At 42.3% G+C, this 265,418-nt stretch overlaps 2 protein-coding genes across 12 annotated transcripts; both read left to right on the plus strand.

Annotated features, from left to right (window-relative positions):
* The first annotated feature begins 16,263 nt into the window (after positions 1-16,263).
* RASA3 (RAS p21 protein activator 3) lies at positions 16,264-189,518 on the plus strand. Of its 2 annotated transcripts, none has more exons than XM_025186286.2 (24): positions 16,264-16,482; positions 65,091-65,208; positions 87,088-87,191; positions 109,059-109,153; positions 122,623-122,699; positions 145,589-145,669; positions 147,077-147,149; positions 154,967-155,046; positions 161,603-161,707; positions 162,268-162,424; positions 163,248-163,396; positions 165,744-165,858; positions 166,749-166,823; positions 167,460-167,583; positions 168,766-168,872; positions 170,294-170,371; positions 172,526-172,603; positions 173,148-173,221; positions 177,756-177,862; positions 179,969-180,051; positions 183,248-183,456; positions 184,777-184,880; positions 186,120-186,303; positions 186,929-189,518. In XM_025186286.2, exons 1-24 carry the CDS (start codon positions 16,428-16,430, stop codon positions 187,002-187,004), a joined length of 2,508 nt encoding a protein of 835 aa, XP_025042071.2. In that variant the 5' UTR covers positions 16,264-16,427; the 3' UTR covers positions 187,005-189,518. The 2 variants fall into 2 exon arrangements, with proteins under 2 accessions (XP_025042071.2, XP_075774370.1); XM_075918255.1 differs by lacking the exon at positions 16,264-16,482 and adding an exon at positions 26,014-26,125.
* Positions 189,519-191,696: 2,178 nt separating this feature from the next.
* C1H13orf46 (chromosome 1 C13orf46 homolog) lies at positions 191,697-212,340 on the plus strand. Of its 10 annotated transcripts, XM_075918307.1 has the most exons (9): positions 191,701-193,771; positions 197,557-197,602; positions 198,215-198,320; positions 202,587-202,637; positions 206,637-206,701; positions 211,001-211,164; positions 211,372-211,426; positions 211,714-211,810; positions 211,935-212,332. In XM_075918307.1, the coding sequence occupies exons 1-6, from the start codon at positions 193,588-193,590 to the stop codon at positions 211,071-211,073; spliced, it is 525 nt and encodes a 174-aa protein (XP_075774422.1). In that variant the 5' UTR covers positions 191,701-193,587; the 3' UTR covers positions 211,074-211,164; positions 211,372-211,426; positions 211,714-211,810; positions 211,935-212,332. The 10 variants fall into 10 exon arrangements, with proteins under 10 accessions (XP_075774444.1, XP_075774450.1, XP_075774422.1 ...); XM_075918280.1 differs by having other exon boundaries at positions 211,001-211,426; positions 211,665-211,810; positions 211,935-212,336; XM_075918272.1 differs by having other exon boundaries at positions 211,001-211,426; positions 211,935-212,334.
* Positions 212,341-265,418: the final 53,078 nt, after the last annotated feature.

Genomic DNA, 265,418 nt, shown 5'->3' on the forward strand with positions numbered 1-265,418 from the left:
GCTAATGTCCCATGGCCCAGTGGGATGCTCAGGCTGGTTGCCTGCCTGCCATGTCTCCCCCTCCCCCCACTGCTTAAAGCAGCCAGCTACTAGGGCAAGTGTGTCTCTGCATGGGCACCCCTAGGGGGGAGGAGGGCAGCAAGTCTCCACACTCTGTCCCTGCCCCCAGCACTATCTAACAAGGAATGTTAAATATCGGTTAATTGAATAGTCAAGTAACCTCATGAATTCTTATCGGTTACTTGACTATTCTGTAGACCCCTGGGGTGGGACTGGCAGCCAGTGCACTCCAGCCTCAGTCCCAAGGAGCCCTCTGCCACCTTGCACTGCTGCCTCTGTGGGGGTATGTGGAATGAGGTGTACAGATAGTTCAGATTAGGTTTCCTATTCCGAACTATCTAGTTCGTGCCACGTGTAGCCGCGGGCACGGAGTCCGCACTAGCAGGGATTTAAAAATGGCGGCACCCGGCAACATGCAAATGAAGCCCGGGAAATTCAAATCCTGGGCTTCATTTGCAAGTTCGTATGACTACATTAACCACCCTAGTTTGAACTAGGGTGGTAGTGTAGACATACCCTATCAGAGGCAGCAGCGCAGGGTGCCAGGTGGGAGCTGGTCTGCGAGGGGAGTCCGTTTAAAAACCATTTCCCTTCACAGACCAGCTGCCTGTCATCCTGTGCAGCTGCTTCTGATAAAGAGGCAGTAGCGCAGGGTGTCAGCAGCCCCTGGTTGGTGGGGTTAGGGGGTAGTCTGAGCTACCAGACCCAGCATGAGCCGGAACTGAGCCAGCTCCTAATACACTTTAAATGCAGAGCCACAGGGGTGTAAGTCCTAGACTCAGCATGATCAAGGACTGAGCCAGGCTGCTTTCCCACCTGGCTCCTAATACACTGTAAGTGCAGAGCATAGCAGGGGTAGGTCCCAGACCCATTACAAGTCAGGACTGAGCTGGGCTGCTGGCCAGCCTGCTAAAAAATTTAGGGGAAGGGAGAGGGAAACGTGTGTCATCTATAGCATTAACCTATAAGCTTTTGCTAATTGGTTAATCAACTCCACTATTAGAGCCCTAATCCTCACAGGTCCCATTGGCTGTAAACTGACCAATGCGAGCTGCTGGGGTGGTGCATGTGGGTGTGGGTGTGACGTAGTGGGGGTATTGGGCTGCTTTCTATGCTGGCTCTGTGGTAACCCCCACTGGCTGCTGCCGGTACCACAGCCCAGAAGGACAGGGAGTGAGACATTATGCAAAGAGGGTCTCTCAACCTGTCTGACCAGCTACCCCCGTGGAGAGGAACAAAGGAAGGTGGAATGCCGCCCCTGGCTGGGGGGCAGCGCTGGAAGAGAGTTAGTTTAGTTTCAGTCTGGGAGCATGGAGGAAGGAGCCTCAGCAATAGGCAGGGGGGTTTAGAAGCCGAGACCCCCCCATATCAAGGGGGGCTGAGGCATCCTAGGCCTGCCCTGTAACCTGATGACATCTGTGCTGTGCTGCATTCTGGAGAGGCAATAAACTCCCACTGTTCTACCAGCTGGTGGAGTCTGTTCGTGCCATTTTGGGGGTGCAGGAGGCGGGGGACCCCAATGCGCCGTCACAGTGGGCATTCCTCAAAATTGCGCACAGAGGCCATGTCTTCACTATGTAGAAGATCATCGCTGCCATGATCTTCCAGAGTTCAATTTAGCAGGTCTAGTAAAGACCCACTAAATCAAACTCAGAAGGTGTCCCCATTGGCACTGGTACTCCTGCTCCTCTCAAGGAGTAAGAGACGTTGATGGGAGCAAGGAGTAACGGTAGTTCGAATTAGGATCTTTAATTCGAACTACCTACTCCGTGCCGCGTGTAGCCGCGGGCACGGAGTTCGGACTAAGGAGGATTTAAAAATGGCGGCGCCCGGGAACATGCAAATGAAGCCCCGGATATTTAAATCCCGGGCTTTATTTGCAACTCCGCTTGCCCTAGTTACCCTACCTAGCTCGACCTAATGAGTTAGTGTAGACGTACCCAGAGAATGAGGGGTCATTTTCCAGGATAGGCCGTAGACTGTCAATGATGCACTGAAGGGGGCTGGGGGCTGTAGGTGATGACCAGTGGTGTTCTGTTATTTTTCTTGTTGGGCCTGTCTTGAAGTAGTTAACTTCTGGGTACTTGCTGGTTCTGTCAATTTATTTCCTCACGTCCTCAGGTGGGTTTTTAAGTTCTAAGAATGCCCGATAAAGATCTTACATATGTGTGTGTCTATCTGTGGGACTGGAGTAAATCCAGTTGTTTCTTAGGGCTTGGCTGTAGAGAATGGATCATGTGATGTGTCCTAAATGGAAGCTAGATGCATGTAGGAAAGAATAGAGGTCAGTAGGTTTCAGGTATAGGGTGGTGTTGATGTAACCAGATTAATCAACAGCTTTTTTGAAAAATCTTAGTATATTATTATGAGTCATTTTATTTATTAACTTTTCTAAAGATCAATGTAACATGTAAAAAGACATAATTTGCAATGCAGATGACATATTGGCTGCCACTATCAATTTAGATACTTATCCACGTGATCTAATATTTTGTATTTCATTCTCTCTCTCTCTTTTTTTTTTAAGTTGTATAAGATAAACTTAGTGGCTATGTCTAGACTGGCATGATTTTCCACAAATGCTTTTAACGGAAAAGTTTTTCCGTTAAAAGCATTTGCGGAAAAGAGCGTCTAGATAGGCACGGACACTTTTCTGCAAAAGCACTTTTTACGGAAAAGCATCTGTGCCAATCTAGACGCGGTTTTGCGCAAGAAAGCCCAGATCGCCATTTTTGCGATCGGGGCTTTTTTGCGCAAAACAATACCGCGTTGTCTACACTGGCCCTCTTGCGCAAAAGCATTTGCGCAAGAGGGCTTTTGCCCGAATGGGAGCAGCATAGCATTTTCCAAGAACACTGACAATCTTACATGAGGTCGTCAGTGTTCTTGCGGAAATTCAAGTGGCCAGTGTAGACAGCTGGCAAGTTTTTCCGCAAAAGCAGCTGCTTTTGCAGAAAAACTTGCCAGTCTAGACGCAGCCAGTAGGAACTTTTCTTTTACTGGGGATGATGATGAGAAAGATCTACAAAAATATTCAGGATGAGTAAATACATAATAGCAAAGTTGTGGTACCCAGCATCTAGTAGGCACTTGTTTTGTTAACTTCTGAGAGTGTGTTAAAAGAGATTAGAACATTTCATAAATCTTTTTCCTCCCAAGAGAAAGCTATCATCTAGATCATTGAAATAAAGTGATTTCCTTGCCTGGCACAAATGAGTCACAGAAAATGACCTTCTGCGTAATCTAATTTAGATCCAAGAATCCTCTGCAGAGCTGATATACAAACCCATATGTTTTTAATGAAGAGAAACACTGAAATATATTGTCATTAACATAGACATCCACATCTAAAAAGTAGCATTCCACTTTGCCTGTTTTTTCCCTTAAGACTGCTAATATATGTTATCTGTGTGTGTGTGTATATATATACACACACACACACAATAAACTACAACAGTTCACTTCTGCAGCTCAACAATGTGGAGACCTTAAAAGAGCAATTTAAGTACTTTGGGTATTTGTTATAATGTATCTAATCTAATAATCTATTTAAATTATAAAAACAACAAGTAGTCCTCTGGCATTTTAGGGTATGTCTAGACTACAGGGTTTTGTCGACAAAAGTGGACTTTTGTCGACAAAACTATACCTGCGTCTACTGCAGAGTTCTGTTGACAGTAAGTCGACAGAACGCGGTAGTTTTGTTGACGGTGGTAAACCTCATTCTATGAGGCATAACGCCTTTTGACGACAGAGTTCTGTCAACAATAGGTGCTATTGCATCCACACTGTGCTTTTTCAAAAGAGAGTGTCTAGACTCTCTGTTGAAAAAGCGGCTTGCTTTGTCAACAGAACTGGCTGTAGTCTACATGCTCTTTGTCAACAGACGCTTTGTCAACAGTATCTGTCGACAAAGTCTCTAAGGATATGTCTAGACTACAGGCATAAGGTGCAACAGGATTGCTCGTTGTTTTTACAGTTACAGACTAAGACCCTTCTGAGACTATTTAAGTTATATTTGAGTTTAGTCACTGAAATGAGGAAAGGCCTCAGATCTTTCTTTAAATTCTCAACCATCTTCCTAGTTTGGGAAGTGGTCATAATCTGAAGACAGCAATGTAAAAGAAAATTGGTGAGTTCAGATGGGACCAGAGGACTTTCCTCAACATTTTATCTCTATATCATTCCCAGAATGTCCATATATGATATTTATTATAGTTTCACTGAAGTCCCTCTCCATGATCAGCTGCTGAAAGTACTGTTCAGTACTGAGATGGACTGCACTAGCCCCCAAATGAACTTGATTCTCAGATGAAAAAATATTTGAGGTCTGTCACAATCAGGTGTATTTTGAGAAAAGTTCAGTCCCTGTATCCATCCAGACCATGGACACTCAGTTTAGAGATGTAAAATACTGGTTAAATGAAATGTTCAACCAGTTAACCGCACAGGCTGGTGCAGAGCCCCGCCCATGGTGCAGTGGGCTCAGCTGGGCTGGAGCGGCCTCCCAACTGTGGCATGATAAGGGCATAGAGCTCCTCCAACCCAGCTCGACCTGCCATTCTTTGGGCTACACCAGCCTGGCCACCCCAAGCCTGCCAAGGGCAGCTGCTCTGGTCAGGCCAGGCCGAGCGCACTGCTCCAATCCGTGAGTGAGGGGCTGATCTGGCTGGGTCCAGCAGCGTCAGAACAGCCCCCTGCTGGTTCACTGGTTACCCCAGTAAGCATGCTGGCAAGGTGCATGCTTACTGGGTGACTGGTTAACTGGTTACCCCTTAACATTCCTAACTCAGCTAAAATCATCAAGGAGGGAGGCTGTTCCAGTTGTAGAGTTGTTTTGTGTCATGTGGACATTCATCACAAAGAACTGGACTGATCCCCTGAGCTCTTTTCATTTAGGTCACTGAACAGATGAGACAGTGACTTTCACGGTATCACAGGCAAGTGACCCTTAAGGGCATATGGGGGGGGGCCAGCCACACCTGCGTCATAATTAATTAGCTGCTTGCTAGCCTGAGGAGTGGGACTAAGGAGGGTAAAAAGATTAATGGACACCTGGGTGACAAGATCAGTCTGAGAGCTGGAAACACAGGGAGTGGCCAGGTTCTTGCGGAAGGTTCTGAGTCTGGGTCTAATAAGTGTACCCTGGGGAACCAGTCTGGGTCCCAATAGCTATGTCACAGCAGGGAAAAGGATCAAAGGTAGCTCAGAATAAGCTTTGTTCCCAGCCCTTGAGGGTGGGCTGAAGAGAAACCCCAAAGGGCAGAGGAACCTTTTCTGTTTGGGACTTCTTAAGTGGTACTTTTGCTACCCCCAGGTGGGGCTTAGCCCTCCAGCCAAATCATAAATCAAACTTACCCTATCTTTGGACTGGCATGTGAAGAGCAGAGGAGACCCACACTGGGGACTGAAGAGGAGGCAGAGAATGCTGACCGAGTGACAGAGACTGCTAAGGGGTGGCAAGACCTGTGACATGGTCACTAGTGACTTGTTAGCTTTTTAACAGGTGCCTTCGAAGCTCCACATTTTTTGTTCCCCGTTTCTTCCAGTCATCAGAAACTGTCTCGTAAGTAAAATACTTTGCTTTACATCACACACTGAGTTCATATACTGGAAAAAGAGACTGACGAAGAAATGGAAATGATAACAGTGTATGTAACATGGAGTGCTTGTTACGGGGAGAACAAGTTATAAAAGAGGAAAAATGTTAGCTATGTATCAAGAAAAGTGGAGATAATGTTGTGAACAGACTGACAGGATATACAGGCGTGTTGTCAAGGGAACAGACCAAATGGAATGGAAAACCACAAGGAGTGGCTGGCAACAACAAACCAGACTGCACAAGCCACAAGTAATGGCACTTGGTAGATGAGGGTGTGCTGAACCCTGACATCTTCATGAATCAGAATATAAAAATGTGATGGTTTTTCTTAAACACTAAAAAGTCATTAAAATGCTTTTTGTCCAACCTGTCATCTTATCCCTGCTGTTAATTGACTCTATCAATCATTACACAATTTCCTTTTCTGGTAGCTGGGACACTGGATTTAGATTTAAGAGATCCACATCAAACTGTGGCACAGCTAACTCAGTGAGCTTGGCCAAGTCACTTATGCCCAGACCCACAAAGATACTTAGATACCAAAGGCCCCATTTTAAGTACCACTGTAATTAGCAAAACTGACTGTTGCCTAATCCCTTAGATCCTGTGAAGGGCAATCTAGGCTAGTTAGTGGGCTGCATGAATTGCCTTCCTTCATCTCAGTGGGCTTCAAGATTGTAATCAAAACACTCTTGGGATAGGATAGTTTTGCTAAACGTGCTTGTGTATCTAGAATTTGCGGGGTATGCTGATTGAATTGTAGCAGTGCTTTGATTGGATGCAGAGGGAGCGCATGACTCTCACAGTCAATGGTGTGTGCAGTTAGCACTCACCTCCCTTCATGTGCTGTTGCTTTACAGGCATGTCACTATAGTCGTACGGATATGAAAAAAACTACGTGGACAGACACCAGTAGAATCTGGCAACCCTGCACATGGGCAATGGCAAACAAAATGTCTTGTCAGAAACCTGATGGACCACAGGTTGCCCACCACTGCTATAGATGCCTTAGTTCACTCATCTTCTAAATGTTTGAAGGGGTGCTAGACCAATTTGCATATTGGGGTACTGAGCAATGTTCCCTCTCATCTTTTCCAGCTATCTGCAGATTTTTTTCCATCCATGTATGGAATAAATTTTGTTATGTGCATCAAGGCCTGTGTGAATGGGCACCATCATTAGAAATAAAAACCTAGCAGTGAGCACTGTGCTGATCAACTGGGTGGCATTGAAATTTCTCCTGAGTGGCTGCACAACCACCCGGCTTACAGGGGACACTGGTGCTGAGACCTATTGAACCGTATGAAATCACTTCAAGCTGGATGTGCAATAGCATAAGGACCATCTGTGGTGTTTCCTGTTTGGAGTCGTACAACTCTACTGCCAAGAGGAGCTGCCAGCATGGGGCGTTGGCTCCTGGATGCGACAGGGCCACACTCCTCTCTGTTGGCCACAGTGGTTCTTGGGGGTAGAGCCCTGCAGATCCTGATATCTGTCTGTTGATATCCACATTGATGGGTAGACATTTCTATCCATGCAGGGCTCTACTTCACAACACTGAGTCAGAAAGAGAGAGAACGACACTCTAGCTTGCTGTTTAGGGTACCCACCTGGGAGTTAGGAGACCCAGAATCCAGTCCTCCTGCTCTAATGACTCTTGAGCTATTTAGACACAGAGGAATCATTTCAACAAGGAGAGACTAAGGGTATGTCTACACTACCCCGCTAGTTTGAACTAGCGGGGTAATGTATGCATACTGAACTTGCTAATGAAGCCCGGCGCCGCCATTTTTAAAAGCCGGCTAGTGCGAACCCCGTGCCATTCGAACTACGTAGCCATTCTGAACTATTTGTACTCCTCGTGGCCAGGTGTCATCACTGCACACTACTCCCCCTCCTCTTTAGAGTCCTGGCCTAGAGTCTCTGCTCCGCTGGTCCAGGACCGCAGCTCTCTCTCACTTTGTGCCTGCAGAGATCAGGTGGCACCAGCTCTGAGGCAGCGCAGGGAGCCCTCGGTAGTTGCGCTGTCATGGACCTGTTGGCTCAGTACCCACAACAGCGGGTCTGCAGAAGGCTCTCTCTACTGCCTCATCTAATGACACTTGATCCCTGCAGGCAAGCTGACTGTTACCAACTGATATCTTTTTTTCCCCATCCATTGTAGCTGATACATTGAAGTCAACAGACACCAACAATTAGGCTGCGTCTAGACTGGCAAAAACTTGCCAGCTGTCTACACTGGCCGCTTGAATTTGCGCAAGAACACTGACGATCTAGTGTAAGATTGTCAGTGTTCTTGCACAAATACTGTGCTGCTCCCGCTCGGGAAAAAGCCCTCTTGCACAAATGCTTTTGCGCAAGAGGGCCAGTGTAGACAGGGGAGGACTGTTTTGCACAAAAAAGCTCCGATGGCGAAAATGGCGATTGGGGCTTTCTTGCGCAAAACCACGTCTAGATTGGCACAGATGCTTTTCTGCAAAAAGTGCTTTTGCGCAAAAGCATCCTGCCAATCTAGATGCTCTTTTCCGCAAATGCTTTTAATGGAAAAACTTTTCAGTTAAAAGCATTTGTAGAAAATCATGCCAGTCTAGACGCAGCCTTATTGATTAAAAGCAAATCCAGCCAACTCTCTCTAGAAGCTCTGAGGTGGCAGCCAGCATCACCGTCCCTCATTTTGTATGGACTGAGGCAGGTGCCTAACACATTCTCACAAGAAACAAAGTAGGCCACCTGACTCCAGGAGAGGCGTTCCTGTTCAGGGATTGCTGGCTGAGATAGGCACTTGCTAGCAGCTCAGCCTTAAGGGCCCAGCTCTCTGAGGCATGGGAGTTAGCTATACCCCTCTTATTGGTAATCTCCCAGTTTATGTCTAGACTATAAGCCTCTTTCGAAAGAGGCTCTTTCGAAAGATACTTTCAAAAGAGCCTCTTTTGAAAGAGAGTGTCTAGACTGCATGCGGAATTTCGAAAAAGCAAGCCGCTTTTTCGAAAGAAAGCACCCAGTGAGTCTGGATGCTCTCTTTCTAAAAAGCCTGTTTGCTTTCAAGAACGCCTTCTTTCGAAAGAGCACTTTCGAAAGAAGGCGTTCTTCCTCGTGGAATTAGGTTTACCACCGTCGAAAGAAAAGCCGCATTCTTTCAATTTAATTTCGAAAGAACGTGGCTGCAGTCTAGACGCAGGTGAAGTTTTTTCGAAAAAAGGCTACTTTTTTCGAAAAAACCCCTGAGTCTGGACACAGCCCCACTGACTAGTTTAGCTGGGCAGCTACCTAGCATACTGGCTTTTGTCAATCCCATTCTAAGGTGTCCACCTTTCCCCATGCATTGCGTAGGGAGCCTAAACAACTAGCTCAGACTTTGTGGATTGCAGTATTGTTTTCTGATTTTCTAATGTTGGTGTTGTGACAGTCCGTGTTGCAAGGCAAAACTTTCTTTGTGGATCTGGGCCTTAATGTGTCTGAGTAGTCCCCTTTTAATAATATAAACATGGGGATAAATACTTCACTACTTCATAAGAGCATATAGAATAAATTCACTTAGATGGATTGCATGTGTTCTCCCTCCCTTTAAATAGTAACTTTGTCTCCTGCATGTTATTTTTTATTCTGTTGTTTTTGCTAGGGATTAATTTTTGGCAGGGTGCAACAGGCTGGAAGTATTTGTCCAAAACACCCACCCTGTTAGCAGTTACACTGATCCTTTTGGAAATGTTAAGTGAGTTCTGATGACTCACTGAGATTTCACTGCAAAAAGCTGTGGGGTTTTGGGTTTTGTTTTGTTTTTACACTGAGATTGAGATTGGCTCCTTTGATGTAAAATTCTAGTGGAAACCAGACTCAGTGTAGTTAGCTGAGGTCACCCTTTACTCCTAGTAGGGCTGACCTTGAATACATTGAGGAAAATCTACAGTAGTACCTTGTCTCCAGTAGACTTTTACATAAAGAGCTAACCTGAGCTAGCTCTTGATGTAAAAAAAGATATACTTTTACAGAAAAGACACAGCCAGTGGCAGGTAACTTGTTATCCTACCTGAAAATGAGGGATACAGAATTAGTATTGATTCTTTAACAAATAATTTTTAAAAAGGTAGCTATAGGGTGTGCTGAGCTGTCTGGAGAGCAGAATCATAGAAACGGCCAGGCTGTGTCTAGACTGGCAAGTTTTTCCGCAAAATCATTTGATTTTGTGGAAAAACTTGCCAGCTGTCTACACTGGCCGTTTGAATTTCCGCAAGAACACTGACGATCTCATGTAAGATCGTCAGTGTTCTTGTGGAAATACTGTTCTGCTCCCGTTTGGGCAAAAGCCCTCTTGCGCAAATCATTTGCGCAAGAGGGCCAGTGTAAACAGCACAGTACTGTTTTCCGCAAAAAAGCCCCGATCGCGAAAATGGCAATCGGGGCTTTTTTGCGGAAAAGCGCGTCTAGATTGGCCACGGATGCTTTTCCGCAAAAACTGCTTTTGCAGAAAAGCATCCTGCCAATCTAGACGCGCTTTTCCGAAAATGCTTTTAACGGAAAACTTTTCCGTTAAAAGCATTTTCAGAAAATCATGCCAGTGTAGACGTAGCCCCAATGTTTGAGAGAAGCTTTGAACATAACTTAGTTATCTTTTATGTATGGCAGTATGATTGGGCATCTGCCCTGCACTGGCACTTTAAGGGTAAAACCCAGTCCTGGGAGAGGGCTGAGAGTGCAAAGCCCCACAGCTGAGGTAAGAATTGGCTAATTAGGGGGCCAGCTGCGGGGAGAATAAATAAAGGCTCCTGGTTGGGAAGGAGTTAGACTCACTTTGGCTCTTGATGGGGAGCAGGAGGGACTCAGCTGCTAGGGAAGTGAGAGGTTTCCTGATTTAGAGAAGGGCTGGGGAAAGGCAGGCAGAGCTGGGGATATCTGGCCAGGTAATCTCCCAGGTTACAGGGCCCGAAGCAAGGCTTGAGGCTAGTAGTGCTGCAGAGAGACAGCCAGGGCAGCAGGTCTACATCCCCTTGCCAATGATGAGTGGCTATTTCAGATTGCAGTTTGCGCCAGGGTAAGGGGCCAGATGATGACCGGCAATGGGTCACTGAGGCAAAGTGGGTACAAGGAAACTGTGGTTCCCAGGGAATGGAGGACCCCAGAACATGAGGGCACTATGACAGGGCAGTCCCCAGAGGTGGGAAAAAAATAGTTAAGATACCGGTAAAATATGGCCCAGAGGCTGGATCTGGACTGCCCAGCTGATTAGCAGAGCATGCACATTACAGCATGTGCCATGCTAGACCCAGGCATGCTAAAGGATGGGCTAGATGGGCAGCTGCCCAGGGCACCAACCTACAAGGGGTACCCGGTTCCTGGCGGGCCATGGCAGCCCCCCGGGGCGGGGGCCATGTTAACTCCCACAGCACCGGCCAGCAGCACCGGCTGTGCGCCTGCCCACGCACCCTGGGGGCGGGCCCGCGCATGCACCATGCTCCCGGAGGCGGATCTGTCTGCCCCAGGGGCGGTGCCTGGAGCCCGGGGTGCCAAAATGGCTCTGGCCAGCCCTGCATCCAGTATTCTTTTGCTAACTGTAAATAGGGGAGGGAAGTGCTGAAGTCAGGGTGTCCCCCTGCCCCTGCCCCTGTACTTAATTTCTGCAGGATAAGGGTCAGGAGGGTGATGCACAGCAGAGCTGCTCCAATCTGAAGCATGAATGGTAAGCGACTCAGTGGAGTGCCTCTCTTAAGAGGCATTGCACTGTTTTTAAGATTTCCGAGCTTGTGTGCGTGTGCACACACACACACACACGCTTCCCTGCTGATGTGCCATCTCTACAGAGTAGGGATGGAGGGAGACAACAGAGCAGGACAGCTTTCCCTGTCTTAGAGACAGTGTGGCTTCTATCAGAAACATACCCCTCACAGTGCCCCACACACTCTGCCTCACATGCTCAATCTCTATCATGAAGAGTGTCTCTTTCACATTATCTTTCTCTCTATATAAATCCCAGCCTTGCCCCTTCTGCCAGAGGCCCTGCAGGTTCAGGTACCAAAATTTATGAAGCGGCCCAGCTCTGAAAATTATTGCCTAACCCGGTATATGGTAAGACATTGAATCCAGGAAGAGGGTGTCTTTGGATTCTTAATGTTGGAGAAGGCTGGGGGATATATTTGATTATGCAGGGTTAGTTGATTATATTGTGTTCTTTGCAGCAGGATGATTTTTTTTTCCCACGAACAACTCTGCCTGCTGCAAAGCCACAGTCCATGGCCTTTAGTTGGTAGTGTGGTTTGGAAATTAATGGATACTTTGGCTTGGAGAAAGTCCCAGTAGAAGTACAGAGACATATCACAGTGACATGATAATCTTAGATATAGGTGGAGTAGTCTAGTTAGCATTCAGAATATTATTTTTTTAATATTGTTTTGGAAAAAAGTGGGTTTTCTGCACATCTGTTTGTAATGCTTATGTTCTGACTACAGCACAAGAAGTGTGGAGAGCACTTTGGAAGGGGGAATGGCTTTGCAATATGTCCAGCAGATAGTTCAGTGAAAGGCTCAGGCGGCCCCCAAGCTCCTGTGGTGTGGCAGAAGACAATGGAAGCCTCCAGTTTTTAATAGATTGCTGACAGTAGAAATTTATTTTAAGCCTTCCAGCTTGAGTGGGACTTAGTGTAACTGGCAAATAGGTGATGGTGTTGAGTGTTTTGCATACTAACTGCAAGTAGTTTTTTCTTTTCTCTGTGTTATGCAGAAGACCACAGATGGGTACAAACTTATTATGGCTAAGTGAGTTAGAAAAGCTAGGGGCCAAGTCATGCCCTCAGTTATCCTGTGTAACTTATTTCACTTCAGTCAGGTTGCAGGGATCAGAATAACAGAAGCACTTGGTCCCCTAATGCTATGTAAGAGCAGAGTAATGGTTAAGTGAGCTACCTAGTGTATTGTACTATAGTGGCACTACTGACACCTCTGACCTTTCTGGCGCAACAGAAAAACACAGGAAATACTCGAGGAGTGAGTCCAAAACAACTCATTTTTTCATCACAAAAGTGAGCTTTCTAAACAAGCCTTAAAGACTAGGCCTGCAAAGGCAACTATTTATTTTATGAAATACCTAGAGGTGGGAGCTATAGCAAAGCTGTGAAGTGAAGCAAATAGAATGTCATTATAGATTTAGCAAGTGGTATTATGCCAACCTCTGAAAGAAAGAGGGAGAGGCAGATTACAATATTTGAGGCTAGAATATTATTTAATGTATATAGTAAGGAAACAGGTTTCTTTAACTTGGTGTTTATCTATAGTACCCTTTACTGGGATATAGAGGGAATTCCCCTTATTGCTAATAAATAACAATGTAAAGATATCAAGGATGTTTTTTGTATGAGACCTGAAAACCCCAGGTCTCTTCTGCTTGGTGTGAATGTTAATCTAATAGCACTTTGGATAAGAAGAGAAGTTTGTCTGTTTGCCTGTGGTCTAAATTTCCATACATTTCAGTATTTCACAACATGCTGTGTATCAATTGGAGTAGTTGCCATTATTCACAGAAGAAGTGGCTTCATTTCAGTAGTGCTAAATGTATTTTGTGCTATAATATGCTTGATGTGGAAAAAGAAAGGTGTTAGGCAAATACAATTTAAAGCAGCTATGTTCCTCTTGCAGTCCATGGGACTAAAATGATTAACATATTGCAAGTTTAAGCCTTTTAAATTCTAATGAGGTGGATTTTTTTTTTTAGAGACAAAGGGTGTTAGATAAATGTAAATTATATTACTAATTGACAGGTGTCACTTGGCTGCATGAAGAACAAGAGCCAGGGGAGCAAGAGCTGACCGGCGCCACAAGCTTTTCAATCCAGCCTGTCCCACCAGGACTCTCAGCCACAGAGTAGCTCCATGCCACTCAAAATGGCTGGCTGCTCCATGTGCTTCTCTGTGCTGGGGATGGGGGGAGGCTTCATGCACTGCCCCTACCCCAACAGAATCTCTGAGCTCCTAATGGCTGGAAATTGGCCAATGGGAGCTGAGAGATTGTGCTGGGGGTGGGGACAGTGCTCCAAGCTTCACAGGTGCAGAGAGCCATGTGGCGCCTGACACAATGGCAGACAGGGAGCCTGCCTGAGAGTTCCACTGGGCTGCTGATCTGGAGCCACCTAGGTAAATGCCTCCTAGCCAGAGCCTGCGCCTGGCACCACACCCCTTCCTGCACCGCCAGCTCCCTGCCCCAGGTTATCATGGAAACCCTCTGCTCCCCTCCTCCAGGTCACAACTCCCTCCCAGATCCTGCATTCCACCTCCTACACCCCTCCTCCAAATCAGAATCCTCTCCTGCACCCATATGCCCTCCCTGATCCTGCACCCTAACCCCCAGGTCACCACCCAAACCCTCAGCCCCTCCCCTGCCCCAGGTCACAGCTTCCCAGACCCCGCATTGTCTCCTGCACCCTTCCCCTAGGCCAGAATCCTCTCCTGCACCTATATCCCCCCTGACCCTGTACCCCAACACTCTGCCCCAGGTCACAACCCTTTCCTTCACTCAAACTCCCTCCCAGACCCCACACCCTCGCCTGCACTTCACTACCCTACCTTGAGCTTCTTTGTGCACCAAACCTCTGTCCCAGACCCCACATCTCTTCTATATAAAAGTGTTGCCCTTGACTACTGTACAAAATCTTGGAGTGGCCTCCCTTAAAAAATTATTGCCCACCCCTCACCTATGTTAATTTTTTAGCTCCTTTTTCAGTCTCTAAAATGGTCTATTTCCTTTTTTAATTTGCATCATACCTGCTTGGAGTGCAAAAGTGAAAAGCCTGAGATTTTTTCCCTCTTACCTGGCTCTGTACTCCTATTACAGCTCCTGATCATTTCCACTTGCCATTCAAAAATTATGACCTCTAATACATATTTTCAACAAATAAGGAAACGAATCACCATGTTCTTCAGAGCCTGAGCTGTTGTTCTCCTAAGTAACTTAAATGTCTTCCAGGGAATGTATCACAGCCATCCTTTGAGAGGGGGTTCAGAGCAGGGAGTTGGGGGTGTGGTAGGATCTGGGCAGGGGAAAGGGATGTTGGAGGGTGGGAGGGCTGGGCAGATGGGAGTGTGGCCATCCAATCCCTGGATGCAGAGCCCCGCCTCTTGGATCCCTAGGGCAAGAACTCTGAGCCCAACCGGCCATTGTTTTAGCAGGGCATTGTGGCTTACTTTCACCTTTGGTCCTCCTCTCATTTAGGGCAGAAAGCTTGTGGAGTGTATTGCTTTGGGATTTTTTTTCTCCTGCTTTCTTCCTGCTATCCTTCTGTAGTCAGCCAACCTATCCATTAACTTCTTTGTGTGTACTCAGGCTGTCCTTCACCAGTTTGTTCTTCCTACTACTTCCTCCCCCTCTCTCCCTCCCATTTCTGAAGTTCATGGACCTTATCAACAGAAGCAGCTTTGGCATTCTGGGGGAAGGCCTACACAACAGCATTCTGCTGCCCTTCTCAAATGTAGCTGTCTCCTTTCCACCATGGTCTCACTCTGCGTAGAGATAGCCTAAGGCTCTTTGGAAGGCTAGTGAGAGGATTTTTGGGTATACATCCTAAATTGAATATGCTCATTTTACATAGTGTTTAATCTTAGTTTAGGTTGCTAAAGGCTGCTGATACAGAAGTGGAACCCCACTACTTGAGCTGGTCCCTTCAGCACTGGCAGTTAGTTTATACATGGAAAGCTAACATTTTCACAGAAAAATGCTAGAAGCTTTTCTATTGCACCTTTTATACTACCATTTTCACAGAAAAATACTAGAAGCTAGAAGCTTTTTCTGTTACACCTTTTATACTACTTTCTCCAAATGCAGGGGAGATGCTGCAGCTGATGGCTTTATGAAGCCCAAAGCTTAACTTGGAGCACTGATGTGCCTTATGTTCCTTGCTCTCTTTCAAACATGAGCATGCCTGCATTGAAACTGAGCTTCCTGCTGTACCCATGCTGGGCCAGAGTGGGATTTGCTAAGGATCCACCTGAACTAAGTATGACTGGTAGCTGTAGCTTGCAGGTGGGTGTTTCTGTCAGGCCGTGATCACATTAACAGGTTAAGACGGGGATTCCTTTAGCGTTGTTTGAAGGCTGGGTGTTAACCTGGGAACAGGCCGTGGAGGATGTCATGGTCACCCTGCCTTTATGGCTAGATGGGAGAGAGGTCCTGAATCCGTTTTTCTATTGTATTAGGGACTGCAGGTTGAGAACTGCTCTGTAGCATGCAGTCTGGGCACCACTGCAGGGAGGATACTGTTACAGGGCTCCCTGATCTGACCCACGGGGCGATTCCTGCCTGGTGTGCAGTGCGGAAGAGTAACAACCTTCCGAGTGCCCCTCTCCAGAGCTGTCCGGTTCCCCTCTCGGCTGGGGGGTCCCTCCTTTGGCAGGTGAGTGGTGCCACGCTCAGCTGGCTACCGAGGCAGGCAGCGAGCGGTCCGCGCTCCCCAGCCCAGGCGGCCCCCGCTCGCCAGCTGTTCGGGGCTGGAACACGCTCCGAGTCTCTCGCGCTCTCCCAATGGGGAGCGGCCCAATGAGCGGCGCGGCCGGGCGCTGCGTTGGCCAATGGGGCGGCGGGGGCGGCGCTGGTCTCCGCGCGCCCCAGTGGTGCCGCCGCCGGCAGCAGCAGCAGCGGGCGGGGGCTGTGCAGTGCGCTCGCCAGCCGGAGCCCGGCCGCGCTGCACAGCCACCCACCCACCGCGGCAGGCGCTGCCCGCCTCCCTCCCTGTGAGTGTCCGCGGCGGAGGAGCTTGAGCGCTGCTGGGAGGCCGGCTGGGTGGCGGCACCATGGCGGTGGAGGAAGAGGGGCTGCGCGTTTTCCAGAGCGTCAGGATTAAAATAGGTAAGAGCAGCAGACGGGGGCCTCCCCGGCCGCCAACAAAGGGCGCGAGGGGGCTCTCTGCCTCCTGGGCGTGGGGTCGACTCGCAGGCACCTCCTTGCGCTGGGAGCTGCCGAAGCCTTGGAGCTCCTAGCCCGCCTGCCTCCCGCTGCAGCGGCTGCTGAAGAGGCGCTGTGGGGTCCCGTTGCCTTTTACAGCAGCTGCGCTGCCTCATCCCTCCTAGCCGGGACGGCGTTGCACGCAGAGCGCCTCCAGCCTACCCTGCAGCTGCCCTGGCTGCTGCTTGTCCCTCCTGAAGTTTCTTTTCCGAGTCTCCTCCTCGGAGGGGCGGCGGGTGCCGGGAAGGACACTAGGGGTCTGTCTTGGCTGAAATGGGTTGCCTCGTTCCTTGAGATCGTGTCGTAATCTCCCAGCTAGAAAACTGACGCGCTGCAACAGCATCTTTGTCAGTTACAGATGGAAACTAAACAAAACTGCCTCTCCTCGAGCTTGTCTTTCAAACGCGTTCTCCCCACCCCTCGCGTCTGAGTGCCTTGGACACGGAGGATACAAATCTGTTTCCTAGATTCCTGGTCCCACTAGCGTTGGTGTCAGATTGAAATACGATACATATCCCACGCAAGAACCACCCGGCTCATTCTCCTCGTGAGCCCCAGGACTTGATTTTTTGCTAAATTGTTGCTGAAGGGGGTTGAAGACTAACATGCACATCAGTTTTGTGCATTGTTTCGTAAAACTGATATGGAGAAGTAGAATGGCATAACATGACTAGCAGTTGGTTCAACTTTAAGATTTCCATGCATGTTATGTTGGCACAATCTCGTGTATTGTGGAACCTCAGCTACTGCTATGTGGCTGTTGCAGAAGGTAGCTCAGGTTGTTTGAGATGCATTACTATTTTGGCTGCTGAGTGATTTCCAAACCACATTATTAGAAAGTAAGCGACAGATGTCACTGTGTTGTAGATTAAAACTCTCTCTGGTAGTGTTTTGAGTGTGCAGAGCTGTTGGGAAATCCCTTGTTTCCTTAACAGAATAAGCTCATTTTATTTTGAAGGGAAACACTTTATTTTGCTTTTTACCACACTATATGGGGCAATTGGGAGTTTGAAGGGAAGTTAAGGTGTCTAACTCCCACTCAGAGGCTAAGGGAGTTGGATGCTTAACTCCTATTTGTGCTTGTGTAAACTTGAAAAATCACTGTAATATTCCTAAAGGAAACTTAATGCCACCAACTGTAATGCAAGATAAAGTAAAACAAGTTAGAAAAGAAATCTCATTATTTAGGTAACACAATGGTATTTGAAGGAGATGGCAATATGATAATTCACTGTTAGGCTCCTTTCCTCATTGAGTTATGTAGTATCTTAAAAAAACAAAAATCCGGCACAACTGAAATAAATGTTTTGTGATCTCACGTGAGAAGTTACTTATGTATGTGAATCTGTGTAGTATGGCAGGCTGAGATTTTTCTCCTTCCAGGGAACTTGAAAGACATACATCCCATGTTTAATGTCCTGTTGTGGTAGGTGTATTAAAGGAGGAATGCATGGAATAGCAATATGTTCTAATTGAAGAAGTAATGGAAGAATTTCTGTCTATCATTTTGCATGAAAGAAAAAAACTGCAGGTAGGATAGCATTGACTGGAATTTGCTGAAGGAAGTAATGTGGTGTCATCATAACTGACACCGTAGAAATGTTTGAGTGACAGGGAAGATATAATTCAGCAAAACAGCATATGGTTTGAGATAAATCTAACCAAAGCAGTTGCTAAAATTAATCCCACTCAGAATTTTAATATCTGAACTTATATTAGAGTAATTTTTGATTGATATGCAGTACTAGTGTGGTGATTCATGGACACTTATGTACCATTGTGTAGTTTTCTCAATGTAGTATGTGTCATTGACACAAGAACACCTAACCCTTCTTTGTAAAATAAAGATCTTTTATCTAATGTGGCAAGAGTAACTCCAGTAGTTCAGGTTGCACAGTGGATTGATATGCACATGATATTTGACTGTTTAATCCAGTAGAGGGCAATAGTAAATGTACACAGGAGCCAATTTGTTCCTTCTGTTTAGTAGTAATGTATTTGAAATCATATTAATTAATTTTCATGGTAAGAGTTCCTGAAGAAATGCTTATATAACAAGTCTGTTAAAATGTTAAACGCTTATGGGACAGAGGTGAGAGTCATGTTAGCAAAACAGAGGTGGCACGATAGTTGCAGATTCTGAACTGACTTAAAAACAAAAAAAGTATGTCGATGTTTTTGTTTAGTAGGTCTTGTGATGTGGTTGTGACCTGCATAATTTTGCTAGGATGCTTCAGAGTTCCTACTATCCATCTCAAAGGTGGGGGGGGGGAGGGGGAAAATGGTCCCTATGTGTACCCAGGAGAAATAATACATAATATTTTCATTGCACTTAGTCTCTGTGAGGGCTTGGATTTTTTCCCAGATATCTACTATAGATATAAATATGAGAGGAAATGAGGGAAGTGGCCACAATCTACTTTTCAGCTTTTACGAGTGGAAGTCTCTTCGTTTCTATCTTTCCTGAAGTTTTTTGTGCCCGTCACCTAATATCCAGGTTCTCCCTTCCAGTAGTCCAGGTTGCAAAGTGGATTGATATGCACATATTTGACTGTTTAATCCAGTAGGGGGCAATAGTAAATGTACACAGGAGCCAACTAATTCCTTCTGTTTATATGTTCTGGATATAAAATACAGTTCATGGTGGGAAAGGCTCTGTCATTGTGCTTGAAAAGCAATCAGACTCTGGATCAGTTTTAATACTTTTTGGAAATTTATTCCTCAGCCACATTTCTTTGGACAAAATCACTTAGTACTCAGTCTTGTGAGCCATATTCTCTCAGGAGCATTTCTGTCATGTCATGGATGGAGAAATGGTCACACAGATCAGGGTCCTGACCTGCTGAGGACACTGAGGCTACATCTGCGCTGCAGGCTTCTTGCACAAGAAGCTTTTTGCAGAAGAGATAGTCCACACTACAAAAGCGCATCACAAAAATGATGCGCTTTTGCGCAAGAAAGCGTCCAGACTGCATGGATGCTCTCTCAAAAGAAAGCTCTGATTGCTGTTCACAGAATAGCCACCAGAGCACCTGTGCTTTTTGATTGTCTTTTTGCACAAAAAAACCCTGTTGTGAAAAAAGGTGTGTGGGGACAGGCAAGAGTTCTTGTGCAAAAAGGAGTTATTCCTCATAGAAAGAGGAACACCTGCATCACAAAACCCCCTCTGTTCTTTTGATTTACTGTAAATTTACTTGCACAAAAACGTGCTTGAGGTGTGGACACTGTGGGTTTTTGCACAAAAATGGCTGTTTTTGTGCAAAAACCCTGTAGTGTAGATGTATCCTGAAAGCCTTGACATAACAATTGAAGTGGTTTGTGAGAGTGGCTGGTGGTCTTGTGCTCGTGTGGCACCATGGGACTACCTTGTCTGGGAGGAAGGAGCAGTGTTTCCTAGTAAGCTTCTGATGGAAAAAGGCATTTTATACCACTAATGCTAACTGACTGTCCAGGCTAAATGAGTTTATTGAGCAGGACCACTTGAAGCCCAGTGGGGTGAGAACTCTTAACTTTTTACAATGTTTTTCTATTTTTGAAGAGGACTGTACTGTGTTTGCCTTCATTCAGCTTGAGTGAGTTGCCTTCTCTTTAGGACTTTGTTGTACAAACTTTTGTGACATTCTTGTGATTGCATTGTTTGTTTGTGTCTGTGGAGAATAACTTTCTATTTCCAGGTCTGGTATATCAGGAGCAGTGCAGTTGATGCTACAGACTAGATAAAAGAATCCGCATCATCCTGAGGCACTGCAGGAGAGGGTTTTTGGGAAAGAGAAGCTGTCACTACCAACTCTCCTTTTTGTGGTTGTCTCCATTGGAAAAACTCAGTGCTTGTCTGCTTTTGTTCATGGTTTCTCTCTTTTCCCCTAATTATGCTGCTTTCTTGTAATGATGTTATTCTAGAGGCAGAAATAAAAGGCTATTCATTGCCTTTGCTAAATATTTCCCTTCAAGGTCAGATTGTATCTGGAGTTACTTGGCTACTTTTTACTGAAACTGTATTTTCATTGAAAATTATTTTACAGGAATCTTATACATAAACAAAACAATGTGTCTTGTAAGACTAAACAAATGCTTCCTATTAGATTGCTACTTTAAGGAAGTGTGCAGCTCTGATATTTCCATGAGTCAGGGTTTCAGAACCTGAAAGGAAACAACTTAAGACTTGTGGCAGATGATTGGCTGGAAAAACTACAAAGCAAGTCCTTCTGCTTGGCAACATAGTCTGTTAATGATATTTAATAAATATGCTCTATTTAATTGATATCTTTTCTCCTTTGACTTGAGTCATTTTACTAAACTAGTTTCAACTTTCAAGTACAGAAATAAAAGTACAATACATATTTAGCATATTTTAGCATTTCTACTGTGGAAAGCTGTAACAGGGTAGTAGGAAAGAACAGATCTTACACTGCAGGAATTAAAGGCTTGTGTTACAATGGAAGTTACATTACAGTCATAGTGACCCCTTTTTGGCCTTAATCTATGAACTATGGTTTTAGTAAAATATTTAAATCTTGCAGTTGTATCCAGGAATGTAAAATTTATGCTATTCTCTTCATAGTGTAACTTTGCTTGTGAGTGTTCAGAATCATACGTAATAAAATGCAGTTGTTACAGTTGAATTCCACAGGGATTTCAACTACTTCCATCCCATTCTCAGCCAGGACCAATGTCCACAAGAGCTCCACTTCCTTGACACTACAGTACAATTATACAATGACCACATTTCCACCATCTTATACTGGAAACTTATGGGCCATTACTTACCTACATGCCTCCAGCTTGCATCCAAGACACATTTCTCAATCAATTGTTTAGAGCCAACCAGATTTGCTCCAGTCCCATAGGCAGAGACAAACACCTACATGATCCATATCAAGCATTGTTAAAACTTAAATACCCACCTGGAGAAGTGGAAAAAACAGATTGACTAAGCCAGATGAGTACACAGGTATCAGCTTCTTCAAGACAGGCCTAACCAGGGTTGCCAACTGTCAGTAAATTTACAGCCAGTCTGTAAAAAATTATCCAAAATTGGACATGTCCCTAAAAAAAATTTAGGTGTCTGTAAATGTTGTAAAAGTGCAATAAAATTTCAAAACCAGCAATTATTCTATAGCAATTAAATTTCTTCTGTGCTGCGGAGCAGCGGACATTAGATGTTTTCGTTGTTTATTTAGCTCTGTGGTGGAGGTGACGTAATGTGAATCACATGATCCAGGGCCATGACTGACTAAATGAAAGTGAGTTAAATAGCATATTGTTCTTGTGATGTATTAATGACAATGATTACTTTTCACTTTTGGCCATTTGTTAACTTAATATAGTATAAAAATTTCTATCCATAAATGTTTCCCATTTTGTCTGTAAATGAAATTTGTGTGGGTTGGCAACCCTGGGCCCAGCAAAGAGAACACCAGAACACCACTGGTCATCATCTACAGCCCCCCACTTAACCCCCTACAGTGCATTAGCCCCTTCTACAGCCTATCCTGGAAAATGACCCCTCAGTCTCATAGGCCTTGGGATACAGGTCAGTCCTCACCTACAGCCAACCCCCTAACCTAAAACAAATTCTTTCCAGCAGCCACACAGCATACCTCACCAAGGAACCCACCCCTGCAATAAACTTTGGTGCTCATTCTGTCCACACATCTATATGAGTGACATCATCACAGGACCCAACTACATAAGCCACCCCATCAGAGGCTCATACAACTGCACGTTTACCAATGTGATCTATGCCATCAAGTGCTAGCAATGTCTCTCTGCCATGTATATTTGGCCATACTGGACAATCTCTATGACAATGGATTAGTGGTCCCAAATCAGATATTTGAAATGGTAACACACAGAAACCTGTTGGGGAATATTTTAACTTGCCTGGGCCCTCACTAGTGGATCTAAAGGTGACAATATTATTACAAGGCAACTTAAAAAACCAGCTGGAGAGAGAAGCCGCAGAACTCTATTTCATTTACAAGTTTGACACCTGCAATAGAGGTTTAAACAAAGACCTTAATTGGATGGCCTGCATGTTCCACACCCTAATGACATAAAAAGCTAAACAGTGGGTACTTAAAACCCACTCTAATAGCCTCATTTACCATAGACACTCTAATTGACGATATTTTTTTCTCTTCTCTTTCCCTCCTCATCCCCACTTTCTCTTTTGTTTTTTGTCCCCGGACTCCTTAACTCCATTCATGTTGTGCCCACAAAAGCTCATGATACCATCTACATTTTTGTTTCTCGAAGGTGCCGCAAGACACTTAGTCTGTTACTGAATAAACTTTAAAAATAATAGACACGGCTACCTCGCTTAAACTTTAGTCAGAGTTGATTACCCTTTTATCTGTAGGGTGAAATGTTGAGATCAATCCTGCAGTATTTCTAGAAGCAGTCCCATAGATAGCAATCTCTTGTCAGAAAACTGATGGATTGAGCCCATCATGTGGAAGTCATGAGTGAAATAAGACTGGTTTCAGAACATAACTCATTGAGTGATTTCACTGTGTAACTTGGTATAGCTGATGTATCTTGCTCTGTAGAGAATTAGAACTGAAACTCCAAGAATGTTATAGTCTCCATGCTATGCCTGATTTTTTTGTTAGTAGTTTTCAGGAATACTGGAATGCATTCTCTGCATAGAAGAGAAGTACCATTTTAGAAATTATGCATTAGGTAGTACCTTATGTATAAAATGGGTCATTGTGGAAGTAGTAAAGGTCATTGTGTAAGTAGTAATTAAATCTGTAAAGTCATTGATTGAGACAGCAAGTGCATCACTGAGAAAATGGGAAATTACTCATTGATCTATGCTTAAAAAATGATTATGGTACTGTGAGGAATATATATTGTAAAATATGTTGGGGGGTGAGGAAGAATGATTTATTGATGAGATGATTCAAAATCAACAGATCAGCAAATGAAAAAACTAGGTGAAATTAATTGCTGGTCCTCATATTTAAGAATTCACAAGATAAGAATCTCACTACATTGTTAACAAGTACAACTGATAGCGTGTCATGGAAGAGGGCGGAGTGGTAATTTAAACAGCATTGCTTATTTGGGATGTTAGCAGTTAAGGTGTGAGACTAAATGGTATAAGGGGATTCATAGTAGACAGACTTTCATCTTTAGCTCACTGCTTAAAACCTTGCTCAGCTTGGTAGCAACCACATTTGATTGCTAACTGGTTATTCAGTGTGCTGTGTGGCAGGATCAGTGGTCAGTTCTCTTCCTTCTGAAAAGAGCACTACATATAATAGTCTGTTCTAAGGGTTGAATGAATATGCAGAAGAGACTCGCATCTGACCCTTAAGTGTGTCCCCACCATGTAATGACTGAAGTAAATTATTGAGGCAGTATGGTAAAGACTCTACTGCCATGGGTTTTTGTCCCTGTTGTAAGAATAGCAGAGGATGCTAGTCTTCAGAGCTGCCAGTCTGGAACCTTTCACGATTTCTAAATTAACTTAATCACATTTTGTAAAATTATACAGGTTCTGCGTATGCGAACAAAACCAAAGATGTTTCAGTTTTTGGAGAGTGAATTCTTGGTTAAGGTTATTAGGTCAAGAAAACAGATTAATTCAGGTCACTAGGGAGTCTGAACAGAACTTCCCAGCTCTTTTTTTTTCTTTCTTTCTGGAATTAGCAGATAGACTATCCTTTGATCCTACAGTCATGCTTAATAATGATTGTTCTTGCATCTTCAGAAATATAGTGAGGGAATTTTGTCTGAAGGTCAGATCACCGTGTTCTCCAATGGCAAGAGCTGCAGTGTACAGTACTTGATATCCTAATCAGTGACCATTTTCCAGAAAGTGCATTTGTCAATTTATCATTGTACTGAAAAATCTTCTTAGGATAGCTTTTATTGGTGGGTAATCATAGTTGCACTATTAGTTCCTGTGTTGTTTGCTTGCTGGGTTTAGCATTACTCCGATGCTAATCTCCCTCAATTTCATATACCAACATTGGGGCTTCTCACTTAGTTGTTGCACTAAGATTAATAGATTATTCATCCTGGCCACTTCCATTCAAGTTTACATTTCCTGTGCGACAATTAAGAATGGATAAGTACTTGAAATCAGTTGCCATGTAACATACTTGTTAACAATGTTCTGAATTTACATGAGGATTACAGATCCTACAGGCAGCACAGGTGGGACATGGTCTCTAGGGCCATATTTGCATGAGATAATGCTGAGATGCTGTGTCTACAATAATTGTTTATGGTTGATTGCTGTTCCCAAATGATTAGTTGATGATTACCAAGTTAATGGTTACCAAATAGTTACCATGGGCAAAAAAACTCAGAAGTAAATGGTGTAACTTTGGGCATCACTTTTGTCATGAATGCTAGTAAAAGAATTTGAACTTAAAATGTGAAGTACCATTTTTCCTATAAAAACAACTTCATAGTTAAGACTGAAACTGTCACATTAGTAGAAATTTTCAGTTGGTAAAAAGAAATGCATTGATTGTACGGGCTCGGGATATAAAATCTTGTATAATCATGTTTAACCGGTTAACCAATTAATGGATTAAAGGGTGAGCTGAAGTCAAGACTATACTTGGGTTTCTGTCACTGTGCTTGCTACTCAATTAAGATGTTAAATTTGGTCTGGAAGGATAATCTGCATTAGAAGGGCTGATAGCATATTTGCAGTGTCCCTTTTTCAAACAGTGAACATGCAGAATTCAAGACATTAATTTTATATAAATAGCAAGCAGAGCTTCAGGAACGCATGAAAGAGTTCTCTTCCTAACCTCGTTACGAATGCTACATACAAGTGTGTTAGTCTGTCAGTGACAGTTTGTGAATGGTTGGATTTCTATACAGTGATGAGTTGTTATTTCTCAAGCACTCACTACATTCTATCTTTTTTCATTAGTCTTTAAAGAAAATAATGGTAACTATCATTTTCAATAAGGACATAACCCAAATAGGTTTTATTTTTGTACTCAAATGTGTGTAATTTTCATTAGGGGGAAGTAATTTCACTTTTTATTTTTCAAATGTAGAAAAATTGGCAATTTGCAATACTGTGTTCTCAAATATGCTTCTGGTGATGACATTTACATATAGAAAACTAACATTAAAATGCTGCTTAGGCTGCAATGTCAAGCAGTAGAAAATTAGGAAATGTGAAATTCATGGTTTCTTTTGCAACCTTAATTCTGCTCCTTGTGCAATGACTCTGACTTATGGAAGTGTTAAAGTACCTCTTTGACGTGGAATTAGAAAGGAAAGAATAGACTGTTGTAGTACAACATCAGAGTATTTCTGAAAGCATTAATATTTCCATGCTTCTGACAGCTTGCTTTACTTTTAATCAAGAACACCCTCCCCCCAGAAAAACAAAACAAAACAGAGTGGTGGCCTTCACAAGCCTTTAGTTTGATTTCTTGCTTGTATTTCCCAGCTGGTGTTAGAGTACATCTGGAATCTATGAAATTCCTTTCTTTGTTCATCATTTCCTGCTTCATTCAATGCTGTAGTGTGGGAATCTGAAAGCGTATTTCTCTAGGCTTACAAGGTAAGCACTAAAAGATAACACTTTTTTAGTGGTGGTCAATTTTTTGTGTGTATTTTACAGTGTAGTTTACTATACTGCTTAACTTCTAAAATGTGCAGTTTCAGTATTCCAGTCAAAGTTGGCCTCGCTGAGTCTCTGGCAATAGTTCAACCTGCTTATAGAGTATTGAGGAGGGAAGCAGAAAAGGGAAAGAACAGAATCTGCTGCAGCACAATGAATGCAGAAGTTGGGGGCCTGCAAGAGCACTCCAAAACCTTGCCACTACACGCTCTGGTAAGAAAAAACTTCCCTCCAAAATCCTAATACAGGCAGTCCCCGAGTTACGTGGATCCGACTTATGTCGGATCCGCAGTTACGAGCGGGGTTTTTCTTGCCCCGGAGGACGGGAGCAGCGGGACGCCCAGATGCACCGTGGTCCCGCCGCCCGCGTCCTACGGGGCGAGAAAAGCTGCTCCACGTCTCCCTGGTCTGCTGTGGGGGGAGCCCCCCCCAGCAGACCAGGGAGACGCGGAGCAAAGCCGCGGAGCACGCGGGCAGCGGGACAGCCCAGACGCGCCGCGGCTGTCCCGCTGCCGGCGTCCTCTGAGGCTTTGCTCCCCGTCTCCCTGGTCTGCTGGGGGGGGAAAGTCCCCCCCAGCAGACCAGGGGGACGCGGAGCGGAGACGCGGAGCAAAGCTGCGGAGGACGCCGGCAGCGGGACATCCGCGGCGCATCTGGGCTGTCCCGCTGCCCGTGTGCTCCCCGGCTTTGCTCCGCGTCTCCCTGGTCTGCTGGGGGGCATCCCCCCCAGCAGACTAGGGAGACGCGGAGCAAAGTTGCGGCGGGACCGCGGTACGTCTCGGTCCGCCGCCCGTGTCTCCCTGGTCTGCTGGGGGGGGGGGGCGCAGCTAGTGCGCACCCTCCCCCCCCCCCCCAGCAGACCAGGCTTTTCTCCGGATGCCTGTGGTAGAGCAGCTGGGGCGCTGCTGGTTGGTCCCGCAGCGCCGCTCTGGGTGCTACTGGACCAACCTGGCAGCACCCCAGCTGCTCTGCCCCAAGCGTCCCCAAGTCAGCCGCTGCTGAAACTGACCAGCGCTGACTACAGGAAGCCTGAGGTAGAGTTGCTCTGCCCCAGGCTTCCTGGAATCAGCCGCTGGTCAGTTTCAGCAGCAGCTGACTTGGGGACACCTGGGGTTCTTAAGTTGAATCTGTATGTAAGTCGGAACTGGCGTCCAGATTCAGCCTGTTGAAACTGATCAGCGGCTGATTCCAGGAAGCCCGGGGCAGAGCAACTCTGCCTCGGGCTTCCTGTAGTCAGCCGCTTGTCAGTTTCAGCAGCGGCTGAATCTGGATGCCAGTTCCGACTTACATACAGATTCAACTTAAGAACAAACGTACAGTCCCTATCTTGTACGTAACCCGGGGACTGCCTGTATCCAGATGTTGGGGAATCCGCTGCCACCCAAGTAATTCCAAGGAAAATCAGGGAAGAGATCACTTGGGAAATCTCCTCCCTAAAGTAAAACTCTCCCTCTGCCCCAACCTCCGTTTTGCTTGGAGTTTGGGGAAAAACAGAAGGAATCTACAGACAGATAATGGACTCTGCTCTTTTAACTAGGCCCTGAGTCCTAAGGACACAACAATCAACCAATACTAGTTAATTAAAAAACAAGAAAACAATCCTTTATTATCAAAACAAAACTACAGTTGCAAGCATAGTAAAGTGGCTACATGGAAAGAGCCACCAATTGATATAGATACTCAGGGAAACTCCCTGGGCTAAAAGACTTAGTTACAAAAGAAAAAAACACAATTAACAGCTCAGACATTATTTCCAAATCTCCAAACAAGGAAAACAACAAATCCTGATGGACTATCTAAACTTTTCCCTACTTACACACTGTAAGAAGTCCATTCTTGGAGGATGAAGTGTCTCCCATCTCCCTCAATAGAAACCGCTCTGCAGCTCAAACAAAAAAGTGAGAGAAACCCCTTTTTTCCAGTTTGAAATTCCTATCTGCATTGTTGTTCGCTGACCACCCAATACTTGGGTAGGTACAGGAGATATTAGTTAACCCTTTAGTCACTGGGTGCCGTTACGAAATTCAACCCTGTTTTTGTAGAAAGTGTGGAATGTTACTTATTACTGTTGTTTTTTTGGAGTTCTAATTTGGAAAGATTGTAGCTGAGGTGTAGAATAACATGAGCACAGCCTTGAACAGTTAATTTTTAAACATTCTTTTTTGTGAGCATGCCTGAAGGCATAGGTTGTGTGAGTCTCTGAGTGATCCAGAAACAATGTTCAGCTTAGAAAAGTGGATGCAAGCATGTGAATTACCTTGTTACAGAAAGAACACCCACAAGAGAGTCTTGAGACTTTTGCTGTTCTGATTGACCAGAAGTTGGTCTTCCGTTTTGGTAATAGTTTTAGTTTCTCCTGGAAAAACATCTAATAAAGAATACTGTGTGTTTATTATGAATGCTTACATACTCAGCTGCTGACTTTGGGAACCCGTCGCCCATCAATATTCACACTTTTGTAGTGTGGACAACTCTTAATAGCAGGTGCCTTGTGAACACTTCCTGCCCCCTCCCCCACACCTGTTCATAACTTCACAGAGTAGCACCCCCTCCTATTCATGTTGAATTATGTGATATCCCTGTGAGAACTACCTCAAGTGCTTGCACGGAGAACTCAGTATTAGGGAAGTATTTTTATTTTTAGCTGTCTCTTTTAATGCAGTTTTTCATATAGAAGTGAGGAGGGGAGCCACTACTTCTCTAAATGGGGTCTGTGGAAAGCAAGAACTGCTGACTTCAGCTATCTTTTTAACTTTATCTCTCTCTGAATTTTAATGTTGCTGTTATATCTCTGGTTACATTAAAAGGCCAATATAGCAGTCATATTATATTTAATGGTGGTAACATGAAAAAACCTTGAGTTATAGGAATTATTTTCCCTGGCAACATACACAGAAGTTCTGTTATGCAATTTCAGAATCCTAAATGTAGGTAAGTGACATTCTTCAGTTATCAGGGGTGGTGGAGGGAAGCATGGGTGCAGGTTATTCTTGGGACACTGTTCTAAATAAATAAAAATCCTGATCAAAATGACATGGGGCGATGATGATGAGATTTAGGTATAGTATGGAGATGGCACTGGCTTCAGTGATTGAGCTGTTTTCTGCTCTTAGGCAAAGGTGTCCAGTAGATTAGAGTAGAAATAAGCAGCCGAGGCTAGTAAGTGGCCCGCATTAGTGGCCCTCCATCTCAGTGGGTTGCAAGATTGTCATAATCAAGATAGTCTCCTGGGATAGGGTAGTTTGCTAACTGTGCTCATGTGCCCATAATTTGCAGGATGTGCCAATTGACCCTAAGCAGCTTTTTGAGGAGATGCAGAGGGAGGGCACAGTTCTCATGGTCAGTATTGTGTGCAATCAGCATGCACCTCATTTAATGTGCCCTTGCTTTATGTTCAAGTTGCTTTAATAATACCAATAGGAAGAAAATGAATTAGGTGGAAACCAGCAGAATCTGGTAGTTCTGTGCATGGATAATGATGGGCCACAGGTTCCCCACCACTGTATTAGAAGCTAATTGCCATGCCACGGATATATGGCTTTACTGTGCATATGTACATGCACTGCTTTCTAATGGACAACATTGTCTACCCAGCACCTCTTACTTCATTTAAAATGCGGAGGCAGCGCAGGTGGCTGCTCAGTCCCAGTTCGAGCCAGCTCCTGGAGCTATCCCCATTGCCACTCTGCAGAGCTGTCCTGTCAACTAATTGTATAGTTGATACAAATTGAATTGACTATATGAATAGTCCGATAACCAGATTTTAACATCCTTAGCTCAATGGCAACACTGATACTTACTGGCTAACCCTTTCGTATTTTACATCCCTACTTTGTGTGCATTATGATAGTATGGGATCATGTAATTTCTTTTTTCAGCAAGAGAAAAAGTACACACCTTAAACAGTGCACAGTGTGGGCGGTGCTCATTTGAGCACCTCTTCAATACTTTTTCTTCTAAGTGTTCAGTGTGTAGCCCCAGACCTTTTTTCTAGAGTTCTGCACAGATACAAAATTTGTACCCGCATCCACTGACATGGATACCCATGGATATAAAGTGGATATCCACAGATTTGCAGGGCTCTTTTTATTGTATTTTTTTTCCCTGTGAGAGATGGAGCGAGATTAATTCCTCACTGCAAAATGGGAATGAGGCACAGAAATTGACTTTAAAAAAATCCACTAATTTTGTATCCCCAGTTTGAGGCATCTACTACCTGATTTGTCAGAAAATATAGCTCTTTATAGCCCTTTATGTGTTCAGAGCACAGCTCCTGTTGACTTCAGTTGTACTTGAGATTGCTCAGTTCTTCTGCAAATTAGGAATTCAGAAAACGAGGAACACACCATTAGTGACACTGTGAAAAGTTTAGTTTAAGTCACTTATACAGTATCATATAGAGCTCTGAGCAACAGGCAGGAGCAAAATTCAGTTCTTCAGGACAGAATTCAACTGCCTTAACCAGGAGAGCATTTTCTCTTCCTATCATCCCCACCCCTTTCTCATTCACTACACATCTTTTCACCTTTGCGGTAAATAAGGTCCTGCAGACAAATCTCCTGTAATGCGCTATCATGATTAATTCCCAGAGCAGGTCCATTGGTGCACAGAGTGATTAAGGGAATAAAATAGCATTTAATGATTTCTCCTGGCTCAGTTTCTCTCTCTCCTCTCCCTCACTTTTCCAGATACTTATCCTCCTTTTGGTTCAGGCAGCTTCTTCATACAAGGCTCCTGACCCCGCAGGGGCAGCCAAGAATTGCAATTCCTGCTTACTCTCAGGCTGAAACATGCTCAGTGTGGACAAGTTCTTTGGGATATTAAGCTGCAAAGCTCTAGCAAGTTGCTGAGTTTGTACAAATTACATATCCTCCTCTCTCCCCCAAAAGGCTTATAACTTGGCCAGATTTAGGCATATTTTCATGAGAACGCCAAAAGACTGATCTTTGACAAAAAGGCCATTCTACCAAATTTCAAGCCTTTCTGCTCTGACTTTCATTTTTGTGGAGTGTTCTCACATTGCTGCATGTTGCAACATCCATTCCCTCACTTCTGCAAACTGACAGTATGTAGTACTTTTAGTATAGCAGTAACCCCTACAAGCCCCAGTCAGACATCAAGTGCATTTTGCTTGGCAAAGTATGCACCCATAATAAAGACAGTCCCATCTCACTTTCCAATCTAATTAGGCAGTGAAGCAGCCCTCTAGGTTACATAAACATAAACACCATAGGCTAGGTCACCTTACTAAAGTGCTCTCGGTCATTTTATATTTGAAATGTAACCTTTTACTTAGCCTTGGTATGTGCAACTCTTTTTGAAATATTCTCTCCATGTCTATCTAGATGCTTACAATCACAGTGATCAAATAATATTTTAGCACCTCCCAAGTATTTCTAACTATAGGGTAATTGTGCTTTGCAATAGGCTTCCTAGAGAGCTTGTGGAATCCCTGTTATTGGAGGTTTTTAAAAACTGCTGGGACAAACAGCAGCTAGGGACATGCATGATGGAACTAGGGTTGCTGCCATACCCTCTGGCTTGAAGTGGTTCCCACAATATGCAGCTTGGTTAAATGGCACCCCCACTATACAGTTTTTTACATCACTCTTGTCAGGGATGGTCTATGTTTACAGGGGGCTGGATTTGATGACATCTTTAGGTTCCTCCCAGCCCTACATTTCTATGTTGTTTTTTTTTAATGAAAAGCAGAAGTGTCATTATAGCCGTGGGGAATAGTTCTACAGTGTCATGTAACACGGTAACTGTGGCAATAAAATACATCCTGCTGAAGGTTACAGCAGCCGAATTTCACTTTTGTGCTGGGAGTGATTTATTTCACCTTCTGTAGTACTTTTAGTTGAAAGGACACACAATTTCAGAACTCTTTTTAATGGGAAAGCGAGGGGGGAGGCAAGGGAAGCAAGGACGGAGGTATATGTCGATCATGGTACTCGTGACTTGCTTTTGGTTACCTAATTTAATGTTGATAGTTAAGTGGACTGTTGAGAGTTAAAAGGAAACCGTACCTTAAATTAATCCTTTCTGGTGTTTTTGTATCTTTCTCCTTTTTTTCCCCATGCATTTTGTGTGGCTTTCTTTTACTCCCTCCACTTAAGTTCTTCTGGTGCCTAGTTTTCATTCTGTAACATTTTATTTTATTGTCTTCTTTTTGTCACTTGCAAATCCATTTTTTTGGTGTATCTGATGCACATATTCTTCTTCCCCTCTCTGCTACTCTCTCTCCCCAGTATGCCAGTTGTGTTCCTCTAGCCACCAAGAGGAAGTTGTTAGAGAAACAGAGACACTGCATTACTAATTTCACTCTATTAAGAGAGTGAGATTGCCTGATCTTATTTCTGTTGCCTTTATGGGAGCAGCTCAGGAGGGTAATTTTGTGTGGAGAGGGGGATGCATAGAATTCCCATGATCTTATGTTAGAGATTAACCCATGTGTCCAGTGGGCCTCATACAGACGCCAAAGATGTGTGAGAGAAACCTGCTCACTTTTGGGTTTCTTGGCTCTTTGAAAAGCAAAGACATGCCCAAATAATAGTTCTTATCACCATTATTTTCACAGCTTCAGGGAGTAGCCGAGTTAGTCTGTACTGTACAGGATAAACTTAGAAAACAACAAATGATCTGGTAGCACTTTATAGACTAAAAAAACATGTACAATAAATAGTATCATGAGCTTCTATGGGCACACCCCACTTCTTCAGATGACTGGAGTTTTGAGTTTAGGATGTGCAGACCCAAAATAAATACGGTGGAAGGAGGGAAAAAAGGAAAGGGGCAGGAAACAAGGAGCAGAGAGTATAAAAATATCAAAGGGAAAAACAAGTAGGCATAACTGGTAATTTATAAGCACCTAAAGATTGGGTAGTTAAAAGAAGCAGATAAAGATCATAGGCAGGGCTCGACAATAATGCAATCTACTCACCTGTGGCAAGTAGATCGAACCCGGCTCTTCTGGGTTGCAGGCGATCTGCTCATGCGCAGATCGCTGGAAAGCGCGGCTGGCGAGCCCTGATCATAGGATAGCAATTAGATAGGAAGGCTATTAATGCAAGAATCTACAGAGACAAAGAGCTGTTGGCACCTTCATTGAATGTTAGGTTGATAATGTCCCAGCTATCCATTATCTCGATTGAGGAGGTCATCAGTGTGAGAATTGAATTTGTGGATGAATTGTAATTCCAATGCCGCTCTGTGTATTTGGCTTGTAGAATTGGTTTGTGACAAGACAGTGTGGGGAAAAAGGAGGCATGGAGAAGTGACCTGCAGTCAGGTACACAGCCTCTGATAGGAGCTCTGCATTCCCACTTCTAACTTATATCCTTTTCCATGTGCCATACTGCATCTGAGTAATGAATTTAATTAATGGTAGTTCAGAATTTGAAGAAAATGCTCTAAAATAATCTGCCATCCCCAAATTTGAAGGCTTACTCTTTTCCGCTCTCAATATGTACAATAGCACATGCATGTAATTTATAAAATGACTGAAGCAATATATCATTTTAAAATGAAAGAGTAGTAGAGAGATTTGAACAGGCCAAACAAATACTTACGCCTAAAAAGTCAGTTCAGCATGGCAAATGGGATTGAATTTGAGGGAACACAGCTAGAATTTACTCCTCATAGTGTTAGATCCTTAAATCCTCATTTGGGAAAAAGCTAGAGGAAGCAGTTGTTAACAATGTAACATTCCTGGTGTGGGTAGGGTGAAATATAACTTAATGTTGTTTAAAAATTCTGGTCTGAACTGAGCAATTTGGAAGATCCAGTCCCACAAAATACTGAAGAATTTGTAGTTTGTTCTGAATAATGGCTCCATTCTGATGAGAGATTCTACCACCAACTATTATGTGCATTTAAAAAAAAAAAATCTTCGGCATGTATGCTGTAGATCACTATTGCACAACAGCAAGCGTTGCAGAATATTTGTGATGTGACTGTGCTTGCTTGTGTGAGATCTCAGGCTAATTAGTAGTGAGATTAAGTAGGGATATAAGGAATAAAAGCAATTAGCTGAAAACATTTTCAAAATTATGCTGTAAAGAATATGGCAGAGAATCTGACATTAAACTGGGCTGCTTAGAGGTGCAAAACAAGGCTCAGACTATCAGTTCCAGAAAACAATTTTGTTAAGAAATAGTTTTTCTACTAGTCACGTAAGATACTGCTAGAGCCCCTGCACTGCAGCATAAATGAATTGGATTAAAAACCTTTATTTGGACTGTCTGAAAGATACATCATAGAGGAAGAAGTGGAGAGAAGCTTAAACATGTTTATCTGGTCAAGTGGCTGTTTCCTCCCATAATCTTCTAGTTTTGTTACATTGTAATATTTTTTATAGAAATCTTCTCTGTGTTCTGCTCATAGTTTACACCTTCTATTGGTAACAAATGCTTCATTTTAGATAACCACAGTGATATACCTAATATTAGAAAAAGGTTTTACCAAAGAATGGAATTATTTGGTAAGACGTGTAAGGAAGTTGGGGAAGAAGAGACTTCTCTACATTTTACTACTTCCTACTCATCTTTATCCTTTCCACAGACATCTCTATTTGTGTAAAAACAAAACATACACATCTGTCACTGAATACTAGAATTGGATTATTTTGGGTCATTTTCTTTAAACGGCTAATTTAAATTTTTGAACCACTAATGCAGGTGTGGGCAATAATTTTTAATGGGGGGCTACACCAAGATTTTGGAAAGTAGTCAAGGGATGCAGTTTTCTATGGAGGGGATGTGGGGTCTGGGATGGAGGTAGGGTGCAAGAGAGAGACAGGGGTAGGAGATTGGGAGTACAGGAGAGCTTGTAGGATCTGAGAGGAAGTTTGGGTGAGGAGGGGGTTTTGACTTGGGGCACTAGATTGAGATGGAGGGTCTGAGAGGGCGTGTGAGTGCAGGAGAGGGTTCTGATCTGGGGGAGTGGTAAGAAGTTCAGAAGTGGGTACAGCAGGGGGTGCAGGGTTGGGGAGGGAGTTGTGACCTGAGGGAGAGGGGTACAGAAGGTTTGGGTGGGGACCTAAGCCAGGGAATTGAGGTACAGAGGGGCTGAGAGGTGCTCCCAGCTATCCAACCTAGTGGGACCTTTAGGCAGCTCCCCTACCTGCTGCATTTCCAGACTGCTCAGAGCAGCTGGCTGCTGGGGCCATGTGCCTCTTTTGTGACACATGCAGGGTGGGGCAGCTTTTGTGCACTGCCTCTGCTCCCAGCCCAATCATGGCTGCCCCCAGCTGCAATGATTGTGCTAGGTCTGGGTACAGTGCACAAAACCTCCCCCCCCCCCATTCCTGCTAGGGGTGCATGGCACCTAAAGGCACGTGGCCCCAGAAGCCAGCCACATTGAGCTGCCTGAGGCTGCAGAGAGTCTACCTGAGGGTTCTGGCAGGTGGTGGCCAGATCCAGCCCATGGACAATGTTTTGTGTGCCCCTATACTAATGTGATCTCCTCTGGGTATCGAGATAAGTAAACTGTCTTAAATGAAAATGCCTTTTCTCAGTATGTAAACAAATAATCCCATTGGCTGTATAAACTAAAACAAAAGGTGCTATGTTACACTAGTGCTAATGTGAGAGAAGTCTTACAGGCAAGGTGGTTGAGGTCATATCTCTGGATCAAATTCTATTGGTGAAAGAGAAGCTGGCACACTTATGGAGGCCAATGCTTCACAAAAGAGCTCTAAAACTTTTTTGGGTAGAAAAGCACAATTGTCCACATGGTTTTACTGTGGTTAGCAAGGTAGCTGTTGTTATCTTCATGGTATACTTCTCTGTCCAGTGTCCACATGTTTGCACTGTAGTTTCCTAACTTGGTCACAATGTTCAACATGTGGCAAGAGCAGAAAATGTTCCCTATATTTCAGGGCAAAACTACTAGAAGATAAATTGGAATGCTTGAGTTATTTTAATGTTCACTTGCCATAAACAGAGGAAGTGGTGATTCATGTTGTCCTTCTTGATGCACAGCCAGAAAAGCATGAGTATCTCTGAGACTCCGTTGGTTATTTTAGTACTTATTATGCTTTGAAGGATTATTAGCACCAAACATAGTCTGAGTACACTACGGAAAAGGATAAAAATCCTTTTATCTACAACTGAATTCTAAATGTAACCATCAACATAAACAGCAGAGAGACACCATCCCCTTGGATACCCTGTCAAATTGAAAGTCACATGACTGAAAATTTGATACTTATTTTAGTTATTCCCTTGTGCCCTTCTAAACATTAACTGGGCAGCAGAGAAACTCTTTATAAAAACACCCTTGTAGAGGAATTTTAAAATAAGATGAGGTAGCTGTATTGACAGCAAACTCCAGAAGATAATTTTAATTAATCTGCGGTCAGTGCAGCTCTTAATCCATGATCTGAATTGGGACAGGTGTTTAATATGGCAGGACATATACACTATTTAGTAGCAGATAGTTGTAATTTATATATTGAGTTGTATTAACAGGGGCTAAAATGCAGAGAATTAATAATTTTGTATAGAGAAAAACCTGAATGTTTGTTTTTAAAGTACTGTAGTCATATGCAGTTTTGCTTATTAATTGGGGAAAGAATATAGCAAAAAACATGTTTGATCTGCCAAACATGTACTTAGATTAGTACACTGTTACTCATGGGAGGAGAAAATGTAATTATAATGGGTGAAGAACTGGATATCGTAAGAGATGACATGGAGTAGTTCATGGCTTTTACTAACCTGATGATTGCCATTTTCCGTAATGTTTTTGTTATGACTTGTTTGTTCTACTTAAGTTAAATGACTTAATTTCCTCTGGGGGGAGAGAGAGGGGTGTGTGTGTGTGTGTGTGTGTGTGTGTGCGTGTGTGTGTATATATATATATATATATAAACAAACAGTCCATCCTCAGTTATGGCCCCCTCACAATTTTTAATTAGTTACAGCTGTATGAGAAGGCTGTGAATTTCAGCATATATTAGCTAGATGGCTGCACACTGCTGTGATCAGATAAGATAGATTCTCCTGCTCTCATGTTAATGAAAGCTTTTGTTTTGATTGTGGGAAGAAAGATGAATTTCAAGCACGACAAATTTTGGAGTGGACACTTTCACCTCTGCATCCTCCTTTTCAACATAACCCACAAATATATTTTTGCTAATAGGGAAATGTCAGAAAACCATAATTTTAGCTTTTACATTAAATGACTTAGGTTTTGGTAAAACTTAAACAACAAGGATATGTCTAGACTGCATCCCTCTGTTGGCAGAGGGATGCAGATTAGGCAGGTCGACATTTCAAATGAGTCAGGGGTTTAAATATCCCGTGCCTAATTTGCATAAAAATGGCCTCTGCATTTTGCTGACTCAGCACTTTGCAAAAAGTAGCAGTCTAGAGAGGGATCTGTCGAGAAAGAAAGCCTTTTTCGACAGATCCCTTATGCCTCCTGCATAAGGGGCTTTCTTTCTTGACAGATCCCCCTCTAGACTGCTGCTTTTTGCCGACAGTGCTGAGTCGGCAAAATGTGGTGGCCATTTTTATGCAAATTAGTTGCGGGATATTTAAATCCCTGCCTCATTTGCAATGTCAACCTGCCTAATCTGCATCTCTCTGCCGACAGAGGAATGCAGTCTAGACATACCCCAATAGACTAGTAGCACCTTAAAGACTAAAAAAACATGTAGATGGTATCATGAGCTTTCGTGGGTACAGTTTACTTCTTCATATGACAGGAGTCCAGATCCAAGAATAAATGATAGAGCCATCAAGACTGCGTATTTAGGTACCACTGAGAAAAGTATCTCTTATGATTTCAGGGCTCCCTCTCTCATATCTCTAAATATGAGTGGGTATGATCATTCTGTCATGGCTAGTGTGTGTGTGTTTAGGTATATGGAGAATGAATTGGCACAAATTCTATTGTTCTATTGTTTTTGTCCCTGATAAATAAAACTAGCCTCTGGCCAATCTGATGTATACGCTTTCATTTTTAAAAAGAGATACAGTTGCCAACATAAAATGCTTTATTATAATGGGAAAAGGAAATCAAAATTGGGGTAGTATGTGTTTTCAAAATATGTTGAATCTTTTTGTGCTGCTTTCTGTCCTCATGCTTACAGGAATTCACTTGAACAGTCACAAGCTACTGTGACAAATTGGGTGATCCCTCTGTCTGAATTGTAGGCGATCTTATGAAATTGTATCATGAAATTACCATATCTTGGAAAGCTTGAATGTGTGTGGATTCACTACAGACTAGCAGTGTTGTGCCATGTAGGCCAGAGACAATGGCGAGTAACCAGCCATTATCTATTCAAAGTAAAACATGTGAGGGCAAAGGGTTTGTTGAAAGGAGTGAGGTTTGAAAGCATTGGAGTTACTGGGAAGAAAAGAGAAGGTGACTGAGCCAGGAGTCTATAAGGGACTCATTGGGAGGTGGAGCCACTTTACATCAGATTTAACATGAGAAAGGCCAGAAGGCCGAGGACCTTGCCTTTCTGCCTTCCTGACAGAACATAGTTGATCCTATGACGACACTCAAAGGAAGGTGAGCTAGTGAGAGAATTGTGTTTGGTAATTGTGTGTGATCTGTATGCTCCTGAAACAGCCTGGGGACCCAGAGCACAGAGGCTCAAATTCCCCTCTCAGCAGTCCTGGTGGGTGGTCAGAAGAAGGCACTTGCTAGAAATTTGTGACAGTTACATTGCAGTGTACACTGACTAAACAAAGAGTTGGAGAAAATAACAAGTACTCCATTTTCCAATTTAACATGATACTACAAGCTGCATTGGAGAGACTGGAACTCTGGATTAGCAGGAATATGAGGATCAGTGTGTCGCGTACTTTTATAAGCACTGTATGCAAATAGTAACCTGAAATTTAGGGCAAATCAGTGGTGTCCTTTCTATCTTTGAACTGTGTGGTTGTACACATGGTTTACATTCTCATTCTAAAATTTCTGTTTACTCTAATTTAGTCTGTTCCTTTTATAGGTCCGGAGCAGTAATGCTAATTGAATATAACTGTCTTTCAAGACCTTGTCATCTTGCTGAGAAGTCTGTGTAATATTGTGTTTAAGTTAAGAATTTCAACAAAGTGTTTCTTCATTATTATTATACGTAAAGGAGACCATTCGTGAACTTCTTTACAAAGTTTGTTTTTAAGAACAGAATGCACATAAAACATTTTACCTGATTATAAGGATTTTGTTATGTATCCACCCATAGGTATGGAAAGGAGAATAAATATGTAACTTATAGGGTTGCCAGATGGTTTCAACAAAAATACTGGACACACTTGACATTACATCACAATCTATATTACATCTTATTTAGAAAATACCGGACGTTTATATTTTTTCATTTATATTTTTTCAATTTGTTTCCCAAACAGAAAGCTCAAATACCGGACTGTCTGGTTCAAAACCGGACACCTGGCTACCCTAGTAATTTAGGAGTCAGCATTTTGGGGGGAATAATTAAAAAATGGTTTCCTGTTGTTGTCATAGGTCTGTAATCATGATTACTAAAGTAGCAAAGAATACACAGTTTGTATGTTTTGAAGGTGTTGATAAGTCAAAAATTGCACCAAAGGTCTTAACATCTGTGGCTATGTCTAGACTGGCAAGTTTTTCCGCAAAATCAAATGATTTTGCGGAAAAACTTGCCAGCTGTCTACACTGGCCGTTTGAATTTCCGCAAGAACACTGACGATCTCATGTAAGATCGTCAGTGTTCTTGCGGAAATACTGTGCTGCTCCCGCTCGGGCAAAAGCCCTCTTGCACAAATCATTTGCGCAAGAGGGCCCGTGTAAACAGCACAGTACTGTTTTCCGCAAAAAAGCCCCGATCGCGAAAATGACGATCAGGGCTTTTTTGCGGAAAACCGTGTGTAGATTGGCCACAGACGCTTTTCCGCAAAAAGTGCTTTTGCGGAAAAGCATCCTGCCAATCTAGACGTGCTTTTCCGAAAATGCTTTTAACGGAAAACTTTTCCGTTAAAAGCATTTTTGGAAAATCATGCTAGTGTAGACGTAGCCTGTGGCTAAATGATCTTCCTGCCACTTCCAAAAACGCTCCCAGATTTCATTCCGGGTACCTGTCTGACGCAGAGGTGATTATTTATGTTCTAAGTGGATTGCCTCTAGTGTAACACAATATATTTTTCATTACGTTTCTGCAAATTGTTATAGTTGAGGATTCTTTACCTATACAATGCAACTTTGATAGTTATACTTTGTTCTACAATTGATGCTTTCTCTCTTTTGAAGTTGTAACATTGAGTTGTTGCATACAACATACCTGGCCAGTAGAGTAATAACACTTTCTAGTACCCCATTTTGAGATGCCATGACAAGAAAGACATTGTACAAGCCTGGTAATGCTAGCTTTGTATTCTGGGTTTCAGGTTTTTGAAATTTGGCTACCTCTTATTACACTACCATCTGTTTCCTTCTAGTCTGAAGACTGTCAACAGCTGTTGTAAATAATCCCAATCTAGCATTTTAATAAAACCTGACAGGTCAATGTATCATGATCTTGGATATGTGTTAGTGAGTGAATCCCTGCTTGAGAGAAGCTTACATTTCCAAGGAATGCATAGAAACTATACAGCAGAATAAATTCAACAATGGTACCACATCATAAACACTATGTTGGTATTTCCATGTTTAGCATGCGCTGCCCCATCTGTAAGGACATATTTGGAATTCATTTTCCATTTTTGGGACTGTAATGCTTTGGAATGACAAAGGGCTGATTGTGGACTTTGTTTTCCAGGATATTTCATGTGGTCAGATGGTACCATGGGGAAATTTGTGGTGACTAGAGTGGTTTTTTTTTATTGCTGTATAACATATACAGATTAGAGACTTTCTTGTCTGAACCTATATTTAGTGAGCCTCCTTAAAGAAGCTATATTGCAATCTCTTCGGGTGTGCATGTCATAAATGTTACAAATTACAGTTTGAATTATATATACTGGAAACTAGCAATAGTGAATTCCTTTCTTACTGAGAAACCTCCCCTTCTAATTTATGTTGTGTGGAACTGAGTGAATGTTGTATTTTTGAATTATTTTAAGACGTCAGGTTGGAATCTAGTCAGTATTTAAAAACTAGTTTCATGTCAAGTACCTGCCTTGAGACCCCTGCCAATTTTTGAGATTTCACAATCATTTTCCTGTTAAAAGAACATTTCTTTTTTGTTAGCATACCCCCACCCCCAACAACAACCCAATCTTGCAAGTTATTCCATGTATTAAGAGAAACTGACTATGCACAAATTACTGTTAAATGAAGAGAGAACAAACTCTAGAGATGAATAATAGTGGGTTTAATCACCATTCCCCTCCCCCTGAAATTTGGCATGTAAATTGATGTCCCTTTTTCAGAGAGCTATTTTTACTTGTCTTCTAGAAAATCCCTTTAGCTAAACAGGCCTCTGACTTCCCACATTAAATCAAATATCCTATGTTTCACTTCTGAATTCCAGATAGTATAGTCATTACAGGATTGGGTATCCCTGGAACTTAAAAAGAAGGGACTCAGAAGAAACAAAGTTTAGTAACTTGAGATACTGGATGTGTGAAGAAAAATCAGAAGGAAGACATTTCCCTAGCTGAATGTTTAACATTTGAATCCCAAATGTTTTGGATCTCATATCTGGCTTCTGATTTAATAAATGACACTTTGTCATAGAATTCTTATTGACCAGTATGTACAGACTGTGTACAGAGAGGCAAGGAGGTACAAGCAAGGAGTGCTTTGGCACATCAGAGGTGAGAGTTTGTAGTATGCTAGCTGGCTGACACACATGCTATACATTCAATGCGTAGCTTATTGAATTCTCCCAAATTCTAAAACTCTTAAAATGTTAAATATTAAATGTTAATCTGCCAAAGAAAGTAGCTCCATTGTGGCTGATAGAAGTGGGATCAGCTGCTTCATTTTTTTTAATCCCCCTGCTCCTGCTGATGAGAGCACCAGATGGAGCAGGAAAATGCTATTAGCTTATCTGCTCCCATTTCATCCTGCACCTCTGATCCTGTGTGCCTCTGTATTTTCTCCCCAGCTGCTCCCCCAGCCTCTCCCAAGCTTGTCCTCTCCCCATGTAGCTTTGATGCCACATGCTTGAGGGGAGCCTCTGCTTCCCGTACACAATGGGCTTAATTTCTTCCTTAAAATTAGCATGTTTCATGAAACCACCTTATGCTGACTTCTTTGGGCTTGAGAGAGTGCAGTGCCAGTCATAGAAGTGATTTTCTTTATGGTATAAACTCTTTGGGGGTAGCAATCTTTTTTTAATACGTTAAGTAATAGCAGTGTATGTTTATGGCACTACTCACAATTAGCTCTGGACCCCTCCTAGCTGCTGAAGAGAATGGACTTTCTTCCTTATCTCTCTTTGTTATAAGAGTTAGGGATTTCTCATCTCCTTTTATTCCATGGTGTCTGTATGGGTTCTGAATGACTTATTCTTCCTCTGCCTGCTAGCTAGGTAGGAATACTACTCTGATTACTGCTCCATCCTCAGCCCAAGACCTAGCAAATGGAATATTGATCTGCGTGGTCTGCATGGCAGTGGATCTCGTCACAAAGTATGAGTCACAATGATTGCATGTGTGAGGGACTCCCTGCAGCAGTGCTGTTTTGAGCACGATGATCATACGTCAATCACGCTTCACATCAAAAGAATTGAAAACACTTTCCAAACATTCTTCTCAGCATTCCTTTGAGAAACTGAGGCACAGAGGTTAAGGGTTTTGTGTTCAGCTAAAGTGTGCGTCAAACCTGGGAATAGAACCCAGACTTTTAACCAAAAGATCAGCCTTCTGGCACAGAGACAAGAAGCCAATGTAAGAGTTTAAGAACATAATTTAATGATCAGAATGGATTTTAATGTTCTTATTTTGGTGTGTGTTTTCTAACTAATGCAGAGAATGGAGTGGGGAATCTAATTGATGATGAAGCTGAATGGACTACCATCCTGATGATTTTCCAGTAAAGGCATTATATAGCCTTTTCTGCCAGTTAGACTATTTTTGCCACGGTTACCTTTTAACTAACTAAAACATGCATTTATTTGAATCTGGCATCTTAAAACTTAATGAAATCTACAGTAAAAATGGTACTTTTTACTCAAGGTCCAGTTTCCTGATTTCAGATTTTAAGAGCAAGAAGAGCTGAAATTGAATGCGCAGTGATTCTGTTGCAACATGTATGATATTACAGAATCTTTTTCCTGTGCTGCTCCACTTGTGCAAATCCTTGGCAAGCAGTGAATTCACACTGGTGTGTCAGGAAATAATTTAAAAGCAATTGGGGGTTGTACAAGTATATTTTTAGCCTAAATAAGTTTTACTACTGGTGATGCATGCAGTTGCAGCACCTATATTGATTGAATAAAATCTTTGTACACCTGAACACACTTGTTACGGAAATCTGACAAGAAGAATGGTGACTCATTTTGTCACTTACTTTGACAAATTCACTCTCTTCACAATTAAACAACCTGTTAAGTTGTTTCTGGACTACTTGAATACTTGACACACCTCAGCTAGAATAACAGCGGATTGTAGACTGTCTCTAATCAGTAAAATGAGGAAGGACCAGGTTTTATATATTACTAGAAGGAAAATGTTTAATGGAAATAGGCATGGTAAGCCATGTTTCAGTATTAAAGATGTAACGTTAAAACTTACTAAAATTATTGTTCACTTTTTTTAGAAAAGGCTTGTCATTTTAATCCCGCCATCGTTCTGACCTCTGCTAGTACGTTTGTTCCCATCGCACACCAATCATGTGTCTTACCTTTTAGGCCCTAATCCAGCAGTCAGCTGCATGCATATGGACATGCATGCAGGCAAAGCTTTTCTACACAGAGATTCTTCTTATACAGTAACTATTGGCTTGCTGTTATTGCAGTATAGACTAAAGGCCCCATTGTATTAAGTTCTATATGGATGTAAATATGTACATATGAAATGAATTAATTAATTTGAAAACAATATATCTGGTTTTCACAGCAATTGCAAATGATCCCCTTAAGAATATCTTTGAATTCTCTGACATGTTACTGGTAATGTAAGTACGTGCATGGTTTTGCATGTCTGAAGTGCTGTATAAACATTAATTAAATGCTAATTTTCCACATGTAAATAAAATGACATTATTAAAACTAAAATGTTTAAAACTAATTTTTCAACATTTATGTAGCCCTTCTACATAAACACTTTGATCTATTTTCTTTTTCCAAACTGTGCATACTTTGGGTTTTTTGTGCACAAAAGCCAGTGCTGCCACACATGGATTACAAACACTACAAGGAAATGTATGAATGAACTGTCTCGTGGAAAGTCACAAAGAATGTTTCTAGAAGTAATTAAAATCTTAAATTTTGGACTTAAAATCATACTGAAATCTCAACCTTTCTGTGATATCAATGATACTTTAAATTTTAGAATGCATTGTGCCACTTGAACCAATTACTGATCCTATGCTATTTGTAGTGTCTGAAACCTTAATATTTGCATTTGTACAACATTCCTGCAATCAGAGGACTCTATCATTTGTTATACTTTCTATGGCACTGATGTGCCCTGATTTTATGTAATCTATGTTAGAGATTGAGGAGGGAAGACTAAACTCTTTCTTTTAGATAAATAGTAGAATGGTTGTGAAGTAGGATAGTATAACATTTGGTCCTTGTCACGTTGAATGCATAGTAACATGAGTCATTCTTTCTTGGTTAACTTGCTCCTTAGGCCAAGATTCATGTGATGCTCCTCTGTCAGGAAGGTCAAATTAGTCACTGTTTGAAAATGTATTTAAGAAATCACACCACAGGTTATTGATGCTTTATTTACCATTTATTTTGATTCTCTCCTCTGCCAACAGTCCACTTCTGGGGGGAAAAATTGGAGCCTAATCCAGCTAAAGTTGGACAAGATTGAATCTCTCTCTTTTTTTGTACTATCAAGGGATTTATCTAATTTTTATAATTTAAATTAGAAGTCTTTTACCAAACACTATATTTCCATTACTAGCTTTAGTATTGTGATACTTTATTTTGATGAATAAACTCAATCTGAAAACCAATCTTTATAGTATTTTATTTTGTGTTTTCGTAAGTGAATCATTATGTTGCTGTAGCAGTTAAAACCTGGTAACTTTAAATATGATTATTTTTAAACCGGTGTCTTCTGTACAGAGAACAAGAAAATAGGGATAGTTTTTTGTGCAGGGCTTTGTTACAAAAAGGGACAGGCATAGAATCTGTAGTAGCAGTGTATCTCTTCCTTTCTTTTGATGATACTTGAGCCAGAAGAGGTTACATTAGAGAGCTTACAAGGATGCTGCTGAGATGTAAACGCCCTCGTGTAGCTGCTTTAAGCCAACAGGAAGGAGCTGTCCCAGAGGAGTAATTACTCCAACTCCTGCAAACAGTAGTAATGTCATGTCAGTAGGAGCACTGTCCATAGTTGTGGTTAAATTGGCATAAATTATGTCAAGTAAGGGTGGCTAATTCACATATGCTGTAGTGTAGCCATTGCCAATAAAATATGCCAGAGGATGCTCTCTTGACATGATGTGATCTTTGGATCCATAGCCTGATAAAGGCAGACCAGATTTAGGAGGAAAGACTTTAAAAGTGGTTTGGGAATGATGTGGTGATAAATTCTGTAAATAATTTTCTTTAATCTGTGTAGAGAGAGAGAGAGAGATTGCAGGATTGGTAGACTCTTGATAATAGAAGAGAAGAAAAAAACATCACTACAAGTTTGGAGAGGAAGTAGAGCCATTGACTACATCCTGAGCATCGATTCTTGGGCGCATCCTATTCATAAGGCACAATTTTTAGAATGTGAGACCATATAATAGGAAGTTACTATTGGACTACTACAATATCTTATTTAATGATGACTGTTCTTCTGGTGTCTTTCTCCAGCTGTGCATCAGAAATATTTCTCTTGTATTTCTTATTCAGGTGTCATTCACCGTATCAGGAGCTCATGATCAGAGATAATACACTGCCTTTGGTTTCTCAGATCAATCGAACTACTATGCCAGTGGCAAAACTGAAAACTTTGAAGGGGGATTCTCATCAACTCACTTCAAAATGGATGGGTAACTCATATAAGACAACCTAGACATTTTGTAGCTGATACAAATGAGCCTAGAAAGAGGCTTTGAAATTCTAACACTTGTTTGACATTTAGTTATGCATTTGGGAAGAATATTCCCAAACCGAGCCATATGACTGTGCAATGTAGAACAATTCTATTCCTCTTAATCATGGTTTTGAAACTGCTGTACTCTGTTGAATCATAAGACTTCTCACAAGTTTGCATCAACATTCTCAGACTTGCTGAGCTGGAAACAATTGGATCATTTAGAAACTAATATATTGACTCTTTAGTGTTAGTAGTGTAAATTTAATAAATCAAAACAAAATCCTTATTCAATCCCTGGTACACCCCAAACTAAAAAATTCAAATTACTTAGACCAGGTATGAAATAATTGAGAGCGTGAAAAAGAATTTTGGCCCACGTGCTGATTAGCATGGCAAATATGGGGATTCTCTCTTTCTTATAGGATCCACGTTTTTGCCACGAGCAGTATCAGAGTTTTAATAGTCCCCAAACAGAGATCATGTGCTTATTTGTAATTCCGGTAAGAGAGCCCATTATTTGTACTGAGAACTAGTGGGCTTTTCTTGGATGATGATTGAAGAGACATTCAATATTTTTAGGTCCCAAATTTGCCTATTTTAGGAAAGGTAATATGTAGCATTCATGAAGAATATGCACTCTTTCTCTAAAACACATCTCATACCCTTAGGAACCAGGAGCATAACTTGGATTTTTGATTCAGTAATTTGGAGAAGTCTGACTTCTGTATTTGGATGTATTTAATCCAAGTGCCTAATGATTATGACGACTATTGATACAAAAGGAGAGAGGGGCTTTTGATTAAAACTGATACTGTGACGTGCTAATGAACTACTGTAATGTGACGGCACAAGTCTCAATTTTTGCCTGGTTTATGCAATTGCTTTCAAAACTGGGTTATTGGACTTAGTTGAAAGATGGGTTCTTGTAAGTTGTGTGTGAACAACTCAAGACAAAATATTGTTAACACAAATGAAAAATTGAGAGTTAAAAACCACTTTTCTCAAGACATTGAGTTAGTCCAATGGATAGGCACTGAATTGAAACTCAGGAAATCTGGCTTTTGTTCTTGTCTCAGCCACTCACCTGTTGTGTGAGCTTGGGCAGATCGTTTCACCTGTCTGTCTTACATGACCCCTATTAATGTAGCATCCGAGCTTCTTACAGTCTTGATGTACAGTATTCATCCTCACAACACCTCTGAGATGGGGAAGTTCTATTCTCATTTTGCAGATAGGTAACTGAGTCAGACACACCCTGTTTAGCGATGGGCCAGTCATTTAAAGTCAGTGATTGAGCAGAGAATTGAATCTAGGTCTCCATTATCAAGAGGTTGCTAGAACTATTTGAACATTTGAGATCCATTGAACCAAACCGTGAAGCCTGTGTATAATGGAAACCACTTGAAGCCATACTGTGCATTCCAGCACCTATGCCTATGTCCCAGACTAACCCCCTAACCACTATAAACTTAAAAAAACAACAAATAGTCTGGTAGCATTTTATAGACTCCCAAAACATGTAGATGGTATCATGAGCTTTCATGGGCTCTAACCTTAACCACTGACATTCCCCTCTGTTCTTGTGTTTCTCTCGTGTAGAAAGGAGATGATAGTTGCATCTTGATAATTGTTCTTGGGTATCTAAAAGCTAAGTATTAACTTAATATTCATTTTTTTTGAGTTTTTACTTTCAATGGTTTGTTTAATCAGCGGGGTGTGAGTGTGAGAGAGAACACTGACTATCCCATATTTCTTCTGTTCCTTAATATCATAGCTGTCTTTCACCCATTGGTACTGAGGATTAGCAGCATTAAGATGATGAATATGTAAGCTGATAAGAAGTTAGAAATAATGATTTTCTGTTATCCATAGATAATGTTGGGAATAAAATATTCCTAGTTACATTTTGATTAAAGCCCCTTTAAATTGCTAAACTGGAATTTGAAAATAAACTTTAAATGTTCAATTTAGCTATTTATATTGTATTCCTTGGCTAAATTTAGATGTCAGAGTTCCCCTAGATATGCAGCTATATTTCATTTTATGAGGAATGGGAAGACACAAAAAAATCAGCAATGCAGTTTGGCAGTTGTTTAACATATGTGTAGTTTATTCTCTAGCTGGCTTGTTACATCCTGTATTTTTTTTTCTATAAATAATACAAAAGCAAACTCAACTCTGGTAGGTATGGTGTTATGGGGCCACCTCAGATTCAATGAGTAAATTACATTCCACTAGCCTTTAAATAAGCTCTTGTGCTGGTGCATTTTTTTTAACTTTGTGCCAACATTCCTGCATCAGGTTTCACTATCCAGTGATCCCTGCTGAATCCTGTCATGTTCATGGAACTTGATAAGTCTTCTAGTTGATCTCTATTCAGTATCTGGTCCTAGTACGTTGTGTCTATACAGATGGAGGCAGAAAATCTCCTCAGACATTTTTGGGTCTGTCTCCAAATTGTTGTTTTTAAGTGTAATTATATTTCGAATTTAGAAAATAAAATATTCTGCTGGAATCCTAAGTTCATCTGCTCTATAGTTGAGAGTTTGTGCATCTGTGAGTCTCTTGTTCAAGAACTCCTCCTAAACAGTAAGAGCTAGGTCCACGAAATCTGGTATACAGCTTCCTCTTGCTTTAAGTTATGTAAGGTAAGGATTTGATTATGCCAGGACAATGGGATTTGCTTGGAATACAATTTTTTGCTCATCAAATGCAAAGGGAGGGATCTGATTGTGGGACGGTTTACACTGCAGAATGACCACCAAGGAGGCAGATGCAGTGGTAAGAATGGCTGGCTGAGGGCAGGGGTCTGGATGTTGTCAGCCACCATACATGGATAAAGTCAACCTCTTGCACTCCTCACTCCAAACTCTAATTCCTGCATATATATACCCCTAATCCTCAGCCCTGAGCCCCTCAGTAATGACCTAAGCAATGTCAGATAATTATGCTAGTTTAAAAATATTGGATTTTTGAGTTTGACTTGGCATGCTGGTATCGAGAACTTAACTGCCAATTTTGTCACTATTAGGATGCTTTCTAACTCAGGGCTTCTTAAACGACATGGGAGTGCTGGTGATTACAACAGTCTGACTTTTCTGACCCGCTAGAGCAGGGGTTCTCAAACTTTTTTCCCCTGTGGCCCACTAATAACACTTCCCAAGGGAAAACGATGAATTTTAATTGTTCTTTATAAACTATCACACTGTAAATAAGCAATGTACAAGTTTTTTTCATTTTAATGTAAACTGATTGTAATAATAGAAATTCTTCCTTCTCAAAGGAAGCTTCAAGATCTTTTGAAACCAAATAGTTTCAGTAAAACTACACTTATAAAATCAATTAGGACAAACAATGGTGTTCACATGGGAGTCGGTCCTTTAAATGGCTATACAGAGCAATAGTGTTCCCTCCCACCTTGCCCGCAGTGCAAGAGAGCCATCCTCTCCTCCTACTGATCAAACAGGAAATTGGGCAAAGAGTAGCAGAGCATGCAGCCTGGCCTTTCCAGGCCACTAGGTGTCTGTCAGGGTGATGGGCACCACAGGGTATGTGCAGCCCTTTTCCTCAGCAGGGACCAGGGCTAGCAAGAGGGTGAAGGGCCAGGCAGGTGCAACAGCCAGTCCATGCCAGCACCCTCCACCTCAGCAGTCCACTGAGTGCCTTGAGCTTGTCCCCGGGTGATTGCATGACCGACACAAACAAGGGGCCACACACCCACGGAGAGCGAGGTGTTGGCTTGGAGGGAGAGCAGCTGGAAATCCTCCAGTTGTCCTGGGAGCTGCTGTCTCTTGGCACTGCTCTTCTCCTCACTCACTGCCTGGCAGCTCTGCTTTGCCTTCTGCCACTGGTACTGGGTTCCTCTTGCCCTAGAGAGGAGGAGTGTCAACAGGATTCCTTGTCACTGGGTGCCTTGCCAGTGGGAGTCGGGATGTGTGTGTGACTTGAACTGCTCACAGAGTGGCCGAACTTTTAATTTGTGCCCTGCACTATCAGTGTATACTATTGGGAAGTCAACGTCACCTCATTGCCCACCCCCCAGTAGGGTTCCCAAGTTTAGGTGGATATATTCCTGGAGGCTTTAGCATGCAATATTATATTTAATTCAAGATTAATCTTTAAATTCCTGGAGACTCTAGAATAGTCCTCGAGGGATTGCATCCCTAGAGCCCAAACACTGCCTATGGTGGTACAGGGGACCCACTATCTAGGAATCTGTACTCTAGAGATGCATTATATCATTCTTCCCTTCACAAGAAATTGACTGATCTGCAGACAAATGATTTGCAGCACAGGTTGGACCTTCCTGGTCTGGCACCCTCGGGACCTAAGCTGTCCCAGACCCCAGGGAGTTTGCCAGACCAGGAGAGGTCAGTGCTCCCCTGCTGACTTACCTGTTCCCGGACTCCTCTGCCTGTGGCTCCCTGTCCTGCTGCTGGCCCAGCTAAAGCTGGCCTGGCACAGCTCCCCACCTTGCTCCCTGGATGGGGCCACCCCGCTCTGCTAGGGCTGCTCTGCTGCCGCTGGGGATTCCAGCTGCCTGCCTCCGCCAGCCCTACTTCAGCTGGGGGTTCTGCAGCCAGACACTGCCCGGTACCTCAGCCCTGCTGCCAGCGGGGATTTCTTGGGGTTCCTGGCCAGCGCTGCTTGGCCGCAGGCAGTCCAGCTGCAGCCGATGTTTCCCTCAGCTGGGGCTGGGACTCCCCAGCCACATGGCCCGACTAATGCTGGGGGTTCCCCAGCCTGGGCAGGAGATCCCAGACTCTGCCTGGCCCCACTGATGTCATGGGTTCCCTGGCCAGGGCTGGGCTCCCCAGCCACCACCTGGCCCTGTTGATGCTGCGGGTTCTGGGCCAGGGTCGGGGCTCCCCAGATGCCTGGCCCATCCTGGATTCCCAAGCCCTCTGTGTTGCTCCAGCATTATATGGTCCAGCAACATCCCTGGCCCTGCCGGACCACAGATGTTTCTGGACAAGAGAGTCCCGGATTTAGGAGGCTCAACCTGTATATTCTTACCAATTTATTCTTGTGACTATAAGATATGTGAATCACAAAACATAGCAAGTGAGCAAAGTTTTTAAAAGCAAGTTCATGTTATTTACTTCTTGCTATAATGTTTAGATTTCACTGGAACCTTTTAGATCTTTGCTGCAACGTGGAGAAACTACTGCTGTCTGTGGTTTTACGTCACTGCAGGCTATCAAACGTTAATTAGTAATAATAAATTGCCTTTCTGATTCTTTCAGTACACATGTCTGCACAGTATAATCTGCTAAACAACGAATATTGAATTTACAGCAACATTTAAAGCACTCAAAGTTGAAGTAAAGTGTTTCGTACAGTGTATCTTGTGACAACCATGGGGATGTTCAAGTAGGATGCATTGTGTGTGTTTCATGAGAGAGACGGATACAAATAGATGGAACATATGACAGGAAACTACATTAATAGTAAAAAAAAATAAATAAATCCAATGATGAAGTAGATTAAAGTGAAATCTAAGTCTCTTTTCCTTAGTAGGTGATACTGTTGGTTGAATGATTTTCCTGCCAAAGACAGTTTTCCTTGCCCATGGTTTTGATCGTCATCTCTCGTCTATCCGTCCACTAGCTTCCCCCTTTTCTGTCATATCAAACGTAAGCTGCTTGCCTTCACTTCACTCAAAAACATACACAGACTATCTCCACCTCCCTGTCATCCCTCATTCTGTATATTGAAAGGTTGCCTCCTGCCTCCGATTAGCCCATGATGTCATCTTCCAGCCATTCACATGCTAAATCTTAAAACAGGCACTTTTGTGCTTTCCCTCTGTGCTGCCTCTCAGACTTTGAAGGGTCTCCCTATAAATCTCTGTAAAACTAACACATTATTCTCCTTCAGATCCATCTGCCACAATGTGTGCAAAAATTTTACCAGTGTGCTCAAATCACTGATTATCATGCTGGCCAATATTCCTGTTTTCCTGTACTTCCCATTGGTCTGTCTGCATCGATCAGTTGTGTCTCTTCTTATGCTTAGATTTTAGATTCTCTCAGGTACAAACTGACTTTTTGTTATATCCTGGATGGCAATTAGGGGATTCTACACATGACCATTATACAAATAATAAATAATTGAAAAACACTTCAAGTATGTATTGTACACATCCCTAGCTTTGAGTCTGTATTTGCCTTTTCATTTAAAAAGCAAAGTTTTGTAAATGCCCTGCTCAGCTCAGAGAAAGCTATATGAGAGACTTCACCCTCTTCCCAGATTTCATGTCTTTCAGGAGCAATGATGGCCAAATCCCTGGCCTTCTAAATCGCTGCTGGAGCACCATGTGACACACTTTGGGTGGCTCTCAGGGCTGGCTGGGGAGGCGGGAGGGTCAGTGAAACATGCTCCAGGTGATGCTGAGGACTGGCTGCCTCCAGGCATGCTCCATCCGCCTGATGTCTCACTGATTCTGGAAGTGCAGAACCCACCCCCTCCCACCTTGCCAGGGACCGAGCAAGTCTATTGGCCCTCCCTGTCAGTGATGCAAAAGGTGCACACGCCTACCCATGCGTAGCCATATCAGAGTTTGTGGATGTAAGAATGTTGTTTACTTAGCAAGACAAAAGAAGAATAAATAGGGAGCTGTCAAGCATACATCTAGGTTTTGATCCAGCTAAAATGTATAAATTGGTAAGTACTCCCAGAACACAGCTCAATCAGCTTCCTCGATTATGTACAAGACAGTTTATGAGCATAGTTCCTTACTGGCCTTCTGTGTAGGGCTTGAGAACTACCTGAATCTGAAGGGTAAATCTCTGGGTAGCCTGTGCTTTACTGAATAACTTGAATTCAAGCCAATCACTGTCAGGGAAATGACATTCTGATTCCTAGGTCTACACTGAGTTCCCTGAAGAGGAAACTCCTGTGTTGTGGTAAACAAATGATACAATGAAGAAAACCTATTTCATGAGCAAGCATCTCTCCTTAAGAAAGGACTTCAGTTCTGAGAGGCCCAAGTCTAGGTTTTAACATTCCTTCATTTGCTTTAAAGATGCATGTCAGTGACGCTCTTCAGGAATCCATGTACTAATAGAACACTAGTATCTAGGTATGTCAGTTGTCTGGATCACCTTGCACAAGAGTACCACAGTTTCACGGTTGGGTTAGCTTGCTGTCTCCCTACTCTAAACCCCAAGACAGAGAGGAATCTGTGTTAGGTTTTGGTTTTCAAAAAAACTGTGTTGTTGAGGGTAACCTAAGGCAAAGAGATGAATCTTGCATATGGATGTGAAAAAGATGTCAGAAAAACTTCCAGCCTTCATGAGTCTTAAATTTGAGAGCAGACTAGTGAAGCTATTGTGGGAGGTCTTGTTTCTGGATGGAGAAAGATTCCTTGGTTAGTGTGATTTTGAAGATAACCTTGAATGTGAGTAACACCACTAGTCCTGTTTAAGTGTTTCGGCGGCTTTTTTGAATGAGGCCAGGTGATCTGAAAATGTTGTTCTGTCTGAATTTGGACTAAAACTTGACTAATGGAGTGGTGAGTTTTTTATTAATATTGATATTTCTGATTGCCTTTGCTTTAACACTATTCAATTATGGACAACTGAATTCCTGAAGAAAACAGACTGTTTATCTAGTTAGTTTCTTCTGCTGACAGTGCTTCAAAACTCCTATGCAATTACCATATTTGTAGTCACACATCTGTTTTTATTCTGTAAATGAAGCCTTACAAATGTTTTGAGATTCTCACATTAATCAGAAAAGTTAGAAAATGGACTCGGTGTTCCTTTTTATGCTGATTTGGATAATTAATGTCTTAAAACAGGGCAGTGGTAATAATAGCATTATTCCTTATCAGGTTTGTCTTGTTTCTACACAGTTGTGGCTTCATGAGCATAATGAAAAAGTATGGAAACAAATGAACTAAATTGTTATCAAGTTGCTTGGTGAATAGTTTGTTACTTTGTAAATTTAACTTCAGATCGCTTTTCATTTATATAGAATATTAACATTGATTACTTCCTGTTCAGAAGACTCTTCCTGGTCATGCTACAGATATGTGCAAGGGCATTATACATATTGGTTGCAGATGCTGACTAGACTTTTCTAATACCACAATCATGAGAGGAACTGTTTGAAGTGCAAATCTGGGGGAGAGAGAGCTCCATGGTTTGAGCATTGGCCTGTTAAACCCAGGGTTGTGAGTTCAATCCTTGAGGGGCCATTTACAAATCTGGGGTAAATCTGTCAGGGATGATACTTGGTCCTGCTGTGAGGGCAGTGGACTGCACTCAATGACCTCTCAAGGTCCCTTCCAGCTCTATGAGATGGTATATCTCTATATTCTATTCTATGATGATGATCAGAAATTCTAAAAAAGCAGCAGCTATGTAAATATAGGATTTTGGTCACGCACTAATGAACACTTAAAATGTATTACTTGTATTTTGTTTTATATTCCTCTAAAAATAGCTGAAATTATTAACTGCATCCCAGCATGAGGAAAAGCATCCTAAAGTTACTTTCTCTTGGCCACTTTACCTATTCTTTAGCTTCAATATGCTTCCTCCCTCAACAGAGGTTTAGTAATTTCAAAATTTTCAGTCTGTATTGGGGGAAAATATTTTCTGAGAGCATGTTTATATTGAGATATCTAAGCTGAATTAAGTAAATGTGAGAATTTAAAGCAGATTAATTAAACTACATTAAGCCTTGTGTAGACACTCTCTCATTCAGATTCTAAGTGGCCTTAATTTCACTTCCAAAAATAATAGTAAAAAAGAAAGGAACTGCACAAAACAAATGTCTCAAACAAGGTCACAATTTAACAGTTTTAAGGAGTGCAAAACAAACTACTGCCAGTCCCCACACTGCTAAAAACATTAGGAAAAGATTCAAGAGCTCTGGTGCATGCAGCCTAGAAGCCACATGAGAAATCTCAGTCCAAAACATATTCTTCAAAATATAAGTCAAGATCAAAAGTAATTGAAGAGCTAGTAATTAATGACTAACATTTTGGTCTCAAGGGGGGGACGGTGTCTTTCAGTAATCAAATAAAAATCAGATCAAAGGAACCTGGAAGACTTACTATCCCAGAATGCAACAGGAAAAACTGTAATGAAACTTGTTTAAGACATCACTCTTACAAGGCAGTCTCTGGTGTTAAAAGATGACTGCAAAGCGTCTTTTGAGTACAAAAAAACTTCACTTTTATTAAATACTTAAAAAAAAAGTCCACTCCCCCCCCCCCAAGTGTCTGTCTAAATTTGGTTTCACTTAGTAGTCAAATCCAGTGACTACAGATGGTATATAGATTTGTTGTAGTAAAGTATTTTCTTCATACCTCACTACTGTAGTAAAGGAAAACAGAGGAAGAATTAGACCATTAAAAACTAGCTCAAACTAAGTGTAGAAAAGGCTACGGTGATACTAGTTGGAAGGGAGAAGTTATTTGAAGAACTAGAAAGGGTTATTCTTGTCTATGAAAAGAATCTGCCTATCCTTTGTACTTGTTTGTTCTATAGATCGGTACAAATTTTTCAGTGTCTTGTCTGATCCATCCCTAACCCTAATTGGCTACCCCCTGAAACTCCCAGATAATTAGGTATCATTGGTAGAAAACAGCCTTCTTCCTCTAATATCTTGCTATGCATCTGTAGTCCTTCCTTCTGGATAAGTATCTGGTAATGGTTATCCACATTATCCACGTATTTGTCACTTCTGGATAAGAGTATGGTAATTTACGACACCAGAGATTGAATGTCATCTCAACAGGATGAGCTGCCATGAGTACATTAGCCCAGAATTCCAGTTCAAAGAAGGAGGTCCAGTGGTTCAAGCACTGATTTGGGAGACCGGAGTTCAATTTCCAGCTCTGACATAGATGTTCTATTTAACCTTGAACAAGTCTTTGTCTCTCTGTACCACAGTTCTCCATCAGTTATACTGGATGAATGGCACTTCCCTACCTCACACAGGTGTTGTGAGGGTAAATGTATTAAAAGACTGTGAAATGCTCAGGTGGTGATGGGGACCCTATAAGTACCCAAAGACTGACAAACTGACAGTCTTCACACAAAGGATTCCCCTAACATACCTACCTATGCTGCCCAAGAAAGCACCTGAGTGTGTAAGGGAGAAGAGCAGAAAATTAAATTAAGTCCACTATGAATTATGCAGATTTAATTTACCTGAGAAGTGTTTATCATGGTGATGCATATTCTATAACATCCTAAAATAGAAATGAATGTAACTAGACATCATGCTACAGTTGATTAACACATTCAACTTTTAAATAGTATTGCCAAAAATGTGTTCCAGAGATTTTTAACAAGAACATCTAATTGTAATAGCAAATGATATCACAGTCTGGAAGATACTGTGGATATTGAGATCAACATGAATAGTCAAATACATTTAAATGTGTTTAGGAAAAGAAGATAAAGTCTGCCATGACACAGATTAAAGTAGATGAAGCAGAAGGCATCTCGTGGACCTAATGTTCACATGTTAGTATATGCATCAATACAAGGTAAAATTACTTTCCAGATCTGTCATTTTCTTATGGTTAGCTAGAGCATCTCAGGGAAAAGAGTCCTTATATATTTTAGCCTGGCTCTTGAGAAGAAATCGATTGGTGTGACTGAAGTGCGTCATGCTGATGATCATTTTGAATCATTGTAACAACATAATATCTGGTCTGGGAGAAGAATGTAGTAAAATGTCATTCTTAGAGCAAGTGAGTGATGAAATGGTAAGGGAGGTGCCTTCCGAGTCCATACAACCTACAGCATTATATTTCCAAAGGTGTGGAATCATCTCAGGTGTAGTAGGCAGTGGGGGCTTTTTGCTTTTCTCCCTCTCCTATCCCCAGCCCTAATCCCCAGTTAGCAGAAAATGTGTTAATTCAGTGTCATACAAGCCCTGACTCCCATGAATACAGCCATACTAAACATGATATATTAAAGAAAATGCTTAAAATTTAACACATTTTCATTATACTTTTAACACAGGGATGCATTGCTTATGTAAAAAGACTTTGGGACTCCTAGAGAAATTAGCCTTGACATGTAGGACTGAAAACATTTATTCATCAAAGTCATCACCAGTGTAGGCTGTCTAGGGCACCACTAGACAGGTTGTCACAGTAATTCTTGTCTATCTCACACTTGCACATCTCTATAGAAAGCAGATTAGTGGCCAAACATCTGAAGGATGGTGAGTATCCGGTCTTTGTGCATGAGTATTTAATATTCTAAAAGATTGATTTGGGATCTTGTAACTGGTGTGATTAGCCAGTCCATGCCTGAAGGGGAAGGTAATTTTGGATACAGTCGACCATCCCAGAACCATTCCATTGCTTGCTAATTTGCACTCTTAATACCAAGTATCAATACACTCTTTGTTGGTGATAATTTTTTCTCTATTTATCTTAGAGATGGACAATAAAACATTGGTGGTTCACCAGGGTTAGCCCTTGGTGAGCAGCTGCTGCTATATTTACGTGCACCTCTGCAGGTACAGACGATTGCAGCTCCCATTGGCTGGGAATGGTGATCCATGGCCAACTGGAGATGCGATCCCTGGAGATGTGATCCCTATACGTATAGAAGCACAAGTAAATATGGTGGTGTGGGAACCCGTCAGGGACTAATCCTGGCAGACTGGATCTGGCCCGAGTATTTCCCCACGCCTGGTTTATTTGCTTCTTGGGAAACATTCACCAGCATAGCTCTGCAAGTGTCTGTTGGTATTCAAATGATATATTCAGCATAGTAGTACCTCCAGTGTATTTATGGCCTTATCAATGACTGTCAGCCATTCTAAGCACTTTCATACCAAAGGAAGAGTCTTCACAGGCTGACTGAAAAGCCTTCCAGTAAAATAAATTGGTCTTTCCAGCTAACTTTGCAGTGGTGTCACAGTCTGAAAGGGTATGGAAGCCTTTCCTGGCAGTGGCTTTTAATGGACCAAAGTGTCAATGACACATCTGAGAGAGATATAGTGGTTGTGTTATCAATCAACAAGTATAAACACAGAGTCTTACAGAAGTCTTGGGTAGAATCTCTCAGAGCACTAGAACATCTGTTGTACAAAAATCCAGAGCTGAGTAGCGTCTCCATATTCAGTGATGGTTTTTTTTTTTTTTGCCTCTGGAGTTGTGGTGCTGATTATTGAATGACCATTTATATCCTCGCTGTTGCTACTGTTATGCAACATGTGCTATGTAAAGTGTCAATGGAAAAGTTACAAATTTCTAAGTATGGTTGTCCCATTTATATGTATGTTTCATTTTGTGTCTGAAGTTAGGAAAATTGGCAATGTACTATAGGAATATACTAGCATAAATGAAAACATATGTGTTCTACTCCTGGGTCACACCCATGAGATGAAATTTACATTGAAGTGAGACAGCTATATATTGATGGTCCATCAAGGATGCTTAGCCATGACATGCACCATAGAAGAAATTCATTCCACCCAAATAACTCTTCCTGTGGACACCTCAGCAAGGATATGGGCAATGGCTGCCCCTGTGAGTCATCCAGCCGTGTAAGGACATGTGATATGATCACATGACACTGGACTCCAACATAGGTCAGTAACTTTTCCACAGAGACAGTAAATTTCCAGGCATATGACAGAGGACCCTTAAGATCTCCATTTTGCATCTTTCCTCCCCTTATTCTCTGGACTATGGGTTTACAGTTTAGAACTGTGGACTGAGAACCGTCCAGTCTTTTGGAAATTACAAAAGAACCTTTACAAGCCAGCAGCCTATTCCATTGCTGCTACAAAACTGATATAAGAACTTTACAAGGCATATGGTGACCTATACAGACAAATATTTGTAGAAGTATTCGAGTTATGGAGAGCTGGAGTTTGTGAAGGCAAAGGGATTTTTGAGAGGAGACGTCTGTCTGAGACACAGTTGGAGTTGAGTCCTGACAGAGTGGGAGAGGAGTTGGGTGTAGGAAAGTTGTGCGCGTAAAAATGTGGGTTGAAACAAATTTGTTTTGATGTGACAAATTATATTTTTAACTTGACCCTCATAATGGAATAATTTATTTTATCTTACAACATGCTAGCAGGCAATGACTTACGTTCAGGACAGATCAGCTAAAAATCTGGTTCTCCAGACTGTAGAATCACTTCACAGATGGCTATTTGTGACCTGATTTAGAAATCTAATAGTCTGTCTTTTTGTTGTTAAACTGGTGGCGTATGTGTGTGTGGGCGCATGTGTACACACTGTGGATTTTTGCTCTATTTAATAACCAGCTAAAGCCTTAAAAACAACAAAGAAAGACTTATTCAAGGAAATTGAATATTTTAATCATAACTGGCTTTTTAAATAGATTTCATTTTTACATATTGCTTGATTAGATAACATTGGATTTGTGATTCATAATCAACATAAAAGAAAATTGCAGTGACCTAAAGGCCTTGTTACATAAAGGAAAAAGGTAGGAAAAACAGTAGTACCTTGCTTTTAGGATATTATAAATGAGTTGCAGTTGTATTGTTGTCCTTGAGTACACCTACCAGCTTTAGCTTTAATCAATTTCCTATGTTTCTCTCTTCTTTTCATCTGTGTTGAAGACCTACACAATGCAATATGCACATAGTCAGCTACACTAAATGCCTTACACAAAGTCAGTTGGACAAAATGCTGTTAATACACAAAGTAAATACATTTTAAAAACACTTTTTTTTCCAAAATTTATTTTGGTTACATTAAAATTTTGATGTTGCTTTGCATTTTAAGCTGGTTAAAATTCAGATAGATGTGAGTTAATTGTCAGTTTTAATGGTGCAGCTGTGACGGCGCGTTGGGGGTCCCCCGTCTCCTGCACCCCGAAATGGCACAAACAGACTCCACCAGCCAGTGGAATTGAGGGTGGTTTATTGCTCCTCCAGCATACAGCATAGCACAGATGTAATCTGGTTACAGGAACTGGGGCTAAGAGGCCTCAGTGCTCCCCTTGAGATAGGGGAGTCCCAGCCCCCCTCCCCAGCTCCTTCTCCCCTGCTTTCCAGACAGGAACTCACTAACTCTCTTCCAGCCCTGCCCCCCAGCCAGGGCAGCATTCCACCTTCCTTTGTTCCTCTCCATGGGGGGTGTCTGGCCACTGGTTTGCATAGTGACTCATCCTGTTTTGCTGGGTCGTGGTTACCCCAGAGCCAACAGCATAGAAACCAGCCAGGTACCCCCACTACGTCACAGCAGCGAAGTATACATTTCATCAATGCACACGGATTTACTAATATTTTGCAATGCCTAAAATAGCAAAAGAAGTCACCACATGCAGTAAAGGGATGATGTTGCAATTATACAATTATACATATTCCTAAAAGTCAGCACATATTTCAGAAATATCATTGCACATCTATCTGATCATTTCCTACTCAGATGTGCAAGTGTGTGTGGGGGGGAGGGAAATGCATGTAGTCTATAGCATTAACCGATAAGGTTTTGCTTATCAGTTAATATACTACACGACTACATCCCTAATGGAATGTCTTGCTGGAGGGCTAAGATCCTAAATTGTTCCTTGGATGCTTGAATTTTCTGACTGCTCACTAAACAAGTCAAGACTATTGTTCTAACATAAGGGCCTAAGTAGCCATTGGTATATGTCTGTTAAGACAGAAATACAGTAAATTTCCGATAATACGGCATCTTTAGGACCCAGGGGGTGCCGGATTATCAGATATGCCGGACTATCAGAAGGGGGGGCTATGAGGGGTCTGGGGTGGGGGGGATGAGGGCGGCACTACAGGACCAACCCGGCAGCACCCCAGCTGCTCTGCCCCGGGCATCCCCAAGTCAGCAGCTGCTGAAACTGACCAGCGGCTGACACGGGGAAGCTTGGGGCAGACCAGCTCCAATTGTCCGGCTGCCTGGAGCACTTCTGGATCTGGTGGTGCCAGACTAGCAGGAGTGCCGGACCACTGGATGCCGGATAACTGGAGTTTTACTGTAGTGTGGTATACAGTTTGACTCTTTGGTTAAGTCAGTATCATGACTGGCAAGTGGTAGCAATCAATTAGATCCTTGTTTATAGCCTCCATAGTTTGTCAAGGTCTTTAAAGTGGAAGAAGAAAAATTACAAGTATCATATTCCCTCTTTTCTCTCTGTGTGCTTCCAACTGAGATACTTTCACTGAATGGCAATGAAAACAGCACTTTACAGATCCCATCAGTCTTCCTTGTCAAAATAAGCCTTTAAGAGACACAGTAACAATTTTTTGTTACAATCCAAATGAAGCATTACTTCCTTCTCCCCTTATCTGTACACTGTAATTATTGCATAAAAAGCAACAAAGTGGGCTTCAAATCAAAATTAGCTATTAGAATTTCAGTTGGTTACAATATTAAAGAGGATGCTTGATTTTCAAATAGTTTTCCCAGTGTGTGTCTTCAAAGAGGCAATTTTAGGGAAGGAGAAATTTCACAAATTTTGTCCACTTTTTTTTTCCTTTTTAAAAAATGTTTCTAATTTGAAAAGTTTCTATGTAAAATGTTCACAATGAAGCTTTCCTCAGTATGCTAGAATAGAACACTAGAACTGGAAGGGACCTCGAGCGTCGAGTCCAGTCCCCTGCCCTCATGACAGGACCAAGCACTGTCTAGATCATCCCTGATAGATGTCTGTCCAACCTGCTCTTAAATATCTCCAGAGATGGAGATTCCACAACTTCCCTTGGCAATTTATTCCAGCGTTTAACCACCCTGACAGTTAGGAAGTTTTTCCTAATGTCCAACCTCAACCTCCCTTGTGGCAATTTAAGCTCATTGCTTCTTTTCCATCATCAGAGGCAAAGGAGAACAATTTTTCTCCCTCTGTCTTCCTTGTAACAACACCCTGCTATGATGCTTCCTGTTGACTCCCTCTGGGAGGACCTTGAGCCAGAAAGATGCTAGCCCAAGATATGTTTAAAGGTCAAAGTAGAAGAGATGAAATTGAAGGATCCCCGGGACTAAGGATGTTAAGTATCAGGTACTTGACTAATCCAATAGTCAATGCCTTTTTGCCCTAGGGCTGTTGCTGCACTTCAAAGGTGAAAGCCCCAAAGTCTGGAGTCAGCTGGGGACTCCTCCGGTGACCCCAGGCTCTGTGCAGCACTACTGCTTTGAAATGCCACAGCACCGTTTCAAAGTGGCAGCGCCGCACTGAGTCTGGGGTCAGCTGGGGAGTCTCCAGCTGACCCCAGGCTCTGCACGTGCTGCTGCTTTGAGATGCCAGCTACCTGGTGCTGCTTTGAAATGCTGCAAGGAGCCTGACCCCAGGCTCCCCGTGGCATTCAAAGCACAGTGCTGCATGAAGCATCTGATCCTGGGCTCTGTGCAGTGCTGCTGTTTTGAGGTACCCCCCCCACTCTTCTCCCCACCCCTTGCTGCCTCTATCTGATAAAGGCAGCAAGGGGGGGGGGGGGGAGGGAAGTGACTAGTCAACTATCCTGTCGACTATCTGATAAGCATTTGCTTACCGGATAGTCAACTTGCCGACTAGTCCTTCACATCTCTACCTGGGACATGGCTAGGGTGAGGTGAGGCTAAGGCAAGGAGAAAAATAAGTGTTTCCTTGAACATAGTCTAGCCAATGTAACTTGTCTCCTGACTTTTATGTAGAATACACTGAAGCATTATTGTGCAGCATCAGCTAGATCTTAGAGACATTAGCCTTTTTGATTTGCAAGTTTGTTTTGTGTTTCTCTTTCTAAGAGCTTTTTTATTTTTTGGCCACATTGTAATGCTTCAATATTTTTTTTATCTTTCAGCTACCCAAATAAAGGGTTAAAAGTCTGTCAAACACCATAGCTTCGTGCATTCTAGCTTTTAAGAGAGGAAAATGATTTAACAAAAAATCTTTAGTCGTCAGGTGTTAGTCTTGATGATCAAATGTCGCCCATTTTTTGTGAGGCATTCTTACTGTAATAAAGTGTTTCCCAATTTTATTTGGCCACGAACCCTTTTCAGCTTGAAAGAATTTCAAGGAACCCCTAAGCAAAAAAAAAGGACCCGCCGAGTACCACCGCAAGAGGCTCTGTCTCTTTAAGAGGAGCTGGGGGAGTGCTGAGCTTTGCCGAGTTCTCACAAAACCCCGGGGGTTCAGCAGAGCACTAATTGGGAAACACTGCTGTAATAGGTCAAATGCAGAGGTGCTGTGATGCAGGTTAAACGGTAAATAAGTGTAAATTACATCCCCAGGTGGGGGACACAAGTTGTGATGTGGTTAAGAAAAATGTTACATCTTAAACCAACTTGTGCCTTCCTGTTTAAGCAGGCTCCTATCTTCTACATTATTTTTTCCACAGCTTGTGTTTACTAGTCCAACTCACCTTTTCCAGCATCAGCATGGAAATTACACCCATCTGCTGATTCATTTATTCATTCATGGCCATTTAGGTCACTTCTGAATTAGGGATGTAAAGGACTAGTTGACTATCCAGTAAGCAAATGATTATTGGATAGTCGACAGGATGGTTGACTAGTCACTCTCCCCCTCCTCCCCCCGCTGCCTCTAACAGATAGCATGTGTCAGCACTTTCTTCCACCCCACGTACCCCTCCCGTGTCAGGGGCTGGGGCAGGGGAGGAAAGAGTTTGGGGGAAGGGGCAGCTACATACTGGGTCTAGTGACAGGCAAGATGGTGAGCCCCAGCCTAGGGTTGCCAGATGGTTTCAACAAAAATACCGGACACACTTAACATTACATCACAATCTACATTACATCTTATTTAGAAAATACCGGACATTTATATTTTCTCAGTCATATTTTCTCAATTTGTTTCCCGAACAGAAAGCACAAATACTGGACTGTCCGGTTCAAAACCGGACACCTGGCAACCCTACCCCTGCCCCACCTGGCCACTCTCCTGGTAGTGTGGCTGTCCCCAGTGGTCACTATGCAGTATAGCTGTCTCCTGTGCTCGCTGTCCCAAATGGCCACTGTGAGTATTGTGTCCTTCCTCTCTCCCCCCTCTCTTTCCATGTTATGGACAACAGTCCCGTTTTAGGGACTTCCTATTTATGGTAAAAGGAAGCTGCATATCAAATTTGGTGGCCTTACCATTTAGGAGGACTTCTTGAACAAATGGACTCACAGACAAATGGACCTACGGACAGACAGACATGCTCTAAAAATGTATAGATGTAATTGCTCCTTTTTGCGTTTTGAAATAAGCAAATGGGTATTGTCTAACAAATTGATTTTAATTCCTGCCAACTTTATGGTGCCTTTGTCCAAAGATCTTAGGGGGTTTACAAGCATTAATTAAACTGCAAGGCATTTTATGAGATAAATGTTATTACATGCCATGTTACTGTACCTCATGTAAATGACTTTTCATGAGAACACCCTTGAAGAGTAGCAGAGCTGTACATAAAATCCTTATTTGCAACCTCTTGCTGTAGTCACTTAGGTGCTTTTGAAAATTGTATCCAAAATTCTCTTATCAAAAAGGGCTTAATTGTTTAAACCTCATTGAAGTCAATGGGATTTAACTTCCAAAGTTGTATTTTTATAAGTGACTAAGGTGTTTATGAATTTTTTCCCCTTAGCATTGTCCATATTGTTGCGTACAACCTGTCATTGAACATGAGCATTGCTCTCGTCAGAGGATTGAACATATTCTAAATAAAGACCTGGTAGGAATTGCACAGCCAAATAAAATAGTAGTGTTTATAATTCATAATATAGCCATTGATATACTGTCAATATCTGCTTGCTCATATTTAAAGTTTGCTTTGAATTTTTTTGTCTTTAGGAGAAGCCAAAAATCTTCCTACGTATCCGGGGCCAAACAAGATGAGGGATTGCTACTGTACTGTAAACCTGGACCAGGAGGAGGTTTTCAGGACCAAAATAGTGGAGAAATCACTATGGTAACAAATATTTCTTGTGTGCATATATAGTCACTTGGATCTTTTAATACCTTAGAAATTTCTATTTATAGTCTATTTCTATAGTTTTCCCAATAGATCCCTTGCTGCCATGGCGAAGAACATAGCTGATTTTTTAAAAATTGCAGTGGATCTCATGTCCTGGCATCTAACTATATGTTTATCATTTATGTGTGAAGAGGTTTTTGTCTTGAGAGGAAGCACATTAATTAGTCTCCAAGTAGTTTACAGTTAATGCAGCTCTCTAGAATATTTGCTTTTGAACTTCCTTTATGCTTTTTAGCTGTCAGTTGAACTGTGCAACTGAATTCAACTGTCAGGACTTTTTCCTTCATCTTGTTGTTATACCTGCTGCTTTGTCAGAGTTGAGAATCACACTGGGCTTTTGCTTTGTGCATTCCTGGGGGTGCAAAAGTGGGGAAGGGGTAATTAGACTACAACATGGAGGGGAAGCAGTTACAGTGAAATCCTGAAATGGCAGGTACAGTGCTAAGTTTTCATAGATCTTTCTCTCCTGTACCTTTGCTCTTTCAAGAGGCAGTTTGTGGTGAATGGAAGCGTTTCTTTCTCTGCCACTGTGAAACTACCAGATCTATTCAGGCATAGTATAGGTAAGAAGGGGTTTTAGAAATCAGCTTTTTTCTTTGGGTTCCTGGGGGAAGGGGCGTAACACATTCCCCCCAGGGAGACATCCTAGGATGCTGAACCCCTATGAGAAACTAGGGGTACGTCTAGACTACAGGGTTTTGTCGACGGAAGTTTTGTCGAGAGATACTGTTGACAAAACTTCTGTCGACATAGAGCGTCTAGACACATTCAGTTCTGTCGACAAAGCAAGCTGCTTTGTCGACAAAACCCTGTAGTCTAGACGCAACCCTACAGGCAATAACACCTTCTGTCGACAGAACTCTGTCGACAGAAGGTGTTATGCCTTGTAAAATGAGGTTTATCAGCGTCGACAAAACTGCTGAGTTCTGTCGACGTTATGTCGACAGAACTCAACAGTAGTGTAGACGCAGGTATAGTTTTGTCGACAAAAGTCCACTTTTGTCGACAAAACTCAGTACAGGCAGTCCCCGGGTTACGTACAAGATAGGGACTGTAGGTTTGTTCTTAAGTTGAATCTGTATGTAAGTCGGAACTGGCGTCCAGATTCAGCCGCTGCTGAAACTGATCAGCGGCTGATTCCAGGAAGCCCTGGGCAGGGCCTTCCTGTAGTCAGCCACTGGTCAGTTTCAGCAGCGGCTGACTTGGGGATGCCTGGGGCAGAGCAGCTGGGGTGCTGCTGGGTTGGTCCAGTAGCGCCAAGGAGCGGTGCTGTGGGACCAACCAGCAGCGCCGCACCTGCTCTACCACAGGCCCGGGGCTTTGCTCCACGTCTCCCTGGTCTGCCGGGGGGGGGTGGCCACTAGCTGCGCCCCCCCCCAGCAGACCAGGAACACGGGGAGCAAAGCCTCAGAGGCGCGGGACCCCTCCACCTCCCGGCTTTGCTCCAGGTGTCCCTGGTCTGCTGGAGACGGTCCCCAGCAGACCAGGGGCACCCGGAGCAGCTTTTCTCACCCCGGAGGTCGAGGTGGCGGGACCGTTGCGCTCTGGACGGTCCCGCTGCCTGCGAGTTCCGGGGCGAGAGAGCCCCATTCGTAAGTGCGGATCCGACATAAGTCTGATCCACGTAACTCGGGGACTGCCTGTAGTCTAGACACACCCTAGTTGTCCTCTTTCTTCAGGCACCTGCACTGTCCTCCTTAGTGGTAGTGCTGCACATTCCACCTGCAGCTGCTGACTTATGGTCGTGTGGCTAAAGCCTTCTTTACCTTCAACATTGGCCTTGGCTGTAGCTATCTGAATCAGCTGCACTCATGCAGTAAGGCCAGAAGGGACCAGCATAAGCCTCTAGTCTGACCTGCACATCATAGCCCGTACCCACCCATGTAGTTCTCTATAAAGTGCGCGGCTGAACGGCTGCTCAGGAAGAAATTAAGACCCACCCACCTTTTATTAGTGGAACTGTGCAGCATGCCTGCGTTAATTAGTTACTTCCTCCTGAGACCTGATCCTGCAGGTGGAGAATGTGGAACAAAGGTATGCTGGTGGGCTTGGTGGGGGGAGTCTGCACAGGAGTTGGGAGGCAGAGGGAGAGTTGACTCTGAGAGTCCAGCTCTCCCAGGCAGCACCAGCTGCCGTCATTGTACCGATAGAAGCAGTACCTCCTCCTTCTCAGCCAGCCCAGCAGGTGGGCTGCCGTCAGTGAGTGTGCCTGCAAATAGAACCATCACACCTCTTCCACTCGCCCTCCTGGGCAGCCCCATGTGCTGGGCTGCTTTGAATACAAGTGGGGGAAGCTCCTTGTCTCCTCCATCCCCCCCACCTCAGGTAGCTCTCCCAGGTGCTGGGCTGCTTTGAGTAAAAGTGGCACCTCCCTATCCCCTCTGTCCATTCCCCCTCCCTGGTAAGTCCAGTTGCTTGCCTGCAGTTCAGCGTACGAGACAAGAAGCACCCATAAAACTGAGAGCAACTCAGCTCTGAGAATGAGATTGCCCTAAATTCGTGCTAAAATGTTGCTATCCACCTGTGTCATTCAGACATTGCTTTGGTGCAGAAATAAAAATAAATAAATGAATAAAATATGCAGAGTGATTTTGTTCCTCAGTCTTTCCCCAGAGTTGAAGTACAGCTTTGATGAATGCAACACAAATTGTCTGAAAGATTTGAGATATGTGAACAGAACTGAAATATATTTTAAAAAAATCCTGTTTCTTGGGTAGTAGGGAGCAATATATGCACAAAAAGTGTGTGGAAGTGAGCCCTTTAAATAACATTTAGCCAGTAGTTGAAAACAATTTAAAACATCTATCCCAGCAGCCCAGCCCAATCCCTGCCAGGTCAGGCCCCAGTGCCTTCAACTCTACTTTCCTAGCAAAGGAAACAAGAGCAGACACCTTTTTAATAAGATACCAATAGGCTACTGAAAATTTTGCAATGCCAGATGCTCCTGAGGGAGTGAACAGAAATGGGCAATCAAATGATCCCTCTCATGCTAGCCATTTCCAGCCCCTGACACACAGAGGCTAGTGACACCATTCCTTCCCATTCTGGCTGATAAGTATATATTAAATCCTTTCATCTTGAAGTGTTGACCACCGAGCATCTCCTTACAAGTCAGCTCTTGGCTGCTCTTGCTTTCCTCCTGTCTCCTGGGGTAGCCTTTCTTCTCCCTTGACCCTGTCAACTAACATTTGTCTTTTAGCTCCACCTCTTTGAGCGTGGATAGGCCAACAAAAGCAGTAACATGCCTCTGTTTCTTAGGAAGATCCCTACTGACTATCCTAACACCCACCTTCCTGTAGTCTCTTCCACCAGTTGTGTTTCCCCTTCATCCTTGAACATTCTCCTAAGAAATGGAATAAATAAAATCAGTTCAAGAAGGAAGCTACTTTTAACACTGTCCGTACAGTGCCTCTGTGTGTAGGAATTGCCATTGCTTTCATGTGTGTCACAAGTCAATATCAAGATTGTGCAGCTGTCTAACTGCTGTATCATTGAGGTAGGTGTTGCAATCCACCCCTCAGTCTTTTCACTGTACTCCTCCAACATGTGTTTAACTGTGCATTTCTGCTCTGTAATCAGCAATGGAAAGATGGAGCTAAGCCATATTTCTGTGTTGTGGCAGTCATTCTGTCAGGTCCGGTGAGTCGCCTGATGAGCCGAGTATCCCAGGCTGCAAACAGGTGGTTATAAATTAGGCCTTCTGAAATTCACCAGCCTGTCTATCCTAGAGTTGGTGCTGCTCTGAAAGGACATAGCTGTTGGTCTTGATACACTGCTATTCATCCAAGACTGGCACTGGGCCAGCAGCGCTGGACAAGGGCAAATAATGTCTGCCACAAACAGGATGTTGCAAAGTCAGCCGGATATTTAGGTATACAAGGAGTTGAGTTTTTTCCAGCTGGTGGGCAGATCATCTTCTAGGAAGTGTGTTATTCCTATTGTCAGCCTGGTGTGCAGCAGGTTGTTTTTATCTGTGGTAGTCCTTCATGCAGTGTGGCGGTTAATGGCATCATGTCAAAGTTTTGAGAGAGCTATCGGATCCAACAAGTAAATTAGATGTTAATATATGGTTAAGGCAGCCACTAATGATATGGGTGGCCGTGTTCAGCTCTGAATCAATGAGACGCATGTGCTGACTTTTCCACCAGATTTGTTGCAAATTATTCCTGTAAGCCCAAAATGAGGTTATCATGGAAATGATAATAAATTGGTGCTTTGTCTTGCAAGCTGGAGTCAGTCAGTAGGCTAGATGTCTGAGTGATAGACTCCTGTAAGGACCCATTTTAGTGCCTTTTCTGGGTAATTCTTTATATGTCCATCCATCTATCTGATGAAGTGGGTCTTTGCCCACGAAATCTTATGCTCCAATAAATCTGTTAGCCTATAAGGCTCCACAGGACTTCTCATTTATCTATCTGTCTATAAACTAAATTCCAGTGGGACGACAGAGTGATGTCATATGCGTCCTCATGCTGCCTCTGTCCTCAGCCACTTCCTGTGGCCAGCCCCGGTGCTGTCCCCTCCAAGCGTAGGCTGCTCCGGCTCCCACTTCACTCCCTTGGGGACTGTGCCCCCAGGGAGGAGCTGCTGGGGCTGGGTACCCTCCACTATCTGAGCCCATTCCCCTGGGCCTTACTGGGTCCCCTCTGCCATCCAAGCCCCTTCCACCATCCCGACCCCTTCTGTCGAAACCCCACATCTGCCCCCCCCTCACCTGCTCCTCCCCCCGGCCAGACACCTTTCCCCAGAGAGAGGGGAGTTGGTGGATGTAGGAAGCAGGTGGCGCAGCCCCCTCGTGTGTATATATAGTGTGCTTTCTACCAACCACTTCAGTGGAGATATTTATACATGCCAATAACAGCTGTCTTGTAGGTGTGGGTTATGAAAGGTCACTCAGCCAGGACAAAAGTGCTCTAGCCACTCCAGCAGTAGTGAATCTAATATAATGGCCACCACCTTCCAGCTGGACAATTGCCTGGTGAGTCAGGCCTTGTAGTTTGTGATGAGGATCATCCACTCCCTTTCCAGCCATTTGTCCATTATTTAGGTGTGAAGCAGCCTGGACCATCTAGGACACTTACAGACAAAGATTGTGTCTCAGACTGTCTTGATCCAGAAGCTAGCAGGAACCTGCTGTATAGTAGAGGCAAACGTTTTATGAACTTCAATCCTGGTAAGCCTGGCTCTTACCTGGGGTTAATGGAGTGAATGCTGTATAGAATGGATTTATACATGCTTTAACAAGGTTATACTTTAAGACGTAGTAAAATATGTACTTTGGCTCCCAGAAGATGTTTTTTTTCAAGTGATTTCATGCTGTGTTGGTTTATTTCTCCTCAGCCCATTGGTTATGTGCTCATCTCAACCAGTCATGATATTGCATTCTTTGCCGCTGTTCAGAAATCAAATGAAGTATTTTGTTAGCTGTAAATTATCAGGCAGGAAAGTTTTAGTGCAGGGCTACTCAACTTTGGAAGCCCCGGGGGCCACAATGATGCACATAGCACATGCCGAAGCCATGACTTAAATGTGGTTGCATATATATCCAAATATATGCAAATAGCTTCTTTTACACTGACAGGCATGAATACAAAGCCCACAGTGCTCCTCCACTCCCAGCCCCTCCTCCCTGGGGGCTAGAAACGCGACATTCTGTACCCATCTGTTCCAGCCATCCCGTCCGCTTGCATCTTTAAGTGCTCACCCCGCCTGGGAGATGCCTCGCCAGGCAGAGCATGTTCCCAGTGGAGGCCCTGTTCAAAGGATCCCACCCGCGGGTTGCATGTTGAGCCCCGGCGTAAACCCAAATCTCCTCACGGGCCGTTGAGTAGCCCAGTTTTAGTGTGTCCAAAATGTCTGTGTAGAGACCTCTGGTACAGTGCTCAAAGTAGTACAGGTTGGACCTCTATAATCCAGAATTCCTTCATCCAGCAACATCTGTGGTCCAGCATCCCCATGGGTTTTCCCGGGCACTTACAGCGGGAAAAGCTGGATCCTGCACTCAGCAACTTCTCCGCCGCTCTTCCAGAGCACCTGGCTCGACTGAGCCAGGCTGAACTGAGCACCTGGCTGGACTCAACCACAACTAGGCTGGAGCGCCCCCATGGAATAGCCTCCAGCCCCTACTGGTAAGGGTGCTGCTTACTGGTTAGCCATTGACATCCCTAGCTCAAGCTCAGGGAGGGAGAGCGCAACTCATTGGGAGGAGGCCAGAAGTGCAGCAAGTGGCCATGGGGCTCAGTGCACACTTGTAAGGTTGTGTGCCTAGCCCCAGAGCTCCACCACCATCCTATCTCTTCCCTTGAGTGTCCCCACAGGCAATCACTGTTAGCCCATCTGCTACTGCTTCAGCAGAGCCCCATAGCCAGCAGCAGCAGAGGTGTCGGTATTGACCTCTGATGGTCCAGCAAATTCCCTGGTTTGGGACCAGTCAGGTCTCAAGAGTGCTTCAATCTGTACACATTTTTACGTACATCCTCTCCTCCTGCACAGCTCCTCTTCGCAGTTTGACAGCCAAACATGGGATTGATTCCCAGTTCTATATGCCACTGCTGTGCTGTGAGTTACTAGGAACAGGAACATGATACTGGGCAAGCACAAAGCTGAAATAATGTAGCCATGCCAGAAGGTAGTGTGAGGTAGGAACTAGAAGCAAAGAATCTGCAATCTGCTTTTGGTGTGTGTTGGAGAGTAAGATTAAACAGCAACTCTGGCCCCCATTCTCTATTTTTAATGCTTCGGTTTCACTTCTTGTCTAAACTTGGACAGGTTCTGAGCAACAGGGACTTTGGTGGTGTTGCAACCAACGAAAGCAAATCCTAAAAATGGTCTTTCCTCGCCTCTTTCTTGACAATTTAAACTTTTGAATGTAGCTTTTTCAATTTAGAAAATAAGTCAAAGCCTCCAGTTTTATTGAACTGTGACTGTGTTTAATGACAATCTGTTCCCTGGTTTTGCCCTACTGGTTTTACAAGAATCTGTGAACTATTTGAACAGTTGTGGGAGGGTTCATATGCCTAAAGGTGACACTCTTGTGACCCTGAAATAATATTGCGAGCCAACACTGCACAATTGCACCTATCCTTCAAGGGCGGCACCTCTCTAAGCGCCCAGCTCCTCAGCACTCACTTCCTTTGGGCAAAGTCCCTTAAGATGAGGGGTTTTCCAGGCTGCATAGTTCTCTGCTTACATTTTATATCCCTAGAAAGCCAAAGCTCTGAAAGGGCCAGCATCTGCTGTTTGTTTTCTCTGCAGAGGTTATGGGCTGTGTAATTGCCTGCATTTATAAGATACTCTGCAGCGCTTTATAAGTCAGCACCTTTATTATTAAGGTCTTAAGTTTTAAAAAATATTTAAAAATAACCTACATGCATGGTCAAAAGCTTTTACCAAAGCTTACCCTGAGCAACAGCTTTGGAATCTGGTGGATGTTAGTCTTTCAAAACCCGTAACTACGGTGGGTGAGTGTGTTGGGTTTTTTTGGCAAATGGTTACAGTTTCATGGCTGTCTCAGGTTCAGAACTAGACCTATTATGAATAGTTCAGTCTTTCCTTTTTTTCAGCTTCATCCTTTGACCTTGGCCTCACGTAACAGGTGTTCTGGAGACAATGGGTCATTCCTCAGGGTGAAGCTTCAAAAGGCTGAGGGTTTGCATAATTGGAGGTGGATAATTTGCATTCACTTCCCCCTAGATATTTCCCAGGAAAATCACTTCACTTAACACTTTGTTCCAAACCTCCATTCTTAGCTGGCACATTGTTTGGTATAGAGTTTTGAACCACTATATTCCACATCTGTCACATTCCTCCCCCTCCCCCCCCACATAGATTATACTGTATACAGTTCCGGCCCACAATAATACATAAACCATTCATTTAATACAATGGATCTGTTAAATACTTAGATTTAATTCAGTGAGGTCTGCCAAGGATATCACAGGAAATTGCCATATAAGAAGATAAGAAAGGCCATACAGAGTCAGACCAATGGTCCATCTAGCCCAGTATCCTGTCTGCCGATAGTGGCCAATGACAGATACTCCAAAGGGAGGGAACACAACATGTAATCCTCAATAATCCCTCCCCATCACTCATCGATATCTACAATGTCTTCTAATTCAGGTTTTCTTGCACTGAGAGAACCCATATATTTTTTCCAGCTATTTTTGTATATTCTATATGCACATGAAAGGTATAAAATTGAACTATAGCTGAAACCTTTAATTTTGTACAGTGAGGAATTCCACGTGTTTTTTTTTCTTCTTTTTTTAGCTAGTTACTTGAATGGTAACTTCACTGATGTGGTTGTGGTTTATTACTGTGGTTCTCAAGCAGGAGTATGAGTACTAGGGGATATACAGAGGTTTTCCAGAAGGCATATCAGCTAATCTAGATATTTGCCTAGTTTTACAAAGGCTACATAAAAAAGCACTAGTGAAGTCAGCACAGTTAAAATTTTGTACCAATAATGACCTGTTTATACTGTACATTGAAATGTAAGTATATTTATTTTCTAGTTGGTTTATTTATAATTATATGGTAAAATGAGAAAGTAAGCAATTTTTCAGTAATCAATCATATGCTGTGGCACTTTTTTATTTGTCTGATTTTTGTAAACGAGTAGTTTAAGTGAGGTGAACTTTGATTGTTCTTGCGTACCCTCCCACCCCCACTCCTAAAAGGGGCACAGTAATCTGGAAAGGTGGAGAACCACTGGATTATTACACATATTAAGTAGTATCTAGAAGCCCCAACCAACAAAGTGCTATATAGAGAGAGTCCCTGCCTTGAAAAGCGTATGAACGAAACAGTGAACAGGTCAGGAAAGGAAATTTTGCTATCCTCATTTCCTAGATAGGGAATTGTGGCACAGAGATTAAGTGATTTTTTTTTTTCCCCCCTCAGGGCCACACAGAACCTAGACCTCTTGCTTCCCAGGCCAGTACAAATATTTATTGCACCTTGCGTTGGCACGAAATTCCCCTAAAAAACTTGAGAGCAGCCAGATTAATGGGCCTTGGAGGGTATGGAACTGACAATAAATCACTGTCAAGAATTTTACATCATTTCTAGCCGCCAACCTACATCAAAACTGGGCTGTTGTGCCGGTGCCTTATGCTGAGTCAGAGATTAAAGGTCCTGCTCAGATAGCTTCTATGTACTCGGCTGGAAAAAGCAGAAGGAGTGGAGGAGATAACTCATAGGTAGAGGCTGGCTAGTGCTCAGTAGTGTAGCCAGAAGGTGGGCCCTGACTTTGGGTGTGTGGGCAGTGGTGGGGGCAGCCTGCTAGGCTAAATGGGACTGACTCCTCCCTCCCAGGCCCAGACAGAGGTGCTGAGTTGAGCAGAGCCCACCCCACTTGCCAGCCTGTGTAGGTGAGCCTAGATGAGAAGTGAGTGGGCCACGGCCCACTCAGGCCCACTGTCAGGGCCGGATTTAAGACCTTTAGAGGCCCTAAGCACTGAAAAGATTATGGTGCCCCCCCCCCATATGTAATTCAAAATAAAAACAATACTATACCATAAAATCTTTTGTGTGTGTGTGTGTGTGTGTGCGCGCCCCTGCTTTGCTGGTGTCCTAAGCATGTGCTTAGTCTGCCTATTGGGTAATCCAGCCCTGCCCACCATGACTATGCCACTTGTATGGCTCGAGAGGGCTCAGCTTAACGGGGAAGCCCTGCATCGGCTAGGGCCAGGAAAGGGGTAGAGCAGGATGTCATGGCAGAAGGACCCTGCCTGCACTCATCCATGTGTCCTGCTACAAGAGCCCATGGGCCAGAGTGGGGAGCCAGCCAGCACTAGCCCCTCAAATCAGCACTAGCCTCCCTCCTGCAGTCACCCAACACCTATGCCTCCTTGGCAGCCAGAACCCCACAAACTCACACACGGAGTGAAGGGTGGACCCCTTCACCAGGTTAGACCCCTGCCACATCGGGGGCTGAGGAGGTCTGGTGCCCTGAGATTATGAAGCTGTCCACATCTCCATGTTGACCTGAGCAATTGTGCTGGCGTGAGGCCTCTGCTTTGCTGGATCGGTTAGCAACAGCATATCTGTCCTGCTGCATCAGCTCCCTGGAACCAGCCCAACTGGGGAAGGACCTTGGGTCAGAGTGGAGAGGCTGGAGTAAACTGTGTAGGTCTCTGACCACATGCCCCAGTGACCCAGGGGCAAACTTAGGGTGTTGTAATGCACCTATGCAATCATGGCCAGCACTCATCCAGCTGCATCATAGGGCAGGAAGTCCAGACTTGCCCCAGGAGGACTGATTGGAGGGCTTGGGACAATGCTTCATACCAACAGAGCAGGGTTAGGGGACTTGGGGAGAGTTTCTGCATCATGCAAGGTGCAGTTCTCTCTGGGTTTGCCCTTGCTACTATGCTTTCCTTGTCACTAAGGGAGAAGGAAGGTTAGAGGTCCGGGGGCGTTCAGGTTTCCCTAGGGAACAGGGCTGGGCCCCTAGCTGCTGGGCCCTTTCCTTGTAGAGCTCCCTCCTCACAAGGCCTTCAGGGTACATGTCCTAGAATCACTGCATGTCACCAGACCCTCAGCATTGCAGCACACACAGCTGCTCAGAGCATGGCAGCCAAGGACCCTTGCCTCATGGCTTTGTTTGGTTTCTTTGCCACCAGTTGACCTGCTCAATGACAAGAGCTGGATCCAGTCCCAAAAGGGCACCAAGCCTGGTTGGTGTTGCTCCAAAGGGGTAGTGAACTGAGGTTAGAGGCTTCAGACCCCTTTGCCTCTGTCTCATTTTCTTCCAACATCTAGTTTCGCTTTTTCACAGGGTAGCAGGCTGAAACCAGGAGTGCTGGGAGGGGGAAGGGGGGGGAAGAGGAGGACGGGGGTGTTCTGCCCTTAGAAAATGCAGAAAGAGTACATTTTAGAAGTGAGCTCTAAATAAGCTGAGCAGGGCAACATCAAAGGTGGAGACCTCCACTTCTGAGAGTCAAGCTCCAGGGTAACAGCTAGGCTGGGCTCACTCTCTCAGGCCATGCCTATACTTATGCGGAAGTTCCAATTAAGATGTGTAAATCCAGCTACTTTAATTGCATAGCTGGAGCTGACATAACTTAATTTGAACTTTGGTGCCATGTCCACAGCAGGAGGTCAGTGGGAGCAAACATTTCCCCCCATTGACTTTCCTTACTCCACACAATTCAAGGGGTACTGGCATTGATGGGGGCCCCTTCAGCGTTCAGCATCTTTCCTAGACCCACTACATGGAACTCCAGAACTTCAACTATCACAGCATCAATCTTCTAGGAAGATGTGGCCTAACAATGGCATCCACCCTAGATCTCCCGGCCACACCTAGCCAGATAGAGACTCTACTTTCAATTTTGTTGGATTTAAGATTGATTTTTCCTTTGCTTGCATCAGATGTCTCCTTTTACTTAAAGGGCAGTATCAGCCGCCACAGGAAAATCAAGGCAGCTTCTCTAATCTTTAGTAAAGGGAATATGACATTTCTAAATTTGTTTCAGGGATGCCAGAAAAGACAGAGCAGTGGAAAATGTTAAATGATTAGTGTGCTTCAGAGAAATGGATCAAGCATCTTGGCTCCAGGATCCTATAGTGCTCCTTACTACCTGACAGGAACTTTTTATCTCCTGGGGAAAGATTGAATGTAAGAGAAAATAAACTACGTGGGCCTTGAATCTATTCTCTCTAGACTTTGGCAGGCAGGGAAAGAGCCAGCCACATAATACTTGGATTTGCGCATATGTATAATACGTATTCACACACAAAAGACTTAGTTGAATGTTATTTACGGTTGCTGTCATCAATAAACTATTAAAAACATTAAAATTAGGAGATACATAGTTAAGGTTGAAGTCGAGTGGACATTGCCCTTGCAGTCTTCGTTTATCTTCTTTTTGGAAAAAAATGACAATAATGAGGAACTGACCTTGTAAAACAAAAAATATTGATGCAACCTTAATTATAGGTCTCTACTGCAAGTCCACAATATTAAGGAGAAGTTAGTAGAAACTCTGTAGTTTAAGGCTATGTTGCACTTAATATAAGTTGCTTTGTTTCACACTTTGCCAACTGAACTTAATTACCAAATTTGATAAATTCCTTCTTGCAAAGAGTTAACTGTTCAGTTTAAAGGTTTCTCTATAATGTTTGGAGCAACAGCTTGTCAAAGCACATTATTGAACTTGTAGTGTACAGTAGCAGTTTCCACTTCACGCATTGATACGTATTAGTGTTAGATCCATCAATAATGAGATACATCTGTGTTTAAAAGCAAAACATGCTAACTGAATACAGGGCATGGTGGGGCCAGGCAGTGTGTTTAGGGGAGAGTATACTGAGGAGTAGCAGTGTCCACAATGTACCATGCCCATGCCAGATAGCATGCAATAGGCTATCACATAGAAGGTTTTGACCTTGGCTTGCTGTGCACTAACCAACCAAGTAGACACCTTAATTTTTAATAAAATATTTAATGCTTGTTGATATCTTCTTAAAATGCTTACTTTAAATAAATTACTGTTTTCCTCACATTTATTTGTGTTCCTCTAGCTAACTAACCACAAACTCCAAACTTCTCTCTCACATTCAGATGTGTTGGACACAAGCCACTTCTCAATTTTTAAATACATAGTTGTTCTACTTACTTTGGACATGCACCAAGATTAGTTGAGGGAATTACTTGGATTCATCATATCTCAGTGCTGCCAGCCTGCCCCTGTGAAATGCCAGCTCTGTCAAGCACATTGGCCAAGGGGAAAGAGGTTTTAAACTGAATGGCATAAGCAGCACTTAAAGAGTGGTTTCTCTTTCTGTGTGATTCACTGTAATTCCCACAATAGCCTCACTCCGCCATGTAACCCTCTCCCCCCCCACACACACACACAACACACTGTGCGCTCTCACTATGCCCTGTATTCACTTACCATATTTTGCTTTTAAACATTGATATGTATCATCATTGATTAATCTAACATTGATGTGCATCAACACTTCGAGGCTTTATGTGGTAATGGGGCATATGGAGCTGTAAAGGCAGAGGAGCTTGAGGCAAATGAGGCTGCCCATGAGAGATTATTAGGGCAGGAAATGAACAAGACTCCGGGGGAGAGAGATAACACAGCTGTATAGAATGCCAGAAAGGGAAGCAGGGCAGTGGGAAGAGGAGTGGTGGACATTAAGGCTCTGAGATATTTACAAATGAGAGTATGTATCTGTACTGAAAGCTCTCCATGTAGTAACTATCAGTATTTTTATAGACTTTTATTAAGCACCTGAGAGATTCAAAGATGCAAAGTAAACATATGTAATTTGCGTTCCAGTTTGTCACGGGGGTACAGATAGAGGTTGGGTATCCCATGAGACAAGGGTGTTTCTATCTGGGAGAGGAGAGACAATTTGATGGATAAGAAAGGGCCTGTTCTAGTGACCTTGTGAAAGGGAGGATTTTTGGTGTCTGGTGGCATGTCAGTAGATAGGGTTCAAAGCTGGCAGGGTGGCACTGTAAGGGTAACAGACACCCACACAGAAGAAAAGCAGTAAAAGCACAGGCTGAGGAAGTTTTAGGGAAAAAATGGGAGTGTGGCGGTATGGAAAATAGCCTGGAACAAGCTTAGAGAAACACCATGCTACTGTTTTTTTTCCTATTTGGTACCAGTTGTAAACATGATGGCTGTGTCTACACTGGCATGAATTTCCGGAAATGCTTAAAACGGAATACTATTCCGTTTTCAGTTTTCCGGAAAAGGAGCGTCTACATTGGCAGGCTGCTTTTCCGGAAAAGCCCTTTTTCCGGAAAAGCGTCTGTGGCCAATGTAGACGAGCTTTTCCATAAAGAGACCTGATCGCCATTTTTGCGATCGGGGCTTTTTTCCGGAAAAGACTACTGGGCTGTCTACACTGGCCCTTTTCCGGAACAGTGTTCTGGAATAAGGACTTATGCCTGAGCGGGAGCAGAATAGTTTTTCCGGAATAGTGGCTGATTTTGTACAGTAGAGCATTGTTGCTTTTCCGGAAATTCAAGGGCCAGTGTAGACAGCTCGCAGCTTATTCCGGAAAAGCAGCTGATTTTCCGGAATAAGTGGCCCAGTGTAGACACAGCCACACAGTTGTGTTCCTTTGCTTTACAAATTGTTTGAGCATGTAAACTTGCACCCCTGAAAGATTAATCTCTTTCCTGCAGAAACATTAATATTGTGGGTCAGAATCTCAAACGACCTCCACTGAGGCAGGCTAGTTCACATCCGTGGGCATGTCTACACTAGGAAATTTTTATTTTGAGATAATAATTCCCAAAATAATAATTTTGAAATAACACGTCCACACTACAAGGTGCCATCGAAATAGCTCAGACTTGTTTTGAGATAGCGTGTCCACACTGATTGGAGCCTGCATCGGATTTAAAGCCCCTGGTAGCACTCTGCACCAGTCCAGGCTGTTGCCCTCTTTCGTTCCTGGCCAGTGGCAGCCAAGAGGTGCTGTGGGAGTGCAGGGAGAGCCATGGTGGGCTCGGAGCGCTAGGATCGGCTGTGACTCGTGGGATGGGTGCTGTGTAGCATGACGCTGGCAAAGCTCTCCTCATGGCACATGTCCTTTCCCTTCTGCCTGCAGCTTTAAGCTCTGAAGGAAAAGGAGAGCAGTGGAGTTGTCAGGTATGGCCAGAGCGGCCACAAGTGCAGCTGTGAGAGTCCTCTAGAGACCAATCTTTTTGAAATAGCATCAGCTGAGCGTCCACACTTAACGCTATTTTGAAATAGCAATTTTGAAATAAGTGCTATTCCTCATGAAAAGAGGAATTGTTTTGAAATAACCAGCCTATTATTTCGAAATAACTGGCTTGGTAGTGTGGATGCTCTGCTTGGTTGTTTTGTTTTGTTTTGTTTTGTTTTTTAACAAGGGGAGTTATTTTGAAATAACTCCTTAGGGAAGACCAGGGCCAGGTAAGTCTGTATCTATTACTAAAATCTCCCAACCATAGATTGAGTGTAGTTAGTACAGTAATAACTTCCCAATTTTGTTGGTGTGTATATTTGTGCTTGAATCCATGATGCAGTGCTATCAATCAGCTCCTTCATCCCAATTACTTATGAGAAAAAACAGCTTATGCCCAGTGACTGGAAAGAAGAACAGGATCTGAACTTTCACAATGGCTTAAGTGTGTGTGTATGCTTGTTTTAGGTGTATTTCTTGTGTACCATATGCTTCCAGTTATATATACTATGCCAAAATTCTGAGTTTCAGTTCTAGCATGAGAGGTTTTAGATTCCCAGCACCCTTTGCGTCTTTTGGCTCCTCCTACAGAATCTCACCTTGTCTATCCTTCCTTTATAGATCTATATCAGCAGCCACAAACTGTATCAGAATTTGAGTTCACTCAATTCCCTTGTTATCTGTATTAGGTAAATATTCTGAAGAATCTTTTTTTCCCCTCCTTCTCTTTCTGTTAATGAAATGTTGCAGAATATGTATGCACACTTTACAGGCCAAATGCTGAGTTTCAGAAACAGGCAAGTACCCTTTTGTAGACTCATTCAGCCTATTTATTTTTCTTCCAACTCCCGCTGTTATGTGAACTCAGGTCTACAGTTCATGCAGCAGGATCAATCCAGTATTTCTAAACAAGTTGGAATAGTCAGAGGATGCAGAGGTCTCTGGAATATTAATGGTCCTTACTTTCAAATACAAAAGAAGAAGAAAAATCTTATATACAAAGAGGTTTGGTTTGGGCAGTTTCATTATTATTCATGTTGCAACTCTTTCACTTCATCCACTGAACTATCAGTGCCAAAATGAGAACAAGACTGCTTTTGCAAACCCAAGTGTTGAGAAATAAATGCTGGTTTTGCAACATTATTTGAAACTGAAGAAGAGGTTCTAGTCTGTGTGATTCAGTTTGTAAACTCTTGCCCCTCCACTTAACATTGATTGTGGTGATAATTTAATAGATATTTTTGAAACAAAACTTTTTTTTTTACAGTTTAGGTTGAACATGGTTCTGTGGAGCCAAGCTAACACCAAAAAGTAATTACAAAATCCCGCATCTTAAAAACCTCGAATCACCAAAAAATCTGAAAATTCCTATAGAATTATTTATTGCTTAAACTCATTCCACCTGACTGCCCCATACCATCTCCAGCTCAGCTTCTTACCATTTCCTCTCTAGAATTTGCAAAAAACAGATGCTTAGTAGAGTTGCCAACTTCCTGAGTGCAGAAAACTGAATACCCTTGTCCTGCCCCTTCTCTGAGACCGTGCTTCCCACTCACTCTCCCCCAGCCTCACTCACTTGCTCATTTTAATTGGGCTGGGGCAGGGGGTGGGGTGGGGGTGAGGCTGGCAATCAGGACTCTGGGGTGGGGCTGAGGAATTATGCGTTTGGGGTGCGGGGAGGGGGTTCCAGGATGGATTTGCAGGAGGAGGTGAGGTCTCTGTCTGGCGATGTGGGCTCTGAGGTGGGACAAGGGGGCTCAGGGCTTGGAGAGGGGGTTGAGTTGCAGGAGGGGTGTGGGCTCTGGGTAGTGGTTACATCAATGGCTCCCAAGAAGTGGCAATATGTCCTTTTGACCCTTAGACTCCCAGGTAGCAAGAGGCTCTTCTCACTGCCTCTGCCCCCAGGCACGTCCCCACAGCTCCCAGTCAATAGTTTCAGTCAATAGGAGTTGCCGAGCCAGCGCTTGGGGTGGAGTCTGAGGCAGGGGCAGCACATGGAGCTCTCCAGCCACCCTTCCACGTAGGAGGTGGCGGGACATATTGACCACTTCCGAGAGCCACGTAGAACTGGCCACTGTCACTGACCAGACTTTTTTAGCAGCCCAGTCAGTTGTGCTGACAGGAGCCACTAGGGTACCCTTTTGGCTGGGCATTCTGATAAAAAAAAAAAAACCCAACCCAAAAACAGATACCTGGCATAGGACAAAATAAAAAATGAATAGGTGATCATCAGAAATGTGTTCTTGCATAGGAAGCCTGTCTACATTGAGTTGGATGTGGAATGAGTGAAGTATCATTTAGAAGAGGACAAGAAAGATTCTTTTATTATTTCCAAACAAATCCACATTTGGGAACTGAAAAAATAAGATCAGTCCTGTGGCACTTTGGAGGCTAACAACTATATTATATCATGAGCTTTCATCAGACTTTTTTGAGGAAAATAATATTCCTCCATTGTTAGCTATAAATTTTAAGGAAACTCATGCTGCATTTCTTTTAAAGTGAAGTTTTTATTTATGACATTGCTGTTGCTCACTGGAAAAGGTTAAGTCATCACCTGAAGAAAGTGCTTGGGCGCACGCCTAAGTACCTTGCTGAATCAGGTTGGCACAAAACGTCTGCTGAAAGGAGTCCTGCTGTTCTGTGATGAAGCCTAGCAATGGGCTACGTTTCAGTGAGCATTAGCAAGTCAGTGGGCAGGAGGGAAAGGGAAGATGATGAAATCTGGGTGGACTATGGAGTAGAAGATGATTGATAAAGGGGAGCTTTTCTCAAGATCAAAAACTTTGGGATTTAGAAGGTACAATATGTTGTCTTTAAGTGTTTTAACAGCCGCTGCCTTTCCTTATCTTTCTCCAAGCCCTCTAAGCCTCCTGTCATTTTCCCCCTTTCACTCCCTGGCCAAGTATACTGCCTGCCTCAAAATCACTCTTCCTTCTCTGAGTAGATTCCCATTGCATGCCCAGGTCATGTATTGATGATTTCTTTGCCACCACTTTTCTCCAACATTTGATATTGGCGTGTGAAGTTTCAAGATCAGATGTGGGGAAGCGAGAGGGATGACAACTGGGATGTATTCAAAATGAATCTGCTTATGACACACACATTATCTTCAGCCTTAGTTATGGAGTAGTTACTGTCAAAGCTAGAAGTGGCAGTTTAGGGACTCAGAAGCTCTATAGTTCTATATATGTAACACAAGTCTATCATAGTATCTGGGACACTTGACAGTAAAACCCAAGGTAGGTTGAATTAAAACAAATATACACTCAATATCCCATGCTAAAGGATTTTTAAAAAGGAGGGTATGCAATGTTTCCAACAGCCCCATCCTCTTAGTTGTCATTGCAAGACTTAAAGAATCAGAAGCTATTTGATACTTTAATCATCAACATGTACAAAAGAAAGGGTTTATTCTGATGTTCAAAAACTAAGCCCTCTCTCCCTCTTTTTTCCTCCCACCCTTTTCTTTGCCAAATTCAGTCGTCTAATGAGAAAGTAGGTTTTGTCTACCAGGGATTTTTGTTTTTTAAATTGAAAGTTCAAGTTGAACTCATTAAATTCTGAAAAATCTCTGAATCTCCAGTTGGGCTAATTCTGGTATTTGTTCTTAAAGTCTTTGTCAGTCTCCTGTGGGCCATGTAACTTGATGCTGCTCACTTATTAATTTCTATATCAAGTAAAAGCATTCAGCACAGCAAGCAGGGTGGACTGCCTTTTTGTTTTGGGGAGGCAATTTTTGTTTCCTTGGCATGAGGATTTGGGAGCCCTTAGGCTGATGCTCAAGACAATTTGGCTTGGGAAATAAATCATGGGGTTTGAATGGTATGACCTATTGCTCCTCAGATACAGGCTTGAGACAAAGTGGACACTGTTTGACGAGATACAAGAAGGATAAGCTTGCAATATAAGTGGAAACTGACAGCAGTTGCGTAGTTCCTTTTGATTCCTTCAGAAAGAAGATATTGTTTTTGCAAGGCCACCCTATTACTCAAAAGGAAGGGGGAAATCAGATTAGATGTAATGTGCATTTTCTTGCAGTTAAAGTTTAGCTGCTGAATTATCAGTTGGGAAATAAGGGCAGTGTGTAAGCAAATGTGCTTACTTGTATGAATTAATAGTGCAACATAGGTTTTCTTTTTTTACAATATACTATTCCAATACATCTAGGTAGTATCTTTTTCCTATCTGCAAAAGCCACACCCAAGAAAGCACTGCACTGAGTTTTCTAACATATAAAATAAGGGCCCTAGACTGCAAACACTAGTGAGAATAATGCTTACAGTGAGGCATACGAAATGAGTTCAATGGGACTACTCATGCAAGTGAGTCTCACGTCCAGTAGTGGAAGCAGGATTTGGTTATAATGTGGCTAATGTAGTCTATAAAGTACTACCAGACCATTTGTTGCATTTCCTTTGCATTTCTCCCTTTCATTATGATCTTTTCCAATATCCTATATAGGAAATGGGTTTTAAAAGACTTTTCATTCTGTGGGCTACTCACCAGAAATGGTCAGTGCACTTCAAATCATGGTGGTTGAGCTGCTCCATTTGGAGGTCTGTTGTAGGGGCTAATTGCTGTCCCTACATTTACAAATATCAAATGCTAATCTGAATTTAAGGTCTGTTCAGTAACTATGGGGAAAGACTGTTAGGTATAATTGTACCTCTCAGGCTTTCAGGTGGCACAGTAATCTGGGAATTGTAAGGCAGAAATGGGTATATAATCAACAGTTTACTAAGTATCATCTCTTTAGCATCTTTTTGTTATGTAGACTATTATGTGGAAGGAAGGGACAAACTTTATGGATAGATACACTAGCAGATCTAGAAAAAGCAAGCAGAATTGCTACAAAGAAACATAGATACTTTAATGCTTAGACATTGGTCATGCTAATTCTGTCATACATGGTTAACTTGGTGCGAATGAATAAGCCTGTTGAGGTCAACTGTGTGAGCGTCTGCACAGGTATATGACCTTATGCTCCCTTAAGAACCATTCTGTTAGGATAGCTGTTCATAATGCTTACTTTGATAGAAAAGTTAGTGCTAGTGCAACATTTCAAGTTTTATATCTGTAAAAACAATATCACACTCCTAATGACCAAATAAGATTCCTTCATAAAGAGAAAACAGGCCAAAGTTACAATAAGCATGTTGTCATTGCTAACAAGAAAAAGTACCAATGCATCAAGTACACATTGTAAACTTTGTCAGAAGGTAATTTTTGATGGGGGGGGGTGGGCACGCCAAGATTTTGGAAAGTGTTTGAGGGCTGCACTCTTCCAGGATATTAATAGAGGAATTCCAGGGTCTAGGATGGAGGTTGGGTGCAGAAGGGAGCTTGGAGTGCAGGAGGGAGAATGGGGTCTAGGAGGGAGACCAAAACTCTATTTAGAAAGTATAGACACCCATTAAGAATGTAATAGAAATGTAGCCGTGTTAGTCTGGGGTAAGAATGTATTTTGTTCTAGGAAGCAGTGTGAACAAAAGAAGTGTGCAATGCCCTAAAATGCTTTTGCTGCGTATAATAGGAGCAATGTATGTCTGTTGCGGGGTCCTGACAGAGCCAAGAGCATGACATATGCTGATAAAATGCAAGAAAAATTGAAAGTTAATGTAAGGAACTAATAATAAGTCCAGATGCATATTTAATCTTTAACATAATGCTGTTGAAGGGTTGTTTTTTAAATACTGTCACTTTAATGAATGTGTCTCCTAGTCTTGTGCTGAACCAGGACAATAGAGAGGTCTGTTTAAAGAGAAAAACTACTGGCTTTCAGCCTATTAATTAGAATTAGTGATTTATTTTTAAGTCTACATCTGCAGTGCTTGCTGCATCTGTCAGTATGACTCATGCTTCGGTAGATTTGAATGGGCGGATGGAGTTTAAGTGACTCCGGGTGAAAATCTGTCGTAATACGATAGACCTGTCACTGCACAAATAATGTTTGATAGATGCTTGCACTTCTTATGTGCAATTCTTTAACCATATAACTGGTTAGAAGAAAATTGAAAGGGTTGCTCTTAAAATTCTGAGGTGTTTCTATGTTTAAACTAGTAGGATTCAAGGGAAGCTACTTAAGTCTAAACAGATTTTTACATTAAAATTAATTTTTATCCATTATTGAATTTGACCAAACAGTAGGTACATCTACACTGCACACTTATTTCAAAATAAGCTATTCCAGAAAAAATACTCCCAAAATAGCATGTTTCAAAATAGCATGTCTACACTACAGGGAAGCCTCCAAATTAGTCTGAGGCAGGCTTCCCTGATGTGGACATGCTACCTGAACTAGAGCCCCAGGAGGCACTGGGGATTAATTACTTTGAAAGGCCCTGGGGAGGAGCTATTTCAAAATAGCAGCAGTGGAATGTCCACACTACTGGTGTTCCAAAATAGCTACTTTGGAATAAGTGGTATTCCTTGTAGAATGAGGTTTACAGAAGTTGGAATAAGCTATCTATTATTTCAAATTTATTTCGAAATAACAGAATTGCTGTGTCGAAGCTTGCATTGTTATTTTAGAAAGTGGCACTTTCGAAAGTGAAAGTAATTAAGACACGGTTTTGTCGGTGAACCCTCCCGTTTGTTGACAAGCTGCTTTTCCTTAAAAAATGAGGTTTACACGGCTTGTCAACAAATGGGAAAGTTCACCGACAAAACTGTGTCTTAATTACTTTCACTTTTGAAAGTGCTGCTTTCAAAATCCTGCGGAATTTGCATATCCTCTTTCAAAAGTCTAGCGTAGTCTAGATACGCCCTATCTGCCTACTGTAATGGGGCACTGATTCTTGATTGGGCCATTAGGTACAAGTGTTCTATTATTTTCTATCATTGTTAATAATATATTTTTTGTGTGCTGGAAAATTTTGTTTCAGGGCCTTTTTAATATAATAGCATCATAGAATCATAGAATACTAGGACTGGAAGGGACCTTGAGAGGTCATAGAGTCCAATTCTATGCCCTCATAATATGAAATAAATCGAAGTGGTATAGTGCCTGAAGCTGTACTTCATTGTACAAAGGCAACAAAGGCAAGTGTAGTCAACATTCAGGGTATAAATTACAATCTTGCTACTATGATATACCAATGCTAACTCTTCTTATTTCCCTAGCCCCTTCTACGGAGAAGACTTTTACTGTGAAATTCCTCGGAGTTTTCGTCACCTGTCATTTTACATTTTTGATAGAGATGTTTTCCGAAGGGATTCCATCATAGGTATGTGTTTATAAAATATCTACTTTCATTATATTTCTAATCCTTCAAGAGTTCGCATGTTCATGAAACTAAAAGCAGCTGTATGAATTTAGGTCTTAAAATGGACAGCAATAATAGTGATATTGATAACTTTTTTTGTCCTCCATGGTGTGTGCTTTGTCTCTTAACATATTACATGCTGCATATGAGTCTAGGGAATACAAAGAAGTTGATGGGGAATGCAGATGATTACAGTTTAATCTCAAGCTATGTAGTAAGTGTTGCAGCCTTATGGTAATGTCAGTAGTGCCACTTATAATCATGTGACTGTATGTATGACCTTGTGATGCGATGTACCTGGCCTTTTGTGGATCCCTACTGGAATTGCTGGGGTCTTACTGTACCCTGCCCCAGGAAGGAACAGCAGAGATGGGTCCTCCCAGCCTGGAGAAGCTTTGTAGGAGCATCCAGTCAGAGCCCAGCAGGTTCAGATAAAAGCAGCTGCAGGGCTTTAGCTGGCCAGTTCCTGGCTGGGAGCGGAGAGCAGGAATGGTGCTTTTCTCTGGTCTAAGGAGCTCAAATGGCTGCATTTACTAGACCTTGGAATGAAAGAGCCTGACAAGGTCAGCCCTAAGGTAATAGGTGAGGGTAAAGGGACCAGGTGGGAAGAGGCCCAGGGAATGAAGCAGTAACTTCTGCCAACTCCCTGAGATCCTGGGCAAGTGGTCCTCGCCCGGTGGGGGGAGGGATGGGAGGGTACAGGTCCTCAGTGAGCTTAGCTGCTCCTGTAATAGCCAGGGTCTGACCCCCAGTGGGTACTTCCTGAAGTCCCTGTGCTACGGCAGCAGGTGCTTCCTGCCTGCCCTTGGGGTAGCCGAGTGTCTGAGCACTGTTCCTCTCCCAGGTGAATCCCAAAGCAGGTGCCATCTCAGCAACACCCCTTCTAGGTGGGTATATCCAACAAGGTGTGAGCAAAGGGATAGGGATATTGCTCACTCCGCAGCTTTTCCCTCCTCTCCTTTCCTTGCATGAGGCCCACAGCAGATCTGTTGGAGTGTAGATTGTGGGTGGGGCTTTGACTTCCACAGGTTGGGGGTGGGGGGTCGTGGCCATCCTCTGTAGACTGATTTCATTCAGCAAGCAGAAAATCTGGGTTGAAATCTTGTTTTGCCCCTGTATGTGGTTATTTTCCCAGAAAGGATACTTCTCATTAGTTGAGAACCATTAAAACGTGTTGTGTTGGGGGGGAAAAAAAAGCAAGCAAAATGTTGGGAATCATAGGAAAAGGGGACAGAAGACAAATTATATCACCTCTACACAAATCCATGGTACAGCTTCATCTTCAGTATTACATGCAGATGTGGTCGCCCCATCTCAAAAAAGATATGTTGGAAATAGAAAAAGTACAGAGAAGGGAAACAAAAATGAGTAGGGGTTTGGAACGGCTTCCATATGAGGAGAAACTAATAAGACTAGGACTTTTCATCTTGGATAAGAGACAAGGGGAGATATGAAAACATGACTGGTGTGGAGAAAGTAAATGAAGTAGTATTATCTATTGCTTCTCATAATGCAAGAACCAGGGGGGGGTCACCCAATGAAATTAATAGGCAGTAGGTTTAAAACAAAAGGAAGTATTTCTTCACACAACACATAGTCAACCTGTGGAACTATTTGCCAAAGGATGTTCTGAAGGGCTCAAAAAAGAAATAGATAATGAATTCATGGAGGATAAATTTATCAATGGTTGCTAGCCAGAATGAGTAGATGTTTGCCAGAAGCTGTGAATGGGCAGGAGTGAATGGATCACTTGATGATTCCCTCATGAGCATCTGGCATTGGCCACTTTTGGAAGACAGGAGACTGGGCTAGATGGACTCATTGTCTGACCTTAACTAATTAAAGGAAGCAGTACATGGCTGCTGCATGCAAGGTTCTGGGTTGGAACCTGGAGTTGAGGGTGAGTCTGGGTTTCCTCCATTGGCCACTAGCAAAGTGGCCTAAGTTCCAAGAAGGGGACAAAGCTCCTTTAGAAGGCAGAATGAAGATTGGTATTTAAGTGGGACTGAAGACCCTGGTGTGGGCAGTTTGACTTTCCCTATTCTGAAAGGCATTCATCTGTTTGACTCTGTGACTTGGCTGGAGGACTGAGTCACTGAAAATCCATGTAGTTAGGTCGGCCAACCTGCAGGGCTACAGGGGGTGCCTGGTAGAGGGAAAAGATTTTACAGTACCATACTCGGACTGTAGGACGCACTCAAGGTGAATGCGCCCATCACAGACCTTTAATTTAAAAAAATTACCAAAATACTTTAAAAGCTACCCTCTTGTAGCATTAATAAAACACTACCACCTTTGGAGCAGTAGCAATAGCCGATGGGTCACAAAGTGTAAGAGTGGTAGGGGAAAGAAAAACTTTTCACCCAGAACATCAGGGCAAACCCTCAAAGTCCCAAGAGACTTTTCAGTGTCTGTGCAAAGTAGACAAGACTTCTGCTTGTTGGGTCATGACTGAAAGCCTGACAAGCTCTTTAGCACTCAGTTTATCTGTTTCAGGTCTTGTCTATATGACCACTTAGTGCAGAGGAAACTGGAGCCTTCTGCACCAGATTTAGTTTGCCATGCACTAAGTGGCTGTGTGGACCCTGCTGCCATTCACTAACAGTTTCTATAGAGTTATTTGATCTTCTGCTGTTTCAAACAAGCACAGGTCAAAGTGCCCCTCAACATTTTTTGATTAAAGGTCTGAGATGGCAACATTCACCTTGGCACTGTTACTTTGGCAATAGGGTCCACATGGCAAACAAGTGCTTGGGATGTCAGTGTGCTGAAAGTTTACAGCCCATCTGGCTGACCATATACAATCATTTAGAAGGATTATGAGCTTCCACAAATCTGCTACTTGTTCAGGGCCGGGGGCGTGGTGAGGGGAGATTTTAAACCCTTTTAATCAATCAATCACATAAACATCAAAATTGGTTTTAGGACATTTTTGAAAACTTTTTTTTTTGTGGATCCCTAAAAAATTTCAAATGGAAGTGCATACCCCTTTTGAAATCTTAGAAACAGTTGGTAAGCTTCTAGGGGGGTTGTAGAGCTCAGGTTGAAAACCTATATTATCTTTAGTGTGAACAACAATGTTCCAGCTTTGTAAATGTGTAGTTGTCAATGAGAAATGCATGCTTTAAGTTTATGGGAAGCAAAGAGTAGTGTGGAGAAATATTTACCAAACATGAGAATACTGTATGCTGTACAAATGCAGCATACAGTCATGCTTAATGCATATGTAGAGTGAATCTACTGAACTAGTGTGGATATGTAGCTGCTACAGGAGGGTAGTTTTAAAAGTATATTGGGATTTTTTTTAAGATTAAAAGTCTGATGGCACACATCTCCATAGTACAGTTATTTCAGCATGCAGTCATGGAATTTTTATGAAAAGGAAAAAGACCTCAAAACTGCACAGTTATGATTCGATATTTAACACAGGGTGAATTGATTTTAAATCAAAGCCAATTAAATCACTGTGGTTAATCATGTTTTAGATCAGCAAGCAGAAACATGGATTTAAATAATTGACATTAACCTTATTTTGCAGTTGTACTTTTACTTTTCTAAACAAAAGGTTGATTCTCATTGGTTAGTAACTATTAAAATATGTTGACTTGTAACTAAATATAGCCTGTACACTAAATTTGATATTTTTGTGCTAAGAGTCTAGCTTTACATATTTAAATGCATACATGCCTTAACATATATTTAGATTCTTAATCTTTATATTTTTTAATGATGTTAGAAATGGTAAATGATGCTTTTCTTCTTTTACTTGTTACTTGTGTCAAGCTCTGTTTGGATGGAAATGTGAAACATACACAACAGCTTTTCATTAATTAAACAAAATGGGCTTAAATAGGCTGGGTACTTATGAGAAATAGCTTAACAAAATATAAAAAACAACAAATAGTCTAGTAGCACCTTAAAGACTAACAAAACATGTAGATGGTATCATGAGCTTTTGTGGACAAAACCCACTTCTTCAGATGACCAGAGTATAAGAAGTCCAGATCCAAGAATAAAGAAGGGAAGGAGGGATGGAGAGGAGGAGGGGGGGGGAGAGGGGAGGAACAAGGAGAAGGGAGGAAGAAAAAGAGAGAGGATGAGTAGATAGTGTAAATAGTTACAAGAGATGGTTAAGAACTATTAGCACCTCCATTGTTTGGTTGGTTGTGTAAGTCCGTGTTTCTCAAACTGTGGGTCTCAACCCTCGGGGGGTTCGCGAGCAATTTAGAGGGGGTTTGCGGTATCACAAAGTTTGAGAACTCCTGGTTTAAGTCATTAAAAGGTGGAAGATAGTGTGTGAGCCATCCTATATCCCAGTTTAGACCATTAGCATAAGAATTAAACTTGTGAATGAAGGATTGGAACTGAAGAAGTGGGTTTTGCCCACGAAAGCTCACGATACCATATACATGTTTTGTTAGTCTTTAAGGTGCTATACAACTATTTGTTGTTCTGAAAGCTTTAGGAGAAAACATGTACCACTTAAATCATTTAGATTAAATCAATATTATAGGTTATATTAAGGTTGTGGTAAAATTCAATATACAATATTTAATAGGTTATATTGAAGTTGTTGTAACTCAAAACTAAATTTTAAATGTTTATTTTTAAAAAGAAAAGTATTTATTTTAAATTTTAAAAAATCAATTGTATCCTCTCTGTTTTACAAACCAACAAGCCAGGGATCTGAGTTATGGTTCCCTTTATAGCTGAAAGTAGAGTATGTACAGCATGCAATATTTTTTTAAATCACATACAAATAAAAAATACTAACTATTGGAAGGACATACTTGTGTGAGGGATGTGGGAACTATAGCTTTGAAGTCTCTTCTGTGGGTGTGACTAAACCTGGGTTTAGTTTCCTCTAGGCTACTTTACAATATGCTAATTCTTGTAGGGCCTGATCCATAGTCTTCTCAAACCAGCTGAAGTTTTTTAAATTGACTTGGATAGACTTTGGCTTAAATCCATAAAGTAACAGTTGCATTTCTATGAACAAGTCCTGTTCCCAAGAAAATTTCTGACTATTAGTGACTCTACTTCACTGAGATAAAGGCAGGTTTACTTAAAATAGGAATTTTTGTGGTAAGAATAAATCTTTGCACAGATATTACAGAGAGGCCTATGTTCCCTTGAGTCACTGGTTGTTGGCATCAAAGATCAAACAATTTGAAGGATTATTTGGAAACTTCTGTCCTTCCTTGAACTTCTGTCAGAAGCTCTACTGTGCTACTTGTTCGGATATACTTTTTACAACTTTTAATATATAGTTAGAGTTGAGAAACGTTTCAGTTTTGTAACTAGTAAAGATTAGAAGGCTTTTCTCTCTAGACCAGCATTTCTCTACATGCAACCCGCGGGCCACTTGCAATCCACTCAGCATGCAGCTGTGGTCCATGTGACATCCTCAGGGCCATATAGGTGATGTGTGTATTTATTGTGTGGCTGGGACCCACACAACACACAGAGCGCAAAATGTGGCTCACAATAGTAGATAGCTTGAGAGCACTGCTCTGAATGAATCAGGATGTCTATCATTCTTCACTTTAGGGCAAGAAATGGGCAACTACTGAATAGGCCGCATGAGTGGCCCTCCTTCGTCTCAGTGAGCCACAGTGGTGGGCAGTCTGTGGCCTATGGCCTACTGGGGTTCAACCCCCCCTCTCTGCTCCCTTTCCCCATGCCTCTCATGCACTGGAGCCCCACACTTTCTCCTCCTCCTCCTCCTTTTTCTCAGCACTTTTGGAGCCTCATGAATCAGCTGATTCACGGCATTCAAGCTCTAGGAGGGAGGGTGGAGGAAGAGAAGGGGCGGAGTGTGAATCAGTGGATTCATGGGGCTTCAAGAGGGTTGGGAGGGAAGGTGGTAGGGAGAGGAGTAGGAAGTGTGGGGCCCCAGTCCACATGAGATGCATGGGGAATGGGGTAGATGGAGCGCTGATGGTGTGCAGAGCACAGGTGGAAATTCAGTGGGCTACATAGGCTTCAGGATGCCCACCATTTCTTTAAGGATTCTCTTCTCTCTCTCTCTCTCTCTCTCTCTCATATATTAAGATGGAGAGCAGCATCTCTCTCTCTCTCTCTCTCTCTCGCTCATATATTAAGATGGAGAGCAGCATTATCTTCATGTGTTTCATTCCAAACTGGAGTGAAGATATGCAGCCATCCAATCAAGCAAATTTCATGTTTTTGTACCCTTGTACTTCTATTTGAAATAGGTAAAATCCAAGCAGCAGTCAGAGAAGTAGATAAATAACATCAAATGGATGCCACTCAATGAACTGTGACTTAGATACAATTGCCTCAGCACACTATTTAGAGTGGCATGAGTAGAATAAAGGATTCATCTACAGCACTTTAGGAGAGAGCATAAGGAAGACCCCACTACCATCCTAGTCAGGTATATTTCAGGCCAACAATGAAAATCACATTTTTGTTAACTTTGGACACTAAAATTTTAACTTGACTGTCTGTTTCCTGTCAGATAAAATAGATTTGACATCTGTTTGGTTTGGGGTTTTGGCGAAAGCTGATGATGTGCATCCCAGAATGGAGAGAGGGAGGGTTTTTTTAGATAATGTGCTGTCGGATTTCTTTCTGAATTTTTTAATTATTTAATACTTGCTGGGAGTTTTATTTACTGTACTATTAATTCTCCAGGTGACAGAGCTGAGAATAGGTATCTCTTATTCAAGTTTGAAATATTTATATTTCTACCTTGGCCTGTTGTGACAGTGAGTTCTCCAGCGTCAAAGTTAGAAGTGTAACTTACATATTGTGTAGCAGAGATGGTCTTGAGCCTACAAAAACAAAGTGTCAGATATAAATAGGAATAAAATATTAAGACATCTGTGAACAAAAAAACAAATGCAGGAGGATAAACACTTACACAGTAGATAAATGTTAAAGCATAATGTGGTACATTTTTGGCATTAGCGGATGAAAGGGTCATACTGATAAACACATTTGTGGGTTTCATTATTACGTCTGTATTTTCCTGACGCTAACTTGCTAAGTCATTCAGGATCTTCTTAGCTAAATTGATGATAAAGCTGTAAACAGCTGTGCCTGGGATGGATCTTGGATGCCAGGTGGAATGCAATATCTAATAAGGACAGAAATGCAAAGCTTGATGGGTCTAAAACATGAATTGTTTCAATTTTTACATTCAAGTATATGTAATGTGTAACGGTGTGAATGCATACAGTTTGCTATGAAAATAAACTGGTTATGTCAAACTAACTTTGAACATTGTGCCCCCCTGATTTGACTTGAGGGATGTTACCCCTGATATAACCTACATTATGTTACATATTTACATCATGTTACTTTGAGTAGGGAAGATACTACTGCAAATAAAAATGATTCTGTTCTCATTAGGTTTTATTTTTTGTGTAAGAGAAACTAGAATAATAGCTTTTCCTCCCTTTAAAATAAACTCTTTTTTCTCCCATTTCCATCACACATACTCCTCAAAAAAATTGGATGAGAGTGGTAAAGCAAAGATGACAAATTAGGATGTATGATATATATGGTTCAATTGGGGGTTAAACTTAGAAAAAACATTGAGACCACAGCAGTAACAGGTAATCCAGGTATGTCTGGGCACAGCAGTAGAAAGAGAGCCGTATCACTGTCTTAATATTCTGTAAATATACATTCTCCTTTGAGTGTCCTCTGCATATTCCCGCTCCTGGGAAGCTTTGATCCATGCAACCTGAAAGGTAGAATTCTAGGTAGCAGTAGCTTTTGGAGCGACGCATGTATCTCTGGCTACTTCTACACTGCCTGTTTTGCTGGCAGTGAGTATGCAAATCAGGTGTGGATTAGCATATCACCGTGCCTCGTTTGCATAACATAAGCAAGCTGTTTTTGCGCAAAGGGTTTGCGCAAAGGGAAAAAAAGTAGTGTGGACATTTTGGTTTTGCGCAAAACCCCCGTTTTCCACAAGATCCTTATGCCCCTCCAGGAGCCATCCCTTATGCCTCATAGAACGAGGTTTACAGAGATGGCGAAAGAGCCCCTCAATTCTTAAAAAAAAAAAAAAAAAAAAAAGAGACACATTCCTTGGATATCTCCAGTATCCCAAAAAAGCATGCAGTCTAGAAGTAGCCTAAGGAAGGCAGAAAATATGCCAAGGAGATTGCGACTTATGCTAATGAGTCCCTAGCATATTTTCTGGCGCAAAAACTGTAGTGTAGACTCAGTCTAAGGATGGATATGATAGAGGTCTATAAAATCATGAATGGTCTGGAAAAAGTGAATAAGGAAAAGTTATTTACTTATTCCCACAGTATAAGAACTAGGGATCACCAAATGAAATTAGTAGGCAGCAGGTTTAAAAAGGAAGTTGTTCTTTACTTAGCGCACAGTCAACCTGTGGAACTCCTTGCCAGAGGATGTTGTGAAGACTAGAACTTTAACAGGGTTCAAAAAAGAGCTAGATAGATTCATGGTGGTTAGGTACATCAATAGCTATTAGCCAAGATGGGTAGGAATGATGTCCCTAACCTCTGTTTGTATGGAAATGGGTGACAGGAGAGGGATCACGTGAGGATTACCTGTTGTATTCCCTCTCTCTAGGGCATCCGGTATTGGCCACTGTTGGAAGACAAGATACTGGGCTAGATGTACCCTTGGTCTGACCCAGTATGGCCGTTCTTATGTAGTTGGAGATTTATGATAGCAGTGCCTTGGTTGGCCACACTTGTGCAGAGGCCACCTCCCGCCTCTCTGAGAGGCTACTGACCACTAGTTCCTTTTCTACCACTTTTTGCAAGTCCAAACGAAACAGCAGCACCTCAACTTTGCCAATTACTTTTTCTCTTACTTTCTCCCCACCCCAAAGGAACATGTTTTTCAGTCTTTTCTCATTAAATTTTTTTTATCTCTCAACTACCAGTCGTCCCCCCCCCCCCCCCATGTTTACACCGTTGGCCATTTACAAGAGACCAGCTTGTTTCCTCCTCAATCCATCAGGATGACTCTGAGTTATTCCATGTTTGCCTGAATTTAAATGTTGCCTCTCCTGCAGGATATCCATACCCATTTTGGACAGACATGCTCTATGCATCTGTTACCTTGGGGAGAGCCACGTCTTGCAAAAGTGTCCCCATTGGAAAAAATTATGGTCAGGATAATAAGAACTCGGGCTTTCCAATTCAAATTATTGATGCAGGAGAAAACCCTGAAACCTGCCTCAGATCCAGAGTCCAAAATGTCTCCTGAAAGTTATTACATGTAGTTACACAATTTGATTCAAGATCTCTTCGACACCCACACCTACCTGCGCACATAACAACTAACTCTGTCATCCCTAGTTAAGGATCAGGCTCACCTTGATTTAATAAAACTAGATATCTAATTTCTAGTGGAGTCAAGAGCAGAAAGGAAGAGTATTTTACTTGTATTATTTTCTAATGTCAAAATATTTTTCAGCATGCTCTCTCTCTCCTATAATCCTTTCCACCACCCCGCTTCAGGATTGCTTTGCAGTCCTGGGTTTAAACGATTTAGATTTCCATAGACCTGTAAGACCTAGTCATCAGACATACTTGTGCTTTCTAATGGGACAGGACTGTTACAGAACCAGGTCCTCATTTTTGGAGTGGCAGTAGCATCCAGCATATTTATAAAATGCCTATGTGCAGTGCAGAGTCGACCTCTCTGGTCCAGCATGCTCTGGTTTGGTAATATCCATGGTCTGGCATTGTTGGAGACCCCATGGGTGCTCCAGTACTGTCGCACTCCAGGGGAAAAAATGGTGCAGTAGGATTAGAGATGTGGCGGGACCAGAGAGCCGGGTGGGCTGGGAGTGGCATACAAAGGCCGGGGCCAGCAACTGGGAGCAGAGCTCAGTAGCAGGGAGCAGTCAGCAAAGCCCAGCTGGGGCTAGTGGCAGGAGCAGCGGCGCCTGGCCAGGGATAGGGCCAGCAGAGCCTGACCAGGAGCAGGGAGGCAGCAGCCAGTAATGGAGCCCAGCAGGGGCTGGCAGCAGAGAACGGAGCCCGTCAGGCTGCTGGTGACAGAGTAGAGCCTAGCAGCTGGGAGTACAGGAATGAGCATTGAGCTCCCCCTGGTCTGGCAGTCCCAAGAGTGCTGGACCAGGGAGGTCCAACCCATAGAAGTGTTCCTAAGCAGGCGGGGGATGTTTGTGTATCTATACCTGGGCAAATGGTTAATAAAGTGTCATAAAGACCCTACTGGATGTAAACAAATACGTTTTCCTCTTGCCGCTGTGTGGTTATAAATAAATTGGGAGAAATCCATTTTAATCCCATCCCAAAGGATACTCTTTATTGGGGAAATGCTAGATTCAAGGATGGCAACAGCTTTTCTTCCAGAAGTAAGATTCCTTTTTCAGTTCCCACCACCAACAAATACTTTTTTCCTGCAGTTGCTGAGTCTATGGTGTCAACCATGCCTGTAACGTCATATGCTCAACATCAGATGAGGGAGCTACAGCACTGATTACCAATAAATTATAGAGTGGGTGGGACATGTAACTCCACAGCAGGTGGTAGCGCCACTCACATGGTGAGCAAATGTTCAAAATGTCACAAAGGGTGAGCTTTTCAGTTCCCTTCCTCCATTGGTAATACTCACCTCTAATGCATCCACCCGGAGATGAGGCACATTTGAACTACAGGCTGTTATGCAGAGCCTCAATGGTCACCAAATAAAAAGGATCAACATGTTAGAGCTGAGAGCAAGCGACTGATTTATAACCTTACATCAAACACAAGGTAGTTCAGGCAGTAACAGATAACATGATGGCATATGTTACCTGAACAAATAACGGGGGTGGGACCTATTCCCTAAATTGTGCGTGGAGTCAAAGAAACTCTGGAACTGCTATATAGATTATGATAGTTCACTAGCCATCCATGAAGCAAGAAAGCAAAGCATGCTTGCAGATTATCTGAGCAGGTCAACGTGTCAGATGGATGAGCGGTCTTTGAAGGACTAAAGAGTAAAACACCCTTTCCGTTTAAGGGGAATGCCCATAATAGCTCTCTTTGCACCTAGCAGCAACAAGAAGTGTTAGAAGTTTTGCTTAAGAGCAGGTGGAGACAGGAAATCAGTGCTGGATATCTTTTTAATCCATGCAGTCAGGACTTGATGTAAGTTTCCCATTTATTTTCCCTCATGCAGAAAGTCAAACAACGTCAGACACGCAAGAGAACAAGGTAATTTTAATAATGTCAGCATGGCCCAGATGACAGAGGTATCTAGATTTAATTCACCAGTCTAAAGAGGTGAATTGGAAGCTCTGGCACTAGACTAATGCCAGAGGACTAATGGAGGCTCTGGCACTAGAGTTGTTACCACACTTCAGGATGGTTTTATCACTGTGATCTTCAGTCTCTTCATCTAGAAGTGTAGGGAGTAGGACTCTGGGAATGTCAGAAAATGTTTGTTATGGGTACAAAATGTACTGTTGCATTCCAGGAAATATTTCACGCAGAAGTGTTCTAGTCATAAATGGAAAAAAAATATTGTGAATTTTCATTTGAGATGCATGCATATACAGCATGTTAGTTAGGTTTTACAATATTTATTATACCTTAAAGCAGGCCTTTCACTGTGTTCAGTAAAGGTTCATATCTCAGCCAAATTAGTGTATCTTACCTGTGGAGAGGAAATCATTTTTTTACTAATGATGTAGTTAAAAGGTTCTTAAAGGGTCTAAATAATTTATATCCTCCAATAAAATGCTCTGGGCCATCTTGGGATTTAAATTTAGTATTCTCACATTTGATGAGACCTCTCTTTGAACCTTTAGGGACCTGTAATTTATTTCATTTCTTTATTAAGGCAATGTTTTAATACCCTTCACCTCTGCAGTGTTTATAAGCAAACTACATGCATTATCCACCAATCTGTCTTTTACTGCTTTCTATACATGCCCAAACTTTTTACCCAAAGTGGTGTCTGATTTTTGTATAAAGTCTGTAATTTTACTGCCTCCCCCCCCCAACCCTATACTTCTGATTAAGAGGCTAAGTGTTACATACTGTATATCAGGGGTGGGGAACCTCAGGCCCAGCGGTCCGATGCAACCCCTCCTCCTCCTCTTTCCTGGATCTGGCCCCTGAGGCTCGGGTTTCACCCCCACCACAGGGCTGGAGCACACAAACTCTACTAGGCTCTGGTGTGTGAAGGGAATGTGGGGAGTGTCTTTCTCCTTCTCAGTCTGGTACACGTCAGTGAGGGGTTTTGGGGGGGAGGGTTTTTTTTTTTTTTGCTTTTCACTTGTGTGCAGCACATCAATTAATTTTTGGGGGGTCACCGGCCCCTGATCCATAAAAGGTTCCCCTGCTGTAAATGTTAAACAGGGTTTGGCTATTTATTTAGATAGGATACTGAACTGGTTAGACAGCACCAAAATCTATTACTTGTTCAAGAAAGAGAGAGAAAGAAAAGCTATTTCTATATAATGGCTTTCAAGATACTTTAACGCATAATCTAACCTATTTTATGAATTGTCCATTCCTCAGGGAATTAGAAGACTTTCTATTAGATGGAAGGCAGGCTTAATGGCTTTTTCTAGATACTTTTTCGGTAATACAAATATGTATAGCTGTTCTGTTCACACTTCCACTAAACTCTACTCCAGAGTTAGAATTTAGGGCCAAGTCTACACTGATACTTAACAGCACTGTACATTTCTGACTCAGGGTGTAAAAAAGATGCTTCCCCTCCTTACCCCCAAGTGCAGCAAGTTACAGTGCAGTAAGCTCCAGTGTGCTATTAGCTACTTCCCTTGCAGTGGTAGTCAACGGAAGGTCTTTCCCAGGCTGTGTCTACACTGCATCCCTGTGTCAACAGAGAGATGTAGATTAAGCATGTTGAAATTGCTAATGAAGTGAGGATTTACATATCCCGCGCTTCATTAGCATAAACATGGATGTTGCTTTTTTACTAACTGGAGCTTTTTCGAGAGGGAAAAAAAAAGGCAGTCTAGATGCGGATCTGTCGAAAAATAAAGCCTTTTTGGAAAGATCCTATAAACCTCAGTGCTGCTGCAACTACGCTTTAAACTTAAGTGTAGACAAAGCCTAGCTCTGATGCAAAGTTTGGCAAAGCAGTCCTGCAGCCCCTATTTAATTAGAACCTTGTGATCCCACCATCCTTGGTCAGACTTCTGCTTTATTAATTTTTCCTTTGAGTGGGAATATACGGAGGACACTTGGAGAACTGACAGTTACTTACCTGTAATTGAGATTCTTCGGCACAGACACCACATAGTCACACTCCCCATCTGCCTCTCCCTGCTACCTTCAGACTCCTATTTACTAAAAGGGGTTGGGGTAAAGAATTGAAAATCCTCTCCCTGGGGTGCTCAGTGTTTACTGAAAGGATGGGCTAGGGAGAAGTGTAGGTGCGCCAATACCTACGGGTAGAATTCTATCATTGAAGCTGTACTGATCATTTGATGACACTATGAATGTGGACAGTGCTTTTCTTGTTTAAAAAAAAAAGTGCCGGTATTCCAGGGGAAAAGTTGTTGAGGAAAAAAAAAAAAAAAGCTAGGGTGGGGCCAGCATTGCCCTTTTAAGAGACACGGCCCAGCTGACTGTCGGACATTTGCTTACAGAGGTGCCCATATGAACTGTTCTTTCCAAATAAACTCTGACTGCAGGTGCCTGGCAGTACTATCACAAAAAAAGCACTGAATGTGGATATGCAGAGTCCTTCTCAGAGAATGTAACCTTCATTTAATTCACAGTTAGTTTTTGAGTATGCTGGGTATTCCCTTTCACTTTGATGGAAATATTAAATGGGAGAAAATAACAAATGCAAAAAAAGGCAGATAATGGCAGTACATTGTAGCAGAAACCTCTCCCTTAACCTAGCCAAATCCTGAAAAGAATGACTCAAGAACAACATCTCCACTCTCAGCCCCCCCAGCTGGTATTCTCATGGGCATGTAACCAGCAGCTCAGGATGCAGATTTGTGACCTTGGAGTGTACAGATCAGTTGAAAACAGGAAACATGCCACCTCATCAGATCATTTAGCACAACATTAAGAGAATAGCTAATCCTGTCTACCCTTCATATGCCAGATACAGAATTATTTATCCTCCGCTTCAATCAAAAGTGTAAGGGAAAAGATTACAAGTTTCTATTAATTTTGGAAACATATAGCCATAATTCTAACATGAAAACTCCAAGTTTAAAACAAGTTGTGTGTGGGGAAAGGGGGCAGGAGAGTGTTTGTTTTGCTGAAGCAGGGGAGCAGATAGCCAAATCAGGCTGCTGAGCAAGATGGGGGAGGGACTTGGCTTCACATTCCTGGAAGGGGCGGGGCTGAAGGCAGCCCGCCCTCAATGCCACCCATACTGTAGCACTCTCTCCTCTCTCTCCACCCTTGTCCAAGCACTGTCTGGAGAGGTAAGGAACTCTTGCAAATAGACTCAATGCTCTGTGCAGATTATTCCTTACTGCTGTGCTGTCCCCACACTGATTACAGCTAATTTTGGCTTCCGTGGCCTCTGGAAGCCTGCCTTTGGTGGGTCTGAAATGTACCATTTGTGACTCAGGGAGGCCTGGTAGGTAATGTCCTTCCCTCTAACCTACACTGCTTAGTCTAGTGGAGAAGCTGTGGCAAAGTGAAGCCAATTAAAGAAAAAATTCTTGTTACCTCTACTTTTCATAGAATCATAGAACATTAGCACTGGAAGGGACCTTGAGAGATTATCAAGACCAGTATTCTGCCCTTACAGTGGGACCAAGCACCATATAGATGAACCCTGACAGGTATCTATCCAAGCTGCTCTTAAATATTTCCAGTGATGGAGATTCCACATCCTAAATTTTGGTTTATCCTAATATGAATCTTCTGTTTTGGGAAGGCACAGTAACTCTCAGATTGTTCTGTCCAATCCAGTGGGATGGAGGAGGAGTTTCTCTCTCCCCCTTCTGTGTTGGCATGTTTGCTGAACAGCTGTGCCTTTCTCAGATGAATAATTTTAAAGCTGGAGAGATGCAAATTTTTAGAACTGTCACAGTTTGGTACTGAGGAAACATATAAAGTCCTCATTTCAAAGTCCTCATTGTGACATTTGAATTCTGCGAGAGTTTTGCTCTTGACATGAAGGAAGAAGGAAAAAATTCTATGCTAAGCCAAATATATTAGTAGGTAAGCAGCAGGAAGTTTTATCTAGAGCAATGGAATCATACAAGGAAAAATCAAGATTATAGGTAGAAAGAACTAATTCCGCTTTTATCATGTACTGGACAGAAGTAGGTAATGGGAAGTAACAAGCTGTGACTGTCATTCACTAGACACATAAGGGAATAATAAAATAATGAACAAATATAAATATAGCCATTATCCAAATAAAGGAAACAGATGACTCAGTTACACAAAAACAGTATTTAAGAAACTATCTCATAAATTAGAATTAGCCTGAGAGATGCTTCCGTATAATCTATTCAATTGCATTTACAATTAGAAATTAATAATTACTAGACAAAAAGCATGTATAGTTCATCTAGATTACATACAGAATATATTAATACACAATAATTATTGTGAAACAGGTTTTTGTAACTGACAGTACCCCATGAGCAAGGACATGAAAAGCTTATGTTACCCAGCAATACCCATCCTTTACTTCTCCTCTCTTAGGTCCGTATCTTACCCATTCCCACAGCCTTAAAGTTGTCCCTTCAACTTCTTTTTTGCACATGTCTTTTTACCAAAATACCCAAATCGAATAGTTGTTTATGTTTGGGATAGTAGTTTCTTGTATTTGTCAAAGGATGTGCTGAAAGTCTGGAATCTCTAGTGCGGGAAGAGATAAGATTTTGATGTGTGGTTTGAGGTATGTTATGTTAATTTAAATGGAATAAATGGACCCAAAAGATTTAAAGGTATTAATATTAACAACCTTTCCAGTTTTAAACAAGGTGCAGAATTCCCCATACAGAGAATTCAGGTTGCTTAGGAAATGGCAAACTCTATTGCAAATTCTTTTAAGTGTTTATTAAATATATAGAAAAAGAAAGGGAAACAAAGCATATGAGAGGGAAAGTGTGAAGTAAAACTTTCATGTTAACAATATTGTTTTAGCTGGAGAGAGTGAAGGAAAGAAAACCTGCCTGACAGGCTCCTAGATGGTAATAAATATATTTTAGGGTGGGCGTGGGGAGATGAGAGAAAGTTAATTAGCATGGGCTGGAGTTGTTACTGAAGTTTGCTCCTATTTCCTGCAAGACAAATACACACAAGAGGGGAGAGAAGAGAATAACAAAGACAGAAGATGTAGTATCTGTGTGTGTTGCTTATTATCACTTACAACCTCACTTTAGAGAAGCACAGACACAATGCATGAATTGCGTTTCAGTGCACAGCAAAGTTGGACTTTCCAGTTTACTAATCAAAACAATTGTACCTTCATATTAGCCCACTTCGTGCTGGATGAATGAATCCACTGTCCAAAAATATTCATACTATAGCTACATAGTATAAACCTGGTACTGTAATCCGATCTGCAGTCTGGCTTGCTGGAGCTTGAAAGCAATTATCAGAACTCTGCACAGCTCCAATTGGAGAATTCGGGCCTGTATAATGCGTCAGCATTTGTGCTGTTAATATTCTGATGTAAACTAAATTGCCTGAGAGCTTTCTGGGGGAAAGTTCCATGAAATGAAGGTGACTATGAATGGAATTGGCAGATGAAAGCATGCCAAGGACATGGCTTTTGAAGTAAATGTTACATGCAGAGTCTGTCTTGAGAATTTCTGCAGTGGATTAGAAGAGTATCATAAGAATAACCTGAAGTGAAAATGAATGAAAAAATTCAAATGAGAATCTAAAGAAATTTTTGGGAGGTCACACATGGATTTTGTGTATACACATGCTCACTGGAGAAGCCAGTTTGCCAAGATGCTGCCTTCTTTGACTATAACAAGTGAAGCCTAGAAAGTACACAGCCATAATTCCTTTACCGATTCATTCTCAATAATGTATCTGTGACTGGGGGGAGAGGGGAGGAGGGAGAGAACGACAATTACAGAAGTCCCCTTGGGATTGTTCCCCAGTGTGCTGATCATTCCACTGATGCCTGTCTTCTTCCTGTATGGGGCTCCCCACCACCCTATCCTATTGGGGCAGATCCTCTTGTCTCCCCCAGACAAGGTACAGAGTTGGGGTTGCCACCCTCTGAAGAGCAATGCAGACATTGAACCACTTCAGCTCTGAGAGGATGCAGTTCTAGAGCACAGCACCCAGAAAACCAACCCCTAAAAGGGATCAAAACCCCAAATAAATCCATCTTTGTGTAAAAGTTTCTCACTGGGAAATCTCATGAGAATGCTTACCCCTTTTATAAATGAAAGAGATATGCACACTGGTTACTCCTCCAGGAAAAATTATTTACACTGGGCCGGATAGTAAACAAAAGTGTTTTTATTAAGTACAAAAAAAGTAGGGTTCATGTGATTGCCAAGTGAAAACAGACAGATCAAAGTAAGGAACTAAATTAAAATGACTAGAAAACATATAGCTAGTTCAAATCTACTAAGAAACTTGTTACATATAAATTCTTACCATAACCAGCTGTTCTTATTTCACATAAAAGCTTCAAATCAAAGTTCATTTTTTACTCTGATTTGGGCCTCCAGCCTTTCCAAGTTCCTTAGGGTGTGTCAGGCAGTTTTAGAGCCCAGCTGAAGACAAAGGGCTGATAGTTTTCCATTACTTACATAGACTTTCCCCAGGCCAGGATTTTTTTTTTTTTTTGCACTTCTCCCCTCCCCCCTTTCCATAGAAAAACACCAGCTTCAAAATGGATTTCAATACTGAGTGATATGGTCATGGCTTTCTAGACCCACCACCTTCTGGGCTCACATGACAAACAAGGCTGTTTACAAGTGATTGAGTTGATCACCAACCCATTAGGCTTCTGGGGCACCAGTAATGGCACTCATTAGCACATTTAAAACTATGAACAGATTCACACTTCATATTTCTAACTTCCCCATAAGTAAGTAAAATATTTCCTAACTTACACTGTAAGTTTGTGTAATTTAATGATTGGTGTCTTGAGAAGTGAGAGTCATTAACTCTGCACATTCAGTAAAAATAATGAACCTGCTGGTTTGTTATTTGATACTGTGTTAATCCCCAGTGTAACATCCAGCCAGTAGAGGGATTTAAGACCTCCAAAGGACAGGAAGGGGAAGTGTTGAACTAAGGTCAGAGCAGTTCAGGAATGAGTCATAAGATGCACAGAATTAGGAGCAGAAGACTAGACACAGGAATCTGGAGTAGCCTGGCTGTGAAGAGAGAGGAAGGTGATTCCTCCTTCTGGGGAGGCTGCTGGCTCTCAGACCTTAGTCCTGCCCCTGCTCCTTCCACCTACCCCTCTTTGCCCTCTCTCCCAGCCCTTCCTCATGCTGCTCACGCCTCTTTGCCCCTCCCTTGTTTCTCCCCTGTCTTCTGGATGCCTGCCTAGCTGCTTACCACTCACATGCTTCTTCATCTCTCCCATGAGGCTCCCATGCAGGCAGAATGGGGACAGGAAGAGGTGGAGTCCCAGGGGAAGTGCGGGAGTGTGATCTTAGGGTGGCACATTGGTGGGGCCCAGATGGGGCGCCCAGTAGTGGCATGCTCCAAAAGCAGAGTGTGGGCTTTCTGGGGAGGTTTAACCTCCTTTAGCTTCTAATACCCACTGGCTATGCAAGGCACTCTATTAATTGGGGCTAAAAGGATGGGAGCTGGCATGGGAAGTAGCTTGTTGGTGACAAGAGAACCAGTGGTATCTGTAACTCATAGCTACTTGGGAGCAGCCACAAAATAGGGGAATACTGTGTGGAAGGGTCCAAACACAACTGAGAAAAGGACTGAATGCTGGTCGGGATACTTCAAAACATAAATTATACAACATCCTTAAGAACTTAAATGTTCATTCAAGTTTTCTTGTAAGAAATCAAGCTAGAGTGTGTCAACAAGCATCCCCCTCCTGTTCTGAAATGTGATTTGTCCTTTTCATATGTGTTCATTTTTTTAAATTGTATCCTTTGGTATATATGGCTGTGACTATTTTCTTCCACTATTTGATCTGAGGAAGTGGGTCTGGCCCACGAAAGCTCATCATCTAATAAACCATCTTGTTAGTCTTTAAAGTGCTACATTGTCCTGCATTTTGCTTCAACAAGATAAGTGACTTGAGTTTCTTTGTTTATTCCCTGTGTTGGACATATGAGCTATAGCTCCTGGGCTTTAGTTTTTTATGCAATAGGAATATCACTGACCCTTTGCCAAACTATCATAGATTTGGAAGCCTTGCAGGTCAGTTTCCCATCTGAAGATAAATCAGTAACAGAGTATTTTTCTAAGTATACGTTTTTTATTTATAAACTGTACACAAGTCCTAATTCCTTGAACAAACCGCACAAAGGCAGGCTATATATCCGCTCATAAACAGACTGATCCTGTTCAGTACTCTAGCCTGTTGAATAAGTATGCTGCATGGATTTTTGCAGAAACCTCAGCTACAACACTACTACCCTTTCACCATGCGGCAGTTGTCTTGTGCTCCTGTTTCTCTCCCCCCTTAAAACACTTTGGTCACTGTGCCTCCATCAGTTAGTCTCTTGAGAAACCTAGCCCAGAGCTGTTCTCTGGAATCACAAGGTCTACTAGTGCTGGCCATCAATCCTCCTTTTGTACAACTGCTCTGTAAACAAACAAACAAACCCTCCTTCCAAAAGGTTTCATTGCTCATGAGAGAGCACTTTACATAATCCCCTTTATGACTCTCTGGGTGAGGTGAAAGGTTCAGCCCAGATTTTTAAAGGTGTTTTGGCATTGCTGCACTGTTTCAGTGCCTAACAATTTAGGAGCTCAAATCTCACTTTTAAATAAGACTTAGGTATGTGCAGCAATGTATAAAACCTTCAAAATCTGGGCTGTACTGCTCACAAATCAACTCGTAAGACACGTGAAACTAGAGCCTGTTATTTTAGTTAGGTCCTGTAAGCTTTAGGGGGAGTTAAAATGTAAGGGTAACTGTAGGGTATATTTTCCTTGATGTAAATTTAGAAATAGTGTGCCTGTACATGCAAATAATGATTCTTGTTCTTGAGTTGATGGCTCTCTGTTAGTAAAATAAAAGGTCTTGGCAAACTTTAAGCCTTCAAACTTCTTGTGAGTAATGTAGTTGTATCTTAAGCAATATTTAGGTTGTAAAATGACAGAGTCTATGTGTACAGTTCAGAGTCACATAGACAGTTAGTGCAGAGCTGGAGTTCAAATGCAGGGGTCGTGACTCGGTGTCCCCTGCTTCGGTAGTACTTTCTGCTAAACAATAAAATGCATGTGTTATAGCTGTCTCCAGTAGTCTAGTTGTGAGTCCAAACATACCCCACCATCTGGTAGGGATGCCAACATGTAGTTGACTACATGATTAACCGATAAACCTGGTCTTATCAGTTAATCTTGTCAACTACACCCCTCCCTCCCGCCGCTGCCTCTGTATTAGAAGTAATAAGAGGGGAAGCAGGAGCTAGTGCCTGTGAGGAACTGGTTTTAAGCAGGCTCCCCATAAGCATCGGATCCACCTGCCCCCCCCCCCCATCCCCATACTGCTGCCTCTGATACAGAGGCAGCAGTGCAGAGGGAGAGAGGGGGCAGAAGGGAGCCAATATGTGCGGGGAGACAGCTTTCCAGGCAGGTTCCCCTCATGTGCTGACTCCGTGGACCCACCTGCCCCCCCTCACAGAGGCAGCGAGTGGAGGTAGGTAGGAGCTGATGCTGGGGAGAGCCAGCTTAAAAGCCGGTTCTCCTCAGCACCAGCTCTGCGATGCCGCCTCTCCTTCCCCCCACTGTTGCCCCTATGAGAGGCAGCAGCACGGGGGTAGGGACAAGACTGCTGCCGCAAAGCACCCTTGCAGGTGTGGGGTCCGAGCTTCCCACAGACAGAGGCTGCTCTGCCATCCTGTGGCGCATCCTCTGTCCGTGGTGAACCTGGGCCCGCCATGGACAGAGGCTGATTCCATGACAGCAGCCCCTGTCCTCAGTAGATCCGAATTCCCTGCGGACAGAGGCTGCTGCTGTGAAGCAGCCTCTGTCCGTAGGGAATTCAGACCTCCTCCTCCCCGCAGACAGGGGTTGCTGCCACCCCACACTGCTGCCTCTGTATCACTGCTGCCACTGCTGCCTCTGATCTGCATGGGGAGCTGGTTTATAAACTGGCTCCCCTGGTGGACCGGCTCCTACCTGCCACCCCCTGCTGCTGCGTCTGATAGGTGGCAGCGCAGGTTTGTAAGGGATGCCCCGGGAGTGAGGTTGGGAGTGCACTGGCTGCTGGACCTGCCCCGGGGACTCTTGAATAGTTGTGCAACTGCTAAGTTTTCATTTGGTTACACAACTGTTCGATTACACGATATCTAACATCCCTACTGCCTGGACCCTTCCATTGAGATTATTGGGGAGTTTTGCCTTTAAATTTAAAATGGTAGGAAAATGCCAGTAAGTTTTCAAGGTTCTGACAGATATTTATTGTAGTATCATGGTATTTTACTATAAACCCTGCTGTGAAGAGACTGATGCTGTACAGTACTCCAGCCTGTTATAATGAGTGTGCTGTACAGAATTTCAAAATATTTCATGATGCAAAGTAGAAAAAGCCTTTTTGCCATCAAGAAAATTAATGTATCATCTTTCTGGTTTTCATATCTGTGTAGTTCTGATTGTGGGGAATAGTCACTAGACAGCTAGTTTGAAAAATCTTTTTACATTGAAGTCCTGAAATGAATCTGCATGGAACCATAATATGTTTTAAACAATGCTTCTTCATTTATTCTGTTTCTAGGAAAAGTAGCTATTCAGAAGGAAGATCTGCAGAAATACCATAACAGAGACACTTGGTTTCAGCTACAGCATGTTGATGCTGATTCAGAAGTGCAGGTGAGATTTGTAATGCCACCATTATGGCATCTAATAGTTACAGAAAACAAGATGCCATAGATATGAATGTGTCATTAATTACGACAGTTGAGGTTAGATTGATATTTGTAATTAAAGTGTGTGTGTGGATTTTTTTTTAAATGGGTGATATAAAGTGAAATTTTGGCCCATTGAAGTAAATTTCACCCATATAGTTTTGTATTGATTTAATTTATTCCAGCCTACACTTTTGTAATTTACCATATGGTTAAAGCTAAATAAACTCTAGGGAAAGCATGAAGTAGGTGGTCAGCTGCAACATACTACATATCCTTCAGATATCTGTTCAGTCTGAAAGGGATGCTGTCACTTTGTAAATCAGGGTTGCAAGCACCACCTAAAATTATAATTATTACACACAAACTTTGTGAAAGGAACATTCTTAAGATTGCACATTCAGACTTTCAAAAGCTCGGAATTACCAGTATTAATATTGCCTGTGCAAAGTCTTAGAAAGGTATCCAACTTAATAACAGGTAGTGCTGTCAGCCTTGTTTTTAATAAATGGAAAGTGACCAAAAAAAACCAACCCCTGTCAATTTTCAACTTACTTTGTGCATTTGACAGCTTTCCACATCTTGTCACTTACACTGATCTGTTTAGTCATACTCTCCCTTGCATAGGAAAACTCTTCATGTAAACAAGGAGCGGAAATACAATACATTATAAAATGAATTGAGATGCGGGGGGAGCAGAGGTTGAAAGGGGAAAGCATGCTATGTAGAGAGTGCTCTGTCTGAAACTGGAATCTTATAAATTTTTAAAAAAGATTCAAGATCAGGCACGGGCAAACATTTTCACGGGGGGCGGGACTTAATGAATTTTTGGTATGTGGCCATGGGCGGCCTCCATCCCATCTGCAACCTGAGAAGGGACGGGCTGAGGACTAGCCTCCATCCAGAGTTGACTGAGACTGAGACTACCATGTTGCCTGGCAGCAGTCAGGAATTGCTGTGGCTATTTAAAGGGCTCCCGGTTGTGGCACTATCCTGTCAGGGGCTGGAGCCACGAGCCCTGCTGCCAGGAATCATGGTAGTGGTGGGGCCATGAGCTGCAGGCCCCTTAAATTGCTGCTTTTTAAAGGGCTCACAGGTCTGGCCGCTTCCGGGATAGCATTATGACCATGAGCTATTTGAATAGGTTCCTGCTGCCTGGGCCACCACCTGGAAATTCAGTGGCATGAGCAGCAAGATATAAATAGAAAGTGGCCAGATGCAGTCTGCAGGCTGGATCCAAGTGTTAGCTGGGCCACATCCAGTCCCTGGGCTACATCTTGCCTAGCCCTGCTCAAGATCAAGCTGTCCCTTTAACTTCTTTGGTAGCAACTGTTGATTTCAGGGATACCTTTCTAATGGCTCCTTTTTGTATGTATTAGGCCTCTTTTGAACCAGATTCCATTTATACATAAACATTTTTCTTAAACAAGAGCTTAATATTGTAGGTCAACTTCACACAATTAATATTTGCATTGGAGCCCCCAGACACTGCAGTCTTGTATATAGAACAGTGTTTTCCTATGCATGGAATGGGGGGAAATGCTACTCCGATGAGTTTTTGTCATATGTTGGCTTTCTGATCTCCAAGTGAGTCTGTGTGTGTGCGCACCTGTTTAAAGAGAAATGAATGTGTATACTGTAAATAAGACTTATAGCCATGTGTTTTGGGTGTAGGTACTATTCAATGAAACATATAGTTTAAAATATATATAGTTTTGCTTATTTTAAAAAACAAAGTTGGATAACTTAAAATTATGAATATGATATGAAGGCATTGTTCTAATTTCTATTTCCAATTTAGTCTATAACATTGGCAAAATGAAATCTGTTTTATTTACTTTTGCTTCTCTCTTCTCACCTAGAAGACTCTTATGGCCACAGTTTTAAAACAATAGATTGTATTAGTGCTTATTTCCTGCAGGATATGAACACTTTCCCTTCTAATTTATCAACTGAAGTGAGCCAACATTTGTATAGTACTCAGCCCTGTTGATTTTGTATTTTGCCATACTAGTGACATGCAGTTTGCCTGTGGGAGCTATATTAGACCTACGAAACTTTGTAGGACAACACTGATCATTTGTTACTGAAGTTCTTACCTAATAAAGCAAAATTTTATGAAGTATTCTAGTTTGAGAATAGTAATAGTATACTATTAGCAGGAAAACCTGTACTGTTTCTGACTGTACTGTTTTGTTACTTCCTCAGTTTGTATTTTTATAAAAGCAAATTGTTAAAAGCTATTTCTTCCGTGATATGCAGTTATTACAACTGTTGAAAATATGAATAGCATTTTGACAATTTTATCCTGTTGCTTAAAATTTTCATGAAAGGTTTGTTTGAATATGTTACAAGAGATTTTAATGTTCCCCACTGAAATGGGGAGGGGAGACTGTTTTGAAAATATTCTGTGAGAACTCCTACGTAAGGAGAAGGTAGTCTAACAAAAGGAGTAAAACAAGACTACATTTGTACTGATGTAGATGTCTCAGCTGTATCTCTTTTTGGACAGTTAGTTTTATACGTTTGTTAGGGAAGAAGATGAAATATGGAGTATGTTTAACAAAACTGGTGGGAAAATATTTGCGTTAATTCATTTTCCTTTTGTTTCTCTCTCTCCTCAAAATTGTTTTTGAAAGTACCTGACAATTATTTACAGTGAAGCATGCAAAAGAGCCCCTGTAATATGCAAAGTAGCATTTAAATATTCTGGCATTGGTCCTCAGAGGTCAGATAATCCAGTGAATTAAGCACAGGGCTGAGTGCAAAGAATTTCTGAGTCCTAGTCCCACCTCTATCAGTCTGTGGCCTTAACACTTCTTTCCAATTTTATATAGCAAAGTTAGTGGATGCTACTTAAGATTTTGGTCTACATGACTTGCCTAGGTTGCCCAATTGCCTCATAAATCAGGTTTAAGACTTGTGGAAATATTTGCCTAATTCAAGATTGAGCTGGGTCCTAATTTATGTTTCTGTAGTGCGTCTTTGTAAACTTAGAGTATTAAAGTGAACAAGTGAAAATAAACTCCAGGATTGTCTCTGTTCTTGGACGATGGACAGCTAATCATGCTAGCGCTACAGTTTTCAATCCAGATAATTATGAGGGTTGATTTTCTTGAGTGTAGTGCCTTGTGCAGATACAAAATTGGCATCCACATCTGCAAAAATGATACACAGATATCTGCGTCTACATCCGCAGATGTGGATACCCTAGCTATAAAGCAGATGTGCATGGATTTGCAAAATTCTACCTGCAACTTTACCTGAATAACTGGCAGGGGGGGGGGGGTTGAGTAGAATTGCTCTGAGAGCTCACTTTTCTCAGAGTCTTGATGGTGGACATTTGTTCTTTCTTGAGAGAGCTAGCTCAATTGCAGAGTCCATTAGGACCCAATCATCTCTTTTTCCAATTAAATGGCTATTTCTGATTCTTGTGTTGAAGAGGAATATGAGGGACATTATGAATGCCACTGCAGGAAAAAACTTAGTGTCACATCCAGAACAGAGAGTTTAATAATTCCCATATTTCCGGTCTGAGGGAGCATCAGCAGGATGAAGAAAAGTTATGCGAAACAAAGTATATGTAGGACTGTATTATTGTAAGTAAGAAGGAAATATTCAGAAGAATTTTCAAAGCTATAGCTACATCCTCTATTGAGGGTTACTAAATTCCATTTGTCATGATGACACAGTTGTGGGGTTCTGCTGAGCTTTTTGTTGTGCCTGTATAGCCAGATAAGACAGTGGCCAGGAAGCTGTGCTGCTTCCTTATTGCATCTGGACTTTGTGATGGTGCTCTGTGCATTACTTGCCTCTAGAGGCCTTTGAGCTTGGGACTGAAGATGGTGTTCACCAAGAAGCTCTAGCTGACAGAAAATGCAACAGTCCATCTAATAAACAGTACTATTTAATCAGCACAACATTGCTACTCTACTTCATGCACTTATTCTGTACTCTGGATGAAAAAGCTGTGCCGTCATTCTCTTAAAAGCTCCTTCTATATCACCTGCTACAGTAGCTAGTGATTGTGGAGTTAGCAGTGCATAGGATGGACTGTAAATAAGCCAGACATGTCTTAGCATGTTTTCCATAGCGGAATTGCTTCCTCCCAAAAATCACAGAAACTAGAATTTTCCTAAAGAGGGGCCAAGGTTACCTACCAAGTAGTAGATGTCTCTATAAAAGGTGTATGGGGTTAAAAGTGTATATTAGTGCATGTGTTTACATAAAAATTTAATTACAAAATCAGGGTGTTGAGTGGAAGGATGTCTATAGCATACTATACTGGAGAGAGGACAACTGTGATGCATTACTTGTAATGCTAATCCAATGAGCTGATTTTTCTTCCATTGTTTCTGAAATATTTCGGACAGCCTCCACTATGTTTTAACATTAAACAGAAGCACATCCCAAATTGGAGTTGGTAATGTGCTATTCTATATTATTATTGACCATATTTTCATAACATTGTATGTGTAAAGCTACATCTACACTGCAGTGCTATTTCGTGATAACAGGATTAACCCGAAATAGCTATCCTGCATCTTCACAGCAAGCCTGCTATTTCAAAATATAATGGACTCGCTATTCCAATGACCCTGTAAACCTCATTCCACGAGGAGACAGCACCAAATTGCAAAATAAGCTATTTTGAAATAAAATCAAAATAAGATACACAATTTGCATAGCTCAAATTGCATATCTTATTTCTAGCTACAGTGCAATGTAGATGCACCCTAACAATGTGTCTAATAACTCTCTCTCTCTCTCTCTCTCTCTCTCTCTCTCTCTCTCTCTCTCTCTCTCTCTCTCTCTCTCTCTCTCTCTCAAAGAAGCAGCTATTCTGTAAAAGTAATGTTTTTGAAATTTGTATGTTCAAATAATTTCTTTGAGTGATGGTCCTTATGTGGATTCCAAAAGTGGTACATATGCACACTATGCACTTAAGCCAGAACAGTTCATCATAATGTCTGTTGACCCACACATGCATTATGCAACAACTATGTGATATGTTAGAGACTTTAAGAGGCTGTACAGGACACTGCTACTCCAGTTCCTTCTTACTGCCACGTGGCCAGAGTTGGATCCCCGTTCCCTGGTGCTCTTACTTTACTCAGAGAAGAAGCGGTCTTCTCTCTTTGTTTGTACATAGTTTTTGCTCTGGCGGTATATAGTTGTCATCCTGGGGGACTATGCCAAGGGCGACTTCAAATATTTTTCTATGTGTTTATGTGCCTTCTCTGTGAATGATTAGCACCAATGTTGTCTCTGCTGCTTGAGCAAAGCCCATATTTCCTCCCACTGATCCATCAGCTGCTCCTTTCTGGCTTGAACTCATGGAGCCAGGGAACTTTGCCTCTGAAATTTGATTATGGAAGGGTCAATGCAGCCATGTGCCCAACTGGATCTGGAACCATGGATCCAACAGCCCAATATTCTGCACCAGCTGTGCACACCTCTCTTGGCCCTTCTTTATGGAATTGCCACAACTGACCAAGACCCATTGTGGTCATAAGAAGCACAGCCATGTGCATAAAGGCAGTAGGGTTGCCAGATGGTTTCACAAAAAATACTGACCCCTCCCCATCCCCACCCCCACCCCCACCCCCACCCCCCCAAAAAAACCTAACACTGGGAAAAAATTCTGTTGAGCCAAAAAAAAAAAAAAAGAGTGACCAGGGCCGAAATGCAGTCACAACCCCTTTAATTCCTGGACCACTTCCCCACCCCAGCCGGTACGAGCTGCACCTCATGTCCCGAGCGGTCTTCTGTTGGGCACCCAAGCTGGGCCTCAGGAAAAACAGAAAATATCAGACATTTTAGATGTCTGGTATTTTCTGAATTTTTTTTTTACCGGATGGAAGGTACAAATATCGGGCTGTCTGGTTCAATACCGGACACCTGGCAACCCTAAAAGGCAGTTCCCCAACAGGGACTGCCTCTAAATGCAATGTTGCCTCCCTGTACCATGCTCAGTTGCATGAGAAGTCCTGTGTTTATCTAGACACTCCAGCATCGAAGAAATCCTGCTTAGATGATTAGTTGAATCACCATGCTCCATTGGTCTTGCTGCTGGCTGCAGCGGTTGGTTGACTGCAGTCACCTCTGGCTCCCTCCACTCCACCGGGACTGTCTGGACTTGCATATCTGATCACATGTACACTGGGATGCCTGTCCCCTCTAATGCCAACTACTGAACTATTGCTACCATATGCCAGCTCCCGTCCTCATTCCACAGCCTTAGAGGCCATAGAATTCACTAAGTCACTCTGCAGAGGACTACTCATTGATTTAAAACATTTTTTGTATGATATTGTTCCAATAATATTCAGAATTATCTACTCTTAGACCTTGCTAGTTTAAAATGTAATAAGCTCATTGTCCAGAGTCTGTATTATGCTATGCTCAACTATACTACAGTCTATTCAAAAATTAGAAAAAGAAGAAGCTGTTTCGTTTTATATTAACTTTCTTTCCACCACACCAGAAATAAATGGGTGTGACCCTTCATCTCTCAAAAGTGGCTTTCAGATTTCTTTTAGTTGTTTTGAAGAGATTAATATATACGCTTTGATGCAGTTTCAGGATGACTCTCCAGGCTCTATGCTCACCAAATGTAAAATTCACAGAAGAAGATTGTGAGAGAGAACCAAGTAAATAGAGCCAGTTAGTGATCAGATCCTTAAGTGTGACAAGACTTCTGTTTATTCAGCTTTGCATGCATGAACATAACACTCAGACTTCTAAGCACTGAATTCCAAGACTATAGCTCTCTCCTTTTTTCATTATATTTTTCTAATGTCAATTATATTTTTTACAATATAAAGATTGAAGCATGGTATATAGTGAGGAGCAAATTTCTTGATAAGAAGTTTCCATTTTTTTTCCAGAATAGTGTACTTGAATTTTATGTCTGAAGAATGTTCTGTCCTTGGAAATGAAAACCAGGTGCTAAAGTCCTCATTACATACCTGACCATTATCCTGGTGAAAGTGTTTCCCTAGCTGTCTTCCAGTGCTGCTGTGAGGGAAGTTCAAGCCTTTGTTGCTCTAGAATCCTAGGGTGTGTCAACCTCCTGGGGCCTGAATGGAGACCAGTCACTGTCCTAAATTCAAGGTCCCTAGACACGTTCACATAAGGCAGACCTTGTATTTGGCATCCCTTCCCCCAACCTGCTGTCCAGATGTCAAGTGCTACTTCCAGGCAGATTTGGCCCTTCAGCTTCCCTGGTACTTAAATACACCCCTCTCCCAGATCTCCACCCAAGGGTGTGAAACTTTTGTTACAGCTGAACTCTCTCAGGGGCACGCAGTAGGTGAACCCTCAATCTGTGAGATCCAAGCAGCCACAAAAAAAATGTAAGACAACAAGACCATAGGCACTGACAGAATCCCCACTGAGATATTCAAGCAGGGAGGACCATTCCTGCTGTCATGCCTATACTCCCTCATTCTGAGGATCTGGAGAGAGGAACTCGTATCCAGCGAGCTCAGAGACACCATTATAGTCATCGTCTTTAAGAAGGGTGACAGGACAGGATCTTTTCTGCCCGCCTAATATAAGAGAATTGTCGGGAGCAACATCACCCTCTGTATATGGCATTCTTCAATTTGACTAAAGCATTTGACTCCATCAAGCACAAGGCCCTCTGGAAGATCCTAAGACACTTTGGCTGTCCACCAACATTTGTCAGTATTATATGTCTCTTACACAACAACATGCAGGCGGTGATACTCAACAGTGGTGATGCAACTGAACCAATTGACATAAGGATTGGAGTCAAACAAGGGTGTGTGATAGCACCTACACTATTAAAATCTTTTTGGCAGCCATGCTCCAGATTATTGGAGATGACCTCCCAGGCAGAGTTGAAATAGCCTGCAGGATGGATGGTAGCCTCTTCAGTCTGGGCCACTTCAGAGGCAAGACCAAGACCACAACATCAGTGGTAGAACTTTAGTATGCTGAGAACAAGCATTGTATTGGTGACATTAAACAATGGCTTTCTTTAGACAGGAGCTTTCAGTTTTCAGTAGGTTGTCTCTCATTTGTCAATTAGGCATACATAAGAGTCTTTTGTTTATTCATAAGAGCCAAGACATGACCCAAAAGATTTCCTGTTCATCATTGTTTTTTAACTATTACCTTAACAATCACAATTGGTAAAAGCAAAATGTATTTCCATTGACTACAGATTGAACTTTTCTAAACCGGAACTCTCTGGTGCCGCAACATCAGTGGTCTGGCAGGACCGTGGATGTTCCAGGACAAGAGGGTCCTGGTAGAGGGCTGGCAGTGGGGAGTCTTGCAGGCCAGCAGGACAGTGGGCTGCCCGCAGTGAGTTGCCAGTAGGGTCAGGGAACCCAGCGTGCCTCAGCCAGGCTGCCCGGTTGGGCTGGCAGGGCAAGCAGGGCCAGCAGTAGGCTCTGGCCAGGTGTGGGGAGGCTGGTATCAGGGGCCCGAAGTGACTTCCCCATGTCCTGCAAAATCATTCATCTGCGACCAGTCAGGTCCCAAGGGTGCCAGACCAGGGAGGTCCAAACTGTAATTATGTTAAGAGCCAAATTCTGTATAGCACATAATCTTACCTCGAAAAAATCCACTGATAATTGTCTCTGTGATACGTAACTCTGCAAAGTGCATGATAGTTCTTGGGGTGTTTATTATGGGGTTTCTCCATTACATTTCAGCTGGTAGAAGAAACCCAAGTTAGTATAGTGCAGCATTGCAATACAAGATCATTTATAGGATAAGCTGTGGTTTGTGTGTTTGTTTTTTCCTTTTTATACTGTACACTGTGTTTGAATTAAACTACAGATTTGCAACTTCTGGAAACATAAGATGTATAAGTAGTGTTTATATAATTTTGGTTGCTTTACATCTCTCTTTTGATATTTCTCAGTCTGTAGTAAGTAACAGTTACATTCCCAGATAAATTAAAATTGGCCAAAGAAAGGCGTTCCTTGGGTCATTTAAAAACAGTATCTTGTTCTATTTTTTGCTTTTTTACAAGCTTATGGAACTTAAACTGTCTCTTAGAAGAAAAAAACAAGTGATTGAGTTCTAATACAGTATTGTGAATTAAAATTCTACCTTTGCAGTAAGTGCACACAACTCCTCTTCTCTTATTTAGTGAGAAGTACATGTGTAAACAAGAGGGCTGTGTCTACACTGGCATGAATTTCCGGAACTGCTTAAAACGGAATACTATTCCGTTTTCAGTTTTTCCGGAAAAGGAGCGTCTACATTGGCAGGCTGCTTTTCCGGAAAAGCCCTTTTTCCGGAAAAGCGTCTGTGGCCAATGTAGACATGCTTTTCCGGAAAAGAGCCCCGATCGCCATTTTCGCGATCGGGGCTTTTTTTCGGAAAAGACTACTGGGCTGTCTACACTGGCCCTTTTCCAGAACAGTGTTCCGGAATAGGGATTTATGCCCGAGCGGGAGCAGAATAGTTTTTCCGGAATAGCGGCTGATTTTGTACAGTAGAGCGTCGTTGCTTTTCCGGAAATTCAAGGCCCAGTGTAGACAACTCGCAGCTTATTCCGGAAAAGCGGCTGATTTTCCGGAATAAGTGGCCCAGTGTAGACACAGCCGAGCAGATTGTGATCTTTAAGTAATTTAATGACTCTTTACAAAGTGTGCTTATACATATAATATTTTATATTCTTTTAGCAATACCACTATTTTTTACTTCTACAACTCTAAATATTACTGTTTTCTGTTTGAGGCCTGTTGTTATTGCTTCCAATTCCAGACAAGAAGCTTCAATCTGCTGACAGTTTTTTTGAATGGAGACAGGAGACCCACTTGATCTTATTATGGCATTCCAGATGATTCCATTGTTTGTGAAAAAGGAAGTGCAGATCAGCAGTTAAATGAACACATGTTCCAATTCTACCTGTTCAGCAGAAACAGTATTTCCAAGTGTTGTGAAAGGACATATTAGTAAATTTATTGGTTTCCAGGAACAGAGTGGACTGGAATATTTTCTGAACAAATGTATCCAGTGACTAATACAATCAATTTCACAACTGTCAAAGCCTCTGGATATTCATGAGTCATTGTTCAATGAATAGAACTTGAGAGGAAGAGTAGACTTGGGGCTACATCACTGGACTGGAACATGGAATATCTGAATTTGGTTCCTAACTCTGTCGCAAATATTCTGTGTCATCCTGAGCAAGACAGTTAATTTCTCAGTGTCTTAACTTCCGCTCTTTAAAAGGAGGATAAATGCCTCTTTTCTTTCATGCTTTTTACTGGGTCTATACTGACTGTAGGGGTAGTCTATGTGCACTTCATAACTGGGCCTCTCAACACTGCCATCCTAATAGCTCTTCCTTGGTCTATAAATTGTTAGGAGATAGGCAAGATGGCATCTTTCTGATTCATTAGTAGCTTAAACACATTTTTAAATTGGTGATTTACACCCATTTTTAACTATTAAATGCACAGATTAGAACATAAATTTGCAACATAAATTGCTGTCTTCTCTTTAAGAGAGATGCATTATCAAGTACTCTGTAGGCCAGCTAAATTGCAGTGCTCATGAGTAAATTAATTCAGATGGGTTCTTGTGTTTTGCCTAAAGTAATAATTGACATGGCAAAAGCATGCTGTTTACATAGGAGCTGTATTCTCTGTGGATTAAACATCCAAGCAAAATAGCACAGCTTCACATTAAGGTACATCCACGCCTGAGCTTGGTAACTGGAAATAATGAGGTATTCTGGGAATAATCACAGGACTGCTCGTATAAGTGAAGTCATGATCTGTGAGCTGCTTTCCAAAGGCTTGTCTCTTTTCAAATGTCTGACTTTTTCTAATTTTTCACATGTAACATGTGGGATCTTTCCTTCTTAAAGAGACTGTAGTTTCTTAGAATTTCATGGAAGTGAGAAAAATATGTAAATTGCCATTGACTTTGAGTCAATTATTTCGAGTTAAAAATTTCTAAAATAGGAAACTTCCATCTTACTTGTGGAATTCAAACTTTTTGACCTTTAGAACCATTCGAGTAAATACATCTCTCATTCCATTCATGTTCACCTGTACATTTTGAAGAATTCTGTTCTTTTTGTATGAAGACCAGTCCCAGCAGTGCTGGAGGTTATCAGAAATATTCCTGTAAAAACGTTTATTAAACATAATGAGATTTTCTGTGAACGAATCACATTTTCTAGTACTTTTAATTCCTTTAAAGATAACTAATTGCTGTTTATTGCTGCCATTAATTTGTACCAAGGTAGTACATAACACAACAACAGTGGCCTGATTGTGCTACACACTGTAGAAGCACATGGCAAAGTAGCAACCTCTACCCCAGAGAGCTCGCTATCTGCGTTGTGACAAACCACAACATATAGATGAATCAAGTGGTGAAGGGAATGGGAGAACAAGGCAAGAGTAAAGCAAGCAAATGGTCACACAAGAAGCAGAGGTTTCCATTCATTTATTGCATTACCATTGTCATCTATGTGTTTTATGGCTTTGTGGCACAATTTAGTCTTAAAGAAGGATTTTAAAGGAGATTGAAGATGTGGCTTTTCAGAGATTACCAGGAATTTTTTCCTGTTAATAAAGGTTGGCCTGGGGTTGGGAAATTCTCCTGTACTTTCTGAGGGAGAAATTGTTTAGCGCCATGGTGTCCAACCAGTTCTGAAGCAGTAGCCACTATAGTCGCTGCTGCTGTAGCGAACTTGCCACACTCAACCAGCCAAATAGTCACAGTGTTCAAGATAACTAGCCACACTCAATCACCAAATAGGATACGTCTACACAGAAGTGTTATTTTGGAATAACATAGTCTGCATCTATACAGCAAGCAGTTATTTTGACATAATTTCGATATAATGTCAAGCTGGAGGACTTCTTAGTCCAACTCCTGTAACCCTCATTGTACAAGGAGTGAGGAAAGTCGGAGGAAGAGTGCTCTAACTCGGACTTCCTCCTGTGTAGATAGCGCCAAAAGCTAGAATAAGTTATTTTGACTTAAGCTACGCAATTGACGTAGCTCAAGTTGTGTATCTTATTTAGGCTTTAGCCCTGCTGTGTAGACATGCCCATAGCCACATGTGGCTAGTGGGTTGGACATCATGGGATTAGAGGATATTGATGTTTGAAGGTTGGGTACTTGACAAAGTGAAGGAGGGATCCACATCACAGTAAAACAATAGATTGGGTAGGTAAAGTGAGGCTAATGTGTGAAGAGTCTTAAAGACAAAGACAAGAAGCTTCTATTTGTGGAGTTAGAGGACTTAGTGGGTGAGAAGAAAGGGAATAACTGTCAGCATGATAATTCATTAATATTTTAGTAGCCACAGAAACTTCCAGAAGGAAGGGCAAGTCTGCAGGCATCGGGGTCAAAGAGGGAGAGGTTGCAGTCATCAAAATGGAAAGTGAAGTCTTGAACACAGTTTTTAGTGGTGTGAACAAAGGGAAAAATTGAATCTTGGAGGTCTCATGCAGGACAAAGCAACAAGATTTAGATGCAGCCTGAATATGTGAATTGAGAAGAAGCTCCGAATCTAAGATGACTCCCAATTTATGGGCCTGAGGAACAAAGAGGGAGGATGATGCTGGTCTTCCCAATAATGAAGAATGGAGTGAGAGGCTGTTTTTAGGAGGTGAAAGATCGAGTGCTCAGCGTTGGCCATGTTGAATTCAAATTGATGACTGGACAGTTACGTGGTATCATCCAACATTTTCCACTTTTTTGTACATGCAGTAAAGACTGCCACTGAACTTTCTTCAATAAAACCGTAGGTTTGTGTTTAAACACATGGTAAAGGTTACTGAGATGAGTGTTGCTTATATGAGTATATGTTCTGGGGAAGTACACTTGTGGCCCGAGTTAGAGTATAACTAACATTCTGACTGTAATAACTGGGAAACTTTATGTGGAGCTAAATGATTAAAAAACTAATAATGTGCTTTATCTTTGTATTTTTCTTTAGTTGTCCTGCCTAATGCCTCTTTTTCTTCTGAAATTTATAATAGATTATAAATTTTAGCACATGCAGGTTAGTAATTTGAAAACAAGGGCTTAGGTGTATCCAAAATTATCATGCATTAATGTGATATTCTTCTTCACTTGTGAAGTGCATTCTGTGCTTAAACTTTAAAATATTGAAATTAGATAAAGCTGCAATTAAACATTTTTAGTCTCTGGTCAAATCAGAGAATCTGTATTGCTCAATTACTATAATATATAGATATAAGGTAAGGGACAGGTTGTTATGGACAGAAGTTGTTTTAGGAGATTATCTAGCTGATTTCACTTGACTAGGAAAAATATTCCTGAGACAGTTATAAACTATTTAGTTAACTAATAATTAAACTATTTTTGAAATTATGGATAGTGACATATTTGCTTTGTTTTTAAACTGGAATGTTGTGGCAGGCTATATAATGCTGTAATTTCCATGTATTTCAGGGGAAAGTACACCTGGAACTGAGACTGAGTGAAGTCATAACAGACACTGGTGTCATTTGCCATAAGCTTGCAACAAGGTAAGATTTGAAATGTAACTATAGCACAATAACTGTAACTTGATAATGATTTGTACTTTTCGTAAAAATCTGTGGCATGAAGGAATATGTCAAATGCAAACAATTTACAATTCAGCATTTTTAATATTACTTTAAAAACTCAGATCACTTATTAAACTGAGTATTTTGGAGCTATAAACTTTAAATGACCTAATTCTTAATTTGAGATCTCCTTATCAATTTATAAGTTGCATTATGTTTTTCATGAAAAGATCCAAATATATTCTAGGTGGTTTTCTGTATTACTTTAAAATGTAAACAATCGCTTATCCCAACTCTAGGTGCAGTATGAATATTAGAAACACAACAAAAGATACCATATTTGTCCTTTTACTTTTTAGTAGGATTGTACCGGCCAACTCCATTCACAACTTAACCTGTATAGTGACAGAACATCATAGAGTATGTATAATGATCAAAAGTCCCACTAGCAATTATAATAGCAAACTCATAATCAGCTATCCCAGTTATCTCACAAATTCTTCCTTGAAAAACCCAGAAGATATGAGATTTGCAAATATATGCTCTAAGGCAAAAAACTTTGAGTTCTGTTAGACCTCAAAGCAAAGGAGTGAAGTGAGTTCCAAAATCCTTCTGAGTGTATGTTTATGCTGTATCAGAAGGTGTGCTTTCCAGTTATGCTAGATATACCTGCAGTAGCACAAAAATCAAAGCTAGTGTGCTAAAAATAAAAGTGTAGCTACAATGGGTGGGACTAACTGCCCCAAGTATGAGCCCATCTGAAACCCTAGCTATATATTTGAGGCAAGTAGCCTGTCCTGTCATTTGGGCCACTCTGTGTTTAGTGTGCTAGCTCTGACTGAGGCTGGGAATTGTACCTGCTGTTCAATAGAGTAACTCCCTGTGTTTTAAATCAGGGGACTGTTAGTTGTAATGGCTCTCCTGATTGCCAACTGGTGCTGTCACACTCAGAGAGAAGCAATCTTTCAAATTGTCAGGGCCATTTAGAATGTTGGTGCTGTGAGAACTTAACATGTCTTAAAAAAATTAGTTGGCTTGAATATGTATTTTGCAGAATATTTTTTATCCCTGTTGAGTGTTTTTCTCTTCATTTCCTCCCTTTCTCATTTTTAGACCAACATGCAGCTTGCTTTCATTATCTTGTTCTCTTCCAGTCACCTTTGTCTTGTTTCCCCATTTACCCGTTATTTACTTTTTTCTCTTGAAACTATCATCAGAGATTCAATATTAATCAACCTAATGGTTGGATTTAAAAGGCCCTGTTTTAGCTTTCAAACAAACATATTACTGGGAAGTAACATGGCTGTCTCTGAATGTTAGTAACCATGGCAGCTGGGTGTTTTGCCCTTGCCAGGAGCCTCGGGCTAACACATGGCTATCATCCTGTAAACATTCTGCAACACTATTCTTTGTTACAAAGACAGGCCCTGTTACTCATTCCTGAATGACCAGATAGGCTGATCCTTGTCCTTCCAAGTGCCATTGGTAATAGGACATCCCAGAGTACACTGCCCCAGATGCTTCTGAGTGTATGTCTTCTGGCAATTGAGCCTCTGGTAAGGGACCAGATTTCTCCCTCCCCCACCCCCACACACAGTCCCCCAAGACTTTATGGGCACAAACATTGTGAGGCAGTGATGCATAATTTGGCTGACCAAGCAGAATTGTGTGTGTGGGGAGGTCCATACTTTGCCCCAACCAGGTGCTTTAAATCAGACTTCCTTTCCTTTTATCAGTGTAATCAGACCTTTAACATTGTAACTGTTTTTGTAATTAAATTTCCAAAGTGCTAGATGATAACAATGGGAAATTGGTTATTGGATTTCTACTTATTGTGCAGGTCTTGTACTACCATGAACCTTGCGTTGTACATAAGCAGTCGCATCTTACATACCAACAGTTGTGTGGAATTTATTTTCTAAGAGCCATCTGAGTAGACAAGTTTTAAATCCCTATTTGAATCTCTGTGTAACCTTGGATTTAAGACTATTGCTTTTATGGGATGCTGAAAATAATTTAAATTGGTTTGCGAAGGATTCTGTAACCTTAATTCACAAGCTATTGTTCAATAAATAGTGCATATGAGCTCAGTGTTCAGAAATCCTGAGTTAATAACCACTGAGCCTTTGATAACAGATCACAGATTCCAGGACTCATATTACAATTTTTAAACAAAACCTGTAAATAGGAATCCGAGGAAACTTTGGTCCTTCCCACACTCCTGCTGTTTGCTCTGAAACTCATCTGAACATGCCATTCCTGCAGTGGCTGGCCTCAGATGAGCCCCAGTATGTTGTTCACTATTATGAGTAGGCGTGGAGGTTTGAAATGGGGGGAAGAGAAGATAAGCTTTTATAGAGCATGTAGATAAAACAATTAAAATCCTTTGGTACAGTTTACGTCTGTACATGTCATTAGAGGAAGACAAGCAAGTGCATAAAGAAAGGAGAGGCCATTAGGTCAGAAACAGAGCACTGCAAAATAGTCTAGTTTTTATTGCATTACCTTTTAAAATTATTATTTGAGCTTGATCTACAAAGCCCTTACAGATTGCTGCTATGCGACTTTTACACCAGCTGACTCCTTGCTCACAATTTGATTCTAATGTGTAGCCATATAAGGAGCGTACACAGTAATTGCTTAACAAAGAAATCTCCTCCTATGATCTCTGTAGATGGAAAATGCCAGAGGAAGGCTGATGGAGAGGGAAAGGAGGGTGGAACGAACTTTCCTTATATGAAATAGTACGTGAATGAAAAGTAGAGACTCAATGAAATAGAGGAATGCAACTATTGTTATAAATCTGTCAAAACTCTTGGCTTTGTTGTAAATAGGACATGGCAGAGCTCAAAGCAAGGTTGGGATTCTGCTTTTAATGAGCAAATAAGATAAAGCTCTTACATGTGAAAGAGAACGTAAAATGATTACATCTGGCATTTTTCAGCAAATAACGTTTTGAGGCTTTTCTCATGCATTTTATTTCTTTTATTTGAGCTTTTCTGTAGTGCTAATCATTTTGTATTACCCCACACATGCCATGTAGTATTCTGCAATAGCCAGACCGTGTGAGATCATGTTGACGTTCTAGGCCTTCTTATTTAACTCTTCTTCATTTCCTGGCTTTCGTGGATTTAATTTAAATGCCAGTGTTATTTAACAGGATTGTTTGTATTTTACTTTTTTAACAATAGTATTTAGAGAATAGAAATGTCCTGAGATAACTGGAGATATTCTATAAATGCTGTAATACACTAGATAGCCCAGATCAATCCCAGACTTGCTATTTTCCAGGAGTCTGAAGGCTTCATCCAGCAGGCCAAATTTTCAAGAAAAGCTTGTGATGTGAGCAGACTTTCCATGCCCCCAACAGTGCTGATTGTCAAAAGGAAAATAAGTACATGTCTGTGCCGGGAGACTGAAAATTAGTCTTGGCCAGAGACCCATTGCACCCTTTTTGCCTATCGAGACATCCCCACTGGCACAAGGAAATAAAGGCCAGTCTCTTGTCAGTACTAGGATTGCCAGGTGTCCGGTATTCAACCGGACAGTCTGTTTTTTGCACCATCTGTCCAGTAAAAAAATTCAGAAAATACAGGACGTGTGCAATATCCGGTATTTTCTGCTTATCCGGCTGGGCGCCCAACAGAAGCCTGGTGGGAGCGGAGGGAGTGGCTGGGGAGGCAGGGCCGTGATCATCGCTGGGAGCCCTCAGCTGGTTGCTTGCGGAAGCCTGGCGGGGGTGGAGAAGCAGGGCTGCGATCTGTGCTAGGATGTTCATGTAGTCAAAATATATGATGTAGACTGTTTGATTGATTCTAATAAAGTTCCCATTCAGTGTTAAGCATAGTTGTGGTGGTTTGTTTGGGTTTTTTTGTTCGACAAATTTTTAGCACGTGTGTTCGGTATTTAGTATTTATGGGTTTCATGTTTTGCTCAACAAATTTTTAGCATGTGTGTTCAGTATTTTTTGGGAAACTATCTGGCAACCCTAGTCAGCACACTTCCTGTCATACCCTTGCCTCTTCTGCCTTTCTGCATGTTGCTGTTGCCACCTCCTCTAGTTTTGCTGGGCCTAAAAGCAGCTGGTGCCTTAGTATGCTGGAACATGCCATGAGCATCAAGCTGGATAGGTGCAGGAGTGGCCTGAGGCCGGCTGCGGCAGCTGGCACCCCAGGCGGGTGGCACAATTGGCGCCACCCCGGCATGATGTCATCATTGGGCGCCCAGGCCAGCAGCGCTCTAGGCAACTGCCTAGTTCACCTAGGCTCACGGGCTGCCCCTGGATAGGTGCATTTTATCTAAATGAAACATCAGTACATTGGATCATTGGAACTGTTAAGCACTTAACACTTAAACATTAGGAAAAGAAAATCGAACCCATAAAGCACTGTGGGCTTTCTTAGCACCTGTAAAGCAAACAAAATGTTTAACTTCTTTCCTGGAAGCATTCAGTGCTTTCATTTAGCCATAAACCACTAAGCTGTTGTTGTTTATCAGTGTTCTGTGGAGACTCTGGCAACTGCCACCACACAGTCTCCCAGGTTGGATGTCTGTCACAGAGATTAGGAGGAGAAACATTAGTGGATTAAAAAAATACAGATTCAGGCATTGTGCTAGTTGGCTGTGTCCCCAGTAGCCCTATCAATGAAAAAGAACTCTAGCTTGCCCTCCCATGCTGTGCTAGGGAATTATTCATCACCTGGGCCCTGAAGGAACTGGCTTTGTTTGAGGGAGGTTTCAGCTGGCATCTTGTTCTCTCCTAACCCCAGCCCTCAGTGTTGGTCTTGTGATCCTAGAGTGAAACACAGGGGAGAGACTTAAGCTACTGGCTCATCCTACAAAGAGAGTGGGAAGCTGTAGCCCATTCAGCTGTGACTCTGGCCTGGCTCACTCCCACAAGTCATAAATCTGTGTGGCCAGCTCCCTACATAGCACATTAATATATACGAACTACTGTTGGGCACACAATAAGACCAGTATACACCACAGTATGTCAGGCAAAAAGTATGTGTGCAGCATTCCTCACTCCCTTTCTCTTCCCTTTGAAAATCTATGTGTCCCCCCATCCCCACATACCCTCCCTGTTCCTCAGCACACATTAAACTGCCTTTCACGCTCCCCCTCCATTGGCAGTGGCTACCCCCATAGCCATCAAAAGGAGGACTGGAGAACTTTTTTGTCTACTGGCCCAGAACTTTGAGGAGCATGTATGCAACCAAGTCCCATAAGACCATCCCATTCAGCTGTGGATAAAAGATGGTTGGCACCTGTTCCTAAGACTATGCCTCTTTCCCATGACTTAGTGTGCACAGGTGGCTGGCTGGGTGCAGAGCCTCTTTGAAAACCTCATAATCCAACATCTCCTGCTTGCTCAAGAAAATACAGAGGGTACAAGACTCAGTATGTGATACTCCAGTTTGGTCTAAGTGACCTTCCTCCTTGATCAAAAAGTTTAAAGTTGCATGTTGGAAGCTGGAACTATTAGGGGCGGGGTGCGAGGGAAGGAAGTAGGTTCCTTTATAGAAATCCATGAATCTCACTTTGGCCACACTAGTACAGACATTCAAAAGTAATATTTCTGACTTCAAAAGTTTCTATGGGAAGAAGTCATTTAAGTCTAATTGAAGCTGTATGAGAGCCAGTCCCCCACCTTCCTTAGGCGCCTTTGAAAATCCCAGCCTATGTCTTTAATTATTTATTTAAATGTCTGTATTTATTCATTGTCCCCAGATTGCTCCTTCAAGTGTTAACATTCGTCATAGCGTGTCTCTGAAGTTTAAAAAAGCCTGAAAACATCTGTTCTTGGAAAGCTTTTTCTTCCGCTCCTTTTTGTTCTTTTCCAACAACAAATTTATACAGCTGAGTTGTAGCTCATGAAGAGTGTTTATAGATAACAATGCTGACAGGCTTGACTTGTGTGGCATTAACAGCCACAACTGCTTTTTGTATACAGCAATAACAGTCTTCCAATGACAGATTGCAGATCTGCTTGAGTTTGGTTGGTAAACGAAGCATTTCTAACCCTGGTGTGGAGGATGTGGGGGCAGCTCTGTATTCATTTATGAATGCTATATGTGCTCTGTGACTGTCTGAATTCTATAGCGGATGGACTCTGTCTTACTATATGGAACTAAGGCCTGATTTACATTTAAAAATTAGCTCAGCCTAGCTATGTTACCCAAGTTGTGAAAAAATTTGCACCTTTTGAGCATCAAAGTCAACCTAATCCACAGTGTAGAGGCAGCTAGGATGATGGAAAATTTCTTTCATCTAGGGTACGGCTACACTGACGGAGAGGGGGGCGTTGGAAGAAGGTATGCAAATTGTGCTCACATTTGCATATCTTCTTCCGATTCTTTTTCTGAAAGAAGATTTTCTGATATTTAGCCCATCTACCTGGGGCTAAATGTCAGGAAAAAACCCTCTTTCGGAAGCCCCCTGTACACCTCGTTTTACGAGGAATAAGGGGGCTTCCGAAAGAGAGAGTTTTTCCAACATTTGGCCCTGTGTAGATGGGCCAAATATTGGAAAATCCTCTTCCGGAAAAAGAATCAGAAGAAGATATGCAAATGCAAGTGCAATTTGCATACCTCCTTTGAAAAACCCCCACAGTGTAGCCATACCCGTACTTAGCTCCCACCTCTTGGACAGGGTAGATTAACCCCTTCCATCCAGATAAGAAATATCATAACAGCAGTGCTACAGCAGCACAACTGTAGCAGGGTAGCTGTGCTGCTGTAGTGTGAACATACAGGTCACAAGAATCTGTAAGGAAAAACAAACAGGAAATGAGGCAGTGACTAGACACAGGACACCTCTCAGGCAAATACTTCAAGGGTCATTAAGAGACTTATAGGTGGGCTGTTAATTGGGAATGGCCCACCAGCTGTGAAAGTTAAAAGGCTTATTGTGCCAGAGCTGGGGGATGGTGTCTAAGATCAAAAGGATTGACAAATTTTATTAACAGTTATGGAGTGAATAGAGAATCCGGGGACAAGTTTGGGTTGGTGGAGGGTGGCTACATAATGAGCAAGGTCAATAAGGTGCTGCCTGAGCCCAGTGTGCTTATTCCATGCCCTTTTGCCACATTATATTGTGTACCCGGTGGGAGTAACCCACACACATAGCGGATCCGCATCACCCTAGATATACAAGTTGTGCCCGTACATGGGTTGACAAGTACATATGAAGATTCTGGTGGATGACGGGTGGGCAGGAGGGGGGAGTTACTGCAGGTGGATTTTGAGATACAAACAGAACATAAGGAGTGTGTCCCACATTGCCCCAGATTCATGTGAGTAGTTGTTTTTAGTAACAGAGTCTATATTTAGTTATGAGGGAACCTTCCCTTGAGAGTAGGCAAACCATTGGTAATAATACAGTCTATATTATTAGGGTAAGTGAGCGCCCCACAGTGTGGTATATACTTGTGTCCCCAGTTATTTTGGGCAGTAGTAAAGTCAAAAAGTCCCTCTTCAGAGACCAAGATGGTCAGCAGGCACAGTTGGAAAAATAGGCCAAGACACAGAAAGGCTCTGTGCAAAGGGTCTATGTGGCTGTCATGGGGTGGGGAGAAGGATGGAAGGAGGAAGCAGGGAAGGAAGGTAAGTTGCAGATAGATATCCCTGCACATAGACTGTTCGGTTTTAAAATTCTTGTTCTCTTGTGCCGTGTATTATTCATGCTGTTAAGAATGAATGATACGTTATTGTGGAAAAAGTTGTACGGTTTCTGTACCATGGTTACAGCTCCCAAAGGCAAACATGGAGGTACAGATGCTAAGGCAGACGTGCTGAAGTAACCACAGTTGGCATGCAGGTCCTGATCTGAGTGGCAGAATTGCATTACTCTACCTCAAGAAAGGTGACAACTTGAGACATGTCACCTGTGGGGATGTTTTGAGACCCAGCGAGGGCCAGCAGTGCAGCCACCCCGGTAACTATGACACATGGTATTTTAGTGTCTTTAAATAAAATGAAAACACATAGCATCATCTTCCATTCATCTAAATGCTTCCTTTTACTAACAAGCATCACTTCCTCCTTTTATTGGTTGTGTCATGACTAATTTTGCTTTCATACAAATACCTACCTTTGTCCGACACTGGAACGAGTAATGTGACTATAAAATCTGGGTTTGTTTGAAAAAAAGACTTGTTGCTGAATGTCAGCAGCATCAATGACATGGTAGGCCCAAATGTGTCTGTTTCCTCTGGAATCTTTAGTTTCACAGTGATAAAGTGTGCAAAGAGGGAGTCTAGCCTTCAGGTTAGGAAAGCTACCCAAAATTTTGAATAACGAAACTTTATATGCTGTTTGTTATGAATGGTTTGCTAGCACAGGAAATAGTGTTCTTTCTAGTTTTCCACTTGCTACTTTTTTTTAAATGTCATTGATAGAACATGAATATTAGTTTAAAAAGCAATGATCAGACTGCAGTTATTTGGGAATGAGGGATGTAAATGGTTAATACTTGTGGGTATACTGATACATACGCTTTTTATTCTCAAGTAAATGATCACTGAGTCATGCAGGCGTACGGTGCACAACAAATCAATTCTGAGCTCACTTTCTCAGGGTCAAATAAAGTCCATTTTCCTGCATAAAATTTGAGCTGAAACAGTACAAAAATAATGGTGATGCTGAATGAGACTGAGCCAGTTTAATGTGTGAATCAGCCAGCTGCATTTACAAGGATTTTCTTTTGTCTGTATCCACTAAAAACTAATATCAATCTCAGATCCCAAAAACCTGCAGATCTCAGGGTTTCACTTTCAATAAATGTAACCATCTATTAAAATGTGTCATAACCTTCCCTTTCTTCAGAGTATGCCATATGTCAGTGACTTGCTGACCTTTGGGGGCTCACAGACTATTTCTAAGGGGCCTATGAAAGGTGACTATTAACATAAAGATTCAGATCCCAGAACAGGCATTCTACCCGTCTCATTAATCAAAACTATATGAGTACCCACACCTACAGACAGCGCCATCCCGAGTGAGCACAAGGCCTGGCACAACCTGTCCCTCAGGCATGGGGTTCAGGGCAACCCCCGCACTGCAGGCCATGCCTCTGCTCCACTCGCCCTGCCCCCACTCCACCACTTTCCCTGAACCTTGCCTCTGCTCCACTCTGCCATGTCTCTTCCCACCCCTGCTCTACCCTCTTACCTAAAGCCCCTTCTCCCAAATAACACCAGTTGGGGCACTACTGGGGGCCTGTCGCTGGGCGTCAGCAGGTGTCTTCCCTCCTTCCCCCCCTGCACTCACCACAGCGGCAGGAAATTAAGTGTCTGGAGTCAGGGTGCTTTGCTTATTACTACTATGGCTCAGCACATTGGGCTGGGAGCGAGCTGCTGGGTCACTCCAGCTGCTGCTGCCACAGGGAATGTCTACTCTGCGGTGCTATTTTGGGATACTTTCAGTATCCCAAAATAGCTATTCCATGTCTTTTGAGCACACCTGTTACTTCAAAATATAGTGGGCTCACTATTCCCTGTAAACCTCATTCCATGAGGAGTAAGGGACATTTCGGATAGTGCTTTATTTTGAAATTTGGCACTGTGCTGGCAGTGCAAAATTACAAAATAAGCTATTTCAAAATTAATTTTAAATAAGCTACACAATTTGCGTAGCTTAAATTGCGTAGCTTATTTCAAGCTAAGGGTGCAGTGTAGAAGCACCCACATTGAGCGGGGAGGGTAATCCCCATGGGTGCTCTGAGCCCTGTAGGTCCCATCCAAAGGACAGTTGAGGCAGCTGCCAATGGACCCTCCCAAAATGCGGAGTCTAGGACTGCCACCCTGAACTTTGCTATGGATGGGATGGCTCTGCCTATTGATCAAAGCCCAAAAGTGTTGTCATTACCATAGACGCTCACACTTTGCTGCTTTTTCTCATGCTATGTCAAGTATTGGCATGCCAAGCACATGGAACCTAATAGCTGAAGTTTGTTGTCAGTTTTCAGTTTAATAGTACTATGGTAGGGGTCTGTGGAACACAGGTTCAATTTCCTAAGAGGTCCGCATCTCCCTTTGAAATTTTTTAGGGGCCTACAAATGAAAAAAAGGTTGAAAATAGGGTTACCAGATAGGTTTAGAAAAAATACCAGACACCCTTGATGGGGGGGGTGGACTGGCAGGCGGGGAGTTGGGACAGCACAGCTGGCCCGGGGAGATGGGGGAGGGATTGGGGGCAGCGTGACTGGCCAGAGGAGATCAGGAGGAGGAGAACCAGCTGGCAGGAAGCAGAGCTGGTCGGGAAGGGTCAGGGAAAGCGGGGGGGGGGGGGAGAGTAAGGAGGGAGGCTGGATTAACCCGGGCATGTGCAGATCCCAGGGCACTGTCAGTCCTGCGCATGGTCCGGAGAAGCGCGAGTGAGTCCTGCTGCGGCTCCACCACGCACTCAGGAGCAGGGACAGGGCTTCTCCTCCTCCCCAAGGCGTCAGACGCAGCCAGGGCTCCTAGTGCTGATCGGGCCCTGCCTCCCAGCTACTCCCCCACCCCCTGCCAGGCTTCCATCCAGTGCCCAGCCAGAAATCCAGGAAATCCCAGACATTACACGTGTCCAGTATTTTCTGGATTTTTTTACCGGACAGAGGGCCCAAAAACTGGACTGTCTGATAGAATACCGGGCACCTGGCAACCCTAGTTGAAAAGGACTGCCCTACCTCAAAATATGCCTTTTCCTTTCATTTTGCTGTGAAACTGCATCTTGGGATTCTTTTTTCATCGTCTGTGTTTCATAACCAATTGGAAAAAAAAACAAACACACACTTGATCTGTGATTAAACCAGATAGCCTCGAGTATCTGACAGTGTGGCACTGAAGCACTGTGAAAGAAGTCCTTTCTAATCCAAGATATGCAGTATAGAGTATAGAGCTGGAGGAGAAATGCTCATCCATAGTAAGAAGAGTTTTCTTCCCTGCCACCTATCCAAGCCCTCTCCTTCTTTTCTCCATCATCCCTGAAAGCTCCACCATTTTGCCCATTCTGCGGGGTGAATTAAGGTCAAGCACCTCATCCTTTCCCTCCAGTCTCTTCTCAAACCTTCTACTAAGAGTCAGTGTTCCTTTTGCACCCTTTTCCTAGTTTTGTATCCAATCTTCTTTCTATGGCACTCATGTATGCTTGATACTGTTTCCTTTTCCTTACATTCCAGGCAAACATCCTTTTATTCATAACCCTAATTAAAAACACTCTGCTTCTGTTAGGCCTGTCAGCAGCAATCCACCCCAAGCAGAGACTTTTATTTTAGAGCTTGTCCCATAGTGAGATCAAGCTGTCATCTTGAACAGCTAGCACATTATGTGTAAGGCTGCATTTGGAGTGCTAGACAGGAACTGATCTATTCTAAGTCAGTCTATTTCAACACTAAGTGCCAATGTTATTTAAAAACTTGAGGGTGCTTCCTTTTTTATACAGTTGTAAATACTGTCAGAGATAATAAATGAAAGTTGAATAATTCATGCATAAATCCTTTTAAGAATAGATTAAATATAACCTGTGACGTTATTCAGGGTGATAGGAATAGTTTATTGGGAGTGTAGGAGGGTTAATTGTTCAAATGCTGAAGCAGCCATGTTTGTTGTTGATTCATGGATGATTGAAGTCTGAAGGCAGTAGCTTGCCAGAGCACTTGTATTTGCATAATATCTATAGGTTTTGCTGAGAAATAGCTCTACAAGAGTTACACATGTCTTTGTGCTCCAGCTGTCTAGAGTTGGGGACTTTGCACACATATAGTTACTGAGAAGTAGTCACACATGACTCTCGGTGCCAATCAGAGTAGAGGGAACTATGTAAGTAAGTGTGCAATTAGGGTCAATAATTGTGCAGCACCTTTTCACACTCAGACAATTCTGCTGTAGCAACTGGAAATAGCTAGGAAGGGGAAAGTTATGCAAAAGAAATCACTTTATTTCACATTTCCGGTTTGCAGTCCTCAACAGATATTATGCAAATCAGACTAACTCGAAATATTATGTAAGCCCAAAATATTGCATTTTTATGTTTTAATGCACATTTCAGTGTGTAAAAGCAGAAAATTATAATTAGCAGCAAGGAATCAGAAATCCCATTAACATAAATATTTGTACAAAACAGTTGTTGTTTTGCCATTAAATTTGACGTGTTAACTTATTTGGGCTGGGGTATTTCAGGCAAGTGTTCCCACCTTCTTCCAACCCTTCACCTCCTCAATAAAGTTGGAAATAGACCCACTGGTTTTCAGCGGCACCATTCTCAAGGTACTGCATGTGTCATGTGAAAGGACGTCTGAAATATTCTACCTGTGGCAGGGATCTTGGTTGTGACTTTAAAATACAGTCCTATATTGAGAGCAGTGTTGAGCAGCTCCACTCTTTGAGAAGCGCTGAGGGGCAGAATACTAGCCAGAGCCTCTTGTAGTGGGAGAGTCGAGCCTGGCTGGCCCTTATTCACAGACTGCAAGCCAAGCAACTTGCACCTTACCCATTGTACACTTGTGTAACACCAAGTGCACTGTGGTCTAGAATGTGGCCACTTCCAAAAACTGTATCCAAAACGTCAGTGGAAACCAAAAAAAAATTAAGGATTCCATCACTGAAAATCAGTTACTTGGTATTCTTCATCACTTCTATGTAAATCCATGATATGCCCATGACTTGGACTGTTCTGGTCACTCTATATTTTAAAAAAGTATTCAGATTGGGAAAAGTACAGAGAAGGGAAAGAGAAATGATTAAAGAGTAAGAACATCTTCCATATAAGGAGAGACTAAAAAAGACTAGACTATTACTTTAGAAAAGAGATGACAAAAAAGGGAAGGGGTCTATAAAATCATGAATGGTGTGAACAAAGTGAATAAGGAAGTGTTATTTATCATTTCACATAAGCAGGACTAGAGTCACCCAATTAAATTAAATTTTGCACAAAAACCGGCAGAGCGTCCACACCTCAAGCACGTTATTGCACAAAAAAATTGACAGGACTGAGGGCTTTTGCCAGTAGAGTTATTCCTCTCCCCACGAAGAATAACTCCTTTTTGAGCTACAGCTCTTGTGCAAAAAGGCAGCTGTGGACGCTCCAGAGGGGTTTTTGCGCAAGAAACCCCTATCGGAAAAAACTCAGGTGCTTTGATGGCCATTTTTTCACTTTCTTGCACAAGAGTGTCCATGCGGCGTGGATGCTCTCTTGCGCAAAAGCACATCGCTTTTGTGATGTGCTTTGAGGTCTGGATGCACTTTTGCGCAAGAAGTTTTTGTGCAAGAACTCTTCCGCTAAAACCCTACAGTGTAAACGAAGCCTTAATGTCTAAAGGCTGCTCCCTGGCACTGTGCTATGGCAATACTTCAATAGCTGCTTAGAGGGGAGGAGAGACACTTACCAAATCATTAACTCTACTTCTTGCAGCACTCAAGTAGAGAGCATTTAAAAATAGGGGGCATTTTTGCAATACCTTAGCAATTATATTACTTTTAATATTTAAATACGTGGTTGTCCAGTTGCAATGCAGGAAGAAGCAATAATAGGACAGGTTGACTTCTGGTGGAAGTTTTTTGTGTTGAGGACCATTCTTTTAGCTTTTTCCCATGGTATTACATGACTTGAGGTGTTCTTTTCTGATGTGTTAGACGTGCCGTTTTTTTGTGGTTATGTAAAGTTCTGAGGGACGGGAACAAAATGTGTAATTCATTATTGCATGGCTGCTGAAAATTTCCTAAATTTAATGGTTCATGAAATCTCTTTAGCCTGTATTTCTATAAAGCCAAACATATTGAAGTTTTTTTTTAGGCTTAATCTCATGGGAAAATGTATTGAAACTATGTAGGTTTTGTCTGTGTGGTATTCTTGTTTGAAGAGAAAAGTAACCTTTGCAAATCTGGTTTACTTTGACCTGTTGGAGCAGAGAAAGAAAATTGTGCAGTTTCACTCTCTGGTTTTTGGGCACTAACTCAGTTTCACTAAACTATAGATTACATTTATTTTATTTTCCTAAATGGTTTTACAGATCTGCTATCAACTTTAAAGAGAATGTGTACCTAGAATTATACTGCTGAATGTCAATTACAATGGTATTTTCCTGACTTGCTACATTTTGAGTTTTTTTACACTTTCTGACAATCTAGTATGCAGTGTAGGGTTGAGTCATCTTGAAAGTATCTCATTAATTACCTGCTTAGTAGTAATGTATTATTTAATAACAAGGAGGTATGTTTCTGGGTTTGGTTTTGAGTGTCTTTTGGGGGGCGTGTCACTTTCTGATTTAAACCTAGAAAGCTTTAAACTGATAACGTTACTTCTCCAGTCTTCCTTGGTAAAAAGCACTAAATCCATTTTTGTGTCCACTTTGACACACACTGTATTCGTTTTGAGAAGAGAACAGGCAATTGCTTTGTGTTTGCTTGCATTCCTCTGAGAAGTCACAAAATATAGTAGGTGATCGCCATCAGCTTTCAGTAGTGCTGATGAATCAGTTCAATTTGTGTGCATTAATGAAAGTATTGCATGCAAGAGGTCAATGCCCTATAATAATGCAAAGCCATTAATCAAGATCGTTGTCTTTCTAATTACTCATATACATGCAACCAAATTTGTTTGAGTTATTTATTTTCATTTATGTTTTTGAAGAGACAGTATTTCACTTCTGTACTTTTAGCAATTATATCTGCTTGACCTCAGCCAGGGTATCCCAGATGTGGTCTCAAGAAAACTATGGACGTTATGGAGAATTTTAGAAACATCATGGGTTGTTTTTTATGTATATAAATAATCACTTATTTATTTATATTCTTAAATGTGAATTATTTTCTCTTTTTTGTTAAAATAAATGTATCCACTGCTGTATCTTTAGCTACATTTCCAAATCACCTGAAGTGGGTATCTATGTGAAAAAAATCAAGAAAGATTTATAAAATCTCATCCCCCCCCCCCCCCAGAAAGAGCTAAAAAGAACATTTTTTCCCCCCGAATACTCACAGAAAGTAGAAATTTTGGAAGAGTAGGCAGTGATGAAAAGGAAATTAGCTGAGTTTGAATTTTGGTGATTTAAGAAATTTTGTTTTGTTTTAAAGCTGAAATTTCTATTTTACACTTTCAACTGACATTGATTTGCATAGAGGCAGTGTTACCTGTGAGCTGTGCACTTGGGCCGCTGCCCAGGAGAGCTTCAAATGCCACCCAGCTGATTGGCAGAGTTTCCACAGCTGCCCAAAGCTGGCAGCATGTGTTTCTACTGGTGATGCACATCCGCACATGCTTTGATGCACATAACAAAACTTTTTTCTGCACATAGATGGAAAAAAATAGAAGGCACATTGTTCCTAGACCTTTAGAAGATATGTGTTCTGAGATTAGATTTCTTTATCTTCTGTACTGTTAGGAGTGTCTCTAGATTTATTTATTTACTTGTCAAGATCTTTATTTAAAATGTCACAGTCTTTGGCCATCATGGAGTTATCTACCTCCTGTTTGACCCACCATGATAGGATTTGACAACTGTTTAGCTCAGGCTAGAATGTGCTGCTTTTATCTCACTGTTGTTTTCTTGTAGTTGAACCCTCTTTTCTGTTTCGGACACTTTTCTCATTATTGATTTCCTCAGTTGTGTTCTTTGTTTTTTCTGCTTTATCATCTTAATTGGTCCCTTTAGTCTCTTTTCTCCATCTGTCTTGAAGATTTGTCTCTTCTGCCTTGCACACTACTCTCTGGTAACCTGCTCTTGTCCCATGACTTCAACAACCATGTCCAGGGGTGATTCCCAAATCTGTCTCAGTTCCTGAATTTCTCCTGCTATGTCAGATCTTGCATATCCTCTTTGATATCCCAACACCATTAAATTTCAGTCTTTCCAGAACTGTATTCTTATTTTTTTTCTCCTGATTTTTCTTCACCTTCCATTATTTCATATTGGGTGTGTCTACACGCACAGTTATTTTGAAACAACAATGTGAGCGTCTACACAGCAATTCTTTTATTTCAGAATAATTTCGAAATAACAGATGGCTTATTTCAAAATCTGTAAACCTCATTCCACAAGGTATAACACTTATTCCGAAATAGCTATTTTGGAATAGCAGTAGCATGGATGCTCCACTGCTGCTATTTCGAGATAGCTCCTTCCCAGGGCCATTCAAAATAATTACTTTCCAGTGCCTCCTGGGGCTCTAAATTGAGGTAACCATCCACAGTAGGGAACCCTGCCTCAGATGAATTTTGAGGCTTCCCTGTAGTATAGATGTACTATTTCAAAATAAGCTATTTCAGAAAAAAAATCCAAAATAGCTTATTTTTAAATAAGTGTGCTGTGTAGACGTACCCATTGATATTGTTACCCATCTGTTGAACTGTAGAGCATATTCAGGGCCTTTCCGACCAGCTTTCTAGTGGAAAGAGAAATTAGCGACCTGGAATATGGGTATATTTTAACTGTAACTTATTTTATGTATGTACCCAGACACCAGTCCTGAAATGGAATGATCATACATCCTGCAGGCAATCCCTTCCTCCAGGAATAGCAGCCTAATTTCAGGGAACAACTCAAGAATTGACTTCATTTGGAGATCGAGGCAGACCACAGACTCTCCTGAGGCTCTCACAACTCCTTCTGCTTCAAAGCTTGTATATCCAAACTAACATCACACAGCATATCTTCCCAAGACTGGTCATTTGTTCTCAAGCTAAGAAAAAGGTCTTAGAGGATATCTGTGAAATGGTGCCAATTGGTGGCACCTCCCATAACAATATGATCTTTTCCATCTCCCAGACTCTCCACCTCTTTTTAATTTTGATTCTTCCATTCATTCTGCTCCCCTGCATGAAGTCCCTCATTCTTTCTGCTTAATATTGCTCAATTCCGCTGTCCCCACAGCTCAACCTTTTGTCTGGGCTCTGATTGTGTCTCACTTCGTTTATCATAACCACTTCCAGTCTATTCTCTCTTCTCATATTCCCTACTAACCACACCACTTTTATACCAAATGCTACTACAATGGCTTTTTTCAGGCCCCTCAACCTATGTCTACACTATCACAGAAAATGAACCTAAGGTACGCTACTCCAGCTATGTGAATAATGTAGCTGGAGTCGACGAACTTAGGTTGAGTTATCACGGGAGTCTATACACTGGGAGGGAAAGGGAGAGAGAAGGGTGTTTTTCCCATCAACTTACCTTACTTTTCTGAAGCTTCAGGGGGTAGCCAAGTTAGTCTGTACAGAAAAAACAACAAATGGTCTCGAAGCACTTTATAGGCTAACAAAACATGTAGATGGCATCATGAGCTTTTGTGAGCACAGCCCACTTCTTCAGATGACCAGAGTTTTGAGTTTAGGATGTGCAGGGAGGGTGAGAGACAGGGAGCTTCCTATGTCAGGAAGGTGACTATCAATTGACTTCGATTCTTATCTGCTTCATTTTAACTACCCAATCTTCAGATACTTACTGATTCCCTGTAGCTCTCTGTCTTCCACTCCTCTGCTTTTTTTTTCTCCCTCGCCCCTTCTCTCCTAAACTTAAAACTCTGGTCATCTGAAGAAGTGGGCTGTGCCCACGAAAGCTCATGATGCCATCTACATGTTTTGTTAGTCTATAAAGTGCTACCAGACCATTTGTTGTTCTTACTTTTCTGATTGAGGACAGAGTACAGGGATCAACTGCAGAGCAATCAATTTGGCAGATCTTCACTAGACCTGCTAAATCAACCACTCATGGATTAATCTCAGCATTAGTCCCTGCTGTAGTGCAGAGGTAGCCTCACTCCTTTAATGCCTGGTTTCATAACTGAAAATACTTCACATCACTTAAAAGACCCTCCATACCTTCATTGCTGCTCTCACCTCAGATCTATTCCCTCCTACTCCCCTACTCATTCCATATTCTTCTCCTGTTCCTCTTGCCTTACACCTCCCTTTGTTTCTTTTCATATGCTCTGCCTTTGTTCTTTCTGTCATGCTGCAAACCAGCACTTGGTCTCTGTCTCCTCTGAAAATCAGCTTCTTTTAAAAATCTTTCCTTCTCCTTAGCAGTAATTTCTCTTTGCTCTCTCATGCCTGGACTGTGATTCCATGCAATAGAGTGTAGCTTTGATGCCAAGGCAGATGTGATGGTCATTATGGGCACGTGTTTAAAATTCCACAAAGCATCTGTGTGTTACTGTATATACTCTCATTAAGGGCATTGAGGTGTCTTCAACTAAGAGAATTTAACTCGTTTTTTATACTAACATTCCAGAACATCTTTTTATTTTTATTTGTCAGTAAGAGAGTTTACAGTTCCTTTATAATTGACTCCTGAAATGGCCAAATTGCTAATAAATTAACTCCCTATTCTGTGAGAGCAATATGGTTGGCACACAGTTTTTATTCCGATTCCTTTATTTAGCATGCCAGCTGGTGCTCAGTGTGTGTGTGCATTTTTTAAAACATCTTTCTAAAGCTGTTATCAGAAGCCAGCCTTGGTATTTTGAGCCACAATGTGAGGCCTCCCTAATTGGTTTTCATATTATTAGCATCAGAAAAATGGGGGTGGGGGGGAAATGTACAAAGTTGCAGAGAGGTAGCTGTCTTAGTCTGTTTCTGCAAAAACTACAAGGAGTCCTGTGTCACCTTAAAGGCAAATACATTTCTTTGGGCATACACTTTCATGGACTGGAACCCATTTTGTCAGATCCCTGCATCTGATGAAGTGGTTCCAGACCACAAAAGCTTATGCCCAAATAAATGTGTTAGTCTGTAAGGTGCCACAGGACTCCTTGTAGTTTTTGATAAATGATAAGAAAGGTATATAATTTTCATTTCCCTTTTAGAAAGGGATGGCTGGGGAAGAGTCTAACATGCTTGAATTATCCTGCCTTCTACTGAATGATTCACTGCATGGGGAAACTCCACACAGCCAACCCCATCCCCAATTGCTGTTATACAGGAAATTAGTACAGTGATTATAACTCAGAGTTGGAAGCCCACATGCAGCACAAACATTAATGTTGTCAAATGTGAACCAGTTTTGTCTTCTGTTCAAAAATGTTTATCCTTCCTTTACCTTCTCCTCCCCATGTATTTTTATGATCACTCAGTATAAAGAACAATGACTGTTTCTAAAGTGTGTGTATGTTTTTCTTTAGGATTTTGCGCTGTCAAAGGTTATGAGCCACCTTGAAAGCTGAAATCATTTTGTTCTTGTTCGTTGAAACCTGCTAATTTTATAAACCACAAGCAAAAATAGTAAGGCAGCTGCATAAAGAGTTTTCTCACACGGCCCACCAATAGCTCCACCCTAGTCTTGTAGTTGCAAGGGGTAGCTCAGTTGCTATCAGCTGGACTGGAAAGGTTCTAGCAGCAGCAGCCAGACATTTTGTGTATGGATCTAGTCTTACAACCTATGTGTTCAGTACAGATATGTTGTTTAACTTGTCATTTCCATTCATTAATTTAGCATAAATAAGTAATGTTCATGTTACTTTTGCAAATAAATAAAGTGAAAGCACGTCATTTTTGACTGATTTTTTTTTTTTTTTTTTTTTTTTTTACTGATGCCCAGCTACCACCATTCCTTTATAAAAGAAGCAATGAGGTTTTTAAAAAATATTTTTGTGTAGTTTTTAGATAGGTATGTTTTATATAGCGGGCAAAATCAGAGCTTAATATGCTTGTTAGAACTAAGTTGCAGCTATTCATTTTAACACCTTTGCTACTTGCAAATTACCACAAAGCCTGTTGTACGTGGGCAAAAGTTGGATTGTTAATTGACTGCTTCCTTGTGACCAATGAAAGTAGCCAATAATTCAGAGCAGTTCTGCAGTTACAACGTTTTTTTCACAGCTGGTGTGTGTGTACGAAAGCTGTAAATTAAACCTTTTTATGTGTTACTGAATTTTTGGTGCTCTGCAAAACGTGGGGCCAATAATGAGCCTCTCTTCAAGCTTCCTTTCCCTTCTCTCAAATCAGAAACTCGAGTCTGTCGCATACTTTCTCTGTCCTGATATTATAACTGCTTTTAAATTACCTGCGAGGCATTGGAGCAGCTTATGTCAGCATCTGTTTCCTGTTTTTCTACAAATTGTTTCTTTCAAGGTTGTTTTTGCTTTTATCATTCCCTCTTCACACACAAAAGAAACAGAACACTTATGCTTGAACTCAAACTCATCTTGACTGTTCAAGTACCTTTCAGTCCTCTGCCTTCATGGTTTCTAGAAGAAGTACTCTTACTAGAAGGGGGAGAATATTCTATACGCCTATCATTGTCCTTTCATCTTAGACTCCTGATATTTCAGCTTGTATTGCAAAAGAACTGGATTGGGAATTATCCATTCATGAATCGGTCTCCCACAATATTCTTGCCAGCAAGTTAAGAGACTATGGATTGGATAAATGGACTGTAAGATGGATAGAAAGCTGGCTAGACTGTCAGGCCCAACGGGTAGTGATCAATGGCTTGATGGTCAGGTTGGCGTTTGGTTTCTAGCGGAGTGCCCCAAGGATCTGTTCTTGGACTGGTTTTGTTCAACATCTTTATTAATGACCTGGATGAGGGGATGGATTGCACCCTCAGCAAGTTCGCAGATGACACTAAGCTAGGGGGAGAGGTAGATATGCTGGAGGGCGGGGAAAGGGTCCGGAGAGACCTGGACAGATTAGAGGATTGGGCCAAAAGAAATCTGATCAGGTTCAACAAGGACAAGTGTAGAGTCCTGCACTTGGGATGGAAGAATCCCAAGCATTACTACAGAAAAGGACCTGGGGATTACAGTGGATGAGAAGCTGGATATGAGTCAACAGTGTGCCCTTGTAGCAAAGAAGGCTAATGGCATATTGGGGTGCATTAGAAGGAGCATTGCCAGCAGATCCAGAGAAGTGATTATCCCTCTTTATTCGGCTCTGGTGAGGCCACATCTAGAATATTGTGTCCAGTTCTGGGCCCCCTACAATAGAAAGGATGTTGACGCATTGGAGAGGGTCCAGCGGAGGGCAACCAAAATGATTAGGGGGCTGGAGCACATGAGAAGAGTGAGGGGGGATTTGATAGCAGCATAACACAAGACACAGGCATAACACAAGAACTAGAGGTCACCAAATGAAATTAATAAGCATCAGGTTAAAAACAAACAAAAGGAAATATTTTTTTACTCAGTGCACAGTCAACCTGAAGAACTCTTTGCCAGAGAACTATGGGAAGGCCATGATTATAATAGGCTTCAAGGAGAAAATTTAAGAATTCAGGAATTCATGGAAGATAGGTCCATGAATGGATGTTAGCCAAGATGGACAGGGATGGTGTCCTTAGCTTCTGGAAGCTGGAAATGCGTGACAGGAGATTACCTGTTCTGTTCATTTCCTCTGGGGCATGTGGCATAGGCCACTGTTGAAAGACAGGCACTGAGATAGATAGACCTTTGGCCTGACCCAGTATGCCCATTCTTATGATCTTATTCCAGATTAAGTGTGTGTCCACAAAGGGAGTTTATCAGTATAACAATATTATTTTATATTGATATCTTACCTTATACCATCTAACTTTCCTACATAGACCAGTCCTTAGAGATTTTCATTGAGCAGAGCAGCATCAGTGTATTACAGTTTCATTAGAATTGATACAATATTTACCAAGCTGCAGTGTGAAAATCACATTTTCATTTATAAAAATTGCATCTTCCCTCAAGTGGAAATGACATCTGTTTTACCTACTCTCCACTTCACCAACTACTGTAGATTAAGCTGCTGTAATCATCTGTGCAATGGTGAGTTTTGTGTATAAGTGCACACGTGTGAGAGAAAGAGGGAGAATGCACATGTGCTCATACAAAAGCATACTTGTGGTAAACCGAGGATTATATGTTGACACATGGTACAGTGTAATTTGACATAGTGTCAAAGAGAAGTGAGTACTTTTAAATGAATCTAACTCTTGCCTTTTGACTCTTCTGGATGCATTTCAAACATGAGCTACCTCAGCATATCCTCTCTCATCACTTCACTTTCTATTTTTCCCCCTTTCTTCCTTCCCCCCCCCCAAAAAAAATCAACAGACTCATCTATTCAAAAGGGAACTTGTTTCAAAAGGAAGAATCCTGGAGGCTGTTTTGCCTTTTATTTACCAATAAGTGCTGCATCCCTTGAAAGCTTTTAAATTGTGAAATCTGAAACTACATTAACTTTTATATTAGTTCACTCTTTGGGTGGGGTGGGAACATGGAACTTAGAGCTGCAGACTTTTCATCTTAAAAGATTTCTTGCTTGAAGGAAGTCAGAGCAGGGTGAGACAACCGTTCTAGTTGCATTCTGTCCCTCTGGTATCACATCACCAATTTCTTGAAAGCAGAACTGAAAAACATGTTTCTTCATTCTTTCTGAGTTTCATTGTTAGGATGTTTTACTGGTTTGGGAAAAAATTGATGTAATGAATATCTTCTGCCTTACTGTGTTGGCTATGTATTTTGGCAAATAACATTTTGTTAAAGCATATATGCCTTGTGCGTGTAACACTGTGAAACTATGTATCTGATACCAGGATCTTTCTGCAGTCTTTTCACATCTTAAAACAGTATTTTTTTACACATACATGTAAACATTGATTGATATGAACTGTATTATGAATTTCACTATGTCCTCCATACCTAACTGCCTTTTTCACGAACTCTTGGTTGTTACTGATATTTTGAGGGTTGTAAGCGTCTTTCAGATTAAGACATCTCTATAATTTAAGGTTGATTTCTGACCTTAATGATGGTAATTATTTAAATGGGAAACATTTTTTCAGTCTAAGATAAAAGAATACAGGATTAGGCATACATCTGTATCCCTTAATAAGGAGCATTTTGAAAATAAGAAGACACCAACTTTTACTGTCTCTTCAAGTTCCTCTTATTTGGCCTGTTTTCTTTTTTGTTCTTCCTGCAGAGTTCTAGAATGCCAAGGCCTACCAATAGTGAATGGGCAGTGTGATCCCTATGCCACAGTTACCTTAGCAGGACCATACAGGCAAGTATGAAAACTGATGAGCTTCCATTTTGTAAGGTTTAATAGTAGATGATTTGGGCTTTTATCTATTAGAAAGCTGCATTCTAAAATCGATAGAGGATTTGGCCACTGCTACTTTATTTATATAATATAATTAATAACTACAAGTAACTTGAGGTTTATTGTGGTTTTGCTTCTTTTAAAGCTTTGAACATTACGAAGTATGTAAGTTGTGGTCAAGCTCAACTTGTGTAGCTTTTTACTTGGCAATTGGAGGTCAGTGTTCAAATAGCTTGTCCATTTTGCAGTAGGGGCGAGGAGTAGAGAGGGACTGAATACAAAACAGCTTCTTGTGCTTTATTCCTATTTGACGTGGAACATTTGGGGTTTTGCCAGTTTTGTGCATCAGCTCCTTACTACATATGGAAAGTGCTATATACAGCCCAGTCCTGCAATTTAATCTGTGTGGGAGTGATCATCCATCAGTACAGATAAAACTGCAGAACGGGTTTTACACACTATCATGTGTTGAATTATTTATTCTTCAACAGTCCTTGTTCAGCCTAACTGTAAACATACTCATGTAAATTTGAGATTAAATTTGCACATTCCATCATTAATGTTTTTATATGATTGGTTATGTCCATAGCAATTTGTGCACCTGTTTATCAGAGAAGTCATCTTATTCTTATTAGCACATTTGAGCTGTTCTGTGACCTCATAAATGCCTAACACAGATACTTCATAGTATTTTATAATGGAACTGGGGGAGGAAAGGTAGTGCTTTAATGAGAGTCATTCTTGACAAGTCATTGCCTCACATGCAGAGCAGGCTTTGAAGGTTGATTGGTCCATCATCGTATTCTCTGACTAGATATCTTATTGTGCCCATCACAAGTGGTACGGCATTTAGGCTATGTTATTTAGTAGGTTTTTTGAACTATCATATTTGATAAGTGAAATTTGCTTAAATGAGTATTACTGAAATTATAGTTGGAAGGAATTTTTAGCTGGCTTGTCAGTCTTGACTGTCTTAAATATGCCTCTTCCCCCACTCCTCCCAAAAAAATTCCTGTTAAATTGTATAACTGAACTGTTATGATTGCACTTGTTAGGGATCTGAAGGCAAACAACACTGTGACCCATCAGTTTTCTTCTGCTTCCTGTTTTCAGAAGTGTGCAGCTTAGTCCTTTCCATTGTCTAGTAATTGGACACATTTCACTGCGTGGATAACAAGCGTGAATACAAAAGTTATGAAATTTGTGTGCACGTGGTATTCTCCCCCACAAAGAGGTGTGCCTCATTGCATGCTGCATGCATGGAATTTATAAAACAAATCAAAGCAAATAGGCTTCTTTTGCATTCTGTAGTTGCTCATTAGGACCAGACAATTTTGTGAATGTTCCTTTTTCTTTCTGTCCATACAGATCTGAAGCCAAAAAGACTAAAGTTAAAAAGAAGACGAACAATCCTCAGTTTGATGAAGTGTTTTATTTTGAGGTTGGTATTTCAAAGGAATGAACAATAAGCTGAAATACTACACTGTAAATAGTTGGCCCTGCATCCTGCTCCATGTTGTGCCAGCTGTCTTATTTGAAGACTGTTTCAAAGCTCAGTGCAGAGCCAGAAGTATCCAGGATCGGATTAGTCTGCTCTGTCATTTTCCCAGGTGATGGGAGTCAAGGTCTCTCGGTAGTATCTCCTTCTCAGCAGGGTTTTCTGTCCCTCCCAAAACCACCAATTTTTTAATTAGTTCTGCTAAGTGAGAGTTTTCTAGACTATGGTTTTATAGCTGCTCCACCCTGTCTTCCCTGGTCAATGGTGAGAACTTTAAAAGCTTTGCGGAAAATATATTCAAGACTGAAAATTTCAGATGCATTCTTATGTCCTATGTAACGTGTAACATTTTAAATTAATCTAGGTAAGGCAAATGCAATCTTTTTAGAAATGCTGGGGGTTTCTTCTTTATTCTTAGCAGGCGTAATAGTGGGGAATACAGGCAGTCCCCGGGTTACGTATAAGATAGGGACTGTAGGTTTGTTCTTAAGTTGAATCCGTATGTAAGTCGGAACTGGCATCCAGATTCAGCCGCTGTTGAAACTGACCAGCGGCTGACTACAGGAAGCCCGAGGCAGAGTTGCTCTGCCCCGGGCTTCCTGGAATCAGCCACTGATCAGTTTCAACAGGCTGAATCTGGACGCCAGTTCCGACTTACATACAGATTCAACTTAAGAACCCCAGGCGTCCCCAAGTCAGCTCCTGCTGAAACTGATCAGCGCTGATTCCAGGAAGCCCGGGGCAGAGCAAGTCTGCCTCGGGCTTCCTGTAGTCAGCGCTGGTCAGTTTCAGCAGCGGCTGACTTGGGGACGCCTGGGGCAGAGCAGCTGGGGTGCTGCCGGGTTGGTCCAGTAGCTCCCAGAGCGGCGCTGCGGGACCAACCGGCAGCGCCCCAGCTGCTCTACCACAGGCATCCGGAGAAAAGCCTGGTCTGCTGGGGGGGGGGGTGCACTAGCTGCGCCCCCCCCCCCAGCAGACCAGGGAGACGCGGGCGGCGGACCGAGACGCACCGCGGTCCCGCCGCCCGCGTCCTCCGTGGCTTTGCTCCGCGTCTCCCTGGTCTGCTGGAGACCAGCAGACCAGGGAGATGGGGAGCAAAGCCGCGGAGCACGTGGGCAGCAGGACAGCCCAGACGCGCCTTGGCTGTCCCGCTGCCGGCGTCCTCCAAAGCTTTGCTCCCTGTCTCCCTGGTCTGCTGGTCTCCAGCAGACCAGGGAGACACGGAGCAAAGACAGCCATGGCGCGTCTGGGCTGTCCCGCTGCCCGCATGCTCCACGGCTTTGCTCAGCGTCTCCCTGGTCTGCTGGGGGGGGATTGCCCCCCCAGCAGACTAGGGAGACGCGGAGCAGCTTTTCTCGCCCTGGAGGACGCAGGCTGCGGCACCGCGGTGCATCTGGGCGTCCAGCCGCTCCCGTCCTCCGGGGCGAGAAAAACCCCGTGCGTAACTGCGGATCCTACATAAGTCGGATCCGCGTAACTTGGGGACTGCCTGTATATAAATACAATTCTCACTCCTTACCCCAGGAACAATTTTCAGATTTTTTTCATTCAGTGTCATGTATAGTTAAAAGGGTTGGATCTTTATTTGATGGGAAAGTTTATCATGAATAACTTAGGCCTAGTCTACACTTTAAACATTTCCAGTTTAGCTATTACAGTGACTTCTTTGCACTGCTATGCCAACAGAAGTCCTAGTGCAGACATAGTTATACTGGCAAAATAAAATAACATAAAATAAAGCAGCAGCAGTCCTTTGGCTACTATAGCTTATTTTGTTCAGAGGCATGGTCTACTAGAAAGCTCTACCGGTGCAGTAATCTTACTACACCTATAAAAAAGTTTTTCCTGTGGGACAACAGAGTAATGTCATCACATCACTCTGCGTCCAGCAACCCTCCCCTGTTAGCCACCCGGCCTCTTCCTTCTCTCTTCCCTGCTGCTAACCCCATAATGGGGTCGGCAACCTATAGCTCACAAGAGATCTAAATATGGCTCTTCTACTCCTCAACAGCAGCACTCACCTTCCTTGCTCCTTGAAGGTAAGCAGCTGCTGGGCTTGTGGGGGAAGAATGGAGGCAGGGATAGCACTGTGTGGCAAGTGGTTGGGTGACAGTAACACCCATGGGGGGGTTGCCACATGGAGAGTGGCTTGCATTTTAAAAAAAGCTGATCAGGGCTCGGGCAGTGGGATCCACTCACGGGTGGGGGGGGACCACGGCGCAGGATCCGCGGGGTGGGGTGGGGTAGTCTGGACTGAGGTACACCCCAATCCCCTGAGCTGCCGCACAGCGGCTGGCTAGGGTTACCAGGTGGCTTCAAAAAAAATACCAGCCACACTTGATCTCAGATGGGGGGGGGGGAGTGCGGGGACCAGCCAGGAGGGGAGCAGGGCTGGCTGTGAGGAGGGTGAGGGGAAAACCGGCCAGCGGGATGGGGGCGGGGAGGGGATCAGGGCAGCAGGACAGGAGAGGGGAGATCCAGAGGAGGAGGGGGGAAGCAGGGCTGGTCGGGGGCAGCAGGGCTGGCTAGCAGAGATTTGGGGGGCGAGGAGGGAGACCGGCTGGCAGGAAGCAGGGCTGGCTGGGAGAGGGTTGGAGGGAGCGTGCAGGGAAGAGAATTGGCCGGTGGGGAGCAGGACTGACCCGGGCGCACGCAGCTCCCGGGGTGCAGCCCGTCCCGTGCACTGTCCTGGCAAAGCACGAGCGAGTCCAGCCCCAGAGATTCCCTCCCGCCCCCACTCCCACCCCTCGCATAGTTGCGAACTGCCTGGCTGGTGGACACACTCATGCAGCGTGAGCGTGTCTACCAGCCAGGCAGTTCGCAACTATGTACTGATACTCCTAATATGTCCGGTATTTTCTCAATTTGTTTCCTGGACAGAACCCTCAAATACCAGACTGTCCGGTTCTAAACCGGACACCTGGCAACCTACCTGACAGAAGCTCCAGCAGTCACCAGGTGGCAGGGGGCTACTGGTGTTACATAAACAGCTGCTCTGGTGCAAAGCAGCGGGACCGTGCAGTGAGGGTGGGGAGGGAGAGAAAGTTCCGGGCTGGCAGAGGCGGGGAGGCAGGAGGAGCCCTAGCTGGGATGGGGGGAGGGATCCTAGCTGATAGAGGCGGGGAAGGGAGAAGGGGCCTGGGCTGGCGGAGGGAGGAGGGACAAGGGGCCCAGGCTGGCAGGGGGAAGATGGGGAAGGAAAAAGAACTGGGGCTGGCGCAGACGCAGCCCAGCTCTCCCTGGTGGCCAGGCGAGGAACCCGGGATTGCCTACCTCCCATGACAGGGGGGTTGGCGAGCGCAGCGAACAGGGGATGCAGCCCCCTGATAAGAGTTAGAAATGTGATTTTTGACGTTTTTATACTAGTATAAGCCCAAGTGCAAACACAGTTGTACTGGCAAAAGCAAGCATAAAGTATGTCTGTGTAGGAGGGCATAGCTACACCAGCAAACCTTTTCTAGACAAGGCCTCAGTAAGTCCCTTTAAGCCTCAATAATAATTAGTACCCACCAGCTGATTAAGAGGGACTAATGCCTGTCAAAGCTGCTGACATCTGTTAAGTTTTTTTTTCAGTTTAGCGCCCCCGTTAGTCATTCTGGTGCCATAACTGTTTGTCATTTTACATGACCTAGCTCTCTGGTCAAGTCCCTATTCAGTTCATGCCCTCTCGGGAGCTAACAGACATGTCCCCTATAGGAAATCCTAGTCTACTGGCTTTGGAGCCCAGTCTTCAACCTCTGTCTCTGTCCACAATTTTTGGCCTTTTCTCCTTTTGAGGTTGGTTTTTCCTCTTGGTTTTGGGAGAGTAGGGAAAGCTATCCCGCACGGTCATCTGTGTACTAGCCCAGGCAACCTGTGTAGGAGGCTAAGGCCTGGTCCTTCAGTCTGTTTGATATTTTCCCTGAGCTACTCCTACCTTTTGTCCAGCTTGCCAGCATTTTCTCTTCCTTCTGTGGATTCTGTTGTCCCATCTGGGAAACACTTGTTCCTCACTGCTGCTTCTTTTGCAGCCTTAGCAATATCCTCTCAAGGCTGGTCCTAAGTCACTCACAGCTGCTGGACCATGATGAGTAACTCCTCTTTTGCCTGGACTAGTTCCCTCCCCATCCCTTTCCTGAAACACAGATTTTGACTTAGAGGAGCCTACCAAATTCACACTCAATTTCATGGTCATAGGATTTTAAAAAATAGTAAACTTTGTGGCTTCAGAGATTTAAATCTGAAATTTCATTGTGTCGTTACTGTCAGTTTGGTAGGGCCCTAGACTTAACTCAGCTGCAAGACTTTCACCTGTTTCCATCAGCAGAACTCCCTTCCCAATTAGATTTCCCCTCTAAGGTGCTCAGCAGGCCAGCCTTCTCCTGCCAGTGCTTGTCTGCTCCCCTTTATGCTATTCCCCTTCTCCCAACTCCGTCCCAGGTGGTTGAGTAAAAGGGGAGCCTTGTCTCACCTTCTCTGCCAGGTTTCTGGACCTTAAAGATTCTTTCCCCATGCATCATTCACTCTCAGGAACCTTATGTCTCTACGTCTATCTCAGGGCTTGACAAATACGCTCACCCGCTTGCCCGTGACTAGTAGATATTACCAGCTGGTGAACAGCTACAGACATAGGCGTGCGCACTATGGGCAGTGCAGCCCCATCCGCCAGCCGGGTGGAGAAGCAGAGCGCTGCCAGGGAGGGAGAAGTGTGGAAATTCTCGCTGCTGGGCTGCCTGCGTGCAGCTCCGGCGCGAAGAGGCAGGGCGTGAGCCAGAGGGCGGGACGCTGGCGTGATGTGGTGTTGTGACGGCTGGCAACCACTGGATTCAAAAAGGCTCCGGCAGCCCCGCAAATTGGAAGGCAGAAGCCAGGTAGGGAAGGGGAAGGGGCTTGTGCTGAGGGGAGGGGGCTGGTCAAGAGAAGAAAGGGGAAGGCACCAAGGGGCAGGGTGGAGGAGAGAAAAATGCTAGGGGGCCAAGTGGAGACAATGAGGAAAAGGGCAGGAGGGGAGGTGTTAGTGGAAGGGGGGACAGGTGATGTTGGGAGGGGAGAGCATAAGGTGTTAGTGGGAGGGGGTGGGGGAGGTGCTGGCAGAAGGCTTGAAAGAAGGGATGGGCATGAGGAATGCAGGGATTGAGCAAGGCATGTGTGAGGGCACAGGGGCATACGGGGAACGGGGGCAGAGGGTGGTGAGGGGGTGGGCATCAGGGAAAAAGAGATCAAAGAGGGTAGGGGCAGTGAGGGAAGGGGGAGGCACCAGGAGGTGCCAGGGGATTCTGGGGGTGAAGCCGAAGGGCAGACACTTGCAGAAGAGGGACCAGCACCAGAGGAGAGAGGCAGAGCAGATGTGTAGAGGGAGGTATTAGGAGAGGGGATGAGGAGGGGTAGCTCACATGATCAGAGTGGGGCTACTGGAGGAGTGGGCACAGAGGGGAGAGAAGGGCTGGTGGAGGGGGCAGGTCTCAGGAAGGCTGAGGGCAGTGAGAAGGGCAGGAGTCAGGACAGCAGAGGAGGGTGAGGGGTTGGGGGGCAGCAGGCACCAGGGGAGCTGATGAAGCAAGGGGAGGAGATATGGCAGCAGAGGGAAAAGGTAGAGGTTTATAAGATAATTTATTAATAACTTGGATGATATTTATTAATATTTATACATAACTTATTAGTAATTACTGTTCTTATTCTTATTAGGAATTTTTGCCATTTAAAAAACACTTTGGGGGCGGCGAGTCCCTTTTTTTGTCTGGCAAGTAGGGTTTTGCATAATTTGTTGAGCCCTGGTGTATCTATGGGACCCTTGCAAGCCCTTACAAGACTACACCTGGTAGTATATTGGACTGACTGCTCGATACTACTGCCCATAATGGCAAACTACCCTGACACGTGTGCTACTTATGCATAGTGGTAGCAGAAAACATGTTGTAAATGTCATTTTTGGTTGTGTGGCTGGGGATGTTAATACAATCGCTTCTTAGGATTGGTCAACACTAGAGAATTAAATAAACTGACCTGCGTTACTCATGAGGGTGTGAAATAGCCACACTATTGGGCAGCATTGTTTAGACGACACAGCTCCCTCTGTAAACAGCCCTAGGTTGACGTAGCTACTGTCTCTTGGGAAGGTGGATTACCTATATCAATGGGAGAATCACTCCTGTAGGTGTAGGTAGTGTCTACACTGAAGCGCTAGAGCAGTGCAGCTCTGCTGCTGTAGCAATTCAAGTGTAGATAAGCCCTTAAAGACAATGCTGAGAAGTTTTGCAGGTAGGGTGAGAGGATACATTTGTGCTGAGCTGTTGAACTGATGTGGTATTTTAAATTACAGTGTGCCGTGGCTCTTGGGTAAATTTGAGTCAATTGTGTAATGAGGGTTGTACAGGTCTGCAGTGCTTCTGGCAACCTTTAGCTTTCATGAATCACCTTTAAAATAGTAAAAGAAATACTGTTTGTTTGGCTTCATGTGCAGAAGAGTATTTTTGTGTTCAGTTAAATCTGTACTCATCCTGTATGTACCTACTGACATACAAAAGAAAAATAAGAAATTAAGCTTTATATAATGAAACCTACTTTTTTTTGTGGACGGCAAGTATCATTCGACAGGAACGTTTTAAACCTACCATAAAAATAAGCTGCTGAGCAGCTCTTGCTTGCACAGTTAGCATACTTTTCTTTCCTTTTCTTTCCTCTGATCAGTTTTTTCTGTGGTTACTTCAGGGTGGGGTACCTTTTGTTTCTGGGTGGGGTAAGTTTCTGTTATACAGTGGTCAGAAATACAAACCTCAAAGCCTTTATTTCTTCAGTAGTGTTACCAAAAACAGATTTTTAGATACCCCATTTAAAAACTTTGTTTCCTCCTGTGCTTTTCAGATGCAGTATCTTTGTAGTCTATTACCCATGTTTTGTTTTTTGCTTTTGCAAATATGGGTGGAGGGGAAAAAAAGCTGAATTGTGGTGCTAAGAAATGTTAGTGCTTTCCCTATATTTTGAATCAAGCCCAGTTCCACATTTCTTGAAAAATGAGCTGTGCTGCATGATTGAGTGGGCACATTTAGTTGACTTTTAAAGATACCTAAACAGACAGCACTCTCTTTTACTGTTTCTAAGTGGTGCTGTATTAAAGTAGTTTATGGGTGTCAATATTTAAATGCTGGATTACTTGAATTGCCTTTCTTTTCAAAGTGCAGGGAGAAATCGTTGTAAGGAGTCTGTATTTTAAACCAGATTGTTTAATTGTTTTTTCAGTTGGAGCCCCCAAACTGAGAAGGAGAGAGACACTCCCCACATTCCCTTCACACACCAGAGCCTAGGGGGCTCCAGGCTAGTAGACTTTGTGTGCTCTAGCACCACAGGGGGACAGTTGGGGGCTGGACCGCCAGCATGGGCTTACCAATGCTGGGGGGGAGCCCCGAGCCTCAGGGGCCAGATCCAGGTAAGCTGGGGGCCACATCCAGCCCTGGGGCCTTAGTTTCCCCTCCCCTGCTTTAGATGTTAAGGTCACCTCTTATGTGATTATGTATGTCTAACTTTAAACACTGACATGACAACCCCCAATATATTCTTATGTACTCCATAGTAAGGAGAGTTTGGAGTATGGTGGATCCAGCATGCACTTCTGCCTAACGAGTCATCCTGTTAAGGTTACCAGGATTATTCACATGCATAAACATTGGCAGAATCGAAGCCTAAACTAGATAGAGAAAAGCAGGCTATCAATATGTGCTGAGAGCATAGTGAGATCTCCATTTTAACTATTTGTGTCATTTTTGTTTATTTCTTTTTCACACCAGGTAACCAGACCCTGCAGCTACAACAAAAAATCTCATTTTGATATTGAAGATGCCGACGAGGTGGACAAAATGGAGATCAGGTAATATACACAAATTCCACAGTAACATAAACTTGTTTTTCTAACATCATACAATTTTGCCTTAAATTCAGTTTTGAAATTCATAAGCCAGTTTCAGTGATTATGATTCAAGACCAGACTCTTCATTTTTCTACATCTGTATGCTCTTTACTTTTAAGGTCCAGCAGAAAATAAGCGATAACATCTGAGGAATGCATGGTAGTGCAGCATGGGAGATGGTCTAGTACCCTTTTCCTTAGTGCCCTTCAATTAAGACTCTTGATCAAAGGTTCCCAAAGTGTGGGACATAGAGGACCATCTAGGGCAGAGCTACTCAACACATGGCCTGCGGGCCACATGCGACCCACGGCCCGTTTGTTTGTGGCCCATGGTGCAGTTTGGATTTACATGGGACTCAACGTATGGCCTGCAAGTGGGAGCCAACACAAAAAAGTAGTCAGCATCATGGTCTTGTGTTGACATGCATTTTAGTAGTTAAATCCCTAGACTGTCATTGCTCATTAAAAATGCTGTCAAAAAGGTGGAAATTGGGTAAATATTGCATGTTATTAATATCAGCAGAACTGACTTAAATGGGGCCTGTATGTTGTGTAGTCTTTCCTTAATCTTTGTATTCATGCCTGTCAGTGTGAAAGAAGCTATTTGCATATATATTTGCATGTATATGCAACCACACTTACGTTGCGGCCCTCGGCATGTGCTATGAGTATCATTGCAGCCCCGGGACTTCCAAATTTGAATAACCCTGATCTAGGGGGCCCAAGCTGGAACCAATGAGGATGGGGAAGGAGCACCATCCAGCTCCCCTCCATTCCCAGCTCTGCTCTGGGCCTGGCCCTAGCCACAGCGCATCTCCACTCCCAGCCTCATAACAGGCCTCAACCTTGCCCATTGGCTGCATCTCCATTCCTGGCTTGGAACTGGGGATGGGGGCTAGTCTAGGATTGAAGCTTCACCTGACTATGGGTCCGGCCGCTGGCCCCCATCACAGCCCAGCTGCAGGTCCACTCCCAGCCTTGGTCCTACTCCCAGCTTATACCTCAGCCCCGTTATCCTGTCCGCATTGCTACACACATCCAAACCCCAGCTCAAGGGAGGTGGAGGATGGACAGGAATAAGGGCGGGGGGTGACCCTCAAAAGTTTAAGGACTACTGCTCTAGATCGGTCAGTGTATAATTGTAGGTACGTTTAGACCTTTAATAATATGTGGCTGCATTAGTAATGTGAACATGGCTGTGTCTGAAAAGACTTAGGTGTCAGGAACAGCAATGCAAAACAGTTTTAAGTCCCAGTGAGGAGGAAGAAATACTTTGCTTGAGAAGTTTATGGAAAACTTGGGAAGGATTAAATACTGTAATAAATAAAAGGAAGCAAAGAAAGCCTTAGCTCTGATTGGACAAATTATTCATTGAGTGTTCCTTCTCCACCCCCACATATGAGACAGAGGGTATTTGTTTTCATCTCCTTCTAACCCCCACTCCCATTCTGTTCAAGTCCTTTGACATTCTCTGTCATCATATGCTGAACTGATCTTAATGTGTCTTACACTAAACTACAGCCATTTCTTCTCTGAACATTTTTTTTCATGAGATGAAGTCCCCTGTATTTTTTTTTTTCTAGCTGCACAAAAAGTTCTCATTTTCAGTGGTTGTAGGAAGTGGCAGGCCAGGGTATGTCATTGTGCTAGTACCAGATGTTCCTTTTACGTGACGTTTTTCTTTTCTTTTTTTCTTGCTGTGAATAGAGGAACATTTTCTTAGCTCTTCAGCCCTCAGATTGGTTATTATAGTCATACTTGTTAACAGATTGACCAATTCTAAAAATGCACATTCTGTATTTTGTTTTTTTTAAATAGCAGAACTAGGCTGTGGAAATTGGGAAGGTGGTGATTATTTACTAATTGACTGCTTTACTATATCTTTCATACTCTAGGCCAGGGCTGGGCAAAATATGGCCTATGGGTCGGATCCAGCCCACTAAGCCACCGGATCCGGCCCACAGATTCCTCCCCCTCCCACCCCCGACGGGACCCTCAGGCACACAGCTGCCACGGTTTAAAACAGGGACAGGGAGGCTTCATGCGATCTCCCCGCCTCCAGCCCAGTCCTCAGCTGCTATTGGCCAGAAACAACTAGCCAATAAGAACTGAACTCAGCCAATCTCTCAGTTCCTATTGGCTGGAAACAGCCAGATAATTGGAGCTGAGAGATTGGCCTGAGAGACTGAGGCAGCGCAAGCCTCTTTCCCCACCCGGAGTTGAAAGCCATGTGGAGGGAGCAACCTGTATTTTCAAGCAGGCTGGGGCTGCAACAGGCAGGAAACTTAGGTAGTCTCTTCCCAGCCAGTGCCTGCCTCTGGCACCCCAACCCCTTCTGCACCCCAGCTCCCTCCCCGATTACCATCCAAACCGTCTGCCCCTCCTGCCCCAGGTCATAACTCCCTCCCAGGCCCTGTACCCCCTCCTACATCCTTCCCCCAGGCCAGAACCCTCTCCTGCACCCACTCCCTCCCTGACCCTACACTCAACCCCCTGACCAGGTCACAGTCCCCTCCTCAACCCAAACACCCTTTCAGACCCCACACCATCTCCTGCACCCTAGTCCCTTACCCTGTGTGGCCTTCTGCACCTAACCTCCAACCTAGACCCCACACCTCCTCTACAGAAAAATGCGGCCCTTGATCACTTACCAAAATCTTCGAGTGCCCCCCTCCCCAAAAAAATTATTGCCCACCCCTGCTCTAAGCACACAAAAATACATTTAAAAACTGCATGCAATAAACACAAGGTCTTGTCTAGAATGTAGCAAAAGGATCCTGAATTGTGCTTCTAGACATCTCCTCCCTTACTTTCTCTAAAGTCTGCAGGAAAACTGAATTAATCATAATCCATAGCAAATGTATTTGGTGTCAGTTTTCTTCTCTTGAGAGTTGGTGTGTTTGCATTTGTCATATTTGGAAGTTGCATTTGCGGTAGGCATCTTCTCAGAATTCGATTATACTACAAGCCAGAAAACTCATCAATTCCAATAAATGGTTTGTTGAATCAAGTTTGGCCATGTGTAAATAATTATTCGTCCTCCTCAAAATCTATCCCTTCCTTAACTTGGTTTTGGGAGTTTCTATTAGTGTAGCAGTGTTCTTCTTCGAGTGCTTGTTTATGTCCATTCCACTAGGTGCATGCGCGCCACGTGCCCGGTTCCTGGAACTTTTTTACCCTTAGCAGTACCCTTTGGGCCAGCCTGGGGAGCCCCCTACATTGGCGCTGCTGTAGTTGCACATATATATGCCTGCTGGCCCCAACCCCCCTCAGTTCCTTCTTACCGCCTGTGACTGTCGACTGGAACGTTCGTTTCATCTGCGAGACTACTCTTAGCTTTCTCTTATCTTGGTGTAAATAGTTTACTTATAGTTAGTGTTGTTTGTTGTTTTTCTATAGTTAGTGTACTTGGATAGTTTTCACCTCTCCCTCTGTGTCGGGGGAGGGTATGCTGGGGCCACATGGCTTCAAGCCGTGCCGGCGTGACCCGTATAAAGACTGTTCAAAGTGCTTGGGTGAGGGGCACTTTACAGACGCCTGTAAGATTTGCAAGTCTTTCAAGCCCCGTACTAAGCTGGAACACAACTCCCACCTTAAGTTGATTCTCATGGAGTCGGCGCTTCAACCCACAGCACCGGACATTCCATAGGTAGATCGGTACGGGACTCTAGGCACCAGGAGAAGAGCTCCTTTGTGCGGGACTATCGCCTGGCTCCATGGCACCGCTCTCAATCCCCGGCCCCACAGTCACACACGAAGGTGCGCAGGGACAGGTCGCCTTCAAGGTGCCAGCAGACGCGGAAGTGGAGACACCTGTGGCCTATCCCTCGCCTGGTCCTGCGCCCCCGAGGGCGGTGTTGGTCAGCTGGACTGGGCAGGTGGCACCGGGAATGTCAGGAGGGTGCTAGCTTTTTATTTGGAAAGGACGAGAAAATTCCATAAGTCCACACAGCTATTTGTCTCCATAGCTGAAAGGGCGAAGGGTTCCCCGGTGCCAGTGCAATGTCTGTCATCGTGGATTACTGCTTGTATCAGGGTGTGTTATGACCTGCAAGGGAAGCCAGCGCCCCCTGTTGCAGCCCACTCGACCAGGGCCTGGGTGTCATCCACAGCCTTTCTGGCGCAGGTGTCGATCTTGGACATCTGTAGGGCAGCCATGTGGTCATCAGTTCACACGTTTACTTCCCACTATGCAATCATGCAGCAGGCTAGGCAGGATGCAGCTGTAGGCGTAGCAGTGCTGCAGTCCGTTTCTCGCTAGGTTTCCGACCCACCTCCGTTGGTATAGCTTGGGAATCACCTAGTGGAATGGACATAAGCAAGCACTTGAAGAAGAAAAAACAGTTACTTACCTCATAACTGTTGTTCTTCGAGATGTGTTGCTTATGTCCATTCCAATCCCGCTCACCTCCCCTTCATCGGAATGTCCGGCAAGAAGGAACTGAGGGGAGTTGGGACCAGCAGGGATATATATGTGCAGCTATAGCAGTGCCACTGTAGGGGGCTCCCCAGGCTGGCCCAACGGATACTGCTAAGGGTAAAAAAGTTCCGGGAATCGTGCACACGGCACGCATGCACCTAGTGGAATGGACATAAGCAACACATCTCAAAGAACAACAGTTACAAGGTAAGTAACCATTTTTTCTGGCTCCAGCCACAGCCAGATCAGGGTGCTATTGTGCCAGGAACAAAACTGGGTAAGAGAGAAACAAACAAACAAACAAACGAAAAAGAGAGAGAGAGAGAGAGTTGAAAACTTTTTTTTTCCCCCATCAAAAAAATTTCAGAAAATTTCAGCTAGATCGTGCCTACTCACAGTACAAGTCAGTCTCTACCCAAAAAGTTTAACTCTGAACTGAGATGAGATGGAACAAGTTAATGCAAATAACCCATACAACTTAACGCCACAAGGTATTATTGAGATATAAAGCTTGAGAGGTTTAAAAATGCATTAGAGATTTATGGTATCATCTTCTGCTAACCTAGTTAGAAATAGAATACACTTCTATAAGGAATATAAACCCCAGGTTTCAAGGCTTCCCAACACCAACTGTGTAAAACTAGGAAGAAACCATCCACAAGGGCAAGTCATTGCAAAATTGTCCCTAATGAGTTACTTTACATCACCTGACTCAGGCTAGGTGGTGTACTGTTCTGATTCAGCCTGATAATTTCCATGTCTGTGGAATAGGAAATGGAAACTTAAAACTCTCTGGCTCCTTATTATTTTAAAACTTTTTCTTCCATATATTTATATTACAAGTCTTACTATTCTTCTACTAGAGCCTTGTGAGGGATTATTTTTAATCCTGCTCCCATTACTATGTCAGCAGGCGTTGCGGGATTCTAGTGGCATGTAGGGTTCTATCTTATACCAGTGTTTCCCAAAGCACTCTCTCCTCGCCCCCACCTCCAGCAAAACTTTTTCTTCAGTATATCTGCTACCATTTTAAAAATAAAAAGCGAGGCCATGTTTTCACTATGTAGAAGATCAATGCTGCCACAATCAATCTTCAGAGTTCAATTTACTGGGTCTAGTGAAGACCTACTATATCAAACTCAGAGGGTGCCCCTTATCAGCACTAGTATTCCTGCTTCTTGTGAGGAGTAAGGGAAGCTGATGGGAGAAAAAATAAATGTCTTGAAACTACAAGCATGGCAGGGAACCAGTAATATAAACCCTAGTACAACCATGCATGGTCACTACTGACAGGTACGTAGCTATTGATTTATAATGAGGTATTTGGATATCTGGAATGAAGGCTGTATAATGTTGAGTACCTGTGTTTAGCAGGAGAATTATTATATCCAAATGAGAGGGTGTTTTGTTTAGGCCCAGATTCCTTGGCACTTAGGTAGTCTTGTGCGAGTAACAGTTCAGAAGTAAAAGAGTTACAATCAATGTCCCCTCTAATTTTTCTCCATCCATGCATGAAATAATTTTTTTTATGTGCACTGAAGCACGTGCAAATGTGTACCACCGGTAGAAATATATGCTGCTGGCTGTGGGTGCTTTGTTAATCAGCTGTGTGGCACCTGAAACTTTTCTGGGTAACCACCCAAGTGCTCAGCTTTCAGGGAACACTGGCTACAATATGTGTTAGGAAAATCAGTATTGGAAACAATGTGGCTTGAGAACAGAGAAGTATAAGCAATTTTAATGATCAAACTTTTATCCCAGAATGATGTGTTTTGACATCCCAGCAGCCAAACTGCACCTGTGAATTGGAAACCTTTCTGCTGCTTTTGAAAATGTAAATTCTTGTGAATAAAACAGATGGGGAAAGGATTCTGTTCACTGATTTGTGCCAGTTTATGAATTAGCAGAGTCCAGTAGTGCAAGCTCCTCTTTTACTCCTTGGACACCAATAAATACAGTATGTTTTGGAACATAACTTTTCTGACTCATATATAAAGGATAAAAACTGACATTAAAAAAATGAGAAAAATGGCTGTTTTGTTTTTTACCACATTTTCAATCAGAGTGTCTTTTGATTTTTGGTTTTGTTTTATTACAGAGTAGACCTTTGGAATGCCAGCAACTTGAAGTTTGGAGATGAGTTTCTAGGAGAACTAAGACTTCCTTTAAAATTTCTCCGACAATCCAGCTCTAATGAAGCATGGTACTTGCTATTTGTTTTTCTTTGTCATAAAAGAAAGGGTACTGATTTTAGTACTGCATATATATATATAAGTATGTACTACAAAATCATTACAGTTACTACTGTTGTGTAACACAATTTAAATGCATTTAACTTCCCTCTAGTTTCCAACACGAAAAACCTAAGCCTCTTGCCAAACTATCAAAACAAAGATTGAAATATGTGAAGCTTTGATTTGCTGGCATAGTTGTTGAAAAATGTGGTGTTTTTAATGTGCATGGAAATTAAGTGGGAGTTCTAATGCATTTAACTTTGATGTTATGCACTGCAGTTATACAGTGATGCCATAGTTTTATTACTATTAGAGGCTTTATATTTTTAAGTATACAACACTTTATTATCAGAACTTTCCCTAATAGAGTTGATTTAAAATGAACTGACAAGCATCTTTGGGAAACCTAATTCAGAACACCAAAAAGTCAATAGGTTTACCAATGATACATATGTACCTACATATAGGTTCATGTATAGCTTGAGAGTGTTTTTTCTGTTTCAAGACAAGCTATTTTTTTATCTGCCAGGTATTTCCTGCAACCAAGAGATAATGGCAACAAGTCATTGAAGCCAGATGACCTTGGTTCCTTAAGGTTAAATGTGGTTTACACTGAGGACCATGTTTTTTCCTCAGACTATTACAGTCCACTTAGAGACCTCCTGTTAAAATCTGCAGATGTTGAGGTAAGTTGTTTACCTGCTTATCCTTCAAGCCCCCAAATGTTTGCCGTTTTACAAGTGAGATAATATAACTAAAGTTGCCACAGATCTCAGCTGCCCCTTTTTTCCATCTGAGACTTTTAAAACTGTATATTCCTTGTACTTGTTTTTGGTCCTTGCAGAAAAGATCTGTATCTGCATACACTGATAGTAAGTGCAGACACACCCAGCTACAACAGTGGTTATGAAAACCCACATGTCACTTCTCAACAGTCTAATCCTACATTTGAATGCAAAATAAACCTGTTGGGTTTGATCAGTGGACTTTGCTTCTACTGCAAAAGAAATTGCATAAATTAAATTTATGTAGAAAAAAGACATTGTGAATGCAAACTAATCTGAAAATGTAAAATGGGTTGGGCATATTTGAGATCAAATTATCCAAAATGCTTTAAGCTGTTGTACTAGACCATTTGTATCCCCGAAGAGAACTGTATTTAACTTCTTTGACTGTGGCTTAAAAAATACAGCAAAAAGTTCAGGTTTTTATTTCCAGAATTTCACAAGCAGGCTGTGATATTCAATGAAACCAGATATTAACAATGGGCAAACAGAGACTGCATTGTCATTGTTTTAAATTGCTGCCCTCTTGTGCTCAAAACCTACAACGTACAGACAAAGTGGAAACAGAGACCCCGCCGTCTCAAAGGTTTGTGTGACAGGGCACAGCAGTTAGTATCAGTGGTACTATATGAGGAGTCTACGTGAAGAAAAATAAACCAGTGTTAATTAGTAGTGATTGCTGTAGATACACGACTCAACATTTCTGCTTATCTATTTTGTTCAGCCTGTTTCAGCATCTGCTGCACATGTGTTGGGTGAAGTTTGCAGAGAAAAACAGGAAGCAGCCATACCTCTGGTTAGGCTTTTTTTACACTATGGCAAAATTGTGCCTTTCATCAGTGCAATTGCAAATGCTGAAGTGAAGAGAACTCAGTGAGTATGAACAAGCTACTCCTTTTTAAATAAACTATCCGCTCTTGCTGTAATGTCCTGCTCAGTGTATGGAATCACAGTGGCTTTTAAAAAAGCAATCATTATTATGATTTACTACTTGTATTGTGATAGTACCTACAAACTCCTGTCAGGAACCTGTGCTCCTTTCAAACACTCAGCACAAGATGATCCCTGAAATAGGTTTTGCAGTTCACAACAGATCATTTCAGCTTCAGAGCATGTCTTAATAAATCATCTCTTTCCTAATAGAGTAATTTAATCCATATTATTTATGTAAGGAAAAGGCAAGTTTCTCTGTGGAATCGTATGAAAACTGCCATTTAGGACAAGTCTTGTTTGAGTTTCTGATCTGACCAAATGGAAGCCTGTAGCATAAAGGATGAGGCAGGAAGTGACAGGGAGTGAGACAGAAATTAGGCTCTTCCTTACCAGTCACAAATTCCTGGCACAAAAAACTGTCTGAGGAATGTGGAAAGTGCCCTTCACTATAGTGTCTAGTATCTACACCAAGTAGGTAGCATCTGAAATTTGTTGCCATTTGATGGTGGTTTAATGACTTAAGTCTATGTGCCTTAAAGTTTCAGCCCATTGCCAGGGGACTGTTGTTATAAGGTATTAAAGTATCAGTTACCACTGACAAAACCCAAATGAAGCCTTTGTTGGGTGTCTTTTTAGACAGAGCATGGACTGAAGTACTCCCATACCTGAATGATAGTCCTTCCTCTGTACAGGCTGAGGCACCTTGGTTAGGATAATGTGAGGAATTGTGTTCTTCTCCCAGCCTGTACATCAGACATAGGTGGCATTTGTTTCCAAGGCTTTCCACCCAATATCTTTTACAGGCAGTAGGTTTACTTTTTTTAAACAGAAAAATGAACTCAGCAGAAGAACTCATAATAATCTCCCTCTCTTGTAAATGGATGCAATCACAGAAAAATACAATGGATGCATAATTGTGTGAGAGAGCAAGCAAATAACTGGAGGCCCAGTTGTATAGGTGCAGTTAAGTAATGTGCATGTAGAAGGGAAAGTCAGATGTGTAAGTGGCTTAAATTGCCCCTGCAAATAATTGTGGGAACAAAACAAACCTGAAATTATTTGTATACTTTAACTTGTGGGTGCTAAAAAATGAGCCCAGTGAACAACAGATTGCAAATCTGATGTGAAAGCTAATGTCTGTTCGCTAAATTAAGAGCCCATATGTGTGTATATACTTGTTAACTGGTCTTTTTTTAAAAAAAATAATATTTCAGTTTCTGTGAATATGTTTCCTTTTAGAGGGTCATTATACCAATATTGAAAAACAAAAAGGGCCCTGCAAATTGTACTTTGGTTTGGGAGTGGCCTTTGTGGTTTCCTCCATTCATGATTTAACCCCTGCTGGCCAGGCTATGTATCATTAAAGTAGCGTATTAGTGCATGCTGTGAAGAAGCCATCTAAGAGGAGGAGTGAGACTGCCATTTCAATAGAGCTATTTCTGTCTGTCTAGGTTAATATTGACTTGAGAGAGCAGTACTATGTCATGCCTAGGAAGTCTGTATGTTTCTCAGACTGATTTTGAAAATATGTAAAAGAAAATGTATATTGATGAAGACCATTCACGAACCTACAGGCCATGATAGTGCAAAGAGAAGATTCATAAATGATATAATCACTTTTTATGTCTCCAGTTCTGCAGAGAGAACTGAAGCAAATGCGAGACAGTGTGGGCTCAAGGGCCCACTTTCACAGTTCTGTTTTCAGGACTGAGGCCCATGTAATGCATAACATACAGCATTCCATCTAGCATGGTTCTGTAGTTCAGCCACAAAAGGTCTCTTAGGTCAAACAATCTTGTGAATTGCTCCAAATATGCTTTTTTAAGAGTAGCTCGCCCATGGAATCCCATGCCCCGTATAGTCATGAGACTGAAATGGCTCCCTCCCAAGTTCATGCTGGGCAGTAGTGCATGAAAGCGCAGTCATTTTTCATTATTTTTTCCCCATTAGGTTGTAAGCTCCTTGCGGCAGTGTCTGTGCCTCAGCATATGTTTATGCAGTGCTTGGCGTAGTGGACCTCCTGTGCACTACTGTAATAAAAATTATGACAAACTCCCTAAATTCTTAGTCCCTCTGCCAACCATATGTTGGTTACTTTGTTTTTCTGTGATAAGCTGGAAATGTACCAAACCCTGGGCCATTTCATGCAGCCCTTAGGCAAGAGTCAAGGGAAATACCCATGTGTGCATTCAAAAATAGCCTTTCATCACTTTCACTTGCTACTTTTATTTCCTGTGTTAGTGACTTATTACAAAAGACTAAATTATAAAAAATTGTTCCCTTCCAGAGACCCCAACACCATTTTCAGAGGAAATTCATTAACTTCCAAGTGCATTGATGAGACAATGAAACTTGCAGGGATGCATTATCTTCAAGTTACACTAAAGCCAATTATAGATGAGGTAAGAACAGATTCACACTGCTTCTTTTACTAAACATTAAGCCTAACTAGGAACAAATATTTTTAATGTCTTGCCCCTTTAAGACTGCTTTGTAGGACTAATATCAAGAGCTTGTTTTTACTTGAAAAGCCATGTGGTGCTCATTACCCAATGAGTCACGCAGTTCATGAACAGTGGACTTTCATTGAACAAAAATAAAAAGTTTCCATGTGAACTGTGTCTAAAATGAGCTTTCTGTCTTTTAAAATAAATCATTTGTGTTCTGGAAAACAGTTAAAAACAAAATAAAAACCTAAGAAGAACATAAAAACTGTGCAAAGCAGAAAGTAGCCGTATGTTATAAATAACACAATTCATTCAGTCACTTTAAATGGATATGATTATTTCTAGATAACTGCATATGTGGCAGCTGGCAATGTGGAGATGGTTTATTATCACTTCAGTCCAGTATGGTTATTCTTTTTTTCCCCCAAAACTATAATTGAGCAACTGTTTCAGACCACAGATTTCCTTTAAATGAATCAGCACTTTTGTACTTAAACAATTACTGTGGTGTCTCATAAAGAAATACTGTTTTCCCTAAGAATAGTTTTACAGTACTCTCTCTTTCAAGCAATAAATGTTTTATTAAATGAAGAACTAGTTTGGGAAGACCAGGTGAAAACATCACCCTTTTAGTTTCAGGATACTGCCAAAAAAATAGAAAGTAACATTTTAGAAAAATTCAAAATCTTGATTAGCTGATGTGGTGTCTTGCCAGAAAGAAAGGTACTAATAAAATAGGATTCAACTTTTTGCCACAGAAAGCTGGCAGACAGCACCTTTTATTTTAAGACATCCTCTACCTGAAGATATGCCAGCGTATTAATTCTTCATCATGTTCTTTCTAGATCTGCCAGCTCCATAAACCTTGTGAAATTGATCCTGTGAAGTTAAAAGATGGTGAAAATCTGGAAAACAACAGGGTAGGCAATCAGATTTGTAATGTAAAACAAACTCTCTAGTTATATTGAGTATTTTGTCTCCCTTACTGAGGTCCCTGAACCCCATTTGGTGTTGTAAGTTAAGTTTTCATATGCTAGTACCAATGGAAGTTTTCTTAACACAATAAAAATCTATGTGGCTTTTTTTTTTTTTTAAATATCAGTTTCGTGTTGTATAGCATAGCACTGAAATGTGATGTTGTCTAAATGTAAAATAGACAAGGAGAATAGGACTTGTTTTCAATTCACTGCATATATATCCAAATGATAGAAATGAGGACTCCTTAGCCAGTTGTTTCCAAGAGGTCACAGAAAATAGTTTTGTAGAAGAAATAACATGCTTTTTAGAATGAGCTTTTACTTGATATCCGCATTTTTTGGTAGAAAAATACACTGTGCTTTCAGCATTGTACTTAGACATATACCATAACAAAGACTGTATCCATTGAATATGGAACTGTGGTTTTTTTATATCTTATAATTTATTGCAAACATAATCTACTGTAAATGACACTAGAGACAGTATGGTAGCCTTGAAGGAGAAACCAAATGTTTGTTTGCATTTAAAACAAACCAAAAAAAAACCCAAAAAACAACTTTTAACTTTAAATATTTCAGGAAAATTTGAGGCAGTATGTTGACCGCATTTTCACTGTTATAACAAAATCTGGGGTGAGCTGTCCTACAGTGATGTGCGATATTTTCTTCTCACTGAGAGAGTCCGCTGCCAAACGTTTTCAAGGTGAGTTGCTGTGTGCCTTTTTAACTTGTAACTCTGATAATGTAAACTGATAGATAATAAAAAATATATACTTCAAAATGATTTAACATACAAGTGTTGAAATTAAATTTATATTTCAAATTAGACACTATTTTTGAAGCATATCTCCATGTTGTGTTTACCTCAGCTCTTCCTTAAAATTTGTTCCTCTCTATTCTGAAAGTGGCATGATAAAAATGGTATTGGGGAGTTCAAATTAATGTGTCAATGATTTCAGATGAAAAAGGCTCAGTTTTCAATGATAAAGATTGTTTTAAAACTACTTGTCTGCAAACCCATTATCAATCTGACAGTTCAGCTCAATTTTTTTGACCTAGGCATTAGTCTGTAATAAAGGTCACACGAGTTATTAATACCCATGCAAGGCCACTGCCTTCAGTGGATTTGCAAGCTATAACTGAGCAGAAGTTCATAAATTTTGGTGCAGACACACAGGAAGGAGTAGAATCTGTTTCACTCCTGCCTTGGTTCTGCCAAAGTAAAAAATAAAAAAGAACCAAATCAATGAACCAGAAATCAGTGTTAGACCCTAAAGTCGTGATCTTCATACACACAAGGAACAGATAAGTTGAGTAAGATGGTGCTATTTTATAGACACTTTGAGAACAGAAAATCTCTCAATAAAATTCCAGTCAATACCATATTATGTTCTTTGTCCATTCAATTTGTTATAATTATTGTTATAATTACTATTTGTTACTTCTTTTACAATAGTGCTGGGGACTGTAACAAATCAGGACTTCATTTTGCTAGGTGCTGTAGATAAATAGTGAATAAATAATCAGAATCAGTCTCCTTTATAATTCATGTAAATTCATTATATGCTCCAATTAGTTAGTTCATATATCAGACTTTGATATTCATTTCCTGTACCTTAATACTTTGTGGAGCTTCCTACACAGTCTTCTTCTCTTTTTTTTAAATGATGCTAGTTCTCACCTAGGTATTTTCATTACTTTATCAATAGCTGATATTTGGCTACAAATCATTATTTCATTCACCCATAACTCCTGAATATGTGAACCACCAGTACAGGTCCAGATTAACTATCTGAAGGCATTTTGTCAGGTTTAGTAGTAATGAAGATGCTCTTTAAAGTATTGTTTGTTGGGAAAATGAGTGGAATGGATTCTCTTGGTACAGGTGACCCAGATGTACGGTATACAGCTGTAAGCAGTTTCATTTTCCTGAGATTCTTTGCTCCTGCTATTCTTTCTCCAAATCTCTTTCAGCTTACACCACATCACCCAGTAAGTACTGTATCAATCTATCTCAGTATTATGTGGCCCCATCACAATACTATGAGTGAATGCCTACCAAGTGTTTCTTTAAATCTATCTTCTCAACACATAGGAGAAAAAGCTTAATAGTTCTTGTCTGTTTTGTGAGTTAACAGATGTGATAGATGATTGTGTTTGTTAAGAACTTAGACTCCTCCCCCTCAATAAGATAAAGTGAATTTTACATTTAATTTTGAAATGAGCTCTGTCACTGTGGGCTCTCTCAAGGAGAGAGTTCTTTAGTCTAGGTCTGGCTCCTATGAAAATTCTGTCTCAAACATTCACGAGCCTCCCTGACTGGTCAACAGTTTCATTGTCCAGCTGGGTAATACTTACAAGCTTTGTATTCTTTGCTAGTGCTCAGCACTGTCAAAGAGAAGATTGGTGTGTTGAATTGCCTGTAAGAACTCTGTGTTTGGGTTCCAGCATGCTGTGAAGTGTTACATAAATTGAAACTGTATCACCTCATTCTTTTCTTATACAAAGGTGTATGCAGCAATTGGCATTTCAGCTACAATAACTTTGTTAAAAAATGCTAATTTCCTTAAAATTAAGTTTTAGAGGGGAAGCCATAGTAGTCTGTAACTGCAAAAATAGAGAGGAGTCCTGTGGCATCTTAAAGAATAACAGATTTATCTGAGCATCAGCTTTTGTGGTTAAAACTCACTCCATCAGATGCAACATTCCAGCACATCTGATTAAATGGGTTTACCCATGAAAGCTTATGCTCAAATAAATCTGTTAGTCTTTAAGGTGCCACAGGACTTCTTGTTGCTTAAAAATTAAGCCAATTTTGCTTGCACGTTGAAATGCATTTCCATTCCTAAACAAGCAAATTTTAGATGCTCCTCCATGGCATAAAAATGCCATCTGCTAGTCAGAGCTAACTTTGAAGAATAAGTCATTAAAATTCCATTTTAAAAGGTATAGCATAATTTTAAATGTTTTGAATTCTTGACCAAATTCCCTTGCTTAAGTAAACAGATTCTACAGTAAATCAAAGACACTTCAGGCTATCCTTGAGATTGCAATAGCAGTTTCATTTTAATTGGCTTCATGACTTCAAGACACTAGGAATAGCAAATATGTTGCCCAAGAGCCAAATCCTTAAATTTTAATGTAGCAAATAGTCAGTCTTCAAGCATTCACTTACAAACTGAGGCAGGGAAACTGACTTGCTTGCTTTTCAAAAACAAGGGTAAGAAGAGAGTCACAACAAAGTCTGTCATGTTTCTTAAGGCAGCAGCTTTCTTTCAGTAATGTTTGTGAGTTTTTAACGTTGTACATTGACTTTGGTATGAATGAAACAGAGAAGAGCAAATGTATGTTGTGTTCTGCCCTATTTTTGGAACCCGAGGAATATTTAACACCACTATTCTTCCCCTGACTAGGATCCACAGACTTCTAGAACTTTGACACTTATCTCTAAGACCATACAAACATTGGGAAGTTTATCAAAATCTAAATCTGTAAGTGTTTTGTTTTATTTCTTATTTTGTGGATTAGTTAGCAAAATGTCGCCCTTTATTTTCTTTTTAGAAGATGCTGACACTTTATTATTGTAATTAAATGTTTGACATGGCTGAGTAGTACCATGGGTATGTCTACACTACCCCCCTAGTTCGAACTAGGGGGGTAATGTATGCATACCGAACTTGCTAATGAAGCCCGGGATTTGAATTTCCCGGGCTTTGTTAGCATAAAGCCGGCTCCGCCATTTTTAAAAGCCGGCTAGTGCGAACCCCGTGCCGCGCGGCTACACGCGGCACGGGCTAGATAGTTCGAACTACGTAGCCATTCCGATCTATCTGTACACCTCGTTCCACGAGGCATACAGATAGTTTGGAATAACTACGTAGTTCGAACTATCTATCCTGTGCCGCGTGTAGCCGCGAGGCACGGGGTTCGCACTAGCCGGCTTTTAAAAATGGCGGAGCCGGCTTTATGCTAACGAAGCCCGGGAAATTCAAATCCCGGGCTTCATTAGCAAGTTCGGTATGCATACATTACCCCCCTAGTTCGAACTAGGGGGGTAGTGTAGACATACCCATATAGAGTAAACTTCCGATAATCTAGCATCTTTAGGACCCAGGGGGTGCCGGATTATCAGATATGCCGGACTATCAGAAGGGGGGGCTATGAGAGGTCTGGGGTGGAGTGGGAGGGATGCCACTCCAGACCCCTCATAGCCTCCCCTTCCGATAGTCCGGCTCTGCCCCAGGCGTCCCCGATTCAGCTGCTGCTGATCAGTTTCAGCAGCGGCTGAATCGAGGACGCCTGCGGCAGAGCAGCTGGGGTGCTGCCAGGTTGGTCCAATAGCACCGCCCCTTGGCGCTGTGAGACCAACCCGGCAGCACCCCAGCTGCTCTTGGGGACGCCTGGGACAGAGCAGCTGCGGTGCTGCTGGGTTGGTCCCGTAGCGCTGCCCCTCGGCACTGTGAGACCAACCCGGCAGCACCTCAGCTGCTCTTGGGGATGCCTGGGACAGAGCAGCTGGGATACTGCCAGGTTGGTCCCACAGTGCCAAAGGGTGGCGCTACGGGACCAACCCAGCAACACCCCAGCTGCTCTGCCCCCGGCTTCCCCGATTCAGCTGCTGGTCAGTTTCAGCAGCGGCTGAATCGGGGAAGCTGGGCGCAGAGCAGCTCCAATTGTCTGGCTGGCCGGAGCACTTCCGGGTTCCCGATGGTGCCGGACCATCAGGAGTGCGCCAGAGCATTGGATGCCGGACCAATGGAGTTTTACTGTATAAACAAGTCAGTAGTAAACAATGCTAGAGTAACTGAATATATAACCTGCATGCTAATTTATGGCAAACATTTTCATTTGAACTACATTTTTTGTAAAGTTTGAGTCTCGGAGCTCTGTGCCTTTTTTGTGAAAAAATGCAGAATTGAAAGATGCCAGCACCTGAAGAATGAAATACTCATCTTATACACATGGTAGCAGCCCTGCTGATTTTCTACACTCCCATAGCAAAAGTGTTTACAGCCTGATCAAGATCTAGAGAAATCACCTATAATGAAGGATAGTGTGCTTCTCATGCCACTTCAGCACCCAGCTGATTAGGGATGAGATCTGATAGTGGCTTTTTGAGTTTTGTTAGAATCTTGAAATGAGACTGATTTCAGCTCGTAGGCCACCATACCGTTATCACATGATAACATGGGGTCACTGCTGGCTTGGGCTGTATTCATGCCTGTGAGTGAGCCAGTATCCCATTTATAAATCTCTTGAGTACATTCAGTTCCTTGGCTCTTACTGTTTTTGTTAAGTTGTTTTAGGAACTTGATTTTTTTTTAAATAGCTGGAAATTTTTATAGAATATTAAAGTAAATATCTTGAATTGAAAATATGGAATGCATTGTGATAGAAATTACATAGAAATGCATTTGTGTAATAGAAATTATCTTAGCCTGAGAACTTTCTCGATAATGCTTCATATTACCTCTAAACAACCTGAAAATAGCTTTTATATCTTTTATATCTATAACATCCTTTTTTGCAGATAGGGAAAATGGAATGGTGGTTCGAGTAGGGAAATTTATATTCCAAGTTTGTTGATGTTGAGATTTAGTTGTATTGAAAGACACAAAAATATTGGTTGGTTGTTTGCATTTCAGGCCAGCTTCAAGGAATCTTACATGGCCACTTTTTATGATTATTTTAATGAGCAGAAATATGCAGATGCAGTTAAAAATGTAAGTAACAACCATGCATTGAATACATAATCTGCCTATTGAAACTGATTTTTGGAACCATCCAAGTAGTATAATATTTACAGAACACCAAACACTCACAGGAAAAAACAGATTCAGTAGTAGTAGCGCTCATGAAATATGCAGGGAATACAGTGCATATAAAAATCCATAGAATTTGTTGGAAGCCACACTTCTTAAATATTACTATAGGTTAGATTTAATGGGTATACACATTCCACATTATCCTGCAAACCTGTAAAGAAAACAGTCTGGTCCAAAACTAAATCAAGGAGGTTGAGTAATATGTGAAGAGGGTATAAAGAAGTGTGGATGTATACTTCTTGAACTAAGAGGCACTGTTACATATGAGCTGTTCTTAATTTACCATCCAGGAAACCTTCCCAAATTCCCTAACTGTATGCTGTATTCTTTTTTCAAATATTGTTAGAGCATTATCTAGTACTACAGTAGTATGTAAATATAAATATTTTAATGTGGCTTCTATTGTACTCTTATTTTATTAATATTCTTTGTCTGTCTCAAGTTCTTAGATTTGATTTCATCCTCTGGAAGGAGGGATCACAAAAGTATAGAGCAACCTATACTGCTTAAAGAAGGGTAAGAATGTCTTCATGATAAAATATCTTGTATTTCTGTGTATAGTATAACTAAGGCAGCTATAGTATAATTAAGGCACCTACTTCCCCACTACATATGTTACAAGGGAAAATATATATGTAGAAAAAAATTGCATTGTTTTCACTATCAACTGTGGTTGCTAGTTTATTTTAACATCCTTTTGTTGATTTAAACATTTTAATTTCACATGTATTCTAAAATTTTTGTACAAGAAAAGCCTATAGACCTTAATTACCATAATTAGTGTAGAGTTAAGTTAAACTGCCCCTTTGTTAAAAGAAGGTTAAGGTTGTGACTCAAACTAACAACAGCTGCAAAGTTCCATTCCCTAGATAGACACCTAATACTTTAATCTTGATATTGTGGAGGAGGCAAACCCTTTTGATGGGGTTTGCCATTACCTTTATGCTATCAAATCCAGCTGATAATATTAACTAATTTTTGTAGAAAAAAATTAGGGATGAGATCTGAAAGTGGCTTTTTGAGTTTTGTTAGAATCTTGAAATGAGACTGATTTCAGCTCATGGGGAAAAACTTCAAAGAAGTGTCTCTGCTTTTTAAGGCAATTTCCATACACAAGAGCAGTTACATAGACTAATTACTGACAATTTTTGCTTTAAAATGAGTCTATAAAAATGCCTAAGTACAATGTGTAGGCAGCTAGATAATTTCTTTTGAAAATAAAACCTTTTTGAGAATTTCTCCTGAGCTTAGTAAGATAAATTGCTACCTAGAGTAAACTTTCACAATAGATTTTATAAATTAAATAATATATTAGGTTTACATTGAAAATGATGACAACTTTTAACTGTGAAAGTTTGAACATCTTCTCTCTCTTTAACCTGTACAGTTCACTTCACTTCTGTGATAGTCCTCAGAAGCTGGCATGTCTGTTTTTTATTCTGTGCATTATCATTCTTTTGCTTTTTTAATATAAACGTATAATTTGTAACTTTTTTCCCTTCTGACTCTTAACCATGACTTTTCTGCCTCTGTCTTTCTTTTGCTCTTGTCTGATTTTTTTCCTGTCTTTTCTTGCTCGGCCTGCTGGCTGCTGTTATAAGGACTCTTAAACTAACAGTAAAGAAAGTTGATGGTAATAGTTCATGCAGGTAAGATGGTAGGGACACTTGGTGCTTTGCCATAGCTACCTGCTCACCATGTGTCCCTCCTTCATAGCACAGAGATATCTGACTTACGTTTAGCAAGGATTTTTCTGTTTAATTACCCTGAAATGCAAATATAAAACCTACAGAGAGAATTTGTCCACACATCTCAACAATATCTTAATTTTTTTTGAAAGATGCTGAAAACGGTAAAGTACTTTTTATCTGTAGGCAGATGTTTCAAGGCTGATGGAGTTTATTTAATGTTTAGCATACAGATTCCTAAAATCTCATTGCAATTGATTAAGACGTCAGCATATATCTTCTAGGCACTGTTTCAGCAACATACAAATAAGTTATTTTCAAGGTTGAAGAGTGAGCTGTAGCTGGGTAGTTCCTCCACCTTATCTTGTAAGTGTCATGCCTTATCATTAAAAAAGGCAAATTATCTCCCAACCATTAATTCAATTTTTTTTCCTCCAGAGCAGTTGCCTGGATGCTTAGTTTTCTTTATGCCTTTGCTCTGCTTTTTTAAATTTAATTTAATTTTAATCTTTTTTCTTTCTATATAAAGAGCTTCTGTAACTCACTCTGTGGAGTGTGTACCTTTAAATGGCCATCCAGTGCCCGAGATGAGTGGGTTAGCCTCTGGCCTATGCAATGCTGGCACCAAGCATTGACATCACTGCTCAACAGTTAACTGTTGGGCTATTTCCAAAGGGAAGAGAGCTGGCATTCTCGTGCTCGAAGGGCATTCACACTAATGCATCCAAGCAAAACTGAAATAGATCCTCATTTAAATCTCCCACAAAGGGGAGGAATAAAAAGTCTCTTTGGCCAATTAACTCTGATAAGATTTTTCCTTTATATGTTTGTTCAGTCCAGTTCCCCAAATATTATATGAATTTTAGAAACAAGGAAATACTTTAAACTGACCTTGAAACACTTTCTGCTTGCCTACCAAGGTAATGAAAGCATGACACTTTGTTTTTTTGTTTTAAATTATTGTAGGTAGCTTATGGGCTTCAAAAGCTGCTCTTATTTTAATACCAAAGTCAGGATCTTCCTTAGAAGTAGAGACAGACTGTCTTAATGACTCTCAAGTTTGTAAATAGAAGGAGGGACTGTAATTAGAAATGTGCTGTTAATTATGGGGTACTAAGTTCACACATCAAAAATAAACTCTCTTTTGAAAACACGAAGGTATTTGTGCAGGTCACCTTTGAGGATGTCTGCATGGCAAAAAATAGAACTTAGTGAGGTGTTTTTCCTCAGTCTGCACACCAGTCTTCCCTGTAAGCTGTGCACTTAGCCGGCCACCCAGGAAAGATTGAAATGCTGCCCAGCTGATTAGCAGAGCACCCACAGCTGGCAGCATGTGTTTCTACTGATGGTGCACATAACAAAATGTATTCTGCACAGAGATGGAAAAAATAGAAGGAACATTGCTGCTTATCCCTTTTCTTAGGGCAGCCACTCTTATTCTGAGATTGCCTACCTGCAAAACCTGAAGGGATTATCAACTTGGTTGACATTAGAAGGGCTTGACATGCACTGTCAGACAGGCAGCTCCATTGTCTTTCTCAAATGATCCAGGAATAAAGACTGAGAAGAGACTGTTGCTGTCCAAACCTTATGGGAATGGATAGATTTTGTAGAAGTTACATAGCTCTGTAAGTGCCTACACTACAGTAAATGGGTTTTGCCAAGTATAAAACAAACCTCTGCCCCAAGAATTTTACAGTCTAAATGCACTGCAGGGAACAGTACAGCACAGTACTAAATAGAGCAATGTGAGTGCATTTAGGCTGGAATGCCTTCGAGAAACAGGCTTTTATTAGGTTCTCAGTCTGTAATAAATCAACTGCCGAGCACTCTTCCATCAACTCGGAATTCCACCAAACCGAGAAGAGTAGGCAAAGTTGATGGGAGAGGGTAGCTGTCAACTCACCACTCTGAAGATACCATGAAGTACGCCCTCTTCAGCTACGTTATTCTCATAGCTGAAGTTGCGTAACTTAGATTGACAGCCTGCAGTAGAATAGATAAGGCCTTATGGGTATTCTATCAGAAATGGGGATTATGTGTTTGTTATTCAAAGTGTTCTGGCTCCCCTACTGGTACAAATACATGTAGTGAGATCCTAAATTGCCTTAAGCCTCTCCCTATTACTTCTCTGTATTGTGTGTGTTCATTGTGTTGTATGTTACCTTTGTGTCCGATAAATATAGCTTCAATAGCAAGTAGTTTTTAATGGCTCTATTGTGTTATCTTATCCAGCACCATTCGTTGAACATATGAATCCAATGAGATACACTGTGTAAAATAGTTTTCCATCTTGGGGACACATACTCTCTCTATATAGATATAGATTCACTAAAGGTTCTACAAAACATAATGAAATTAATGTCATATTTTCCTATGTTACCTTGAAATTATGGGTTAATTTAGGCATATAGTAGATATAATATAGTTCTTAGTACCTTGCTATCTGAGAGTACAAACAAATCAATAAACGAAAAATTCAAAATTACTAGTGGCAGTGGCTTTTGACCGACCAGTTTATGTTTTGATAAAAATCTGTATTTTTTAACTGCCACATCATTTGGTTAGTTGAAAATGGCATTCTAGGACATTGAAGATTTTATTTATTTACAGAATATGTGTGATTAAATCACATAAGACAGTTCTTGTAATAAAGAGGTTTTGTTACATCTTTTTTAGAGGTTGAAAATCATGCCTCTTAGACTCTGTCTTGACTGGGAAAAAAAGTTAGGTTAATTGTAGCAATTACAAACAAGCTAAGTTTCACTGTTTTCCTAGTATAGATGCAGGGTGTGATACAGCTTGTAGATTGTAGTCAACTGGTTAGGTTGTAGCCTAGAGAGGAATCTAGTATTAGAAAGTATTCAATATGTTCTCTTGGGCTTTGTCTACACTGCAGGGTTTTTGCACAAGAAGCCTTGTGTGGAAGAGTTCTTCCGCAAAAACTTCTTGCACAAAAGCGCGTCCAGACCTCAAAGCGCATCGCAAAAGCAATGTGCTTTTGCGCAAGATTGCATGCACACTGCATGGACACTCTTGCACAAGAAAGCTCTGATTGACATTCTCTGATAGCCATCAGAGTACCTGTGCTTTTTCTTGCACAAGAAACCCCTGCGGAGCATCCACACTTGCCTTTTTGTGCAAGAACTCTTCTGCAAAAAGGAGTTATTCCTCATGGGGAGAGGAATAACTGTACCACCCAAAGCCTTCTTTTCTGCCGATTTACTTGCACAAAAGCGCACTTGAGGTGTGGATGCTCCGCCGGTTTTTGCGCAAAAACCTTGTAGTGTAGCCCTGGAGTTTGACAACTTGGTATTGAAATTGAAAGAGTAAATATAACAACGCTTTTCTGTTTACGGTAGGTTTATGATCAAAAGAGCACAAGGAAGGAAACGATTTGGTATGAAAAACTTCAAGAAAAGATGGTTTCGCCTGACTAACCATGAATTTACGTATCAGAAAAGCAAAGGTAACAAAGGTTTGCTTTTTCTGTTTTCTAACTTTTCACTAATAAAACAATGGGTTAAGCATACAGAAGCGTCTAAGAGAACAGAAGGAGCTCCTTGATAATGTACTTTACAATAAAAACCTAATTTCTATAAAAACAATGTGCAGTCCTGTGGCACCTTAGGGTATGTCTAGACTATGTGGCTCTGTCGACGGAGCCATGTAGATGAGTTTACTAGACATAGCAAAATGAAGCGGCGATTAAAATAATCGCCACTTCATTTACATCAAAATGGCTGCCAGGCTGTGCCAACGATCAGCTGATCTGGCACCAGGGCCGGACGGAGGCATGGGCGAGCCGGGCAGCTGCCCAGGGCATCAACCCATGGGGAGCGCCTGATGGCAGCTGTAAGGGGCGTGCGGCATCCTTACAGCTGCCATCAAGAGCCATGCGCCCTGCGCCTCCAGCACTGAACAGCAGCACCCTTGCCCCAACAGCTGTGGGGCCCTGCACTGCCCGGCGCGTGCGCCAGCAGCGCTGGCAGGGCAGCGCAGCGCATGCGCCGTGCGCCCCAGGGGCAGGCCCTGGGCTTGCGCATCAGTGGCTGTGACCAGCCGCACATGCGCCAAGCGTCCCAGCGGACGGGCCCCGTGCCAGCGTCCGTGGCTGGTGTACACATGTGCCGTGCGCCCTGGGAGTGGCACCGCGCGCCTGGACCCAGGGCGCCAAAATGGCTCGGGCCAGCCCTGTCCGGCACACCGGGACAGTCTAGATGCACCACAGTCGACAAGGGAAGCCTTTGTCGACCGCTCAGAGACTAACCTGTGGCTACTCCTCTGAGATGAATTTCTGTAAATCTGTAACTGCAGAAAATTCAATACATAGAAAAATACCTGAGTGGAGTATTTTTAATGGATGCTTTTTAAAAGTATGTGGCTTTTTTTTTCGTTCTGTGTATTCTTGGTACTAATCAATTGAGAGAGAATTGGTATGCTTTGATATGAATTAAACCACATGCTTACTGGAGTGTGATTATGGACTAAATCTCTACAGTCCCTTATCAGTAATTAACATACACTGTTGTGTGCATGTACACTTGTGTATCACATGGGCTGAGAAGGAAGAACACGGTATTAATCTTAAGATGGGTTTGGGTTTGTATGGGATAAGGCCAAATCCCAGAAATTGATATCTTAGCATTAATTTATTGTTAAGATTTGGAATATTGTATAAAGCACTCAAAAGTGAGGCAGTTCCAGGGAGCTGTGGTTGTAACTGCATACTTCATGGTTTACATTAATAACTATAAATAACACATTATAGCCCACATTTCAAATGAGTCCCAGAGAAAACACTACATATGGTCACTGTGCAGACTTAGTATTGTAGAGGAAATCCAACTGCAACTTTTGGATCTGTCTCACTTTTATTCTCAGACACATTCATGTCCATTTGTATTGAATTAATTAATTATCTTATTCTTACATTCATTATCACTTATCAATTGGATTCCAGAAATGGAGTCTCTCTTTAGAGGCTTTCATTAAATTTATAACATTTGCACTACTAACTGAAATGCACTGGGATTTAAGTACATGCTTTGAACTTTCAAAAATTTGTTCATAAGTAAAATCTTTAATATTAGATAAAAAGTACTAATTAATTATTATTTCAGGAGTTTCCTATTAAATTGTTTTTTTGGTTGAGTAGAGAATAGCAACTATTACTTCTGTTGCATGTGTTTGGTGAGGGAGCACTTTCAGATTTCATTCACTTTTAGATCAGTTAACTCTCTTAAACATATCTACATCATGCCCACCTTTCTTAATCACCTGAGCCAACAGGGAGGATTCCCTTTTTTTGCTAACTCTTGAGGGAAAATCTCCTGTCTGCAACTTTCCCAGATAGCCTGAATAGGTGATTTTTGGGAAGGTTTGGTGGTGGCCCATTTTGAAGCTAAAAGCAGAAATGAAATTAAGGTAATATTGAGACCTTGACAGCATGTTCGTAAAACAAGTTTTCTTGATGTCACACTAAACTCTTTTTTTCACAGAAATCAAATCAGAGCTTTGAATAAGAACAGAAGGTGAAGTGATGCTTAAATGCTTTTTCAATTGTTTATTGCAGGTGATCACCCACTATGTAGCATTCCAATAGAAAACATTCTTGCAGTGGAGAAATTGGAGGAGGAGTCCTTTAAAATGAAAAATGTAAGTAGGTCATCTTCAAATCTCCTGTTTCCCTTTTGTAACTCGTGTTGGATTTCCACTGGAAGACTTACAGCCACAGCTGTACCTAATAGCATTGGTGTCCAAAAGTAAAGTCCATTGAGATTTTTAACTTGGCCTGGTCAGCTGAATCCAGATTTAGTTATCTTCAGCACACAGTACTATCCACTCACTGCTGATCAGCTGACTGGACTCTAGATATTTGACCTCAAGTAAAGCAACTGAATCTCTGCCCTTCTCATCAGCTCTAGGTCTGATCCTTGGGAATGAATGAATGTTTACCAATGAGCACATTATCTTGCAATACTCTATCAATGAGCATATTGTCACAGCATGTATGTATCTGGTACAGAATGTATGGGAAAGAGAGGTGTGATTGATCACATGCACATGCCAAGTAACTTTTACACAATATAAGTTTGATAGTGTGATATAATTGTTGAATGGTCATGTGTGCAGGATGACAGGATTTCTCTAGAGTGGAGTACCAGAGCATGCTTTTAAGTATTTGATCTATATCATCCGTCGTACAGAAACTGCTTTTAGAAATGTAGGAATGTAAGTGGTGTCAGGGTACTTTTTCATCCTCTTCTTCCTCTAAAAGTCAGCTACTACAGATATCATGAATCCCACTGAAAAGATCTGAGATATAAAATTAAATATGTATTTATCTGTTGATACAGATAATTATCTACACATTTATCTATTTAAAATGGGTTTTATTCATAAATTTTTATGACTTCCAGATTCTGTATCATATGATCCTTCTACTTCCTAAATTACACAGGCTCTGAGGACTAGGGCGGGTCATGTTCAGGCTTAGACCGAATGCCAGTCCTATGATGGTGTTTTTACTGATTGGTACAGCAAAGTGAGATCCTACGCTTAACTCAGTGGCATGTATCTGTCTGTAATATGATAACCGTAGCACAGAGCAGTTTGTCTGTAACATGATGCAGTAGGCTGCAGCTCACCATTTCTTAGGGTACCTCCTCTGTGCATAATCAATTCTATATTTGTTGAATAAAAACCAAAAGATGCAACCATTACATAGCTTTCAGAATAAAACCTTGCTTTGAAGCCAAACATTCCTTTTGGCAGAGAAAATGCAGATCTCTGAACATATTTCAACATAAAATTCCTCCAAGTTTCTCCCAGAAATGATAGAATATTCCATTTCCCACCTCCTCACTAGATGAGGCTTGCTGCTGGTTGATTGTTTGTTTTTCAATATCAGAGAATTTCTGTCTTAGATTGTAGAATTAGAATATAAAGATATGGGCAGAATTCTAAAACCCTGCTGCCGATGCAGCTGATGTGGATTCTCCATATTAAAAACAAAGTATGTTTAAAGATCCATAGCGATTATAAATTGTCTTAACATCTGTGTTCATCCTCCTGTCATCTTGCACCAAATATCATTTTTATCATTCCTAGAAAGTTTCATAATGTGTGATGGATGCCAGCACCAGGTAGAGACACGGAAAGCCCAGTCAGTCTCTCTCTTCTATCAAGTAGTCTTAAGGATCCTTGAGCAGAGAATTGTTCTACAAGTAATTCTCTGGTTTTGCAGAACATTTCTTAAAGAACAAATGCTGTGTTAGGTATTGTTTGAAAATTGAAAGATCTTTCAGTTACTTGAAATTCTTGGCTTAACTGTTGGTGTTTCAGTAACAGTTTCCATACATTGGGTCACTTATATTGGTTTTCCATTGCATGACCATATATCCCTTATAAATCTGTTCCATTGTTTAGCTAAGCAGTGTGTTACAATTCACTTTCATGTAGCCCTGAATTAAACATGGAAGTTCACACCTTTTTATTTAGAGTCTGGTATCAGTGAAATACTTAACACAGGAAAAAATGCCAGCTGCAGCCTTTCTTCCCCTTTCTTTCCTTTTGGTGAAAATTTAATTTAAATCAAGAAGTTCACTTGTGAAATAGAAGAGGTATTCCCAGTTTCCAAAAATACAAACCCTAGGGATCAGGGTGTCATGATGCCATGTATTGAAGTGAACTTCTTTTAAAATACTGTTTCCTATCCCTGATCCAGTTGGTGTAAAATCTGGGATAATGATCTCTTTGTTTGTAATTCAGAAAGGTGAGTTTATACAAAAAAACATCAATAACCATGAGGACACAGTCAGATGGGAATAATACTTAACCATATACAAAGTCACATACAAACAATAATGTGCAGATTTTAATTTTGGGGGAACTTAGCTAAACATGATAGGGGAAAAACCAATTAACAACTAAATATTTAGAAAAGTTATACGAACTTCAAGTACTTGATCTTTCTTTTCAGTATTTGCTGTTATCTCAGTAACTTTAACCACAGCAGATTTTCAGGTATCAATTTATCTGACAAAGGGATTATGTTTGAAATGTTACCTTTTCAAGAGGAAGGAAGAGCAGAGAAAAGGATTGATAATAGTTGTGGTTTCTTTGATTGCATGTTGTTTGGGGTTTAGATTGTGTCTTCATAAACATTCATACATCATCTATACAATGGATCCCAGTTATGATTTGGAGTGCATAACCATTAACACGATGTAAACATTGTAAGGATTTGAGCCCTTAACACACCCCTGCACTCTGTTACTTTATTACTAGTATTAGTGGTTATATTTATTGTGTGCAGGAGGTTATAAAAGGGAAAGAAAATTAAATATGTTCTAAAAGTTAATTGTGTCTCAGTGAAAGCAAAATAAGCATGACAGCTGATCCCCAAACTCAGTTCTTCCCCTTCCCCCTACAAATAGCATTTCCTTTCAGCCCTGCATTTGTTTTTTCTGTCAGCCTTCCAAAACTTAAAGCTGCAACATTACTAAAATTGAATCCTGGAATCTGACTGATCACTGACTTATCACTGTGTTCCTCAGTAAGCAAATTATGAAGGAGTAGAACTAACCTGTTGCACAACACAGTAGGTTTTATTTATAAAGAAATAGTTAATCTTTCAATTTACAGATCCATTTGTGTTTTACAGTATTTCTTACTGCTTTTAGAGCCATCTTTTGGTCTAGGGCCTTTTCCTGTTTCCTCTAAGAATTCACTGAGTAGACCGTCCCTTCTAATATACTAGAGGTTTACGCTGTTAAAACTCCCTCCTTTCCTTGGTATTCTTTTAAATTAAATCGGTGGTTCACTCTGTGGCTTTTTTCCTTGTTTTCAGATGTTCCAGGTGATTCAGCCTGAGAGAGTCCTTTACATCCAGGCAAATAACTGTGTCGAGGCCAAGGACTGGATTGACATACTTACTAAAGTTAGCCAGTGCAACAAGAAACGTCTCACAGTCTACCACCCTTCCGCATACCTTAATGGACACTGGCTGTGCTGTAAGGCCAGTGCAGATAATACTCCTGGCTGTACGCCTTGCACTGGGTAAGGATTGGTAGGACACTGCTTATTTTAAATTCTGCATGTTAAGTATGTGTAGCCTCTCAATAGGTAATATTTGTGACAGGCAATCCCTGGGTCAACTGACTTTGGTTCAGACTACAGGGCTAAAAACTGCAGTATAAACATTCAGACTTGGGCTGGAACCCAGACTCTGAGAACCCATCCCTTTCACAGTGTTTCAGAGCTGGACTTCAGCCTGAATGTCTAAATTGCCATTTTTAGCCCTGCAAACCTAATTCAGCTGACCTGGGCTAGTAGTGTCCCTGACACAGGTCTTTTGTTACAGTGTAGACGTACCCTCTGTGGCCTTCCGGAATGGAGCCTGTGCCAGATCTTGAACTTAGTGTGCAGTGTAGACATATCCTCAAGAGGTCAAGAGTTGAATAGTCAGAGACTTATGTGTATGTCTACGCTGCTGAGTTTTCCCGGGATACTGGAGGTATCCCAGAAAAACTCTGCCACGTCCGGGAAATGCATCTGCTCTTCCGAAATCTTTTTCAGAAGAGCAGACACGCTTTTTCGGCATCCCTGTAAATCTCATTTTACAAGGAAGAAGGGATGTTCTGAAAAAGGGAACAGTTGTAGATGGATGAGCCAAATGTCGGAAAAGCCTCTTCTGAAAAAAAGAAGCAGAAAAAGCTACGCAAATTGCAGTTCACAATTTGTGTAGCTTTTCCCGGAAGAGGAGTGAAGTGTAGACATAGCCTTAGTTAGCTCTCACTATATCTGTCTGCCTGTATCACATTCATTAATCCCCACAGTATCTTTAAATATCTTCTTTTCTGAGTTAAAGCTTAGGCGTGTTGGATAGGCAACACGGTTGTTTAAAGTGGCATCACCCTGACCTGCTGTGTGGCAAAACAGGAAGCTTCCAGATCCAGAATGCTCAGACTAGCACTAGTGTTCCCTCTAAACTGTAAGGAAATGCAGCTTCACAGGTGATCCAGTCAGTCAGCTCCATGCATGGAGCCCTGAGCGTCTGACTAGGCAGGACTGCCCCGCAATTTAGAGGGAACACTGACTAGCACCCTTTCTTGAATACTTTCAAACAAGGAAATGATACAAACTTCTGTACCCATTAGGTTTGTAGAGTTACTGTATGATTTGCCACACATTTACAGGAATGAAGAAAGTTTAGCAAAACCTTGCTTTTAATGCTTGCATATAAATCTGAAAATGATTCACGCTTCCATGTTCATGATATTAGGACTTCAGTGTTGCTCCCATGATGTAAAAAAGATTGTTAAAGCCAAGCTGACATAGCATGATACTATCTCTGCCTCCCTTTTTGATGTTGTACAGAGGCCTTCCTGCAAATATACAACTAGACATTGATGGAGATAGAGAGACTGAACGCATCTACTCCCTTTTCAATTTGTATATGCCAAAATTGGAGAAAATGCAAGGTGGGTATGAAGAAGTATCATTTCACCACTTCTCAAAATAAGAACATAATGTTATGCTCCTAATATCTGTTGCCCAACTATGCAGACACACACTAACATTACACTGTGATCATCATTTAACTTTTTATTGCTGCTGTGAAAGGTTAGGTAACTTATTTTTTGTAAACACAGTGGAAGAGACCTAACAGATTCTCTGCATGTTATACAGTTGTTTGAAATATGGTCTTAACCCCAGAGTAGTAATAGGCACAGAGCATAATTTGCATGCTCTCAATTGGCAAATTAGCGTACTTAAATCCATTTCTGTTCACTATGCATTTACAAACTTAAGATCCCCCTTCCACTTTGAGTTGCTGCTCTCTGCTTGTCTTCCCTCCAATTTTGAATCATCATTGCCCAGAAACAGTACCTTGTCTCAGTATTTGAAAAACCCTGCTTTGACACAGCCATCTCAGCAAGGAGAGGTAAATGGGAAACTAATATTGAAAAGAAGAAATCCTAGAAAACCAGTGAAAAACAGAAACAGATTAAAATATTCACTCTTCCTATTTCTAGTGTGAGCCCCATTGTGACATGAAAGTAGGCCATGCTACGAGGCATTTGATTTATTAATATAAGCAGGAAACACATATTTTGAAGTGTCCTAATCACATGGCCAACAAAACCTTCTTATAGCATAGAAAGTATATTGATATATATTGAGTGTAGTAATTTCTCACATTTTTAGAATGCTCTTAGTCTAGGCAGATGTTATTGAGGCTCTGATTTGCTTCAGATTGCTGTTATCCTTTTTACAGCACTTCTGCAGAATGTCATACAATTTGTAAGTTTAAGGGGGTAGCCGAGTTAGTCTGTGCCTGGAAAAACTTTAAGAAACAACAAATAGTCGTGCAGCACTTTAGAGACTAACAAAAATTTAGATGGTATCATGAGCTTTCATGGGCACAACCCACTTCTTTTGCGCAAAAACCCCCTCTTGCACAAGAGCCGTTCTTCCTGAAAAAATGAGGAAGAACAGCTCTTGTGCAAGAGGGGCTTTTTGTGCAAAATGAGGAAGAACAGCTCTTGTGCATGAAGTCAGGCTTTCATTTAGAAGTACTATTGATTAAGAAGCAAGATAATAATTTTCTGATAATTAGTTACTAATTTTCAATAAAGTGACAGTGGTTGGCTTATGTGACCCTAATTAAACTATTTTTTACAGTGTACCTGTCCTACTTCTTTTATTTGTTTTCATAGAGGCTTGTGGTAGCAAATCTGTATATGATGGGCCTGAACAAGAAGAGTATTCAACATTTATCATTGATGACCCAAAGGAGACGTATAAAACACTAAAGCAGATCATAGAAGGTGTTGTAACTTTAGAGCAAGAACATGCTCAGTATAAGAGGGATAAATTCAAGAAGACAAAATATGGAAGCCAGTAAGTATAGGTTGTTCAATAGCTCTGTAAAACATAATTTGATTTGGTTATATTCTGGTTTTCAAAACAATAAAGTAGGAAAAATCCTACAAATGCAACCAGTGTAAGAAGTTGATGTAGGCTTAGTCTGCTTGGAACAATTTTTAAGTAATTTGTAAAATGCTTTCTTTTGACAAAATAGTGACAGTGGTAAAAAGTATGTAAAGTGGAAACTTTATAGCCAAGACTATTATGAAAAAAGGAACACATGCGCATAAAACGTGAGCTACATGTCAGAAAAATGCCTCTGTTTAGACCTGAAGATTATATAGAGTTCAGTTAAAATATTAGTGCAGTCTGTTACATCCATTTATTTTGATTTATACTGAATATAAAAAAGAGTGCTCATTCAAAGCTCTGGATATACTTGATGTTTAAAAAAGACCCACTGAAACAGAAATTCCCCATTAATTCCCCTAGTTCAACTCAGATACACAACTACAACTGAAATTGACTTACCTCTGTTCTAGTAAATATTTGCTTTTATGGTTTTTGTTGCAATATAACTATTGTCAGATCATTTTATTCCAACAAGCAATAAAATATAAATATAACAGTTCCACCAACTTTTTCCCTCCCTCTTTAGGGAACATCCTATAGGGGACAAGAGTTTCCAGAGTTACATCAGGCAACAATCTGAAATCTCAGCACATTCCATTTAAAGTGTGAAGGAGATCAAAGATGGTGCTGAAGGGTCAAATCAATGAAGCAACAAGCTTAAAAACTTAATCAAAGGGAAGCCGCATGTAGCAAAATGTAGATACAAAGTGTCAAGCTTACAAACTTTGGGACTTGCTAAGTGTGTTGTTCTCTCTTCAAGAACTGTTAAGATAGTTGCTATGCACTTTATTCATCTGTTTATCAACAGATGGCTGAACTCTGCCTTTTAGGCAGCTGGTGTGTGTGTGTGTGTGTGTGTGTGTGTATGGTTTTAAATTTGCTTTGGTTTCTTGGAATCTAGTGATCAGTTCAATGATCAAGATGTGTGGACTTTATCGTGACATCTGGCAATTCCTCACATTGCTGAAACCAAGCAGACTGTTGGAGGAGGGGCAGTATTTTCTAGAATTGTTTGTTACTGTTTATTTGTGTTGGGGTTTTTTTTTTTTTTGGTTGGTTGGTTGTTTTGTTTTGTTTTGTTCCTCATTATTGTATGTCACACATTTGCATGCTATATTAGGGAAAGCTTAGCAACACTTTGCTTTAATGCCTACCTTAAAAAAGGAAATGGTAAAAAAGCCCCCTTTTTTTAGTGTAGTCTCCCACATTGTAGCTTGTATTATCAAGAGCTAGTCGAGGATTAGGCCTTTTGTTTTTACAGCAGCATAATTTCTGTTAAGGATTCACAGTTTTTAATTGCAATCCAGATCTGAATGGTACTCTTGACATTTTTGAGATACGGTGTTGTTTCTACAAAACCTTCAGTGGACTTTTGTTTTCACTATGAAACCTTGGTTCCGTAATGAAGTTAACTAAAATGAATTACAGTATGTGAAAGAAAACATATAGCATTGGCATGAATTTGATACACAGTCTAATCACAATAAGATTTGAATGGCTATTTCTGAAGTACCATTTTAAGGAAATTAGAGAGACAAAGTAGAAGAGGTGATATATTTTATTGGATCAACTTCTTCTGTTGGTGGGAGAGACGAGCTTTCCAGTTTACATTTCCCAGACTTGAGGAAGAACTCTGGGGCTGTGTCTAGACTATACCTCTCTGTCGACAGAGATGTAGATTAGGCATGTCAAAACTGCTACTGAAGCAGGGATTTAAATATCCCGCGCTTCATTAGCATAAACATGGCCGCTTTTTTTCAACACGGAGCTTTTTTGGAAAAAAACCCAGCAGTGTAGACGCAGATCTGTCGAAAAATAAACCCTTTTTCGACAGATCCTGTAAATGTCATTTTTTGAGGAATACGGGATCTGTCAAAAAAGGGTTTATTTTTCAACAGATCCGCGTCTAGACTGCCTTTTTTTTTTCTAAAAAGCTCCATGTCAAAAAAGCGGCAGCCATGTTTATGCTAATGAAGCGTGGATATTTAAATCTCTGCTTCATTAGCAATTTTGACATGCCTAATCTACATCTCTCTGTCAACAGAGAAGTGTCGTCTAGACGTAACCTCAGTAAGCTTAAGAGCTTGGCTCCCTCACCAACAAAAGTTGGTCCAATCAAAGATGTTACCGCTACTCCCCCATCTTTAATATCCTAGGACCAACATGATACAACAATGCTTGGTATTTTAAGAGGAGGTTAAACAACTTGGTATATTTCAGCTGTCAGGCACAGAGCTCTAAGCACTCCCCTTGCTGCAATGAAAAAGCAGTACCATTTTTCAAAATCAGAATGAGACCCAAGCATAGCTCTTTGTAGATGGCTTTCTACTGAATAAAGTTTAAACCCTGAAATCTATGCTGTCCTGGCACCACTTGGCTTTTTGGAAAGTTTTTAAATTTTTAAAAAATATATTTAAATAAAAGTTTGCTGAAAATGATTCAAGCTTTAGTACATTAAATAGTTTTTTTATGTGTATTAAGGCATTCTGAGTGTAGCACAAGTGAAATGAAGTATGTATCTCACTAATATCAACAAAAGTTGTTGAGGAGGGGAATTAAAGATCCTGCAAAATATAAAATATATCTCTCTGTGTGTTGGTTAATTGGGTTATGCCATAACTCTCCTCGATAAGCATATGGCTGAGATTACACAGAAGCTCTGTGGCAGAGCTTGGTATTGTTTTTTCAGTTGAATTAGATCAGAAAATATTCAACTTCGGTTTTTTAATGTGAAGATATTTGTATCTTTTCCTAAAGTGTTACCAAATAAATCTTCAGCAGTGTCCTCATCATTGCATTTGGTCATATAAGATGACTGACTTAGTCTGAAATTCTCTGTTAGTGGTGGTGTTAGGAATGGGATTTCTTTGTTCTATGTGAACATGCTGTATATCAGAATCACAGTAGATGGTCGTCATGTTATTCATTGTCATCAGAGAGAGTGGGGGAAGGGAAATAGAAGTGTTGCAGAACATAAATTTTGGACTCCAAGCTGTTAGCTGCCATTTTACTCGCAATTTTAACCTGTATTTGTAACTTAATATTCTGTTTATAAAATACTAATGACCTGTAATGTGTGTTCTACCTGCCAATTAAAAGTGTTTTATTTCTGAAAAGTGTGTCCTTCTAATCGAAGTTTAATTCCCATTTACTGAATAGACTAGATAACAGCTGTAATCTATTGCACCAGCGAGTATAGCACCCAAGTACAGGGTTCAGAAGACCATTTTGTAAATAATACACATCCCGTGCTAATTAATGTGTGTGAACCTTGAAAAAAGTAACTCAGTCTGTTAAGTAACTGGTTTTCTGCATGTTTAACTTCTCCAAGGGGCATTTAATTCACCCACTCACAGCTTTTGTAAATTAAGCATAACCTGCTAGTTTTCTCTGCTGAACTGCATTCGCCACAGTTGTACAGGTAGGTCTTTGCAGGGATGTTAGGAGATGGCAAACATCTCTTTTGTAGAAGATAATCTGCCGTAATGCCTGGTAGCATACAGTAGTCCAGCTAGTGAACAAGAAACCACTTCATACCCAACCCCTGTTTCTGACAGAAGAGCAATTTTAAGCAACCATTCCCCAGCACAGTGGACCACACAGGTAGACCACAATCCATGTGTTGTTCAATAGGGGTATGTCTACATTTGCTCCCTAGTTCGAGCTAGAGATGCAAATGAAGGCGAGCGAAATTGCTAATGAAGCGGGGATTTAAATATCCCATGCTTCATTAGCATGATCTCGCCAGTGCGTTACTCCACTCAACAGCTGATCCGAACCAGGAAGTGCACGCCGGAGCGCGTTAGTTCGAACCAAACCCCTTGGTTCGAACTAACATTACTAACAAAATATGAGGAATAACGTTATTTCGAACCAAGGGGTTTGGTTGGAACTAACGCGCCCCGGCGCACGCTTCCTGGTTTGAATCAGCTGTTGAGCAGAGTAACGTGCTGGCGAGATCATGCTAATGAAGCGCAGGTTATTTAAATCCCCGCTTCATTAGCAATTTCGGTTGCCTACATTTGCATCCCTAGCTCGAACTAGGGAACAAGTGTAGACGTACCCTCAGAAAGGAGGGCCATTGTGGTGTAGGGAGAAGAAATCCTATGACATCTGGCTAGTGATTTTTACCACAGGAACCAAAGCTGATTTCAGTGCAGAATTGCTATAGCTTCACAGACCCGCTTTAATTAAATCAAGCATGTATAGTAAGAATGCAGAACTCTAAGCTGGAACTATAACCACTATCATTGTATGCTGAGGGACAAGTGCAGAGTTAACTCAATTCCCACCTCAGTCTGCCTTCCAGTGAAACCCCCTCTCAGGACACAGGGAGCCCTTGATGATGTTCCAAACTGGCCTTCCTACCCCCAATGGTTTCCTGTTCTCTGTTGGCTTTCTGGGCCTGTTGCTGTTGCTTTATTTATTCCATGCCAGGATGCCTTCACCTAGCTGTCTCTGCTGCTGTGTGCTCCCTGCAGTGCCTTGACACTGCTAGTAGAATGATGGGGAGTAGACGGGTTGGTCAGGGTGAGGAAGGGCAAAATGTAACTTGTTCTGTCTGCAAAAGCTTACCCAGTCCCTCCTCTGAGTCCTTTTTCTTTCCCTTCATAATGCTCTTGTACTCCCAGAAAATGGCCAGTCCTGAAACATTAAAACCATCAAGGACAACCAGTATCCTGAGAGTCAGTAGTTGTAAAACAATGTGAAATAAGGGTGGAGGCTGGAGTTGCCAATACAGCTCCATATTTAAGGTATTCTAAAATCTCCATCTCAAGAAAACACTTAAACAACAAATAGTCCTGCATCATCTTAGAAACTAACAAAAACATGTAGATGGTATCATGAGCTTTCCTGATCACAACCCACTTCAGATGAATACCTCTGGACCCCTTGCTCCATTCATCTGAAGAAGTGGGTTGTGCCCAAAAAAGTTTGAGAGTTACAGACTAACATGTTTTGCTAGTCTCTAAGGGTACGTCTAAACTACATGGCTCCGTCGACGGAGCCATATAGATTTGTTTGTTTGGCAAAGTCAAATGAAGCCGCGATTTAAATGATCGCGGCTTCATTTAAATTTACATGGCTGCCGCCCTGAGCCGACAAACAGCTGATCAGCTGTTTGTCCGCTCAGCGCGCTAGTCTGGACGCTCCCCTGCCGACATCAAAGCCCTTTGTTGGCAGCCCCGGTAAACCTCATCCCACAAGGAATAACGGGGCTGCTGACAAAGGGCTTTGATGTCGGCAGGGGAGCATCCAGACTAGCGCGCTGAGTGGACAAACAGCTAATCAGCTGTTTGTCGGCTCAGCGCGGCAGCCATGTAAATTTAAATGAAGCTGCGATCATTTAAATTGTGGCTTCATTTGACTTTGCCTATGTGTCTAATCTACATGCCTCTGACGACAGAGGCATGTAGTCTAGACACAGCCTAAGGTGCTACAGGACCATTTGTTGTTTCTTAAGATTTTTTCAGTTATAGACTAACATGTCTGCCCCTCCAAGACTCCTTCCTTAGAAAGATAACAGGTTTAGTACAGACAGAAAGCACGCTGCAGATAGAAAGCACGCTGTTATCCTACCCCACAGACATCATATTTGCCTTTTAGCTATGGATCAGCTCTAGCTTTCCTAAAAGTAACTTAGGATACAATATAAACCTTTGTTCCAGTTCCCAAATTTGAATTTTCTCACATCCCTTTCCAGCTCATTAGATTCTTACACTGGGCTGTGTCTACAGTCCTTGAATTTAGAACTGTCTATTAGGCCAAGCAATGGATGTGAATAAGATGATGTCAGCCAGTGATTTTTTTACTTATTTGGTTCTTTCTAGTCCTTTAAATGCATTTATCCAGTGTGCCTCCCCCCCTCAAATAATGCTCACCATATCTTACTGTACACTTGTTGGACATATTTGGAAACAAAAAGCTCAAGTCATTCTAGATTCTCACTACAACATAAGGGTTGAACTAATATTAACCTTCAAAGCGGCATTTCCTCTGCAAAAACAGAACTATGTAAGCATCCCAGTTCTGAGGTGTGGTACCCATGAAAATCAAGCTTCTAGAACCAACACAGAGATTCTGTTACACTAGCAATTAGCTTTTGGTTACTCCTTATAGTGATTTTACTACAGTGAAACCTTTGTTATCCGGCACTCTCTTAGCCAGAAATCTTTGTTAACCTGCATTGCCCCCAGCCACAATACTTTCACATCTCCAGGCATTGCCCCCAGCCTGGCTTGGTTTACTTAAGAAGTACTAATCATCTTTACCTCAAAATAGAAATGTGAGACTAACTGCCTCACACTACAAAACTACCAATATTAAAAACTTGAGTTTTACTATTATTGTCCATTGTTTTTTCCTAGGTTGATGGGACCCTCAAATAACCAGAATTTTTAGATAACTGGAACGCCCTAATTCCCGAGTGTGCTGGATAACACAGGTTTTACTGTATAGGCCTCAGATACTCACTTGGCTAACCTGATTGTCAGAAAGGCAACATGACTGGGAAAAGTATGGGGGGCAGGTGCCAACAGTCTGTGGATGAAGGTAATTTTGTCCCTCTTCCTCTTCCTGGTCACATATTCCTGCTCCAATATTCAAAAGATTTTAAGTAGAAAACAAAGTATCACCATTCAGCACCCAGGCTGTTAACTCTTTAGATTACTGGAATCAAAAATATTGCATACCCTTGACCTGTGGCAACATCCAGTGCACTAGAAATGTTCTGATAAAGGAATTTAAGAGGCCCTCTATTGGATCCCTTCCACTCCAAACCTGCCGGACATACACTGCTGCACATTGCAAAAAGGAGAGGTTGAAATGGATTTGTCTAGCACAGAGAAAGCAGACCACCTTATTGGACTTTCCAGGTTTGTCAACTACATTTTAAAATCTTGGCACTTCTTTTGAAAATGTGCACATGGCATTTGTAGAATATGTGTGGTGGGGAGCAGCTGCTTCAGTGATGAAATAAACTCTGGTGAGGGTTTGTTAATTTTATTGCTATGACCTAATGATGGTGCTTATGATGTCACAAAGATACCCGCCATCAGGTATACTAAATGCCACACACAACAAGATTTTTCACTCAGTAAATATATCAAGTGAGAGTCAGTAAACCATGGCCCATGCCTGATAACTTTAGAGGTCTTATGACTCTCCTCTATGTAAAATCACAAAATGGAGAAGGATGTAAACCCATCTCATAAGAGCTACGTGCAGGGGGTCCTACTAACAAAAACAGCACCTGGCATCCATAGAGTCCTCACAGAAACAACTGATCTTTATAGGAGTAAAAGTGTCAGCAGCCTCCCACTGAAGCCTGAGCTTACCAGCCTGATCAAGAAGACACTGCAAGAAGTTGGTAAGAAATTGGGTCCACTTGACGAAATGGATCCATCCCATGACTTGCCTTGATCCTGCCTGCAAAGTCTGGAGCTCATCCCCCCTGCAGCAGCAGGCCAGCTCCCCACTGCAGAGAGAGGCCTGAGCCTGGTGGGCTGCATTCAGCCAGCAGGTTCTGCCTGGCAGGAGGAGGAAGTGGCTCTGCACACCGCCGGGAAGTGCTCTCTGCAGGCTCTGCCCTCCACCACTCCCACTGGCTTGGAATCTCAGGCAATGGAAGCAGAGGGAGCAGTGGCTTTAGGGAGTGTTTCCCTGTAGTGTGCAGAGCTGCATGAAGGGAATCTGTGCCCCCCTGGAAGCTGTACCAGGTAAGTAACCCCAACCCCTGCTCTCTCCTGCACCCCTCCCAGACCCTGCACCCTTACCCTCCTACTCTCCTGCACTCTCCCTCCCACCCAAATCCCTCATCCCCACTCCCATCCCAGGCCTACACCCTCCTTCCCTTCCAGGCCCCACACAAAATATACAGGGTCCACAGCAGCCTAGGCTTAATGTGACCAATATATGAAATACAAAGAAATAACCTCCCAACAAGTTCAAACTGTTTTGAGTCTCATTTAGAAGGATGGGTACCACACGCACATCCAGTGAACATTATGGGTAATAGCATTCCAGGGGTGCTGGAACAATGTGTATAGTGGGGGTGCTGACAGCCATTGAACCAAACTGTTTACGTATATGATGGAAATCACTTCAAGTCCACCCTGGTTCCATTATCTAGATAGCATTCCAGAGATAGGGCTCCTGAATGGAGCAGTATCTTCACCTTTCTGATGATGCTCAGTATCTTAAAATTCAGTCCCTGTTTTATACCTTATTTGCTCTCTCTTGACTAGAGCTGGTGACATTTTTCAAACAGCTTATTTGCTGAAAAACGCAGGTTTGGGTCAACTGAAATGATTTGTGAATTCAGTGAACACCAGCAAATGAAAAAGTCAAAATATTTAAGTTTGAAAAACAAAAAAGGGTGTAAAAAAACCCCAAATCAATCCCTCTTACATGAGAATTAAGCAATGAAAAAACTAGGGAGGGGGGAAACCCCATCACACTCAAATGAAATTTAATTTGTTTTTCCTTTTGGCCGAAAACTGAAAACTCAATTATTCACCAAATAATTATGAAATCCCATAATTATGAGATCCTATAAGAACTAGTGGTCACCAAATAAAATTAATAGGTAGCAGGTTTAAAACAAACAAAAGAAAGTTTTTCTTCATGTAGCACATAGTCAGCCTATGGAACTCCTTGCCAGAGGATGTTGTGAAGACCAGGACTTTAATAGGGTTCAAAAAACCACTAGATAAATTCATAACGGTTGGGTCCAATACTTATTAGCAAGGCTTGACAAATAATGTAATCTACTCGCCCGTGGGGAGAAGATTACAACCCGGAAGAGCCAGCGCAGAGCGATCTGCGCATGCACAGAACGATCTGTGCATGCGAAGAACGCAGAACCATGCGAAACCGTGTGGCTGGCGAGTGGGGCTCGCCGCCGCTTGGTGAGCCCTGCTTATTAGCCAGAGTAGGTAGGAATGGTGTCCCTAGCCTCTATTATTCAGGGGCTGGAAATGGATGACAGGAGAGGGATCGCAAGATGATTACCTGTTCTGTTCACTCCCTCTGGGGCATCTGGCATTGGTCACTGTTGGCAGACAGGATACTGAGCTAGATGGACCTTTGGCCTGACCCAGTATGGCCATTCTTATTCACTCAGTTCTTCTCCTGACTTTGGGTAGATGATAGAAAATAGATTTTTTTTCATTAATTTGCCTTCAGCATGTTCAGGGCAAAGACCTCCTTATGCACACAGCACTCTGTGTGACCTTATTGAAACCCATAAGTCTAAAAAATTAGTTTCATCCTCTTTACCTACAGTATACACTAATTAGCTATCTATTGACTATCAACAGTCACTTACATAGACTCACCACCATTCCTACCCAGTTTTCATATACTTGCAACAATTCAACACGGCTCACCTCAAAGCATCTGTGTGTTGTCACCTCCCAAGCACTCGGGAAATTGGGAATATTCCCAAATAAATGTAGCCATCTCTTAATGAATATCCCAGTTTTGGACCCAGCCATGCCTTTTAAGATTGGTATTTACCAGAAAATCTGCCTGCTCCTATCAAATATTGGATTTGCATGGAGCCTCTTAAGACAACCATGCCACAAAGCCAGTGGTGAGCAACTTCAGATGAACTCTGCTAATTTTAAATGGATGCATACAGATCTCACAGAAGATGAGAGCAGCTTCCATGACACTATCATGCAATATTTTTGTCTCTCATGGAACATGGCATTATTCATGCAGACTAGAAGCTGTCCAGATTCTCTCAGTCACTCTACTTCTCTTGCAGCTCTCTTCCCTTTACAACCAAAAATAAGTAACTCCCTCAAAAAGCTCCCTCCTAAGCTCTTTGTCAGGGAAGTGGCATACAGCAAAGTCTTACACCTTCAGAACCTGGCTCCTCACCTGTGGCCACAACAGGCCCTCAAAAAACCTGCAGGCGCGCTTCTGTGTCTACCAAAGCCAGAGCATGAAATGTGTCCTTAAACACAAAAGAAAAAACATTCCAACCACAAGTCTACAGGAACAGAGAGAAGCTGGGAGTGTGGCTTTACCCCAGGGTGCAGCCACTCTGGCATTTAGTCCCTTGGGGGATTTTCATATCAAGCAATGTTCTTGACATTGCAGCTATTAAGTCTTCTGCAGAAGCAATGGGAATTGCCAAACCTTAAATCCATGCCCCACCTCTTCCACCCCTCCCCCCACACTCTCTCTCTCTCTCTCTCTCTGCTGGCTAACTTGTCCATCTGAAAAGGATAAAATGCAATGCAGTGTCAGGGAAGTCACTGCTCCTTATCCTTCACCAACCTGGGAGTAGTGTTTAAACTGGAAAAACTAGAGTTTGCATCTTACTCTTCCTTAACATTCATTTTCTCTGTCCGAGAAGTGCAGTAGGAACTGGCTAATCTTAATATTATGTATTGTTGCTCGTCCTGTTTTTACTATTCTTTTTCGGTAACATTCTCTTTTTTCATCCTGTTTTTTAAATACCTTCACCCTCTTCCCATTTCCTTACTTGTTGCCCCATTCCATGGCTCTTCAGGATGGCAGAAGCCTCTGCTGCTGTTTGTGTTTTCAGGTGGTGTCTTCATGCTGCTGCTCTAGCTTGTGTAGGGATTTAGATACCCGAGCATAGGTTTTCCTCAGTGTCCTGGTTGGCTTGGCACCAGCCTTCCACAAGGTTGCACTTTGGGACCACCCTATCTCTGATGCTAGGTGTAAGCCTGCAGGAGACTTGCTGGCCCAAAAAGCTTAGAGCAGGAGAGCACCATCGTGCCAGTCTAAAGGGCTGGTCTGACATCGCTGACCTGACCAGCTCCCTCCAAGGACTGAGCACAGCTGGAATGCTGTGACACTGGGGACAACTTGTGCTCAGGTATCCAGAACCCAACCCCAGCTAGACCAACCGTGTGAGGACTCCCCTCAAGGACACGAACAACAGCCGAGGCTGCTGCCAGCCTGAAGAGTCATAGAGTGGGGCAGCAAGTAAGGACACAGGAGGTCAGTGGACATATTTAAAGGTGGGGGGGAGGGAGGAAGCAGGCAGCAATGCTTACTAGAATAGCAAAAGGCGGGAAACCAAAATGTCCTTAGGGGGAGAGAAGTTAGCTGGGGTTAAAAGGTTATTTTGGTGTCTGAAAGAACGTGCTAAAAGAGCTTTTTCCTTTTTAGAAGCTGGGAATTCAGAAGAGAGCACAGGGAATGAAGCAGAGGGCTGGTAAGCAACCACAAAACATTAAAATAAGAAGGAAGCACATTTGCCACTGTTAAGTGCCAGTAGAACCTGACTGCATAGGTATGAATTGGAAACAGGCAATTGGCTTTAAAACCATGGACTGCTTGCTCTGCTTTAAGGATGAAAGATTTCATAAGCCAGGTAAAGCAAGGTCATACAGACACTGCATAGGGCCTGGGGCCGGTATGCTGGATGGAACTCTGTCCCCAAACTGGAGTCAGGCTGTGGCCAGCTCCCAGCCCATGGGAAATTACTTGAAAGTCAGTGACTCTTGCCACATTGTACAGGACATTTAAAAATGCATAAAGCCATTGAAATCAATAGGGTCTGCATGCACTCTGCATTTCTGAAAAGCAGAAAAGGCCATTGGGCTAGATACCAATACTATAAGAAATGTTGGTAAGTTGAATACTTTAGTCAAACATCAGCAGTCTGTTAATCTATCCGTGTGTGTGTGTGTGTGTGTGTGTGTGTGTGTGTGTGTGTGTGTGTGTGTGTGTGTGTGTGTGTGTGTGTGTGTGTGTGTGTGTGTGTGTGTGTGTGTGTGTGTGTGTGTGTGTGTGTGTGTGTGTTTGTTTTTGTTTTTATGTGCAGCCAGGTGATGCTGAATAAGAAAGGGGATGATGAGAAAAAAGAAGAGAAGGATGGAGACTTTGGCCAAGAAGACTGTGGCACTGGATTAGACACGGCTGGGCTACTGGTCAGTAAACATGAATTTAATAAGCACAAAATGCATCTTTCTGATTGTTCTGCTTTCACTTGCAAACTGTCCCATCTCCTTTTAAACCTGTAGGAAGCACAGATTGAAGACTTAAAAGTGGGAGAGGTTCTCCTGGAAGTAGAGGCAAGTAACTCTAGTCCCGCCAACTACTCGGCATTCCTTGGAAAACTGAGCAAATGAGGAGGTGATTGTGAGATGAGGTTCACTAGTGAGAAGAGGAGGAGAGGCTAGGATGTGTTTTCTGGTTGGAATGAAATTCCTTTCAGAGGCATGTGTGTGCCCTGCTGTATGGAGCTTTCAGTTTCATTATGTTATTTTCAATAAACTCTAGTGCAGAGCTAGAAAGGGGTAAAAACTTTGGATCAGGTCCAGAGCTTCTCCCATTGCTCTGCTCGAAGGAGTGCTCAATTGAGCATCTAACCGGAAGACTAGACAGAGGACTCTGTCCTGCTGTGGTTTGAATTAAACTGAGACTGTGTGCATGAGTAATGTCTGCGCATCGTGTCCCCTTCTTTCTATAGGATGGCCTTAACTAACTGCAAGTTCTGCAGGAGCCTCTTCTGCTATTTTATAAAAACTGCTTCCCCATCTGACTGTAGAGAACTGGGGTATCTCTGGGATGGCCCAAATCAGGGGGCTTGAGAATAGGTTGAGTGACTCTGTCCCTGACAAGTTCACGTTTCTCCACTGAAATAAATAAATATAAAACAAATAAAAATAAAGCTGAAGACACAACAGCTCTGTACAGTGGAATAAGGAGTTGCCCTTTCTGAATGCTCCCTGTATGGCTTATTAGGTATTAGTAATGTCACCAACTCCAGAAGGGATGCAAAGATCTCAGAACTCAAGCCTCGGCAGATACATAAAGAAGAAATTGAATATAAGTAAAATACATTTACAGTGAAATCTTCATTGAGAATCATAGAATCATAGCACTGGAAGGAATCTTGAGAAGTTATGTAGTTCAGTCCCCTGCACTGATGGCAGGATTGAGCACCATCTAGAGCATACCTGACAGTGTTTGTCTAACCTGCTCTTAAATATCTCCAGTGTGCCCTTTTCAAGTCATGGAATCAGTCCCTTCTTCCATGACTTTACAAAGATAATTGATAATGGCTCCGATATCTCCTCAGTCAGTCTAGGAAGCATTTCATCAGGCCCTGGTGACTTGAAGACATCTAATTTGTTTAAGTAATTTTTAACTAGTTCTTTTCCTGTTTTAGTCTCTGATCTTACCTCATTTTCACTGGTATTCACTATGTTAGGCATCTAATCACTACCAACCTTGCTGAAAACTGAAAAATATGTGTCATTTAGCACCTTAGCATTTCTACATTTTCTGTTATTTTTCCTTTGAGTATTGGGCCTACCTTATCCTTGGTCTTCCTCTTGCTTCTAATATATTTGTAGAATGTTTTCTTGTTACATGTGTAGCCCCCAAGGAGATGACCTAGATCCCTTGGGCTCTGTCTGCTGGCAGTTCAGGGAGGGGCACACTGTCCCTGGTAGGGAGGGGGAGCCAAGGCAAACTCAGAATCTGCCCAGCAACCAATAGGGAGTGAGATGCCCCTCCCGGGGAGTTCAGGAAAGGGGAGAAGCCATTGTTTTTTATGAGTCAGTCTGGAGCCATCCAGGGCAAGGGCAGAGCTGGCTGTGTGGGGAGCTGCTAAGCCCCAGGCCTGCATGCAGGGTTCCCCCTGAGAACTGGCCTCTAGGGACCCAAAAGCAAGATCCCTCAGCTGGGTTTTCCTTCTCCACTGTTGATTCCCAGTTTGTAGAGTTTGCTGGGAAACTTCCCCAGCCAGGCTGAGTTATCCCTCCAGCTCCCTAGGTGAGACCAGTCACCACATGGTCAGCTCTGCTCTGCCTGCTAGTTCAGGGCTGCTGCCTGCTGTGTGTGTGTCTGGACGCTGGGCTAGGAGACTACAGTCTGGATTTTAGTACAGTTGTGTAATCTGCACCGTGAGCCCTGCACCCCTTTGTGGTGAGGGGAAATTCTGGGACCGAAGCAGCCTGATTCCTGCCTGAGTAGGGTCCCTGCCAGCAGAGATCAGCCCTCTGCAGTGACTGTGGAGTCATCTCTGAACCTGGGGAACATTCATGGAGTTTGCGAGTGCCTCAGCTTTTAGTTAGTCAGGGAATTTGTTTTGGGGACCCGCCTACTTCCTGAACTGTGTCCTCAAGCCAGGGAGTAAGGGTTTGGGGTTTTTATAACCTGCTGCATATTAAAGCTGTGGAGGGATTTACCACCTTCTCCCACTTCTGAGTCCTTTGGGCTGTACTCAACCCAGACAGCCACACTGCTAAACCACTGCAGAGAAGAATTTTGTGGTCAAGGTCATCAAGGGCACTAAGAAAGTACGCGTACCAACGGGACACTAATCTTACATTTGCTACATCAAGTCATGTAACTGGGGCAAGTCACAGGTATTAGCAGAGTGGGCACCAGTGAACCTAAAAATAGTGTTTTACCCTGTTATGTTATATTTGTTTCCTGTTTAATATAATTATTGTGTTGAATATATTGTATGTGTTTGTGTTATTTTTTTGAAGTCTCCAACTATCTGGCAAGTAAGTGGGGATTACCCTCTGGTTAGAATTTTCCTCCCAAACTGCCCTGGTGACCCTGCCAGGAAGGAGTAAGGGGGGTGGAGGCACCGCCAAATAAATTCATAGGAAAAAATAAAGAAGATACACCCTGCTGAATGGGTGACAGGATCCAGAAGAACCCAGACCTGTCCACCGAAACCTGTAGGCAGATTGGCATTAAAGAAGGTAACTGGGTGGAGAGGGGTGCTACACATGTTATGTCTCTAGCTAGTTTGATATTTTGGTGCCCTGGTCTTTTTAATTTTATCCCTACATACTTGTGTTATTGGTTTACATTCATCCTTTGCAATTTGACCCTGATTCTGCTTTTTCTAGGACTCTTTTTTGATTTTTAGAACATTTAGAAATCTCCTCGTTAAGCCAAAGTGGTCTCTTGCCATACTTTTTATCTTTCCTCTAAAGTGGAATAGTTTGATCTTGCACCCTTAATAATGTCTCTTTGAAAAACTGCCAGCTGCCTTTAATTGCTTTTCCTCTTGGACTTGCTTCCCATAGTATCTTACCTACCAACTCTCTGAGTTTGTTAAAGTCTGCCATCTTGAAATCAGTTGTCTTTATTTTGCTGTCCTCCCTCTTATAATTCCTTAGAATCATGAACTGTCATTTCATGATCACTTTCACCAAAGTTGCTTTCTACTTTCAGATTGTCAACCAGTTCCTATTTATTACAATCAAATCTAGGACAGCTTTCCCCTTCCCAGTAGCTTTCTCCACCTTTGAAATATGAAAAGTGGGCCCTGGCTGTAGAAACCATGCTAAAGTATTCAGAAAGTTGCCAGTACAATTCTGTTGAACCTTAAGTTAGATGTTCAGATACCACAGTGATGTGTGTGGTATAAATCAATGGTTCCCATCCAGGGGAACGTGTACCCCTGGGATATGCAGAGGTCTTTCAGGGGTATATCAACTCATCTAGATATTTGCCTAGATTTACAACAGACTGCATAAAAAGTCAAGGCAAACTAAAATTTCATGCAGACTTGTTTGTTCTGTTCTATATATTGAAATGTAAGTACAATATTTATATTCCAATTGGATTATTTTGTAATTTAGAGTAAAAATGAAAATGTAACCAATTTTTCAATAATAGTGAGCTGTGACTCTTTTGTATTTGAACATCTGATTTTGTAAGCAAGTAGTTTTTAAATTAGGTGAAACTTGGGAGTAGACAAGATAAATCAGAGTCTTGAAAGGGGTCAAAAGTCTGGAAAGCTTGAGAGCCATTGGCATAAATAACCAGGAAAGCTCAGCTAGACACCCAATTTTGGCCTGTGCCTTTGGTAGTCACTTGTTAGTTTTTGCTAGGGATGTGAATGGTTAACCGGTAAGCAGGCTTGCCAATTATGGTTAATTAACAGGGGCTGGAGCAACATACTGTGGGCAGGGGGCTGCTCCAGCCTGGCCCAGTGCACTGTGGGCAGGGAGCACTCCAGTCCAGCCAGAGCAGCCTCTGCCCACTCCCATTTCAGTGGTTAACTGGTTAAACAACATGTAATTGTTTAACTGATGAAGTGCAAGTTTACATTCCTAGTTTTTACTGTATGTTAATTCTTGTTTTCATTTTGTTCCTATTTTTGTTTTTAAAGACTTTCAGTTCACTCAAGTCATTGTCTTCTAATCATTCCTCTCTCTTAGAAAGACCTGTCTGCTTTTGTTGAAATTGACCTAAAAGATGAAACTGAGGAGGTAAGAAAATAAAACCACTGACCCCACAGGATTTTATCTTGTTTGAAACATCATTTTTGCAGAAGGTAGAAGTCTGAGAGTGAAAAGCAGCCCGCAATATAGTGTTGTCCTTCTGTTTCCAGATCAACTATAAGGAGCCTGCTACCTCTCTGTGCTTCTATTTCCTCATAAGTGTGATAGCCTGAATACATCCTTATGGTGTTTGGTTTAATACTGAGGCTTTTAAAATGACTGCAGTACTTTGAATGGAGGAGTTATAAAAACAAAGGTGTTACTATTATTAAGATAAAGCGTGTGAATTATCCAAAGAGGCCATGTGCAGTTCCTCCTTTCGTTATAGAGATACACTGCTTTATTATAGATAATTATAGACTTGTACCTGGAAAATTAGTTGAATCAATACTTGTAAGAGAACAACAAAATATCTAGAAGATTGTGATCTGGTAGGGTCTAACCAGCACAAATCCAGCAAAGGAAAATCATGTCTCATTAATCTCTGAGGGTATGTCTACACAGCAAAGTTATTTCAAAATAACAGCCCTTATTTTGAAATAACTTTCTTAGCGTCTACACAGCCAAACAGCTATTTTGAAATAAATTTGAAATAGCGGAGCGCTTATTTCGAATTTGGTAAACCTCATTCTACAAGAAATAACACCAAATTCGCAATAGCTATTTTGAAATAAGTTTATTAACCACATAAAATAGATTTCAAGTGATCAGGGTGGCACATGGGGAGGGGCATGAGGGGTCACATGCCCCAAATGCTGTGGGCAGGAAGTTCTGGTCAGCAGGCTACTATGGGGGGAGGGAGGGACTGAAGGAGGGGTCTGTCCCCCTCCTTACACTCACCCACGTGGATGGGGAAGCAGACCAAGGTAACACCACTGCTTTGTTCTCCCGGAAGTGCCACTCCGGGAGGGAAGAGGCAGAAGCAGAACCGGCCCATACTCCCTGGTGGGAAACGGAGCAACACAGTGGCCAGGGGAGCAAAGCAATGGGGCAGCCTGGCTGCACTTCCCCTACTGCTGCTTGTCGGGGAGGGGGCAGTGGACCCCTGCTGCTGGTGCTGGCTCCGCTAGTCCTCTGGGCTACCTTGGTTGGGAGAAGAGGAGGGTGGGGGCACAGCAAAGGCTGAGCAGGGGCAGGGAGAACGCAAGGAAGGGCTGGGGAGAGGCAGGGTCTGGGCAGAGGGGTGTTGTCATGGCTCTTCCCCAGGCTGGGAGGAGTCACATGCGTGGTAGCCCCTGGGTTCTCTCTGACCAGTTACCTCTGTAAGAGCAGGTCTACACTGCACACTTACTTTGGAATAAGCTATTTCAGAAGAAATACTCTGAGAGCTTATTTCGAAATAGCGCGTCTACACAGAAAATACCCATGGAAGTAGCACAGAGCTATTGCAAAAGAGAGCGTCCACACTGGTTGGAGCCTGAATCACATTTAAGGCCACCCAGAAGCACTTCAGACAGGTGTCAGGACAGCACTCACTTCTTGTAGCTGCTGCCTCAGGCTATCTGAGGCTCAAGCTGAAAGGAACCCTTCCTGTGCAGCCATGTCTCAGTCTCTTCTCCTTTGCTAACCTCCTTTGAGAAGCCTTTTCTCTGCCTGCTGTGGTTGCCCTTGTGGACACCTCAGCTCTCCAGACATGGAGCCAGACTCTGAGCAGCTGACAAATCTTCTAGCACACACTGCATCTCCTGGTGCTGTTTCTGTTGGCTGCCCTCGTGGCCCTGTGGGAACAGGACCCCCAGCTCATTGCGGGGCCCCTCCTCACCTCTCTCCAGGTGCTGCTCATGCAGCTCAATCCCACCCGCCCTCCCCTGCACACTGTGCACCACCACTTCTGGTGACTGGACACCTATTCTGACTGGTGGGAGCGGATTGTCACAGAGCGATGGGACGACCAGCAGCGGCTCCAGAATGTCCGCATGAGGAAGGATACCTTCATGGAGCTGTCTGAATGGTTCGCCCCCGCCCTCACACACCAGAACACCCACATGAGACCCGCCATCTCCCTCCAGAAGCAGGTAGCCATCGCCCTCTGGAAGCTCACCACAGCTACCGATCCATTGGGAACCAGTTCGGAGTTGGGAGATCAACTTTTGGGGCCGTAGGCATGCAGGTATGGTACTCTCGTGCTATTGTCCCAGGAGGATGGTGAACTAAATTTCTGGAGTGGGGTTCCCTAGAGAAGGGGGAGGTGGTGGTGGAAGTTTTTCAGTCCTGCCTTAAAAAAAGCCCCACCAGGAGATGGGCCGAGTTAGGGTTGTTCCTGGTGTGTGTGGAGTGGAGGGCAGTTGGGCTCAGGGACCTCCTGAGGGCTCTGGCAACCTTGTGATTCTCTGTGTGTATCCTTCTACAGGTGGTGAGGGCCATCAACATCATCCTGCTGTGCAGGGTCATCAACCTGGGCAATGTGGACCCCATGGCCACCAGCTTTTCTGCCATGGGTTTCCCCAACTGAATGGGGGGAGTCTATTGATGGCACCCATATCCCCATCTGGGCCCCCAAGCACCGGGCATCCAATACATCAACCGCCAGGGGTACTTTTTGATGATCCTGCAGGCCCTCATGGATAACCATGGCCAGTTCATGGACATCTACATGGGATGGTCGGGGAAAGGGCACAATGAACGTGTCTTCCGAAACTCCAGCTTCTTCCAGAAGCTGCACGCTGGCACTTTTTTCCCTGACTGCACCATCAGGGTGGGGGACATAGACATGCTGATGTGCACTGTAGGAGACACAGCCTACCCTCTGCTCCCCTGGTTGATGAAGCCCTACACCGCTCACCTTGACCCCACCAAGGAACGTTTTAACACCAGGCTTGGCAGGGGCCTGCATTGTTGTGGAGGGCACCTTTGATCATCTGAAAGGGAGGTACCGTCGCCTCCTCATCTGGCTGGACCTCGGTCAGCAGAACATCCCCTAAGTTGCGGCTGCCTGCTGTGTCCTCCACAACCTTTGTGAACATAAGGGGGGAGACGTTCCTGCCAGGGTAGGGGGCAGAGGCTGAGTGGATCCAAAAAGTAATTTCTCACCTTAAATGTTGTATTAGACAAGTTGCCGAATTCTTGAGGACAAACTGCTCTTGCTTGCAGCTTAAAGTTCAGGTATTCTTCCAGAGCCAGAGTTCATTTCCAGCCTGGATCTGACCCTCTCCCTCCCTTGTCTTTCTTTCTTAGATGTTTTCAGCAGTCATCCTGGGCAGGGATTCAGTGAAGAATAAATCAAGTTGTGCTCACTTTTTTGTTGATCCAGTAGATTAATAAAGCATGATTTCCCTTTACAGAAACTATATTGACTTTTCCCCAACAAATTATGTTCATCTACGTGTCTGACAATTTTATTCTTTATGATATTTTCAACTAATTTGCCCGGTACTGATATTAGACTTACTGGTCTATAATTGCCAGGATCACCTTTAGAGCCTCTTTTTAAATATTTACATTTTACATTATTTATCTCTCCAGAAAGCAGAGAATAAGATTAAATGGACAATTTCATCATGGCAAAAAATTAGCAGCAGGGGAAAATAAGCTACTTGTAGAGGTCTAAATTAACTGTATCACCTCAGGAAAGGGACCTGGGGATCCCTGTAGATATCCAAATGAAAATCTTTGTTCAGCACACAGCTGTGGTCAAAAAAAGCAAAAAAGATATTAGGATGCATAAAGTCTGTAATGGAAAATAATACTAAAAATATTATAATGCAAATCTGGTCACTCCATCCCAAAATGATGTTAAGAACTGGAGTAGTGAAATGCAGATTTTTTTATAGCTTAAAGAGCTTAAAGTTCACATCTTTAAATGCTGTTCTGGTTTGGAGCCTTGTCGGGAAAGGAAGTATAAGTAACAAGTAAACTTATTAACTTAAAAATGCCATTTTCATAGTATTTTCTGGAGAAGAGCTTCACTTTTAAGATTTTCTGCATGTTGTTGTTAGAAGTAGTTAGTCAAAAAAACAATCCTGTTTGTAAACATTTTTTGTGGTTCAGATAACTGAGCACTTCTTGGCAGAGGAGAAACAACTGGAGGAAGAGGAAGAACCAGCTGAACTTGAGTATGGAAAACATTTTAACCTTCATGCAAAACATTAGAGAGAAAGGCTAATGCAAAATGATTGAGGTGTGTTCTTATTGGGCTTGTTTTATCATGAATATATGCTAGGAAAAATCACAAGCGGGTGGAGATGCAAAGGGACATAAATCATGAAAACTGTTAAAACAAAAAGTCCAGTATCACAGGCATTTTTTATTCCCCCAAAAATTCTCCCAACCCACCCCTGTTTTAGTGTCAATCCACACAGGAGCACAGTTGTAGAACTTTAATTGCCAGACCAGCCTTTACCTATCTTAAACCTGGCCTGTAACTCTTCCATATGTTTTCATTTCTCCCAATCTCTCTCAACCTTGGATGAGGTAGAAACACACAGGGTAGATCCACACTGCAGAGAAGATTGAAACTGCTGCTGTTGATCTTTCAGGGTTTGAATTAGTGGGTTTAGTGAAGACACATTAATTCAAACCGAGAGGGACACTCCCTGTTTCCACAATAAATAAGAGAAGTCAAAGAGAGAGTGTTCTCCCTTCAACTTCCTGCAGTGTGGACTGTGCCAAAAGTCGAGTTAAGGTACTTCGACTTCAGCTATGCAATTAATGTAGCTGAAGTTGCGTATCTTAATTCGACCATATCCCCGTAGTGTAGAGAGATACCCCCAGTTTTTACTCTGAAAGATTCAATGGAATGTTTCACTCCTTCTTCCTGGGAGGCAGGCCTGGAATACATCTTTGGGTTGAGCTGAATATAGAGGGATCTAAGGGTGGAAGAGCCAGTAATTTCAACCCAAACATACAGTAGGAGTCACAGCCTGCAACTCTGATAAGAGTTGCTTTTCCTTTGCGTGTCGCTAGACATTGCTGCGGTGATTATTTCTTTGGCATATTTTTTAATTTTGAAAAATTAGTTCCTTTTTAACTATTTTATTTTCCCAGTACATAGTTCAACATTTGTAAGACTAATAATTAAATGTATTCTAGTGGGAGCAAGAGCAAGCACTAAAGTTGCATAAGACAAGGAGTTCCCATTGAAGCTTTGTTTTCAGTCTCTCATCACTTCTGAATACTTTCACCTTCCAGGCTTAAATTTTTCGGGCTTGCTCTTTATCTGAATGTAAATGTATGTGTGGTTGTGAGGAAAATAAGGGAGTTTGAACAAGCACGAGTCAGTTATTTTTGAGTAAGGAGGTCAGGGGACTACTCTTCCCCTGTGATGCACTATGATCACTTTGTGTCTTACCTACCATACTCCCACCTCCCTCCCACCCATGTCCTCTTTCTTTAGACAAAGGTACTGGGAACTAAATATTAGAATTTTGCATGGCATTAGCATTCACTGATGGTCTGGTGAAAATTATTTTTGATGTGATGTATACATCTCTTTCAAAAACATATGCTGTGCATACACAGTGGCTGTGTCTACGCTGGGCCACTTATTCCAGAAAATCAGCCGCTTTTCCGGAATAAGCTGCGAGCTGTCTACACTGGCCCTTGAATTTCCGGAAAAGCAACGACGCTCTACTGTACAAAATCAGCCGCTATTCCGGAAAAACTATTCTGCTCCCGCTCGGGCGTAAGTCCTTATTCCGGAACACTGTTCTGGAAAAGGGCCAGTGTAGAAAGCCCAGTAATCTTTTCCGGAAAAAAGCCCCGATTGCGAAAATGGCGATCGGGGCTCTTTTCCGGAAAAGCGCGTCTACATTGGCCACAGACGCTTTTCCAGAAAAAGGGCTTTTCCGGAAAAGCAGCCTGCCAATGTAGATGCTCCTTTTCCGGAAAAACTGAAAACGGAATAGTATTCCGTTTTAAGCAGTTCCAGAAATTCATGCCAGTGAAGACACAGCCACCATGTCTTGTGGCTTTCAGCTAAAGAAGGATACACTGCATATGCAGATATTGCTGCTTTAGCTTTATAATGACAAATAAACTGAAGGTGCAGAGGAAGAGCTGAACACTTTGTAAAGTTTGCAGCAGACATCCCCCCCTCTCTCATGCACCTTAGGAACAATGAAACTTGCACCATTAACTGGAGAGGTGGGGGTCTCTTGCACATCAAATGGGATGGCTACAGCAGGTCAAGCCAAAGAGTTCCAGATTTACATGCTCTATTGCTAATTTGCTGCAAATCAACAGATCTTCAGTATCCAGGAGAGTGAGGGCCCCCTTTTCTTGTTTTTATCACCACCTTTTCCGGTTATTAAAAAAAAATCCTAAGACAATTCATTAAAAAAATCTGCTTTGGAGCTAGAGTTACATGAAAGGTTGGTAAATGCCTTGCATAAAGTATGCACTGTGGTTGCAGCTGTGTTAGTCCCAGGGTATCAGAAATACAACGTGAGTGAGGCAATATCTTTTGTGGGACTAGCTTCTGGTGGTGGAAGCAATTTGGCCACTAGATGGTGCTCTTAGTATGTGCTGGCCTTATTCTCTGAGCACTTGAAGGTCCTCTTTCTTACACAATGTGTGTAAATGCAAATGTAAATGGTGTGTAATACAGCTCCAAGGGTACTATCCCATTTCTAATTGCAGCATCACAAACCTCTTACTTTTTAGACAATATTAAACAGAATAAACTCTGGAGCATGTTAATTTTCATATGGCATCACGTATGCTATGAGTGAACTAATATCTACCATTCACTTTGAAGGGCCTGGTAAGTATTTAAAACTATGCACAGGTTGTAGCATGAGGTGAATATTTTAGAAGTCTGATCTGCATATGAGCCTGTGTATTGTTCTAAACAATTGGTTTTGTGCTGCCTTTGGCAAGGGGTGGTCTGTAAAACAGTGTTCTTAGCACTCATGAATTTATTGCAAGCATTGTGAATTTGGTCATTCCTGGAGAAGTATTCATAAACATAGGAAAAATTCCTGTCTTCAGTGTGCTGGAGCTTTTAACCTGAGTTGGCTGCCCTGAAAAGTTGTCCACATGACTATCTGTGTAGGGGATACAGGCTAACTTCACTTGAGTGCTGCTACAGATTGGACCTCCGTGAGCCAACGTCCCGTGTCACACTCCCAGCCCCACTGCCATGCCTTCCTGTTCCTGGGCTCGGTGGTCCAGGAACACCTGTGGTCCTGCCAGACCACAGATGTTGCCAGACCAGAGTCCTGTTTTAGGGAGGTACAACCTGTATCTAGTCCTACAATGCCTTCCCACAATTCCCTCTTTGTTCCCAGAAAGGACAAGCAGGCTTTCACCCAATTCACTGGTAAAGAATTCACAGGTGGCTCAGCTTGCACCAGTGCTGAGAACCATGGACTATGCCCCTAGAAGCCTTAATGCCACATAAATGCCAGTTTTGCAGTGTGGCCATTCTCACTCGAACTAGACTAACTTGGGAGGAGTGTCTTGAATGGAGATTCGGTAGACTTCCGATAATCCGGCACCTTTTGGACCTAGGTGGTGCCAGATTATCAGATTTGCCAGAGAATCAGGAGCACATCTTAACAGCTGGCCAGGACACAATCTCCCTCCCTCTCTCCTCCCCCTTCGCATTTCCTCCATGCTGTAACCTGATCCTCCACCCCCTCCCCTCCCCTTTCCCCTTCCCTGAAGCAAAACGCTCTTTTCCATACTGTAAAACGATCCCACTCCCTCCCCCTCTCCCCCAACCTTATGCTCCCTCTGGTTACAGCCAGCACGAATGCTGAGCGGCAGGCTTTTTAATCAGCTGGTCAGAAGCACTTGGCATTTTGATGCCGGAGTATCAGGAGTTCCGAAGAGTTGGATGCCGGACTATCGGAGTTTTACTGTAACATGAATTAACTCTACAGGAAAGACACAACCTAAGAGCTTGCACAGGATCATGTCAGGCCCAGCAGGGAAGAGTTCTCTAATAACTCAGACCCAAGTAGCATCCACTTTGTTATGCTGCCATCCAAAGTTAACAACACTGTAACTAACATATACCAATTAGGGCTGGGTGGGGGACAAGGAAAATTCAAACTTAAGAAAACAGACCCAAAAAAGCATTATTAAATCTCGTTTAAAAATTTTCATGCAGTTGGATTAATCTTAAGATTTGGGGGGTAACGTATCTGTAAGTTATGATTTTTGAACTTTTGGGGTTGAGTATCCTAGAGAATAATACTTCTTTATTTTCCCCAGATGATGTGAGTCTTGCATTAATAAATATCGGCAGCATTTTGAACTCATCTGAGGGGATGCAACAGAACTGAAAATCATTAACTTGTTACAAAGCAAACATATTTAATCAAAACTAGACTGTTATTAATGTGCAGGTCATGTAGCTCTGCTTCTAAACTGATGGCCTTTCTCTCTCTCATATTTCTGGCTTACAGGCCCCAAAGTGGCTGGCTGTGCTGCTTTCCAACCTGGACAAAGCAGAAGAAGAAAAAGATAAAAACAGGGTAGCCCTGAAAAGATAAATTCAGTGCCTAGGAGGCATCTGAAGTGTTGGCCAGGGGAAGGATGCAGGCCCCAATCTGTTAGTGGTGAAGCACATGTGAGGATTAAGAGAATATGAGAAACTTCTCCATCTCTATTCTTTCATGCTCTGTCTGGCTCCTACTCTTTTATATATTTAGTCCCTTTCCCCAAGAAACTGACTTTCCAAGGCTGCTTTATGCTGTCAAGATCCTGCCTGTAGCACTGGCTTTGACATCACTAGGGATTCTCCTATGACAAGCACTCCGCTCTTTGCATACTATAGGCAGAGCTGCCAGCCCTGTTGCCGGGGCCTGAGAGCACGAGGAACCTCTAAAAAGGTAATTTTATAGCTTGATCCTGAGATATGCCAGAGCTCTCCCTGCAGTGGCTGGGAGTTGGGGTTACATGGCATCCCACAAGTGCAGGTCCCCAAATCTAAATGAGTCTGGCAACTTGGTCGCTGTTCTCTGCAGATGAGCAGGGGGGTTTTTGTTGTTGTTTCTCTCTGGGGAGTCATGATGGGGAATCTGGAGAAGTCCCTTCTTGGGAACTCATAGCTAAATGTTTTAAGCACAGTGGGATGCTGTTTGAACCAGAAATGACCATGAGAGTGTCTCCTGACTAGTTGCTGTATTGGAACCTCAAATGAACACAACAGACAAGCCATCTGCTAAACAAGCAGAGTTTGAGATGGGCTTCAGAATGGAACAGAGAACACAATGGCAAGTCAGGCTGAGCTGCCTTAGAAGGGATTGTACATATGTGTCTGTTCCTTTTCCAAATGAAATCACTTAACTGCAGCATACATACATACTAGTTATGTTACATGTCTATATCCTTATGCAGGAGTCTCCAGGCTTTGAGTACAAGGGTCGACACAACAATCTGGAAGAGCCAGCAGAGAAACAAGCATGAATTAAACTCAGAAAAAATGCAGAATTAGACTGGTTTGTTCCTACGCTTGTGATACTTCACTAAGAAGCCTGAGGCTGCATTTATTACACAGTGGCAGGTGCAGTGTGAAAAGGGACAGTCGGGGAGAGGAGCGCTGCATGACCATCTCTGCAAGGATTCATTTAGGGTGTTTCACGTTTGGAAGTAAAATTCCAAAATAATGAATGTAACCTGCATTCCTAATCCTGAGACTTGGATGCCTAGCTGGGTAATTCTGTGGATTTTCACATTTTCAGCAAGGAAATAGCCTCTCCCTGCTAGCTCTCTCTCTCTTTCTGCCTGATTGGAGGCTTTTAGAACAGCAGGCAGAGCCCAAACTGCCCACAGGTGAGCTAAGCCGTCCTCGGACTCCTACCCAAATTAGGTGGAACAGGATCCTTCCAGCTCCTTCACTCCCTCTGGCTAGCTGGTGGCTGCTTTGCCACAGCACTATTGCTCAGACCACATGTTCTGTTTGGTGTGTAAGGAAGCAGGTAAGAAGATTAAATAGCCTTGTGCATTAACTCAGCAATGAGAGTGGATGCTGGTTGGAAACCAGGCTGAAAAAAAAAGTCTCTCTCCCTGCTGTTCTTCTTGCCTCAGTTAATTGAGCTTTTTGTGTGTAACATTTTTGACTGGGAGAGGGATTAGTGCCCTGTGAAGAAGACACTTCACCTTGTGATAGAGATGCGGATCTGTGATCCAGGGACACTCATGGCTAGGAAAAGCTGGGACAGGGAGAAAATGTTAATAATGATTTAACATGTAATTTTTTTTCTCCTCATCTACAATGGACCAAAGAAAAATGCCCCTCGAGCATTTCCAGTCCAGGTTTGGTGGGTGTGACTTCAGTGTTTTCCAGGTTTCAAATGAAAACACCTTACAGTGTGCAAATCAACATGAAATATTGAACAATTTGGGGGAAAATCTATTTGGAAAAAAATCACAAATTTCATAAAGTCAACAACACACATCGGTTTTGGATCATAAAGGTAAGCAAGCTGGCCTAAGACTGGTAGCCCTTTAAGCACGCAAGTGCATATTCAGCATAACTGGTACTGGTGTCTATATAAATATTTAAAAATATTCAGTGTACTTAAATATGAAATTGATTGTGATATATATAAAGAAACAGAATCTGGCCAAAACTTTAGACTAAAATAAATAACACTTTAAAAAAAAAAAAAAAAAAAAAAAAAAACCTCCCCTGGGTTTTATTTCCAGCAAAATCTCTCCACGTCAAAATGTACACGTTCTCCTGTATCATTCAGAATACAGACATTATATTATTTTCTGCTCATACATGAAAATCAGAGAGTTCTATGGGCTATAAACAGAATCATCTAGTTGCACTTGTAATCAATCAACTACATGGTTTTTACTTAGCTATGGCTAGAGATCACCAGGTTTCAATTATCTCTGTCCAAATAAATACCAAATAGCTGTCTGATAACTAAGATGTGTCAAAGCAATCTTCAAGCTTTCTCCATATATATTCAAAAAGAGAAGCCGATTTTACCCTGTTAATATGATTCAGGCAAAGGACATATACTTTAACACTCTCCAATAGCTCAGGAGTATGTTTGACAAACCGCAGTTAATATCAGCATCATCAAATACTAACACAGTAGCTACTTCCAGGGCCTGCTACTCACAGGCTTCCATGGGTGTTCTGGGACTGCAGCACTCCTGGAGAAAAATTGGTGGGTGATGAACACTCACTGGCAGCCAAACTCTTCCCCCCTCTCCCAGTGCCTCCTGCCCTCAGGCAGTTCCCAAATCAACTGCTCCCCCTTCCTCCCAGTGCCTCCTGCCCACTACTCCCAGCTGTTTGTTGGGATGGAAAGAGGTAGGGGCAGAGGGTTGGGGGAAGGGGTGACTAGGGTTGGGGCAAGGATAGAAGAGGTGCAGGAAGAGGCAGGGTTCAGGCAGAGGATTGGGGGAAGAGGTAGAGAGGAGGTGGATCCTGGAAAGAAGGGGTGTTGAACACCCCTTGGCTAGAGGGGAAGTCAGTGCTATGCTGCTGCTCACTTGAGATAGGGTACTTGGGACTAGGGATAGCATTTCTATGGGTAGGAGCTACTTACCCTAGGGTTAGGGGTCCTCTTGGTACAGTACTTGGAGCTAGGGTTAGGGTTCCTGTGGTTATGGCTCCCTACTCCAGGGTTAGGATTCCTATGAGCAAGGTACTTGTGTGATGCTGCATGCAATATGGGTGAGCATTTATATTATTGATACCAAGATTACAAAATTGTGATTAATCTTGCAAGATATGTCAGGTAAAGTATTGGTGGAAAACTTATGATTTGCTAAGTAGGATGATCTTGTGTGTGTGTGTGTGTGTGTGTATGGTATCATCTTTGTATTGTGAATTATACTCATGGTGCATTGGTATCTCAGACTTGTGCTGTGTTTCTGGGTGACACCTTCTGACTAATTGACATCAGCACTATCAGTTAGGGTTCCTATGGGGACAGCTCCCTGACATAGGAAGAGTTACAAGGGCAGATCGCTAGAAAGTGTCCCTGAGAGATAGATGTCTTTGAAATCTGGAGGGTCTTAAAGCTGAGAAACAACCAACTCATCCCAAGAGCTCCACCCAACCAGGCTGGAGTATTTATTCCTGGGAGCTTGTTAAAGAAGTTCTAAAAACATAAAAGCAAACCAAATCACCTTAGAGCTTTTAATCAGAGGCAAAATGGCTCTGCTTTGGCAAGACAGAAAACTGAATCCCTCGTACCTTTGCATAGAGGCAACTCTGCAGCTTTAAAAGCCCCGAGTAGTGTGGTCAGTGGTCCCCTTTTTTTATAAGGCTAAGCAGTATAAGTCCTTAGTTCCTGAGTGCTCTGTTAGAAGCCCTGCCTTATTGTTACCCTGATTCTTTTCGCCTGGATGCATGTGGGCTGGCAAAGTGACTGGAGAGTTTATTAAACTGTTTGCTGGATCTCTCAAACCTGCCACATGGCATCAAAAAGGACTTTTTAATGAGCAGGTCAGTGGACAGCAGGCAGATGGAATGTGATGTGAGTCTAGTTTAGTTATAAGCACTGTATTTTTAGCTTTTTGGAGCAGTCAGTTCCATGTGAGTAGGACCTCTCACATAATGGGGCCTGATCCTGGACCAGGGCCTCCAGGTGCTACTGCAGAGTGCATAATTCATGCTATGTAAACAGTTTAATCTTTAAATGTCCTTGTTAATCTTCATAGAAACAAGAATGTAAACAGCACATTCCACAGCTTTACTGCTTTCCGAGCAATTTCATTGCAGTTGTTAATATCACATTTGGTCTCTCAATTAATGGTTATTAACTGTTTACAATCATGCTGGAAGGGCATAACAAGTGGGGTTCCACAGGGGTCTGTTTTGGGACCAGTTCTGTTCAATATCTTCATCAGTGATTTAGATGATGGCATAGAGAGTACAATTATTAAGTTTGCAGATGATACTAAACTGGAAGGGTTTACAAGTGCTTTGGAGGATAGAGTCATACTTCAAAATGATCTGGGCAAACTAGAGAAATGGTCTGAGGTAAACAGGATGACGTTTTATAAGGACAATGCAAAGTACTCCACTTAGGAAGGAAAAATCAGTTTCACACATACAGAATGGGGAATGACTGTCTAGGAAGGAGTACTGCAGAAAGGTATTTAGGGGTCATAGTGGACCACAACCTACGTATGATTCAATGGTGTGACGCTGTTGCAAAAAAAGCAAACATGATTCTGGGCTGCATTAACAGGAGTGTTGTGAGCAAGACACAAAAAGTCATTCTTCTGCTCTACTCTGCACTGATTTGACCTCAGTTGGAGTATTGTATCCAGTTCTGGGCACCATATTTCAAGAAAGATGTGGAAAAATTGGAGAAGGTCCAGAGAAGAGCAAAAAAAAAAAAATTAAAGGCCAAGAAAACATGAGGAAAGATTGAAAGATTTGGGTTTTAGTTTAGAAAAGAGACGATTGAGAGGGGACAAAAATTGTTCTCCTTGGCCACTGATGAGTGGGCAAGAAGCAGTGGGCTTAAATCACAGAAAAGGAGGCTTAGGTTGGCCATTAGGGAAAACTTCCTAACTGTCAGGGTGGTTAAACACTGGAATAAGTTGCCTAGGGATGTTGTGGAATCGCCAGCACTGGAGATATTTAAGAGCAGGTTGGATAGACACCTATCAGGAATGATATAGATGGTGCTTGGTCCTGCCGTGAGGGCAGGGGATTGGACTTGATGATCTCTCGAGGTCCCTTCCAGTTCTAGTATTCTGTGAATTGTACTGTATATCCAAAATGCCTCAGAGGGATTAGATTTGCACATCCAAAATACACACATATTGGGGAACCGCATTAGATATCTCAGTCAGACCCAGGCCAGGCTTTGTTTTACACGCAAAGACATCATCACATAAAATGGACAGAACATTTAAGAAGAGACTTTTTCAGTTTTAATAGAGACTGTGAAAGGGAGTGAAAAAGAGACGCAGGCTGAGATCCTCATGCCTACAGCAGCCCCTTTTTGTTGGGTAAAAGGGCCCCTGAAACCTCCATGTCCATTTGGTTGAGGATTCCTTTGGTGCATAATGAAAAACAGTCATAAGGCTGCTTTCCAACGTCTCCATACACGCCTATTATAGGGGCAGGAGAGATGTGTTGGGGCAGATCCACGATGTGCTGTGCTGTGAAGATTTTATTCTGCTGTGACATATGTAGGGAAGCCTGGCTAGGTTGCTGTGATTTGGGTTCAGTCCAACCCCATGGTTGCTTGAAGCCAGCTTAGCCCCTCCACGTGGCTGCAAATTCTGTGATGTGCCTCCTAGAGGCATGGACTCTCACCTGTCCTGATTTGTGCCTGAGCACCCTTATGGCTCGGATGTTTGTCAGAAGTAAAAAGCAGAGCTTGCAGGTAAGTTTCCTTGTCGGTGTGTGTCAAATGCTCTCCTAAAAATTTAATGTTCTTTCTATTTTAATGACCCTAAAACAGAAAGATTTCTTTCTTCCATCTATTTGGCTTTGTCAGTGGTACTGCAGGAGAAGTTCGTGTTCCTGTTTTAGTGATGCGAATGATTTCACATTAAAATATTTTGACCCGTTGCTGTGTTTGTCAGATTTCCCCCACCTGATAGACCCTCTGCCTGTGGGACTGGGTTCCTTGGGAATCTGGATCTGACCATACGGCTACTCAAGTTAATGAGTGTTGGCTTTGGCTGGTCCTCCTTGTTGAGCGGCCTTTCTTTGAACTTGTAGTGATTCACACCATTATAGATCCACATACACTGCCACCACATGTGACACACATCGGGGCAACTGCACTTGTTTAGTTTCCCCATGGTCCAACAATACACCCACTCTAAGTTTCTGGCTCCTCAGCTACTGCCTTTTTGGTAGAGACCCATGACTCTGCCCCTCCTATCCGGGGCTTTCCAGGCTTCACAGTTACTCCTCCACACTGTGAGTTTCCTGCCTCAGCAAGCCTGCTTTGCCTTCTCATCAGAGGCTATACACAGTTAGACGTTACCAGTCAGCTCTTTTTAAGCAAGCAACGTTATTCTTAAGGTGAAAGCATTACAGAGAAAACTTATCTCATAGGCTGGGCTCGACAAATGATTCAATCTACTCGCCCGTGGCGAGTAGACTTTAAGCTGGCGGGGCCGAGCAGTGCAGTCAGAACATGCGCAGCGTATGCTTCTGCATGGCCAGCAAGCAGGGCTTGCCGCCGCTTGGTGAGCCCTGCTCATAGGGATCGTGTCCCTAGCCTCTCTTTGCCAGAAGCTGAGTGGGCAACAGGGGATGGATCACTTGGTGATTACTTGTTCTGTTCTCTCCCTCGGGGGCACCTGGCATTGGCCACTCCTGGAAGACAGGATGTTGGGCCAGATGGACCTTTGGTCTGACCCAGTATGGCCGTTCTTATGCTCTTAAAAGAACCTACATGCATGCTAATAAGCTTACCAGAGACCACCCCAACTCTGACATGGGCACCGGGAGATGATCAGTCCTTCAGTCCCCATCAAAGGGTTTCTCTGTGGTATCAAATTTATATCAGCTGTTAGAAATAGCACCCCTATGAATCTGTGAATCACTCCTTTATACAGTTTTTGCTTTTAATCTTGGGACCCTGAAAAGAGGTAATGAGCAGACAGTCACCCTCTCACCAGAGCATAGCTTCAAAGAGATAGAGGTAGGGAACTTGCATTCACCTCCCTCTAGATATTTCCCAGAAAATCTACATAATAGTTCATCCTTGTCTGCCACATTGTTCAATATAGTTCTTTGATCTTCCAGGCCAACGATAATGTATAGCCCTTGCATTTAGTACTATGGATTCCCAAGGTACTTACACTCAATTCAATAATATCTCCCAAAGTTATTCAAAAAATTGCCATAACCCAGTTTCCATCTCAGATGTTTCCTCAGTGCCTCTCGTGAAATGAACTGTTTGGTAGATTTCCATATAGTTGCATGTAGTCAAGAATTAACATCACAAAAGCACCAACCTAACTGGCTCTCACTGCTATGTTTGCTGGCAGCTTCAGGAAAGATGGCATGGAATAGAATGGAAAGAATAGACAGTAGATATTCACCTGTTGGCCTGCAAGGTGAAACCTAATTAAATCCAATGGGCTCAGTGTTTCCTGAGATTGTGAAGACCTCCTTCTTGAAGAAGGCAAGAATCTCTTTCCAAATATTAGCAATTGTTAGGCTCATGCTTAAGAAACCCTGTCGTGATCCTGGAATCTTTTTTTTTATTTGTCTTTTATTTATTTTTTATTATTTGCCATCTGGAGTTTTCTGACATCTGACCTTTTTCAGTATGGCTTTCACCTGAGAATTTGCTATTTTAATTTGTCTGGGTAATGATTTCCTATTCACTTACAAAGGTCAAGTGTATATGATTCGTCACTTAGATCTATCAACAATTCTTTCATGCCATTGGCAGAAAGGTTTTTGTTCACCAGCCTATAGATTCTATCAGGGGGGTGTAGAATTTCCTACACATAGGCTGAGATTTGGGCAATTGTCCCTCTGCCCACAGGTACCTTTCCTACAAGTTTCCTAGGGTTCTTTTCTATCAATCCTTTTTTATGTATATGCAAAGCCACTGGGGAGAAAATGTGGTGTTAGTGATAACAGCAATTTGTATTTCTGCAGCACTTTGCAGACACTAATTACTGGAGTTTAGCTTTCACCTGGAGAGAGAGCATGTGTAGGGGCAACTCCCCAACTGCTTTGCAATGTAGGTGTGATGGAGATAAGACGAATCCTCCTTTGACAGTATTCAGCAGCATTGCCTAAAGGTGGGGAACAGGGTCAGCTCTCAGGAAAGGTTATTCCGTGCTACAAACAACAGAGGTAAAAAAGATGAACTACGAAGATAATTGACATATTCCTTTGCATTTGGCCTGAATGGGTTTATTAGAGTCTCTTCCTCCCCTTCCCTACTCTTTTGGAATGTCTTAAGAGCTTCTAAATTTAGTGACTTACAGGAACCATAAACACAATGTCCTAATGCTGTTTACTTCCTGATAGCACAGACACGTGGATTCCAAGAAATCCGCTAACAAATGCAAAGTTTCAGAATCTACATGGAACTTCTTGATTGTGTCAAAACAGAAACTCTATTTGTGGATGAATTAGAGGATAACACAAAGTAGCATGTCCACAGTATTTATCTGACTTAATTTGCTTACTTAAAATATTTTAAAGTGGCATTTAAAAATAATGTCCCAGGGATTAACATGTTTACGACATCACTGCTGGCAGCTTATAACAGTGAATTTAAATTGTTAGACTTAAGCCTTGACTCTGTTTCAGTATTTTTGGGCTAGGAAACTATTGCTGGGTTAACTTTCAATATATTAAGAAAATTATTTAATAATAGGTTGACTTTCTGCATCAGTGAACATTAGAAATGTATCAATTTTAGTTGCTCTTTGTCAGAATTTTAAAGATGCAAATGTCACCTTGAAAATATATTTTCACAATACGATCAAATGGCTTGTAGGCATTTCAAAAATTAATTTTGTAAATACTCCAGCTTTTACACTTGAGGCTGTTATCCAAAGGCTTTAATTTTTTTCCTGATTTGCTTTAACACATGTGTGCAGACTGAGTAAAATTAAGTGTAGAAGAGAAGCTAAAACAACTGGAAACTTTAGAATTTTTGAAACACTCCTCTTTTTTTTGTAACAGATGGGTCCCCTGAGACCTTGTAACTGAAAAGCTGTGTGTATTGAGTACCTCAGACCAGTTTCCCTAAATTACTGTAAATTGTGCCCAGTAATTTGGTCCTTGGAACATAAATAAGCAGCACATATGACACTTCCAAAATTATATTTCTGGAAAGAATTAGAACTAGTACAGAAGAGCTGGTATCCAGTTAGCTGAAGTTGAATCTACCCATTGCAACACCTCCTATGCAGAAATGCCAATCCCCAAGAAATTTCATATTCTACCCCTTATTTATGGGAAGTTTAGAATATCAGATTTATAAAGTTGCAGTATTAAAAATGTTGCTGTTTGACATTTTGAAATTGCTGCCAGTTCTCTCTGATTCATCATATTTCTAAAATGGTTTGACCTAGAAACTACAGATTAGACTTCTTTAGTTAGCCTTTCTGAAAAGTGATTTCTGGGGGAGTTAGTTATTTTATAACTACAAACAAAATAGCTCACTGGGTTACCAAGAAAAAAAGAAGCAGCCCCCAAAACAAACAAACAATAACATTTCTGTGTGACATATATTGCACTAAAAGATTTACCTGGCAGTGCTCGGGTCCTTAACTCAAATAAGCCTGTTTTTCTTCATTTAAATCATTGTTATGGGATGGGATGGGGATGAGGGGTTGAATATGGAGTCTGTCCCTGACAGAAAGGACAACCTCAGTCCTCTCTCACCGCAGCTGCTTGGGGCCAAATAAGAAGCGCCTCTGCATGGTCACTGCAGTGGGCACAGCTGGAAAGGGGTGCATGTCCCCAGGGGCCGAGGAACAGACAGACTCACAGATAAGCAAACACACAAACTCTCTGAAATATATAGAAGATAGCTGTCCCTTTCTCCACTCCTGTCCCCTGTTGGCCCAATGAGGTTAAAGCTGTCCCCATTTCTGGCTCCTTGCTGTCCCCTATGGTCATTCTGTAGTGTGACTGCCTCCTGCCAGATCGCTCCCTTTCCTTTTTATGAGAAACAATCGAATTCCATGCACATCCCATTTTTCTGGCACAACTAACCCCTGACCTTCCTTTAAGCACTTACCATTTGTTTTTGAACAAACAGACTGACAGAAGGACAGACAGACACACACACACATTTCTAAAATATGTAGTAAGATGATGAGAAAACGTATAGTGCTTGGATGTAAGTGTACCCTGTAAATAGTCTTTCAGTCAGAGAGAAAGAGTGAGAATGCTCTGAACACTGGGCAATAGAATCACTTACATAGGAGGCAGGAGAACCAAGTTTAAATCTCTGAGCCTGTGACTGTTTAGAGAGAGACAAAGTGAGAGAGGTGATATATTTGATTGAGCCAACCTCTGTTGGGGTGGGGCACCAGTTTTTGAGCTTACACAGGTCCCAAAGCAAAGTTCCATGTAGCTTGAAAGCTTGTCTCTCTCACCCACAGAAGATGGTCCAATGAAATATATTATCTCATCCGCCTTGTCTCTCTGGTATATTGGGATCAACAGAGCTGCAGCAACACTATATATTTATTTATATACAGTGAAATTTCTTCCACAGGACACATCAGTAGTGCCCTTCCCCAGATTTTCCTATAGCTCAGTGTTAGGGCTCTCTCATGCAATATAAGAGACCCCACCTTAAATCCCTGCTCCACATGAGGCAAAAGGGAGTGAGGGTCTGTTGCTGCCATTTTTGCCACTGAAGTCTTAAGGGGGAAAAATGGGGCCCATTTTTGTGTCAAATCTGCAAATATCTTCATTGTGACTGTAATGGACAGGAGGAACGCTGACCAGCACCTGATGACTAAGGGGTTAAACTCAGGTAGCTAGCAAACATATCGGAAAGAGGGCTGGGATAGTGTTGAAGATAGTGTTGAAATTTGAATTGGATATAGATTCCTTGCCTACTTTGTGTGGGAGAGAAAAACCAGGAGCTGAGAGACACAAAGGCTACGTTTACACCATGAGTTTTTGTGGCAGAAAATATGCTAATGAAGCACTCATTAGCATAAGTCGTGATCTCATTAGCATATTTACCGCTGTTTCTTTTTGTGCAAGGGGTTTTTGTGCAAAAAGAAGCAGTGTAACTGTTTCCGTTTTGCACAAACCCCCCGTTTTGTGCAAGATCCTTATGCCTGTCCTGGAGAGGCATAAGGATCTTGCACAAAAAGGGGGTTTTGTGCACACCAAAAAAAAAAGTCCACACTGCTTCTATTTGCACAAAAACCCCTTGTGCAAAAAGAAATGGCAGAAAATAGGCTAATGATGTCATGACTTATGCTAATGAGTCCCTCGTTAGCCTATTTTCTGCCAAAAAAACTCGTAGTGTAGACATAGCCAGAATGATTTAAACCCAGGCAGGACTACTATACCTCCAAGGAATTCAGGGCATAGAAGGGGACTGAACCAAAAAAAAAGATTGGAAGTAAGTAAAGGGGGAAAAAGTGAATCTAGTCACGTTCATGGTTTTTTATTTTTTATTTTGTGGTTTAGTTTGAACTGCTCTGTGTAAATCAATCCCTCCCCTCCCCTCCCCATTTACTACCTTGCATTGTGCCCAGAGACTTTTATCTGTGATTTAATTTGTTTTCCTTAGTTGCTCTACAACATCTAGCAACCAAGTATGCTTTATCAAGTTTATCTTTTGTTTTGTAATAAAAGTCACTTTTTAAGTTGATTATTTGATTCTTGTGTCCTGGAAAGTCTATTTGTCTATATGTATCTGCATACCTCAGACTGAGAGGTCAGCTGCTACAGAGTGCGGCTTGTTTTCTTCTTTTCTTTTTTCAAGCTCTTCTAGGGCAAAAGGGATTGGGGTACCCCTAGGGGTGGGTTCAAGAGGCCCATGGCCCACTTGTTTGTGGCCTACGATGCAGTTTGGGTTTACACGGGGATCAACACACGGCCCATGGGTGGGATCCTCTGAACATGGCGTCCACTGGGAACGTGCTCCACAATGGCGAAGCATCTCCCAGGCGGGATGAGCATTGAAAGACGCAAGCGGACGGGCTGGCTGGAATAGACAGGTACAGGTTGTCAGCATTTCTAGCCCCCAGGGAGGAGGTGCCAGGAGCACAGGGGCATTGTGGGAAGTGCTTTGTATTCATGCCCAACAGTGTGAAAGAAGCTATTTATTTACATATATATTTGCATATATATTCAACCACACTTAAGTTGTGGCCCTCGGCATGTGGTGTGAGTATCATTGTGGCTCCCAGAGCTTCCAAAGTTGAGTCGCTCTGTCTTAGTCACTAGAAAGCATTTTTTCATTTTTATTTGTTTGTAACTTTTTGGGACTTTAACCCTTGTACCTGTATTCACTTTAAGCCACTCTCTATTTGAGCAAATGAATGTTTACTTTAATTCTAAATCAGCCCGGTTCTGAGTTTGACTTGAAGTGATTAACAACACCAGTTAAAGCCACAAGCTGCTGTGCTTTTGTGTTTTTTAAAGTCGCAGTAGACATAGTTGCTACATTGAATGTTTAGGGCACAAGTTGGACTTCCCCCTTCTTCAGACTGACTGGCAAAATGCATGTGAAGAATTACATAATCTGAGAGTAGTTCATAGAATACTAGGACTGGAAGGGACCTTGAGAGGTCATTGAGTCCAGTCCCCTGCCCTCACGGCAGGACCAAATACTGCCTAGACCATCCCTGATAGACATTTATCTAACCTACTCTTAAATATCTCCAGAGATGGAGATTCCACAACCTCCCTGAGCAATTTATTCCAGTGTTTGGCTACCCTGACAGTTAGGAACTTTTTCCTAATGTCCAACCTAAACCTCTCTTGCTGCAGTTTAAGCCCATTGCTTCTTGTTCTATCCTCAGAGGCCAAGATGAACAAGTTCTGTCATTCTTCTTTATGACACCCTTTTAGATAACCTGAAAACTGCTATCATGTCCCCCCTCAATCTTCTCTTTTCCAAACTAAACAAACCCAATTCTTTCAGTCTTCTTTCATAGGTCATGTTCTCTAGACCTTTAATCGTTCTTGTTGCACTTTTCTGGACCCTCTCCAATTTCTCCACATCTTTCTTGAAATGCGGTGCCCAGAAACTAAGCATGCAAGTTGCATACCCGACTGTCCAAATGGTCAGTTATGTATCTAACATGCCATTGGCATGTGCAAACACAATATACAGGTGCAAGCAATTAGGTGTGCAATTGCCCATTCTTTAAAGGGGCCCTTGATAGAAAAGTTAAATAGGTGATACTAGCAAGGCAATACTTTACAACATCAATTTTGTTGATTTTTTTCAATTCACAGTAAAAATAAAATATAACCACAGTAAGGGCACAATCCTGATATAAATAAAGAAATAACATTATTTTTGTGAACTGGAAAAAACATTCCTCAAGAAAATACCAGATCACATATATGCCAGCAACATATAAAGGAAAAGGAAACACCCTTAAATACTCTGATTAGTTTGTTTGAGTGTTGTAGATAGACACAGCTCATGCCCTGAATTCTTTTTTATTATATTCCTTGTTCCTTTAAAGGGTAAATTCTATTGTGCTGCTACATGGTATGAGTGTTCAGTTTCCCAGACATCCAAAAATGTAACTCTGTATTGTTTGGGTACACAAAATGCTGAGGGTGTGTGTGCGCAATATTCAGACCAAGTGATTCAGTGGCTTGTAATAATGGATTGCCAAGTCCCACTCCTCCCACCCTCTTTTTCCATGGCAGCTTTAATAACACTGAAACTTCCTAATCAAGTTGTTGCTGATCAGCCAACTGGATTGACCACCATCTCTGTCACTGAAATTCTAAGTCAGGAAAATTCCCTTTATAGCCTCCTGTTTGCATTCCTGAATATGCCTTTATCCCCAACAAAGAATTAATAAGTAATATTTTCATCAGAAACCTGGCAGTGCTTGAAACATGTTATTCTTGGCTTATTATCTAGTTGTAAATTCTGTTCTTTTGTTTACAGTATCAGCAACATTTTATTTCCATGATATTCAATTTTATACATTTATGCAGCTCGAGGCTGGTGTTCAGAGTTCATTTACAGGATTCAAAACCAAGTCAGATATCTATTCTAAAGCTACAAGCCGAAGGACCATAAATGCAACAGTAAGGATGAAAATTGTCAGAGAAAAGTAAAAAAGTCAAATAGAGCTGCATATTGATGAGAGATTGATAATGCTAGGATTGTTCAGCTGTCAAAATGGAAAACTTTGAGGGGGGTTTCTCTGAGTTATTTCAAGATTATGAAAGGGAAACATCTGCTCCATTTCAATTTAATCCTACAACAGAAAAACACAAATGTTTTTTAAAATTTGATCAACGGTGCCAACTTAAAATTTGATCACTGGCAATTTTAAAATATATATTACTATAAACTAAGATTAAATTAGGGTTTTATAGCTAGAACCAATAAAATGCAATACTATTTATGAAAAATACAGGTAGCTTCTGCAGTGCATTGCTGACAGTGGCCAAGTCGAACACAATAATTGGATTTTATTTTATTACCTTAAACTTCTAATGTTTGTAGATATAGAAAATCAAATGGTTCTCTGGGAATAGCACAGCCTTGGCTGAACTCTCCATTGCAGACAGACAGCAGCCTACTCTATTTCCAAGGTCATCCATAGCAGGGTGTGGGGCCAAGGCAACCACTTCCCCCAGTCAGAGCATCAGATGTGGGGCCCAGGGTAACCCCCCTTGCTGAAGGCCTCACCCCTGTCCTGCTCTGCTACATCTCACCCTGCCCTCGCTCCACCCCTCCCCTAAGTTCTGTCTCTGCTCCAGCAGCACCCTGTTCCTGCTCTGCCTCTTACCCCTCCCCCACATGACACAAGCCGGGGATTACGTGGGCCTGGTGTGGAGCGGCTGCCGGGATTGCCCCTCCCTCTGCCACAGCCCAGCACTCAATGCGATGGCGGAATCCAGAGCAGTCAGGCAGCCTGCTCCATTCCGCTCCTCTCTGCCCCGCCCCACCACCTTCCTGGGCACTCTTGCTTCCTGCTGCTGCATTGAAGAGGAGCACAACCAGGCACAAGAAGGCAGCACAGCAGTGGGGAGTGGAGCAGGCTGCCCAGTTGTTCCGGATCCCGCCGTCACATTGAGTGCTAGGCAATGGGGAAAGAGCCCTTGCTATCACTCTGTACCAGGACCCCGCAATCTCCTGGGTCCTTCCCCTCCATAGACTGATTGTGGAGGCTGCCGTGGGGCCCACCCCAGATTGTCCTATGGATGGGCCAACTGTCTACTGCATCCAATCCTGGGGTTTCGTGTGCATTTCATTCCAATGAGACTGAGCAGCTTCTGGTCCAACGCTATTGCACTCCAGGGAGTAGACCCCCTTTTTGGGCTCTGGGTGCCCATTGTCCAGCTGCCTTATGCCCCAAGGCCGGTGCTGATACCTCATCTCTCTAGTAGTTCAAGTACGCCCTATCTCTGAGCTGCATCCTCATGGGTTTCCACAGTTCAGTGTTTAGCCTTTGGGGACCTCATGACCTTTAAAATATGGGAACATAGACTTTGTAGAGGAATTTGTGATCCAGATACACTTCACTTGTAGACAAGACACGAGTCACAGATTTAGGCAAAAATAATGAGCATCTGCTTCCATTCTATGTGCCACCCTAGCTATATTCTAGCAATGCGAATTTGTTGCAGCTTCCAAAGCTCTCCCCCAAGGGTCCTCACCACTCGAAGAGTCTTCTGGCTTTGGGTTACAGCCTTTCAAGGTCTCAGGACCTTCCTGCACCTCACCCCTCCTGCTCAGGCTTCCTGTTCAAGGTGAAGGATGGCCTTTCAAGCTCAAGAAGATCTGACCCTTAGCATTTTGGACTCCTATATCAGGTGATCACAAAGCAACTTCAAACTTTGCTTCAATCGATCAGCTGCTTATCTGTAGCCCCTCCGGAGGTCCCAGCCAAGAAAGCTGATTCCCTTGGACTGCCATCAGCCTATACTGTAGTGCTATCTTCAATAGTAGATCATCAGCGCGGATGGCTCTTGATAGCTTTCCCGTTGTTAGATCCTCTGCCAGATAGGAGGACTTTCGTCACACTTCCTAAGTATCCCAGCTCAAGATGGGATATACTTGTCTATACTAAATGGAAGATCACCACTGCCATGATCAATCTTCTGGAGTTTGATTTAGTGAGTCTAGTTAACATTTGCTAATTCAAACTCAGAGGGCATCCCTGCCAGCATCCAGTACTCCTCCTTTTGTGAGGAGTAAGGGAAGCCAACAGGAGCATTTGCTCCAGTTGGCCTCCCGCTGTCGGGACACCACCAAACTCGGCTTACGTTAAGATGACTCCAGCTATATAGTCTATGTAGATGGAGTTGCATACCTTAAGCCAAGCTGCCAAGTTTAGTGTAGACCTGGCCTTAGTGTGAAAGTGAGGAGTAGAGGACAGCTTATAATCAAAACGACAGTCACAAAAGAGAAGGGAGTTTGCAGATAGATAAAGACTGCACAGACCTACACTAAATTGTCATGGAAAATTAAACCTAATGGTTTAAAGTGTGACATTACAATGCCCATGTGAAGGATTTCTTCCTCATGTACTATACAAGATCATACAACTGCTTATATTTTTATACGGCTGTCACCCTACTCTGTAGCAGCAACTAATATTAACCTTAGTAGGATACTAGAGATGGTGGACTTGTCATTAGATCCTCTATTTATATCTACAGAAAGGGAGGTTGAAAACGGTATTAGATAAGAGAGTTGCCTGTTGCTGTTTAGCCTGCATAGGTTCTCACTGATGATTGTCTCAAAAGGTCAGGCACCAAAGCTAGCAATTACATATCCGTACACTGTGCTGCAGTGTGACACAGTCTAGCCTTCCTAGCACCGCCGAAGTGTAGCTTCAGTGGTGGCAGGCAGGCTCATCCAGTGATTAATGCGCCAAACTGGAAGCCCTGGGTCTATTCTGAGCTCTGTGTGAGCCCTTCAGATATTTTACTTCTTTGTTCCTTTGTTTCCTCTTTCAGCTTTAGGCTTTGTCTAAAGCTATGAATTTTGCTGGCAGCTAGGTTGGATCTGAGGTGCAATTTGTGAATGACATTTGCACAGCAACTGCTGGCAAAAGCTGCTGGTGCAGATACAGCGATACCAGCAAAACTGTGTTTTTGTCAGTGTAGCTTATTTTGCTGAAGGGAATAGGGATTGCTGGGCTGGATTAAGCTATGCTAGCAACAGCAGTTTTCCCTGAATCGGATCCACTCACACGAAGAGTCCATCATACACTGGTTCAGCTAGACTGGCAAAGTACTCCAAGTGCATCTGGCCTTTGTCTGTCTTTTCTATTTAAATTGTAACCCCTCTGAGGGAGGGATGATCTCTCTCTCTAGAAAATTGTGTAGTGCAAGTGTCCCAATCTTGGCTAGTTATTACTGTAACTTGCTGGTGAGAGTGTTATGGTCCCCTCTTCCCTACCCTTCTTCTGCCTGATCCACAGAGGGTATGAGTGTGTACAAACCCACCTAGAATGCTTTACTTCAGGCTGGAGCAGCTCATGCCTTTAACTCTGGAGATCCCTGATTCCACATGTTGGCTAAGATGTGGGCATCAAATTACTGTAATACAAATACTAATTAAACTCAAGAGGGTATGTCTGGCAGCACAAGATGTACCTTATCTGGGACATTTGTCAGCAATCAGATTGTTAATCTTCAACATTTCTGAACACAACCAGCTGCAAGCTGTTATTGGGGCAACACTTTTTTTTTTCCAGTTCAGGTACCAGCTCAAACAGGTAGCAAAAATTCTCTCAATTCCTGTGGGTTGGCAACTACAGGGGATCACATTCTCTGCCATTTACATGATTCTTGGGTTATTTGGCACATTTCGAATTTAAACCTTTTTAAAACAGTGATGCCCTGCAGCTGTCTTCCCAGGGCATAATAAAGGAGTTTTTTTTAAAAATCAGCCATCACAATTTAAACTTGCAATGCTCTCTCTCCTATTTGGTTTCATTTATGTCTGCTTAGGACAGTTTCTTTCATCATCAAGTTCAGCAGAAATAGAAAGCAAGCCAATCCTTACTAAAATTGTTTAAATAAAAGCAAGCATATTAACTAAACAGGACTTCCCCTGCACTTGTGAAATCGGGGGATAGTAAACAGGAGGACTGCTGATCAAATACAAATCCCAGATGCTTTTGAAAGAAGCCTAAAATATTTTTATTTACTGTTATTCTTAATTAACTGTATTATTATGAATTTCTCTGGGGTCTGACCTTAATCATATCTTGACCAAGAAATCTGGACCTTTAGAGAATGGACTATCCCTACCTTAGATCAAGGGCACCATGTCAGGAGAGCAGGGGGAGCAGCAGCTGTGCGTACCGGGACACGGCTTGTTTTTCTTCCTGTTCCCCTGACTGTCTGGGAGTGAGGAAAAAGTACTTGGATTCTGTGTGTGCTTCTCCCTCCTGGCTGGTGAAGGGAGGATGCCGAGGAGAAATTCACGGAATTCAAGTATTTTCCCCTCGCTCCCTGATAGTCTGGGAACAGGAAGAAAAGCAAACCACATCCTGCTATGCATGGCTGCTGCCCCCTTCCCTGCTCTCCTGAAATGGTGCCCTTGCCCCCAGATGGTAATTATCCATTGGAAGCAGTAATTTGTGCTGGGGGTTGCACAGGTGCTGAAAAACAAAAACAATTACTCAGCAATTAAACCCCCATGGCTGGCTCATGTCAAATGACTCAGGCACAGGCTGCAGTCACAGGCTGTACAATTGCTATGTTGATGTTTGGATTCAGGCTGGAGTCCAACCTCTTGGATTCTTCCCACCTTGCAGGTCCCAAAGCTCAGGCCTAAGTCTAAGCCTGAATATATATACCATAATATCACAGCCCTGAAGCCCAAGCCACTTGACCTGAACCAGCCACAGGAGTTTACATGCTGTGTAGAAGTATCCTCCATGACCTGAATAATCCATCAACTCCTGTCATAGATTATGTCTTACTGGATGCGACAAAGAGGGAAATAAAGAGTCCGGGCCACCAATAAGCAGAGATAAATCTTGCTGAATTATACCTTCATTTATAACTTTTGTCCTTCTTTATTCCAAATCTAATTGTTGCAATTGAGCTTTGAATGAAGTATGATTTACTCTGATTAAATTGGGAGGTTTCCATTAGCTCTCTGTGCAGTACACAGGTGTAAATCAGGCATAGCTCCACCAAAGTCAGTTGATTTACTGGTGTGGAATTGGTCTAACTAGGGTCAGAACCAGGCCAGGAAAATTATCTACTTGTGTTTTTAATCTCCCGTAATGAGCAAAGATTCAAAGGTTTTCCTGAAACTTCAGTAAGCTCAATGCAGCCAATCAACACAAGAGACCTGCTAATTAATTTGTGGGATAGCCTCCAGCAGCCTTCCAGCTCATGGCCCGCTAAAGACGGTGCTGAATAGCAGCAGAGTACAAATCATTATGATGCTCATGAGAGTGCTGCAGCTTCTATACACTTTGCTCAAATTTAAAAGGGTTTGAGGCAATGCTAAGGCTTTTTCAAGCAAAACCAAATCTCATTAAAGCTTTGAAAAGCTTCTGCAGGAATCTGTAATCTAAATAGCTCTTGTAGCACTGCATTGTCTTAATGTCTCTTTACTTACCAAATCCTCTTTTCTCTTGAGGCTTCGAGACTTGTAAAATTTGGAAATAATGTGTAACACAAATGGCACATGATTTCATGGCTCAGGACATACTAAGACATGGACTGTCCATAACCCACCCATTGGCCAAAGACACTTAACAATGTCCTATGGAACAGATCTCACTTTCACTGAAGTTAATCAGAGTTGAGAGATATTGTTGAAATGTATACTATTGTGCTAGGGTTGCATTTATTGCATCTATAGCGTTATCTAGTTTGGAATGGTACAATAACTCTTTCTGGTTTTGAATATCACCGGATTAAGACACCTCTAAATTAAACGATGAAACCCTATTGGATTTCACTCCCATCTTTAGTACTGATAAATTGAAATGTTTCATTCCAAAATGCAGTGGGGGATGTTTGTCAAGAAAGACAATGTCAGCCTGGCCCATTTCTGTTAAAGTAAAAGCTTCTTAAAAAGAAAAAAGAAAAAAAATTGTAGCCAGTTAACAAATGCCTGTTTGTTTGTTTGTTTGTTTGTTTGTTTGTTTGTTTTTTGCATTGCTTAGTCTGCTAACATGATAACCAGCGGATCTAAAAACTCTGGCCCATGTCAGTAACTCATTGTATATAATTATTCTGCAAGTTCCAATGAGCTTCTGTCATTCTTATTCATTTCATTTCAGAGGTAAGATTAAATTCTCTTTCAGGTATTCTTGAGGAGAAACAGGATGGCACTATTCAGTGACTGCATATCAATCAGAAAAACAAAGGGTTTAGAAGACAACTATCCCTGCACACAGAACTGAAGATACATTTTGAGCATTGTGCTAACAGTGCATAGCTCTCGGCAAGAGGAATCACAAGAAGAATAATGGAATCTAGCACGTCAGTGCAGCTGCCACTCCCCACATCATTGGCACAACCATCATTTGAGCCATTTTGCCAAGGAAAGATGGTCCTTCGGAGAGATCACCGTGTGTTCTAATTGGTGAGAAACAGGGTGTTAGGTGTGAAAGTACTGACAAGATGGAATGTAATTCCAGAAATGCCAACTAGTCTGCCTTGCCATAGCATTATTGAAATGCTCTGTAGTTGCACGTCTCATTAGCTCAGAGTGTGAGCATTTGGTTGTATCACCCACCCACAAAGTGCTCATTCACTTATCATTTGGGACTAACTACCCTAAACACCCATGGGCTGTTAAAGATAGCTGCAGGGTTTGCAAGGAGCCTCCCACATTTTTCCTCAATTGGGGAAAGTGCATTGAGTGATAAGTACAAGATAAAAATAGCATCTGTAAGAGCTTTATGGATGCCAGTGAGGCACAGAGAGCAGGACATCTGATGCAGTTTGCACACATGTGTAGGCACTGGTAGAAAGCTTTACGTGTGTGTGTGCGGGGGGAGGGGTGTTCGGGAAAAGGCTTTTAGCAGCTGTACATTTTCAGTGGTGAAGCTGAAATGACTTTGGAGGTTGTCATATTTGGAACTGCACGTACAGAAGTTACATGGAAAACTAGGCGGAATGCTTGCTAGTCTCTTACTCTGTCACTGGAAAGTTACTTTATTCTTACTTCATTAGTCTCTTATGTCCAAGGGTCTGATTCAAAGCCCACTGAAGTCTCTGGAAAGGCTCCTTTTGACGTAACTGGGGTTTGGATGCAGCTCGTGGAGAACATATAGCCCCACAGGAATGAGCTGCCTGCTTTGTTAGCACAAAAGAACAATAGATTTTTGTACACTGCTAATTTACTGCACTGTGCCTCGGGGCAGTGCGAGTTTAATTTTTCTTTTATTTGCTCAAGTTTTGGCATTACTGTACAAACTTTCCATGCTTTTAAAATGCAAAGGTGTGTAAAGTATAAATAATAACTCCTTAATCTCAACTGAGATTCATTATACACCAGTGTCAGAAGGGTAGCCATGTTTGCAGTCTGAATCTGCATAAACAACAAGATTGCATACATGCATCTGACGAAGCGGGTCTTTGCCCACAAAAACGTATGGTCCAATAGATCTGTTAGTCTATAAGGTGCCACAGGACTTCTTGTTGTTTATTATAAACCAGGCTTGTCTACAATTGCCTAATGGTGCTATTTAAATCAACTTCTTTTAACACCTGGACTGTTGCACAACAGATTCCAGACAAATGTGTGCAACCAGATGAAGGTGCAACCTCCAGCAAACTAGCACTCAATATTAACTTTGACAGCCAAGGAAAATGGTTGTGAAAAGGCATGTGCCAGCAGCATAGCGTCTCAGAAGGGTTCCTTGTATTTCATGGCACTTGCAATTATGTGTTGACTTCAAAGCAAAAACTCAGAAAAGCTATGAAGAAAAAGATAATCCATAGTGATTTATTTATCAAATTCATAGTTAGGAGGAAAGACATAAATGTCAGAAACCTGTGGATTGAGGTAAATAAGATGTCATGGTACATTTAGCAAGTGATAATGCAAACCACAGCAAAACATGCACAGGTGGAAAATACTAGGAAGTTATCACATTTGTGGAGAAGAATGTAGGGAGGGCATTGGTCTGTTTTCCCCTCGCAAAGCAATCATAGTGGCCTCTACTTTGGACATGTCTACATTACCCACTAGATTGATGGGTAGTGATTAATCCAGCAAAGGTTGATGTATTGTGTCTAGTATAAATTGACCGCTGAGTGATCTCCCAATGATTCCAGTACTCTGTCAGAATAAGAAGTGTAGGCAGAGTTGTTAAGCAAGCATATGCAATTGACTCACCACAGTGAAGGCACCATGGTAAATAGATCTAAGTACCTTGACTTCAGCTACATTTTTCACATAGCTGAAGCTAGGTAACTTAGACCAATGGCCCATGATAGTATAGACCAGGTCTTTGTTTTTCAATTTTTACTAGCATCACTGTTACCAAGGCACAGTACCTTACAATGATGCCTTGGCAGCAAAATGTAGTTTGAAGCTTTCCAGAACTAGTGAGACTTTGATTATTCTCATTTCATCCAAACTTGGACAGCCCTCTTTACTGCTGCAGCCATGCCAACTCGACTTGTGCAGCTTTGATGATCTGGTTCTCGGAGAGCTTGCATTGGCTGCTAGCCTATACACATAAAAACATACACCGAAGATTGCCACTAGCTGAATACCCATTACCTATTTCTAACTAACGTGGCAAAGTTGGACAAACATGGTTTATGTGAGCAATTTCATTGTTTTATCCTTTCAGAATTAGTGATGGTTAAACTTCAAATGTGGGCAAGTAATTTCTCTTCCAAAGCCATCAAGCACATATGTCTGATCCTGAGAGGTGCTGAGCATTGAAGTTAGTGGATGTTGTGAGAATACAAGAAGTAATTAGGCTGTCACTTGCATTTCAGTGCAAGTCATTGCTACAGACAGCAGTAAATATTTGCCAGTTACCTGGCTGTTCCCTCTTAGGGCAGCTAGCCTAAATTCTCAGGCACACAATTACTGGAAAAGGAGAGACCTGGGAAAAGGCAGACAGTTTCTGATGAAGTAAGAGGCTAAGTTGAATAAATGCATTCAGAATTGTAGATTCAGTGGCTAAGAAGCAAAAACCCCGAGACGGTCACACCAGCACAAACACAGACCATTTCAGAGTGTTTCATGTTGTAATTTAGCTTTCCTTCAGAGGAGGAAACTCTAACAGGTATGAAATCATGAAAAATAAAACTAGAAAAACAGATTCATGCATGAAATGCTGAAATAAATTTGTCTAGTTTCACCTGGGCCTTGTGCATGCTCACAAGGCAATGCACAAAGCTGGGACATCTGCTATATAACTCAGATGCTGAGTTGACTGAAGTCTCAACAAGCTTTTGACAACATTAAACTTCTAATGTTGTCACTCAAACAGACCAGAGTTTAGTTATGGCAAGTAAATAGAGTTTGACTCTGGAGCCTGTGTGTTTCAGTTCCCAACAGCTGACCAACTACCACCCGAAGCCGGTCAGCACTGAACTATGTGGCATTGCCTTAATCAGCTCTGTACTTTAGCTGACCAGTGTAGAGACACAGTCATCAAGTTAGGCTACATCACTGGCTCCAATGCCTGTGTCTTCAGCAGAGTGCCTTGAAATATGAAACATCTCTTCATATGCCAGCTTCTTAAGTATCGATGGTCTTTCAGTGACCTGGCAGAGAGCAATGACGTGGCAATCACACATGCGTGGAGTTGGTGGGAAGCAGCTGGAGGATACAACAAGAAGACAACCCTTCAGTTCCATCTCTGTATGATCCATAAAATCATCTTCTGATTCTTTCCTTCTATTCAAAACTCAGCTCCACTTGATTACAAACTCTCATCATACAGGTTGTAAATTTTTCTGTTACCTGTAACTTATGATTTAACTTTGCAGACTTTCTAAAATAAAAGCTGTGAACTTCTGAGGAAGAAAAGCCTCTCTAAGCCAACATGAATTCAGGTATATTATGCTTTCAAAAGTCCCCTACAGCTATTGTGCCATAAATCTCAGTCTCTGGGGTTGAGACAAGCCAAGCTGCAGAGCTGGGATTCTGCTTTCTGTGCACCTCCCATCCAAGCTCAGCAGCATGCAGTCTAGGATTTGGAATCTGCCCCGTTTTTAGTTATTAAGCTTTAAAAATAAAAATAAACCATTTCAAAGAGCTTCAAGAGAGCGTGAACATGATTTACATCCAAGCACATAATTTTAAAGTCTCAGAGCAGTTTCCGTGTTAGTCTGTAACTTTAAAACCAACAAGTAGTCCTGTGAGCACCTGAGAGACTTACACAAATATATATAGTAGTATCATGAGCTTTTGTGGGCAAAATCCACTTCTTCAGATGAGCTTGAGTCTCAGGTCACAAGAGTTCTGTTCCTTTGTGTCTGTCTAGGGACAAATGCCATTGATGACGTCTAGCTTTTCTTTAATGACTTTGTTTCAAGAAGCAGGATGATCTCATGATGTCTTGCACTCTCTGTAGACTTCCTATCCCCCTGATTTCTAGCTCAGCTGTTAGTTTTGGTCATATGTTGCTTAATTTCATGGAGACAGGTAAATACAGGCAGTCCCCGAGTTACGCGGATCCGACTTATGTCAGATCCGCAGTTACGAACGGGGCCCGAGAGGAAGCAAAGCGGCGGAGCACGCGGGCAGCGGACAGCCCAGACGCATCTGGGCTGTCGCTGCCCGCGTGCTCCTTGGCTTTGCTCTGCTTTGCTCCCCATCTCCCTGGTCTGCAGACCAGGGGGACGGGGAGCAAAGCTGCGGAGCACGGGGGCAGCGGGACAGCCCAGACGCGCCGTGGCTGTCCTGCTGCCCTCGGGCTCCGCGGCTTTGCTCTGCTTTGTTCCCCGTCTCCCTGGTCTGCAGGTCAGGGAGAAGGGGAGCAAAGCAGAGCAAAGCGGCGGAACACGCGGGCAGCGGACAGCCACCCGTCTGGGCTGTCCGCTGCCCGCGTGTTCCGCGGCTTTGCTCCCCGTCCCCCTGGTCTGCAGACCAGGGAGACGGGGAGCAAAGCAGAGCAAAGCCGCGGAGCCCGAGGGCAGCAGGACAGCCACGGCGCGTCTGGGCTGTCCCGCTGCCCCTGTGCTCCGCGGCTTTGCTCCGGACGCCTGTGGTACAGCAGCTGGGGCGCTGCCGGTTGTTCCCGTAGCGCCGCTCTGGGCGCTACTGGACCAACCCGGCAGCACCCCAGCTGCTCTGCCCCAGGCATCCTGATTCAGCCACTGCTGGTTCCTGATTCAGCCGCTGCTGGACCAACCCAGCAGCACCCCAGCTGCTCTGCCCCAGGCGTCCCCAAGTCAGCTGCTGCTAAAACTGACCAGTGGCTGACTACAGGAAGCCCCTGCCCCGGGCTTCCTGGAATCAGCCGCTGATCAGTTTCAGCAGCAGCTGACTTGGGGATGCCTGGGGTTCTTAAGTTGAATCTGTATGTAAGTCAGAACTGGCGTCCAGATTCAGCCGCTGTTGAAACTGATCAGTTTCAGCAGTGGCTGAATCTGGACGCCAGTTCCGACTTACATACAGATTCAACTTAAGAACAAACCTACAGTCCCTATCTTGTACGTAACCCGGGGACTGCCTGTAGCTGCCTTCTTCCTGTCTGGGGGGGGGAATCTGTTTCTTTCCAGTTGGGTCACAGACTTTAAAGCATAATATCAAGTTCCATGTTTCCTCATATAGCAATAATACAGCATTTCACAATAATAATAATCAGTCATGAGTCATCTTTCAGAAAAGACCTCACCCTATACATTCTTATAATATAGTAATATGGTATACAGTCAGTTGAATCAATTGCTTATCACTTGAGGTTCAGCCTCTCCCTATCCTCCTGCATTTAAATAGATCAGTAAAACCTTTGCAAGGGTATTCTCTGACCAGTAAAGCCTCACGATACATATTTCATACAGAGGTTACTAGGACAGTATGTAAATATAGGGCTGCTTAGAGTCGCAGTGTCTCAGAATAGCATTAGCTCTTTGGGCCACAGCATCACACTGTGAGCTCATGTTTGGTCAATTATCTACCATGACACCAATATCTCTTTCAGAGTCACTGCTTCTCAGGACATAGACCACCATCCAGCAAGTATTGCATTGTTTGTTTCTAAATCTACAAGTTTTCAGACAACCATATTAAAAATGCATATTGTTTGCTTGCTCCCATTTTACCAGTCAATCCAGATCACTCTGAATCTGTTCTCTTCATTAAATTACCACTCTTCCACTTTTGGGGGCTTTGCAAATTTTCCGTGATGATTTCATGTTTTCTTCACGATCATTGATAATGTTAAATAACACAGGGCCAAGAACCAATCCCTCTGGGTCTTCACTTGAGACAGATCCACTTGATGACTATTGCCTTTTACAGTTACATTTTGAGACCCATTGGTTAGCTATCTTATAATTAATTTAATACGTGCCATGTGAATTTTATTTTGTTTCAGTGTTTTAGTCAAAACGTGATTCTGTACAAAGTAAAACACCTTGAAGAAGTCTAAGTGTATTAGGTCAACATCAACTCATAAAAAGAGATCAATTTAGTGTGATAGGAACCATTGTCCCTAACCTATGTTGACTTGCATTAATTACCTTCTTTTAATTCTTCATTACAAGAGTCCTGTATCAGCTATTCCATTATCATGCTCAGGGTCAATATCCTACTATTATCTGAGTCATACTGTTTACCCTTTTTAAAAACTGAAAGAGCATTAGCAAACCATACAGGGAGAGAAGTTGCTTCAAATAGGAAGGAGCATGTTCTTTGGAAAGACATTTATTCACATTGACAGAAAAATACGGTGTTGGGATTATAGTTCTATTAAATACTTTTGCATCTTTTTGGCAGAAGCTTGAACACTGCATTGAGTACAATTACAGATGCTACTGAATCACAACAATCCCAAGTTAATTGCTTCTACATCTCCACTGCCTTCGGGAGTTTTGCAGTAGGAATGAATTTGATGCAGAGTTTAATTGTGCTCACCTCAAACTCTGACTTGCTTATTAGTGTTGACATATCCAAAGTATGTGTGACCATGTAAAAAATAAAGATTGTACTATGGCTGCTGTGTGGGGTTGATGAGCCACAAGCTTGCAAATATCTGAAAAAATGCCTAGTATGCTGATGTCTGTAGTTCTTGCAAGTGTCATCATCTGCTAGCTTCTTGTGATTAACAGTGACATTCTTTTCAAGTCTATGCAAAAGCAAAGAGTTTACAATATATTGTAGATAGAGAACCAATTCCTTCCCAACCATGCTTATCCCCCAACCATCCCTCCTTCAAGGATGGTTGAAAGTTCAGAGCTGGGACCTGCAGGAATGAGGACGAAGAATCAATGCTAATACAAAAAGATATTTCCCCTATAGTGTTGCCAAGTAAAGATGCTAATTAAGACAGCTCTGCTGCAGCCATACCCCATTTGTCCTCCTCATCTACAAACAATGCTAAAGAGAACTGGTAAACTGTCTGCCAAATGAAAGGGATGGAGCATTAGCATCCTCATGAATAAGGTAAATGTAGTGTGCAAGATTGTTGTAAACATATAATGACATTTATTTTAGTTTCAAACAGATGCATTGAGATTCTTTCCAAAACATTAATCAGTTTAAGTGTGTATAATTTAAAATTTAGTAAGCAGTAAGACATGACTGGAAAGTTTTTTCCAGGCAATTACTGCCCAGAGACATGTAGCATGGAGTCACTCAATATGAGAAAGCAGCAGAGAGTTGCAAAGAATTTGATTCCCACAAAATTAATTGCAGCAGCTCATAGAATTATTATTATTAGCTTTCCCTCCAAAAAGCCCCACTCAAAAGACTAATTTTTTATTTGCTGGATATATTTAATTAATGTCATACATATGTGAAAGATTAATTTCTATCCAGAATTCATTTTAAAATGTGCATAAAATCTGTTTAGTAGAAAGGTAGATCATTATGAAATTATGAATTTAAAAATAATCACGTTACATTTCTGGATATTAGTATAAGTTATTGCTTGGCTCATAAGAATATGTAAACATTTATAATTGTATATAAATAAATATGATTTTCTTCAAGGCAAACAAAATGAATTTCTTTGTTACTATCTAGTGTTAAATAAGAAAAACTGAAATTTGGGATATATCCTACCTCTATTAAGAGCATTCAGTATAATTTCTTTATTACAAAATTAGAGAAAAAGGATTTTTGTGGAGGCAGGGGAAGTGAGAGAGCCATGAATCTATTGGTGGTTTATTACTGTGTCAGTAGTTCTTCAGCTTACATTCTAACATGCTATTTCATAATCTGTATCTAAAAGGTGTCATGTCATTGAAAAATGAATAACTCACTGATTAATATTCATGATGTATATGAGAGATGTTCAAAGTTTATGAATGTTCTAGAATTATGATCTTAAAATGGCTGTGGCAGACCGTACATAAGTCTCATCTGCCTTAGACAAAGGAATGTGTCTTCATTTGTCTGATCAGCTTGGGCAACAGTAGAGAAAAATGAACGTACATTTATGTGAAAGGTAAACAAAGCCATGAACCTAACAAGTGGAAAAGATAGCCTCTTATGGAGTCTGAACCTCAGTACTTGAGGAATTACGTGTGCCTATTGAGATATTATGCTTTAAAATTTGTGACTGAACACAGGAAGAAACTGGTTTCCTCACCCCATCCCAGCAAGGAAGGAAAGCAGCTATCTACCTGGGTCTGGTGAAATAAAGCAAGACCTGACCAAAACGAATGGAAATCTTATTTACAGCAGGTAAATGGGAAGCCCCCAGAAATTGAAGAACAATTTGAGGTCACCCTGAGTCTGGGAATAGACTCGTGGGTTTGGGAAGATAAAGGAAGGAGAAGAAGCCATTTTGGCGTCCATCACTGGGCAGAAAAGGGGCAACATCTCTCACAAGCTGAGAAAAATAGGCCCTTTAACTCAGGGGGTGTGTCTAGACTACAGAGTTTTGTCAACAAAAGTGCACTTTTGTCGACAAAACTATACCTGGGTCTACACTACCGCTGAGTTCTGTCGACATAACGTAGACAGAACTCAGCAGTTTTGTCGACGCTGGTAAACCTCATTTTACGAGGCATAACGCCTGTTGTCGACAGAGTTCTGTCGACAGAAGGTGTTATTGCATCTAGGGTTGTGTCTAGACTACAGGGTTTTGTTGACAAAGCGGCTTGCTTTGTCGACAGAACTGAATGTAGTCTAGACGCTCTTTGTCGACAGAAGTTTTGTCGACAGTATCTGTCCACAAAACTTCTGTCGACAAAAGCCTGTAGTCTAGACGTACCCAGGGTGTTGAAACTTCTGGGAACTGAGTATGAGTGAAAAACCTGACTAGGCAAAGACATTTCATCTAGGAAGACAAGAAAAACTAACATCTTGTACTTCTATGAAAGGTCTGAGACTGAGAGAAAGTCAATTATGACCTGAAAGACAAGGATTGGTAAGAAATCTATCTTGAACCAAGGCTGTAGCTTAAATCTTAGCATATTTTACTTTTATTTGCTTGTAATCATTTGTCTTTATCCTTGTACTTGAATTTACTTAATACCTCTTTAATTAACTTGTTTTACTTTTAATCTAATCCAACATAGTACTGTATTTCAATACAAATGATTTGGAACTCCAGTTAATGTAGTTAGCAGTGCTTTTGTTATTTAAACTTCCAGGAGATAGATTGACACACACACACACTCCCTAAAGATTGCCCAGTGGAGAAGGGGGGGGGGGAGGGTAAATGAATGACATTGGGGTGTCTAGGGAGCCCATCTTCTCCACATGCTTTCCTTCCAATAGTTGCTCGTACTGCATTTCCACCCTTGTTTTCCAGGCTTTGTGGTGCTTCATCTTTGCAACTTCATCCTCTAACTAAGTCACTGTACTATCTTCCCCTTCTGGTGTAGGAGAGTCCTACTGGATCTTCTACCCACATGACATTCCAGTCTTCCACTCCAACGCCACATCCTGCACTGCTTTCCTAGCAACTAGTAGGGAACCTGGGCCAGCCCACTACTCTGGGTTCCAGCTGAGGACCCTATGTCTAATGTCTACAGTCTGCTTCCAGAGCCTGTTGCTATTTCCCCGGACTCCTTCCCACAACCTTCTCTAAATTTTGCCCCTCCCCATGTTTACCAGCCCAAACTTCCTCTTCCAGGGGAGTAACTGTAGATTACCTCCCCTCTTAGACTTCTTGCCAGAGTCTGTAGTCTTGTACATACTTTACATCTCCCAAAGAACAACAACACATTTCTTATCCAGCAGCCTTCTTTTGTTCTCAGCTTTATACTAGCCCAACAGGCTCCTCCTCAGCTGAATATCCTCTTCCATTAGGCTTTATTGAGCTCTGGCTCTCCTCCAGATGTAGATTATAAGGCTAATTGACCTAATTTAACCAGCTCTGCCTTCTGTGGGGTGGGTAATGGTGTAATTACACCATAAACAAAATATTTAGTCAAAAATCACTTTGGGGCTAAGGACTTCCAAACCACTATTTATACAAATACTTTAAATCAAGAAATCACATATGTAGATTTTCATGTAAACACAGAAAGTCAGCTGGAAATGCAGGAACTGTGCATTACTTCAAACAGAACACAAGTGTTTTGCCAATGCTGATGTTATGCAAGATAACTACCTTTCTTTTTCACTACTCAAATATTTGCTTCTAAAGAGCACTTGGATGGCTCAATGCCATGTCATTTGGAGAAAATGAACATACATCAAGTAATCTATATTTCCAACATTTCTGTAAACACCCTGCACAGTATAGGGGAAAACAAGATAATATTCATGTGAACCTGGAAGGTGTAGAACACCTCCCAACGGTACTATGAGAGCCTACTGAAACCAATGGGAAGTGCTCAGCTCTTTGTGAGATTGGGTTTATAATATCCACACTCTGCCCTCTTCATACTACTCAGTAAAGGTCAATTCAAATCACACTTAAATTAATGATAGGACTCTGTTACCCGCACAAAATTCTCTGTCACTCCCATACTCTAGCCCAGTTCCTAGGGCTACATTTCAGAAGATCTTCAGTTTTTGTTTTCACTGCTAAAATATGCGGGTTGTTTCTTTTTACAGTGAGATAAAAACAAACTATACTTTCACTGTGAAGGCAAGGCACATATCCCCCCCCCCATAAGCCTTGAGTTAAAAGTTGCCTCATCTCCACTAGGATTTTACAGCAAGATAGCAAGTGTGCTTAGTTATATCACAATAAAAAACTTTTATTGAATGAAAGTCAACACCTCAGTGGCAAAAGGAAAAAAGATAAAAATTAAAGCTAAACACTTCTCTCCCAACTTCTATTTGCTTTACTGCATTTCCACAAATATTTCCACATACTTTACTCAGACATGAATACACATCATTTTAAGTAGCTATGAAATAAGGCAGTTGGTGTTTAAGAAGAACAGAATAAAAATGTGTTGAGTATGGAATCTGATATGTTAGGGTTTGTGCTGAGATACAATACATCTAGGCTATGTCTACACTGGCGGGTTATTGCGTAAGAATTATCATTCTTCCGGAAAGTGTCCATGCTGCCCGCCTGCTCTTGCACAAGAAGATTTACAATATGGCATGGTAAGAGAGGGCTTCTTGCACAAGAGCTATGCTGTTTTTTAACAGCTCTTGCGCAAGAAGCCTTCTTTCACAGGAGCTCTTGCGCAAGAGGGTGGTATGGACGCTGGCAGGGATTTCTTGCGCATGAAAGCAGTATGGCTCAAATGGCCATCAGAGCTTTCTTGCGCAAGAGAGAGTCCACACTTCCATGAATGCTCTTGTGCAAAAGCACAGCTCACACATGGCAGTGTGGACATTTTCTTGCGCAAGAGTTCTTGCACAAGAACCCTTGAGCAAGATGTTCTTGCACAAGAAGCCGCCAGTGTAGACATAGCCCCAGTGTGTGTTGCTAGGTAGATTGAGAATGTCAAACTACGCTGTATTGTAAGGTGGCAATAAGCAGCCTATGGGCTGGATGCAGTTTGTCGGGGTTAGACCCTGGCTGGCCACCAGGCACTTTATTTAGCTGCGCATTTGTGGGCACAGTTACTCGCAGCTTCCAGTGGCTGCAGTTTGTCATTCCTGGCCAATGGGAGCTGCGGGAAGTATGCAAAGAAAGGGGTGACATGACCAAAGCAACCGACTGGAAGAATGACATTGGCGGCAGCATTCTGATTGGATATGGGCAGGGTAAGGTTGCATTTATCAAGGCCAGAGAAAAGGACATGTCAATAAATGAGACATAAGCTGCTGAAAATGAGCTTGGACAAATGCTTTAGATGTGTGGACGCATAGGAATGGCAATATCTTAAGGTTGGGGGCGGGCAGAAAAAAATCTGCAAGACTTGTCAGCTCTGTCTCATCTAGGTCCTCACATCCAGGCTAAGTCAGAGTATAAGATGAGGCCTCAGTTATGTAGACTGTGATCAAGAAAGTGGGTATCAAGGAAGCTAATGGGAGCTGGTAAAATGATTGTTTTAGCCATGTTTACCTTGAGCTTTGGCTAGACAGCTATGAGAAGTCAGAGAGATGAGCAAAGTTTCTCTTTTGGACAGAAGGAGAGTGATCTGGAGTGAAGAGTTAGAGCAGTGACCTGTGACTCAGCTAATTGAGTGATCACCTAGAGATAAGGTGTAGAGGAATGAGAGGGCCAAGGACAGTGTTCTGTGGAAACCCCCACAGAAAGCTGGAGGGGATAATGTGGTGAGACAGAGCATAACACAGGCATAGCTGGAGAGTTCTGTATTTGAGTTTGCCCTGGAGTTATTTCAAAATAACCCCCTTAGGTCAAATTTATAAGGGGAGTGTCCACACTGCCACCTTGTTATTTTGAAATAATGGGCTGGTTATTTCAAAATCTGTACTCCTGCTTTCCTTGGGGAATAACACTAATTTAAAAATAGCATTAATGTGGACACTCCAGTGCTGCTATTTCAAAATAACTGTCTCCCCCCCATCCCCTGAGTATTTCAAACTAATGTGCTTCCTGTGGCTCTAAGTCAAGGTAGCACGTCCGTATTCACGGAACCTGCCTCGTACTAATTTTGAGGCTTCCACTTAGTACGGATGCACTATTTCAATTTTGTTATTTCAGGAGTTATTGAATTGAGTTTAGTTATTTTGAAATAGTTTCCTAGTGTAGACATACCCTTAATGAATGCTCTATGTCTGGCGGTGATTCTACTCTCAGCTCCTATAGGATATGTAAACAGACAGAGTGAGAGATTTCAGTTTTGGGATTATAAACAGCTCCAGAGAAGTACTGGGCCATGGAGAGGTTTTCATATAGTGGTTCAAACAGATACCAGAGCCTGAAGGAGACCAATAAAAAAAAGCTTTTGGCATAAAAGGCTCAGTTTAAACTTCATAGTCTGAGTTTGGCACAGCAAATGGCCCTGACTTTCAGTTCCAATCCTGCTGCAATGGGACTGATGGGTAAATTAATGGGAAAGCCCTGAGATCCTGGTTTTTGTTTTGCTTTGCTCTAAAGTTTCATTCTCAAATAAATGTCCTCTGCTTTTGAAAGAGTTGTTTGGGTCACTGGCAAACTGCTGTCTTGGTCCTTCGAAAGTAAAGAGCAGGAGCTGGAAGCTTGGAATAATCACAGTGAAAGAGGACTGCAGCCTAAAATCCTGGTCCAAAAAGAGAAGGGATACAGGTCCCTGCAGGGCCGTTCCTAGACATTTTGTCCCCCCACCAAACCATGGTGCCCCACACGGCTGTGTACTTTGCCTATTGGTAGGAACAGCCCTGGGTCAGAGGTGACTGCTACAGGTCTGGTACCTCAGCAGGGCATTCCTGGAGCAAACCATAGCGAGGATCAAAGATGCAATTCTCCAGAAACTATTGCTGGGATTCCCTCAGAGACCTTTACCACTTGGCTTATCCAGAACACCTTGTCCAGTTCTGGGAGAGCACTTCACACAGTTTTCTGGGATCCAAAAAAATCTCAGTTTGACTCAAGTTTTCATCACTTAGGTTCCTTTATATCCATAGACACGCTGAGTTGATCAGACTCAAGCATTGGGGGTGGGTATAGGGCATACATACCATACATGAAAAGTTATCCAGAAAACCTCTTCTTTCATGTCCATTACATCACCTGGTTATGGATTGGCTTGGTTACTTTACAGGAACCAATCCTTGCACAGCATGCTCTGACCATGTATCATCCATACTCAATAAAATCTTTACCTCATCTCCACATTCCTGACTTATCTTGTCCATGGTCAGTAAGTGACTCCTGGGTATTCTCTCTCTCATGTTAGCTGACTCAGACATTCTGTCTTTTTAACCTGCTGACTTATTTACTTAACTTATTTAGCACAAACAGTCTGTTCTCAGCCTAATGGTCTCTTTATCTCCCTAATTCTGTCCTCCAAGAAATGAAGCCTCCCTCCAGGCATTACGTACTCATGTCAGCATATGGGCAGGGCAAGAATGCATTTATCAAGGCCAGGGAAAAGGACACTTCAATTATTGAATCATAAGGTGATGATGAGCTTGGATTAGTGTTAATTCTACACTCCCCTTGTCTTTATTTTATATTGACATTTGTTGTTTCCGCATCATATTCTTGTCCTTTGGTGCTCTTTTTCTCACTCCTAACGCCACCGTAGTTATAATTATTTGAATCACTGTTAATATGAAGCTTAAAGTACAAACCTAGGGGTACAAGCTCATATCCGGCACAGCCTGTCAGGGTGTAAATCCACATTATAAATGTACTCTGCCTTTTAAAACATCCTTTGGTAACTTTAACTTTGCTTTTATTTTAATTACAATATAAAAAAAAATCTTTCCATGTATCACCACAGGACATTTGGGTGTAACACAGAACATATGCCAATTAAAACAACATTCCCCGAGTCCTTAAAAGACATGGTCCTCTTCAGCTACCACATAATAGTTGTTGTCCCCAGCACTGGTAAAATAAAAACTGTCTGTGGCCCAGCATCTCAACCATACTTTGCAGTTTGGAGTCTTTAAAAACAGTGAGTAGTCTTGTAACACTTTAGAGACTAACAAAAATATAAATATATAGTATCATGAGTGGTTTTCAAGTATCTAAAAGGGTGTCTCCTTGGTCTGGCCTCTGATGATAGCATGAGAAGCAATGGGCTTAAACTGCAGCAAAGGAGGTTTAGGTTGGACATTAGGAAAAACTTCCTAACTGTCAGGGTGGTTAAACACTGGAATAAGTTGCCTAGGGAGGTTGTGGAATCTCCATCACTGAAGATATTTAAGAGCAGGTTGGATAGGCATCTATCAGGGATGACCTAAATGGTGGCTTGGTCTTGCCGTGAGGGCAGGGGACTGGACTCAGTGACCTTCCAAGGTCCCTTCCATTTCTAGTATTCTGTGATTCTATGAGCTTTTGTGGGCACAACTCCCTTCTTCAGATAAACTGTTTCCCCAAAGTGAATCCGCATGATGATAACTCTTTGTCAGATGTTACACCTGCACTTTTAAGTACAAACAGCAGTTTGGGGCATTCCAGACTTTGCATTGTCTTGCAACAGGATTTGAGGAGGAAAAACAAGCATTCTTCCATGCCATTTGAGTACTTTTCATGTTTAACTTCATGGCATTGGGCCCTTGTTACCTTTCTTACGCTGTACCATTAGTATTACATCCCGTGTACCACTTCTTTTTTTATACTTTTTTCAGTGGTAATATGTTCTATGTCAAGTAAGGCCTCTTACTTAACACAGCATATATTTCCAAATCGTGCAAATAAATTTTTTTGGGGGGGCCTTTTACCTTTCATGATAGGAAATAAACTTTATCTTCTACATTTAAAAACATTTACAACATTGTACGTATACTAAGGGGCTGTGCCCTGTGCTTGCTATACTCACCAACACCCTTCTCTCTGGCCACAAAAGCCTGTTAACCCTGCACTGATTATATAGAAAAGTGAACAAACTAAGCTATATAGAAAAAATGGTTAATTGGTCTGTTGCTCAAGTACTATATGTTAGAGACGGATCTATAGACAGATCTCAGTTTTGCAGTTGGTTCTGGTTGAAGTGCAAGTAAGCAAGACGCTGAGACTCCACTTTCAAGTGGGCTTGTGCAACAGGAAAAAAAATGTATATAGAGAGGAATGCTATAAGCCTGCTGCCCCTGTTTGTGTATGCTCAAGTTCTTAGTGATTAATTTGCTTTTTGGGGGTTACTTAGCTCTCTGTCAATGCATTGTATATATTTCCCTACGCATTTGTAGTATATACATTATTTGGTATAATGGAATTCTAAATGGATGGCTAAATGAGTTTAATCAAACTGCCCTCTTGATGACCAAAGTTTCCCAGAAACTAGATTATCATTGCTTATTGTTAGTCCAAAAAAAGTGAAGGCTTACTTTCTCTGTAAACTGTTTCCTCTCTCTTGGAGTTGTAGGTGCAATTTCAAAATATCTGGAAGAGTACTATTAGTTTTTCTTCCCAGAATCTCCACAGAGGAGTTGTGGATAACCACAAAAAGCATCATCTACGTTCCAGCTGGGTAGTTCATGGGGATATCATTTATTCAAAATCAGAGTGCTTTATACACATGCCAGGTCTAAGTGTGCATATTTCCAAAATGTTCCCCTTGAGATTCCACCTAGACTGTTTACAAACCTGGATCTTAAACGCAACATTTGTGCAGTCCAAGATTAACAGAATTATGACAGTGCTGTAAAATACCTATAACGCTAAAATGCAACAAAGACCATCTGGGGATGTTTAACTTACCGTGTGTACCATAATTTGGCCCAAAGAACTGGGGCCTCTTGAACAAAATCAGACATGATCAAATCTGCTCAACTTAGTTAATAATAATAATAATTCTGGTTGCAATGAAGCAGAAAGTACCCATTATATAGCATATGCGACAACACTTTGAAATGTTGTGAGGTTTGCTGACCAGCAACAATTTTTGAATATTAAGAATATTGGATTGTGTTGCTGAAGACAGACCTTCTGAGGAAACATGGGCCCCACTGTTTTTTTTAGATGCTGTGTACAGAAATTGTATTCATTCATGATTGCAGATAGGGTCAGACATTGATAGTAACTATGTTCTTGATGTACAGAATTTGAAACTGAATGAGCGATTAACTGTTTTCTTACAGCTTCATCTTGTATATACTGAAGTCAGTGGCAAAATCAGTGCTGTTGGAACACTTAACAGTGGGGCGCTGAAAGCCAGCTCCCTTTTCCCCTGTCTGCCTCTACTCTCCCCCTCCCCAGATGGGGCCAGGCATGGAGCCAGGAACAGAGCTAGAGGGCTGGCAGCTGGGGCCAGGGGAAGATGGGCTGGCAACTGGGACCATATCGAAAACCTGGTGGTGCTCCAACATTCTCTCCTCCCCCCCCCACTCCTAATTTTCACACCTATGGGCAAAACTATCATCAACATTAATGGTGTCAGATAAGCAAGCGGGCACCGGAGGCTAAAGGGCCTAGATGTAGATATAGGAAGTCCCAAACAAACAGGCCTAATCCTTCCACAACTCCTATGAGTGGCAAAAATGTGAATTAGCCCTGTGACATAATACAGGCAGTCCCCGGTTTACATGGATCCGACTTGCATCAGATCTCTACTTACAAACGGGGTGAGGCAACCCCGCACTAGCTGCTTCCCCCCAGCAGACCAGGGAGACGCGAAGCTAGCGCCCCCCCAGCAGAGCAGGGAGACGCGAAGCGGCTTTTCTCAGCAGAAACCTCAGCTTGAGAATAAAGGACTGAGGGAAGTGAGGTGTGGGAGAATAAAACAGAGCTCTGGAGAAATGTTTGGCTAGAGTTTCCCCTACAATATGTACCAGTTCTGACTTACATACAAATTCAACTTAAGAACAAACCTACAGTCCCTATCTTGTACGTAACCCGGGGACTGCCTGTATGCAATTCTTGTAATGGCAATTTTTCCTCCTCTGGAAACAAAACATTAAGGCACTGAAAGTTATGAATTAGAAAAAAGGGACTTTCAATTATATTCTCTGAGAGAGAAGGCCACTCATAACAAGAACAGGAGAGAGATGCTTCTAATAACTACTATTTTTGTGACCAGGAGTGGAAGGAAATGGTCTGCTACTCTACTTACTGATAAAGGACTATAGCACCTTTTAATAATGGGCCTCAATAGCTCTAAATAAAGAAAAGCCTTGATCTGGTTTGCACAGATTGGGAAGCGGGGATTGAGAAATTGAGATGATGCAGTCTCTGAATGTACTGGTAATAATAGTAAAGTGGTACAACCACTACTGAGGCAAAATAAACTTCATTATTCCAGGGATCAAGACATTGAGGTGGTCCAAGGCAAAGGATGAACATACTTTGATCCAGTTCCTCCAAGGAAAGGGAGCTGGAGAGCTAAAGGAAAAGTGGAGGCAGAATGAAACAAAACATTCATGCGCTCCAGCTAATAATGATTTTCTGGTATTAGCACAAGGAAGCCATCATATGCAGTATCTCTGAAGAACTATTTGATCTGAGGAAGTGGGTCTGGCCCACGAAAGCTCATCATCTAATAAACTATCTTGTTAGTCTTTAAAGTGCTACATAGTCCTGTATTTTGTTTCTGAAGAATGAACTTTCCCATGCTACAGGTATGTCCAACATATTAGCTGAGCAACCTAGACAGATATTTTTACATTATTGTTTCTATATTTGTTTCTTTTGTAATTCATTCTTAATAAATGGTATAGTTTTAGGTTTTATCCCTTCCCTTTTCATTACTAAGGCTGTGTCTACACTACAAAGAAAAGCTGGAAAAAGATACACAAATTGCGAACCGCAATTTGCATATCTTTTTCCGCTTTTCTTCTGAAAGAGGCTTTTCCGACATTTGGCCCTTCTACACAGGGCCAAATGTTGGGAAAAAACCTCTTTCGGAACATCCCTTCTTCCTCATAAAACGAGGTTTACAGGAATGCCTAAAAATACCTCTGCTTTTCCAAAAATAATTTCAAAAAAGCAGACTCATTTCTTGAATACAGCAGATACCTCTGGTATCCCAGAAAAGTTCTGTAGTTTAGATGTACCCTAAGAGTCTTCACTCTTAAAACGTTACATGGAAACAGGTTTCAGAGAGGTAGCCATGTTAGTCTGTGTCAGCAAAAACAACTGACTAAGATTTATTTGGGCATAAGCTTTTGTGGGTTAAACCCACTTCATTAGATGCATCTAATATTGGATCAGTTCCCATCAGATGCTTCTAATGAAGTGGGTTTTATCCACAAATGTTATACCCAGATAAATCTGTTAGTCTTCGAAGTACCATAGGACTCCAACTGGTTACCGAAAAAAGTACTTTTCACATTAGTAGGTGCAAATCCTGGCTTTTCTGGGGGAAGTTCAAATCCAGGGCCTGATTCTCCTCTGCCTAGTACCTTATGGAGTAAATTATACATGTTCACAGTGAATATAATGATAACATTCTGATAAAAAAATCACACTGGTCACTTGAAATTTTTCCCAACGTGCTTTTAGAACATTTAGCAATGCTAGGAACTTTACTCCTTGAAACAGAGATTCAGTCACCTAACATGTGATTCCAAATTGAGAGATCTGACCACATCTGTCCTTCATTTGAGTGCCTCTCACATCAAACCATGTAGTTTGGACTGTGTTCTGTATCTAGTGATTTCCAGAAAATCATATTCTCCATTCTGATGAAATGTTTTGGGTGGTAATTGTGCAGTTTTACTCAGTGTTTAGCCTAACTTTTTAATGTTTGGGAAGTTTGTCCTCTGGGAACAATCATGGCTGAACATGGTAAAATATTTTGCAATCTTCTTGTTTCCAGTTAGAGCCTTGGGGGGAAAACAAATATAAAGGAATATAATTTAAGGCTGTACTCCTCTCTCTTTCTCTTTATATCAGGATGAAGCAACTTGTTCAGACTCTGGGACACTATCATTTACAATTCAATGCACTGACATGCTTTTTCAAGCCTCAACTACTTCAAAGGCCTTCTGCAGTAGAACCCTGCTTTAATAAAGACTCATCTGATGAATGACCAGCTACATGAACCGTTGCTGTCACTTCATCAATAAGGTTCCCATCTCTGGATGTGAGCAGAGGTCATGTGTTCAGAGTGGGGATACTACTGACCTTCCCCCACTCTGATGAAAGCACCTATCAGATAAGGTATGCCTCAGAGAGGTCGTCAGTGTTCTTTTCCACAATGACAGAGAAACGTAAGACAACTGTGCTTAATGTTTTTAATTTAGAACATAAGAACGGCCGTACCGAGTCAGACCAAAGGAACATCTAGCCCAGTAGCCTGTCTGCCAACAGTGGCCAGCACCAGGTGCCCCAGAGAGGGTGGACTGAAGACAATGATCAAGCGATTTGTCTCCTGCCATCCTTCTCTAGCCTCGGACAAACAGAGGCCAGGGACACCATTTCTATCCCCTGGCTAATAGCCTTTTATGGACCTAACCTCCATGAAATTATCTAGCTTCCATTTAAACTTTGTTATAGTCCTAGCCTTCACAGCCTCCTCTGGCAAGGAGTTCCACAGTTTGACTACATGCTGTGTGAAGAAGAACTTTCTTTTATTAGTTTTAAACCTGCTACCCATTAACTACTCATTAACTTCATTTGGTGTCCTCTAGTTCTTCTAATTTAAAAAGAAAGCAGAGATTGTTGAACAGCTGGATAGAAATGAAACAACAAATGAATTGGTACAGGAATCGGACATTGTTAAATCAACTTCAGAGCCCCAACTCCTCCCCCGCCCCCGACAGATTCTTAAATTTTGTTTCATTAATGGATGGTGAATAATGAACATGTGGCTTATACACCATGCTTACTGTAATTGAGATGTTCAGTTTTATGAACTTCTCAACCTTATTAGTTCATAAAATAGACATTTGACTCTTTAAGGTTAAATATTGTGGTAAACGCTTTTCCTCCTTTGGATAGCCAATCAATGGACAGGGATTTCTCTTGTCATCTGTTTTGATGATTAATTCTCATACAAAGGATTGTGTACTGCTCTCCTCCTCTCCCGTTCCTCACCTTTTTCCCCAGTTGACACCACCATCATTATTTGCTGATGTAAGACTTGTCTGCATAGGGGAGAAGGCAGGGGTTAGCACTAACTTAAGTTTACATTCATTAAAGGTATTTGTGTCTACACAAATTTTAAAGCATATCAACTGGCTACTTACATATTCTCCAAGCCACTGAGTGTGGAGTAAGTTCATTAATATTGAGTTCATGTGGACTACTGTTCTTGTGCATCATAGTGAGGTGCTGTGACACATGCTGCCTTGTATCCTGAAGTGGCCCTGTAGGAACTTCCCTCCAAGTTCCCAAAATAATCCAGTCACAGACAAGGGCTATGGAACAATATTCCCCCCGTCTCCTGGACCTAATTAATGGATTAAGTATCTTTCAGCTCCCCAAAGTCAGGTTCACCCCTCAGGTTTCACATTCACAGTGCTCCTTCTGGTGGAGGAGGAGGTGGTGGTGGTCGTGGTGAGGGGGTGGAGGGCTGATCTGGCTGACTTCTCCCTCTTGGCAACATCTCCTCCAGTAGCTCCTTTCTCTGACTGGGCTTGAAGCCTCCTTTTTAGTCACTTGCCATCAACTAATTTTCTCTCTTCATCCACCCCAAGTGGGTCTAATAACCCCAAACTGTCTTTACTGAGTGGGAGAGGGGTGTCTTGTACCCTGCCCTCTCTCTACAAGACTCCTATGTGGGTTGGGGCTGACCCTATGCTCTTATCCTCCCAGACATGAACTGCTCCCAAAGTCAATCTTCCTTTCTCCCATTGGTTGCTTCCGTTATTTTTTTGACCATTCACTTTCCCTGAAAGTGAGGAATGGGGTAACTGGTGTCTCAGATACACTCCTCTTGTACCCATTTACATGCACACATCTCTCATTCGCCCCAGCATGGCAAAATACAAACTGCTATCTCACCCTGCTGTATAGAATGACAAGTTTGTCTGTTATCCATGGGCCCTCCACTGCTCTGGGGTCATACTGGCCAAATGCTGGTGGAAAGAGGATGGTTCTCTTGGCTTCTAAAGTTGCGCCCCTCAGCATTCTAGCAGTGTTGTTATAGAAACATTACACAATGCCTTGTTCAGCCACATGGAGTCATGCAGAGTTCTTGGATCTTTTCACCCACTAGGGAGAAGCAAAAGTGCTGGAAGCCCTGTCCAAAGATCACTGGAATAAAGATGTATAGAAAACTATCTCTAAGGACATGCCCAAGTAGGTGACTTCTGGGAACCCCTTCTTTTCCTTGTTCTCGTGGTAATGCATTTTCAAGAAATCAAGGAAAAAACCACTCACATCTTTATTATCCACACTGTTAGCATTTTTCAGTGAGATTAAGAGTCCTAAACTGGTTTGCATAAAATACTTTCCCTAGAGTACCATACTGTTCTTGCTTGCCCCTTGAGAACACATAGTTTTATTCAGCTGCTCATTGTGCCTGTTCCTATACAGAAATCCCATGAACAGCTAGTACCTGGCACAGACAACATGATGAAGTTGTTACACGGGGATTCTCCACCTCTCTGCAAGTGTTTTCAGTCCTGTCACTGCTAGTATATTCCAAGAATTTGTGTGGTGAGCACTGGGACAATGAAATAGAAATGTTATGTCTAGACCGGCAGTTGATCATACTATTTGGCTCACTTTTGTTATACTGTTGTATTCAGAAAGGACTGGCAGGATATCGTATTGTGGTTTTACAAGATCCAAAGTTCAAGCAGGATGCATTAAACCAGGGATGGGGAACCTTTTTTGGGTCAGGGGATCCTGACTCGCAGAAAAATCAATTGGGGGCAGCACACAAGTGAGAAGCCAGAAAAACCAACCAAACAAACCCAAAACTCCTCACTGACACGGCCCTGACTGAGAAGGAGAAAAACATTCTCTACATTCCCTTCACACACCAGAGCCTTAGGGGGCCCAGGCTAGTATATTTTGTGTGCTCCAGCCCTGTGACGAGACAGCGGGCAGAGGGAGACTGGAACACCAGCAGGCTCCCCAATGCTGGGGGAGGGGGGGGAGTGTGAGCCTTGGGGGGCCAGATTCAGGCAAGCCAAGGGCCACGTCTAGTCCCTGGGCCTTAGGTTCCCCACCTCTGCATCAAACCTAAAAGTTTCTTTTTTTGTCTGCCATTTGGTTTGTTTACCAAAACATGGTCAAATAGCCAATTCCTGAATCCTTTTCAGCATCTTCTTCCATCCATTTAACAAATGTTCTCGAAATACTACAATCCATTTTTAAACTATGAAACTGGAAAACGTTTCCAATTTTTAAATTTCTGGCATTTTGTCTTCTTTATTGAATAGCCAAAAGTTGTTGCTGTCTCATGTAAAATAAGTAAATCAATAAATCGTGATGCTCAACCTCCTCAATTGCCTTTTCTAATACAATGCGTGGAAAAAAATCAATATGCTTACATGCCCCTAGGCTCCCAGGATATGCAGTTTCAGCATCCACACAATACTGTTTCTGGACAATCTGAATCTTATGTGTAGTTTAGTGCAGTGATGTTTATACAAATGCTGCATAGTCTTTGAAATTATCCCATCCTCAAGTGGATGGAGATGAAGGAAAATAACTCTGAGCAGAACCACAAACTCTCCAGTTGCATACTTCATCAAGTCTGATTATATCCTCTTGATTTGTCCAGTGCATAAGATCTGATGTAACTGTCCTGAAATCCACCATACATGTAATTGAAATCTGCTGTAAAACTGGGCTTTACTGACAAAGTGCTTGATGACTGGAACTGTGAAGTTTTCAAAATGTTATAAATATGTTTTATTGAGTGTACTGTACAGTAAGTAGGTTAAAAGAATTGGCTTTCTCCTCAGGTTTGTTGCTTCTGTCATGATTCCAGTAACTACCACACCAGCAAATGTCTTTTAATAATGCTTGCATGGTCATGAAAACTTATGATAAACAGATGAATTTGGAAAAAAAATTCTTTTTTAAGATTATCATGCTAGCTCACAGCCTTGTCTACTGCTTTCAGTTTTGGCTTCATCCATACTTTTAAAAAATGATTATTCTACCCTGTACACTTTTTCCAGCCATGGAATTACAAGTTCCTAATGAAATCCACACTTTTTACTTTGTATACAACTTAGAAGTATGGTAAAGACTTCAACGGGAACATAAGTCACAGTATTACAAAACATGTTAACTCTGAGTTCAGTGATTTGTGTGGTGTTTTTACACTATTTGGGAAGTTTTGACACATTCACAATTCCTTGCTGTGTAAATATAAAATAAAAGAATCATTACAACCATTAGCTTTTGTTTAAAGAGACATTATACAGGAGTATAGTCATCAGATCTATTTATCAGTGTGTTCTGTTTCAGAGTGAGCATTATCACAGTAACTATAGTGATTTTTATTAAAATGAGTGAAATCTCTATTTGCACAATTAATAGACAAGGTATGTCTATAAAATGTCAATAATGTGGGGGAAAACCCAGAACATATGGCTTTATGGGTTTTTTTAAAAGTTTCCTCAGCACCATTATCTCTGGTATTGAAGGAACCAAAAGGAATTCAAATGACTATGCTTTAAAATTACAAGAGAAATTTTTCATGACGTTGTTAAGGGCCCAAAAGGGACGTTGTTAAGGGCCCAAAAGCAAACAATTCCGCTGTGTAGGAAAGATAGAAAATATGGCAAAAGACCAGCTTGGCTTAACAAGGAGATCTTGCATGATCTCAAAATAAAAAAGGAGTCCTATAAAAAATGGAAACTAGGACAAATAACAAAGTATGAATATAGGCAAGCAACATGGGAATGCAGGGGCAAGATTAGAAAGGCAAAGGCACAAAATGAGATCAAACTAGCTACAGGCATAAAGGGAAACAAGAAGACCTTTTATAAATACATTAGAAGCAAGAGGAAGACCAAGGACAGGGTAGGCCCACTGGTTAGTGAGGAGGGAGAAGCAGTAACAGGAAACTTGGAAATGGCAGAGATGTTCAATGACTTCTTTGTTTCGGTCTTCACCGAGAAGTCTGGAGGTGTGCCTAACGTAGTGAATACAAGCAGAGAGAGGTTAAGTTTAGAAGATAGGATACACAAAGAACAAGTTAAAAATCACTTAGGGAAGTTAGATGTCAGCAAGTCACCAGGTCCTGATGAAATGCATCCCAGGATACTCAAGGAGCTGATAGAGGAGGTATCTGAGCCTTTAGCTATGATCTTTGAAAAATCATGGAAGACAGGGGAGATTCCAGAAGACTGGAAAAGGGCAAATATTTTGCCCATCTATAAAAAGGGGAATAAGAACAACCCAGGAAACTACAGACCGGTCAGTTTAATGTCTGTCCCAAGGAAGATAATGGAGCAGGTAATTAAGGAAATCATATGCAAACACTTGGAAGGTAATAAAGTGATAGGGAATAGCCAGCATGGGTTTGTGAAGAACAAGTCATGCCAAACTAATCTGATAGCTTTCTTTGATAGGATAACGAGCCTTGTGGATAAGGGAGAAGCGGTGGATGTCATATACCTAGACTTTAGTAAGGCATTTGATACAGTCTAGCATGATATTCTTATTGATAAACTAGGCAAATATAACTTAGATAGGGCCACGATAAGGTGGGTGCATAATTGGCTGGATAACCGTAGTCAGAGAGTTGTTGTTAACGGTGCTAAATCCTGCTGGAAAGGGATAACAAGTGGAGTTCCGCAAGGGTCTGTTTTGGGACCCATACTGTTCAATATCTTCATCAATGATGTAGATATTGGGATAGAGAGTACGCTTATTAAGTTTGCAGATGATACCAAACTGGGTGGGGTTGCAACTTCTTTGGAGGATAGGGACATAATTCAAAATGACCTTAGCAAGTTAGAGAAATGGTCAGAGGTAAACAGGATGAGGTTTAATAAAGAGAAATGCAAAGTGCTCCACTTAGGAAGGAACAATCAGTTCCATACATACAAGATGGGAAGCGACTGTCTAAGAAGGAGCATGGCGGAAAGGGATCTAGGGGTCATAGTGGACCACAAGTTGAATATGAGTCAACAGTGTGATGCTGTTGCAAAAAAAGCAAATATGATTCTAGGTTGTATCAACAGGTGTGTTGTAAGCAAAACTCGTGAAGTCATTCTTCCGCTCTACTCTGCACTAGTTAGGCCTCAGCTGGAGTACTGTGTCCAGTTCTGGGCACCACATTTCAAGAAAGATGTGGAGAAATTGGAAAGGGTACAGAGAAGAGCGACAAGAATGATTAAAGGTCTAGAGAACATGACCTATGAAGCCAGGCTTCATGAACCGGGCTTGTTTAGTTTGGAAAAAAGAAGATTAAGGGGGGACATGATAGCGGTTTTCAAATATCTAAAAGGGTGTCACAAGGAGGAAGGAGAAAATTTGTTCCTCTTGGTTTCTGAGGACAGGACAAGGAGTAATGGGCTTAAAGTGCAGCAAGGGAGGTTTAGATTGGACATTAGGGGTACGTCTACACTACATGCCTCTGTCGGCAGAGGCATGTAGATTTGTTTATTCAGCAAAGGTAAATGAAGCTGGGATTTAAATGATCGCGGCTTCATTTACATTTACATGGCTGCCACGCTGAGCCGACAAACAGCTGATCAGCTGTTTGTCGGCTCGCCGCTAGTCTGGACGTTCCCCCTGTCGACATCAAAGCCCTTTGTCGGCAGCCCCGGTAAACCTCATTCCACGAGGAATAACGTGGCTTCATTTGCCTTTGCCTACAACCCTAATCTACATGCCTCTGCCGACAGAGGCATGTACAGGCAGTCCCCGGGTTACGTACAAGATAGGGACTGTAGGTTTGTTCTTAAGTTGAATTTGTATGTAAGTCGGAACTGGTACATATTGTAGGGGAAACTCTAGCCAAACATTTTTTTTAGTTTTGGATAGCATAGGGAAAGGTTAACTCCCCTCTAATGTTTGTTTTGCTGTCTGTTCCCCTGTTCAGAAGATTTCACATCTATTTCTGTCCCTGTGACAAACTCAGGACTAAAGGAGTAACTCATCAAATACCAAACAGCTCTGCACCATGCTTTGAGCTAATAGCTTTATTTCCACACACCACCCAGGGTTCTAGGAGGAGGGTCCTTTTTTTGCTAACACAATGAGGCCAGCACTTTGTTTGTTTTGGTGGAGTCTTTGTTTGCCCAGGGAGCCCAGCATGTATAGGGGGAGGAGGGGCGGAGAGGCTGCTTTTGTCTGCTGTTCGGCAGCCTGTTGCTCAGGGGAGGGGGCAGCCTGTTGCTGGCAGGGGGGGAGGGGGGAGGCGTGCAGGATGCGAGGCCGTGGGGTGGGGGGGGGCAGCGGGCGTGGGGAGGCACTTTTCCTCTGCCCGGCAGCTCTGCGGGATCCCTGTCCCTGTGGCCAGCTGCTGCAGGCAGAGGCCAGTTGGAGCCGGCTGAAGAGAAGGAGAAGGTGGATTCTAGGACCCAGGTGAGCGAGCCCCGGGGACGCTGCTGCGCTCCGGGAGCCCGGCATGTATAGAGGGGAGGAGGGGCAGAGAGGCTGCTTTTGTCTGTTCGGCAGCCTGTTGCTGGCAGGGGGGTGGGGGGGGCACTTTTCCTCTGCCCGGCAGCTCTGCGGGACCCCAGTCGGAGCCGGCCCGAGGAGGAGGAGGATCCTAGGACCCAGGTGAGCGAGCCCCGGGAATGCTGCTGCGCATGTGCGGGAGTTGCCTCACCCCGTTCGTATCTAGGGATCCGACGTAAGTCGGATCCACGTAAGTCGGGGACTGCCTGTAGTCTAGACACAGCCTAGGAAAAAATTCCTAACTGTCAGGGTGGTCAAATATTGGAATAAATTGCCAAGGGAGGTGGTGGAATCTCCCTCTCTGGAGATATTTAAGAACAGGTTAGATAGACATCTGTCAGGGATGGTGTAGACGGAGCTTGGTCCTGCCTTGAGGGCGGGGGGATGGACTCGATGACCTCTCGAGGTCCCTTCCAGTCCTATGATTCTATGATTCTGTGATTTTAAATATTTATTTTTAGGTTTATTTCTCTTCATAAGGAAATGTTTGAAATGTTTTATCACTTACTATTAAGAGGACTTTAAAAACATTCAGCAGTCCTGTGGCACTTTAGAGACTCACAAATATATGATATCATGAGCTTTCGTGGGAAAAACCCACTTCATCACTGAGTATTACATTGAAGTCTGACTGACACTTGATAATAACTGAAGACCAGGATCCTAAAAATTACAACACAAGCTCACCATACTACTAGCACTGACCACATGTGATTTGAATATAGTGATATGAGTGTCTTTAAAACTGCCTGCGGTTCCTTCTGATGCTGTGCACCCCTGGCGGGGCAGGAGACTTTGCATGCTCCCCCATCCCCAGGTCTTGATTGGCCTGGGAGTATGGGAGTTGCAGGGTGGCCGCAGGCTGGATCCACTGGATTGGTGAGCCCATGAAGGCTGTCTTGCCCACCTCTGATCTAGACCCTACATCCTGTCCGGTGTCCCTTCTAATTTTTCCATCCATGTGCAGAGTAAATGTGTCTGTACATTGAGGCATGTGCAAATATGCACTACCAGTAGAAATTAAAAAACCTAGCTGTGGGTGCTCTGCTAATCAGCTGGGTAGCATTTGACTCTCGCGTGTGGCTGCACAAATGCACAGCTTATAGGGAACACTGGTCCTGTCTATGCACAATCTTGACTTAACTAAAATGTGTCTCTCTCAGTCCTTGACTCATCTACCAAAAAAGGCTAAATGTGATGGTGATTTTTAGCATATGGACACCTGTGATAATGGAGTTTAAATAGAAGATGAAGACCACCAAATTGCAATCAGATCATAATTGTTTTCATAGATCACTGAATGGCTTTGCACCAAGAACCAAGACATGAAAGGCTTCATGTAGTGATTCAAATGCCTGAGGGTCAAATACCATGTGAGAGAACACCACTTCAGATGGAATATAAATAGAAAGACAGAGAAATATAATATTTTGACAGAGGAAGGAAAAGAACATATTGCAGGTGAGCAAAAGAGGAGGGGGACAAAATAAAAGCTCTTAGAGTTGATCAAAGGCAAAACCAGAATTCATTGTAAAAAGGAGAGAAACCAGAAGCCCAGTGGCAATTTAGTTCATCATAGATCTTCAATGAAGTTTCAACCAGAACATATTCAAATACATTGGGAGTGCCTTGAAACACTTAGTCATGTCTATTTCAGTAAACACAATAATGGGAAGGCTCTTTAAATGGAAAATGCCAAACTTGGAAGAAATCATGTGAGTCTTGCTTGTGTCTTTGTTCAGCAAAAAGTCTAGTATAAACTCAAAGTTTGACTTTTCAATATGCTGTAATACTGGGATGATTCCTTGCATGACTCCGCAGAAAAGACATTTATTCCTCATTGTTTCTTTTTGGAAAGCAAGTCTATGTTATCCAACGGTGAAATGGTGGATTTAAATTCCATTATCACATTTGGGTGGAGTTAAACATCCCAAATCTCTGTTTTACAGTTTATCTTCAACCCTTAACGGAACTTCTGTCCACACACAAGTCTCTAGCTCAAGGTAAGTAGTGCTTTAAACTCCATCTGCCCTGTTCTAACGTGCAAGTAAGATTGAGTTGTGCTGGTGCTAGCAATGCAGTGAGGACTCAACGACTCTACACTGTTCATACACTCTGTGCTGCTCAAGTGTTTTGCAGGATGACTCCCTTCATTGAAGCTAGATTCACTTGAGCGGTAGTGAGCACAAACACTAAAATATATATGGGAGAGAATCTAGGCTGTGATACTTGTCCTATCCTGTCTGAAATTCCTTAGCAATCAAGTACAGTCTTGTAAAAAAGTTGAGCACTGCCATAGTGGCTGTAGGTGTTTGGAAGTCATCCATTTCACACAGCAAACACTTTGATTAACCCCAATACCTCACACATTTTTATCCAACTTTTATCATTTTAAAAAATAAAACTGTCCTAACTACACCAAATTAAGACTAAAAAAGGGATTTCTTGGTAGCTAAAGAAATAAATGTTGAGCTGTTTTTCTTCAGGAAAGAACGATACTTGAGAACTAGATATAAAAGTCCTTTGCTAATCCTTGGTCACCCTCCCTCAGTGATTTAGGGTTATTTTAAAATATGCTATAGTCACTTACAAAAAAAAAATTGTTTTCTGGCTGGATAAATGGTTATGGGTATAAGCAGGATTGCAGAGAGCTTTAAGTGCCATCTAGACTTGCAAACAACCATAAGTTCCTGTGATTCATGTTATCATTAGCTGCATAATTTATAAGCCCATAGAAGTCATCCAAGACATGTTATAATTGTTGGTTCCACTAAGATCTTTCCTTGATGCAGTAAATTGGTTTTGGGTACATTTCTACGTATCAGTCTTCCTCTACCTACTTTCAGTCATCACCATATTACACTGGTCCTAAATTTTAAAAACCAAAAAATATCATTGTGCACAAACAAGCTTGGTATCCCTCAAATCTCTTAGCTTGGTACACCTCAAATCACTTGGCTTTCCTTTTGACAGTCTGCTTTGAGGGGAGGAATTGCTACCACTTTGGATTTAAGCAGTGGCCCTCTATATGATTCTGTCTTGTTTTGAAGCTCTCTGTGGTAGGGACTGGCCTTAAGGCTGACAATGGCACTGTACAGCATCCAAAATAAACCAACAGCCAATGATAGTAATATCACACATTGGTGATACTTGGTTAGTCTAGTCAGGATGCCAATGATATTATAATTCAACAATTAACAGGCAACAAAAGTTTCACACCATACAAATTAAAAGGAAAGAGGATGTAAATTTTAGGATACCAGTTTATAGGAGCTAAGCTTTGACTTAACCTAAGCGGGTGATCCTGATTTAAACCTGAGCTGGTGTGGACCCTTTAGGTATGGACCCTCCCAATCTACCAGAAGTTGCACAGGCTATTGTAGCTCAGCTATGCCCCTCAAACCTCTGCCGAACAAAGGAGCAAAATGTTAGTAACTGGGGGTATGTCTACACTACAGCACTAATTTGAACTAACTTAATTCGAATTAGTTAATTCGAACTAAGCTAATTCGAACTAGTGCATCTAGACCTAAAAACTAGTTCGAATTAACATTTTGCTAATTTGAAATAGCATGTCCACATTGAGTGGACCCTGAACCAAGGTTAAGGCTGGCCGGAAGCAGTGCCGGCAGGGCATCAGATTAGGACTTAGAGCGTGGAGCTGTTGTCTCAGGCTAGCCGAGGGCTGTGCTTAAAGGGACCCCACCTCCACCCCGGACAGACAGTTCTCAGGGTTCCCCGCTCGCTTGTTTAACTCGATGAGGGACAGCAAAGCAGTCCTGGCTTGGAGTGCCCTGAATGCCCACACTCAGCACATCACAGCACTCGGCCATCAGCCCGGCTGCACTTGCCGCAGGCTGCCATCCGGGGGGGTCAATCGGGGGATTGCAGGAGAGCTTCCACTCCGAGGAACCCGCAGAGTGCTCCCCATCAGGGGCTCGTACCCCATTCCTCCCTCACCTCCTTCCACTTACCCCTCGCTAGCCCCCCTTCCTGATATACAAAATAAAGGACACGTGTGTTCAAAAATGGAAACTCTCTTTATTGAACAAAACTCGGGGAGACTGGGAAAAGGATGTGGGAGAGGGGAAGAGAGATGGTGGGATAGGGGAGGAGGAAACCTGGGAGGAGGGAGCTGGAAGGGGGAAGCCAGGGGAAGAAGGAGGGGAAGTATCAAACTATGGTACGCCATATCTTCAGTACTGTGTACAGATGTGATCTCCTCACCCCAGAAAAGATATTTTGGCCTTGGAAAAGGTTCAGAAAAGGGCAACTAAAATGATCAGGGGTTTGGAACAGATCCCATATGAAGAGAGGCTAAAGACACTGGGACTTTTCAACTTAGAAAAGAGGAGACTGAGGGGGGATATGATAGAGGTCTATAAAAGCATGAGTGGTGTGGAAAGGGAGCATAAATAAAAGTTCTTCATTAGTTCCCATAATAGAAGGACTAGAGGACACCAAATAAAATGAATGGGTAGCAAGCTTCAAACTAATAACAGAAAGTTCTTCTTCACAAAGCAAATAGTCAACCTGTGGAACTCCTTGCTCCTCACAGGGAGGATGTGAAGGCTAGAACTAGAACAGAGTTTAAAGAGACGTTAGATAAGGTCATGGAGGTTGGGTCCATGGAGTGGTATTAGCCAGGGGATAGAAATGGTGTCCCTGGCCTCTGTTTGTGGAAGGCTGGAGATGGATGGCACGAGGCAAATGGCTTGGTCGTTGTCTTCGGTCCATCCCCTCCAGGGTACCTAGTGTTGGCCACTGTCGGCAGACAGTCTACTGGGCTAGATAGACCTTTGGTCTGACCTAGTACGGCCATTCTTATGTTCTTATGTTCTAAGCTCAGGGCTCAGGGTCGGGGGTCTCCCTGGACCACCCTGATTTTCATGCAAACCTGCTCCTGGATGGCCAGGCTGGCAGCTATCCTGCCCTAGACAGCCACTTTCCTGTGCCTAGTGCGGACGTTGTGGATGAGGTCCACGATCTCTGCACTAGACCAGGCAGGCGCCCGCCTCTTGCGGCCCCGGGCAGGCTCCTGGGAGCCGCCAGCCTGGTCCTGGGAAGCGGAGGGCTGGGTGGCAATGGGTGGTTGGTTCGTGCCATGCCAAGTGCAGGGTCTGCTGGCTGGGTGCTGGCAGGCTTGCACCTGGCACGGGCACCGTAGCCAGACCGTGCCCCTTTAAGGGCTCCGGGGCCGGAAGGGGGGCAGAAGAGTTTCCCTGGTGGTGCCCAGAGTGGCCACCAGGGCAAGCTGGGGAGGGCTAGCCTCCCACTAGTTCGAATTAAGTGGCTACACAGCCCTTAATTCGAACTACTTAATTCGAATTAGGTGTTAGTCCTCGTAGAATGAGGTTTACCTAGTTCGAATTAAGCGCTCCGCTAGTTCGAATTAAGTTAGAACTAGCGGTTTGCCTGTGTAGCGCCTATTAAAGTTAATTCGAACTAACGTCTATTAGTTCGAATTAACTTTGTAGTGTAGACATACCCTGGGTGTGAGATGTTCTGCTGGGTGTTGCAACTAGGTCAGCAAGCCAGCTTTCTTTAACCAATATTAATTGTGGTAAAGCAAAATAGCTACAAGTAATAAAACACTGTAGTTGGAGTAAATTCTCCATACTCACTTCCAATTTCACAGATAGCTTAAAAAGGCAAACGTTAGGAAAAGCACGCTTCTGCTTGTTAGTTCAGCTTGGATGCCACTGATACATCTTGTTTGCGAGTGCACACAAATACACACACATTCCTCTTGTTTTACTCACAGAACATGTTGTTTCAGGTGGTCATTGTGCCCTAAAAAAGAAAACTGTGTGAAATAACAGAATTTGACAGGTTGGGATGACCCATCTCTATGTGGGAGTAATTGCTATGTCTTCAAAAAAATGACGAATAACTTTCCTCATGTAATGTGTCAATGGCCTTAGTGGCCTTTGGACGCTTGTGGGGTGGTGAACCCTCCTGCAGCAGACGGGCGCACACCACCCCGTTATTCTAGCCCTGCTTTTGGTGGTCGCGAGGCCCAATCCCTGGCTATGAGGCTTATTGCCGGTGTCCAGGGGGGTTGCGATCTACAGGGCTGCCCACTTTCCTGCCTGCAGGCCTCCCACTGGCAGCTGTCACATACGGGACCGACTCCTGCTTTGTTCCCCAGCCTACCACGGCAGAGCAGCCAGAGGCTCGTGTCAAATAGTCTGTTATTGCTAGTCCCAGCCTTCAGCCTAGCTCTGCGTGTGTCTCTGTTGGCGGAGGTGAGGTAGGGGGACCCGGATCCACCCACTCCACTGGGCCCTGGCCCAGGGCCCTCAGGACAGGGACTAGTCCTTCAGGGTGTTTGATGAAACTGATTCTTGTGCTATCCCTGGCAACCACGAGTTCTCCTCTGCGTTGGGTCGTTTCCTACCACTCTATACGCTCTGCCGTCTACTCCACTTTTGACCATGGCTTCTGCGCCTCACCTCTGCCTCCCATCCGTTGCCACTGGGCCAAGATAGGATCCTTGTCTGCGAGGCTCCGGTGTCGTGACTGGCTTCAGTGGCCCCCAGGCTCCTGGCTCTGTCGCTCACCTGCGAGTCCTCCTCTACAGGGGGGACTGGTGCCAGTCCTGTGGCTTGCCCACCTGCCCCTAGCTGGTGTTTTACA

This window comes from Pelodiscus sinensis, chromosome 1 (assembly GCF_049634645.1).
Source record: "Pelodiscus sinensis isolate JC-2024 chromosome 1, ASM4963464v1, whole genome shotgun sequence".
Taxonomy (NCBI): domain Eukaryota; kingdom Metazoa; phylum Chordata; order Testudines; family Trionychidae; genus Pelodiscus; species Pelodiscus sinensis.

Bases quoted from the DNA above. Each gene is read 5' to 3' on its own strand.
- RASA3 (XM_025186286.2), top strand. From the start codon at position 16,428: ATGGCGGTGGAGGAAGAGGGGCTGCGCGTTTTCCAGAGCGTCAGGATT. The intron at 147,150-154,966 runs GTTGGTATTTCA...TTTTCACACCAG, and splicing joins ATGAAGTGTTTTATTTTGAG to GTAACCAGACCCTGCAGCTA. The intron at 161,708-162,267 runs GTACTTGCTATT...TTTATCTGCCAG, and splicing joins TCCAGCTCTAATGAAGCATG to GTATTTCCTGCAACCAAGAG.
- C1H13orf46 (XM_075918280.1), top strand. From the start codon at position 193,588: ATGGAGAAGGATGTAAACCCATCTCATAAGAGCTACGTGCAGGGGGTC. The intron at 193,772-197,556 runs GTAAGAAATTGG...TTTCCTTTTTAG, and splicing joins GAAGACACTGCAAGAAGTTG to AAGCTGGGAATTCAGAAGAG. The intron at 197,603-198,214 runs GTAAGCAACCAC...TTTTATGTGCAG, and splicing joins GGGAATGAAGCAGAGGGCTG to CCAGGTGATGCTGAATAAGA.